Here is a 217,692-nt window from a genome sequence, read left to right as displayed (position 1 = left end):
CCGTATTTGCAAGTTATGGAATGATTAGCGGAGATTTGGAGTCGCAGTCAATTCTTGAAGGAGTTTGGCGGAGAACAAGAGCTTCAGTACCTGGAAGGTCTGCCATCTTCAGTCCACCATCGCTCAGTCCTCGCCCCCCCCACACAAGTGTCGCCGGCCAACTACCACGCTAGAGCCGTGCCGTCTCACCGAGACTGGTCATTCTGTTTTTCGCTGGATCCCTACTTGTTTGACCGATCATACCATCACAGCCCCAAGAAAAGAGAATAGCAATTGAGTAAGGGGACGGTAGCTCCTTTCGTGAACATGATGATGAGATCAACATCAACAGGATTTTATCCTTGTCAAACCCAAGTTGAACTAGCAAATTAACTAGTTATATTGACCGTAGTTACCTGCTCGCAGTTCTGTTTTAGGCGAATTCTCGTTGCCGTTTCAGGAGCAATCGTTAGGATTCGATTGAATGAATTTACTTTCACTGGGAAGGCATCTGATGGATAAAGAATCTTCAACACACGGACTGAAGACTAGCCCCCCCAACCCGGGCCGGGGTTTGTTTTTGGGGCTTTCGCCCTATACTTTGGTGGCTCAAACAAGTTTTCTGTTAGTGAGACTTCCCATTTCTTGGGGTTCCCGGACGAAATTCAATGCTGTTTCCGCCCATTTTTTCTGAACATCCAACTGTGTATTTGGAAATATATTGCCAAGAGCCGTTCACCTCAAGTTTTATGCTTCATGATAGGGAAACCACTCTTAAAAAAGTAGGGAAAAATCCATTCCAATTTTGGGGGATTATAAAGCCAAATCGATATTTCTTCCGGACTTCTCTCAAGCAGGATTAAAGTTGAATAGCCGCAGGGATGTGTTTTGTAAATTCGAAAACCTTTAAACTTTTGACGGAAAATCAAAGTTTACTTTACAGTTACAACCGTCGGACTTTTTTTTACGTGGTTCACGGTTATCGCTGCTTCTCAAAGTAAATCCGTTAACGTAACTTCTGCCGAAGAAAAAGAGAAAAGAATCAGACGGTTTTGAATGCTCTTGCTAGTCATTTCAGGATTATCGCGAGCGACCAGCTCGGGTGATTTTATTTGACCATCCTCGACATTTGGCGTCGGAGTGCCCCCTCTCTTCGTTGCGAATCCTCGTCGGTTTCAAATGGAATGAGCCTGATTCTGATCGATGTTAGTTGCAAGAATGGCGGAGGAGTTCAACAAGGCTGATGTGCAGTCTACCATATCATCAAATTCCAAGGGAAGGTGGAGCTGGCCTTCTGTTTTTCGCTGGATCCCTACTTCGACCGATCATATTATCACAGCTGAGAAACGTCTCCTTTCGTTAGTCAAGTATGATTATCCTTCAAACCCTGGCTTTTAATTTACTTCCGAATCTCTCGATTGTTAAATTCTCGTTTTAGGGTGTTAGGAACGATTGCATCAATTCATTGAATCATCATGGACATCTTCGTGCTACTTTTGTTTTTTTTTTTTTCTTTTTCAAATTTGTTTGCACTTATTTCTAGAAGTTAAATTCAATGGTTTCCACAGAACTCCATATGTTCAAGAACGGGTTAATATAGGATCTGGAGCCACCAGGGTCTAAAGTCAGGTGGTTTCGTTCTTCAAGTGATGAGCCTAGGTTTATCAACACAGTTACGTTTGACGGCAAGGACGATTCTCCTACACTTGTTATGGTTCACGGTTATGCTGCTTCTCAAGGGTTCTTCTTTCGTAACTTTGATGCTCTTGCTAGTCATTTCAGGATTATCGCTATTGACCAGCTTGGGTGAGTTTATTTCTTCCTCGACATTTGTCTTCTTTTTGAATTTTCTGATCCTTATTCTGAATGTTTTGAAAATGCAATACCTTCTGCAGTCTGATTTGCATTCAATGCCCGACTATTGCCTAGGCTGTGGAAATATGTCAATATGGCCTTTTTAATTGCTTATTCCTTCACTTAATTGCTTATTTAATCTCATGGGTATAGAAGTTGCTCAATTCATTGAATCATCAACCTCTTCCATAATTCCTTCTCTCTAAATGCACATAGATGAGATGAAATAGGGAATGCTATAAAAAATAAAAGTGGGTGTACCCAGTGCACTAGACCCTTGCTTCTTTGGGTCTACAGAGTGTCGAAGCATATGCAGCCTTACCCTTGCTTTCAGGAGAGAGTCTATTTCCATATGCAGACTCACTTACTGAGCGTGATCGTATCAGTTTCACTGGGTATGGAAAAGCTTATCCTTGTACTCCATGTTCATACCTCTAAAGTTTTTCAAGTGCAAAACCAGGATCTGGGTTAACCATGGGGTTTCTGAAAAACATTAGCAGGATAAGTACAATATGACTTGTATAGTATCATCAGTGTAGCTGAGGGTAGTCCAATAAATCCATGTTGACTTCCTGACTAAAGAAGGCCTGTTTGTAACTGTTAGTCAGAAGGGTTGTCAGTTTTCTCAAAGACAGGAAATTTGTTGGGGCGGTGCCTGATACCTTTGGGTTCATATCAGATAGTGTGATGGTTTTCTGTCTTCTACACACTCAGCACTTCCCCTGATAAAAAGTTTAATGATTCTTATCCTTAAGGTTCTTGTGTCAGCTGGGATTGTTGATATAGTTAAGTAGAATAATATGGTTCTGATTGCATGATGTCCTATGAAAAAGCATTTTTGGAGGTGACCTTATTAGGTATTTTATTCATTTTTTTTCACCCTTGACTTGTCATAATAGTTGATAGCTCTAAGATGTTATGAACATGAAAAAGAAGTCCTCTAGGCATTGGTTGCCCCCTATGGGACTCTTATTCCTTAAATAGTGTTCTGTGGTGCTTGTAACTGTATTAAAGAAATTTGTATTTATCTTTTCTGAAGTATTTGCTGTGTAGGTGGACCTGCACCTTTGTGGAAATATTTGTTGAGACAATATACTTGATCTTTTTTTCTGAATATACTTTTCCTTGCAGTTGGGGTGGGTCAAGCAGGCCTGACTTTACATGCAAAAGCACTGAAGGTTAGCTATCAAGAACTTATGTTGGGACTATGATGCTGATCTCTTCTTTATATTGTTTATTCTTCCTAAAACTTTGGTCATATGCCTCCTAAAATAACATAATATGACAAATTTGGAAAGCATAAGACACCATCTTTATATTTATTCATTGTTGTTGCTGATTTATGGGTTTGGAGAGCGTGTAACACTATGCTTCTTATCTGAAACAACAATAAGAAGAGATCAATTGATAAACTAACCATGTATGATGTTAGTCATCCCATCTTACTTTCCTCCATCTACATCACTAAAAATAAGAGATACGTACCCCCCTTTTCTTGGGGGGGTGGGGTGGGGTGGGGTGGTGGGGAGACAGAATTAGGGGGTTGAAGTTTGTTGTGCACAAATTTGTATGCCCTTGACTATATGAAATGCTTAGAATTTTTGTTTCTATTCATTCCCTTGACTTGGGCCTTACCTAGTCTACCAAGATCTCATGTTTGGGAGGGTCTGGGGAAGGTCAAATGTACGCAACCTTACCTCTGTTTCTAGAGTGGTTTTTTCCTATACTTGAACTTGTAACTAAGCATCTAACTAATGAGCACTTGGCCAAAACACCAAATCTAAAGAATTCATTAGTCTAATATAATAATAAATTCTAGTTAATCTACACAAAACTGCAAGTCATCAAATTTGACCCTCCTTGTGGGATGGAGGGAGTCTTTTTATGCTGGCATGTACTTTACTTATTTCCTTTCCTTTTGAAAATTAAGAATCGGGTTGTAAATGGATAATCGAAATGCGTGTATGAGTTCACATTTGCATATGTTTAGGGGTATCTAAATCCATCCAATTACTAGTAGGATGTGGATATTGTGATGTACCCCTTTCTGACCTGTTAAATTATCCAACTTAAGTTACTTTGTTGTATTTGTTTTCTTACTTTTATAAATTTTTAACTTAAGATATGTGAATATTTTTCTAGATTTTCTACTTAAATAAATAAAAATGAAAATCAATAATGACGAAATTTAACAAAATAAAAGACTGAAAAGAGTAAAAGAAAATAGAAAAGTTGCTAAGTTTTCTAATTTCAAACCTAACCCTCACAAATTAAATGGTAAAGATGTCAATGGGGTGGTCAAAAACTTGTGTTCAACCTACATTCTTACCTATTTAAAAGAATCCAATAGGATATGATTGAATCTGTCTGAAACCAATAGGAAATTATCTGAATCTGTCCGAAATAATAGGATGCCTATATGGTATTGCTACTATCCGATCCGGATCCTACCTTTTTACACCCCTTATTAAGAATAATTATGTTTTGCATGGTTAATATCTAGTATGGCCTCAAGTAGAGCTGATTGGAAGGCAAGAAGCCATGTAGCTGACCCCATTTATTTGGCAGAAGGCTTGTCATTGTTATATGCTTGCATGGTTAAGTTCTTCCGTGATATCTTTTCTCCCAATCATGTTTTTTCATTTTGTAATCAGAAACAGAGAACTGGTTCATTGATTCCTTGGAGGAATGGCGAAAAGCCAAGAACCTCAGCAATTTTATTTTACTTGGACATTCTTTCGGTGGATATGTTGCAGCAAAGTATGCTCTTAAGGTGAGTTTAAGAGACTTTATTCTACATTTTCTGTAGTTTGAATAGAAAGGAAATAAAATCATGTCTTAAATCTTAGCTTTTATTTTGGTATAGCATCCTGAACACATCCAACATCTAATTTTGGTTGGACCTGCTGGATTTTCATATGAGTCTGATGAAAAATATGAGAGGCTTACTAAATTCAGAACCACTTGGAAAGGAGCTGTTATAAACCATCTTTGGGAGTCCAACTTTACTCCTATGAAGATTGTCAGGTATTTACTTTTTGCACTTTTTAGTTTTGGCATTTCTTGATTCTTAGTCTATCAATGCAAATGGCTGAACTTGTGCGAGTGCGTTGATCATATTCCATTTTCTGAAAATGCTTTTGCATGAATAAACTATTATAGAAGATTTGAGATATCAAATATCCTCCCCCACCAGGCCGATAGTGAGCTTAAAACTTCTACCGTCTTCGACAGTTTTTGGCTTTTCCCCATTCTTATCTGGTTCACAAATGTTTCTCCATTATACATGTCAAGTAATTTTTATGTTAACTCAGTAATTAAAAACAAAATGAGGTTTGATAAGTTTATCATCTGCTCCTTGTCATTTTTTTTACTATATTTTGAATTTCTAAAGAATGAGTGAAAAAAATTTGTGTGGAAAATATTTGGGAGTGAAAAAGCATATATAATCATCAAAAGCTTAAAGTGGGTCTCAAAAATGATCAGTTATTATGGGACACAGAGAGTACATCTATTATAATGGAAAAGTGCACAACTACAACCTTTTGCTAGGGTAATTAATTAGTTGTGAAGACAGTGTCATGAGTCTATGGACAATATTTATGCTGTGTGCTGAATACTAAACAAAACTAATACTACTAATAATATTCAGCATATTGCATGTGAATGTCTTAGCTTTGACTTCTAGCTGACCACAAAGAGGACATGACATCTACCCTAGAACAACCCTAAGAGTCAAGTTGTTGCCAATGTGGTGAATGATTTCAATCTATGTTAACCTTATCTTGAAAAAATGTTTCTCTTTCCATTCCACAAATCTAAGATACTGTGAAAGGAGGTGTGCTTCCAGAGAATATATGCCTTGAGCTTTAAAAGGAGGAGCTTAAAGGTTGCTAAGGTATGAGCCACTTTTGAACAGACAGTGGTCAAATCTAAACACTGGATGCATAAATAATAATTTCTATGAACAAATTCTAGTTTTACTATTGAATTTTTCTTGTGATCTTCCCTTTGGATGTTCAACAATATGAGGAATTATATAGCATAGATGCACTGGTTTTGTTTTTTAATGTCTATGCTCATGCGTTTTGACCCAATGACCTTCACTCTCATTTCAGCCTCCCCCCCCCCTCACACACACACGCACAAATAAAAAAAATGAGAAAAGAAAAAAGAGCCTCTCCTTGAAAATTAAACCATGTTCATCATTCTCCCCAGGTATTTAGACTTCAGTACTTAAGGTGATGCATATTTTAGAACAGAAAGCATCATAATATCCACCACTTTTTACATATCACATTATAATATTTCATTACCCTATTTGCAGAGGTTTAGGCCCTTGGGGTCCAGGCATGGTTCGGAAGTATACAAATAATAGATTTGGTGTACGTTCAATTGGTGAAAAGCTGAACGAAGAAGAGTCCAAATTGCTTACAGGTAATTTATATATATATATATATATATATATATATATATATTTTTTTTTTTTTTTTTTTTTTTTTTTTTGGGGTGGGGTGGGGTTGTGGGGGTTGTTATTTTAATTTGACTGGTTAGTTTACTGACACTCTTGGTACATTGCAAGATTACACATACCATACTCTAGCTGCCAAGCCTAGTGGAGAGTTATGCTTGAAGTACATATTTTCATTTGGAGCATTTGCACGGCTTCCCCTTCTACACAGGTTAGTATAGAGTAATTATCTTACAAAACCAGTAAGATATTATTTTTAAAATTGAAACATTTCATTGCCCCCCCCCCCCCCCCCCCAAAAAAAAAAAAAAAACCAATATTGATAGATAAACAGGTTGAATAAAAACTCTTCTTGGTTTGAGGTGTGCTGATTTTTTTCTTCCAAATGTCCATAGAAACTCCTCTTAGATGTTTAATCCATGTCTAGGATTTAATTCATCACAAAGGATTAGGGTGGACATTTACTCGGAACTGTTGGACCATCTTAGTCCCAGCATGAGTTTTTTTCCCTTTCTAACTTGGTGGCTGAGAGCTTGAGTCGGTCACCCAGAGGAAGATGAGTATAGGAGTGCCAGATGGCTTTAAAGCAAGTGCTGATATTCCAGTTATGTCCCACCACCATTTCATAGAGGATATCATCGTAGCAAGACCCTTGAAAGAAGATTCGGCTCTTCTACATTTTCCTTTTTAGAGCTGTTTTTTATTTGAATATTTAATATAATAAGAGCACCCTATTCAGAAAATATTCACAAATCGGAAGAGTTTTGTGCTGTTATGGAATGTTGAGATTGTTGTATGTTCCTCATACCTGTGGATGCCATACTAAGGGCCAGCTGTAGATGCTCTTTCTTCCAGATGCATGACCAAAGGATCATAGACTTATTTCTACAGTATGGTAGTTTAGCCAAGATCAGGTTAACTCTCCCCCACTTCTTGTATGCCCATGGAGGAGCAGCTTGAGTTTGAGTGCTTCTGATGGGAGTATTTCCAACAATAGTTGACTTGTAATGCCTAAGGTGAATATCTGAAGTTCTTGGTCTTTTTCCTCTCTTTTTTTTTTCCTTCCGGTGGTCACTATAAGTTCCATTTGTGGCAAAGTAGCAAAGGTAAATAAAACCTCCTTAAAATCACGAAGGAGCTTTGCTGCTGCTGGCGTGGAGTGAGATCATGGAAAGGATCTTAAAGGCTCTCTGTGACTGGTTTTTATATCTTTTGGCTTTATAGTGTAGGGAGGACCCTTGTGCATTGTTTCCTGTACATATTCAGTCAGCTGTGACTTACACCAGACCATGGAAATTCTTATGATCATTTGGGCAATGAACTGTTGTGTTGTCAATTACCAGCCTAGGAAATTTATTCTTAATTACCAGAGAGATATTCTAATTAGAAAAGCAGCTTATTGCTATCAGGTTTCAAAGAAACCAGCAAGCCTAGTGGAAATAAGCTATTCCCTTATACGAACTAGAAAGTCCCCTAGGCAGTCACAAAAGGTCCATCAGGAATGTGCCATTTTTTCCCATATCTTTGAAGATTCACTGTCCTTGCTACATTGTTTGTTGTAATCTTTAGCTACTTTTATCATTTTTCATGATGTAATTTTTTAAGTAAATATTTGGGGGTGACTCCAGAGCTTGATGAACACAATCATAACAATTTAGGGTGACGATTACACAACTGTTCTTAAAGGTTGATATTAATAAATTTGTGTTTAGACATGAATATTGTATGAAAAAGGATTCCTCCCCCCCCCCCCCCCCCCTCCAATTTTTTGGTTGAGAGAATATGGAAAATGGATGCTCATTTTGGTCTCTCTCTTGACATCACTTTGTTGCAGTGCATCAGAGTGGAAAGTGCCAACCACTTTCATCTATGGCGTTCAGGACTGGATGAATTTTGAAGGTGCTCAGCAAGCTCGTAAGGATATGAAAGTCCCATGCGAAATCATAAGGGTTCCTGAGGTATCTCTCTGTCTCTCAAAGACACACAAACACACAATAGACACACATGTACATGACCCCACTAATCTTAACTCTGCTCAGTGAGTGCTTACAAAAACATAACTGGCCTATGAATATATGATCAATTTTTCCCCCCCTTTAAAGTTTGGTATGTGACTAATTTGATGCTGGGTGTGGAAGCTGGGCATAAGAGCCCTTTCCAGTATCCTTAACCCTTCTAAAATCATTTCAATCTGACATCATATTCATTATTTGCTGTCTGTTTATGGTGTTAGGGTTAGCCAACCATATGTATAGTTGTCATAGGAGTATGGCAGTTAGGTTGCCTTTCAGACCATGAACAGTCTTGTACTATTTGTTTACCATTCAGCCCTGTTGAACTTCTTTGTGCATGTGCGGTTTGTGTCTGGGGGAGGGCAACCAATTGAATCAAAGGGTCCAGGATATACCTGGGTGGTATTTGATTGAAGTTGAGTCTGCAATTTTGGCACATTGAGGTGCTAAAAATCCATGGGCAGCTTTTCCATCCTTCGGGGACATGGGGTGGTCATTTTGCCTACCTCCATTTTTCCTGGCATAGAGAACGTTTTTAAGGTGTACAAAAGTTTAATTTAAAACTTGGTCATGCAGTGATCCTGACCTAACCAAATGGGTGCTCCATCTACTCCATGGTCTTAGATTGGGGGCCCTCTAGCTAGTGTTTTTGGGTGCATTCATTTTCACTCATGACTGAATTCTCATCTTTGCAGGCTGGTCACTTTGCATTCATAGACAACCCAGAAAGTTTCCATTCGGCTGTGCTTTATGCGTGCCGCAAATTATTTCATTCATCCCCCACAGATTATCAATCCTTGCCTGAAGGCTTAATCTCTGCATGAGTACGCAAGTGTTTGTCACATTATCATTTTTTTTATTTTGTTCACTCTGCCCCTCCTCCTTTAATGCATCAACTTATCATCTTTGTACATTTATGTAATAGTAGCATCTTGTATAGCATTCCCCATAAGTAAGAGGAAGAGTTCAAATCCTTTTGGAATCTGAGCACTCCTCTGAAGATTAGTTGAGATGTACCTAAACTGGTTTAGGCACCTTTAATCCTTTGAAATAAAAAAAAAAAAAGTAGTGTTTAGCATTCCGCATCTACTATTTACTTGATTATTTTCGTAGTTGAAGAAAATATTAAATTCGATGTGATAAATATTGATTTTGTAGTTTGCCAACATTAATCAGAAGTTGATCAGTATCAGTTATGGTATTAAAAGTAGCAAATTTCTACCGGAAAAACGAATAGTAGCAAATCCTGTTTTTACCTTTTACATTTTTAGGTAAGAAATTCAAGAAAATTTAAGAGTTAATACCACTTGTCCCTACAGTTGTCGGTTTGATATGTATCGAATTTTTATGTTAGCGATGAGCATCTCAATGTCCTTTTTGGGTGAAGATAAACATTTCAATGTGTGTCGCATAATCATTGAGTGAGTTGTTTCGTGTTTGAGAATTTTTTTGAAAATTTGTGTTCCACCATCTATTTGACACTTTTATCATGTCAGTTTTATTTTATCCTTATTTCTTACTATTTGTCAACCTGGGCTTCCGTTCGTGGTCCTAGTACATATCAGAATGGTGTATCAGCAACGTAGAAAATGATATGGTATAGGATTGAATCAGGATGGTCTCAGTTAAATTGCTGAGATACGATACCATTTGTTCTTAGATTAGAAAGCCTAAATTATATAAATATTTGAGAAAAAAAAAAATCCTTATAAAATAAAGATAATATATGTTTTTAATATACTAAATATTTCTACAAAAATGCGAAGTTGTCAAGTGTTTTTCCTGAATAGAAACGATAATAATAAGAAAAGAGAGACTCTTTCTTCCCTTTTAGATAACACTTATTTGGATTCGTCACTAACCCCTTTCCCCTTTGGGGCGATGGTTTGTCGTTCCGTCCCTAATGCGGTATCCAAATGAAACGGCGCCTTTACCTTAAGCGACGCATATCTACATCCGTCCCTAATAATGTTTCAGCACAGAAAAGTCCATTTTCCTTTGGCGACGATTATGTGGTGCCGTCCCTATTGCTGAAAACAAACAAGCAATAAGCAACCATGCGGTATCCTTAAGCGATGCATCGTTGTTCCGTCCCTATTGTTGACAACATGCAAACAACCATGCATTGTCCGTAAGCGGCGCATCGTTGTTCCGTCCCTAATGGAGAAAACGAAACAAAATCCAAAAAACCGTAAGTCTGCGTTCCGTCCCTACTGCGGCAACAGAAAATTGAAACTTTTTCATTAGCCGACGCATTACCAATCCCGTCCCTAATGACAGCAACACAATTCTGTCAACCCCTCCTTGAACAACTGTCGCTATTGCAACTTACCAGCACGATCTCGACATGGATTCTAACAAAGGTATGCAGTATGAGTATGGCATCAGTCAGGTGATTTTAAAAAACATATCGTCGTGTAGTGCTCTAACTATTGTATTCTAATGTAATTCAATAAAGAGATATATCATATCGGTTTAATCAAATATGGATATGTTTCGTATGGTATCGTAAAACACTTTAAACTTAGTAACAAACAAAAATTGAAGTTAAGCGTTGCAATAGGGAAACGACGGCCACCAAACCTGGCCGTCCGGAATAGAACTTCATGAAGACGCCATTTTCTTCTCAAGTTGTCATTCTTCTCTTTTTTTTCTTTTATGATAATAAAGCAGAAATTTATAACAAGTCAAACAGTAGTAATACATAGAGCATCAATTACGGCTATAAATTCTACAGATATTTCACCAATCCATGAAGAAGCATTTTCCACCTCTCACACAGGGTACCTATTACCTATCAGCAACGGTGTTTGCTCTTAATCATTTTCTTCGTTTTGCTTAAATCTTCTTCGCCTCAGACAGGTTAGCACAGAAACGAATCCGAACTAGTTAGCCTTACGGATTCTGATGAAGAGAACAACGCTTGCAGACCTTCCACGCAGACAGAAGTTCCAAGCAGCTTTGGTTCAAGAAAGCAAAACCAAAAGAGTAATACTTTTTGAGAGCTACCACACATCGATCATATGCAAGCGAAGGAATTTTACGCAGCATAAAAGCTTCACAGGTAATGCAATAAATTTTATCATGGACCATCCGTGCAGCCACTTGCAAGGATGTCACACTAAAAACACAGAGATCCCTCTAAAATCACAGGAAATATAGAAACTTATACAAATGCAAGGATTTCTGAGAAGCTCCATTTCTAAGTTACTTTTGCAGAGTGTCGCTTCAACATGCAACGTTTTTCAAAAGAAACACACATTCTCGCATGGTCAACTCAATCCACCTTAAATGGATTTAAGACTTCCTCCTCTCTTTATTGCAATAATACCAAAAGCATGCTGCATCTCAGCTGTTATCTTCTCGCCCATAGTCATAAATGATCTCAATCTGCATAATTAAAGATAACTCAAATTGAATCAAACCATTTAACAGGATAACTGAGGAATCACAGCTATTAGTTATATTAAAAACTGAAACTGCAATATGCAGATCAAGTTTGCTTGATTGACATGAACTAGGGGAACATTGCAGGAAACAGATTAGAAACACAAAAAAAACAGACCAAGAATGTCCTCCAACCAGTAATATGCCAATATATTGGATGGACAAAGTCCAAGAATGGCTATTTAAATGAAACAAAAACTGGAAGGAATCAAAGTACAAAGTACTACATCTAATAGCAGTATAGAATTTCTAGCAAAGAAAGTCATCAATGCATTCTGCCAAATCTTGTAAGATGGAAAAGGAACCCTGAAATCAACTAATTACTTGATAAGAACTTCAGACCAGAGGTTTTTTTTAATGGATAGAGTCAGAGCAGACTTTCAGACACATGTTCACTTTTTAATCAACTGTTTGAAATCACTGCAGACAGTATTGAGTATACCATATATATTCAAGAATATACAAGGATTCATCCTTATAAGATGTATACACAGTGGATTTCAAGTCCAAGTAAACTCAAAAAAAATCATTGATCATCGAAATAGTTAAGTGTATGAAATGTACTAACTTACCCCAGCAGGTGGTACTGGATTTCGAGTAAATTTTGAACCACCAGGTGCCCATGGAACTGCACAACAAGAAATTAAGATGGTAAATAACTACCAAACTCCACGGCTACAAGATGTGACAAAGGTGCACAAGCATCACAGTAATAACCATACATAATTTTAGAATCCGACTCCACAAACAGTTAAAACAATGAAGCACATGATAGTTTCACAATCAGTTCCCAGAAGCAAGTAATACAAACTGACCTAAGATGTTCACACAACCATCCTCAAGTAGCTACTTTCATTCTATTCTTTCATCAAAGTATCATTTTTGCCTTGGAGCAATCACCTGATGAAAAAAAGTTTGAATGGTAAAATAGTGAGGCAGTTCCATGTAGTTAAGCAGGAGTAATTAGATTAATTTTCTTCCGGGTTAATTTTTAATGTTGTTCTATCCTTCTATTATATTGAGTCGTTTCCTTTTTGTCCTTTTACTATATTGACTGATAGTCATAGGAGATGGGGTTTGGTTCAGATTTTACTTCATTTATCAAGTTTGGGTAGCTCCGGTAGAATAAGTTTAGTCACAAGTCTTCAAATACCATTTACTTTTCAAAATAATTTTCGAATATATTGAAATTTTAACATACACTTTCTGAGGCACGACATGGCATTATCCTCTTCTTCAATTTAAATCTGATTTGATACCCTTATTGTCTATTTCTTCCTCCCCTTCTCTTCCTGTCGTCTTTTCTTCCTGGTGGTGCCCGATTCTGGCAATATAGCAGATCAACAGCATCTTGCATTTCCTTTTTTCTTACAGTCAGGGTATTGCAACTCTAATAGACACAGCCCATCACTCTGGGTTTCAGATTGAAACTCAAAGGGCACCGAGGTATCTCTCCAAAGCAAATCTGAACCTAGAGCTACCACCCTATCTGATTTCAGATACTTCTGTTAAAATTTTGCAATGCTTGCATTCAAAATGGATATCAGCGGGCAATGCTCAATAAAATTTTCAATTGAATCATTGATCACATTAGAGACATCTCTCATTAGAAGCAAACCTGGCTTTACCATTGGTTAGGGTTCTAGCAAAAGGTAGAAAACTACTACCCATATCTGCAAGTAAGATCATCTTTCTTGGTTATTAAATAAAATCCCCTGACCTCACCCCATTGTTGGGATTTTATTTCAGAAAATCCCTTTATATAGAGAGTTTCCTTTCTCGCTTGTTCCCAATCTGATTTTACTTCAAATTATGGAATCATCTTGTCTTTAATCCTATGGGCTCTTAGTACTGTTTGCATCCTTCAACAGGTCCTACCTTGTCCTAATATATATGGAACTGCCACTAAAAAGGTTTTGGAAACTGAGATCACACCAGTTGGTATCAAAGACAAATTGAACTCAGTGAAGATAATTACCCAGAACAGGGGAGGGATATCTCAACTAACAATTTTACCCAACATGACTGAGGATTAATTGAATTCAGTGAAAATAATTACAGCATCCATGCAACCACAAAGGTTTTAAAAAATGCATCCAGAACAGGGGAGTCGTACTCAACTAAAACTCATCACTATACAAACTGGATAACCAAATATAAAATTAACCTTCTACCCTAAACTTACCAATGTAAGGATCAGGATGCCTCCACTTATTATACCTTGCTCCTGCGTCAGCAATCATTCTATCGATCGTATCAAGATCTTCCTGGAGTTTAAAAACATTGGTAATCTTAAAAATCAGAATTATAGAAACAAAAATAGTCGCAGCCAAAATTTTCCAAAGGCTAGCTGAAGTCTGAAGCCCTTCCCCACCCACCTTCCTCCTAGCTCAGTCATGACCTTTATCATGCCCTGAAATTCCCCACCATGCTTATTACCTGGCCTAAAAGACAAACATACTACTTTGTTGGGGAACACACAAAACCTCATCTGATGAAACTTCAAATTCTGCACTCTCAAAAAAATATACTCAAGAGATATTCTTTATGAATGCAAGTAAAAGAATACAAACAATATAGTTTTAGGAATGTGTGCAAAAGAAAGTAAATTAAGCCATTAAAAGATGTTTCTATAAATGCAAGTGAAAATTTGTGGGCTTTATGGGATGTCTCAAATCAGTTCTGTGTAGAAATTTTCTAGATAACGCACAAGCAGCAACTTGCAAACATCGGATGACAAAGCATCTTCTCATATTGGTTTCCTAGATTCTTAAGATAACCAAAATATCTTCATCATCATCTTTTATGCTTTATTCATCACCTAATATGCTAATTCAACATGGTTGTCCAATGTCTTGCTGTCCCTCTGCAAGTACATGATATCACTGACAGTATATTAGTAGTAGACCTTTCATCCTTTCAAGCTCGACACTTCAAGAGGAAATTAAAAAGATATACTGATTGCTTACTCTCTCAGAACTGTTCCTCTTTCCCATCCACCCACTGGATTCTTGATGTTTCATAATACCTGTAATTTTAAAGAGTGAAAATGTTGTCTATACAGGTGGGTGTAGAGGATATATCTAAACCAGCACCCAAGTAAGTTAAGTGGCAATTTTAAGCAAATGAAATATGAATGCATAGACAGTGGTGCCAACTGGCTACACATAGAACATTTGTACCCTTCCATCTATGTCCTCTGCCCACTAAAATTGCTTGAGGGAAACCTTGAACTTTTAATCACTTTAATTTTACCATAGTAAACTCTAAATTGTTTGAAACTTGACAAGGAATTAGGATACCTTTGGGTGTAACCAAAACTCCAGCCTAATGCCACATGGCACTGGGGTGCTGGTCTAGAGATACCTTCTGCAACTGCTGCTGTAGACAACCTGACCCTAATAAAACATATAAATAGATCAAGAACATGATGTATTTATCCAAACTGATTCGCCCACATAAATTTTCAGAAGCAGGAAATTTTGGTCTAGTTTCATACTATCCAACCTCAAAGTAAAACAGTTGGTGCAGAATTTTACTTCTATTGCAATACAAGAAAGTTGACCAATATCATTGATTGGATCATACAATTTCTGATAATGATAGTTGATCCGAATGATTTATCTTTTAGCCCATGCCACAGATGAAAACAGTCTTACGAATTAGAATTTTATACAAAAGTCCAAGATCATACCCTCATAATAACACGAATACTTTGATAGCAACTTTCACAACTAAAAAATTGAGATGACCAATTATTAAATGTTTTAATTGTAATTGACGAATTTATTCCATTATGAGAGTGAGAATGATGAGACAACCTGCAGAAGACAAAATGTGTTCTACCTCGATGTATATGAAAAAAGTGGGGAGATTCCAAGAATATACTCTACTCAGGTACCCTGACTAAGCTATGGAGATTAAGTGGATCAATTAATCGGTCGGTCGGTCGGTCCATCATTCTGTCACCCACGAGTTAGTCATGATTGTGCTCTAATTAGCCAGCACCGGCGACAACATTACACACTAAAACAACCTAGAGCATACAGGCATGCTGTTGCGAGCAGGAATGGGAATGGAAGCAATGCAGATAGAACGAAATGCACTTAAATAAGAGGGCAGGAATCAACAGAACGAACCACATGTTTGTTGGCCTCAAACTTCTCCCTCAGCTCATCTGCCTGAAATAAGAAAATTCAACATTACAGAAGGTTTTACATTTAAATAGAGAAAAGAAAAATAGAATATGTTCTTAGACTAAATAGAAATGAGTTCTTCCAAGGGAACGAAGAAAAACAATGGCAAAACGAGATTTGACATTCAGATAACCAAATTCAGGTACTGAAATCGGTGGAGGAAGAGGCATGACTAGATGAGCTAGGCCTTAGTGACTCATCTAGTGAATAATGAGAACAATTCCTATCTAGGGCAAAGTGAATCATAAAAATGACGAAATGTATCTATGCTTACATCTTTGTAGAATAAATGGCGATGTACAGCCCAGTTGAGAGTGTCTTTGACGGCTCTTCTGTAAAGGATCCTCACGCGCTCCTTCTGAGCGGCTCTTCTGGCTAGGTATGAAACGCTCATGCCTGCTTCTCTATCACTGTCTCTCCCAAGCTCGCTTGTTCCTATTGAATACCATCAGAGACAAATGTCTTCTAAACTCACCAGTCACCACCAGGATACTTCTTCAGTTTATTTATGAATATCCACAATGTCCAGATCATCCAGAATGTTCCTTCGAAGATCTGGGTTTTCTTCGCCCATTTCCTGTTTGACCCGGCCTGAGATCCGGAATCTAAATCGGCTGCGAAGCCCGATATAGATCCGATTTCAACTGATTTGACGGCCCCTTTTTTGTAATTTTTTAGAAATTTTCAGCACCACTATTAAGTTGGACTTTGCTTGAGTAAATGCGCTGGACTGTCATGTAAAATCATAGCCGTCAGATCAAAATCTCGGTTGAAATTTTAATCTTGACAATAATATTCAATAGTTGAGATCGAATTATCAACTGAAATTTTAGATCTAACAGTCCAACAGTCCGCATGACGATCCTGAACATTACTGAAGCAATTTCGCTAAAATTAATATCACCATTTGAATTATTTAATATATTAATTAAAATTTTCATTAACAAAATAAATTTATATCAGTGACAACCTGTTTGAGAAAATCAAAATTAAGTACTAATATAAATAAGTTAAACTTTTCAGTAATAATCAAAAATACATTTGAACAAAAAATCCTATGATATATATATTTTTTGGGGGGTTAACAAAAATCCTAGGATATTAAAGTATATAATAACAACATGCAGATTCTAATCCACCCCACCTAACCCAATAACTGGAATGCTTGTAGGTTTTGTTTGATATTACAGCACCTGTCAGTCCTACATTGCATGGAGTTTAAGTATATGCCGCAAATAAATACAGATTTTTAAGATCATGGGTGGAAGAGCAAGGCTGTGAATGCATCATTGATGAGCGCATGCCAGATGCATCCCTGGTATGCATAAATAATGCCTTGGAATTTTGACTATATATTGCAATAATAAACCAAATCCATACTCACTGAAAAGATCTGGAGTACAGGTTACTCCGGCTGTAATTAATACCATTAGTTCATCCAAGAAACTGCCACAGCAGCAACTGAAAACACTACTAGTTTACAAACAAATAACATTGCTTACATATGCAAATTTACAAGGCTTTTCCACAATCTTTCTTTTTTTCCTTTCTTTTTTGGGTAAAAGCCTTTTCAACAATCTGATTCCAAAGGTTATGAATCTTTATATTAGCAGGCATCAGTTATCTACATATGGTGTCTATTTGAAAATGACATGCTCTGTTTCCAGCTATATGATCGGTTTGCACGTTCAGGTGCGATGCTGAGGCCAAACATCTCCTTGTTGGCCTGCCTACTTTCTAGCAAGCCGACGAGCTTTGCAACAATTGTGGCACTCTCCATGATAAGGTTCATGTCTTCTGTGTCTGCCCACAGGCGGTTGACCAGCTGAAGCCTTCTTTGTTTTGAGTCCAGCCGAATATTCCACTTCACATAGAGTCTCTCTCTCTCCTTCACTGCAAACCTCTTCTGCATTTGCTTGCAGAGCATTGCTCTCTCGCGACGCAGAGCCTTCATGCTGTTTCCCAGAAAGAGAAATATTAAACTTCACGCAGTAGAACTATAAATTTTTCAGCAGAACTTCAGAAAGGGAGGGGGCAAAAACCTTTCAATACCGACTGATACACCCTCCCCTCCTCCCTCTTCATCAATAAGCCATGAATTGAACTTGGGGTGGCGAAGTGGCGAATTATGTTGTGTGATCATAGTTTCAAAAAGCACCAAAGTAGTGAAGTACATAGTAAGGTTTCAAGTCAAAACCTACTAAAATAAAGAAGAAAAGTTATAGGCGACCTCTCTAAGTAAATCAACCAAATATTTAATCACCAAACAAAAGCTGGTTGAGTTGTTTGACTCGTTAAAGCTGGACCAGACCTGGTTGGAAAATGGGCATGACCCTTACTAGCCTAACCTGGATTCCTAACATAATTTGAACCTGGATAAATGTAGGTTTCACCTCAGGCAAAATCTTACCACCACCTGATTCATACCAACCATACACACTTCCCCACCCCCACACCATGCCTAAAACAAAGGAAAAAAGGGAATAAGAAGAAAGGTGTAGCAAGTTCTGCTCATTTAAGTAGTGTAGTTTCCAACATAAGAACCTTTAGCACGCTCTTCTGCCATAATTTGGAGCATTAAATAAGAAATGTTAAAGAACCAACTTTTGCAACCACTATTGAATGTAAAAGCTCCTGCAAGAAGAACAAGGTGGTACCTTGACACTGGTGTCACTGTAAGACCATCTTCCATGGCATGTCCAGCAAAATGAGAAAATTTGTCCTTGAGGAAGGAAAGCCTTCTGAGCTCTACTTCCATGTAAATGGAGTCTGCTGGATCGCCTTTGAAGAGCAGGAGAAAGTAGGCTCTGTGGACCAATGATACATTGCAAGCATGCCAAAGTTCAATTATCTCTCTCTTCTGCCTCTCAAATTCTAAATGCCAACTTGGAGGTGATTCTGAAGGATCCTGCATTGGGTCTAACCCGACATCCTTTACAGTCTTGGCAGATTCATTAGGCTTTGATTCTGTCACCTAATTAACACAAAGAACCTCAGTCAAATATAAGGCAACTGAGTTAAAATCCTAAAAAAATGATCACTTACCATTGTATTGTGCCAGAAATCTTAACATCCTACCAAACAGGGGCAGAAAATTGTTGTTATTTCTTTTCTTCTTTTTTTTTTTTTTTTTTTTTTGGGGGGGGGGGGGGGGGGGGACACATGGAATGGTAGAGAGAGTGGCTAACGATTGTTGGCAGATCAGAGGTCCCACAATAGCAATAGATGCATTACTGTGCCAGACATCTTGTTATCCCACTAAACTGAGTGTCTGAATATTGTTGTCAGAGAGGGTTTTTTTTCCCTCTTTTTTTAGGTTGGGGTGGAGGACACGTGCAATGGTAGAGAGAAAGGGTGATGATTGTTGGCATATCAGAGGCCCAATCATAGCAAAACACACATTGCTTGCTTTGCATCACTGGGGGAGGGGGGGGTACCTTCATTAGTCAGAGCTTGGAGACCTTCGATATATGTGAACATTCAGTTGTCACTTCCCGTTACTGTCTCAATTACAACTAAGGAAAAGAAAATAGAAACTTCTTCAAACCCACAGCAATGGTCACTTTTAAGGAACTTCTTAAGAGTGTTCTGTTTATTACAATTGGAAGCAAGTATAGGGGGTCTAAAATGCAAGAGCCTCCTGCTCCATGAGGGACATCATGTGCACAACTTTACCCTGACTTCCGAAGAGACGCTGGATGAGCAATCATACAGTTGCACCAAGGCCCGCCTTTTACAATTAGCAATTGCATATTCTTCTCATTAAAATGGTTGAAACACCAACAGGAAAGGCACAATATAACAAGAAAATTTACATAAGCATTACATACCACAAGAGGAAGAAAAATATGGAACACATAAAGAAAGGGAAATAAGAAATTCTCATCCCTCCTCTTAATGTATATGTGTATATCTCTCAGAAGATTGACCATCAGTAACATCGGGATTATTCCAACACTGCCACCAAGACATAGATTTATAGAGCCGCGTCCTTAAGTGCTTCAGTGTCTTGAAAATGACATGTTAATTCTTTATTGTATGCAATATTCAAAATTTCTGTTGAAGGTTGTTTTGTATTATTATTAATCAGGAAATTTTCAGCAACACCCCAAGATATATGGCAAAAAGCACAGATACCTCAGAACTATTCCAAATTGGCAATTGCCCCCCCCCCCCCCCAAATGTTTTTGAAAATTGCACAATAGTTACACTACCCCTTATCCTCTTCTAACTTCATGGTTTTACCTTGGTAAAAAAGAAAAGGGCATTAACTCAAAGTATTCTTCTTCCTCATGCTATCTTCATTCAAAACCGATTTTTATCCTTCAGCAAATGACTATATGCCACCCCTGTTGCATATTGCATACCCTCAAGGGCAAAACCCTCATTAAACCCTCTGGTGCTCAGTGCCACTATCCTCCTCCATCTTGTATCTATCTACTTCATGATTTCTGCAACAAAACTATCACTCCTACCAGAAAATGAGAATCTGTAGGGCTTTCAATTTCCAAATTCTCAAACAGCACAGACTCACGAACCTCAGCGCCACAAATCGAGGTCAGATTTCTGCTCATATTTGTTCAATTCATCACCTAGAAGCTTCATCACGAACCCTAGATCAGCTCTCAATCTTTCCCCAAGACATTGATAAGAACGTCGAAGAATTCATAGAAAAAGCAATCTTAGATTCTGATTGGCATTCAATCAAACGAATCTCTCCAAATCTCAACCCATCTGCAACCTTGTATGCCATTTATAAGCTCCGTGGATCACCTGACACTGTTCTGTTAATTGAGAAGTTAAGTATTGAATTCCTGCATGTCAGATGCCTTTGGCTAGCTGTGGGTACAGTCTCTCTCCTTCCATCACCACAACCCACTTTCCAGATCCTGAAGAGAGCTTTGGATGGGGATATTGTGACAAACAACTAACCAAGAACTTTTCGATGAATCAGTGCTTTTTTCCAAGAGCTTGAGCTTGTCTAGTTCAATTGTTCTGGATTTGCTGATTCAGGCTTGTTGTGGATTGAGGAAACAGGAAAGCACATCGAGCTCTCAAATGCTTCTACTCAATGAAGGATCAGGGCATTCTTCCCAAAATTGAAACTTGTAATGAGTTACTGAGTTTTAATCCTTCGGTGAATCTTTCTTTTTTTCACTGCTGCCGCAGTGCATCTCTTCAGGTCAATAACTGAACCACCACCAGTAAAAGAGAGTAGAAAGTTCGTTTCATGCTAAGAGAAAAGGAGACATTTGCCAATTTTGCATACTTGTGGGGTGTCTCTACTGCTTGACATACATCTTGGGATGTCCCTAAAATTTTCCCTTATTAAACTGATATTTTCAAGAGGACCTGAGGGTATATCCCGCTTTCACCAACAGCTAATTTTCCATCATTATATATTTGACACTTGACAGTGTAAACAACCATATTCACAAGTGAGTGAGAAAAAAAAGTTGGTACTACATATTATACCCATAAAGAATCAGTTCTTGTTCTGCTCCATCAATGCTATAGAAAATTTTGGATGCCACCAATCTATGATCCATAATTGGTACCGCATCCACAGGTCAGCAGGAATGGAAGGAAACCAAAAGATGCAAACTTTTCAGCTGGTGAAGGCTGATCTGGGGGACGGGCTTCTTCTTTTTTTCTTTTTATTTATTTTATTTATTTATTTTTTTTTTTTTTTTTGGGGGGGGGGGAGGCTGTGTGGAGGTGGAGTTTAACAATATAACATATAAAATAGGAAAATTTTCAGAGACACCCCAAGAAATTGGCAAAAAGCACAGATACCCCAAAACTACGCCAAATTGGCAATGACCCCCTAGAATGTATCTTAAATTTGCACAATAGTACAGCCCTTAACCTCTTGTGACTTTATGGTGTTGCCCTTAGTAAAATAGAATCCTAAATTTCATCTTCCTTCTTCCCCTATGAGTTCCTTCAAATACAGCATAATACAATTAAGGGTATATTTATCAATTACTCTTAACCAACTAATGGATTTAATGGAAAAGGGGACAGTTGCCAAATTGGCATAGTTCTAGGGTGTCAATGCTTTTCACCAATTATCTTGAGGTGCCATGAAATTTTCCCTATAAAATAATGCCCTGGGTATCCCAAATAATAAAGAGGAACACTAAACTCAAGCAACAAATATCAATAGGAGAAAGCAGAAAAGGAGTTATTTGCACAAAAAGGAGTTAAAGGCACAAGATTTGAGAAAAAATCACAACTGGAGAACGAAAGAGTGTGCAATACCAAGAAGATCACAAGGAGAATAAGTAAATATTTGTTATAAACAGGTGCTACAAAATGAAAAATAGACCTTACCTGACCATCAAGATGTTGCTTCTCATACTGAAGATTGGCCCTTTCATTCACCCCCATAGCAAATGTATGGACACTGGTAATATCCTCTTCAGCTGAGGTTTTGGCGTTCTGTGCTTTTGGATCAATGATGCGAGCATTCCCTTCAGATGTCTGGAAATCTTTACCTGATGACCTAGCAGGATCATCACCATAATTTAGCGTAGAGGACTTCCAACGGAAAACTTCAGGCCTTCCAGGGAAGTCTCTCTCAAACCTGCTAGGTGGTGTGTTTTCACTGTGGTCCCACTTCTCAGGATAGGAAGTGTCTGAGCTAATCATGAAAGCCGCTCTACAACTTCTGCTCCTTGTTAACTGCAATGATCTAGAGCTAGACATGTAATCTGAAAGCCATGGAGATGGTTCGTCATGGTAGGGATGGCCAAGGCAGTCAACAGTTTTCTGCACATTGTGAAGCTTTTGCTCCAATGCACCGTACATAAAATCATTCTTACGCTTCAATTCTCTATCTGCATTTTCTTGCAATGAGAACAAAAGCTGATCTGTCACATCTCCATTCCCAGTCGCCGTCAAATTTAACATGCCTTCATTTTCTTGAGAAGGCAAAGCTCTTGCTTCTACATTTCTGACCCCGTTAGGCTCCTCCATCTCAATGCACCTAACTTCTTTGCAAATGTCTTCAGAATCTTCAACTGATTCCTCTGCGTTCTCCTCCCAACCCTGATCATGTCGATTAAACATCGGACTGTTGATGGATAGTCCCGGTGACGTACCATCAGATAGATAATGGTCTTCTGGAATTTCAGGCAGCTGTGGGTAATCAAAATTATTCACACTGTTACTGTCAGAATACCAAGACATGTTGGTTCTTGTGACGCCATTGGCATGGTGAGGATCATCCACAACCGAAGATTCTGATACTGATTTTACATCTTCGCATGCATTATTTGCCTGAAATTTAGAATTATCATCAGATGACAACCGAGAAAGGAAAAGCACCAGTTATGTTCTCCTCCTATGTCAGTAAAAGATGAATACCCATATTTTAGAAGCACGATCAACACCAACTCCTTGTATCAAATCCTCAAGGCGCGATTGAGCAAGATCACGCTGCTGAGTAAGCTCTTTTATTTCCTTCTTCATCTACATTAGAAGATAGTCCAGTTATCTCCTAATAAGAAATTATTTGCCAGCTTAATGCTACTTTGGAAGTACATTCTTGTTTAAATGCATGGATTCACTTCAACCATGGTTGAAAAACTTCGCTTGTCAATTTCCAGCATAAACAATTCTAGGTCTCCCTCTGCCCTTTCAAGTCATAAGGATTAAGGATCATTAGCCTAAGAGGTATCCTTATGCTGACTTTATTACACTCTTTTATGCAGTTTGACAAAACCAAATGCAAACAGTCTCAGACCAGACAGTTTCTAGATACAGGATGCAAATAATTGGATTAATGCATATTTCTCAAAAAGAAAAAATTATGTACTAACTAGGGCTATAATCGGTGGAAGTCCTGCATCCACATTGTCCTGTATGGGTTATTGGGTTGTATTAAAAATGGTGCAAAAAGCTTTCACATTTCACATAATGTGGCAGCTCAAGACTCAAACCACCACATCACACTGGTGAACTAAATTTCTTGGAAATTCTGCTCATTCATACAGCACTACCACAACGTACGTAAATGAAGGCTTATTTCAAGTCACAAATTCTCCAACCAGGGTTACAGCAGGCCAACAACACTAGCATGCAATAGGATGTAAAAGGACCAAGCTCATGCAAGTAAGATAACGCATAATATATTAACACAAATTGATTGATAATTAATAATTTAAAGCCAATTTAGAACCTTTGCTATCTGAAGGTCTTTCTCTCGCAATAATGCCTGTGAATCAGGTCTAGCAGAAGCTTGTTCCGGACCTCTCAGTTGAGTCTCCAGTCTTGCCAGTTCTCTCTGCAAATGCTTTACCAATGCTTTGTCAGACATAACTACATTCACTCGTGCATTGGTAGCCACTTGTTTTGCACACATTGCAAATAGGAGAGTATTTCTGGACTGCTCAACATGGCTCTGCGCAGGGCTTATGGTGCAAATGATTGCAGTTCTGGCATTTCCTCCCAAGGAGGGTTGCAGGATGCGTGTTAACTTAGAATCTCTGTAAGGAATATGTACATTTCTTCCATCGCTGCAAGAGTTTGTAATGTTGAAGGAATAAGTAAAAGACTATCCATTTCAACCCCGTTATGAAATCAATTCCAGAAAAAGTTGTCAAGTCTATTATAATAAAGAAGAAAAATAAGAAAAACATATGACCCAAGTTTCTCAAAGAACCTCACAAATAATTAGGTAATCTATCAACAATACGAGTCTCTCTCTCTCTCTATTGTAATAAAATATGGGTGCAGATTCTTCATGATCAAAGTTGCTAAAGGTTGCACATTCTGGACGGTAATGTAATGAAGGTGGACACATTAGATCTGGCAGATTATATACCAGGGGGCTAGTTCTGTCTGCAACCGACAAGTTATCTTTCACAAAGTACCCCCCCCTCCCAAAAAAAAAAAAGGGTGGAAAACCTTAGCAAATATAATGAATCAACTATATCGAACAAACCTAGGTGCAAGATTTTACCAAAATAATGAGACAATCAACTATAATGAACAACCCTAAGCCACAGGATGAAGGCCAAGAGGCAGAGTAAACAAATAGAAAAGCAACAGCGACAAGATTGCCATGCCACATAAAACAAAAGAAGAGTACTAGGTTGTCGTGGTGGTGGTGGTGGTGCCTAGGTGCCTTGTTTGAGTTTCTTGGGTAGAACCCCCCCCCCCCAAACCACTGCCTTCGGCCAGCTGCCTTGACCTCCAAGATGCATGATAAAGAAATAAAGACAAGTAGTCTGGTTTCACAGATTAATGCAGTGTTTATACAGGGATATGTTCCTATATGTGCTTTTAATTAGCTAGAAACCATATCCAAACTGAATCCAATTAATTTGAACATTAACTCAAATACTCTAGTTTCTCTAATAAGTTGACTCTTATCACAATTTAATTGACCCACTAAATGAGATTTCAACATGTTGTTTTTTGGCTTAAACATTAGGATACACTGTCAATGACCCAAAAAAGAAAAAAAAATTAATGTGATCAGTTCCAAGTAGAAATGATGCAGTATCTTAAATGATTCCAAAACTTGGACCCAATTAATTCAGAGCCCAAAGCCTTAGGCTGCTGCCCAGGTCCAGTACAGAAAATGGAGTCTTTTAGCAGGCGACACATTGGGGGATATGTAAATTTTTTTTAATTTTTTTCCCCACTTAAAGTGGAGGTGAAGTAGGTACAAATATTGGCCAACTACAGAGGTCAAATAAGCAACTTGGTTTTGCAATTCATACCCCCCCCCCCAACCCAACTTAAAGTGGAGGTGAAGTAGGTACCAACAGTGGTCAACCATAGGAGTTGAATAGCAACTGGTTCTTTAAAACATTTTCATTATAGGGTCTCTAAGAATGTAAACTAGTTACTCTTAGAAAGAAAGAAGTTCAGAGGACTAGGAAATTGAAATCCTAAAACATACTGTGTATGTATGCCATATCTGCAGTTTTGAATTAATTATATTCTGGATTGGTTAAGGTTTAATATCTGAAAATCAACAACTTCATCTTCTTCTACCATTGCCTCCAACAACATTCATTTCCTCACCCTGTTATGGGGCTTCTTTCTTCATCTTCTCTTCCATCTAATTGTTTTCTACAAGTTTGCTATAGGTGATGCTAATTTAAGTTTCAGTTGGAAAAAAACTAATCCAGCAGCTCAGATTTCTGGATCTCCAAGAGATGCCTTTTTCTGGTGAAATATTTCTACTCGCCTGTTGACTGAAACCCCTAACTCAGCAACTGAGTTTCTGATGTTCTGTTTCTATCAAATTTGGTTCCTAAAGATGTTCCAAGTTTTCCTAAATGATGTTAATATCATACTTGTTCTTATCAACTGAATTACATCATCGTACAATCCACAGAGAAATATATAATTCTGGTTTTACTTGAAAGTTCAACCCCCAAGAAAACTTGATTGAATCTTTGGGCTTTGGACCAGTGGTTTGAGAGATCTTGGAATTTTCCTCGCCCTAATTCTAACTCTGGTTCCTCAATTTTTTCTGTTAGTGTAAAGCATACATCTGGTTGCTCAATCCACTTTCTTATAATCCCTATTAGAAACATTTGCTTAGGCCTACTTCTGCACTATAGAGCTGCTCCATTAACCCTAGATCCTAAGCTAAAGTTGAGGGTCGTTTCAATATGCATTAGAAACTTGCTATTCCAATTCTTAATAAAAATACATTCTTACTAATCAAATTAGCAAATGAAAACTATTGACTAGCTCTGCTTGTTTTTTTCCTAAGGAGTACCAATAGTTTAAAAGGTAAAGAGTATCTCTATAGGTTACAGTCCATTGACCCATTACATTAAGAGAGTTAAGAAGGAAATAATTGTGTTTTTTAGATTTTGCCTCAACTTCACATTTTGACTTGATTTTAGTTCAGACTCACATTAAGCAAAATCCCAAAGAGTATGATAGAATAACCAACGTTTGAACTATTCTGCTACAGATATACGGGTAAAAAGCTAGGCTGGTAGTTGCCTTGAATATGAAGAGAAATGGTAAAGTTACTCAACCTTAGTTTGCGAATTACACTTCCCAGGGTGAGCAAACTGCGATTTATGTGGCAACCTTCTTTTAATCTTGTTCCAGCTGATAATGCCTGAGACGCACGCTCACTTCCAGCCAAATCAACAAAGTTCTGTACAAAAAACACGTCAGGTAAGATTAAAAGGGAAAATATCTTTTGGCTGACCATCAATCCGTTGGAGAAAAATTCATACCACGGTAGCAGAAAGTGTACTTGAATTGTCCTTGCCTAAGAATTCACGAGCAGAACTTTCAATAGTCTAGAGCAATTCATGAGGAGAAAGGGTCAGATCAAAATTCCAGGAAATTCAAACTTCTTTTTTGAGGTAACAGCCATACCAGTCTCAGAATTTGATGAGATCTGGAGCTGGTTTCATTAAGGAAGGTATCTGCGGTCTGTCTATGAGCTGTATGGATAAAAATACCTTAAGTAAATATATGCACCATCCAGCAAGAGCCTACAAAGAAATAAACAACCTTTACCTTCACATGTTGAAAGAAGCTCCTGTAAATGTTTCCAGTCACCTAGGTTTACTTCAGTAAGTTTCTCCACAATAGTCCCCCTCTATTGATTTTAAGTAGACATTAGCATGACTTATAAGCCAATAAGATGAACACAAAAAAAAAAAAAAAAAAGGGGTTACATAAGAACATTCACCTCTGGGTCATCAAGAAGCCTTAGTGGATTGGCATCTGCACTAAGAAGATCTCTTACAGCTTCATTGTAAATTTCCATTGCTGAGAACTTCAAAACAAATGCTCTCTCTTCATGCTGCAAGAAAAGTCAAAACCCACTTCTTGTAGAGGTGTTTGCCTAAGGGGTAAGTAACTGGAAGAGGGAAGGCAGATCAAACTAGAGTTTGGATTACCCTCTTTATATAATCATATATATCAGCCACAGTATATTCTGTAATTCCACCCATGGTGTATGTCTTTCCACTGCTTGTTTGCCCATACGCAAAAATACTAGCTGAAGAAATAATTTGTTGTACACAATGTTTCACTTGTCAGTAGAAATGAGTAAGAAACAGAAAAAAATTACGCAGATATGAAGTCATACTCACAATTAATACCACGGACAACCGAAAGAGCAACCTCCTTGGCTGCTTCTTCATAAACCTGCCTTGTGGAGCATTCACATCGAAATACCCTGTCTATTGTAGAAACAACCCCCTCCCCAAATAAAAAGAGGAGAAAGAAAGATCAGAAGGATGACTGCCACAGGATTTGGAAGGAATCATGAAAGCCATGAAATAATCTGTCTGCAATCTATCATTTTTCTAAGTATCCACAAAACCCAAGATCAAATCTACCACCTTCCTTTTGACTAGACCTATATAGGACAAACATCTTCTGGTTAATTTTGTAAACCAGTCCTACTTCACTGCATCATTTTTCTCAATCATGGATTCATACTACATACTCCAGTGATGTTAACATTCATTGCAAGAATTTATCGGAAAGGATAATGAAAAGATCCATAACAGACTAACATGAAAAGAAACATTCGGAATATTAGAAAAGGGGGAAAATTAAAATCAAGAAGGCATCATCGGGAAACCGGAATCTCCTACGTGTTAGAATTGGTACCATACTACCGTGCAAAATGCTCGAATGACTACAGCCAAAAAACTTCCATAAATGGTTTCAGAATTGAACTGCAGTAAAATTATGATACAGAAGAGTGAAAGGATAAGCATTCATTTACCAAATGTATGGGCAGATTGAAACGTAGATCGCTCGGAAAGGCTGTTTCTGTATATGATGGTGTTCTCATTGATGCATTCCCAATCCGATACATCATTCCTAGCGATCTCCTTCGCGTTAAGAGGCCTCAGCCTCACGGAAACAAAAATCTTCTCCCCCGGGACAACAGTCCCCTGCATTTTCTCCCACCGCGGCAGCACCTCACCAGTAATCGACCCCATATCCGACCCTTTTTGGCTTCCTGAACCACGAGGCAATGAAAGGGAAATCAGAATCACAATTACATATAATGATTGCAGAGGCAAGGAAATGGAGAACACTCACAGCTTCTACGTCGAGACCCAGCGGTGAGAGATGGATTTCGTTTAGTTTACGGTGGTTGAGCTCGCATATAACATCCGACCGAACTTCCTTACTACCTAATCATGAGTCTAGTGCAGCTTAAGACACGATGATTTGCTTATTAGCTAATTATCGGACTAGTGCAGCTGAAGGCATGTTGTCTACTGTCGTTTCTCATGCCCTTCGATAATTAAAATTTTCTAATTCGAAGATTCAGAACAGATAATGCTTTCCAAAATCGCGAACTCTTACACTTGCAGACGAAGTAAAGAAGTTTTTAAAACTCTAATGACTGGTGGCTTTTGTATTTTTCTCAGATGGTCCCGCATTACAGACTGTAACTCTGCCACTTTCCTTATCTGTCTCTCTCTTAACGCCTTCCTCAGCGACTGAAATTTCCAACAATTGCGGGATGGAATGTTCTTAGTCGTTTTCAAGTAGCTCTAGCGACAGCTCAGATCATCGCCAGCTCTTCGTGAAACTCAGTTCGAGCAGAGTTTAGATAGGATTTACAGAAGAAAACAAAAAATTTCCGACGGAGTTCGTCTTTTCAGCCGTTTCACAGTATCCAGTCGAAGGAGATACTACGACCGTAGTCATGATGTTCATCTTTTGGATTTCTACCTGCAAAATCCATAAACAAAATTAACTTTAGTTGTGATTTTTCGGAAGGAAAAAAAAAATGGAATACCTAAATCTCCAGACACTTGTCTGTATCTTGCTGCAGTTAACGTCTATAATTTTATAATCAACAATAACCATTTCACAGAGTTTTTGACAATTTTTTTAACGCCTCCTTCTAAAACAGAATGCATTTACCTATTCCAGCAAATCATCGGCTATCAGATCTCGCAAATTCATTAGCAATTGCCTTCGGAGCCTGATATCTTTACGACGCAATTGTGTCACTGAAATCAGCTTATACCTTCCGATCTGAAAATCTAAATCTGTGTATCAAAAACCTCCAGCTTCTCTGAAAAAATTATTCTGATAAAAAAGTTTCTTAAATCATCAACCAACTCTACGGTTCTAACTCTTGTAACCTCGATCTCGGACCAAAGCATAAAGAGAGTGGGGACCTTCAACCAATAGAAGTGGACCGCCTCGAATGGTAAAAAGATTCAACAAAGAAGAAACTGCAGAAGATGAAGGAAAAAAAAAAAAAAAAAAAAAGTCGACTAAAACAATTAATGTCAAGTGTTAGACCTTCCGCTTTTCTTCGCAAATGAAGATTGAAGATAAAAGCAGGGTGAAGAAGGAAGAGGAAGGAGGTTGCACCAGTAAAACCGTCTCTCTCAAGTCTAAACTCTCAAACGCTCTCTCTCTCTTCTTCTTTTTCCCATTTTTTTTTCCTCTCTCCTTTTTTTTCTCTCTTTTTTCTCTCCTTTTTTTCCCAATTTTTTTTATTAAGCTTCCTTGTAAGGAAATATATTTGGTTCGGCAAATTTCAGGAGCGGTGGGAAACGTTGACTTTATCTCGTTTAGTTTGGTACTTTATGCTCTCCGTTTGACATTTTCTCTCCATGACATGATTGGCTACAAGGAAGAAAAAAATAAAAAATAAAGCGTCATGTTTTTTCCTCAAATTTTTGTACCGAATTTGAAAGTTAGACCTATACCGATATATTTTGAATGGGATTCAAATGATCTATTTGTGGAGATTTGTGGTGAAAATAGAAGACTTGAGGCCAATAGACCCAAATTCGGAGTCCACCACTAATTTAGGTCTGTGGAGGGGTCCGACCCCATGCAATATGGTACTATTAGATCCGATGGATTGACCCCGTTTACTCAATTGGAGTCTATATATGTATCTTATGTTTGTCTACCACATATGATTAAGAGATTTGGAATCTTCGATTAGGGTTTTGAATGAAAATTCTAGTAAAATCATTCTAGTCGATTGATTGTGAGATCTCATTCTGTTTTTCTTCTACATAATGGAAAAATATTCTTCTTCGCCCGCGGATGTAGCATACCATATCACTGTGCAAACCACGTTAAATTTTTACGTGTTTTCTTTTTTATTTCTTTTTCAATTTGTTATTTCATATTTTTGTTATAAAATTAATAGGAAATATTAAATGCCCCAATATTTTATACTCATCTATGTATAATATATGATATGTGATTGTTGTTTTCCAACTATCAACTTTGGATTACTACACAAAACATAAAAAGAAAACCATCAATTTCGGATGAGAATTTATGTATTGCACATAAATACTTGTAGGTTGTATGGAAAATTCACTCCTTAGATTACATTTTGACATGCATATGTTTCCATATACAGTTGGAAGTCCCTTTTTTCTAGTAAGAAACTTATTTATTAAGACGTGAACCTACTAAGTAGATGGATTACATTTTAAACTCTTAATCTTTTTCATGTAATTTGACAAGCCAAAGAGTGGAAAGCGATCATGTGTTTTTATATGTCACGATCAAAGCCCATTCCAAGAAAGAGAGTCAGCAATACCGAAAATGAATACAAATATCAAAGGAGTGTGAAAGATATGAATCTCATTTCACAGCTGTGTATTCACACGTAATTATTTTTTCACATGTAATACAAGAAGAATGAGGGGAGATAAATCACTAATTGAGAAATAATCTCAATCTTCACCAGCTATGAGATTAGCTTCATATATGGTTAAACACTTAGACCTTAATTAATATGTAAAACAATAAAATTAAAATTCATATAACAAAGTGCAAGTAATTGATCTAGGAAGAATACTGAAGGGTTTGTACTAAATATGTTTGGTTTGTACTAAATATGTTTTCATACATACATGAATGCATCTGAAACATTCATACACTGTCCATTAGATGTAGAGTTGAAATCTAATTTTCTTCTGAATAATCTCATAGTGAGTTACCATCACAAGTTGGCTCATTTGGCAATCACTAACACCTCTTTTAAAAAGATCATTAAAATTCCCGATAATGTATGTAAATTGTAATAGCCTTTCATAAATAAAATTTTCCTTTAAGGAAAAAAAAAAACTCACACGAGAGGTCATGAAGATTCACTAGACTTATTGTAAGATTGAAATAAAAATAAAGAGTATTACCTAATTCAGATTGTTCTCAACTGATTAAAGAGACATGAAGTTACAACAACCGGTAGGTGAAGGGATTCCATCATATTATATGGAGAGCCAATTATGACCCTCATATTGTATGGTGTTGATTAGATCTTTTGTTGATAATGAATTTTGGTAAGTCCAAAATATCTTCAATTTTGATTAGGTAAACAAATAATATCCAAAGTTTAAAATTCCAAATTAATGAAATGTACATGTAGGTGAGACCCCTATATTATTTGCATATGCAATGGCACTTGTTATATATATAATGAATATGTTACAACTTATATGTATAAATGTGCTTTTAACATGGTGATGGTAGTCTTTTTAGGGCTCAGGTTTTCATTTTTCCATGCCCTTCTCTCTTCTAAATTTTGAAAAAAAAAATTCTCCCTCAAGATACTAGTTATGATGCTCTTCTCATAACAATCTATCATACATTAGGATTCTTTCTCATCCCCTTAGCGTGTGGGACCAGTCATAATAAAAGTTTGTTGTGATATTAAGACAAAATGCTTATAGTCATCAAAGGTTTGCCTAATATTATATGCTATAGCCACTCATTAGTTATTCTCTTTTGTAACCACATAATCATTAGTTCATGCGCCACATGTTGTTGGAAGATGCCTAATGAAGCATCAGAAATGAGTTACTTAATCCTATATACTTATTCTAATAAAAAAAGAATAACTTTGAATGCTAATTAAATTGAAACGTGAAGGCTTCTTCTTCATCGTCCCTTTTCCTCTTTTTTCGATATGTGTATGTCATTCTTTTGTAAAGACCACGCTAATATTTTGTGTATCATTATAATTTCATCGAAAGTCTTCAAAGAGACGATCAAAATCTTCTTTCAACAAAGAAATAGTAATGACTCAACGGATCATAAATACTCATTTTAGTGTTGATTAATCCAACTCGCATAAACTTCGATAGTTTGGTTTACATAATGATAAATATTGTTAGCAACCATGTTGTGACATTAGATTCTTCCAAAAACCAAATGACTCGGTCTTGTAAAGTTTGATCAAAATGAGAAATTTTATATATTTTTCTAGAGAATAGTTTTTTTCAATATAAATAAACACATATCCGTATAATTTGTATTTTTTTTTTTTTTGGTATAACCGTATAATTTGTATTTACACCATTGAAAAATTGATGGAAGTAAAAGAGCTGATATTTTTTACTTTTCTTAAAATATAGATTTATTATTTTATTCAATTTAATTAGTAACTGAACTGTTTTTGTTAAAAAAAATCATGACTAGCTTGCGTATACAATGAGGCTCAATTTTGGCTTTATTTGGTCATAAAACATGTGGTTTTTCAATCTACAATGATAAACATAAATTTTTTTCAGAAGAAGATTATTTGGTCATCAAATTATATATGTCTATGTATTTTTTTATATATATATATATATATTTTTATTTTTATATATATATATATATTTTTTTATTTTTTTTTATTTTTTTGTGCTTTGCCGGCATTTTATTGTTGATTTCAGATGCTTTAACCTTAAATGGTGTCACAGAGGGAAAGCTCCAAGTCTCCAACTATGGCAAAAACCGTTGGCCCATCATGCCTCACCCGGGTTGTTGCAAAGCGAACCATCACAGTTAAGTTAATCATGAGGAAAGAGGCTGGTGGTGGAGACCACTTGTGGAAAGTGATACGTGTGTCCATTAATTGAGCTTCAATCCTCCTGCAAGCTACAAAAGAGGCCAGTTGTAGGTATTATTGTCAAAGAATGGACATAGGCCAAATTGCCAAACTCGATATTGACCGAGTCTTTCTAGCTAAGTATCAGGTTGAACATTAACAACCATGAAAAATTAAAATAAAATAAGAATAGATTCGTATCAGGGGCGGAACCAAAATTCAATAGTGAGGGAGGGCCAAATAATAAAAGTTCAGATTGAGGAAGCACCAATGCTTTTTTGTCACACATATTGTGTGGCCCATTATAATACCCATTAGGGTCCCACCTATAAATTATTTTATTATATTAAGAAATACGTCTACATATATTTTGTGGGGCCCACATATATTTGACAAAAATAGATAAATTATTAATAATGAGATTTTTTTTCAACAAGATATAAGTAAATTAAAGCATCAGTTAAAAAAAATACACGTGACTTTAACCCTAAAAAATTGCAAACAAAAAAAAATTTAGATAAAAGATGCAATCAGATGGTAGTTAGTTGCCTTACAAATTACAATATAGACATTTTATGTACATATAAAATCAAATAATAAAAATTGCAAAATAAATACAAAAACAAAGAATAAAAAATAAAATAAAGAATAACATAAAAAATAAGTAAAATAGAAAAAATAAATAAATTGAAAAAGAGAAAGAGAACCTAATTCTAATTGTGCAGAAGAATTTTTTCCAAATTTTTCTTAATCCGCATTAATAAAATAAATAAAAAGAAAAAAACCAAAGATAATAAATAAAAAGAAAAGATGAGATATGAAAGAATAAATAGGAATTGAGGAGTTAATTTCCATTATAAATTACATTTTAAATATTTAATAATATATTTTTTTCAAAAATTTTCTTTAACTCATGTTTATAGAAGGAAAATATATAGGAAGAAAAGATGTGAGAGAGAAGAGAGAGGAAAATTAATCGGAATTTAAGAGTTAGTTTCCATTAGAAATGGCATTTTGAATATTTAATAATAATTTTTTTTCAAAAATTTCCCTTAACCCAAGTTTATAGAAGGAGAATAAATAAGAAAAAAAGATGAGAGAGATAAGAGGGGAGAATAAATAGGAATTGAGGAATTTATTTTTTAAATAGGAATGACATTTATACCCATTATTTTACCTTTAAATTTTGTTTTTAAATTTGAGGGCAAAATAGTGATATTTCACATGTGAAAAGAGAAAAAAGCTGAAAAAAATGAAGAAAATTAATATAAAAAATGAAAAAGTTAAGCAAATAAAAAAAAATTAAAAATCCGGGGGCATGGCCCCAGCCCCTTAGTGGGTCCGCCCCTGATTTTTAATGAATATCTTATCGATCAGATAATTTTAAGAGACATATCATCTTTATTGTTCTTTTGGATTTTACAACTCTACCAATATTGCATTGACAATTTGAAGTTAATTTGTTTTCTCATAAAATATTATAATCGATAGATAAAAAATAAGAATGACACGTATGATGTATCTCCTCTTTGTTTTATCTTTAAAATTATTTTTAATATTAGGAACTAAGATCGGTAGAAGAAAAAAATCCAATGTAGTTCTGCTCTGTATTTGTATATGTTTTCCTATTTAGATCCCAATTCTTGGCCTGAAAAGATAACTTTTTTAAGAGTATAATAGATGAGAACTATGACATCTAAGTCGTTGTAGTATAGTGGTAAGTATTCCCGCCTGTCACGCGGGTGACCCGGGTTCGATCCCCGGCAACGGCGCTTGTTTTGCCCTTTTTTCTTATCGCCCTTTCGATTTCATCGTTTGCCAGCACTTGCGCACACTCGCGCGCACCTCCGCGTTTCCCTGATGCAGTTTCACAAGATTGGCGTTGCTCTTTAGAGATTATCATCCATAGCTTACTTTAAATGATTTGTCTTTTTTATGCAATACAGAAAAAGAGAGTGCTTGATTTCTAGAGTTTCTCTTTCAATTTTTGACGTTTTGCCATTCCTGTTTCTGAATCGCAGACGCATCTATTCATGATACTTGGTGAATATAGATATAGTTTCAAAACCTGATATCCGATCTTGTAGTGTTTCAACAAGTAGGAAGCATCAGGGAAGCTTCTCAAGTTTTGGATTTTTGTCCATGGCAGGACAACTAATTCAGTCTCTTTAATTGACAAAATTTGACATTCGTGGACTGAAGTTAACCGATCTAAACAAACATCTCAACAGGTAAGCTCGAGTTGTGTCCTTTATCGCAGGTTAAAATAGAGGGTAGGTGAAAATTTAGGTTTATAAAAAGGGTCAAAGACGGCGAAGGTTTATGATAAGCAGAGAGCAAAAAAAGATTTGGAGTTGCAGAGGAGAAGGATATAGAGTGAGATTTTATAGATGGAAATTGAGGAGATAACCAGCTATTCACCACTGCCCCTCCTTTCATTGAATCATATATCCCTGTTATGCAGATCTGTGCCAACTTCTGCTGCATTTTACGAACAGGTCTTGGGCTTTGTTATCATCAAACGACCTTCGTCTTTCAGTTTTAATGGTGCCTGGTTAGTTCCTAAGTTCAAATTCTGTGTTGTCTATTTGTGGGTCTATCCCCATTCCTCTTTTAAAATTTTCATCCCATCCTTGAATCCTAATTGCTACTCTATGAGAAAGAAGCTAATTACTGTTCTTGTTTCTTGATTTTTATGATTTTGTGAAAGGCTGTTCAATTATGGAGTTGGGATACATTTGCTTGAAAATAATTCAGCTAACGAATATGACATGATGTTTCTCTCTAGACCCATTAATCCTCTGGACAATCACATCTCATTCCAGGTAAGAGCAAATTAACTATTTAGATATGATGAACTAATTAATTTTGTTTGATTTTGAAAATAAGTGATCTTTTACTTACTGTTGTTAAATTCTGCGTGTGAAAAATATTCAATTAGTGCACCGACATTGGCTTGGTTAAGGGTAGTTTGCAAGAGATGGGCATTAAGTACGTGACAGCAGTGGTGAATGAAGGTGGAATAAGGGTGGATCAGGTGTTCTTCCATGACCCAGATGGATATATGATAGAGATCTGCAACTGTGATAAGCTTCCATTGCTTCCACTCTCCTCTCCGTTTCTACCAGAGCTTCCTATATCCTCCTCTTTCAAGGAGACTAAGACGACTACTTGCAAGAAAATGGTGGATGGGTGTGGATTGATGGAGAATGTCATGATGGAGAGCCTGAGCGTTGAGCTAATGAACTTCTCATTTTAAGAACTCTTAATCTTCTATGAAGAAAAACATGTAGATTTAGCTTCGCTAATGTCTGCGTGTAATGTCTTTGAGTTGAAACTTAGATCTCTCTACTCCTTTCCAGAATTAACCCGCGGAAGTCCCATTCATATTTATTTTATTAATATTCAAAAGTGGGACCCACCCCCTTGTATGGAGAAGAAGCACCTAAGGAGCAAATAGTTCTCAAACTCTTTTGATTGGTATATTCCAAGAAGTTTGGATCAGAGGTATCTGCTCTCAAGGTATTTTTTTCATCGCACAATAGGGTGATCTACCTTTTAAGCATTGACAAAATATATTAATGGTGAAATCCTTGAGTAAAATTCATTAAAATTCATTCCCATAATGTAGTGAGGCATGGAGCGCACATACCTCTCCTCTTATTGGAAAGCGATCCAGCCATCCACGCTCCATCCTGGCCTAGATCAGGTTGACATATCTTAAATCTGAGTTCAACTGTTAACTCAACAAGACTTTTTCCAACCAAAACCAAAATTAAGAGAAATTGCTTCAGTGTTGTGCATTAATTGAGTTGCGAATAGTGTGAATGAATTCTTGAATCTCGATCAACCATTTTGATTTTCCTTTCACCTTTTGAACTATACTACTGAAACCTCAAAAATATATATAGAATCTCAATCAACATTTTAAATTTGGACCATTCGAATTGAAAATTAACTCAAAAGTCGGTTATTAGAAACATTTATCTGTATCACCCGAAAAAGGAAGAAAAAAAAGAGACACTATTTATTAGTAATTATTTATCTGTCTCATCCAAAAAAGGAAGAAAAAAAAAGAAGAAGAAAAAAAAACTATTTATCCCAGAAGCAGGTTGAGAATTGAGATATGAAAATTATAGTGGACCCCAAACCTTGGGAACTTGTGGCGGAGGAGCGAGCAGTGACAAAACTTCGTGTTGGTTAGTAATCCCTGATGAGTAGAGAGTACCGCAAGTTCCGTTGTTCTCTTTCAGCTCTCGCTATTAATCTTTTAACTGAAATCAGGAAAAACGTAAAGCACTGTCAGAATGGAAAACCTTCTGCATTCCCTTCTCATTTTTGGTGGTCAAGGTAAGCAGCTAACCACGCCTCTTCCTTTCATCTCTCTCCACTATCCATTAATCCATCTCTTTTTTCTTTCTTTTCGATCACTACCAGAGAACGAATACTTCTTTTAATCCAAAAACACCAGTAACCAACCTTACCAGTAAGTCACCAACCAACAACAACATGTAATCTTCCCTTCCGTTGAATCCGTTCACTCAATCTTGATTGTTGTGTTGGTAATAGTACTTTGTGTTTCTTTAGTCGTTGATTCTGACGATGATGTTGAAGCGAAGAGTGGAGGAATGAGACAGAGAACAAAATTATGCGAACACTTTGCGACGTTTGCGAGGGTGGAGCGGCCATTCTCTTCTGCGCCGCCGACGAGGCTGCTCTTTGCAGCTCTTGTGACCAGAAGGTACACCTACCCTGATGTCTTGCTACTTTCTCTCTCTCTCTCTCTCCTCGCTGCTGCTTCCGGTGTTGCTTGTTTTAAGTTTCAGGTTTTAGGGGCACAAATAGTGTGGGGGTGGTTGGCTTAAGGCTAAGAGAAAACCTGGGGATTTGACTGAAATCGATTATCTCTTTTGGGATGGGATGGGGATTAAGATTGACATATTACTGGGATTTGCTCTCCTAATAATATAATCAAAGTATTGCAACATGCAGGCTTCATTCTGTGATCCAATTACTTGCCAATGTATTGTTTGTAGTTACATTAATCTATTTATGCTCAAACAATTATCAATACATTTTCTCTGTTTTTTTTTTGTCCTCCCCCTTTTCTCTTTCTTCTTCCTGACGTTTCAATTGCACAGTGAAAGAGGTGCATGCCAAAGGCAAATAGATAAATGAATAAAATCAGTAGACCAGAAAAAAATATTTCCTTCCATTTTTGGGTAATGAATAGTCCAGAATATTAAGATGGCATAATTCCTTTACGTTCTGCAATATGTTAGAGTTTGATAAGATGAATATACCTGTAGAGGTAGAAGATATAAAGTACCCGGCTGCATTTCAACAGGTTACTACAATAACAAATGTAAAGAACAAGAACCTATAAAAGTGCAGAAAAGAATGGATGTTACAAGCAGTCTCATGATGCACACAAGGATTTGAAACCTCTTTGTTTGATTACAGAGGAGGAAAAAGGGGGGGGGGGGGAGAAAGAAAAACTCACGATAAATGTATAGTGAAACCCTATTCAAGTAATGTACCGAAAGCCCTAAAAATGAGTAGAGGAAGTGGCTACCATTACAGAAGATGTCATATTGTATTTTTTTACAGCATTTTATGAAATTTTCTAAAACTTTGAATTAGAGTTTGAGCAACTTCCCTTGCTTACTTTGAAGTAAGACTTGGCCATTAAAATATATGTGGGATCCTCTATCACCTGAACAAACCAATGTACTGTGGCAATTTCCACTTCCTCTACTCATTTTAGACGTTTATCACTTCATGTCGAAGGCCTGCTAACATACCTTCGGAACCAGCTCATGCATGCAGAAGTATATAAGACATTATACCCCAACAAGCAAAGAACTCTATTTTCTATTCCGGAAAATTTTTGTACACGTCTGATGATCTGATTTGCAAAAAATGGGTGGTCTTTGGGGTGTTGTGTTAAGTATGTGTATTTATCAGGCACTTGATATGAAAATTAATTTCAGAAAGTAGTTTGTGGGGATCTTGATCTTTTGGGTTAGTGGTGTATTTGAACAGTTACCCATGGTTCCATCCAGATCACTCTGGACTTATTGGCTTTGGAGATTTCATCTGTAGCTTTTGTTTGTCTCATTTCCCTCAAGGTATATACCCTGTTCGGTTGTAGAAGTTCAGTTAATGTGGCTTCATCTCTTCTCTAAGGGAAAAACCCTTGGATTTTATCATGCTTCATCAAGAAAGTCCATGTGTAACCTTTCTGGGTCCTTTATCTATCCATTTTGTGTCTGCCGTGGCTCCTTTGTGCATATTCTACTGTTCCATATATATGCTGATCAACTTTTCTATTTTAATATATTTCTTGTAGGACTTTGCTTCTGGGTTGCAAAAGCTTGATCTTAGGTTGCATTATTTCATAAAATTATTTGACTGCGGTTGGAAAGAAATGATTTGTAGCTTCATTAAAGAATAGTTGGCAATTTTTCTTGAAGATAAATCAAGTAAATTTAGGCTTCCAAATGTTCTTTTTATTTTTGAAATATTACCAATATTGTTGCTGTTTTATAATGAGCAACGTCGTGGATAGATTTTAACATTTCCATCAAGGTTAGAACTGTCGTCATAAGATTATCTTTTGGTATTTATATTTCTTTTTTCAATGGACAGTTCTTGTTTTACAATTTGAACCAGGTCTGAATTTGATCCACTATATTATAGCACTTTGTCTACTTCTTCATTTTATTGGACTATTGGAGTGCAGGTTCACATGTGTAACAAACTTGCTAGTCGACATGTTCGGGTCAAGCTAGCTGATCCTAGTAATGTCCCTCGTTGTGACTTATGTGAAAATGCACCTGGTATGAATTTTTCCTTTTCCTTTATTTATTTATCTTCTTCTTTCTTTTTTCTTTTTTTTTTTTGTGGGGGTGGGGGGGGATGGGGGTGTCTAGTTATTTTATTCTTTTTGTATGCTCACTCACTCTCCCACCCCCACCCCTTCCTTTCTTGTCACTCTCCTGCAAACTGGATGTAGCATTCTTTTACTGTGAGGTAGACGGAAGTTCCCTTTGTCAGCAATGTGATTTGGTTGTACATGTTGGAGGCAAAAGAACCCATGGAAGATATCTTGTCTTGAGACAGAGAGTTGAGGTTTGTGAGTTTACCTTTTACCATGGTTTAGGGCATTGCACTATGTAAAGGCCCTGACAGAATTTTATCTTCAAATTTTCAGTTTCCAGGAGATAAACCTGGCCAATTCGAGGACAAGCCAATGCAACCTATGGATCAGGGGGAGATTGGGAGGGAACAAAACCAGACGCCTAAACTGATCATGACAGAAAACATACAAAATCACATGGTCTCTCCTGTTCCGGTGCTAAATGCTAACATTGACAGCCAAGAGAAGATGATGGATACCAAAATGATTGATCTAAATTCTTGCCCCAATCGGGTACATGAGGAAGATCCTAATAATTCGGTATGAATGTGTTTTGATGTAATTATGATGGAGGATGTCAACAAGTTGAGCTTTTGGCAAGGCTAGAAGCAACCAGGCAAATTTTTCCCCCCAATCATAGGATCATGCTACCAGGGACCTATGATGGGCTTAAAGTTGGTCAGTTTGTTCTACTTGGCACTAGCTCATATCTGATAGTTTGGAAAATGTAGGCCCTTGTATAGACCTATTCAAGTTTGGGTAAGTATTCAGACCGTACTGGATAGATAAGTGAGCCTATTGGAGAGTTGGCTGAAAGGTCTATAGCTCTGCCTGACTCCTTGACTGGCTTAATAGTTTGTCTAATTTAGATCCTCTCTTTTTTTCTGGTTAAAAAAAAAAAAGAACAGAAACAGATTAAACCATTTTGTGTGTGTATATAAATTTAGGGTGCCTGTAGTTTAGTGATATACTGATTATATATATTCAATAAATATTATGCTTTCTTGTAAATATAGGTGCATGGAATCGATGTTCTAGGTGATGGTAATAATGAAGCAAGCATGGTTCCTGTGGGATCTTTCAAGAGAGAGCTTGAAAAGTGATGAAGGTATTTTCTCTACCCTTTTTTCTGATGGAATTTCCTTATTCCTGTGTTTGTACCCATATCTTTGATTACAGATGAACTCTATGAATTTTTAGGGTTTGGAGAACAGAGGTTGCCACAAGTGAAAATTGCTCCGAATTAATTGTTGGAAGGATGGCTTAGCCCATGTTATACAATCCCTGAGGTCTGGGGAAAATGTTAGACATTTTTTTTTGTTGTAATCTTTGGTGTCTTTTGATGTAACATCAGTGACTTTCCATAAAATAGTATGGAGAATGAACTGTATTGTGTTGTTGATCCATGATAATATATGAGGTGCTTATTTGTCTGTACTTGTGTATATATGCTTTTCATTTAACATTCTTGAACTTCCAAGTTACATGGGATACCTTGTGATGTCAAATTAATTGTGGCTTTAACCTAGCACTGAAAGCTGATGGCCCCATCTAGTTTGAAATTAAAGAACTAAACTAGAGGAAGAAGACACACACGTGGGTGAACTACCTATGTGCTTCGTATTATTACCCATGTTGGCCTTCAGCTATGTGTGCCTTCGGCTTTATGCCTGGCCAACTTCAATTGGCAGACAGGGTAGGGAAACGCCCCATCTATAGTTAAAATGGAATCCTGTGAACATGCCCTTTCAACGTGTGCCTGCTTGTTTGTGTGGAAAGAAGAGGTTGGTTACATGTCTATAGAAATGCTTCAATCTTATGTACTTTTGTTGCACATGTATTGCCGCAAACTGACTGATATACATGTCTTCCTGAGAATACTTATTGCTGTGAGAGCTGAGAGATCAGGTTGTCCAGACTACATTGACGACCAAATTGTGAAATGGAGTGGCTTTGAACTGTTCTTGCCTAAGAAGCTGCAATATTTGGGATCATCACTGGCGCAATATATAAAGAGATTCATAGAAGTGCATTCTGAGAGCATCTGCAGGGAGATGGGTCTATTGAAAGAAGCCCTTAAATGTTGAGTCACTAAATAGTGAGATTGGTTCTGAGTAATAATGTGAAAGGAAAATAGGGTGTTACCTGATGGGTCGAAAGATCAACTTCAATTTTTTTTTGCAGTTACATGCCAAATGAGAATCATTCTATTGTATGGATGCTTGATGATGTATGCTTCTGACAAACTAATGCCAATGTAAAACATTTTCTGCTCCACCACGAAAAAGTAGGCAAATCCTACCGGCAACAAGTTTATCATCGCTAAGTAAATTACTGTAGTAAACAAAACAAGAAGTCGCCATGGCTACTACGAGCTTGAATTACACAGTGAGTACAGGACATAAAGCGAGAAAGTGTGTGTGGAGAGAGAGCAGCCTCTTTCATTGGTTTATCGTCTACATCTATAGATAATCAGCCTGAAACAGCTTAGTAGACATAGCCCTTGACAAACATTCCTTTCTTGGACTCCTCAGACTCTCCCTCACCGGTGTATTTGCCGAGCTGAGCAAGAGAGTTGGCCTTGGCCCGGATGAGGAGAACCTCCTGGGCTGCCTTCACATTCTCTGGTCTTCCTCCCCATGTCTTGAGGCAAGTGTTCTGGAGGGCTCTGGCGTACGAGAAAGACACGTGCCATGGGTTAGGAGCTTGGTTCATGGCGTTCAGGTTCAGGGTTGCTTCAACTTCCGATTGCCCACCGGACAAGAACTGCAAATTCACAAGGTATAACTTCATGTTTCAGTAATTGAAGCCTGAATTATTGGGAATATGAAACTAGAAGTGATTAGAGAAGGACTTACCATGATTCCTGGGACAGATGGGGGGATTCTTCGGTGGAGGAGCTTGAGGGTGTAATCCGCGACTTGCTCTGGCGTGGCCTTCTCCTTGCACTCAGCCCCAGGAGTAACCATGCTGGGCTTGAGGAGGATTCCTTCAAACAATGTCCTGTTCTCTGCAAGGTAGAAGAAAACCTCCGCCCAAACTTTCTGGGCGACCTCAAAGGTCCGGTCGATTCCATGTTCACCATCTAGCAGGATCTCTGGTTCCACAATCGGGACCAACCCATTGTCCTGCATCGTCAGTCAACAACACATTTCAGACAATCCTTTCTCAACTTTCAGAGTTACTAAATTAATTCCAAACCGAAGCACACAGACTTGAGCGATGGCAGCATAGCGAGCAAGTCCCCAGGCTGCTTCTTTCACTGCTAGTGCAGACGGACCGTTGGGAATGCTCACCACTGTACGCCTGTCCAGAGAATTGTTTCAGGAACAATCAAATTCCGAGGAGATCCATTCGATGACTTCGTATTCATACTTCAATTCTGTAGTCACAAGCGAACAGAGCTTACCATTTGGCGAAACGAGCTCCCTGTTCGTAGTAGGCAGCAGTGCGAGAGGCAAGACCATCAAGACCTTGACACCATGACTCGTCGTTCGAACCAGCCAAGGGTACGAGACCCTAAATGCATTCTCAGTAGATTAGAATACCCAATTGAGAAATGAAATTGGGTGATTCAATTACATAGGAGTCGATTCCACTTACCTTGTCAACCTTTATACCAGGGACAATGTTCTGCTCAACCAACACATCAACTATCTTCTTGCCATCGACTGTGGACTGGTACAGAGTCTCCTCGAAGAGGATAGCACCAGAGATGTAGTTGCCCAGCCCTGGAGCAGAAACCAGTAGTGTTCTGTAGGCCTGGCGGTTACTCTCTGTGTTCTCTAGCCCAATCGACGCCAATCGCTTCCCACATGTTGCGTTGGATTCGTCCATGGCTAAGATTCCACGCCCTGGAGTCGCAATCGTTTTCTGCACCACACCACAAATCACATCTCAAACAAAGGCACATAGCTCTTCAACTTATTCATTTATCACAACCATCGCACGATATATACACAAGGAGATTCTGTAAATAGAATACACAACAATGGAGACAATTTTCTAAGATGAAATATAAACAATCACATAAGCTGTCATGGTAAGATCACAATGTGATGATAAGAGTGTTGAAGGCATGATACTTACGGCGGTCTTGACAAGCTCGTCTGCGTATGAGCCCGCTCGGATGGTGAGCCCAGATGGGTTAATGGGGTGGCACTGAACCACTGAGGCCGACGGTGTGCGAAGGCTCTGACCCTTCACCCATTCGGATTTGCCCAGCACCGGAGACGACTTGATGATTGATGCAGACGCCATTGTTGAACTCTTCTTTGATGCTTTGGCAGAAACTCACTTCTTTGATCTGCTCTTTATTGTCTTTCTGGGCCTTTCTCGAGTCTCTTCACCTTCACCACCTCCTCCTCCTCTTATCTATGCAAGCCAGAGATGTACCATTTGAGGCTGTTATCTTACCACCAGGCACCAATTACCTCTTGCCACATGGGTTGATTAACCTGCTTGCTTGGCATGCTTTAGGAAGAGCCGAAGAGTGAGAGTGAACTTTGAAGGGCTGGCATGATAAGAAGTGATTGGCATTTCGTGACTGACCCAGAATTCTGAAGAACAAGAAAAAAAAATCCAGTTTTGTTTTTTCTCAACAATTAATCACTGATATTTATAGCTGTAGGAGACTGCCACATCACTCAACACAAAGGCATGGCACTGAAAACGGCCAACGGGCTTATTTTTGAACTGGGAAGAATCAGAAATCAGAACAGCGGGAACCCATTCCAATTTCGATTCCTCAATCAGTCATCAAGGATGATGAGTAGACTGTTGTCTGGATTTACAACTCAAATGAGAATAGAGAGATCAGATATCCTCATCCAACGATCAAGATGATCAAAGGTGCCGAATTAAGTTGTGACTGTCCAAAGAATAGAGCATTAGCATTTAGCATTAATAGAGTCAGGTAAGAATTGAGGAAATTCTACACAAAAGAAAAGGAAAAAAGTTAGCTGCATGGCCGTGAGAATTAGTAAGCTGTATTTTTATGAAAATCTCAACCGTTGAATTCTTTTATTTTTTTTGGGGGGGGGGGGGGGTGGGGGTGGGGTTGTAACTAGTAATGTTTAACTCTATTAATGCTCCCATAAGATTCTCACTCCTTTGCATTTTGTAAAACGAGTTTATCTTTTCCCAGTATTCTTTTTTCCTAAAATATGTTTAAACTTTATTTATCTATGAATTAGGAAAGTCATGAAAGATCAGTATTCCTGTCTTTCACTTTCAAAGAGATCTAGAACAAATAAAAAAAAAGATTGATCAAAGAGATAGAATCAGAGACTAAGAATGATACAATAAAGATGGAGAAATCTTAATATGTGAAGTAAGTGAGGAACAAGATATAGAAGAAGAAGAAAGAATGAAGACAGAGAGACAAAACACTCAAATGAGGAGAAAGAAGAGAGAGTTAAGGGAGAGATTATTTGAGAAATTGTGAGAGAAAATACAAATTTAAACGAAAATAAAGATAGAGCAAATTTCTATGAATTAAGTGAGAGAAAAAAAATTCAATGTTTAAGATTAGATCTAAGAAAATTAATGGGTGAAATTTCAAACGTCCAACTAATCATGGACGTTCAGCTATCACTTTTTCAAAATAAAAAAATATATATAAATTAAGAAATTAAGAAAGACTTTGTTTAACCTTTTTTTTTTTTTTTTACAAAGATATTGAAGTTGAATGGCATCTATTTTGTCTAATTTCTTAAATAAAAAAAAAAAGGTGAAGAGGAGGAAAAAGAAATAATAACACCAGAAGTAAAGTTATGAGTTCTGTGGTTGTAACATGTGGACTATGCCAATGCAAAAGTTAAGAAAAAAAAAACTTCATGTCACAACCAGAGTTCACTGGGCACTCTATGGGCGATAGAAACCTCTATGTCATTGGGCTAGGCTAGTTTCCTTAAAACTCGATCATAATACTTATCTAAACTAGTAAACTTAGTCCAACTCAATTCAACGATCATAAATCATAAATCTATATTCATCTAAGTGTACGAAATAAATAGAATACCTACCAATGGTAGGATAGTCGAGCAATTAACAACCCAACCTCTCATGGAGAGGTCTTGGGTTAACACCCATCCGGCGAGACATATATTAGTAATATCCCCCATAATATCAACTCGCCAACTCAAAAAAAAAATAGAATATCTTTGTAATTTCCAAAGTTTCAAGAATAAATGTGTAATTGCTTGCAACATCAGGTGTAATTTCAACTCAAATTTAATTCGGGGAGAACTTGAGTCCTGTTACACTTCTTTCGCTCCTCTTCACGCTATACTTTCATCGGGGAATGTTGTTTCTATATCATATTTTATAAAGATATGCTCAATAAAATATTAATTTTTTTAACTCAAATGAATTATATTTTGAAAATAATGAATAAATCTTAAATCTTGTGATAGTTTTTTCCGTTTAAATCCATTTAATATTCTCTTATGAATTGCCTAAATTACCTTCAAATCTTTATATATAAATTTAATTAATATTTTTTATCTTTTCAAATAAATTTAGTTTGTCTATCAAAAAATTTTATTTTTATATAATTCGATTCTTAAAAAATAAGTAGCCAATCGTTGAGATTTACAAGCAAATATTAACTGGACTAAAAAAATATCATAAAATGTGAGATTTAATAATTATTTTAAAAAATAAAATCAATTTGAATAACAAAATATTCAAAAAAATTTACTGAATCATTTTTTTTTAAATCTAACCATATTGAAAATTTTCCCTCAAGATTTTTAAGAGAGACTTACCAAAAAAAAACAAAAAAAGAAGACTTTTAAGAGGGATAAAACTCTGACTTCTCATTGATTCTGATTTCTTGGGGAGTCCAAGCAGAACGGGTTTCAATTTAAAGCGGGTGTGGCGGGAGGGAACTGGGGAAACTTCTGCTCGCCTCAATTTTGTTTAAATTAGGGTTTTACAGTTGAAGGTTAACCAACGTAAAGGATTCCTGAATCATTGTTTCCCATTTGAACGCAATTCCTTCCAATCCAATGTTGCGCTCTAATGGTGCTAGACTTGCTTGTTGGTTCGCTCTTAGGTCTGTTGTCTCGAACATAGACGATGATTCTTCAATCATGGTAGGTTGACCTTTCTTTTCTTCGTTTCTTTTCCTTCTTTAATCCTTTTTTATCTCCATTCATTGATTTTTCCAAGTTTTTCCCGCTGGCAGTTAAACAAGTACTCTTTGCGCCAAGGGAACTCTCGGGAATTTGGTTTAGGAATCTGCAATTCGTCTCGATTTTTGGGGAACTCAGAGAATGGTATCTGTTTATAGTTATGTTCGATTGAGTTTAAATGTTCCAAATTGAACTTCGATTTGGTAAATGGAGTCTATTTCAGTGCCTGCAATTGATTGGTTCTGTTGATATCAGGTAATCAAAGAGACGGAGTGTGGTGTGGAGTTTCTCATTACTTGAAGACATTGTTTCATGCGACGAGTACTGAAATTGGTATCTTTGTTTTGTTTATGTTAGATTTGTTTCTTTCATTCTTTTTTTTTTTTCGAAAGAAAAACTAATGGACTCGAAATTAAAGAATTAAAGAATCGGGGGCCGCTGAATGGACACGAAAAAGATGGTATGGAAGAGAATCGCTGGCACTGCCCAATTCCGTTGTAAATGCTTCAGAGAGAGTGACTTCCCTAATTCTAGAGTTTCCTAGTGAGAAGAAGATTTGAGATGAGATCGAAACAAAATCCTCAAACGACTTTATCAAGTTTGATAGAATAAATTTCCACTTCTTCGCAAGAAGATGTGTTTGATTCATCTCTTATGTTTTGAATGTTTATTTTATTTTATCTGTTTACTTGTTAGGGTCAACGAACATTGCTGGTAGGGCCAACAAAGACTATCACGATAAACTTGGAAAAAGCGGGAATGCCGGTGCATCAGAATACTTGAAAGCTTATCTTGAGGTAGGGTCTTCGCTATCCAGTATGAAGTTTAATTGTCTTTTTTTTTTTTCGTGTCAAAGGTCTAATTGTCTTTCTCAACTGTGGTTATTTTGATATTTTATATTTGGGTAAGCGTCAAGTACAGCCCAGAATTGTGCTCAATTTTTTATTTTTCTAGGTCTTAACAGATGAAGAAATGCGTCAACTGGATGACCAGATGTGCAATTCCTAATTTGATATAGAACATTGGTTGGACTTATTTTCTTGAGATTGAAGTAATTAAAGTTATTCTAGTTGGTTATAATGTTGATAAACTATTACAATGGTAGCACAACCCTCCCTCTAGAAACCCTAAATTCCTAAAACCCTTAAACAGCCTAGAATTCCTAAGCCGCAGGTTTCTGCAAACCCTAATCTGACTGCTTTTCACCTATCTTGTTTGGTTTCTTGGCGCTAACCCTGTTGAGGCTACATCACTAGAAACACTGTTAAGATGATTGGTTTTATATGCACATTTAGATGAATTACATCACCGTTTAGTGAGTACTGTGCTGTAAGCGTGAGATTATAAATGATAGTTGGAACTAGGAAGGGCATAGAAGTAAGTATTGATAGTCAGTCAAAACTCATTCAAGACTTGTGACTTTATTAAATATAATACTAGGTGTACTAGAATACAGAAAAAGGATTGCTGAACTGGGGAAATGGAAATAAAAATAAAACTGACTTCTGAAGTTTTCTTTTGGTGATAAAGTAAATTTTGTTGATTAGTCCATTCATGTGTAAAGATTGTTACCCTTTAGATTAGTCACAGAGATGGATCCCTAGATTCCTAAGTTGTGATCGACAAACCGTATGAACCATTCTGACAGGGCATCGTGTAAAATTGGCCTTTCCTGATTTACTCAAATTATCCAAAATAGAAGGTTTTAAGGGGAGAGATCAACTCGATCTGGGTTTATTTGGTCTAGGGAGATCAAGAACCTTTGATCCACAGCACCAGATCTCTTGAACTTGGCAATGGACAAGTTGTGCATGATCTAGCCCACGTTGCTTGCAAACCAGTTCGATCAGCTTCCAAAAATTTGAGAGACCCCAGTTTTAGAAAAACACAATATCGTTTGGAGTCAGAATAATTGGTGGTAGCTAGGTCGAATCATTCTTTTCTATGGTGGGTTTATTTCCACAGTTATATATATAAGGGCATATTAATCACAACCTTTCTTTTGCAATCAGTGTTCGTTCTAGGCGGTACGTTAGTTATTCTCAGGAACATACAGGTAGTTCACGTAATTGGTATAAAGGTCAAGGGAGGGATGAGTAGTTTACTCAAAATAATTCTACAAATGAAAGTTGGGTTTTGGGAGCCTAAATGATTTGGTCTTGCCAAATCAAAAGATAGATTAGATAATCCCAACCGACCTGGTTGAAACTGGCAGTTATGTTAAAGATATAAACTATTCGCTGTGTGTAATCTGATATGAACCATTGTCTTTTGATTATTCTGCATGGTCCAACATTTTGAATCATATTGTCTATTTAATTTTGTCTGCAAAGCAATGTTTACTGTTAAACTCAAAAGTTTAGGCAAGAATGGGACTTTCCCATGATGCAAAGTGATTTTCAGAAGTGCGCATTATGATACTTGTATAATATGATATGAGTAGCTTGGGTTCAATCAGTATTTTCTTCAATTCCCAAAAATATTGGCCCTTCAATGTTTGGTATTTTGAAATATCAATTAATCGGTACTCTTAAATCTTAATGTAGGAGCAACAATTATTTAACTTTCAACATGAGATTGAAAAAATACGGTTTGATATAGAGAAGATCCGCAATGAATGGCAAAATGATACAGAGAAGATGCGCGATGAACGGCGAAAGGATATAGAGAAGCTGCATGGTGAAATGAGGTCTGTTTTGTTGAAACATGTCTGGAAAATGATTTTCACAGTAATGCAGGACTTCTTTTTTTCACTTTTCCGTATCTATTATTCACTTGACATTGTTTTGATTTTCACAAATAATGCAGGGCCGAGCACAAAGCAGCAAACAATGATGTCATAAGCGGTTTAAACAAGGAAGATTTTATTTTTTCCCTCTTCGACAGTGTAATGATTTCTGCTCTCCTTTGTTTGTTTCTTTTTGGCTTTGTGATTTTTTTATTTGTAAAACGAAAACTGGATTGGAAACCTTCAAAATAGTTACATCGTTAGCAAGCTTAGTTGCCCTATTACTGCTCTACTATAGTTGGTACTTGGTAGTTACACTGTCTGCCAGATTGTGAAAGTAGTTATTTCAAATTCTAATGTAAAGATCTTGTCTTGCAATTAAAGGTGATTTTTGAGAAAGAAATTCTAGTATGTCTTTCTATTCTTCCAACAAAATTTCGTGCTGAAAGTTTTTAAAATTCAGCAGCTACTTCAATTGGAAATTGTAGCCCGAGAAACATTCCATACATGATTTATACATGTAGCCCGAGAGAACATTCCATTTGCTTGAACAAAATGTTTTCTTTTTCTGCTCATTCAAACTAAGAATTTACCTTATTCGTGTTTTCCATATCAATTTATGGATAGTACTTTCAATTTTCATATGTCTACAGTTTCAGGGCCTGTTTGATTATATGAAAATATCTAGAAATTTCAAATTTATGGAGTTATAATTCATAAATTTAACTGTTTGGTTAATTGAACATGTGGACGAAATCTGTGGATTCATCTGTAATTTTTGTGAACACAAAAATGTTTATTATTTTTATAGTAGAAATGAAATCTCTGGATTTCACCTCATACCCATAAATCTACAATCCAGGGATTTTCACAACCAAACAGGTATAAATTTCGCATTCATGAATATAGAGATTTGAAATCTCTAGATTCATGTAATCAAACATGCCCTTAAAAAAATTTCCAATATCTAAACCCGAGGAGAAACAAACAAAGAAAAGCTCTCATCTGGAACACAATTGTGTGCGATGATGGACTGACCAATGAAAATGCAAATACCTCAAATTTGATGGAACTTCCCAACTGACAAATAGCTCACATCTATAAATAAGATTGATAGGGTGAGATCTATAAAGGTTTTTGAGCAAAGATTAACGTGGAACATCAATTTTGGTTTAAAATCTTATTTGCAGAAAAATTCATGCATTAAAAAAAGCTTTCTATCAAGCAACCAAATATGATGTAACGTGTTTCACTTCTTCTGAGTGAAAAATAAGTTTCAGCAACTAGTATCTGAATTTTCCTTTCTAGAATTCTTTACGAAACCGTATCATTAGCATTTCCATCAAATTTATCTAAGATCAGAACCATGCTAAAAGCAAAGAGAATGAACAAGAAGAGTGAAAGGGAAAGGATAAGATAAGTTTATGGGGGCATTAAAGCCAAGTGAAACCAATCTTCTTGGTATCTCATGGTTTGTCTCATCGTTCTCAACCTTGAGACCAAAGGTTCAAGGCTTGGTAAAATGGTAATAACAGCAGCCAAGTGAAGAAATGAGATCAAATTTAATGGGAGATCTTATTGGGAAATTTATCTATAGCTGGTTCATTTTTCTCACTTGTGAGAAAAATTGATGAAAAAAAAAGAAGTACAAAAGATACTCATGAATAGAACCTACTACGTCAATTTACGTGATTTGGCTTAGCCTACATCCACGGGATAATGGACTTCTTCACTATAAGAATGGAAACAAGTAACTTGTACAAAGTTTGGATTATAGCCAATGCAACCTGTATCCAAAACTTAATACCATACACCTTCTTTCAACTCACATCCTCAACCTGATGAAGATGAAGAGATTATAACATATTCCACTACTCCAACACTGAAGAGTTCACTTAAAGCTTTGAATACCGTCATTTCTCTACCTATTTCGCACCTGTTGTTGTAAGTGTTTCTCACTTCTTGTGTTGTATGTTACAAGCAAAACACCCCGACCCTATTTATAGATGAGGGAAAAGCGGGTGTGGTTGAGACTCTCCCCTATTTATTGGATGGTGGATGGTTGAGAGTCTCCCACATTCATTGGAGTGATGAGTGGTTGAGAATTAGGAGTTTGAGAGTTTCTTGTATTGCTTAATCCTTTTTTTTTTAATTCACTTTACTTGGCAACTTAAAGGCAAAAAATTGCTGCCAATTGCCCATCCTCCTTAATGAAGAGGACCAACCGATCAAACTACAATGGATGATCATCTTTTCTATGTCTTAAAAAGAAAAAGGTTCATCTGATTGCAAAGGTACAGAAGGAAGTGTTCATGGTTGAAAAGAAACATATTACAGTTAGTAATGATACATTTTGGATGTAATGTAAAATTTAGTAACCCTAGAATCTTGGGGGTTACTTGTGCAGGTATATCTGGAAATTTAGAAACAAGGGATCGAGTGACCCCAAACCCCATTTTGGTTTGTCACTTTTCTTTTGTTCCTAGAGCTATCAATTATGTTGTTGTTGTGCTTTGGCTAAAGAACTTTTGGCCATGTACTGTTTGGTTTTCATAACACCATGAGTTCCCAATCTCCTCAATGAAGATCTGTTTATCCACCAAAAGAAACAAAAAAAAACTCTGAAAGTGTAAGTTAACCTTAGTTTAAAAAAAAAAGACAGTTTTTTTAGTATAACTCACTTAAGTTAGGGCAAGACTCTTGTTGCCTCCCTAAAATGAATTATGTTACATGTGACCTAAAACAATATTAAGTTAGGGCAACATTACATAGTTAAATGTCTCAATTGAGTCTCAAAATGAGATGATCCAAAATATTCTCGTAATATCAATTTACTAAACTACCATTGTATCTCATCCTATACCAAACTGTTAGGTGGGTGATTTATCTTCTTCCTATACCTTGTCGGAAAAAAACCACACCCCCTCCCCTAAAAAATAACTACTGCTATATTGATCCTTGCCGAAAACTATCCAACCGGAAAAAAAGAGAAATACATATATATATTTAACACCAGAGATAATGTCATGGGCTAAGCTAGTTTCTTAAAAACTCCAGCCCAATCTTCATCTCACCTGAACTCAGTCCAACCCAATCCAACTTTATTGATTTGGCTAACGGTTTGATATGGATGAGCTAAGAAAGGAGACAATAAAAATCCGATTGATTGACTCATAAGTGATTTCGAGCTGGAAGTTGATTATACCCTACTAATGACTTCATCAGAAAATGTGATTCATGTGAATCCCTTTCCTTTTCCAGTAGAAACATGAATCCGGCCCTTTTACCAAGAAAGAAAAGAAAAAAAAGAAATGTGAATCCCTTGAGTGACTATTTACAGAGAAAAAGAGCTGTTGAGAACAACTGATTTGTAAAAGCGATTTGGTTTAAGTTAATGTGCACTGAGCTACGAATAATCCAGATTTAAAGTGGTGATCCAGATTTTTTTTTTTTTGAAATTTTAGTGGTGTAGTTCAAAAAGTGGGGGAAAAAATGTAAATCAAAACGGATGGTCATTCTCTATCACCAGAATTCATCCATATCATTTCCAACTCAGTGCCGCACAATTAAAATAAAAATTAGGAGGTAGGGGTGAGGGGTACACCCTGCACGTCTGGTGTCAAGTAAACTGGTTAACCGAGACTTTATAAAAATGTCAATATTTAACCTATTTTGATTTTTTTTTTTTTTTTCAAATTCAATAGATGTCTACATGCTTGCATGACCTTGTATTAGTATTTTATTGATGCAAAAACAGAATCAAAGAAACATAAAATTTACTACGGACTAGTGTTGGGAGCCAATAAAACATGGATGTAATTTATATGTAGAATGGTTTGTGTTACAACATGAGATAGATTTTTTTTTTTTTTTTGGATAATAGGTCTTTGGATAATAGGTCTTTGATAATAGGTCTTTTGGAGAACATAAAAAGGAGTGTTAGTGAGTAATAATCGGCCCCTTTTGGTGAAGAAGTAACCACTATTGTATGTATCGTCCCCACCCCTTAACATAAAGTTGCAAATTCCAATAGAGACCAAACATGAAAGTGAAAGGTAACGGGACCACTGCTAACCAAGCATTGGTTTTTATGACCGGGTGGATTTGCTTCAAGTATGATTGATATATGCTCAGAGAGTTAGAACACCCCAGCCCCATTGTCCCCATTGTTGGACCTGCTATCAAACTCTCACTTGTTGTGGATGTTTTTCTAGGCTTCTAACACAATAGTGACAACCTCATAGGTAGAGACAATAAGTCCAAATAGGATGCACTGTGAGTCTCAGTTTTAATTTTGCTTTTTTTTAATAAATTTTTCTTGTAAACTCTATTATTTTTGTTGTTAAAAAGTGTAAAAAAATAGATTATGATCAATCTCCCAGCCATTCATGGTTACCGGTATGAAGATTACGAAATTAAAATATTAAAGAAAAAAAAATTCTCAAGCATTTGACCTGTGTCTCACGCTTCCAGGTTCAGGTTCAGGTTCCTATCTATTTTTACTTATTATCTACTGCTCTTCCTCATGAGTAGATCCATCTAATTCTGATTTCTCACTTGCAACTAAACCAGACCCCTAAAATCATAAGCCCAACAAACAATAAGCTTATTCAATTCAAAAGAAGAAAAGGTTAAAGCAGCTAGATTCACAGAGTGGAGAATTTGGGTTGTGGCTGTGGAAGAACCCAAATAGAACTCCTACTCTGCTGCTTTTGGGTCCCTTGCACTAGAGAAAGAAATAACAATGTTACCCGGTTTCCTGTGCTTTTGCTTTGGCTAGACCGTTGAGATTTAGGAGCTTGGAGAGCTGAAAGATGGCTACCAGGGGAAGCAGAACTGAGAAAGTGAAGAGAATCTTTCAGCAATTCGACTCGAACAAGGATGGAGGGCTTAACAGGGAAGAAATGGCTGCTCTCGTCGTTGCTGTCAACCCCAGGGTTAAGTTCAGCGATGAGCAGATCAATGCCATTCTCGATGAGGTCTTCCGAACGTACGGTGAGTTCATTAACGCTGAAAAGGGTCTAAGCTTCGAGGGTCTTCTTCGTACCTACGATGATGGGGCCGGAGATGTCGATCGGGACTTTGATGCTCTTGGTCTCGAGCTCAATTCCGACTCTGATAAAGCCATTGACATGGGTTCTGAGGCTTCTTCTTCTTCGATCGCCGACGAGAGGGTAGAGTCTCACAAAAAGCAGTTAACTACTACTTGGGCTGAGTCTCCAAACCATGGAATCGTCTTCGATGATACATGGAAGCTCATTGATGATCTGGAGATTCTGGTGAAGAGGCTCAAATCGAAGCAGGCTAAGGATGGGAAGATAAAGGGGGAAAACATCGATGTCTTCTCCGACGCCGGCTGGTCGACGGAATTGGGACCCTCTTCTGACCTCTTCGAGAAAAAGGTCTTCTGGGACGAGTCAAGTCATGATTACACCGTGTTCTTGAAGGAATTGGGTGTTCTGAGAAGCAGGGCAGATGGTGCGAGATCCAGAGAAGAAGCTTTCGATGGACACAAAGCGATTGGTAGGGTCTTGAACGAGCATCAATTGTATAAGGAAGCTCTGGTGAGTTTCAAGCGAGCTTGTGAGCTTCAACCCACCGATGTCAGGCCGCATTTCAGAGCCGGCAACTGTTTGTACGTTCTGGGCAGACACACAGAAGCCAAAAAGGAGTTCCTTTTGGCTCTTGAGGCTGCTGAGGGTGGTGGAAACCAGTTGTCTAACCTTCTTCCCCAAATTCATGTTAATCTTGGAATCTCCCTTGAGGGCGAAGGTATGGTTTTAGGTGCTTGTGAGCATTACAGAGAAGCTGCAATATTTAGTCCCACCCATTTTAGGGCCTTGAAGCTTCTTGGCAGTGGGCTGCTTGGGGTGGGAGAGTATAGAGCGGCTGAGAAGGCATTAGAAGAGGCTATTTTCTTGAAACCAGACTATGCAGATGCACACTGTGATCTGGGTTCTGCTCTGCATGCCATGGGGGAGGATGAGAGGGCAATTCAGGAGTTTCAGAAAGCTATAGACTTGAAGCCTGGGCATGTTGATGCTTTGTACAATCTGGGTGGGCTTTATATGGATATGGGCAGGTATCAGAGAGCTTCAGAGATGTATACCAGGGTTCTGGCTATCTGGCCAAACCATTGGAAGGCTCAGCTTAACAAGGCTGTGGCTTTGATTGGAGCAAATGAAACTGAAGAAGCCAGGAAAGCACTAAAAGAAGCTTTCAAGATGACAAAGAGAGTTGAATTACATGATGCTATTGTTCATTTGAAGCAGCTGCAGAGGAAGAAGCTCAAGGGTAATGGCAGTGCTGAAGGGGAGGTCTTGTACATTATGGTGGAGCCATCGAAGTTTAAGGTGGTGGGTAGGAAGACCACTTTGAGGCAGGACTTGGTCAGTGCTCTTGAAATCAGGGCTTTCCAGAGGCTCACCAGGTTGAATCGTTGTGATGTTGATCTTCTCAAGAAGGAAATGAATGAATCAGAAGTTCCAGTGTCCTATTCTGTTAATGGTCTTCCTGAAAAATCAATCCGTAAGGCTACCTTGGAGGAAATTCTCCGAAGATTACTTAATTTCTTGAAGCCTGAATCATTCCAAGGAGCTGTCAAAGCTATCAATGAGAGGATCCTTTTTGTATTGGATGGTTCTGGCTCTAGCAGAGTGGATTTAGGCATGTTCTATGCTGTTCTTGCTCCCATCTGTGGTGGCCTTCTTGAAAGGCGCAAGAGGGTTGTCTTTGATGCACTCATGTGGCGACCTGTGAATGAAGGTGGAATCTATATCAGGAAAGCTGATGCAGTTAGGTACATCAAATTGTTGAGAGCTATCTATATTCCTTCTAATGGGGTCAGTGAATTACTGGAACTTCATGGAGAAGCTGATGTTTCACCAGTCTCCTTTTCAGAGTTCCTAGAGATGTTTGATGATCAAGATTGGGGTTTTGGAACAATGTCTACTCTGTTAAAGCTTGAAGCTGGGGACAGAACACGCCACGGTCGCTATTCTTGTTCGCTCTGCGGCTACCCAATTATTGGTTCTCGTTTCAAGGAGATGAAACTGCATTTCAGTTTGTGTAGTCAGTGCTACTGCGAAGGGAAGGTACCTTCAAAGTTCAAGCAGGAAGAGTACATATTCAAGGAGTATAGAACTAAAGGTGAAGCCATGAAAGATAAGTTCAAGTTTTTCAGCTTGAGTTCTAAAAGCTCATCAGAAAACTTAAACTATCCATAACCATTAACGATTGCAAGTTCGTTCAATTTCCCACTAAACTGTTCCCTTGTGTAACAAATGTACTTTGGACGGGGAACCTGGTAGACTTGTGAAATTCTTCTCTTGTACAATGTGTTCTACGCTTTTGTCTTTTTTTTTTGGGGGGGGGGATAAAATTTGTATGGGTGTTTCCTGTTAATATTGGAACTAGTTTCTAATAATATTAGAAGGAATTCAGAAGGGATGTTTTGGGTTGCTTGTTAGGTAAGACAGGCAAATTGAGAACTGGGCTCTTTCAATTCGTGCTTCACTTGAAACTCCCTAATAGAGTTAAAGGGATTATAGACACTGATTGCTAAGATGAATGATAACCCAATTGCTGTAAAACTGAAAGAAGATGAAGTTGTGGAAGTATCTGATGATACTGAATGGAAGAATTTGTGGTTTATCAGTGAGGTAGAGGAAAATAATGGAACAAGGACAACAGAAGGTTTCAAGGCCTTGGTCTTAAAAACTACCAGCTAATTTATATTTGATACCCAGCAGTTAATCATAAACAAATGTCTTCAAAATCTTTATAAACTTGATTCCAAACGTCTAAAATTACCCAAATTCCTTGCCAAATATCTAGTTTCGTACTGGTTTTCCATCAAAATTTTTCTTTCTTTTTCTTTCTTTTTTTTTTTTTTTTCTTTTCAAATTATGAATCCTTTTTGTTATTTTTATTATTTTAAGAAAGAATGGATCTTACTTTGCAACAGGATTTCCAGAAAGTCCATACGTGGAAGTTAGGACAAAGCAATTTGAATCAGCAATAGGAATGGTACCCAAAAAAAAAAAAAAGGGTTTTTTTAGGGTGAATCAGTAACTGTATGTTCATCTGTTTCTCCGCACATTTTTACTGTAGTTTATTTATTTCTTATTCCCTATTTTCACTTCTTGTATTAGAATTGAAATACTCCCATTCAAAAGCGTGGTGCTTAACTGCTTGAGTAGATTTCTCAGGTGATTTGAGCTTGAGACATGTCAAGCTTGTAAATAATTGTTAACAAACATTTTCCTTCGCCATCCACCTAATAAGAACTGGGAAATAACAAAGAATCAGCTCCATTTCTTTCTTTTTTACTTTTTCCTGAAGATTTTGGCTCTTATGAATCAAATCATGTACTCATGACCTGGCTTCTGGTTATGAATGCACTTTATCTAAACTATACTGGTTTAAATTTTGAATGTTACTGAAAAGAAAAATCAACAATAAGAGACTACTTTCCAATATTTAACTTTTCATCATCTTTGACAGCAAAGTAGTTGCATCCACAGCAAGTCACGCAAGATTTATGACCATGTCATTTGCCAGGCGTGAAGGAAGACCAATCCCTTGAACCAAGTATTTCTAGGTTTCAAAAACCAGGAACCAAATCCAGATCAACCGGATGACTGGAAAAGGTAGACTACAAAACCTGTGACTCTTAACTACCTTGACATGGAAAATTAGTTCATACAATGGATGGGCGCATGAGACTGGTGATGCATAACTTTTGTCTGATAATGATGATCATAACCCTAATGAGATATCCTTGTTATCACCTTCTTCACCTTCACCTTACTTCACTAGGTTGCTTGAGGACAGAGAGAAGCGCCAGGATGGAGGTGGTTCAGAGAAGTACAACTTTCAGGTTGATTTACAAGGGAAAGAAGACTATGACATCATCGATCCAGTGCCTACAACACGTCCCAGTGTTCATGCAGCTCCTATTCCTCATGTTTAAGCGTTCACGCTCCATTGTCTTCCAAAAATAAAATCATCCATGCCCCCATTTTTCAACTGGAAAGCTGTTGATGTTAATTTTCTCTTGTTATGCTTTATTCTCTCTAGAAGTTTATAGATTCCAAAGGTTATTGCGTTTGAGTCGTAAATCTTCTTATAGAAAATAGAGGATGACGATAGCACTTTTAACCTTCCCTACCTCCTGCACTTTGTGATGCAAGGGAGGCAGAGGGAGATTTCCTGCATCAAAACTAGTCCATATGATGAACCCATTGTTTTGCTGCCTGTGGGGCTTTGCTTTAATGGAAATGTCATATTCAGGATAACTTTTCAAGGTGTGTGATGGAAGTGTCCAGCAATGCGGTTCCAAATTACGATTCAGTTTTTCCTCTTGACTATGTCACATTGCCCTTGAAAGGATCTGAAACAGTAGTTAGGTTGACAATACAGGATTCTCTCCTAATACTCTTCACATCAAATTTTTTTCTTTTTCTTTTGGGGTATGAACTTCACATCAAAATTAGAAGGCCTATTCTCACCTCTAACGCAGTATATTCCTCCCCTGAAATGACCCATGCTCTCCAAAACAAATTTGAAGCAGTTGGAGCGAAATTCAAGGAAGCTAAATCACATTTATATAATTAATGCCGCCGAAACCCAAGACCTCCCCTAGGGAGGTTGGGTCTTTAACCGCTTTACTAACTCATCATTGACAATAATTCAGAGTTCTTAAAACCTTCATTTTTAAGCAGCTAAATAAGTTTTATATTACTAATTAAGTTCTGTAAAACTAGTCCAAATTAAACCTTACCCACCAATTAAAACATGCTACTACAGAGTTGCACAACCAAACGCTTCCTAAAAGTAACGAAACTGAACCTTTGTTCTCACACACATTACCTCATTGTTGAAAACTATAACCGGTTTGAGTTTAGATTATTTTGTAAATAACTAGGAAATTCAGAATCCAAATCATTGCTCATTTCCAAACAAAATCAATGATCGTTTGGTAACGAAAAGCTGTAGGTCGGTAAGTCATTGATTTGGCAAACAAATTGCACTGTATTGCTTCAGTTCAGACAACTCAGTCTACAAAAGCCTTCCAACACCAACATCATCGGTTCTAATATCTGATGGTATAACAGTATCACATCGTATTCAGAAATTCAGCCAATTCCTCCACAAAAATTTAGTGCCTGTCCTGATCACATCGTCTCACAAAATTTTCTTTTCTGCTTCATTTTGTTTTAGGGGTTGGGGTGTGTTACAAAAACATATGAAGGAAAAGATCCAGTGAACATACGCAGGTAACACAGAACGGGATTTGGGACATTCAAAGCTTCAGATCTCTAGCGGCCCATCAATACAGGAATTTACCTGAAACATCAAAGAAGGGTTTAGTTCATAGTCCAAATGACTAGTCATATGCCTGTATTCAGACATTAATTGTGTAACAAAACACAATGGGAAATAAAAGAACAAGCTCAGATTTACTGAATGGTGCAAATGCCAGGGATAAGTGAAGTCTCTGGGTCAAAACCAACCCCCCCCCCCCCCCAAAAAAAAAAACACACCACCATCACACAAAAAAAGAAAGAAACGTATCCCTACCAAGTGAAGCCATACTACCAAAAAACAACAAGAACAGAAAAATGTAGCCTGCAGGCCCTGCATATTCCACCTGATTCATTCGAAGTTTAGCCAACTGCCAGCAATCAATTTTGGATACAAAAGTCCAAAGTGTAGAATGGAGGCCAACATTCCCAAGGCAGTTTGTTCAATGAATACATCCCAGCTAACCAGCTCCCAAAATGTTCCACAGAACATAGAAAGGACAAACAATATGTTCTATTGGTCCAGCTGAATATGCAGAGGAAATAGACAATGCCTGATATGAGCTAACCAAAATTTTGTGTGCTCCAGAGCAAGAATCAATGCAGGTTTCAAACCAAAATTTATCAAATTACCCTAGGTGGTGAGGGACATAAATTTAAAACTCCTGTTCCCCCTAGGCCCCTACTATTTAAAATCTCTCTGTTATACTTGAGTTGAAAAGGCTTCACCTTCCTGGTTCCAGCTGTAAGCCTAAAGGCATAGATGCCAAAGGAGTGCAAAGCATACTCCCGTAAGAAGAATAAAGGCAAGACAACTGGGACTCACTGACCGTTACTACGTTTCTTCTGGTTCAGTTCATCCTCTCACATTGGGGCTACTTGTTCTAGTTGTTTTTTGCCTATTGTTTTTGAAGTCATTTTGGAGACATAGTGCTTGGCGCATTGATCAAGAGCTTACTTGCTAAATGCTTGGTCAAGGTTTGAAGTCCTAGAACTATAGCTCTGTAACAGGGTAAAGCTGCATAAATTTGACCCTTCCAGACCCTACTAAGTGCAGGGGGCCTTGTGCACTAGATGCAGCATTTCTTAGAAGTCAAATAAATATAGAGCTACGCGACAGCGAAGGGCTCCCTTTTATCTTTTCTTTTCAGTTTCCTAGTGGGATCCCCCCCCTCCCCCCCTTTTATTTTAAAAAACATACATCTTCTTCTTTTTTTTTAAAACAACAATCCCTCCTCCCCACCCCCCCCCCCACCCCCCCCCCCCCCAGGTGTATCTCCCTCCCCCCCCTGGTTCCTCCCCCCCCTTTCCCGGGGCCCCCCCAACTCCTCTCCCCTTTTTTTCCCCCTCCTTTCCCCTTTGGAACCAGTGCCGTTTCCCCCCTTCTTTTTTGGCCTTTTTGGTGCCTCAATTCTCATTGTCTATTATGAGATTTTTTCATTGTTTTAAATGATTTGGCATCTATTATCATTTTGATTTTTATTTAAAATAATAGAAAAATCTCAAAAATCCATAATGAACTAAAAGTCCATTGTAGATTATGGGGACAATTCATTCTCTTCATTTATGCGGTGGCAAACTTGAAATTTTAAAATCAAGATGGGGTTATAACGGTAAAAACGCATTATTATATAAAAGCCCCTCCCAAACCCTCTCAAACCCTAAAGCGGCTCTCACTTCTTCTCAACTCGGTTTAACGAGGCTGCTCGACTCGCTCTCGCAACTCGGCTGCTCAAACTCACTCTCCTTCAGGCTTCTCGCTCCTGCACTCGGCTGCTCCTTGCTCTCCTTCAAGGCTTCTCGTTACTTTTACTTCTCTTTTTCTTCTTAAGGTGTGTGTTCATTTCTTCTCGCATTTGCTTGAGGACCAATAATGATCAGTAGAGATTCCTTTAATGCTATCCATGGCTGACTAACTTAGCTTAAGTTCTTTATCTGCTCAACCAGCTGACCATCTTCCTGAACGATAATTTTGGTAGGCCCCATCGTTATTGACCATCACATGGTTTCGGTGGGATTGTATCCCGCTATGCTAGTTTCTTGTGGGAAATGATAGAGTTGCGAAAGCTTTTTATCTAAATGGGGCCTTGAGTTGGATTGGAAAAGGAAGAGAGTTGGTTAATCTCACCCCGAGAGTGAAACCCTAGCCGTTGGAAATCTCAATCCTTTTTCTCTTTCTATTTCTTGTTTTCTTCTACCCTTTTTTCTTTCCCCAGAGTCCATGCCAGACAATTCTGGGTGGGTCGTCTATCTATTACTTGTTTCAACTTCCAAGATTAGCTAGCTTGCTTGCTGCCTCCCTTGAGCCTGTGAAACATATTTGGCTCTTGGGGATAGTTAAAGCTGTTCCAGATGTGGTAATTCTACTGGGTTTTCTATATTCTTGAATGCTGGAGTGTTTGGAAACGGGTTGAGTCAAGCCACACTTGCCACACTCGGCCACAAGAGCAGCCATGCTGGTTCGGATCAACACCCTCCTTCAATGCTACTCGGGTATCGGTTTGAAATAATGGCCATAACCAAGTTCCTAAACCATAACATCACTCCATGCTTGCCACTCTGTGAACCATCACTGCTTCAGGAGTCTGGTCCCTCTATCTTCATCGGGCTGCTAACAGGCCGTCCCAACTCCGGCGGGCCCGTGGTTGCTCGTGCTGCTGGCCTTCCGTGCTGCTGGACTGGCGGTCGGATTCTCGAGCTGGGACCCAAGGAAGGTCTAGCACTCGTCAACGGTACAGCTGTGGGTTCCGGTTTGGCATCTATGGTCCTTTTCGAAACTAACATCCTAGCCGTCCTTGCGGAAGTGCTGTCAGCCATATTTGCGGAGGTGATGCAAGGAAAACCAGAATTCACAGATTGTTAAACTAATATTTTATTTGATGTATATTTTTGGTAATTAGTTAATTGTTAATATTAAAATTAATAGGATTTTTTTATTTATTAATTTCTAGAAAATTTTCATTTTGACATACCAAACTTATTTTTCATTCCATAATTTATTGTCGACAAATGTCACCAAACCATTTGTCATTCTTGACCAATAATGGATTCTTATACTTATTTCTTTTAAATAGTCATAATAGAAAATGAGAATTGATACCAAAAAGAGCCTTAAACTAGCTGGAAACTCTTTTAAACAGATTGCTGGGGCAGATCATCTTCCTAAGTTTTAGTCCTAGGTGGATGCTCTGCATTTGAGCTCTTTTTACTGAAAACAAGACTTGACATCGTAGAGAATCATCCACCAGATTTATCCCATACCCTGGGCAACTCAAGGAACACCCAAGAGGGTCATTTGATCAGTGTTTGGTGGAATTCGGGCCTATTGATCTGTCACAAGATTTGCTCAAGTTCCTGCTATAAGGGTTGTACAATCTGAACCCACACCCCCCAAAACCCCCCCTCCCCAAACCTTTAATGCGAAGTTGACCTCAAACCGGATAAACCAGCGGGAGAACAATTACAACCAAGATCAATACAACAATGAAGACAAAATTTACTAATTAGAACTTTTTTCTTTTGTTTTCGAATAAGAAAGAAGAACAAAAAAGGATAAGAAGAAGGGGGTAGGGGGATGGGCTATCTCAGCCCTGGGTCACTCACCCACAGCTATCTCAGCTGTTCAACATGGATTCCTCCATAAGCAATGGCAACATGGCCTACAAATTTGAGTTATCTAAAGTCTCCCCTTCTATTGCAATGTGAGGGACTATTTATAGCTTGGCTAAAGCTTTATAATGAATAGAAAATTAGTAGACTGAAAATAGAAACTAACAACCTAGTAACTAGTGATAATAATCTAATGGAAAACAAAAACTAATAGGATTTATGATTCAGCCACATGCATAAATAACTTATATAGACACTATTTAAGGTCCTAAATCTCCCAAGAATAAAATCTTCATGTAATCTGATCTTAGGCCCAACAAAATCCTTCGTGCCCAATATGCCAAATAAAGGGCCATGACACTATTCACGTGAAGAGTGTTTTGGCCTCCCTCTTCATGATTTATCCTATTGTAGCAGTCTAGGTGACTGATCAAAATAGTGGAGCAAGGGGATCTTCTGCTTGGACCAGCTAGCTGGTTTGAGGTGGCCTCCAATGCTAATCTCCAAATTAAACTTTAAAATGATTATAAGATCAAAACAAAGATGTAGACAACCTATAATTTAAGGGAAGAAAAAAAAATTAGAGGCAATTTTCACATCCCAGATAAAAAAAAATGCAGATAAAATTTTTTTATTTTCATATACAAATTATATATTGTAGATTATTTTAAAAGTTATGATATTAAAATCCTAATTTAGAATGCTAAACCAAACAAAACCCCAGGAAAAGAAGGGCACAATTCAGCCATACTTACATAACATGGACAGACGATGCCCCAGAAACAGCAGCAACTCTCTGCGCACGCTGGGCTTCACACTGATAAAGCTCCTTTAGTTCTTTCTTTGCTCTCCGAGCCTCTCGTCGCTCCTCTTTTACTGCAGCCTGGATGTAAAGCAATCACAGTTAAATATTGGTATTAATCAGTGTGAGCACACAAACGAACACACATGAAAGTAAGTACTAACACACAGTGACTCATAGCTAACACCATCATCTTATGAGCCTCATTCCCTACTCTTTAGGCTCTCTGAGGTCTGGCCTAGAGCCAAATCTCCTATCAAATCCTAAAACAATTCCCATTTCTATCCAATTTTATAAGGCTCATCTTCACAATTTAGGTACCATCCTTAACTACACATGCTCCATAATTAAGTAGTCTATTATAACTCATGTAGAAGAGTTGGTGAAATGATTACCAAGACTTAACGATAAGAAAAGTAAATCAACAGTCGATCCTCAGATTCCTCTAATTACAAGACAACAATGTAATAAAATTTCATAATAAAGACAAAGTTCTTGTTGGAGTTTTCCCGACTTCTACAACCATTTGTGGACAACTAAAAAGGTTGTCCCAAGTGTTCAGGTTTATGGAAAAGAAAAAATAATAACACCAAGAAAAAGAGGGATGGATAAGGCAGCACTTGAGAACAGTTGAAATGGAGCTATTACCTTCCTTTCTTTCTTTTCTTCTTTTGACTCCTGGCCATGAGGTTTCCTCTTCGGCAGCTCAGGTTTTATGCTTGGTGCTTTCTTCACCTTCTCCACAACAGCTTTTCTGCTGTGAGGTAAAAATTCAACCGGAAGCCTCTCCTTTCCACGAAGGGAAATAACATGATCGCTGGCAGCAGCTTTAGCGACAGTTTCAGCCAGTTTCTTCTTTCTACCATATGCTGGAGCTTCAATTTTCCCAGGGTGGTTATCAAGATTCGAAAATGTAGAAACAATTGTTTCACAGTCCCAGGCATCTGATTCATCACTACTTTCTTCTAGAATCATCACATCTTCATTATCTTCATTTTCATTGTACATCTCAGCATATTCAGCACACCGACGGATCAAATCAGAAGCAGATTCCATAAGTTCTTTACTGTTTGATCCACCATTTTTGGGCAAATAATCGGCAGGAACTCTGTACTCAACATCCAGATCATCCGTAACATGATCTTTAAGTACATCATTTAGTTTGTCTGCAAGGGATTCACCTTCTGCAGCTATGGAACCATTGTCGCCATCATCACTGTCTGTATCATATTCCTGAAGTGCGAGCTGTAATGCAAACAAAAGGTTGTAAATGATGAAAACATATAAAATGGCAATAGGAGCAAGTGTTTTCTTGACGTATACTTAAGAAAAATAATTACTTGAGAAAAAAGTAAAAAACCTGAAGCCTTAGAAGAAAAGATCTAACATGGGTGAGAAAACAATAAGGCAAACAACCATAGGCAAGGATCATAACAATTGAGCAACACCTTTGGCACTAGGTATATATAACGTCATCTCACGTCATCTACCAGGAGCTCCTTAAATGATCTAAATGTTGTACTTGTTCTCAAACAAGTAGAGATGACAATCATGATAAGGTTAAACTAATGCAATGATTGGGTTTAACACATGAAAATAGGCAGCAAAAAACAACTTCAAGATGACGTTGCACTAGACTGAAAGGGATCAATGGTACATCAATTAACAGGATATTGTATGAATCAGACAATTTGAATGGACCAAAACCTGCTGGGGTCCACTTGAGGGTTAGGGTTGATTGTGAGGGTTAAGTTAACATAGGGCAGGACAGGATATATATTGAACCCAAGCCAAGTTGATATTCTGGAAGTATGGAGGATTCCTCATAGAAAGAGGACTCAAGGGTAAAAGAGTAGTCCTAGCCAGTCAGATGAGTGGATGGGCATAACACTTGGATTGAACCTTTATTCAAGTGGAACAAAATCTCAGCAGGTTTTAACAGTTAAATATGGCTAAAAGGAATTCTGACAAAATACTAGTGTATAAACTTCTACAATATAGTTGCAGGTTTTCAAAGCAATAGCTTGTCAGAACTTAAAACTTGAGTAAAATGGATATGTTGATGTTAGGGTTTTAATGGAATCCTTGAGCAGCTAAGGGGATTGAAGGTGCGGATGATATACGGGGGCTACGGGTTGATTTTGAATGGATTCCAATGATACGTATGGATTATGGGTAGGTTTTATACTTTAATTAAGCTGGGGTTTCCAAAAATGAGAAAAGAAAAAGGGGACGTTAGGGTTTGGGATTAGAGGGTTACAGGAAGAAACTGGACAGCAAGGTCTCTCATATTAGAATTCTTGCAATTGAAATTGAGTGTAAGCAACATGTGTGTGTGTGTGTGCATGTTCTTTACTTAAAGAAGAGAAAGCCTAGAGAACTTCCCCAGCTTCACAGTATAAAGGAATCGGTGCAACCAATTCTGCTAATGAACTTTCACCAATCCCACCACTCTTTGGATATTACTTATTAAACTAGAACTTTCACACAAAAGGCGAAGGCAACAGCAGCTTCTTGCAATAGCAATTTCATTAATAAAATTCCTTTTAAATTATAGACCCTATTATAACCTAATAGAAAGCTCAAAATAGACTCTCATACCGAAAAGGAAAGGCAAACCCATTCCTTAACCTATTAGGTGACCTAAGTTCACTAGGAAACTGAAATATACAGATAAAGTCTCCAGTCATGTGCTGTCACAAACTAACTTGACCCATTAGTTCAAGTGGTCCAATCTTCAAACTTAAAAATTAAACCAAGTCCTAAACATGATGAGAATATACAAATAAACAGTTAAAATTATGTTTCTAACATACACATTTAAAATTATGTTTACATAATCTCCAAAACAAAACTTAAACCAAGTCCTAAACATTCAAGTCAACAAATATTTGATGATTCATGGAAATTATGACTCAGCAAGATGTATACCAAAAAATCATATGCAAGTGGATTCATGATCTCCTTATTATTGGACAACTGGATGCACACTAAACTGTAGGCATGGTTACACATAGACGATAGATACCTACCAACCATTCAAAATTTGCTCAACTTTAAAAGGACAAGACAGGAAACAATTAAAATTGCTTACAAACTTAGCTGAAGACGACAAACTTGTAGATAAATATGCACATGTATATCTGAAAATTGTCAAATCATGACTAAAAAACATTCATGATGCTGAGACCATTTCGCAAAGCAGTTGGCGAGATCATGCTAGCAGTCATCAGGGAAGTTAGTAAAGGTGCAAAGAACAAGACTCTGAAATTAGAATACACCATTGGATAATGGAAGCATGTTCCTGCAACTAAAGCTCGTATAATATGCATCCTGATTGTAATGGAAAATTATTTTATTTGGAACTTCAAACCTCTGGGAAAATATAATAAAGGACCAACAAAAGTTAATAGGTCAAAAAGCTTCTCACCATATCAAATTGTTCATCCAAAAGCCGACGAGCTCTTGGCTGGTCAATTACAGTCTCTGACTCTGCTTCATGGCTTCTGGACATATCATTTCCCAGCAACTGAAATCCCTCTTCTTCAGCATAGCAAACAGCATGCTTGCTGACTTCTTGTTTCGTTACCCTGGACCGCTCAACTGAATTCATATTCTCATCCAGAAAACCTTCCTTTTCTTCAGTAAGGTTTGCACGAACAACAAAATCTTCTTCCAAGTCCTCGACATCTGATCCAAACCGTGACAGATCACCATCATCAAGCAAAGCTGCCACTTCAGGATCAACAGCCTTCTGGATCCTTAAACCCACAGTCTTCGCTGCAGTAGTGTACATGGAGATCTCATTTGCATCACCATTGGGAACTGGAGGAGGTATGCTTACCTTTGAAGCATCATAAGCCTGAGTAACAGAACAACACATAGCCAGAGCTTAAAAAATAATATTAAATCTTTATGTTTAAACATAAAAAGGATACAGTCTTTCATCAGAGTAATGCAATTTTCAACTGACCTTTACATCAAGTGGGAGCTGATCAAGCTTTGCTTTACTGTTATGGTAAAAGGCAGAACCACCTCCAGTGTTCTTAATCTCCCGAAGATGAGTAAGATAGTTATAACCATCGTCTGGCAGTCCAAGCTCCAAAATTTCTTTCCTTACATGTTCTGGTATTGGTACTGCCCCACTTAACAGTGTTTGGTTTTGGCTTTCATGTGTCTCAAACACGTCACTCTCATCGTCATCATCGTAACCATAAGCATCAGCAAATATGGAATTTGGTGGATCATTTGGAACATCATTTTCAAAGGAGCAACCAGGATGAGCAGTCCCTTCAATATCGTGGACATCATCAGATTCAAAGAATCCATTAACCGAGTATGGATTATCATCTACCCTAACGAAAACTCGGTCTCCAGATGGGCCATCACCATTACTGGGATTGGACGAATCTCTCGCAAGTAGATGAAAAGTTGCAGATTTTTTCTTGTCGATGAACTTCTTCTTCCCCATTCTGTCAGGCCAATGCTAGTATTCCAAAGAAAAAACTGGAGAGAAACTCAACCTTTCAAAGCCAAACATTGCTCAGATATCAGAATCAGAAGAAGAAAGAAAAAAACATACATTCAACATTCTCCTAACACAGAGCCCACACATTCAGGTTATTGAACATTTTGACCATTACATTGCGTCTTTTCCACTAAAAATTCATGTCACTGGAATAAAATGGGAAGGTTTTGACCTTATATTTATTATGTCAAATTCAATTGTTAAGAAGAAAACTATGGCAAAATTTCAAGATTGACATAAATCGAAAGAATTATCCAGAAAAAATAAAAATAAAAATGTCCTCAGTTATTAATACCTATTGTAGCTGATGACATTATCAATCAACTAAAAAGTTGGAATACATACTAATGGTGTCAAATATGAAAAACATTGGAATTACTAACATCAAATAGAAGAATATAAATATAACAACACATTAAAATTACATAAGTATACGGAAACTGACAGAGTACTGAGACTAAAACTCCTCCGAATAAGAAAAATCTGAATCCTCCAAACAGAACCCAAAATCACTATAGAATCAGGTTCCCTTCGACGCTCCCGACCAACAACTCCTGACTATGGCTTTCGAACCTAGTAGGGAGCCCCTACTCGAGTAAAGACGGCTCAAGGAGAAGAAGAAGAAGAAGGGACTTACCAAGAAGATATTCCAGGGACTTGTCGGCTACCACTGCAATGAACTACGATTCTGATAAAGAAGATTCGCCGCGGCTATCAACTTGGAACAGAGACGGGAAAGAAAGATGGTAGTGGTCTCAAAGCAATTATATGGAGACTCTCCAGCTTCTCATCTGATATTGCACGAGACGGAATTGATGGCCTAGGTCACCAGAGACGAGGAAGATAAAGGAGAGGAATCGCCTTCACAGGGAGCGCCGCCAGGGTTTGAAGCTTTATTACTAAAAGAAATAAAAAATATTTCCATTGCGTTTTCCAAAATACCCTTAAACATATTTTTTTTTTTTTTTTTTGCCAACCCCGGTTTATAAACCGGTGGTTCGACCTGCGTTGCGAAAAACCAAATTTTATCTATACGTTAGAGAAGTCTCGCCCACATTTAAAAGCTGATCTCCTTGAAGAGTAGTCGAGGTGGGAAAAAAAATCATTAGGGCTGCGTTTGTTTGCAAAGGTGGGGTGGGAAAACTTAGTCTTGGAAAGAAAAAAAAACATGAGGGTCCCACATGTAGTAGTCAAAATTTGAATTCACTTCCAAGTTCCAACAAGATGCAATTGGGAAAAACCAAATTCTATCATTTTAACATTTAAAGGAAAAGTCACGCAATTACACATTTTTCAAGAATCTTCCCTCCTTTTTTCCCAGTCCACGTGGGAAAAAAAATCATTAGCTCTTTATGGTTGTTATCATATTTTTGGAATATGGATTCATCCTATTACAATTTCAGGAATTACTTATACTCATCATTTAAAGCCAAAGTGTCATGTGAAACCAAACAATTTTGTCTAACAGTTCTCATCCAATTTTTTTGCTTTTAGAAGCAAGAAACACCAACAATTGTTTTTCAATGGGTTGTCAAACAGTTCGTAAATTTTTACATACACGAAATAATTGAACCCCCCTAGTGTGTTTCCTTTTAAAACACCTGATTTTGAACTGAAAATATAAAAAATTGATCAGCGGTGAACATTAAATGGGTTTACCATGATAAGGTTCTTATTATTTTATTTTTTTCTTTTTATTTGTGGGTAAACTAAGTATTATCAACATTTTCCATGAACCGTGGACCAGAGAGTAGATACCTAAGCCAACCCTTGTGGACTACATTTGGACCAGGGACGTCCGATCGGTACTTCTCGGCCTAGATACTCCCCATAAAGCCTCTTCATAAGAAGACATAGAGAATAATACGAATAAGGCTTTCTCCCGATCACATGGGCCTTTTGGGGAAGAGGACGAGGGGAAGGCTTTCCACGTAATGGACACTCCAACATTTAATGCATCGAAGATTCTCACTATCCCATTGTGGATAGGAAAGCTTCTAATACACTCAAGATCTTCCTCGAGCCCAGAGCTGATGACTCTATTGTCCCCACATTTGTGAGCCGCGATCACGCCAGCAGTTGAGTAGACTAACACTGACCTCCAATTCATCGACAAGACATTCTGACTGCGGAATTGCCTAGCACCCTGACTTGCCTCCTCACGAAGTCACTTCCATCGTCCACCCTTCATTGGATCGGATATGTATCCAAAGGCCATAGAGTGATAATGAGGAGGGAAGGTATGGACGGATTATATATTCTCCCATCATGCCTAAGAAGGGGCTCTCTTTGGTTCCTTTTTTTTCTTTCTTTCTTTCTTTATTTCTTTCTTTCTTTTGATCTCCGTTTGAAGATAACTTTCTCAAGAGGAGTCTTTGGCTCTCTAATCTATACTGACTTTATCATCGGAGGTGGCTTTCCGTCCTCAGAGGCGGCCCACTCTCACCTTCATTTTGATCGCAGGAACCAGGCCCAAATCCAAGACGAACCAAGGAGTTAAGACAACATTTTTCACAACAACACTAAGAATATTAGAATGAACGTAACTTTCCACCACTCCTACTGGGGGCTAGGACTGATCCATAAAAAACTAACACATGTATGTCATAAGACTCACTACTTCCCTATCCTCTGCATTATTCTCCACTTGCCTGCATTCCTAGCCATGTGTCAAACATGAAGCATTTGTTATCTTTTCTTTTTTTCTTTTTTTTGGGTGGGAGTTCCATTGTTTTGTTGTACATACCGTATGCTTCAGTCTAACTTTTGATTTTGTTGATGCAATGGTCCCAATTTACAGGACCAAGTAAATTACCAAATTGGATTACTAAGTGATTTTTTTTTATTGATTTTGTTGATCAGTGTTGGGTTATCTATTGATTATATTCACAAAGTATATTATGTGCAAATTTATGGCCAGTAAAGTGGATTTACCTATTATCCTTTTTTTCATACTCATTGCAAAGTAATTTCATTCTCTGTCTTCTTGCAAATTATTTTTATTTTTCACTTCTAGAGGAATTCTATGAAGCTAATCCTATAGGCTTGATTTCCTGTGTTAGTGAGTCACATGATTGAAGATCTGATAGGTTTCTAACATTGCATGAGCTTTTCGGAGCAACATATTTTACTAACTAGGCAATTGGTTTCAAACATTATATTTTTTAGGTAGAATTGAAGTTAGTTATTGTTAGTTTATGTGTGGCTCGATTACATTCTTAAGAGTTATGACGTTTAAATATGCAATATTTGTTGGCTGAGCCAATACATTAGGGGTTATTAACATAATTTTGAATGAAAAGTAAGTGAAAGTATGTATAAGAAACGCTACAAAAACCAATATCATGGTCAATGCTCTGTATAACACCAATTATATTGCAAGACAAATGGAATTAACAATTTGAGTGGTGAAAGAAGTCCTCTCTAATTCCTTGAAGGTGTATTTAGTGGACTTGAGCTCTAAGGGTTTGAATGAATGAACTTTTAGTTCACCAAAAAATTACTTAGTGGACTTGGCATATTGGCATTCGTAATACTGAAACCAACAATGTTGATTATAACTTCCACTTGCATTTGAAGTGGCTTGCGCAAAAATGCATAAAACAAAATTTTGATCCATCATAGAAAAAATTTATATTATGAATTTTGAAGGATATCTTTTATATTTTTTAAACAATAATATGATTTAAAATGAATACCAAACATATCAAGAAAATGAAGAGTGTGAAAATTTGAGAATGATAATTGATATAAAAAAGGATTAAAAGGTGAACTCTAAAAGTATGATTATATTTCTCTTAATAACTTAAAACTCTTGCTCATGCAAACTATTAGGCCTTTAAGTCATTAAAAAAATATGTCCAAAACTATCACACTCCATTACGTGCATTCGGCATGCCACTTAAAAAAAAAAAAAAAAAAAAACAAACAAGAAGAAGAAAAAAAATTGTAAATCCAAATTTAATCTTAGATTTGAAAGTCATAGTTTTGAATAAAATTGGCAATCATAATTGAATTTACATGCCATTGGAATATATTTTAGGATCATATTGAGAATCTTAAAGGGTATAAAATATGTTTGAAATTAGAGGAAACACCATCTTTATATTTACATTGGGTTCGACTCTCCCTAATGGTATAGATAATAATCCCTACTAATATTAAAGGAAACAGATCATTTATCCTCAAATGCTTGCGTCCCATGCTCTCATAGACTCACACTGACACACCGTCCATGACATGAATGGTTATCTAAAGTAGGTCCCACTATTTCATGTGAGTGTGAGAGTATAAGAACAGACAAGTTGGCAGTAGAGGATCTGGATTAAGGGTTTTAATTGAGTATTGAAACGGTTTAACCGTATCGAACAGAGCCGTCTAAAACTGCACCGTACCGCTCATTTCAAAGTTCGATACGATATGTATCGAAAATGAATTTATTCCGTACGGTTCCGGTTTCAAGTATTCATACAACAATTAAAACACACTACCTTTATCATGTTCATAATTATCTATTTCAGTTTTTTGTTTAGTCATTCATTTATCTTCTTAGATTTACTTGTTTTGTCTATGTTAGTATCATGTTTTATCGATTGGTTGATCATAATTTCATTAGGATATTAATGAACTAATAACAAAAGTGGCATGTGTACGTTTGTACAAAAATTGTATTACACTAGATACCATATTTAAATTGTTATCCCGCACCGATTAATACCTAAACCGTACTGAACAATTTTTTTGCAAATACTGAAATCATACCATCTAAATTCGGTACGATACGATTTTAATTTTAGGTATTCAAAGTTGTTACCGTACCAAAACATACCGATTGACACCATTACTACAACATAAAGATATCTGGTCCTAGCACCGTATATATGTACATACGTAATACATTCAACATTTAAGCAGAAAAGACGGGATCCGTGTAATACAGAGTTTGACCGTATCGACGGCACCGGGGGTTTACAAAAAAAAGAAAGAAAACGGCACTGGGGTTGGGCGCATTTTTGTTTGTTAAAACGGGCGAGGCCGTCACTCTAATCCCGTCCTGCTTTGGTCGCCAGGTAGGAGAGAGTAGGGCTAAGGAGAGAAAAAACCACCCACTACCGTTCCATTTCGCGCTTCTGAGTAACAAAAATTTAGTCCGGCAACTGAGAATCTAGGGTTATCGTCGGATTCCCGTTTCCTCTTGTAGGTTCGCCATGGAAGAAGAAGAAGATGGTTCGCAGGATGTTTACAAGCCTTCCATGGAAGTTGAGCAGCAGCATTCTGTCGAAGAAAAGTTGGAACAGGATGAACAGGTGGTTGAGGAGCAGCAGCTTCCTGACACTGGACAGCATTCTGAAGCTGTGACCCAGATGGACGATTCGCAATTATTCGGAATTTCTCCGGTTGTTGATGAAGGTGTTGACGACGGTGTTGATGTGGCTGTAGACGAAGACATGGCCGCGACGGAAGTGGAGAATGAAACCGAAGAAGCTGAGGCTCCAGAGGCCAGCAGCAGAGTTAACGGGAGACGTAAGCGAGTTAGGCAATCTAGGGTTCAGACGAAAACCCCTTCCAAGAAGAAAGAGGAAGAAGATGTTTGTTTCATTTGCTTTGATGGTGGAGACCTGGTTCTCTGTGACCGTCGGTAAGTATTTCTCTTTCTTATTTTGGTGGATTCATATTGTTCTTCTTGTTTTTTGTCTCGTCTTTTCTTTTATCCACTGGGTTCTTGCATGCTCGTTACAAAGTTTCTTCTTTTTGGGAATCTCAGGGGCTGCCCTAAGGCGTACCATCCTTCGTGTGTCAATCGGGAGGAGTCATTCTTTCGTTCCAAGGGTCGCTGGAATTGTGGTATGTAGTATATTCTTCCCTTTTAACCATGCATTTCTCTCACTGATAGCGTTATGATTTATTACTTTTTGCTTGTCTGACACCTTCGCTGTCTGGCCTTTGGGTTATTGATGTCTGGGGTTGAAGGTGCTCTCCTTCTTGAATGTGTGTTGGGAAAATATAATTTAGCAGGGTAGGGTGAATTTGGCACACATGAGTGATAACTTTCTGGATATCCTTCCATCAATAGCCGGTATGGTTGTGAATCGTGTGACTGTGATATTTTCGGCGGTTGATTTGTCTGCCCTGATGAAAATTAAAAAGATTGAATCTTAGTAGCTTTTGCAGGCATACTATAGATAAATGAGGTTCTAGACTTCAGTTACTGCCGCACTGTAGTGCTTCTGGTGGCCCAAGCAACATGTTGTTGTCGCCTGGTGTTGTTTTTGTCTATGCTGCAGCTATCCCTCCCCTCCTCCCTCTTGAGTTTGGTGCTGCTAGTCTTTGTTTTCTTCCTTTCCTTCTTGAATCCACCCAACTCATTCCCTTGCCCCCTTCCCCCCAAAAAAAAGAAAAAAGAAAATGAAAGAACAGAAAAGAAAAAAGAAGAAGCTCCCCAGCTGTTGGAGATCTTTCTCTCCCCGTTCAAATTCAATTGATGGAAATGCACTTTATTTAAAGTTCTCAACTTTGTTGACTTTCCTCTATTTCCCCCCCTCTGTTACAAGGTTGGGAGGTGCATACAAGAAGGGAAATTACTGGAGAGGAGAGAATAAGGAGACTAGCTGCAAGGAACTGAGAATTGCCTTTGTTGAGATTGTTTGCAGGCTATTTCAAAGTGGCAAGCTCGTTGAAGGAACTTATATGCTTCATTATGTTTTTATGTATTTGTGTGTAGAGAGAGTGAGTGTGTACTTTTGATCTGCTAGACATGGTTGTGAATCTGAACGCCATTTGAGTAACAATGTAAGTGGATGAAAATTCATAATTATTGTGTATCTTTTGAGGTTGAAGACCAAAACTAATAGGGTTGGTTTCATCTTTAGGCAACTGTTGCCATGGTAGCTAATTTCCTGACACATAATTTATGCTAGAAACATATACTTGCTCGCTATTTTCAAGGTATTGTCAAGAATAGGAATTAAACCTTGGAAAGATTCTAATTTGAGTTTGAGGAATGATATGAGGAAATGCAAGGCAAACTGGCTATTATCCTTAAAATCAATTGGCAAGAAGTCTCCAAAGATCATTGACATTATCTGTTGGATAGCTGTTTTACATATTCGACTGTTAAAGGCATGGGATACTTTGTTGCAAATGCATGTCACATAATACGGAGAGCTGCATTCTTGTGAGCTAGAGAAGTTTTTTCCTTGCATGGAGAGGAGTTGGCAGAGGTGGAGCCCATTAAGTCCACTGAATTGATTAGAATCTGAATTCTGTTACAAATGGTAGTCATTGCAACTTCGAGAATACGGGAATCCCACTATTCTTAATCCTGTTACAATTTTGAGTTTGGACCCTCCACCCATGTGGAGTGGAAAATTTTCAACCCACGTGGTTAGATTCATGACACGTGTTCAATCTAAAAACAAGATCCTCTTTTGAGTGAAGGAGTGAGAAGATTTGGTAAAAAAAATAGAGGATTTTGTTTTCAGATTGAATATGTGTCATAATCTAACCTCGTGGGTTGGAAAATTTCGTCTCCATGTGAGTGGAGAATCCAAACTCTACAATTTTGATGTGATTGTAAAAGCTTGAACTGCCTCCGTGAAGATGTGGGTTTGAGTCTGATGGCAGCCGTTTCATGCATAAAATACTGAAGGTTAGGAGTTAGTAACAACTCTGGTCCGCCATTCCTATTACAGTGCATAAACAGGTCTCTCACTAGGTTATTGTGAAAATTCTCCCTCATCTAGATGCTTTTAATCATTTATCGTCCAAAAATCTCAGTCTATCATTTTATTGTCATGTCAATCCATGATAACCACATTTCTGCTTCAATCACCTTTTATTTTCCCCCTGCCAATGATTTTCTAGGACTAAGCTTTGCTCCTTATGTCTGTTGTATTAAGTTTAACGGGGTAATTCTCAATGATATGACTTCACAAAAACACGAGAGAGGCATCCCAGATCATGATTCCTTGTCGTTTTTTGTGGCACTCTATTTGTTTCATGGGTAATTAAACGAAGGTGAACAACTGATTGATTTTAGGTGTCTGTTTCATTAGTTTTAACTTCATGATTGTGTTTCCTTGTGTTTGTTTTGAAACTGCTGTTCCCACAATCCTTTATAGCTTGGTGGATCCAAAATCTTTTCTCTTCATGCCAGAAAAAGATAAAGTTTCACTCTAGAAGATCTGTCCACGATTCCAGATTGAAATATATCCTAATTTGTTACGTCTACTTAGACTTTGTTGCATGAGATGTACAGTATGGTCTCCTCTGTTTATGCGCAATCAAGTCATCAACAATTAGCAGTTATCAACTTGGGTTTGAATGCTCTAATCCTGTTGTATCTTTTCTGGTCTGGAAGAGTCTGTTGCCTCACATTTTGCTGAGGCTATTTATACAAGTATTACTTGTGTGTGTGTCAATAATTTTAAGCTATGAAAAGCTTCTCAGTCATGACTGCATAGCATGGATGGCATTTTCAGTTCAGCTACTGCTTAGTTTGTTTTCCTTTTTCCCCCCAAATTAGTATTCGATTTTTACTCAAAGAGGTGTCAACTATTGTGCCAACTTCAGGTGTTGAGATTCAAGTGATGCAGGGGTTTGATTTTGTAAGTTCTAAAGACTCAGGAATAATGTTGAATCTAAAAGACAGAATACCTAAATAGTGGATTTGTAGTATTATATTTGTTTTCCTCTATTTCTATTTCTAGTTGAAAGAATCCTGCGGTAGAGCATTTTGTTTACACCAAGCTAAGACAATATGTCGATAACTCTAGTAAACTGAAGTCATCGTTTAATAGCTATTTGGCTTCCTTCTCTACAAACCCATGTTATTCTTTACTTAAAAATTGGGATTTTTTTTCCACAACCTCACTTGAAAAACATAGGTTCTTCCAAGCATTCCACTAAAAACATTTTGCTCTTCTAGGGATATACTCTGACATAGCTTAGTTCACCATTGTTTGGTTCATAAGCCATATACTTTGACATAGCTTCACACTTTTGAGAATCCTTAGGCTTTGCCTTCCCCCTTTGATCAATCCTATTTAGCCATCATATTGATGTCTCTCCTTGTTGAATCCTTTATTGGAATGTTATAGAGGATATTAGCCACCTTTTCTTCTCTTGCATCCTTTCTCGAGCTCTCCGTAATAAAGCTTTGACCGCGGTGTAATATTGGACCTTCTACTTTTGTATGGGTTTGGCATTTACTAAGTGAGACTTTTTTGGGGTAATTCTATTTGTAACCTTGTGGGTAAGGATATGTTCAGGCCTACTATCTCTCATATGTTGATGGAGCGGTTATTGATGGAGCGAAATAACCGAAGATGGACCTTCAAATCTCTGGTTTGTGGAAAGGCAGTTTGTATGTTTTGAATCATAGCCAGATTGTTGCTATAGCACACTTTAGCTGCAACAACTATAAAAGCATAACACTAATGAATTATATTATGAAATTAGCAAAGAGGGTCTTTAAAAATTAAAATCCACTTGAGAAAAGAATCTATTTTTATGGAGAACCAATTTGGTTTTATGCAAGAAAATCCATGATAAAAGCTATTTTAAGACTCATGGACAGATTTAGGGCTTGCAAGAAGGATCTTCGTAGGATCTTTACTGACCCAGGAAAGCTCACGAGGAAGTCCCTAGAGAGTTAATCTAGCAAGTACTAGATAAAAGTAGTGTTTCAACTTTCAAGTGATATGTGGACACAATTCACTAATGTAGGAATTGTGGGGTTTGAGCTAATAATTTCCATATTTAATCAAGGATCAACTTTAAGTCCTTATGTGTTTCTGTTTATTATGGATGATTTAACTAGAGAAATTTAAAATGAACTTCCTTTATGCATGTAGAGTTACAGAGATCAACCTTAGAATCAAAAGACAAGTAAAACCATAGAACTAAGAGGGAGTTTGTGGTGTGGAACTTCACTTGCGCTAGCATGGAGAATGAGTTGATGAAAATTGATGAGAGGGAGAGAGAAGTTATTTTAGGTATCTAGCTTATTATAAAGAGAGGCAGCGATATGGATGATGATGTTTCACATGGAATTAAAATAGGATGAATGAACTGGAGATATATGTTCGCCATTTGGATTGTTCTGTGATCAACTGACTCTTTTAAAACTTGAAGTAATAGTTTACAGGACTCTCAAATGGTTGGCTATGATGTATGACGTGAAATATTGGAGTTAGGAAGCTTCGTTTAGATAAACTCTGTATAGTGGGGATGGATGTAGGAAAAAGCTTGTGAGGATAAGGAAGGAATGATCATATCAAAGCTGATATGGGGGGGGGGTGTGTGGTCTGATTCATGATAAGCTACTGGCCTAAGAGAAAGGCCTTTGAGGTTGCATGACCATGTTCTATAGAGGTCTTTTGATGCTCCACTCCAGTTTGGAGAAGCGGGTTGGTTCAGACTGAAAGAACTGAAGTTGCCAGGGGCATATCTACGGGACCTTTAGAGAAGTGAGGAAAGACATGTGTAGCTTTGGCCTTGAATCAACTATAAGCTTGAATAGAACTGATTGGAGGACAACTGTACTAGGAGCAGGGGATACAATTTAGTCAGGATAAAGCTGAGTTGTTGTTGGATGCTTTATTTTCGTTGCAGTATTATGTTCATGGTTGTGTTTTTGATGGAATTTGTGGGTTTCATATGGTGACTTTGTTTGTCTGGATGTCTTCCTTTAGTATTTTAATTTCTGTGACCATTTAAGTTTCTTTTCCATCCCTCTCTTGGCGACTTACTATGTCTTTGATTCTTCATCTTGAAGATGGTTTTCACCGAATGGCATAAGATTTAATATGTCTCTCTTCCTGTTTGACATTCAATTTCAGGATGGCATATCTGTAGCATCTGTGAGAAGTCTGCTCAATTTATGTGCTATACTTGTACATATTCCTTGTGCAAAGCATGCATTAAAGAGGCTGAGTTCGTGTGTGTTAGAGGAAACAAAGGCTTTTGTGGAACGTGCTTGAGAACAGTAATGCTGATTGAAAAAAGACATGAGCAGGAAAACAAGGAAATGGTATGCTTTCAGAAACTTTTATTATCGTATGGGTAGTTGCATACTCTTCCATCAGGGATGAGACTTTGTAAAGCCTTGTTGGGTTCTTTCATATAATGCAATTCATATAATGCAAATCAATTTGTAAACTTTGTTGATGTAATTTATTTCATGTTCAAATTTCCTTTACTTGGTGCTCTCTTGTTTTAATCAGTGAAGTTTAGATTCCCGGTCTGATGGTTTCCTCCCTCTCCTTTTTCCTCAAATATTGAAAAGTCTCTGTGATTATGGAGTCTGGTTGACATATTTTGCACTTGTTGGGTGGTTGAATTGGTAACTTGGGGCAGTGCATAGTTTGCATAGTTCTCATGGTACTAAGACCAGCCATGGTGGTGACTGGCTGCCTTGATTCTTATAGATAAGATCAACATGTTATGTCCTGGTGCATATTATTCACGTTGTTCTCTAGTTTGTAAAGGTAGAGAGAGGTGCTGGCGGGGTGGGAGTGAAGGTGTTGGGGGTGGGGAACTGGGGATGGGTTGTCTAGAAGTTGGACTTCCGGAAGATATAATGGTTAAAAATTTTGACTTGTGGAGAACCATATCATTCTGGGTTTGGACTCAAGTGGGCATTATTACTTGACAATTGTGGTGTTACAGTGCAATTTGATTACATATTCTTGGTAACTTCCATTATTGGGGAAATTTTAAATTTAATTGTACAAGAACTATCCGGATCTCAAAGTATTTTCATGGGTTGAAACTAAGATCCTTTATGAGATGCAAAATATGATTGTGTTTTAATTAAGATCTTGACCAAATCTGGCATGTAAATGTGTCATATCTTGATTTAGTTGGTTAAGGTCTCAATGGGAATTCAACCTTCTTGGAGCTGCAGGCTCTTGGAATGCTGAAAAATCACTTTGGACAAAGAATTTGCTGCAGGAGATTATCAAACATCCTTGACTGGAATGATGTTTTAAGTTTTAACAGTTTAATACTTCAGTGTTTGTTATATTAGTGAGTGAAGTGATTCAAGTGAGAATTTGACGGTGAGAATGAAAAAGACCATTAATGTACTGATGAGGTTTATATTAGGGTTGCTGAATGTTGCATCTTTTGACTTCTAATGGTTCTAGAAGTTGTTTTACATCAAGTATATGATTTGTTTTGTTTCTATTACTAATTATGCAAAATATAGTGTGTTTTAGACTTTAGTATGTCAGCGTGAGAAATCTATTTCCAGACTCCGAAGTTAAACTTCTATTTGGACTTAGTTTTTACACAGGTTGATAGTGCTGCTGTAATAGGCTTTTCCAAGTTTCAGACCTAAACTAGGTAAAATGCTACTGAAATGGCCAAACGAGTTCCCATTCCCAAGAAAATGCAAACTTGGCAAGATCTTGGTCCAATTTGCGTTTTTGGATTACCGAGTGGCCTCCAAAACCAAGTTTAGATATACGGATTTAGTTGGAAGAAGGGGGGGGGAGGTGATACTTTGTTGGACAGTATACAATTTTTATTTTTAAAACCAAGTTTCATTGCTGGATCCTAGGAAAACAATACCTATCATGTGCTTCGAAGGGAAGACAAGATATTTATCTAAGAAAAAAGTCTTTTCTTTCTTTGTGTTTTTTTTTTTTGGGGGGGGGGGGGGTGGATTTCAGAATGAAGTCTAAGAACTGTAACTCCTGCCTCTGGATGTATGTTGCTGGCTATTGGAATAAGGGTAACAGATCAGGTTTCTAGAGACCTTTAGGCCAAAAGTTATTTACCTTCTCCAAGATTAGGACTCTTCTTTTAACTGATTGCATAGTTGTTTCTAATAAAAGGACATCCTTGAGATGTCCCTCTGGTTGATAGAAGGGAGTGATCAGAAGCTTTAGATTCCTTAAATCAAGTTAACTAATTTTTGATTAGCAAAATGCTATATCTGATTCTGAAACTCCTACTTATATTTATCCTGTAACATAACCCATGTTTGAAAAGATATGCTTGATGCGTTTTTCTAGGGTTAAGGCTGTGTGCATATGATTCTCCCTGGAACCTGCTAAAGTAGGAGCCTTGTGCACTGGATCCTGCCTTTTTATAATCTGCGTTTGGTTCCTTGTCAAACTCTAATTAGCCAAACAGATATTCTTCAAGTGTCCTTCTGCTTGTACATCAGGAGACAAATTTTCTCTGGTTTAGTATTTGAGTTGGGTTACTGAAAGTTGCATTGTTGCACTTTTGCCTTTTCTCGCAGAGTTCTTGTTTACTTGGGTGGTGTGGTCCGCCAGTGGGTGGAATTTAGAAGACTGGTTAATTACTATGATAAGAAATCTATAATAAGTGCACAACTGTAATCTTGTCTGGGGAAAAAAATACATTACGTGGTCCAATTTAGGGATTGGCTTCTTATCCACTCAATTTGGTGCTAGGTGTCCCCTAAATGGCAGGTCAGGTGATTCCAGTACTAAACTTCTGTTGGCATTCTGGCCTTCCTTCTCCTGTCGGGCCCATCTGGGAGAGAATCAAACACATATTGGTTGTGAATATCTGATAGGATGAACTAGCCCCCAGTGAATATCTGTGGCTCAGGACAAAGTAGTTAGAATTAAGCTTGGTCATGATTATCTACCTGATTGTGAGGGATTTGAAGTAAACTGAGAAGGTTAAGCGGATTTTGGAAATTTAATGCAATCTTAAGTGTGAGGATTTTGGTTTTATATCAAAGTACCTAAAGATTGTATTTAGGTGCGAATAGTTTACTGGTTCGTTGCAAAAGTGGTTTTCTACACTTTTTTGTTTTTTTGGTTTGGGGGGCTGCGCCTGGGGGGGGGGCAGTGAAACAGGGGTTAGAAAAATGGCCAGACTTGTATAATGCTTGATTAAACTGACTTTCTGATTATTCCAGGGCAGAAAATAATATTTCAGTAAGGCTAGGGGATAAATAAATTTTTAGATGTCCCTATGGATGAATTCAAGGTTTGGAATCATTTCTCTTTGGTCTGGGTCTCTATCTTGGTTCATGTTAGAGATAATGAGAGATAACAAGAGATAACATGATGTAACATGAAAGGAAAAGTTCCCCTATGGTGGTTTCCTTATTGGTTTGGGTATCTGTTGTTAGTGGTTTCCGTATTTAGTCTTTGGTTATTAGTGTCCTAATCTAAGTGAGTTTCTACTAAGCTTTATGCCTAGTTAGGTAAGAGTTAATAGTTATATTTGAGTTCCCCTTTGTAATTCTATTTTCAGTTTATTATTAATCTGTACTTGCTGGTACGATAGAACATACAGATTCAATCGCCTAGCCCTCTTCTCCAATAATTCTCTCTTCTTCTCCCTCAATCTCTCTTTCTTTTTTTCATTATAGTACTTGTTACAGATCCTTGGGATTGTTTGCATGGTATCAGAGTAGAAGTAACAAGTACTTGTTTCTCCTTGAGATTGCTGTTTTGAGAGTCGTTTAGGTTTCTAGTTTGAAGAATGGAACCCTAGTTCAATGAAGATAAACTATCCATTGAACTAGGGTTCCCATGAAGATTTAATATGAGAAATCTCTTGTTGGTGGTTGATTTGTGAATTTTATTTTTCCCCTAAGCTTCGTTTGGAGTTTTTGCTTCGATTGGATGTTTTGCTTTGCTTGGAGATTCCATCTGAAGTTTTACGAGCTTCCCTTGGGGTTTCTGCTCTGCAGTTGTTATGGTTTCTTGGTTCTTAATTTTTCTTGTTTGTTGATCTTAGTTTTCCTTAGCGATGACTTCTGCAGATGTTGAGTTTCGGTGCTTCATTGGTGGTCTCTCACAGGCGACCAATGATTAGCCCTTGCGTAAGGCTTTTAGTCAATATGACGATGTTACTGAATCAAAGATTATCAGCATTAATGAGATCTAGAGGTATTGGAGTTGTTACTTTCTGTGATGAGTAGTCAATCATGGATGCCATCATTGAAGGGATGAACGGCCAGCAACTCGATGGTGTCTCTTTATGCCACATGAAAGAAAGAAAGAAAGAAAGAAAGAAAGGAAAAAAAAAGAATAAAAGACAAAGTGGAAGAGAAGAGGAAGAAGATGGAAGCTGCAGGTGCAGATCTGGTGCCATCTTTATTTTAGCTTGCTATCGTCTCAGTGGGTTCAATTTTCAAGTTTCAAGAGGGGAGGGTTGTCAAGGCGACGAGGCCAGGCTAGGCGATAGAGGGCAGCAAAAACCAAGGTGACACCAAGCAAGGTGATTAAGCATCACCTAGGCGACACCAAGTTGCCTTGGCCCAAAAAAAGGGCCTAGCTGCCAAGGTGCACCTAGGCAAACATTTTGACAACCATGGTTCAGATTTTGTTTTAGGTTTAGGTTCGGTTCCTGGTTTGTTTTTGATTCTGTTTATTAGGTTTGGATTCAATTCCTTGTTCGCTTTCTAATCCTATTTCTGATTCTGTTCTTGATTCTGGTTTCTGATTCATTTTCCTGATTCCTAGATTTGCCTTATTTTGTGTTGCCATTATTGTTTGGTTCAATTTTTAATTGGGATTGGTTCTCACTTTGTTTCCTTAAATTTAGCCTTATTCTCCTTCCAAGTTTACTCTTTCGCTTTTGTTTGTGTTTCCGTTTGGGAATTTCTCTAATTACATTCATTCCATTCTTGTTTCAGCTTTGTGATATTTATATATTTGCCATTCCTTTAGTTTATTTACCAATGACCCCTTGCAAGTTTTGGTTTATTACAATATTGCCATTCCTTCTTTAAGTTGGGTCCACTTTGTTGATTTTGTAAGCCCATGAGTTGTGAAAAGGGTTTTGAACCCATGATTGAGTTGGGATTGGTGGATTAATTTCAGTATCGCCATTATTTTAATCACATCTATTTGGGATTTTATTTTTTGTTGTACGAGGATGATTGAAGACACTGGGACTTTATTTATAGGATCTTCTGTTATGAAATTTCTAAAGATATTTGTCACTTGAGGTGGTTATTAGTTACTTTTGGTCATGTGTAATGTTACAAGTGAGGTGGAGATTGAAGATGTCGACTGCAAGAAACTCTTTTTGGATTTTAACGGACTCAAGAGTGAGTCTGATTGTTGGGGTTCCCTTCCTTGGGATAGACTTTTGTGTAGTTATTGGAGGTACACCTTTATGGAACTTTTTGTGTAGTAATGACTAATGAGAGTTGCACTTTCATGAGATTTTTTGTGCATGCATTGGAGCTGCAATTTTATGGAGTTTTATGTAGTTGCAATGATGCTACATTTGGTGGAATTTTGTAGCTGTTAAGCTGCTACATTTGATGGACTTCTTTATTGCTGTTGTATGTTGCATTTTGAAACTTTCATTGAAATGGTGTTTGATGTTCTTGTTGGTTGTTGTGAAGACATAAATTTAATCTAGTTGATTGGGGTTCTGATTTGAGCTTCTTGTTATTTGATTGCTACATGGTGCAAGGCTGGTGTTGTATTTTACCTTTATTCTTATTTGTCCAAGCTTGAGGGGGTGTTGACCAAAAAAAAGAAGGAAAAAAGAAAAGAAGCTTGAGGGGGATTGTTGGAGATAATGAGAGATAACATGATGTAACATCATAAGGGTAGTCCCCCTATCGTGGTTTCTTTATTGGTTTGGGTCATTGGTGTCAATGTTTTCCTTATTGGGCTTTTTGCTATTATTGTCCTAATCTAAGTGAGTTTCCTACTAAGCTTTAGGCTTAATGAGGTAAGATTTAAGAGTTATATTTAATGTTTCCTTTTGTAATTCTGTTTTCAGCATGTGCTTGCTGGTAGGTAGAACATACATATTCTCTTGCCCAACTCTATTCTCCAATAATACTCTCTTTCTTCTTTTCTCTACCTAGTATTTGTTATGGATCTTGGGATTGTTGACAGTTCACAGTAGTCTAACTATGATAATGCTATTGCACCATTGCAAGTGCAATTTTTTTATGAAATGCTTGTGTTGCTTCATTATGGTTGATACATGGAGATGGAATTCATATTTTTGGATAGCTTGACCAACACGCAAGTAGTTACTGATATGATATCGGCAGTCTTTCTAGCGTCTGCTTGGGTCTAGTATCATGAAGAGTATTTGGCATATAATTTTGTGGGAATGGAAACCTATAATAATGCAGGAAATGAATGGAAATCGCAGACAACAATTTCAGAGCAAATGATTTATGTAGTTCAGCAAGACTACCTATGTTGCAGTGGGATGACATCTGCTTCACTATCACTGGAGACTTGGGTTACACAGCCACTCATTCTTGCACCTCGCTTTTTTTTGCAGGGAAAGCCATCTCTCAACAATTTTATAGCAAACCATGTAGATTTTAATTAATTAGTCCTTATTAGAGTCAACAAATGTTAATTAATTGTTCTTTTGAAAAAATGGTAGGCTGTGGTTTAGAGTCATTCATGCAAGAGAACTTCTTCATTTTCCTCTTCCTTTTTTTTTTTTTGACGTTTTCTGTTTCAGTATCTAAGTCCTGGAGGACTTTTTAGTCTTTACACAGCTGTACTCAGCCCCTATTTAATACTCAATATGGAAGAAAATGATAGATTAGAATTGAAGTAGAATTATTTGAATTATGACCTGTTAAAGTACAACATGTTTCTTTTCTGGGGGACTCATAATTGTGGGAGTTGGACTCCATTAAAGCTTCAGATCTGGGACTTTTAAGGACTGCTGGATAGGTAGTCACCTATTTTGGCCAAGCAAGCACTCCATAAGGGAGTTCTCAAGAAGGCAACAATCGTAGGTTTGGGACCTATTCTCTCTCTTTTTTAATTTTTTCCCCTTTCTCTTTTTACTTCTATTTTTCGATTTGAAACAAAAATCCATCATTATACCTGCACTTCACTTCACCAAGTCCTGCCCTAATTGAGACACCACTTCCCACCATTAGAATTCATTGATTTTCAACTACTTGTACCTATTGTTTGATTTGAACCTCAGCTTCATCTGAGCCCTAGAAGGCCATTGTCTTAGGCTCTCCTATCTTTTAGGAATCTTGGGTTGAGGTTGAAATTTGAATCATATATATATATATATTTTAAGGCAACCTTGATTGAAATCATTGAATAAGGCTGCAGCTTCAAGGATCTCTAGGGCTAGACTTGAATTCTAGGCTCAAAACTAGGGTTTCACTTAGGGCATATGGGTGGTTGTTTCCCAGTTGTGTTCTAATTCCCTACTTGGGGTTTGGTTTGTTTGACGGGATATAGATGGATAAAGGAAAGGAAGAAGGATATTTAAGACATGAAACGATACCCTACCTATCCCGTGGGAGGTTGATAGATTCATTGATTTGGGGCAGATTTGAAATGGGATGAAAACTTAGGGGAATGGGATAAAACTTGAAAGGAATTCATATTTTGATCCTTAGGGTAATCTTTTCAAATTTCAGTGATTTTGGATGGGTAGTTTGGGCTTTATTTTATAGGGAAAATAGGGTGATAATAACAAGGATGAGTGGATCTGGGGTTTGGTTGGTCTGATGGGGCTGAAATTGGGATGGAAGGTTCCTATGGTTGGGGGGATAAGGTTGCTAAAGTTTGGGACAGATCTAATGGTTAGGTTGGTGTAGATCTAACCTTAAATATCGGGGTGTCCAAAAAAAATGCGAAAATTCTAGAAAATTCAAGAAAATCAAAAAAGCTGTGGGAGGAGAAGGAGATTGATGAAGGCTTCCAATGGTAGCTGGTTGGACCTTGAATGGAGCCGGGATGGACTGAAATATTTCTGTTATTGGTGGTCGAAGGCTGTCTCCTAGAGCCACTGTCATGGATCTCAACTGAACTTTACTTAGAACCTTCCCAGGGTTGGATTCTTCAAGCTTATTGACAGAATCAGAACCTACTACTACTTAAATCCTCAAACTAATTGAATGATTCAATACTAGAAAACAAACACATTGCTTGAATGGGAAGCTTTATTACTCAATAATCAGAACTGTGCCTCCCCATTAATGTATACCCGATTTTAGGATTAAGGTTTCTTGGATTAATTTCCTAAAATTTAGGGTTTGCCTAGGATAATCTTCTTTTGAATCAGCAAATAGTACTATCAATGGGAAACGAATGAGGATTTAGGGAGTGTTCTTGAGAATTATTAATGATAAATGTTAATGTAATCTAAAGCTCTAATGGGTGTAATTGAGCTACCCAAAATCTAAGGGTAAACTTAGTGAGTAATGGGTAGCTGGAATTGGATCTTGGATGGTAACGGAAAGGACTAAGATGTTTGAGGATCTCTAAAGAATTTATGGGAGGGTCCTGGGAAGGGTTAGGGTTTTAACAAAACTATTTGGGAAGTGGTGGGGGTAATCTGGCATTACCTAAAATTAACTGGAAAGGAAAGGGAAGTCTGCGGTTGGGTATGGGAAGGGGTTTTGGATATATCTTTCAGGTGAAACAACTGATGAAGAGAATTTTAGGGTGTTGGGAAAGGATCTTTGGCAGTTCTTTCTTGAATCTTTCTTTACTCTTGTTTCCCCCTCTTGCTGCCGGTCAGAAAAGAGGGAGAGAGGGGAAGGAGGGGTGCCAAAAGGTTTTGGGAGGTGGGGAGTGGCCTAGGTGTCTTGCAGGGAGTAAGGGGGGGGGGTTCTAAGGGGCTGGGAGTTTTTCTTCTTCTTTTCTTTTTTCCTCTTTTTTTGGTGGGAGGCGGGCGGTGGGGTTGGGGGGAGAAGATTAGGGCTGCGATGGAAGGGGTGTGGGGTTTCCTAGGTGCGCAAGAGATTGGGGAGGGTGGGTTGCAATGGGGGCTGGAGGTCGGGGAAGGGGCTGGTGCTTGGCATGCTGCTGTTGAAGGTGGAGGCTGCTGGTTCTTGAAGTTTGAATGCTGCAATTGAAGGCCAGAATATCTAAAATCTGCTGTGGCCCTCTCAAGGCTATGACACTATTTCCCACAAGAGATCTCAATTCTTTATTCAATGCAGATTCTTCACAAAAAAGGATGGCTTCTTTATAGCCTTACAGCAAGAAAGAATCTAACTCTAATTGGGAAACCATATTGGACTCAACTTGGACTTATAAACTAACTCAACTAGGGTTTCCTTCATAAGTTAGTATACCCATTGCAATTAAATAACAACCTCATAAAGTGAAGAGCTCATATTGAAATAGAAGACCTAATTATCTATGAAGAGTCCTACTTAAAGAAAGACTCATTATGACACAATAACTCAACTACTGACTCAAACTAAGACTTCAAGGCATGACTGGACTTTGCAAATTATATCTAAAATTCTGAAATTAAAATCAGCAGCTAATCAGGGCTAAAAAAATGCCGAAAATGCTCCTTTTTAGGTTCGGCCAGCCCTAGGTGCGCCACCTGGGTGGGGTCTTGGGGCCCACAGCAGGGTTTTGGCCAGGGGTGGGCCCTTGTTCACATCTCCCATTGAGTTGAGGGGTTTATTTATCCATGCAAAGGGCTGGGTTCCCTACTTGGACTTGGATTCCCAGCCCAATACTACTAGAACTCAACTACTAGTAGGTCTTATGGTCTGACCTTTACAAGTACTTCCCAAAACTCCTAATTAAACATAAACTTCTAATACAGAAAATTTCATACCAAATATAGCCCTCACATGGACAAAATTTATAATTCTGACCCTGACACAAGTAGACTCAAAGAAAGAAATTGAAACTGGAAAAAAGCAATTAGGCGGCAACCCTAGGTTGCTCCCTTGGCCCTTCACTGGTTCTTGGCCTGGGAGGGCTTGGATACTTACTGCATCACTTTTCCTTTCCATATTAGTCATACCTTTAAAGCCATATTTCAAATTGACCCCCAAACCCCTCCGGAATAAGGTCTACAGTGCTGTTCAAAATTAATCAGATTTAGTTTTATGTTTGGAGGATCCTGATGTATTGCCACCTTGCTTGGAGCTAATCCCCATGAATACTTGAAAAAACCTAGACCAAAACCTGAACCAACACTTACTTATTCTAGATTGTCATTTAGATACTATTAATAAATGAGCAAATATCCACCATTTGAATCCAATAAATATGGTTAAAAGAATCAAATTGTAGAATGGTAAAAGGGCAACAGCCCAGTTCAAGAACAAAAACTAGATTTTAGCGTTAGGTGCAGTAATGTTGTGTTGTTTTTCAAATCTGAAAATTCTATAAATTTTGATGTAATGAGCATTTTTTAAAACCAAAAGAAAGGCAAAATATTCATTTGTTTTTAGGTCTACAATTTTATTTCAGTCTAGGGCGATTTTAAATAGCATCGGTGCTCACAAATTAACTTTCACTTATAGTTACTCCTTCATTATAAATCAGATGGTTTTCTGACAAATCCAAGATTGACTACAACAATAACAACAACCTTTTCCCAGCTAAATGGGTCCGACTACATAGATCGTTGACTTCCAATCCGCTTTGTTTGAGGCCATACTAGATAGAAGGCCTAAGTATGCATATCCTTTCTCACCACTTCTCTTAAAGTTAGCTTAGTTCTGCCTCTAGTTCTTTTAGTTCCTTCAATTTGGAATGAATCGCTTCTTCGTATAGGGCATTTAGAGGCCTTCATTAAATGTGGGTGTGCCACCTCAGTCAACTTTGTCATAGCTTATCATTTATCAGAGCTAACTTCCATACCAGTTCTAATATGATAATTCATTACTTTACCCTTCCTAGTTTTGGCACTCATCCATCTTAGCATCCTCATCTTTTCTACACTTAGTTTATCTATATGATGCTTCTTAACAACCCAACACTCTGTAAATATTTATAGTTGGTTGTACCAATCCTATAGAATATTCTTTTGAGTTTTAAAGGAGTATATTAATCACACAATACCTCATTTCCACCTCTCCACTTCATCCACCTTATTTTAATTCTTTGAGAAACATCTTCCTTTATATGACTTTTCCTATTTATGATTGATCCAAGGTGCCTAAAATAGTCACTTTGTGGGGTCTCCTCAGGACCTCATCAAGTCTCACCACCTTGTCAACTGTCTGTTCATGACCAAAGTTACACACTAGATGTCTTGTCTTTATTTTACTTAGTTTAAAGCTTTTAATTCCAAAATTGATCTAAACCAAGTAACTTGATCTTAAATGTCTTTGGTTAAATCATCCATTGTAAGTGCAAATAAATATGGGCTTAAAGTTGATCCTTGATGTAGCCCCACTGTAATGGAAAATTCACCACCATGCCCCCCAGGGTTCTTGCTCTTGTCACTGAACCATTATACATATCTTTAACTATGTCCATGTATTTACTTGCAACCTTTCTTTTTTCTAGTACTTGCCAAATTAATGCTCTAGGGATTCTATCATATGCTTTTTCTAATTCAATAAAGACCATATGAAGATGTTTCTTACATTCTCTAGTTTCTATACCTTTCCAGAAGTGTACTATTAAGGTAAAGAGCTTTCATTGTAGAGCTTCTCGGCATAAAACAAGATTGGTTCTCTGTAATAGTGGTTCTTTTTGTCTTGAACTTTCAATTATTGTATCCCATAGTTTCATAGTATGACTCATCAATTTTATGCCGCTATAGTTATTACAACTTCAAATATCTCCTTTATTTTTGTAAATTGGGACTTCTATGCTTTTCCTCCATGCATCAAGCATTTTCTTCATGCATAATCTTGTTAAACAACTTGGTCAGCGAAGCTAGCTCATAAGTTCTTAAGCTCTTCTGTACTTCTATTGAGATTTCATCCGAACCTTGTGCTTTGCCTATTTTCATCCTCCAAGGTTTTCTAAATCGGATTAAATCGGTTTTGACTTTAGAATCATGCCATTGTTTTATAACTCAGTTTGCTTCTTTTCTTTGTTGTCTCTTCTATGTGTCTTGCTGGTTATCTGAGACTGATTCATAAGTTTGATGAATGCACCTATGCCGTTCCTGTTAATAACATGGATGCGTGAAACTTTTAGGAGAAATTTTGCTGGCATTTTAACATGTACCCTTATTTATTCAACTATCTATCCTTGGAGCTTGCACTATGAATGAAATGGGCTATTTTTGAGCTTGATTTCTCATTGCTCATGAGCTGAGCTTATTTTGATGAGAGGCTGACAAAACCTGCCTTGTATCAATTACATTTTGCAATTTGCAATGTGCCCAGTTAGAAACCAAGTTGGAGCTGGGTAGAAGTTAACAAAAAAAACCAAGCTGGGTATATTGCTGTTATTCTTACTCGAATCAGGGATATTTACTGAGTGAATAACACTTGCTTTCTGGGAGAATTTCGTTGTTTATTGTTTTATATGTTGATTTTATTCCTCCCTTAAAACATGAATTTACCATCTGGGACATTAAATTTATAAAGTAGTGGCAGAATCTCAAGATTTCTATAAAGCAAGTTGTTGAAGCTTATCCATTCCTTGTTCTTCTGTTTATGCAGGCTCAGGTAGATTTTGATGATAAAAATAGTTGGGAGTATCTCTTTAAGGATTATTATATAGATTTGAAAGAGAAGCTGTCGTTAACTTTTGATGAAGTCACACAAGCTAGAAATCCATGGAAAGGATCTGATTCAGTGGCTCAAAAGCAAGAATCTTCTGATGATGTTTATGATGCTAATGATGATAAAGGTTCTAGTTCAGACAGCTCTACTGGGAACCTTGAAGTATCCAGTTCTAAAAGAAGAAAGGTAAAAAAGCGACCGAAGTCAACCAAGGTTGTCAATTCTTCAAGTGCAGCTGGAAATAGTACTGAAGGAGTGTCTATCCCAGATGGCACTGAGTGGGCTTCTAAGGAGCTCTTGGAATTTGTTGCACACATGAAAAATGGTGATACATCTGTTTTGTCTCAGTTTGATGTTCAGGCTTTATTGCTAGAGTATATTAAGAAAAATAATCTCCGTGATCCTCGTCGGAAAAGCCAAATAATATGTGATTCAAGGTTAGAAAATTTGTTTGGAAAAGCACGCGTAGGGCATTTTGAAATGTTAAAGCTTCTGGAAGTGCATTTTCTTATGAAAGAAGATTCCCACTCAGATTATATTCAAGAGGGTAATGTTGATACTGAGGGGAGTCAGCTGGAAGCTGATGATTCTAATGATGCAGCAATGAAGGCTGGAAAAGATAAGAGACGTAAAACACGAAAAAAGGGGGATGGGAAAGAATCACAGACAAATCTTGATGAATATGCAGCAATTGATGTACACAACATCAACTTGATTTACCTGCGGCGTAACTTAATGGAGGAGCTACTTCAAGATGCTGAAACATTTCATGAGAAGGTTGTTGGCTCATTTGTTAGAATTAGAATTTCTGGCAGCACTCAAAAGCAAGATATGTATAGGCTTGTTCAAGTTATAGGTAAATCTTGTTAATTTCCAGTTCAAGTCCCATCTTTTCATGTGCATTAGGGAAGTAGGTTGTGCATAATTGCAGACCAATAACTGGCTTGAACACAGGTACCAGCAAGACAGATGAACCTTACAAGACTGGCAAAAGGACTACGGATATCATGTTGGAAATATTGAACTTAGACAAGACAGAGAAAATTTCTATTGATATAATTTCCAATCAGGACTTCTCTGAGGTGAATAAGCATAAAACTATATTGTTGTTTCATTCTCCGACTGTTTACAACTAAATTGAGAGACACTTCCGTGGATTTTTATAGTTGTTATTTTGTCTACTTTGTAGACTTCAAATTTCTGATGGCTCTCATTATGTCTTAAATTTGCATATCGTTTCTCTCTATTTACCTTGCTATTGTGAGGGGATCCTTTTTTAATTTCAACTGCTTATTTGTCATGTGGGCAATTTTTTTAAGACCAACTGTATAACAGGTAGGCAGTCCATAATTTTTCAAGTGGTAACATCATTGGTGTTTGTTTGCATCCTAAAAATTGTGTCACATGAGTTCAATTTACGAGAATTATGTTACAGAAATAGTATTACTATATTATCAACAGGAAGTAGTCCTCTAGTATGGCCTCCAATAGAGCTGATTGGAAAGCATAGGTCCATGTAGCCAACACCATTTAGTTGGGAAAAGGCTTGTTGTTGTATCAACAGGAAGTAGTCCGGGTCAACAAAGCAAAAGGCACTACTTGGTAGGGGCCCTCTAAAAACACAACATTCATTTCAAGGAAAAATCAAACTAATCATTTATAGGATTAGCGGATCTTATGTTTCATTAGTGGTTGAGCCAATGATTGAAAGGGACTCTGTTAATGTCACGGGGCGGATGTCAGGTTCCTCTAATGACCTTGTTGCCATGCTTTTACTATCTGATTTATTACCTTGCCTCTTGATTGAGTTGTTTGTTTAAGTGGTTTCCAAGGAATGCATATGTGAGCAGATCTCTTAGAAGAAGAAGAAAGTGTTATCTGTATACCTAGTATTCGATTGGGGAGGATGAGTTCCTTTCTGAGTTGTCTTCCATCCTTTTTTTTTTGTGGGTTGGTGTGTTTCTATGTAATATTTTGTTGAATGTAATTTGATATATTGATTTACTGGCTGAATTAAAGAGACGCAGTGGAAGACATCAGAAACATATGAAGGGAAACTGTTAAGGATTGTAGGAGAATGGTTCTATGACACATTTCTCTCATATAAGTGGGAATACATAATGGTTGTGAAGAAAGGAAACAGAGGAAAAAGGATAATCACACAGAATGGTCCTGTGGTGCATTTCCCTTATACAAGGCAGCTGGCCTAGCTGTCTAGTCTACTTTTTGACCTCACCAACGAGCTTGGCTACTGAATTGGCTCACTTTGGGGCCATGACATGTATTGTTGGATTCACATGCAGGATGCTGCTGCTCCTGCTGTGATCTTCGTTTTGTCAAATATTCAAGTCTTAGCTCTGTTTGTCCCATAATCCTTATTGCCTTTTGTTTGATGTAAATTCTGTGTTTCCAGGATGAATGCAAGCGTTTACGCCAGAGCATAAAATGTGGATTTATTAAACGAATGATGGTGGTAAGGTTATGCATTTAATTTTGCTTTCTTATGCCTACTCAAATATGTATATCTTTATGTGAGTTTAAGAGAAAATTGTGCTTTTTTATAGGGTGAGATTCAGGACAAGGCCATTGCAATCCAAGCTGTGAGAGTTAATGATGTGAGTTTGTTGAGTTTGCTAGCTAATTGTTTTCTTTAGTTGGGATATTTGCATGTCATTCTATATTATTTTCGGAGGAATTTGAGATTGTCACAGCATGTCTAGATCTCCTGTGGCGCATTAACCTTATTGTTTTTATTCTATATGACTTGGATGTTGAAAATTTGAGGTAATATTTATTAATTTGAGGTTCATATACATTAATGTTTTGTAACACCCTTTTGTTCTGATGTAGTGGCTGGAAACTGAGAAATTGCGGCTAAGTCATCTTCGTGATCGGGCCAGTGAGAAGGGGCGAAGAAAAGAATATCCTTTGTGCACTTTTTTTTTTTAAATTTTTTTACAATTTTATTTTGCTTTGTGACATCTAACTTTTGCACTTTTTCCTTTGGTTTTTCCTTTTGGACATGTGGCGTTCTTTTCGAGTGCTTTGTATAAAATGTAAATCCACGAGATGAGAGAGAATGTTCTGGCAAGTCTGATGATGTTCATTGAAGTGCCAAAATACCCCTCAGTTAAATTGGAATAACAATGAAACAAAAAGGAATCCAATTGTCATAACTATGGTGCAACTGAAAATACAGTGCTGTAAGAAAAAAATCAAATTGTATATACTAGTAGACTACTAATACTTGTACTACTATTTGTAATACTAATTGGACAGCATCTCCTTGGATCTTTGCTTGTGGATGTAGGTCTACGGATCTGAATCACTTCTATATAAGGTTGTAAGGGAGTCAAGTATTGAAAATGAATCCTCGAATGGAAATATTAATTTGAGTTTTGAGTATTGCTTAACCTTGTGAGAGCTATTCAGCTTCCCCATCCCCTATGTCGAATTCTCTGATCTTCCCCAACCTGCTTTACTTGATTCCTTGAAGGTGTCCAAGTTTTGATGATTTCTTTGAGATTTGTTATTCAAAATTTAGAATCAAGAATCAAGATTGATTCAAAATGTATATCAAGGCTGCCGATCAGGAGAATCAAATCAACAACGAGTCTTACAGACCCCAACCACTCCTCCCAAGAGTACCTAACTCAAAGATGTGTCTCATATGCCTACATCAGAATGATCCTTCTCCTAAACCTCAAACTCTCAGCTCAATTCACTTAAACCACTCTTGGCATTATTTCAAATCCGGAAACCTTCACAGATCCATCTGACCATCTCAACCCGAATTTCCCAATTATCCTTGAAAACCTTCCTAAGACCCAAATCTTGCATAGCATCAACCAGTCATCCAAACACTGGGATATCTTTATCAATCACCTTCCCCACATTCAATTGACATATCCCCAGCATCAAACTTTTGGTCATACCAACCTGTAACCCTATTTTTTGCTTGAAACCCTAATTTGACCTATCCAAGCTTACCAAATTTTCCTGGATCCTGGATATGACTCCATGATGTAACCGGCGAGGACCCTGCCATTTTTCTCTGCTGTCCTATGGGAAGGCCAAATCTGACCGGGGTATTTTGGTCATTTACCTCCTACTTTGGTGCTCCAGTAGGCTGGTTAGATGCAGAATGCTGTTAAGAGTCTACATCTGCTTTTATTGTCAGATTTTTTTTTTTGGGTTTTGGTCAAGTTATTGAAGAGTCCCAGTCTGGTTATAGGAATCCCAGTTAGAGATGGATCTCCTTAGTTGCACTCATCTTTCTACAAGGAGTCTAGATCTACTTTTTTCTTTGAGCTTGATTCCTTGGTTAGCAAGTTGTGACAGGGCCCTTGTCCCATTAGGAGTCCTAGTTGGGTTCTTACTTTTAACTTGGATTTCTTCTTAAAGTAGGAGGTTTAAGTTTGCAAGTCTCTTTAGTTAGGAGTTCTAAGTGGAATTCCTCTTTTACTTATGTGAGCTAGGTCTTTGTGTGCAAGGAGTTCCACTTCAAATTGAATTCCTTGTCCAGTCCTATTTAAAATTCCTTCAATGTAAGGCTCTATAGATAGAGCCACCCCTTTTGTAATAAATCAGTTTTGAATGAGTAGAGAATTGAATTGAAGGAAAACTTGGATGGAGTCATGGGTTCCTGAGGAAGGAGGCCCATGGCTGTTATTGTTTCTAGTTTTCTGCAATTTTCCTAATTTTCCTTTCGCACTACAAGCCTGCGGCAGCATTTAAGACCTTCTTATTTCAGTGATCATCCACAACCTTTTTTTGATCATTAGAGACCAAGCAATCTCCAATAAATGCATGTTTTTCTTTCAACGATGATTTTTATCCATGTGCTGGGTAAGGAAATTTGTTCCACTACTAGATGCTTGTCTGCCCCTTAAAGAGAGAAAAATGTGAGAGGGTTTGGAGTAGGAAAGCTGGCAGCTTGTCTACTGAAGATGGACATGATGTGTTATATTTATTGATATGATGTTGTAACATTGTGATAAACCCCTAATATCTTGGGCATACAGGCTCAATAATTGGAGGAGAAACACCGGATCATCACCAGCTCTACAGTACACTTAGGAGACAAGTTAGCTAGAGGGACATGTGGCAAGGAAGATCAGGGAGCAACCACACCCTGGAAATATGACAGCAGGACATAAAATGTTGTCCTGCTGGCAAGAAAGGATTGGAGAAGGAATAGCAGTTAGCAATGTTTTGGGTTTTGTAGGGGGAGGGGGAAGAGAATAGGGGTTACGCATAATCCATGGAGTCTGTATTGTGAAGTAGAGGGTCTTGCTAGGGAGAGCTTTGCTCTCAGGTGAGCTGTTAGTCTGTAATTGCTCTTTTCTGTGGTTATGTGTTTGATGTTAATGGAGGTTGCTGTGTACTGCTGTTAGTTCTGTGTTTGTGTTTATTCTGCTGAATATCAATGAAGCAGGATGTGTGCTTATATACCTATACTCTGCTGTTCTGGTTGTTCTAAGCTCTAGTGTTCCAGTGTTCCATTGTTCTTGTTATGAAATGTAAGCTATATGCTGTGAATGTGTGGTGATTGCTGTAGCCAATCTATTGGGATTTTGGGTCTTCACACATTGTCTTAATTGCTCCCAAGTGATATCCGTGTCCTATCAGATTATAGTCCTTGTCTTTCTCTTTTTCAGTTGTATAAGCATTGTATCCTTGAAAATCACATAATATATTTTTTTGTGGCAATCATCTATATTTCATTCCTGCAGTCAGGTTTGGAACCAGAATGAATGCTTTTTAGATACTATGTTAGGTGCAGGCTACTGTGTTTTTATTATGAACTCAAATTAGAAGATAAAGTTAGTCATCCTGTAGAATTTTAAGACTTAGGATCGTAAATTATGTGATGGGATTAAAGGCACAGTCTATATACAATCCAATTCTATACTTGTTAAAAGAAGCCTCTTTTGGTGACAAATCTGCATCTTGTGGGGACAACTTACTCTCTAGTTCTTAAACCCCAACAGATTCCTACTGAAGATGATTACAGACACGAGACAGTTTGCTAGGTCTGCATCACTTATGAATATAAGTTAGAAAATAAATATTAAACCGACCACAAAAAGAGCTGTTGGTCATTTAAATGTAATCATATTTATCTTGTTTAGATAGTCTTAGCTGGTTTAACTGTAGCATATGTTTCCCGTTATTTGTCAGTGAACAACTCTTAGAATGATTTTTGGAGGATCCTTGACCAGCTTTCACGCTTAGGGAATGTGTCGAAAAGCTAGAGCTTCTAAACACGCCAGAGGAGCGCTCCCGTAGGCTACAGGAACTTCCTGAAGTACATGCTGATCCTAACATGGATCCAAGTCATGAATCAGATGATGACGAAGTAGAAACTGATGATAATAGAAGAGGTCACTTTCTTATCATTGTGGTTTGCTGCCATCGTTGTTTCCTTCCAATGCCTTTTATTCCCTTCAAAGTTTCTGATGTTTTATTATTTGTGATTCATGCAGACAATTTTGTGAGATCCAGGGATGCTGGATTTGGTCGGATAGGGAGGGAGCCAATCTCTCCAGGTAAAGGAGGTTCAATTTATAATGATTATTCATGGAGTGGAGGAAGAAAAGATTCTAATTCCAGCAGGGAACCAAGTAAAATTGTTTCTGGAAGAGGCTCCATGGATAGAGATGGTTCTAGCTTGCCAGTTGAGAGAACAACCGAGGCTGCTTGGACCGCTGGTAGAGATGTACATCAGCCAAACACTTTTGAGAAACCTAAAATCCAGGTGGCTTCCACTGGTACAGACACTAGTGCGTGGACTACCCCAACCGCTTCAAGATCTGGTTTGTCATCTGGACTTGCAAAGGAAGGACCATTTTCACCTCCTGTGCAATCATCTACTGTCAATGAGAATGAGAAGATGTGGCACTATGTGGACCCTTCTGGGAAAATCCAAGGACCATTTTCTATGGTTCAACTGCGTAAATGGAGCACTACTGGGTACTTTCCTAATGATATGAGAATATGGAAAACAAATGAGAGGCGAGAAGATTCAATCCTATTGAATGATGCATTGGCTGGAAAGTTTCAGAAGGAGCTGCCACCTTGGGACAACAGCTTTTTACAAACTGAAAAGGCAACTGTTGCATCTGATGGTAGAGAAAATAATTGGGATGGTGGCTGGAGAGGGAACAGAACTTCATCGCAGACAGAAAAGGTTCCAAAACCAAGTTGGAATGATTCAGGCAGCCGTGTTAATGGTAATTCTGAACATGCAAAAAATGATGCTTGGGCCTCTTGGTCACCTGGTTGGACTCAACAAGCAACAGGAGCTGTCAATCCCCAAATACAAGGTGGGAATCCGTCTCGAGGCTGGGACTCTTCAAAGGCAAATAGTGCTTGGTCTGGTCAGCCTCTAGTGCAGAGTCCGCATCCGTCATCCAGAATGCCTTTGCCACAAGCAAGACATGATCAAGGTGCAGGTGGGCGTGGTGCTGGACTGAATCAGGGAACTTGGATTGTAAATAGACCCACCGAGTTTCAGTCTAACAGTGGGTATGTTCAAGAGAAGCAATCTGGTAGTTGGGGTTCTTCAGGTCAGTCATCTCTGGAGAGTAAAAAATCTGAACTAGGAAACACTAATGGCTGGTCTACTCTGTCCTAAATTTGCCATAGAAGTGTTGTCTTCTCACCATGGCATAAGAAATGATTCGTCCCATGCCCCAGTTCCCTCTCCATCTAACTGATGTCTGCAAGTAGCAGATCACTAGATATTGTTGCTTTAGTATGATGAATCATTGTTTCGCAATAACAGTCGGATGTTGCCTGCTTACAAAACCAATCTTACCATCAGGAGGTCAAAAGTACTATTAGGTCCCATTTTTTTCCTTCTGTGTAAAATTTTTCTTTGAAGATTAGAAATTATAACTTGTATAGTTCCATGTCAGAGTATCCAGTAATTTTTTTGGTCGGTCTTGTTAACTATGTTGTAAGTATGTTTGGGATCTATTGAGGTAAATTATCCTGCCGTATGATGGGTTGGAGTCTCTCACTGGTTTTGTCAAAAGTTCATCTTTGATCTTAGAATTCAAATTATAAGTGTTGACCCAAAATTTTTTATTCCAACTCATCTTTTAAAAAACTATTTATTAGTAAATTCTCATGGAATTTGTGTTTGGTTTTAAACAAAATCTTTTAGGGCCTGTTTGGTTAAATGAGTATTGAGATTTCAAATATCTAGAAATTTCAAATCTATGGAGTAATAATTCATAAAATTAACTATTTGCTTAACTGAACATGTAGATGAAATCTGTGGATTCATCTCTAATTTTTGTAAATATAAAAATATTTAGAATTTTTATAGTAGAGATGAAATCTCTGGATTTCATTTTAAACCCATAAATTTACAGATTCACGTTTTTAGTGTGAAAAGATGAATCTTTAGATTTCATGAATCCAGGGATTTTCACAACCAAACATGTATAAATCTCGTATTCATGAATCTAGAGATTTAAAATCTTTGGATTCAAGTAACCAAACAGGCCCTTAACAATTTTAAATTAAAATATAGGCCTTTAGGGTATTTCGGTGACCATGATACCGATTTCGTTTCTATTTATCTGGCTTCTGGTGGTTCTTTTCATCTATGCGTCTGTCTCCCACAAAAAATTTATAGTTGCAGAAGCCACCCCATCTGCATAATTAGGTGCACAAATTTCCTTCTGTAAACCTAAATTGATACCTAGTGATGCTCTGAGCTCAAATTTTTATATCAATGGGGAACAAATTCAGCTCAATTTTTTATATCAATGGAGAACAAAATTCGGGTGTCCCCAGGGGTCCGGTTTAGCTCTCCATGAGGGGAGAGCTATGTTCTCCCCTGGCGGTTCCAAACCACAAAATGGGGGTGGCCCCACCATGGCTAATCCATTTATATAATATAAAATAAAAAAAAAAAAAAAAAGAAAAAGAAGAAAAAGAAAGAAGATAAACGATAAATAAATTGAGAAAGAATATCTAATTGTGGAGTTGATTTTTTTCCAAATTTTCTTAACCCAAGAAAAGAAAGAGAATAAATAAGAAGAAAAGAGGAGAGAGGAGAGAGGAGAGAAGAGAGTACATCAGACCACCGAGTAGTTTCCAGGAGTTCCATTAAAAGATCCTGCAAGCGTGACTACAACTGGTGTGTTGGCAGTTGATTAGTTTATAGTTCTGGTCCATGAGTATATAGCTTTATAGAAAGTTTGAGTACTTGAAATTAGTTGAAACAAACAATTGGGTTGATTCCTCCATCCACTAATAATAGGATTGGAACCCCCACTGTTTTAAATAACAAGTATGATCAATAAAATTGCGCTAGCTTATATATCTAACAGCTACTACCATGGATTCAAAGTGCTCATAAGGACTGGATTCTCCTAGGCTGACTGGGTGGATTCTACTTCTACAGGCCATAACGCGCGAGGATCTCTAATATTGTTTTGTAAAATGATTACACGGTTCAAATTTTCCAGTTAAAAAGATCAACTACCCACCCTAAACTTACTTCCATTGATTAGGTTAAGTTGTCACTAACTACTTTTATCCCACCCTGCAGATGCACTGTTTGCAATTCTTTAACTTGAACCTGCTCTGCTCTGTATCTCCTGAAGCTTAATTTACTTGTCCTCTTTATCAATCTATCTATCCCCATAAACTGATGTAGCCTTCCCCCCCCCCCCCCGTTTGGTGTTGTTTTTTGTGGGGGGGGGGGGTTTTTTAACCCCCCCCCCCCCCCTTTCAACCCATTTTTTTTTTTTTTTTTTTTTTTTCCCATCCCCTTTTTTTTTTTTTCCCTCTCCCCCGGGGGGGGGGGGGGGTTTTTTTTTTTTTTTTTTTTTTTTGGTGTGGGGGGGTTTTTTTTTTTTTGGTGGGGGGCCTTTTTTTTTCTTTTCAGGGGTTCAGAACCGTCCCACCAACAAACCGCCTCTTTTTTTTAAGTTCAATCTAAAGAGGACGGATTGCCCAACCAAGGGTCTTAAACTACTAAATAAACTACTCAAATACTAAAACTTTCCTGTATTTAGCAATCACAAATATATATCTCTTGTTCTCTTGGAATCTTGAATACCCGGGGAAATGCATAAATGTATAACAAATGTTAATTTCTAGTTGGGACATAAGGGTGATGATGCAATTAACTTTTGTTCATGCAGAATCTTTAAATCCTTTCAACAGATCTTTCTTGTAGTAAATTAAGGTGTATATGCAACTCCTAATTAAGTAGTTGAATTTTCACCAACTAATAATCAATGAGCCTAATTTCTTTCTTACATTTTCAACCAGAAACTTTTTTAAATTCCAAGCTACAGGCTCAACTCATGAGCAAGGATGGATACCCAAAAGAGAAGAGGAGCGGGAAAACACTGAATCTCAGACAGACAGACAGGTGCAAATCCCCTAATCCTAATCCTAATGCTGGGGACAAGAAACGCGCTGCTGGGCGTGTTGGCCAAAACAGCAGCAGAAACCTACCTAATAAATTAAGGAATTGTGACGGAATGAATAATACACGGGCCCAGGGAGGGAGGGAATAGGGATAGCCTCCAACCAACAAGGGAGCTGTGGAGAGAGAGGTAACAGAGGTTAGGTTAGCTCTCTTTAATGATTGTAGTTCTCTTGTCTTGTATTAGGGGGAAAATTTTTGATTTCTTGTGAAGAGACGTCACGTCAGCCTGGAAGCAGCAGCGGGACTACAGGAAAGTGTGTCAGAAAATCGAATCGGTGAGTGCCAAATCGGATTAACCTGGCTGGGAAACAGACAAAAATAGTTTGTACCAGGAAATCAAAACGGATTTTGAATTTTTATTTTTAATATTATAATCAAGGCAACCGTCCGATCTTGGCTTGCGCATTAAGGGCGCAGTACCCAAGCAAATCGGTTAGCAGCTTTTAGGGTTCCTCTATAACGTAACCCCTGTTTTCCCGTCTCACTAAGGCTCTCTTCTCGATCTTCAAGGAAATCGCCTGGTTTTCGTTTCAGTTCTTGGCGGAATGACTTATTATTTCACAAGAGTACTCAAAACCTGCTGCATTGAAGAAGAAGGCACTAGTCGTTCGACTTCCCGGACCTGTCTGATCGACCCGCTTGCCCTGGTAATCTCCTCCATATCCTCCTCCTGGGATATTTGAACAAAGGCTGATCTAACCATGTTTTCTTCTTTTCAGTTTAAGAAATTGGACGCTCGGGGACTGCCTCGAGAACAAGCTAAAGAATCCTTGGAAAATGCTGCCGAGTCAGAAATGGAGAAAGTAAGGGTCTCGTGAGCCTTACTTTTTTGGGATGTGGCATATTTGAGTTGAGCTTACGAATCTGTGGTTTCTCTTGGCTTAGGCATTTAGTAGTGAAGGCACTAGGCCCCAGTGAAGTCCCAGTTGAAGTGTGGATCAAGTAGGAGGAGGAACATTTAGTAATCTAGGCATAATTGAGTTGAAGAGGTTAGGAATTGACCTTTGTAGCAGGCAAATGTACTAGGCCTAGATGAAATTCCTATACAAGTGTGTAATTGCAAGCTATATAATTAGATTATGAGCACAATGGAAATGCTGGATGAATGGTGCAGAAACATTGTGGTTCCAATTTACAAAAATAAAGGTAACATTTAGAGCAGCTAGAAAGTTGAGTCAACAATGAGATTATGAGAAATTGAGAGCTATTAAACCCTACCTGAGACAAGAAACTAGTATTATGAAGAACCAATTCAGTTTTAAGCTAGGAAGATCCATGACATTTACTCATGTAGGAGAGTCATGGAAGGGTTTAAATATTGTGAGAAAAAGTCTCCAGAAATGTAGTCAAATCTTATAATACAGTCTATAGAGAGTTAATTTGGAAGTAATCAAGAATAGAAGCTTTTCAAGTAAATATGTTTACATAATTAAATATATGTATTTTGTTCTCGTGATTAGTGGAAGAACTTTGTGTTTTTTAATTATTATTCTTTTAATATTAAGGAATCAAAGATCAGCTTTAACCCTTTATGTGTTTTTGCTTATCATGTATGATTTAACCTGACACATTCAAGTTGATCTGTTTTTAGAAATCAAATTCAGATTTGGGAACTGTAAGAAAAAGAAGAACAGAGGGGCAGAGTGTTGATATGTTAACATGAGATGGAAAGCAACAGAGATGAATGGATGATTCCTTCCCACTTTGGGTTAACTAGAGGTGAGTAGAAGTGAGGTGGAGAGAGTGGAAAAGTGATAAAAAAAGAAGAAGAGATTCTCTGATTCTTTCTCTCTAAGAGTTCTTTTTTTTTTTCTTTTTGGGTTTATCCTTTTCAGCCTCGGTAAGGAAGAGTGAAGAGAAGGTGAAGTTGTGATAGGTTGGATAGAATATCCCCTTTTTCTCGCATTTGGTATGGTTTAACAATATAGAGCATAAAGGAACATACTGTTCAAAGACCTAATTATCAGTTTTTGGAAGTTTAAATATATTATGGAGTAGAAGATCTCCATGTCTGCTAATTTGACCCACAATCTGATCTTCAGAAATCAGAAAAAGTACTAAATGGCAATTGTAGATTGAGAATTTTTCTTTAAACCGTTATTTTCTCATGTTTTGCCATTTTCCCACATTTTGCTAATCTTGTATCTTTAAGGCGTCAAGATCAATGCAATCAGGAAGAACCACATTAACAGGTGTAGAAGTGATTCTTGGGTAGGCTTCTTGGGATCTTGGTTGGATCTTGGGATCTTACCTTTCTTTCTTTTCTACTCTACTACTGTGGCAAGATCCAAATGGGGAAGGGGAGGGGGTGAAAGAGAGAGAAAGAGATGGGGGAGGGATGCTGCTGGGTATGGGGAAGGGTGGGTGGAGTTTCTAGGGTTGCCGCAGGGGTGGGGAGGGTTCTTTGTAGGCTGTGATAGGGTTCGATTAATATTGGGGCCACTTGCATGAGAACAATTCTCTGGTAATTGCTAGTTGGAAGTAGCTAATCAGGGCTTTGGGCTTTTGGCCTGATTTTTGTTTTTCAGGCTTACCTAAGGCAGGACATAAGTTTTTGTATGGTGTTTGGTCAATCCTACCCCAAATAATTGACTTGACCCCATGTTTTGGCCATAGAGAAGCCAGGGTAGGGCCTGGAATCTGGCCTAGTGTCAGCCAAATAAATAGAACTAATGCAATAAAGGTTTCTTATGTACTAGATATGGCATCAGTTAGTTAGTTCTCCACTACATACATCTGTGATGCTGCAACCTGGACAGAATGCTTCTTGTTTTGATTTGCGAAATAACTCATCACACCATGGTGGGAGCATTAATTTACCATATCCCAGTTACTGAAAGTTGTATAAAATGAATTCATTTTCTGATTTTGTCTTCTTTTAGTTGGGTTAGGATACATCGAGTGCATGTATGTTTGTATTTTCACCTTTGTTTTTCGGCCATTAGGCTCAATAAAGTTTTACCCTGCGGCGGCCTGGCCGGGGGGGGGGGAGGTTCTAGTTTCATTATGATAGTTGATATCTTGTGGGTTGGGAGCTATGGTGCGAAAATATCAATGATGATGAATAAGTATATACAAAACTTGATTTTCTTTTGAAGTGAAGCTTTTGGTTCAAGACTGATTGCAATTTGAGAGAGTGTGATTTCCTTGTATGTTGGGTGTTCCAAAACTCAAAAATATTACCTACTTGGAGATCTATTGCTGATGCAATCCTACTCCCTTCAATCCATGCTTGGTTTTCAGTTCACTATTCGAAAGAGTGGGTTCCAGCCTAGTATGGCATACTGCCTTGGTGATTTATCCCACTGATGTCAAAACTTTAATCATATCATTATTATTTATGTAGATAGTGATGCTCCAATATTATTATTTATGTAGGTAGTGATGCTCCAACAGACTAAGTTGGCAATTTTGAAAAGTGAAATGCAAAGTTCCCAGGTATCCACTCCATCTGAATTGTCTTTATATTATTCAGTATGTTTTTCTTTAATCTGTGTTTAAATTAAACACAGGAACAACATGTCTCTTTAACACGACTTGAGACAAAAAAAGTTCAGCGTGATTTTGAAAACATGAGGAGTGATTTGAGGTATGGTTTGATAGTTATTTTCTTTAAAGTGAAATCTCTAGATGACATTCTTTGCTTAACGTATCCATTGTTTGTTTGTTTGTTTGTTTTTTTTTTTTTTTTTTTTTTTTTTTTTTTTCTTCAGGTATGAGCTAGACAAAGTAACCACAAGACAACAGTTAGACTGGAACTTGGAGAAGGGCCACATTAGCGATGAATTGATGCTGCAAAACAAAGAGACAGAAAATCTAGCTAACAAGCTGGATATGGTGAGAGTTATAAATTTATAAGTTTTAGGGTTTAGGGTTTAGGGAGCATTATTAGTAAAAACTTATTTGTTTAAACTTTTATTTGCATGAAGTGGTTGAACTGAAGGTTCTAATTGAGTCAGCGAAATAAGAAATTCTTAAGTACGGCATTGGGGCTCTTGTCTCAAGTGTTGGCATTGTGTTAACTGTGAATTGTCTTTATATTATTCAGTATGTTTTTCTTTAATCTGTGTTTAAATTAAACACAGGAACAACATGTCTCTTTAACACGACTTGAGACAAAAAAAGTTCAGCGTGATTTTGAAAACATGAGGAGTGATTTGAGGTATGGTTTGATAGTTATTTTTTTCTTTAAAGTGAAATCTCTAGATGACATTCTTTGCTGCTTAACGTATCCATTGTTTGTCGGTGTTTGTTGTGACATTTTTTTACGTTCCATTGTTTTTTTTTTTTTTTTCAGGTATGAGCTAGACAAAGTAACCACAAGACAACAGTTAGACTGGAACCTGGAGAAGGGCCACATTAGCGATGAATTGATGCTGCAAAACAAAGAGACAAAAAATCTAGCTAACAAGCTGGATATGGTGAGAGTTATAAATTTATAAGTTTTAGGGTTTAGGGTTTAGGGAGCATTATTAGTAAAAACTTATTTGTTTAAACTTTTATTTGCATGAAGTGGTTGAACTGAAGGTTCTAATTGAGTCAGCGGAATAATAAGAAATTCTAAAGTACGGCATTGGGGCTCTTGTCTCAAGTGTTGGCATTGTGTTAACTGCTCTAAAATTTATGTGGTAGTTTAAACCCTAGTATGTTCATGGTGAATATATCTCTAATTGTAACAGGTTAATCACTGCTGCTTCTTTCTCTATGGGTCTTTTTCTCGCTGTTTCATCTTTCCTTAGTAAAAATCATATCATTGATGAACATAGGTTCTTATCTCTTTTAAGGTAACTTTGCCTAAATCGGATATTGAAGCATGTCTCTCTCAGTTTCTCAGTTGATCAAATAGCATGTCTCTCTCAGTTTCTCAGTTTAGTTTCCGTTAGCTTATTTATTTATTTATTTTGACAGGCTGGTAGCTTTGATCTCATTCTCTTCTTAGTAACTTTAGAACAAAGGATGGTCATTGTCAAGATATTGCATTATGAATGGACAGCAGAAAAATTTATTCAATATTGACTCTGAATCTGTGATAGGTTGAGTACGTATTGGGTCCTGATTATAGGGTGCCCTATATGCTGCGAAGAAATGTTAATTGTAGATTGGACTCTTGAAATCATCTGGTTTACTGCATCAATGTGGTCTAACACTGCAGTTGATGAGAATAATTGACTCAAATAAGGCACTCTGGTCTTGGACTCGTTGGAGTGAAAAAAGAGGAGTTGCCTCACAGAATGAATCAATTAGATTTAACATAACATTATGTCACAGGAACTCTTACAAGTACAAACATAGTGGATGTCAAAGTCAAACAAACATCACGGTCAACCACTAGTTTCTAACATTTTAATTTGGACATTAACGAATATCTGGAGGTTTGTTTCAGCTACAGGCCCTTAGTGATAGATTTAAAAGCTTCCCAGAAAATTCTTATCATTGGCATAGTACTAGAACATAAGTGGAGTGTTGTCCATCCACAAATAATAGTATATATATATATATATGTATGCTTATTCCAAATGTTAGATTTGTCCATTTCTCATGTTGTAGGAATAACAGGGAGAGTTGATACAGGTAAAGGAAACATTTAGGAAACTAAACCATAAAGCAGAACTGCAGTGACTCAGATTTAGAGAACAACAGGGCAGAAATTTAAAAATTGAATAACCAGCAGGCAACCAATGAGGCTGAAAAACTGGTCAAAGTTTGGACTAAATCTAATGTTAATTATCGCAAGGTAGCTTCTTCATTCTACGACACTAGTGATGATTTGATATAACAGCAGCAGCAGCAGCAGCTGCATACTAGCACCACAATATTTCAATTTTGTGGATGGAGAACATGGTACACCTTGCCTAATTAATGTGCCATGCTTGTTACTACTTATTAAGGCAGTTCAGGACACATCCAGTATTATTATTATTTAGTGCAATTGATTAAGGACTTTAGTGCAATTGCAACAATTTAACACTTATCCCACCACAAGTGTTAGTTAATGTCAGTATACATTTATTTTCTCACCCTTGCTACATTTATTAAGGACTTTAGTGCAATTGCAACAATTAGCTGAGTTCTGACTACATTTTTGGAACTCAATTGGTGCAGGATGTTGCTCGTTTTCACAGGTTTGATGCTTGATATCCATTATCCAGTACCGAATATTGATAAAAAGCTGGTCTTGGTCTTGTTTTTTAACTTACAGTTTAAACACCTTTCTCCCTTTAGACCTTCAAAAACGAGCAGTTAGCATATCGTTTTAAACATAAAGTGGGGGTGTTAGTGCTTTAAAGCCTCCATTTTGGAGTGCCAGTGCAATTTGCTTTATAATTTAATATTTATATAAGAGGAATAACTAATGGATAGAAAATCCGAAATCCGTAACCATTTCACTAAGAGTTGCTGGTTATTACCAAGTGAAGAAATCCGGGCGAGTTTTGAAGTAGTAAAAAAAATGTCGGATTGGTGTCTGCGGCCAAGCGGCTAGGCTTTGATGGTTAGGTTAGGTCTCGGTGAAGAAGTATGGGAGTACTGCATCAATGAAGGTCTTGTTAAATTTTAAGGTAGAAATTAAGTAATTTGGAATGAAGTTGCTGCAATTTAAGTTAGGGTTTTGTGCTTTTGAAAATGGAACGATGTAGGAATCTACAGGCAAGGGTTTTCATTGAGTTTTCCTCAGAGTGGGATCGAGGGCAATATAATTTTATTCACGTATGGTGATGGTGCAATAGTGGGATTTGGTCTGGGAAGAATTAGGATATGGGAAATGATCATGTCTAGAGATGGAGGGGAAATTAGGGTTTAGTGGATTAGTGGATTACGAAATACGTGCATGGTTGGGGTTGGAAATTAATGATTTTAACTGATCACTCACTAGAACAACAACTGCAAGCCCTGTGTACCAACTAATTAAATGGCTTAAATTTCACTGTTGTTGAAAAAACAACAGCAAAAGAAATATCAAGTCTTTGTAAAGGATAAGTATTGTAGTGCCTCAATTGTTTGCCGATACAAGGTACCATCCGGTAAAAGTGACCCACTAGTGAGAGTGATAGAAGTAGTTGCCATTGGAGTTGAAACAGGCTTTGCTTGATCCATATCAGTATTTTTTAACAAATCACTAATATATTTTTGTTGAGAGAGATAAAGCCCAGCAGCAGTTTGGTGAGCCTCCAAGCCAAAGAAATAGTGTAAATCTCCCATAAGCTTTATAGCAAAGGCACTTGACAAGGCTTTAATAAGCAACGAAATGGCATCATCATCATTCCCGGTGATTAAAATTAACAATTAGGATCTGAAATTTTCTTTGACGAGTTCTACTAGAACCATATTGTTAGCATTTACATCAAGTTTATCCATGGGGTCATCCTTTGGACCCTAATACGGAGGAGGCTGAGGCAATCCGAAATGCTATCATTCATCCTTATTGCTAGACTCTCATAGTCTCATCACACGTATGTGTAGATCCCGCAGTCCTATTGAATGGCCATATGGGACCATCCTTTTGAGTGTTATGGCCTCAATCAATAGTTCTCTCTCTCTCTCTCTCTCTCTCTCTCTCTCTCTCTCTCTCTCTTAAATTTTGGTATCTCAGTAAAACTACTGATAGTAGATTGATAGATTACTTTGGAAAAACATCATCTAGTGTGCATAGCATAGCTCTTTGCTGTACACAATAATGCACATACATGCCAAATAATTGGCTGAGAAAGCAAAGAAATTCATGATGCGTGATTCCACCACCTTTCATTGTACAACAACCGATGAAGAGTTTTTTTTTTGGTAGAACATCCGATGAAGAGTTTCTCCCTCAAATTATTTGAATTAAGTTTTCTAATCTTTTCGAAGAATTTTGTTACATCATGAAGAAAATTCTTTCCCTTCCGCTCAATTTCCTTTTGCTCTTGAACAAAACTGAAGATTGAAGGGCAAGAGAAGTTGCCCGATACTTGGAATTAAGGTAATGTCTGGATGAAATAAACGGATTGGTTTTGTAATTTCCAAAGTTTAGGGATGGTGTGTAACTATTTGCAACATCAATGTCATATGTGTAATTTTAACTTTAATTTTTTTTTTTGGGGGCCAAATTTAACTTCTTTTTTTACATTTTTTTATTTATGAGTTTCATCCGGGCCAGCTTGCGCGCACCACGATTACATCCTCAAATTAATGCCGCCGAATGGGTGCGAACCCAAGTCTCCCTTGTAATTTTAACTTCAATTTTAATCTTGAGAGAACTCCCTCAATTCATGAATTTTTAACGTCGGACCTTGCTTCAAATTTGCAGTACTGACTTGCTACACATTTTGGACCGTCAGATCAAAATTTCGATATCAATATTTTAGATTGAAACGGCCTTAAATGTCACATGAATGAACAAAATGCATTGACGCCTCAACGAACGAAAAACATTTTCTTCCTTATCACGCATCTTTTCCTCCTCTCCCCGTCGGCGCTCTAGTTTCCGTTCCGTTCGGTTCGGTTCGGTTCGGTTCGTTTCGGTCCGTTATCTTTTGTAAGATTTTATTTGAGAGGTAAAGCCGTATGGGTATGAGATCATTCATTCTCTGCTGATTTCTTGGAGCACAGGCAAGATAATTTTTACTTCTGACAAGTAAAGATAGAAAACCTGATCGGATTTGATACAGTGAAAGAGAGGTTCTCGCCGCCGGAGGACAAGACTTTTAAGTTAGGAAGGGTTTTTCATTTGCCTTGCCTGATTAGATTTGATACAGTTCGCCGTTGGTGCTGCAGTCATTAGGGTGCGATTTAGGGATTCAAATTTGGCTTTGCGAGTTAGGAATGGCTACGTCTGTGGCTTGTAAGCGGGCTATGCTCTTCAATTTCACAAGAGGATTCAAAGCGTTTAGTCGAGGCCCGGTCTGCATTCAAGGCCCTACTTCTTCCTCTTCAAGTTCGCAATTTGACAGATTTTATTCTAGGCAGATGTCGCAGCAGCGTGTTAAATCCGCCTTTCTAGTAGATACGCTTGGGCTGGTAATCAAATCTCTCCTCCAGATCCCCTTGAGATATTTGAACAAAGGGTGATCTTTTGTTGGATCCATTGACACTTGAAAATGGGATTGTAGTTCTATCGTTAGGAATGGTTCCATTGCTCTATGTCATTTGCTTTTTAATTGTTTAAAAATGCTGTCTAAGCATGGTGTCTCGTTTTCAGGTTAGGAGATTGGAAGCACAGGGAGTGCCCACAAAACATGCTGAAGCAATCACAGCTGCCATTATTGAAGTTTTAAATGACAACTTGGAAAATGTCGACCAATCTTTTGTCTCCAAAAGAGAGATGGAGAAAGTAAGGGTTTCATCGTCTGTCTCATGATTTTCTTTCCATTGGATTTTATTTTGCAATCGATATTCATTTTATTCTTCACCATGAATGTAAAGGCATAATATCACATAAAGTCTGACCTCCAATATTATTATTTATGTAGACCGTGATTCTTCAAAATTCAGATTTGTCCCAATTTAAATCCACAGTACAAAATTCCCAGGTATTCACTCCATCTGTTATCATCTCAAATTCTAGAGTTATTTACATGGAATAACTTTCAATTATCTCTGTTTTTCTGCGTTTGAATCGTCTTTTTGTTACTCAGTATGTTTTTCTTTAGCATGCAGTTTATCTATATTGAACGGGTACTGCTATCCCTTTCTTTAATTGACAGTTTGTGTATTCTGTTAATGAAGAAATCTAAACAAACACCCTCATTGGTAGGTCGTAGTTCTCCTTTTCATGTGAGCATATGGCTTATGCAAAATCATTGAACAGAATGCAATGCAATGCATATGTAATATGATCCATGATCAATAGGTCCAATATTGCAAATTGATTGCTAAACATATAATGTCACAATAGAGAATAACCATCTGTTTGATCTGCTAAGTTTTCAGTTTTGTTGTATCTGTGAACAATGCACCATAGTTTTTTTCCCCTTCCTGTGGGTTTGTAAAAAATGCGATCCTACAGTCATTTTACTCTACAAGCCTACTAAAGAGAACTGCTCATCGAGAATGAGTTAGTTTTGTTTAGTTTTGGTTTCCAAACTGCTGTTTGTAAGTCACCTGTTGATATAAAAGGATGATGAACCTTTATTTGAGGATACCAAAGTTTTGCTCTTGATAACAACTCTGTACCACCATGTTAACAGTGAAGTGGCAGTTTTGTCGGTTACATATAGGGAATGGTCAAGGCTTGCAACTTCTCAAATTTTGTCCTAGGTTTGTCCATCCACCTCTCTCATCCAACCTGTCACATTGCAGGAATTTTTGCAATCTGCCTAAGAAAATGCTAGCAAGTCCTATATAATAATGATGGTTTGAGTAGGGAATGGTTTCACACTTCTTGTTAACAAGTTGTCCCTTGCAGGAAATATCTTACTCCTTAACAATTAAATAGTTGAGAAGGGGCTCTGTGCTAGAGGCCTAACCAATTAGCAGTTTTTGCTTTGACTTGGATCAAACATCAAGGTATGGTGCAGATACAGTGTTAGTCCGGCATACCATAAACTTAAGGTTCAAGGGCTGCTTATTTAGATGATAATGAGGAATCTCTTCCATCTGATTATGTCATATGGTTATTGATGGGTAAGGGCACTAAAACCATCTTTCAGAAAGATAAAGCTGGTTAGGGATAGTGAATTTTTTTAGTAGGGCACTAAAAAGCCATCTGTCTAAAAAATAGCACTTGTTAGGGTTTATAAATTTTATTTTTAATGGTTGAGTAAGGGATGAAGACATTTCAAAGTATCACAGTAGCACTAGCATCAATAATTTGTAAATTTGACACTTCTCTAATTTGGGTATCTCATCAACTTAAAAGAGTTTTCCTGATGAAAAAGGATACCAATCATAAACCTAGTTGTGCTGCAAACCGGGAATCCTTATTCAGATATGATTTGGAAACAAATCCCAGTTGTTATAGGATATAAGCAAATCTTATCTCAACTAGGTGAAATAAATTTAAATAAAAATTAATTGGGGAAATGAAAATCAATGCACAAGTTATTATTTTATACAAAATTCAAAATATATGATTGAGGAGAAAAATTAAGTTAGCCAAAAGACTTAAAATAATAGAGAATTATGCAAACTCTCAAACAAGTAAAGTGCAGATCAAAACATGTCATCTACTAGTGAATGGAAGGGTTCTATCAAGGTTCTGGTTACATTAAAGTAAAATAGAATAAAAAGGAAAAAGTCCCAATGCATTTGATTGGAGTACTAACAAGGTTCTATTAGTGGTGATTAATGTCATAAGACTTGAATCTTGATAGACCATTCAGTTCTCTAGAAGGGGATAGTTAATGGAAACAAACAAAGTACAGTTTTTCCCATCAATCTTAGCTATGCAGCCAACTAGGGACAACATGGCGAGTGAGTGTGATGGAGCAGAAGTTTAATATAGAGGCTTGAAGTAATATGGGAAAAAGATAAACTGTTCTGAGCATATCAGAAAAGAAGTTGTGGGTAGGGGAATTTGAGTAGTTAACAGTCCAAGCATGGGAGAGTGATATAAAGAAGTCCTAAATCCTTATTTGTTGATGGTTTGTAATGTAGGACCTAAATAATTGTGGTTTTTTTTGGCTCTCGAAGATGTAACATTTTCCAAACAGTAAAACAAACTGTGGCATGGCTGAGAAACCTTGAAGGCAGGGAGAAATTATGCTTTTTGTTTTGGTCGAAGACAAATTCTGCTTGTCACTGTTATGGATTTGGATTCACAAACTGAAATTTAATTGGTGATTTAACAGGCTCCAAACCCTTTTCTTATCTTACTTTTCTTATTGAGTAACTTGACTTCTGTGGCCTATTGATTTAGGATCTTTTCTAAGAAGTAGCAGATAAAATAGGGTTCAGTTTCTTACTGTTTGATCTCAAAGGACAGCAACAATTAAGCACTTGAAACCTTGCTGTTCAAATCTGGAATTCAAGGACAGAAGCTGTATTGTACTCAAAACACTCAAGGAACCCTGCGGCTAGGTCTGATTAGATTCCAAACTCTTAGTTCTAGGTACAGGTAGGTCTAGGGACTTGGATAGGGTTTTAGGGTTCAGCTAGAAGTTGTATTACACTCAAAACACTCAAGCAATCCCTCGGCTAGGTCTGATTAGGTTCCCAACTCTTAGTTCTAAGTACAGGTAGGTCTAGGGTTGACTTGGATAGGTTTTAGGGTTCAGCTAGGTTAGAAAGAGGTCTGAAATTAAGGGAAAGAATTATTTTTTTGTACAAACTGCACTTGCAGATAATTTTCAAGTAAAATTAGGTCTCCTAATGTGTTTAGGACTCTTTGTTAGCGTTAGGGTTCGGATTGAAGGTAGGGCAAGTGGCGGGGATGCTAGTCCTAAAAGGGTTTATGCTTTGGATTAAGGGCAGAAGATACAGGGTTTCTAATGGAATTAGGTTTTAGGGTTTTAATGAAGAAGATGAAGTTCAGGAAGATTTTGCAACTTCAAGGAGTGGCTGTAGTTGAGTTTCGAAGTAGGAAAAGGGGGAGAAGGGAGGTGTGATTGCTGGATCCTTCTCATGTGACAGTTTTCATTGCCCAATAAGTTTCTTTTCATGTATATTAAAAAAAATTAATAAAAGACAAATGAGAAGGAATGCAAAAATAATGTTATAATAGAAGTTGGTGTTCATGGATTTTCCCCTCCTTTACACAAGTCGAGCCTGGATAATTTCTCTCTACCCCAAAAGGATAGATGAAATGATCCCAACTGATCTGGTTACGAGTGGCAAAATATGTTCAGGATATAACCAGACTCCAATTTGACCTGGAGGTTACAGTTTCCGTTATGGGAACATCCTCTGTGTGAAAAAGGAAAGACGGGGGGGGGGGGGGGGTATGTACATATCTACCCCTCCTTGGAACGAGCTCATCTCATACAATGGGTACACTATATGATCTGTTCTTTTAATGTCGATGTGAGACAGTGTCTACGATTTTTCTTTCTTACAAATTCTATATGTTTCGAAGCATAATGCCTACCTCATTTTGCCTGCAAGAGACCCTCAAACAAATGCTTATTGTCTCTTCTTACATTTGAAGTTGTCAAAGCTTACAAGTTGCCTGGTGCCAATTGCTATCCAATTGTTTTTGTTCAATTCTGGAAAATGATGGTCTTTTATTTTGTTTTATTATTTTATTAATTTTCTGGAGGTTAATCTATATTCAAATGCAGGAAAATCATTTATCTTTATTACAACGCGAGACTGATAAACTCCGAAGTGATATAGACAAGATGCGCAGTGAACTGAAGTCTGTTTTGATAGAACTTTTCTTCAAAGTCAAATCTACATGATAGTGCACATGATCATTCTTTGCTTATACATATCCCTTGTTTTTTGTTCAGGTATGAAATTGATAAGGTGACTGCCGGGCAGCGTTTGGATTTGAATCTTGAAAGAGGGTGAGGAAATTATAAGTTGAAACAATTTTATGTTTTCCTGATGAGATGTGTTCTTCATAAATTTTGTCTTTTATGAGAGTTTGAATATTTACCAACAAAATGCAGGCGTATCCGTGATGAACTGGCCAATCAAAATGCAGAAACCTCAAGTCTAACTAATAAGCTTGATAGGGTGAGATTTGTAGTTTCTGATCATTGAAGATGTATATTTTATATGAATCATTACTTTCATTTCTTTTTAGTTAAAATTATTCTTGTTTAAACTTTTATTCACAGGAAATTCATGCACTACGGGCCCAGCTTGAAGCAGCTAAATATGATGTTATAAAGTACTGCATTGGTACTCTTGTCTCCATTTCCGCTGTTGGGCTTGCTGTTATTCGGATTCTGATGTGAAAGATATTATTTTGCAATTAATTTTGATTCTAGAGAAAGAAATTCTAACGTATTCATCTTTATTTCCAATGAAATTTCATGCTGAAAATTTTTAAAAATTCAGCAGCAACTTCAGTTGAAAATTGTAACCCAAGAGAACATTCCATATATGTATCTGCTCTCTCTCTCTCTCTATATATATATATATATATATATATCCCTTTGGGTAGTTCCGTTTGATTTTACATAAATGTTGCCTTTTCTGTTCCATTCCACCCAGAAGAAGAAAACTTTAAATAGCTACTAAATGTACCTTTATTCATGTTTTCCATATCATTTTATGGATACCAAATATGTAGTTCAAAGAAAGTTTCAAATATCTAAATATGAGGAAAAATCAGACAAAGAAGGCGAAAGGCAAACCAGCTGCACTAGGGAGATGAAACGACCCCAGGAGATCAAGGATAGAGTAAGATGATGGAGAACAAACAGAGTTACAGATGCTGCAATAGAGAACGTTAATTTTGGTTTAAAATCTTATTTGCAGGAAACTCATGCATTAAGGTTTTCTTTCAAACAACAATACAATATATGATGCAACATGTTTCACTTGTTTTGGGTGAAAAAATGCGTATAAAAACTAAGATTTGAAATTTTCTTTGAGGAATTCTTTTATACCATATTATTAGCATTTCCATCAAGTTTATCCAAGACCAAAACAATGTAAAAATGCAAAGGGAATGAATAAGAATGGTGAAGGGAAGGGTTAAGACTAGTTTACGGGAAAGTAATTAGGTTCGTTTTGATAAGTGTTTTAGAGTCCAAGTTAAGTTGTAATGGGACTCTAACAGTCAAGATATTCCAGTATGAGTCAAGAGTATTTTGTTTCGTTCATAGCCCTTCTGTTGTAAGTTATTTTTAGTTTCGGATTAATGAATTGATTGATTGAGGGAATTTCGACCTAGGAAGTCTTTGTGGGTATCCCTTAGGGACCCTGCGGTTGGGTAGAAAGCTTATCTTCTACAATTTGATAATTATCTTCACCTTCTTCATCATTCCAACAACGTACCAGCATCAACAAAGCTTATAGACAGTCGAGCATTAGATTTCAAAGCACTCAAGTAAGTACAGCAGCCTCACCCACCCCTGAAGCCCTCTCCCTTCATTTTCTTCTCCCACGTTTTCAGTCCTAACTCCATTAGGATTCCTTCAATCCCAGCCCCAAAACCACCCACTGAACCCTCATTGTCGTTGCAACTCTGCTTATATCAGCCAATACATTTTGATTTACTTCTAGATAATAACGCAGTGGACTCTAAACCAGAACTTTGTGACCTCTAAATTGACTCTTAAGAAACATGTGTTTGTTTAGTGAGTTCATAGGCTGAACCAAAATCAAAAGTTGGGACTTCAGTTTCAGAGGAGTAAACCAATCTTAAACTTCACAGTTTGGTTAGTAACTTCACAGGGATCTATTGCTTTTTCAAACCTTGTGGACAGATGCTGCTTTCATTCCAGCCACTGGATAGAGAGAACATGATCTAGATTGCTTGAGTGAAAATTCAGATTTTAATTGCATCAAACCAACCATGGTAGGATGTATCTCATAATTGTTCAATGTTGTGCTCGGTTGTGTTAGTTTTTTTTTGGGGAAATTCCATCGGAAGATGCATTTGTTATAATCATGTCGATCAGTTACCTCGATCATTCCGGTGCTTAGAACATGAGATTGTTTCTTATGGGTTACTCAAAATAGGTAATCGAGATAGGTAAGAGCTCAGTACATGAGAACTGTTGGATTATATTCCAATCACCAAACAGGTCGTGTGATTTATAAACAGAGAGATTATCGAAATGGTTGATTCAGACTACATCAGAGATCCCATGCTTGCACTGGGATTTATAAACATATCCTTGTCTTGTTTTCTTTTCAATCAATTTTAGGGTTTAGTTTTTTATTTGAGAACAATTGTGTATATTCTTATGGGGATTTTTATCCGCTCCTGTTCTGACACGCTCCAGTTCCATCCAGTGCACCGTCGGATGATAAACACGTCTCATATTCTAATCCTATGGTTGAATTCTTCCCCTCTAACCATTTCATTTCTCTAACATTTTCTCTCTCCTTTGTATCTCCGTCTTCGGCTCCGGCACCACCGACTCACCACCGCCACTTACTTTGCTGCGCTGATTGAAAATCCAACATTGAAGAATGAAAACAGAGAGCTTGAGAATGATCATCGTGGTCACATGATTAGTGAACGTCTCAAGAGAGAGAGAAAAAGGCTTTGCGTTCCATGCTTCCTCCTCAAACAAAAGTCCTTGATCCATCGCCTCTGTCTCTGTTTGGGATTTCTTGGAGATGTATTTTCTCTAATGGGTTTCTCACTTTTCAGCTCTTACTTTTGCAGAATGATAAGCGCTTACCCTTCAAATGGCAACGATACTTCTGCAGGAGGTCAAGAACGAAACAAAAGATCTGAAAAGGGCGGAACCATGAACTTAAGGAAGGTTAGAATCCGAGTGGAAAATCCTCTTCTGCAATTGATTTCTTTTTTTTTTGTTGGGTAGAATCAGCGATTGATTCTGTGGGGGTGTGCTTAACTTTTGTGTTCGGTTCCTTGAAAATCTTGTTTATAGTTTTTGTCTTTTAACCTAATTTGTTCTTTAGCTTTTTAAGGTTTCTTAAATAGTGAGTGTTAACTTGGTTTTTCTTGCTATTTTCAAGGTTGAGGCATCGGAAATGGAATAAGCACTACAGAGGGCTCTGATGGAGGTTAAAAGAAAGCTCAGAACTGATCATTTCATGGAAGAATAGTATTGTTCTTCGAGATTTATTTTGTTGTAGGTTAAATGATTTGATCTTCATCTTTGGTTTAAATGTGGTCGATGCGGAGCTCGAATAGGGCAGTATCTCTGCAAGAAGGATTAAGAGTCGGAGGCGGTGGTGAATCGATGTTGCCGGAGCCGTAGAGGAAGAGAGGAGGAGAGTAGAGCAGAGAAAAAAGAGAAAATGTTAGAAAAATGAAATGGTTAAGAGTGGAAGAATATCCAGCATAGAATTAGAATATTTCACGTGTTCATCATCCGACGGTGCACTGGATGAAACTGGAGCGTGTCAGGACAGGAGCGGATAAAAATCCATTCTTATGGTATTGTGAACAAAAATTGTTGCTTAAGTTTAAATAAATGTATTTAACTTTTTTCTAAGTTGGATTTATTAAAATAAAAGATGTCCATTTTATGCAGAGGATGTTTTTTCCTGTTCTCAAACACTGACTGTTAAGGTTGATTGCATGATCCTTTTGAATGAGTCCGGATCCTCACCCCGTCGGGAGAGCACAACGACGACTTCCCGACCACAAAAACATGTGGGTCCCACAGGTGAAAATTTTAAATTTTTTTTTTAATTTTTTCCAAAAAGTATTTTTTACCTATGGACCCCACATGTTTGTGTGGTCGAGAAGATGTCGGGGAGCACAGAGGGTGAGGATCCAGACACATTTAAATTTTTACAAGATTAGAGAGGACAAGCTGTTCATCTCATTCGTTAAAGCTGTTCGTTTTCCTATGTTTACTCCTGCGGGTGTCATTTGTAAAATTCTCCATTATTAAAGTTATTTATAAGTTTTTTGGTTTTTTTATCGTGTCTGCTGTGCTACATCAGCATCTAAATTGGTTGTAATACAAATTTGAATTGAAATATTATTTTATCATAGAGTTCTTTGGTCATGAACAGCTTGGAATTATCCCTTTCTTTCGATGACTTACCTTTTCTTTTTGAAAAAACAAGAAATGCACTCAGTAGAAGAAAGAAACAGTGGCACTGTGGCAGGTAATATTTTAGAAAAATACATAATATCGTTTGAATTAAGTTAGAATAATTGGTGGTAGGTCCAAAACTAAGGTTTTATGGAGCTTGAATGATGAATTTGGTCTCCCAGGCCAACCCAAAAGATAGGTCAGCTAATTCCAACAGATCTGGTTGAAACTGGCAGTTAGGTTAAGAATGTAATCCATTTTCTGTGTGTAATCTGATCTGATATATATGAGTCATTGGCTTTTGATTATTCTGCGTGCATGTTAATATTGTCTATTTAATTATGTCTCCAAGAGACATTCAAAGCCATATTTATTGTTAAAATCAGTTTCATGTTTGAAATTGTCAAGTCTAGACAATTATGGGACTTGTTCATACTGATTTTGACGCACTATAAATGATACTTGTATGAATTATGATATGATATGATATGATATCACTTGCTCATACTGCAAAGTGATTTTAAAAAGCATGTGTTATGATACTTGTATGAATTATGATATGATATGATATGAGTAGCTTGAGTGTACTCTTAACGCAGGAGCTTTGTTTGTCTACATTTATACATAAAGCTTGAAGAGATACGGAATGAGCTATAGATATAGAGAAGCTGAGATTGAAGTCCTTATTGCCTACAAGGTTGGTAACAAATGGTCGGTATAATATTTTACTCTTGTTAATTTCTATATCTGAGGATTTTACACAAAGTCAATGTGAAATATATATTATGATATCCTAAGTCCAATTGTGTCTTGTGGAGCAAGTATTTGTATGAAAAAGTCAAACATTGATGCCGGCCAACCAAAATCCAAAGGTGAATTATAGCACTAGGCTAATAGGCTTGAATCAAATCAGCCGGTCTCAATACTTAAGAGACACACTGGTCATACAGTTAACTAGCAGCATATGTTCCTAATTTTAAATGAAATGGTAATCAACACATCCATGTGCCCAGAAAGTTCTGGGTTCGACTTCAGTGTTGCGCATTTAATACAGAGCACTGTGCTGCCAAAGGTCAAGTTTGAAATCTCAGGACTGTTGGTAGTAGGTACTGTGCATTAAATGCATAGCATTCAAATCTGCCTTGCCAACTATCACACACTTCTGGGGTGGAAAAAAAGTATTTTCCAATCACAGCATTTTAAACACAAAATAAAAGATGGGGTATGACAAACAGAGACTGTTAATTTCTTTAGAAGTCTATAGTATTTGACTTGATTTGACACTCACTTAATGTTGCTCCTAACCATAATTGTGCTTTACAAATTTATAATTTTTTTTAATAGGCGTTGATTATAAAGTTTGAACCCTCCTCTATCCGGCCATTAAGATAGAGATATGTGCTTTTATCATATTTCTCCACCACACAATAAGGATGGAGGTTTTATTTCTAAGTATTGACAAAATAAATAAAATGTCAAACCTTTAAAGGCTCTCAGGTGGGCCTTATCTTTATTATTGTGGAAAAATGTGAGAAAAACAAATACCTCTTCTCTAAAGGGGAAGGTGATCCAAACTTGTGATTACAGCTATTGTCAGACCTATTAAGGGAGTTTTGAGATAAAAAGACATAGGGGCTTACCAAAGACATTTAGCTAGAGGATTAAGAGGTAGGGTATGATGTTATATTTGCCATACAATAGATGGAGATCAGAAAAGCAACGGGGAGGGGCCAATGGGTTGGGCCATAGGAGCAAATGAGTGTTAACAACCAAATTCCAAAAGCAAAAGGGTCATTGTCAAATCTATAATTGTCCTAACCAAGCAAACTCACATTTGTTACCTTTCAAACGGAAACGGAAACGAAGCAATACAAGACCAATACGCAATGCCAACATCACAAATCACCACCACCACCACCTCAACCTTCAACACGCCCCCATTCACACACACCACTAGCGCCAAATCACTCACGCTGTCAACCCCACCCACCCACATACACCTTGCGCAGCATATTTGGTCTCCATCCCATTCTATCTCTATCTCTCGTCTTCTGTTACTGAACTTGTTTCACATCTATCTCCTCCTCAATTCTTCTCTAATCTATATGGGACTAGCTGGTTCTCTTACTTTCTCTCTCACTGGCATAAAGCCAAAATATATAAACCAAAAACGGGAACACGAAATAATACCAGTAATACTTGAAAGCAATCTTCCGATTAAATTAAGAAACATACTCTGATCTGATTCACTGGGTAAGGACTAAGGACACACAAACAAGACGTACACTTCACGAAGGCTAATAAAACATACACGTACACAACCTATGTAGATGGTGTTTGGTGAAACAGTATTGATCGATGAGCGATAAAAAAAGAAAAGAAATTAACAAAATCAAGGTTGAGCTAGCTAGCTAATCCATACATGCAATGAGCTAGATTGGGCGAGCTTAAAGAATTTCATTCAAACCTTAATTATGATAAATACGTGAAAAGTAAAAAATTAGAAGAAAAAAAAAAGAGCTAGCCAAAGTACACAGAATCAGGCAAGACTTTGAATTAGAACACAAATCTTACATTTTGAGTTATTCTCGGTTTCTTCACAAAAACCAAACAATAAAAAAAAGGTGAAGACATGGTGGGGAAGGAAAGGAAAAAAACAAAACACGTCTCTGCGATTGGGTTTTGTATGCATATGCATATTTATAAGAATTAACAATAGAATGGATCGACGATCGATGGACTTACAAGGAAGAAGAAGAAGAAGAAGGGTAGAAAGGAATGGCGATGATCCTGCCCTCGTAGTCACACTCTTTTCTTGTCTCCGTGAAATCATCCTATCAAACCCAACATATTTAATTATGGGTGGTGGGTGGCGGTGCTTGTTGTGATGGAGTGAGAGAGAGTGATGGAGAGAGAGAGAGAGAGAGAGAGAGAGAGAGAGAGAGAACGAACCCAAAGTCAGACCAGAGGAAAGCTGAGTCGAGGAGTTGGTACAGCGACGAGTTGAGTCGCCCTCGGAGCGGTGAGTCCGTAAACATCGTTCATGTCGAGCTCACTGGGTTTCATCCCCTCCGGCAATTCCCATTTAAAGCAATGAAGGAGATGACCAACAGCCAATTCCATAGCATACAACCCTAACTGCATACCCGGACACGATCTCCGACCCGACCCGAACGGTACGAATTCGAAGTGGCTCCCTTTAAAGTCGGGCGCTCCATTTTCCAAGAACCGCGAGGGCTTAAACGAATCCGGCTCGACCCAGTGATCTTTGTCTCTCCCAATCGCCCACGCGTTCACGGCCACGCGCGCTCCTTTCGGAATCGCGTATCCTGCAACTTCAGTATCCTCAGCGGTCTCGTGGAGAAGAAGCGGAATCGGTGGGTGCATTCGGAGCGTTTCTTTCATCGCACATCTGAAGTAGTTCAGCTTCTCAAAATCTGCTTCTTGGAGTCTTCTATCCAGACCCACCACTTCCACAATTTCTTGCTCAACCCTTTTCAGCTCTTCCGGCATGTGCATCATCTCCGCCAACGACCACTCAATCGCCGAAGCCACCGTTTCGGTTCCTCCAAACATCACATCCTAATCCATCGAATCGAAGCAAGAGCAAAATTAAGCAAAATTTCGTATTTCATGGAAATGAGAATCCGTAAACCCTAATTAATCTTACCATGATTATGGCTTTGATGTTTTCTTTGGTGAGGGTGATGGAGTCATCCTGTTTGCCATTAATCCTGGCCTCCTCGCTGTAGAAAGCGAGCAGATCGTCGACCATGTCATTTTCTTCGTCGGGATCGATGGATCTGGTGGCGTTCTTCCTTTTCTTCTCGAGATGTTCGTCCATGATCTTGTCGATGAAGACGTCGAGAGCTTTGCGAGCCTTGACGAGTCTCTGTTGGAGACCCTGAGGGTCGACGAAGCCGAGCACGGGGATGAAATCGGCCCAGTTAAACGCGCCAAACAGTTTGGAGAATTCCTGCAAAATGGATACGAACTTCTCTTGACCCACCAAAATATCCGACCCGAAAGCGGCTCGGTAAGTGATGTTCATGGTTAGGTTAAACACGAGCTTGCCGACGTTGATAGGCTCGCCGGCCTTGGACGCGACCGTGCGAACCATGGAATCCACTTCATCGCGAACGGAAGCCCATGACTCGGCTCGTTTGCGACTGAAGAGCTTCATCACACAGATCTTACGCATCTGACGCCAGAAAGGACCGTAGTGTGCGAAAGCCATGTCTGCGCGGTCGTAGGTGAGGTACTTAATGGCGATATTTGCGGGACGATTTGAGAAGATGTTGTCCTGCACCTGAAGGACTTGACGAGCCATTTCTGGGGTGGAAACCACCACCATATGAAGGTAACCCAGTCTCAGATGCATAAGACCACCGAATTCTTTGGCTAGCTTTGCGAGTCCACGATGTGTTAACTGATCAATCATGTTCATGCTTCCCAAGATGGGCAATCCTTTGGGTCCTGGTGGGTATGGGAGTTTCCTCCGTGCTTTCAACAATACACCCAGTAAGAACAGCAACGGCAAAACGAAGAACAACAACATGGGTGTGGGTTGCAGAAGCGCAGAGTAATAATAATCCATGACTGAGTCAGTGAACTACTAGTTCCTCTGATTGCAAATCCCAAATCTCAAATCCCAAATCCCGAAACCCAAAACCCAAATCCTTCCTTCTCTCTTCTCTCTCTTTCTCTCTCTATCTCTTTCCGTCTATTGCAAATCCCGTAAAACGTTGCAGGCTCTTTTTGAGTGTTTACGATAGACAAAGAAGCCTTTTATACACGGTCGTTGTGTTCTTTGACACTGGAGACTCCAACAACGATATTTTTCTATTTTGGGAGATCAAATTACCTTATTATATTAAGGGATATCTTATAGGGGGTTCCAACATTCAACCATCAATGAACAATGGGTGTGTTTCTAATTTCTTTGGTGCTTATGCTCATCACTGAAAATAAAATATATACATACATATCCATCCAATGGTGCTTATTGGTGTAAATCCGAAAATAAGAAAATCCCTTTATGGATTGGTATGTGATTTTATGTGATCATAAAAGGAAATCTATTTAACTACATAGTGGTGCAAACTCCGAGCGTTACTCAATCGGTAACGACCTGTACTTTTTATGAAGAATTCTCAAGTATACGCCCGTTATTTATATATGTAATGGTCGGTACTTTTTATTGTAGAATTCATAGGTCTACACCCGTTATTTATGTATGTAAAAGACTGAAACTTTTTACTGAAAAATTCACCGGTCCACACCCGTTAAATATATATGTAATAATCTCAACCGCTAATGTAAAACTATCAATTTCCCCAAAACAAAACAAAATAAAACAAAACAAAAAACAAAAATTATAATTTTTTTTTGTCTCTCTCTTACCATATTCATTTGGAGTAGGTAGAGACTTCTTACATACATGAATGCTATTACAAAACCCAGAATATGTATGGACCGGTCCCAGCTTGGACAGATTCAATCGCGAAGATAAACTCTAGAAACTGAAATTCAATCTTATTATTTCCTTCTAATTATACGTTTAGAAAAAGAAAGAAAAAAAAATTTATCAATTTCTATAATTCCTTGTGTTAGGTGACCAACCCAACCCATCTCAGCGGTCCAAATGTGAGTCAACACGATTATCATGGTGTGATCATGTAATCCTGACCCTTAAAACAAGGAGTTCGAGTGGATATTAATGGGCCAGCTCTTCACCTACTACGGATTGTTCTAAATAGATTGTTTCTTAATTACCAAAAATATATTTCTTTCCTCGTAAAGGTCATAAGATTCGGACAGGATATTTACAGATATATGTATAAATTATAATTAATCGGGGCAATAAATGCTGAGGGATTTTTAGGTTTTTGGTAGAAAAATAGGAAAATAGAAATGCGATCGCAGGTCGATCCCTTAATTACATCAGATTTGAAATCATAAGCGCGTCTCTGTCGCGGCAGACAGTCTAACCAGTGACGGATCGGCTTACCAATCTATATTTTTAACTCTTACTTAAGCATGCGAGTTAGTTTAAGAAATGGGTGATTAAGATTAATTTTCTTAAATATATTGTTTAATTGCTTAATATAATTGGTGCTCCAGCACGGGTCACCTACGGCTGAGATCGAATCGTGCATGTGTATCACTCGCGTACAGCGTAAGTGTCATGAGTTTAACATGGACTCACCAACCTCACTTCTATTCATACAGCTTTTCTTTTTCTTTTTTATTTTATTTTTTTAAATAGATATTTTTATATATAAAGAATGAGAAATTCCACATGCAACACTTTTTTTTTTATTTTATTTTTTATCTGTGGTTTATCTGGACCAGCTTACACGCATCTCAACTAATCCTCAGGGGAGCTTTATATAATTAATATAACGGGGCTTCACCCCTAGCTCCAAGGGAATTTGAACTCTAACCTCTTATGTGGAAGTGTTGGTCTTTTGCCAACTGAACTTTATTTTTATTTTATTTTTTTGAACAAAATGAGACTTTATATTAATAGAAATAAATAGAATACATACAATAATGCAGGATTATGTTCTAAAGAAACTACGATCCTGCCGCTCTTCTACAACATATTGAGAGAGCTGAGCAGGCAAAGAGAGAGGATCCAACAGAATTTCTTGTTTCGTCGTTGTCAATCTAGCTAAATAATCCACGCATCTATTAGTCTCCCTAACTCTATGCACCAAAATACACTCCTGAAACAAAGATCTCAAGTAAAGAATATCCTCAAGAATGTCTAATATCCCCCAATGTGGGCGATAAGTACCCAATAAAGTCCTAATTGCCACTTGGGAGTCTAAATGCACCAAAACCTTAGTACAACAGTATTGCCGTGCAAATTGCAAGCATCTCAGCATGAAAAACACCCACATTAGCACAGCCACCAGAACAAGCAAAAATAACAACTCCTTTGCAATTTCGAGCCATAACACCATACCCTCCAATATGTCTCGGGTGAGAACCGTCACATTTGATCAGGATCCAACCCCATGGAGATACAAGGAAACATGGTGACCGTTGGATATAAATAAATGAGCAAAACTCAGTTCCATGTTCCACTACTGTTCCAAGCAAGGAACGGGTTCCGATCCATCCCATGTTCATCTCGCAAAAATCGGCAGATTTGCTGCCATTAAAAACTTTATTAAAAAACACTGTAGTTTGAAAGCTGCCTGCAATCTGCAATTTTCGTTTCCACTTTAATATAAAAGCAAAATGTCAATGCATCGGTGCAGTATCGGTAAGGTAAATGTAAAATTTAAAAAGGAGATAGAAGTAACATAAAATATTCTACAAAAAGTACAAAACATAACATCAATCAACCGTCGTGTAAGCAATAAGTAATAATAAATAACATTCAAATCAAAACCCTTTACCTTTTAACTCTCTCTCACGGTCTCCCCTTCGTCCTTCTCCTTCGTCCCTCCGTCTGCCTCTGCTTTTTTTCTCACGCGCTTTCTCTCTCTCTCTCTCCTTTTCTCTTTCTCCTGGTTGCTGCAAGCCTGTGAACATGGTGCGCCTCGGAGCCCCGTCGGCGCGTTGAGTGTTTATCGCCGACAGCGAATCGCGGCGAGATATCGCCAGGAAATCGGCGTATCTTGTCGTCTCGTTTCGCCGCGGTTCGCCGGGCGAATCCCATTCGGCGATAGTTCCATGGTTCCAAGCATCCCGTGTTCTCACAAAATTTTGTGTAAATTGTTTGGTTTTGGAGGGGACCACCATGCTGGTAGCATCCATGAAAGAGAGCACCATGTATCAATCATGTTGTTACACTACTCCATAACCAATTCAAACAAATTATAATGTGTTTAAGAACCACTTATACCATAAGGTAGTAGTTTTTTTTCTCTTTCTTTCTTTCTTAAAACTAAGAGCATTGTATTAGAGGTGAGGATTATTACATATATCATTAAAGAGAGTCATATTTAACTCGACCAACATCTTTTAGTAATATTAATTGGTTATGAATCAGCCAAATATCAACCCATTACACTGGTTTGATTAAAAATGTCTGATTGATAGTTGGTTTTTGTTTAAATCAATAGCCACTTCAGTCAGTACTTGCTTTTCTCTTTGTTTTTTGGCTAATTTAGGTTTGATCAAATATAAGACAATTTTAATATCTTAGTTTTACACTAACCCTAACCCTAACCCTAAAGGCTCCCCAAAGCAATGAAAACGAGAGGAAAGCAAGTGAAAATTAGTGGACCACTATATATATATATTATCCCGAAAAGGGGAAAACCATCAGCTCTTGGACTCTTGCATTTTTAAGTGATGATAAGTACAAATTTTTTCCAAGAACCAATCGGGTCAAACTGAGTGAACCAGTACCAATCGGCATTGGCTGAGCTAGTGGTTGGATCAGGACCAAAGGCAATGCAAAGATAACGAAAAACCAAATCCCCTCTCTCTAAGGATATTGTGAGAAAAGTGCAAATACTCCTACTAATATAGAAAGCACTCTTCCACTAACAAGAAAGGGCGAAATCGAGAGTCTCTCATGAGGTATGAAACATGATACATAAATCCAACGATCAAAGAAGCAAGCCCATCTAATATGACCGGCCATCACCAATTAATAAGTAATATCTATAAATACCCAACACCTACCCAAGCCAAAGGTAATTGAATTCCAAGTTAACTTATTCTAGAGAGTCTCTCAATGTTGCGTGTTACTAGCTTTGATCGTCGAAAGTAGGTGTTACTAGCTTGATCGTCGAAAGTGGCTTTCCTACCATCAAAGTTCAGCCCGGCATTATAATCTTGTCGATCAAAGGCAGAGAAAAAATCCTTTGGCAAGAGGGTATGCAAAATCTCATCCATTACGCATCTCCCTGCGCTACATCAGCCATTTGACACGCGCTATGTTTTTGGTTGGGATACTCGCTATCTTACTCACCAACTTGAAAAATTCTTTTACTTTTATTTTTTTTTTTCTTAAAAAAGTTTGAAAATTGTTAAAGTAATCGATCCGATAAACATGGGCAGACAGGTAAGCCGGGAATAGGACTCATTAACAGAAACTGCAAAGTTCTCAAAATACGTTGCGTGTGTTATCATCATTATGAAGTCATTATTTTCCTGTAAAAACTGATTTTTATATATATGGTAATTATTAATATTAATGAAGGCCAAATTAATATGAAATTTATGAAACGTGACAAGGGATATTTTGATATTTTAATTAGCGTAAAAGGTTAATAGTCATAATATGACGGCTGGGTTAGGTAAGGTTGTCGTATTCTTCAACCCGTCGGAGACCCGGAATCTAATCTAACGAGTTGACTGTGTTATAAACTCGTACTTCACGTGTGGAAGTGGAGCTTGGGTCCCACCAATTTTCCTTTTAAACTAGGGTTAGCTTTCACCATTCAAACAAAGGCTGCAATTTTTAATTTGCACAAGATGCCGCTTTTGTCCATACTTCTTGGAAATGAATGTATCAGATTTGCAAAAATTGGGACCTTGCTTGGGCCCTACGCCATAAATGTGCAGGACCATCAAGCCATGCTCTTTGGGCGGTGAGATCGAAATTTCGGTCGAAATTTTCGATCTCGACCGTCGAAATTCAATGATCGGGATCGAAATCTCAACCAAAATTTCGGCTTGATGATCCTGCGCATTAAATGCGCAAGATACAAGCTTTTTCGTAAAAATTGATTTATTCATAAAGCTTGTCATAGCATTGAGGATTTAACTTCATTGCTGAATGCACAACACTGTGCTGCCGATGCTCGAGATCAAATCTTGACCAAATTTTGATCTTGACTGTCGGCAATACAACTCTAGCATTGAAGGTTATTTTAAGAAGAGCAAAATTTTGTAACTCTGCTATACTCAAAACTTTCACATCTTTTCCTTCTCTATTATTTTTGTAATTCACAAATTACCTTCAATTTTATTAACCTAACTAATTTCTTTATTTCTTTCTTTCGTGTTGAGCCGATTCAGATTAAACTGAATCAAACTTATTACTTGAACCACCAAAATAATCTACTACCCTCTCTTCTTTCTTTTGGTGATTCAAGTGATAAGTTTGAACTAGTTAATATGAACCAATTCAACTCAAAAAAAAAATCATAAGTATCAAGAGTGATAGAAAATTGTTCTTTTAAGAATCATCCATGTAATTGAAGAAATAGAATAAACATAAATGACGAAAAATGGGTTGTGCTATCTCATTCTAAATTGATTCTGAGCTCAGAAATGATGTCTAGGTCAATAGAAAAAGAAAAAAAAATTGAGTTGCACTGTTAAATCAATCAATCTTTTCATAATGTATGAATTAAGGTTGTTGGCGAACTCATCTTCGTGAAATGTAAAGGAGAACCAACATGGCCACCCACGGGAACAACAATCTCTCTAGAAGATTATTTTTCTGATTAAGCATATTTTTCATTTTAAATCCAATCCATACCAACCGATGATAAGATTATGGGTAGGGATAAAAATGAACCCAATTAACAACTTGTATCATTTTTCAATATTTAATTTCAACTAAAGATTTATTTGTTTCTAAAGAAGAAGAAGAAAAACTCAAATAAAGAGAAAATGAGAGATTTATAGAAAAAGTTAAAGCCAAAAAAGTAATTAAAGCTAAGAAAGTTCATGAAAGCCTGTCCTCTGGGATATTGGGTAGATGTACGAGGAATTAATCTCTGTATCAACTCTAAGCCTGAGCTTATCAATTTGATTTTGCTCATGAAAAAAAAATCTTATTAAGATTTATAGGATTTCAATACTCATCTTCTCTATGTAATCAAGCCTTGTTTATGGCTCTTGTTGGTGAGATTCTCTTATTTATAAACATATTTGAATTGACACCGTTTTCCTTCGAGGCAATCTTTGCCTTTTTATTCCAAAATGACAATAGATATACTCAAGATCACACCTTAAGTCATTTCTATTAGTCAATCACAACAATTGGGTCAACCTGGGAAAGAAAGGCCAGGATTACAAGATTTAATTAAGATTTGATTTTGGTAGATGATGTGATTAGAGCTTAATTACTCTAATCTGTGCATGGGCTGTTTGTTGTTGTGTGGTTTTCAGCTTTCCGTCTTTGTGTATTTGATACTCTTAATTTTTGTCTTTTCTTTCTTCTTCAACTCTTCCTTCTAATATAACCTTCAAAAAATGAATTACACTCTTAAGATCATAGTATTAAAATGAAATAAGTGTAAGACCGATGAGCTTATTTTAAGGGAAAATCTTTTTAAACCCAACAACTTGATGCAATTTTTGTATCTAGCACAACCTTCAAAAAATGAATTACACTGATAAGATCATAGTATTAAAATGAAATACTTGTAAGACCAATGACTCTTATTTTAGGGGAAAGTCTCTTCAAACCAACAACTTTGATGCAATTTCTTTGGGTCAAGTGCATTAAAAACTAATTACTTATTTATATAATTTATTTTCATTATTTATGTTTATGAACAAGACTCTTTGTCTTGTATAATTAAACATTACACGTCAGTAAATTTCAACTACGATAGAAAACAAAGGTCATCATACCATATATATACCTGCTAGTTGATTCCAATGTTAATCATTGTATATTATACTATAAGGTCAAGCTCTATTAAGCTGGTATTTATCTTCTTGTATTTATCTTCTTTTTTCTTCTTGTTAACATCATCATAATCTTCTTATTTTTAGTAGGTGTTATTGTTACTTTTTAATGTCTTAGCTTATTAATTAAGTATATTAATAAAACATTTTTTATTAACTTAAGTTGATTCATTAATCTATTGGGAATACACAAACCATTTTCTAGGATTTATTGGATTTTGAAAATCAGGAAAGAAATTTGTTGATGAATGAAATTTAACCAATGTTCATCATGATTACACTAATCATCAGTAACTAAATTTGATTTGACTTAGATTGTTTCTAACCATGTTTGCTTATTTATGAATTAAGTTAAATTAAAATTGAGAACGTAGGTGTTTATTTTTCTTTTTTATGATAGACTAGAATCTAATACAAACAAAGAGGGACATTTACGACAATCACTCATCACATTTGTTAGTCAATAGACATTATTTTGTCCGCTCTTCATGTTGTTATTTATTTATAGATTCTATTGTTATTATTATTATTATTATTATTATTATTGTTATTATTGAGATACTGACTAACGAGACCTCTCAACCTCCCTAAATGAATTGAGATACTTAAAGCCATATAACCGGGATAAATTTGGGGTACATGCATGCATGACATAAATTTTATTTATAAATTGTGAGTATACGTGGATATTAAAAGGTTTTAATGCTATAATGACTATAAGACGTTAACTAATGAATTGTCATTAAGAGTGTATGTTGATGTAAGAGATATTGGTAGAAGAAATAAAATAATAATTAAAATAGGCAGAGTTTGATCAACAATATATATCAAACTAATAATAAATTATTTAGTAGTTAGCAATTTAGATAAGTTTTGTTTGTTTTTTTTTTTTTTCATATAATAAAATGCATTATTTAAAAGTGATCAGAAGGTTACAGTTATGCTAGTTAAAAGGTTCTTTTAGTAGGGGAAAAAAACATTTAAACAAATTTAGGGTTAGAGGGAGAGAGGAAAGAGTGCTCAATCACTGTTGTGCACATTTCTATTGATACTTCTTATATAAGAAATATTAGAATCCATGCTAACATTTTGATAAGCTCCATAAAAATGAAATTATATTTAAATTTCTCATTAGTTGTGGCATGGGAATTTTTTTACACGACCCTTCAAAAAAATTAAAAACCTTATGTTATAACACACAAGACAATGATTAAGTCTGACTATCCTCGTCCAATATTATAGAAACATAAACTGCAAAAATTAATTCAAAAAGAAAATACCTAAGAAAAGTAATCTAAGTGGTAAAAATGATTTTTTTTTATATACAATATATTAGACAAACAATTTTACATATGTTTGTCATAAAATCTAGATGTTTTGACTGATGAAGCATACCATTCATACTTCAATAAATTTATTAAACTCACAAAATGATTTCAGCAGTCATCAATTTGATAATGATATTGCATAAGGGTGAAGATCTTTCGTTAATGAAAGATTAATACTTTTGAGTTGATTTTCTCTCTTTCCATGGTGAGGTTTCAAGTTTTTTTTGGTAGAAGATTCGTTTATTGATGAGGATCAACCAAGGCCACAAAGAAAAGATGCAGAAAGTTCCAAGTTGCACTCAGTCATATTAATATTAATTGCAAAGCTGTCCATTTTAGAAAAGAACAATCTAGATTTTTAAAGTTTTGGCTAGAATTCTATGAACATGCACAGACATTAGACTTTTGTATTGATCATGTTGTGTTGGGATAAATGGAGCATGACAATTGATAGACACTTGAGAATCGCTCTTAGCCTCTCTTCTTCAAGTTTTCACACGTTGGATTTCTTCATTTCTTGCAAAGTTAACACCAGGTCCTCGTCACTTTCTCAGCTGAGAGTCTTGAAAATTGACTATCACGTACAGATGTAGAACCCAACCAAAACTTATTAAATAGAGTTGAAAAAATCAACTGATTGATTACTCTTTTCGATGCAATAATGTTAGATTGGTCCAAACGTTGTCATGTATATATGTTGGTCAAGGAGAAGAAAATTCATGCATCATCACCTCAGACTTCTACCAACAAGAGATCCAGACTACATGAAATGCACAGATGAGTTAGCTTGAAGAAGAAATTTTTCAATCCAGAAGCTAACTCGTTTTTCCGTTTCAACCTTTCCCACTATATATAATGGAACCCTAGTTTTTTCTTAATTTCAAGTTTGAAATTTAAGAGTACGTATCAGTCTTAATGTCAAGTTTTGTCTTTAATTAATTGAAGGTGGTTGGTTCTGTCATGAAGAGATCACCTTTTCTTGGTTTTGAGCTTTTCCGTTGATTCATCATTGGTTCCCGCCACTGATTTTTGGAGATATATATAATGAATGATTCAAACTTATTTATATATACAGATATAGATTAATTAGTCTTGACGGATAAACCAAGGCAGCTAACTTTCAAACATTCACTTTTATTCCTCATTTGTAGGCGCTACTAACCAAGGAGTCGGGATCAACTCTCCCGACGGGGAGCACAGAGTGCTCCCAGACAACTTTCCAACCACAAAAGCCAGTGGGTCCCACTGGTGAAAAAACATATTTTGAAAAAAGAAAAAAAAAATCTTATTTTTTCACCTATAGGACCCACAGATTTTTGTGGTTGGTAAGCCATCTCTGTGCTCCCCCACTGGGGAGATGATCCTGGTCCGTAACGAAGCTATAGCCTCTCCTAGGCTGATTGATTGTTGGATGGATAATATACAAATAAGAAGATGACAAGTTTATCAGGTCCATTTTTGACAAAGAAATCGACCATTTATTTTCCTTTGGATGAAAGACATCTATCTACCAATCTCATTCAAAAGTTGAAATTAAATTAAAATAATAAAAAATTATCTTCTAAACCTTACCTCAACCTTTGGATGTGACTGATGGACAAGTATCTTTCATTTAGAAGGAAATGGACCTGATAAAATCCGATAACAACCATCAATGAGTTAGCAATCACTTCTTTTGCCATTGATATTTACTTGCTTTACGTAATGGTAAAATCTCACCAGGCTTGGTGCTTTAGGACCTCATCTAGGTAGAACTGTGAAGTTACCAAGAAGCATAGGACCATGTGGAGCTCAACCTAGATGACATGGTGAGATGCTCAGCCCTCAACCCCATGATATGTTTAACTGCTCACCTATTTGGACAGGGCACGACACTGTTGTCTTTGTGACATCCCTAAAAAGGGAAGGCTTTAAATCCAACGATCACTATGAGATCTACAAAAGAACGGACATCCAATGGCTCACACCAAACAAGTTTGCGTATACAAAACTATCAGTCGCTGCTACTCAATAGGTATGGACAACTCTACTATTCTATTCACTTACGCAAGTTGAGAGCTTTAAATTTTTTAGCTAGTATTCGACTGACTTGATTGTCGGAGACGAGCTAATCTCCGGACCTACAAATCTGCACTCACATGCTCGTATGCGTACGTAGGTGAACATAAAATGAGGGGTCGTGCTCGCATTAAATGCGCAGCACGGTGAAGAGCACGGTGAGATACTCAGCCGTCAACCCCATGATATGTTTATTTGGCCAGGGCAGGACACTGTTGTCTTTGTGACATCCCTAAAAAGGGAAGGCTTTAAATCCAACAATCACTATGAGATCTACAAAAGAACGGACATCCAATGGCTCACACCAAACAAGTTTGTGTATACAAAACTATCAGTCGCTGCTACTCAATAGGTATGGACAACTCTACTATTCTATTCACTCACACAAGTTGAGAGCTTTAAATTTTTTAGCTGTATTCGACTGACTTGATTGTCGGAGACGATCTAATCTCCCCGGACCTACAAATCTGCACTCACATGCTTGTATGCGTACGTAGGTGAACATAAAATGAGAGGATGGACAACCAGTTTTGGACGCAGCATTAATGCCTAACTGCAGCTGGTCGTACATCAAAATGAAAATAGGTGTAAGTCCCACTAGCTGTGAATTTTATTATTGACAAAATAATATTGGTCAAGTCCACATCAAACGTTCCAGCTGATTTTGATTAAGTTGATAAATTTGGTTTTGTCTTCTATTTTGGACAGCGATTAGTGATGAGATGAGTGAATGGTATTTACTCCCAACACCCAACAAGCAGCTCATCAATGGCCAGCAGCGACCCACTGGCCCCAGCAGCCTGGCCATATATATTCATGACATAAAGCCATTAGCATTCCAACCAATAGGTCTTCTCTAGCTTTCATTTCAAACTCTACAAATTTCAACCAAAAGGTGGTGGCTTGGTCTCTTAGCTTTGCTGCTTAGAACAATACCAAGTTGGTAATAGGTTATTCATTCCATCACCATCTTAAATTTGGAAGTAAGACACTTGTCATGATTTTCATATGCTATATCAACTTCCTCAACCGACAATTAACTGACTCATACTCATGTTTCATCTCATAGTACTACTTAGCATAATGATCTCAAAACTATACTCGGTGGTGGTGAGAGTTCCAGAAAATCCCTTTTTTCCCCCACTTAATTACTTACTTAGTTCATCATTTCGTCAATCTGACCTCACCTTTTAGATTTCCTTTCAAGATTTTTCAGATCCTCAATCACTAATTTTCTATATCTTCTCTCTGGAGACTCTTAACCTGCAATTATTTTTAAAACCTTTTTAATTTGGTTATTGGTTTTGGTTGACTAGATCTCTGATAATATCTCAGTTACGTTGGAAAAGATATACAAGTTGGAGTATGATATAGACTTTGTGGGTGTTCCCAATAATACCATGAGATCGAGCTAGCTGTGGGTGTGGTGGGAATGGAGATGGACCAGCCACTCAGTTTCAAAGATTTTGAAAAACCTAAACAAACAACAAGGATTTTCTATTCTTATCTTCTCATCCCTTATCTTCAAGCACTAACTTTATATATATAGCCCAAACTGTTTCTTGAAGCCATTTCCCATACATACATGATATGCATCTCTGACAAGAGACCAGTAGGAAAAGAAGAATGAAAAGAAGTGCAGTTTTGCATGGGTTGGTGGATCTGGGTCGCTTACTGTATCCATGACATCATGTTTTGAAACCAATTAAATAGATTCAAGATCACCTAACCTCCCAAGGCTATAACACAACTTGCTACAAATTGGGGAGAGAATATATAGGATATGTTTGCTTGCTTCATTGGTCTTGCTTCCTCTCACTTTCAATTAGTCTTTTCTTCTTGTTTGCTTGCTTCGATGATCTATCTTTCATCGCTTCTTTCTCGTTCTATCTCTCATTTGTTTTCTATGTAGAACTTATTTGCTCATCTTATCTACCATCTCTACAAATTGTGTGACATGGACTAATTTACAAAAAGACTCAAATTTAAAATCTCACGAATAAGCTTTGTCCCAAGCTACTTGACATTTGTTAGAACGTCTTATTTGTAAGATTAATAAAGAATCAATCTTAAGATAATGATGTCATGGGTTAGCCGACCTTAATCAGATTCACGTACACCTATAACATAAGATCTTCATTGGCAACTAGCAATGGTTTGTTGAATATTCTAATGCAATCCTTATTTAATTGAAATTATGATTAGGACTCCTCAAATGAACAACGACTTTGCACTTGCATCCTATATAATATATCCTATCATGCATGGGCACAGCCATGCATGCAGATTCTTCGAGTTCCATATTTTTTTTATATAAATTACAAGGCAGCAAGATCTTTTTCCAGGGATATCGGAAATTGGAGAGAAATACACAAAATTTTATACAATTCCACTACCATTCTATCTCAATAAATATCAATATTGTTTTTTTTTTTAGAAAAAAATAATATATTAGTTAAAATAGTTATGTGAATTACACCTATGCTCACTACTAACAATAGTATTACTGCTAATACTGCTTATGCAGCCCATAATGCTAACTTAGTCCAGTTGGAAAGAAGTGTTGGGGATTTAAACATACAAAAAGTTGCTTCATGATAGTTTGTCAAAATGCTAATCAAGATAGTTGTGAGATGCATCGGCCAGTCTTGTTGACACGGTTTAGGTAGCAAGTTAAAGACCATTTCCAAGTTGCACCAGATTTCGTATGGTCTCATACCCATAGCTGATGTTATAGACATGCCCTCTTGAATTGCCCCTAACAATGCCTTCATGCTGTCGTTGCCTTCAATTTTTCTTGTAGTCAGATGGTAGATGCTTCCATTTTCTACAATCCCCAGACACCATTCAGTTTTGTTCAATAGTTTGTTAGATACCCCTGCACATAACAAAGTGGGTAAGTGTATATTTTTTATATGAGCCCTAGATTCATGTTCAAGTATTGGGCATGGCATAAGCAAAATCTCAGGTTGAAGATCCTGTCATGCATCAACGGGGTTAGAATGCCACAAGTTACTATTATTTATCCATCTTTCAACACTTGTTAGAATGTTATAGGGGTTGGGTTTTTGTTTTTTAAAAATAACCTTATTTCTCTCTTTCTAAATAAAATAACATTGTATTATAAAATTCTGGAAGAACCACTGTTTCATTCTTTTGTTAGTAGACTAAGTTAAACCATAAATTCTCAAATAACCCCTCAAAAAGTTATGAAATTGCTTTTGTCTTGCACATTTAATGCGTACGAGTTAGGACAATCTTGCCATCAAAGTCTGAGTGACATTGTATATCTTGTTTTAAAGCAAAAAATGAAATTAACAAAAGCAAGATCCTTGTTGGGAGCCCAGCTCAGCCCACAGTAATGTTTGTGGGCCACCACCGGAAGAAATTGTCTGGAAGAGTAAATTAGAACCTGAACAATTGGAGGAGATTGAGGTCATTTCACGCAGCGAACAGTTAAAGAATGAGAAATCGTTTCTCTTGTGTTAGATCGAACTGGCCGGGGCCGGCCAGGGTTGTTGGATCAGATTTGGTTGTGTTAGAATTTGAAGTGGCCATGGGCCTTAATATGTCTATATACTTGGGCGTATGTGGCCGGGCCGGGCCCTTGCTTGAGGTCCTCGTCTTGGACTAATGGGCTAATGGTTATGAATTGAGTGACAATGAATAGGCCCAGCGGCCCATGTACAATTTGTCACAATCTCTCTCTGCTCTCGGTTCTGGATTGGATTTATATAGGAAGGAAGAGCGAGGCGAGCATTGAAGTGTGGGGGGGGCCGGAATACTGGACATCCCACATGCACGATGGTGGGAGCTATAAAGAGTTAGCTGCAAGCCTGCAACTACGTACGTAGTACTGTGTTTTCTTTCCTTGAAAGCAACAGAAAACAAAATCGAATTAACCACAGTACTGTGTTAGTGACCACTGACCACCACAACTAGCCAAGGGAAGAAAGGAAGGATTCACTAGACAGTACTGTGCATGCTTTGCCATTTGCATTTATCCCTACAAGAAGTAAAAACCAAACAAACCTTTTTACTTCTTCTATCTCTCTTATTATTATTTTTGCTGCGAAAAGAGAAAGGATAATGATTCAAGAAAGTACATAAATCATAACCCACCTGGAACTGGAAGTGCGTCACAAGCCATCCTATTCCTCCAATCCTCTCTCGAGATTGCCTGACGATCGAAGGGATTGTTTATTAATTTGTTTAGGTTGACAAGCTCTGGATATATATATAGTGGGGCAGGCTGCAGGCCAAGTTTAGTTGGCTAAACGCAAATTGTTAATTCAATCCGGCCAAGGTTTATATACTATATAAAGAGAGTGTCTGTGTGGCTTGTCTCACTCATCCAAGGCTCTCGAAACATAGCTAGAGCTGGAGCTGGAGATGGAGAGTATGAGAAATAAGGGGTTGGTTCTCTTCCTCCTCCTGCTCTTCCTGTATCTTTCCATAGTGAGATCAGCTACATGTCACAGTGAAGAGCTCAATGGTCATCACAAAGGCAGCAACGATAATGTATCCATTCCTCAGCCGCAAAATGGAACCACAACCATACTCATCCTCCCTCCTGCCATCCACAATATTACTGTTGCAACTATCAACCCAACAACTAACACTTCCACTTCATCACTATCTAATGATAGTGCCATCAATTCTCAAAGTAATACCAAAAGAGGTGGCCGCAGTGGTGGTGGTGGGGGTGGTGGGGGTAGAGGAGGAGGAGGAGGAGGAGGTAGGGGTGGAGGTGGAGGTGGAGGTGGAGGATTTGGATGGGGATGGGGTTATGGTGGTGTCGGAGGAGGAGGAGGAGGAGGAGGTGGAGTTGGTTGGGGTTGGGGAGGTGGTCGTGGTAGTGGTAGTGGTGGTGGCGGTGGTGGTGGCGGTGGAAGTGGAGGAGGAGCAGGATGGAGGGGTTGGGTATGTGGAGGACAGAGACACTCAAATCAGCGGAAGAGGGAGGGAGAAGGGGATAAGTACAACCATTACAAGATAGGAGAGTACGCAGAGTGCATGGGGGGAGGAAGATGCAAGGGCATGAAACTGGAGTGCCCTCTTCACTGTGGTGGGCCTTGCTTCTACGATTGCCACCACATCTGCCGAGCCCACTGCCGCCGTCGCCATCCAGATACCCTCACTAAACATTCAACCCAACCCTGAAAGCTAGCTGATCAAATATTATTCTATTTCAATGTAACAACGCATGCATCTTAAATTATTTACTGCTATGAATACTGTATGTGGCACGAGTCATATGGGTCATCATCCTTTTTTTTTTGGTCAAGGGTCATCATCATTTTAGGCTAGCTTGGTGTGCTTTGCTCTGTCATTCGTCAACTTGTAACTTGGCTGTGCTTTGGTTGTTGTCTTCACTTGCCAAGGGTAACAGTGATGAAAGAATTTTCATTTTCATTTTCATTTTCATTTTCATGGCCAAATGTACGATTTTGACTTGCTTGTTACTTTGTCAGAAGCGTCTCGTGTACGTACTTGATAATTGAATAGGTAGCAGTAGCAAAATCCAAGAGATACAATAGCCCACGATGTCTCACTAAGTGGGTTTGTTCAAATAGGCTGAACCCAAGCAAAATCCAAGACACAGATGGCAAAAACTAGAAACTTTACAGTACAGTTTGAGGAAGCAAGAGCCAGCTTACCTCATCACGGGAACCATAGCATACATCACTAAGAGTGTGTAGAACAGTAGAAGTACATCATAAGAGAAATGAGAAAGAACAAAGAAGTTTTAGAGAGAGATGTTGGAGTAGCAATCAAATCTTACCAATTCACGAGGAATTATATTGAAAACCTTCGAAGCACTGGAGCCAAGAGTAATCAAGGCGCTCAGAGAATCACTGGTTTTTTTCTGTATTAGGTCATTAGTTTTTTATCCCAATGATAAATCTAGTGAGTTAGAATGATTGTAGTGGCTAGAACAACAACTGAATCAAAGCGTTGTGTTCTTGAATTTTCCCCCATGAAACAGATAGTAGGGAGAGCTGATGAGCTTGAGAGGAGTGATGTGAAATCCTCCAATGGAGAGTGACAAATGATCTTTGTAATCAATGACTGATGATTTCAACATCGACGCTGTGTTGCTCATATCGAGAGTCTAGATCCTCTCTCTTGACGAGTAGAAGTCTATATTTCCCTCACACTTATCCACTTTATTAGAAAATGATCCACCTCTTAAATCAGACAACAGAAATCAAAGGTAGGCCTCTCAGTGCCTGTCGCTGGCTGGATTTTTTCGAATTTTTGAAATTTAATGAATTTAGCCGATGACCATCCAACGCCAGGCACCACATGCTGTGTTCCACCACATCAACGACATTAACCTATCAAAATGTTAGAAGAACACAGATCTCTATCGTCCCCACCATACCAAATACACACACATAGAAGAGGCCAACTATTTGATCCAAAAAGAAGTGGTGGGGTTGTAATAAAAATCATAAATCACTCTGCAGTTTCATAGGAATTTCACTGTTGATCAGAGGAGATTCACGACAAGAAGGTGGTGCTAGTAAGAAAAAGGTCAAACACATATAAGCCCAAACGCAACGTAAAAAGAAGATCGAACAGCTCTATCAATAAGATAATAAGTAAAGAATATCGAAATTAATCGATAAAAGGTGAAAAGCAAGTAATAAAGCACGTGATGCAACGTGGGGTGTTCATGGATAAAGTCCTTGTCAAAATCAGTCAATCATGGTAGGCGTAAGCTGTAACTTGTAAGACCAGTTTTAATTGGACTAGAATTTATATCCAGGCCCACTTTAGTCTGGGCTTTATGAAGTCAGATTCACAAGTGGGCTTTTCAGACTTCTTCAAAGCCCAGGCCCATGATAAGTGGATCTTTGTTCTTCTGAACAGACTTTTCAGTTAGTCCTTTCAGTTAGCAATTATGAGCTGAGCTAGGAATTTTGGTTTGTTACAAAAACCGACCCGAACAAACTTTTTATCAAACCGGTAAAATCTCAATGCAAGGTTATCATCTCATGTGTGTTGTGTCTTCTTGAATTGTAACATCAAGTGGTGGTGGTGGTGGTGGCTAATGGGTATACAACAAGAACCCACCAACAAATGGCCCAAAAGTGAAAAGAAAGGAAGCGTAATGTAAGGCAACAACAAAGACAAACAGGGCAACGATAATGGCTGTTCATTTGTTGAAAGGGACAAAATAATCCTTGAGAAATAATTAAAGTCTCATGGAACCAGCTAGACACCTATTAATACCTGACCCACTAATAACACATTTTAACCTACCATCTAACTACTACTTAATTCATCTAATCACTACAACTATTCTTCTTTTCACCAAACAGAGTTAGGCTTTTACCAGAATATATAGAAAGATAGGAGGATTACACTTGTGAGTTTCCACATCAGTGTTGTACTTGTATCGATCTTGACCATTACCTGATTACCCACACAAATTAGGTAAATTTGTCAAGTTTTAACTCTCAATTTGACTTATCGTTTACCATTTACCTAGGTATGGTAATTTTCAATATTGTGTATGTGTTAGAATTTGCAAAAAAAAATTAAATTAAATTGGTTAAAAAACAGTTATTCAATCCTAGAGATGATGATGGAATAGTCTTCACTAACAAGTGTTGGTCTTACCTTCGAACAACTCTATTATGGTAAGAGAGTCAAATGGAAGAAGTGAAGACGAGGGAAGCCTTGAGTTAGGATTTTCTTCCTTTATGGGTAGAAATTTGTACTCCCTTTATGTTTTTCTATCATGCATTAAGAGAAGAATCTACCTCTGAATTTTGGCCAAAAAAATCAAAGGTAAATAGGTCCCTCGATGTATAAGAGAATTGTAAAAGAAATAGATCTCTACCCATTAGAATAGATGACCTGAACTCGAAAGCGTCACCCATTATCATACTCGACAATTCACTTATATGATACGCTATCTGAAACTCTTTTGAAATTACAAAAGTAACCCCCCGGGCGATAGGTCCTTCGATGCAGAAGAGAAGTGTGACAGAAGCAAATCTCTACTCATTAGAATAGAGTATCGGAACTCAGAAGCATCACCCACTATCATACTCTACAATTCACTTATATGATTCGCCATGTCATCTATCTTTTTCATGTGTCCAAAAGAAAACCCTAGTGAAATTACAAAAGTAACAAGTTATCGAGGAAATAATCAATACAATAAAACATGAAAAAGAAATGGTGAAAAAGAAAAAAGAGAAGAAAAGCTCACTACCCATTTACCTAAAAAGAAATCTATTTGAAGCTACAAAAAAACAACTATTAAAATCATTTAATTTACCATTTAATCTACTTTAATCTAATCTAATCTAATGTCTTACCCACCTTTGCCCAACAAGGAAAAGTCTCACCCACCCACTACTTTCAAATTTACATTCGAACCGTACCCTACTAGGAACGGTTCGACCGGGATCATAGATTTTTTTTTTCTTTTCCACGTACGCTGTAGTAGAAATTCTCCGACCTATCACCAGCTTTGAACTGCCGGAACCCAAGAAGAAATCTCAATACCGGTGAAGCCAGACTCCTTCTTCCGCCGCATCTCTAAAACTTTCCGGTGGCTATTAGAATGAATATCGCCGGAAAAAGTTGGACTACATGCTGGACGATACTCCGGCAACAGCCGACCAGATTTGTAGCGAACCCCACAAGCGTTGCAAAGTGTTTTGGCTCCCAAAGGACCTGCTCTCCACTGAGGTGTCTTCTGTACATGGCAATGGCTGCATCTCCTTGGCGCTTGTGGTTGTTGTTGTTGTTGTTGTTGTTGTTCTGCTGGCGATTTCCACTGGCTTCACCCACCAATTTCCTCTTTTCTTTCTTGGGTTTCTTCACCGCCGGCTTCTCAAGGTAGTAAAGCATGTCCATGTTGTGGCCTTTTTCCGGCAAGGTAAGGAGTGACATGGGAGAGGAATATGATGAAGTCGTTGTCGTCGATGAAGTAGACGACGAAGAATACGTGGAAGACGACTCGGTAAACGAAAGAGACCCAATTGACCATGTTCTTGTTCTGCCTCCTGTTCTGGGACGCTTGCTCCTGGCCTTACAAGGTACCGGCGTCGGAAAACAGAAACTGGGTTGTTTCACGGAAGCCCTCTCTGTTCCCTGCTCAGTCAGGTTCTGGTTTCCGTTCTGGTTTTCCTCTTTGGGGGTTGAGGTAGATGGATAGGGTACTGATGAGAACTCCAAGAAAGAATCTTCCACGAAGTGCGATAACCATTCCAGGTCTGCTAAATCGTCCGCCTGAACGGCAAAAAACGAAAAAAATCATATTATAAGAATCTGAAAGAGACAAGCTTTCTGTTTCTCTCTGGGTTTTTCTCTATGGTTACATACCGGAACGCTGAGTTCAGGAACGGAAAAGATAGCTGAGTTCGAGTTTGAGTTTTCGTGGAGGGGTTGTTCTGCTGGGAAAGAAACAGAGGAGCAGGGCTTGTCCCCTTCTTCTTCTTCTTCTTCTTCTTCTTCTTCTTCTTCTTTGCAAAGACGCTCTTCGACATCGTCGTTAGGGAACTCGAGGAATTCATCAACAAACAAATCGTCGGCTGAGACAACCGTCGAGGGTCCATTTGCAACCCACGAGTACTCATGAATTGCTTGCTGGGAAGATTTCATGAAGGCCACCTCTGTGGAACTGCCTTTCAATGCTTTTGCTTCTATGCAATCCATTTCTGCTTTGGCCTATGGTTAAAAATTCCAGACCAAATTGTAGTTGTGAGAATATTCCCTAGGAAAGAAGAGAAAAAGAAAAAACTTAATTTTTTTTCATGGCTAGTGTCGTTCAGAAATATTACCTGAACCTGAGACGATGAGGGACAGCAGCAGGGGCAAGGAGGAGGCAGAGGACAGGAGGAAGCAGTTACAGAAACAGAGGAAGAGAAAGAGTGGAGGGTAGAGGAAAAAGTGGTTGAAGAAAGGTTGAAAGGGCAGCAAAGGGGTAGAGTTTGGTAGAGCATTGATTGAGGGTTGAAAGGGTCTTTGGAAGAAACAAGTGTCCTCCCTCCGATTCAGCTCTATCTTTGCTTTAGTTTTAACAATAATTTACTCAACTTTTCTTCCTCTCTCTCTCTCTCTCTCTCCTCTCTTAGCTTCCTATTCTCTCTCTTCACCCTTCATATAGATAATGAAAGAAAGATTCAAAGCTTTAAAATGCTGGGAAGAAAGAAAGTCATGTAACGGTAATCTAGTCCTGTCTGGGTCTTGACATGTCCATTTCCCTTTGGACCCCTTCAGCCCTTCTAGTAATCTAGAAAAATAAAAAGTTTTAAATAATTTATGAGGTAGTGATAGTGAATTTGAACTTTTGAATGAAGGAAACTTAAGGAGTATCTACAAAGAAGAAATCGTCTTTGCGTAGATAAGTTAATTTACTGGTGAAAGGCAGGCGGCGCGTCAGCCACAGCAATCTCTGGGTCGCACTCACCGGGTAGAACTCAGATTTTGAATTCCCATCCCACCAAAGCTGAAAATTGAAAATTGAAAACTGGGATTTTTCCCAGAAGCAACCTCTCACCTTTCTTTGGTTTCTGGTTTTTAGCTCTTTTCAGTTTTGTCACCTTCTATTACTCATTCTGTCTCTGCTTTCTTTTTATCTTCTTTTTGGCTTTTCGAATCAATTAATTCACAAGAGAGAAAAGTTAAAGTTTCACAACGCCTCCCTTTCCGCCACAGGTGCAATGGCTGTTAATGTTGAATTTCCTTCTGGGTTTTGGAAATTGAGAAGAACAACGAAAAAGGAAAAAAAAAAAAAAAACGACTGGGTCGCAATTCATAACTCACCGCATTGATCGCCGTTCTTTTGGGTTTATTCCTAATCTCCAAAAAAAAATCTGTTTTCTTTACTTTCCCATTTTCAATTCCAATTTCGTTTTTTTTCCTCCAATCATGCCTAAATTTCTCAAGCAGGTAACACTCAATCTTTTGCCCTCTTTTTGAATTTGTGTCCAAATGAAAATTGAATAGGAACCCAGATGTACGATTTCCAGAATTCTCTCTTACAAAACGACACTGGTATTTATAAATGTATACACAACTAAGTCTCTTATCTGCATTTTCCTTTGCAAGGATGTATAGAAAAGCAAAGGCGTTAAGAAAAAGGATCTTCTATGTCAATTCAAAACTTAAACAAACCCATGTAACCTATCATGTTTCATTCCACGTCATTAGTTTTCCCGTAAAAGGAAGAATTTCATCCTCAGTTCAGTCCCCACTGGACCAGATGTGGACCATGGAGTTCCAGCACTGGATACTCGACACTGGACACGCTTACTTCCAAAACAAGTGAACCCATTAGTCTCCTAGTCCCAACTGGTATGATTTCTACGTTTCTTATCACATGTGCTCTCTTTCTTGTGAGTTCAGATAGAGTCGGCATCTTCTCCACCCAATCGGTCTTTACGCCCATACACCTACACTCACATGAATATGAGACTCATACTCACAAAATTAGTTCATGTCAATCAAGTTATATGGGTCTCATACTCACGTGAATGTAATCATATAAGTTTATAGGTAGGCTAAGTGAAGAGCATCCAAACTTTTATTTTGTATCAATCTAGCTTCTCCTCTCCCATCCCCTCTGGGGAAGATGTTGTTCACTAAAATTTCATACACTCTAAAAGGGGCTTACTGGGTTTGTATAAGATTCACTAAAATTTCATCTCTAAAACTTAGACTTAAATCCCACATTAGGAGAACAATATTTAGTTCCCAATGAGGAGGAGGCCCTCTTTCTCTAAAAAAAAATCTCATACTCATTTATACCTCAACATAAGTTGTCTAGGTGTCTTTACAACTAACACAAAAATCAAGATGTAACCAAGAAAGCTTGTCCTTTTGTTCATCCCATTAAAACATGCCAGGTAGAGAAGTGAAGGCGAAGTGATATTTTTTTTTACACAGTAGATCTGAAAGCCTCCTCTCTAGTGGTTCAGGTGGACCACTCCCCGCTCCTTGGACCGTTTTATGCACATCTCTAAGTGGCCAAACGGATACATTATTAAAGCAAGAACCGAAAGTGATTGAGAGATTTTGATTCTGATTTTGAAAAAATGGACAACATAATAGGCTGAAACTGAATGCGTGTTCACAACCCCCCATTGACATTCTTCTCAAATGATTTCGAAACTCCAAACGTCTTGTAGCGTCTCACTTGTTTTGACATGGCAGGTGTGGGGCATTATACAGTTTCTATGGGGCAGCAGAGCTGTTAATCACTTGGGCTTTGTGCCTTCTTCTTTTCTTCGCTTTGTGCTCTTCTTTTGAATTTTAGTGATTGAAGCTTCAAAATTCTAATCCCAGAAAAGAGAGGGAGGGGAAAGCCTTTTCCGTGTAACACTCAACATAAATCTTTATTTAACTAAAAAGTCAACATTTGATAACAAATTTTACTAAAATAGTAATCACTTAAGGGGATGGGATTGTCACGCTGTCAATGTAATTTATATTTTTTAAGCTCAATAAGAGCATGGATTTAATCGACAGTAACATCAATAGAATTGATTATTATCCAAATGGATTGCATTGATACCATGAAAGGTATGGTCAGTTGACAATAACCAATACATTTTTTTAAAGAAGTCACAGATTCAACTCTTCTTGATAGTATATAATTATATATAATAGTCCCAGGTGGGACTAGGGAAAAATCGTTAGTACATATTAAAGGGTGGTATGGGGATTGGGGAGGTTAAATATAACAAATATTGGATTTTATGTTCCAAAGAAGAAAAAATAATTAAATAAATAAACCTGCCATCAGTTGAAAGAACATACTTGGGCAACTTTTGTTTAATGTCAAAGAATACATTATAATTTGTGTAATCTTATAATCAGATGTCTCACACATTTACCCAGTTTCCAAAATCCATAGTGTTAGATGGGCTGGCCAGGGGATGAGATCAGCCCAGACAGGTTTCAAAGGAAATGCATAAGAGTACAGTATTATGAGTATGAATCATCTACCCATACATGTATGCTACACTACCACGATTAAGTGATGACATATGGCTGTAGCTTTTCTTCATAAATACTCTTCATGCTTCATATGTTCAGCATACATGTACAAGTAGGTGATCCAGGTTCCAGCACTTTAGGTACTAAAACATCCCCCATTAAGAATCAAGAAGATGTTCATGTATCTGCATAGAAACCCTCAATAACAGGCCGAACAATCAATGGTATCCTTACTACATGAACACCATCTTCCCATGAAAGACTCCCAAATGTGTATGTACCTTGAACTTCTAGCATGGAATGGAGAGTCACCTTGAACTTCAGCTTGTTTACTGAAGAATTGAAGGACAGAGTCGCTGGCTCGACTACCACAATTATGCCTGAAGGAGCTTCAACCCGAGCAGTGTAGTTGGACACCACAGGACCCACATTGGTAACTGTTCTCCACACAGTCAAGCTCTTCTTTAGCTCTGGAATGGAGATGGATGGAAGATTGAGGTCTGCCTGAGACCATGATGTTCCATGGTCACAAACTGTCTGGTTCCCTGTCATTAAACTCACAGCAGAGTCATTGTAGCCCATTGAACAAAGGAAATACGTGTGGTCTAAGATTTCCATATCGAAAATAAGACCCGGATCGGCAGCTTTGTTAGGAATGACATTGCCGCCTCCAAAATCAAATGGATCAGCTTGCTTGTGTGGAACTCCCTCAGCCACTGCACTCTGACCACCATATTCATCCTTCACAGAGGCTGGCAAAATGAAGAGAGGGGAAAGTGAGAACAGAAGAGAATTGACAAACCCATGTAAAACACATCTTTTAACTGAAATGGATAACTAATCCATTTTACCTGTTGTGACCAATGCAGATTTTATTGCCGCAGGGCTCCAGTCAGGATGTATAGACTTGAGAAGTGCTGCAATACCAGAAATATGAGGACAAGACATGGAGGTTCCAGAGTCAATCTTGAAGTCTAGTGGTAGTTGTTTTAGACCAACATGAGGCACCAAAGAGGAAGCAGGGGACCAGGAAGCTAAGATATTTACCCCAGGAGCAGCAATATCAGGCTGCAAACAAAGTGAAATAGGCATAAATGACATGATAACAAAGAAAAGATAATTCTGAACAGGTAAAAGGAAGAAAACCTTCAACACTGAGGCAGAAAGCGAACTAGGTCCTCGGGATGAGAAGAATGCCACCTCTGGGGAAGTTTGTTTCCCTATAGTTGTTCTTGTAAAGCTGAATCTGACTACTGGATTTCTGTGATAGAGAAATGTCAATAAGACTAATAACACCTTACTCTCCTACAGCAAGAACTTATGCACGCTGGTTGTTGTAAAAATTGGCACTGCAAAAGGTGATTTCTTGAAAGCACAGCTGCAAGCGACACAGTCAGTTTGGCTGTCTAAAATTTCTTAATAAAATGAAAATTTTGCAAAGACAACAATATAGGATAACAAGTCCACGGTGAAAGGTTTTTGGGGGAAGGTTGAAGAACCATTGGGATACAATATGTAGAATTGCAGAGTGAGCAAAGTGAAATAGACAAAGAACAGAACCAAACACAACCTATTAGGAATTACCTAGTGGTTGTCATGTACAGCAGCACAGATGTTCCTACAGTTATGTCCACTTGAACACATGGGATTCTGTAGGAAGGAGCAATATCCTTTGTTGGAAACCGAGCAAAGATGAGTCCGACACCCTTAGCTCTCAATATGGTTGTTAAAGCAATAGATGGGGACCTCTGTAGCCAAGTTTGGAAACACAGAACCACCTTTCCTCTTGCTAAAGTGGCATTCAGAGAGTCTATATCACAGCTCCTGGAAAAATGAAAACAACAAAAATTAAATGAGAATTTATAGAAAATAAAAAGTATGATAAAGGACCTTATTAGCTATAGCATAATGCAGGAGTCAGACTAACAGCATAAGCACATGCAAACATTTCCTAATCTACCTTGCTTCATCTTCATATGAATCAGTGGAAGCAATATCCTCTCCATAAACAATTGGGTAGAACTTTTTCACATGATTCCCCCTATACAAAGCTTGACCCTACATAAAGTTGTGTAAAGTTGAATAACTAACTTAAGGTGAAAATAAAGATAGCATATAATAACAAGTTTGGAAATAGTATTAATAAACTTAAAACTAAGTGGATAACCATAAATACAAGAACACACATTGACATTTGTGCTATTTAAGAGCTGTTCAATATCTTTAGGTAAGGAGAATTATATGCACACAGTAATCGGCATTTGTACAAGCTCAATTATAAATGCATACAACACACCTACCATCTTTAAAATTAAAATGAGAAAGTACCACAAAAGTTAAGTTATTCCCCAGAGTAAAAGCAGTAGGGAAAGCTCTATCAACTGTGCTGGCGGCAACTGTTATAATCCAGGGAGCCGTATTTGCAACTGTCTGTGGGAAAGGACCAGAATTTCCAGCTGAGCAGACTACAGTTATCCCATTAGCCACAGCATGAAATGAACCAATGGCCAAAACATCCTCAACATAAGAAGAAAGCGGTGTCGTTGAGCCGAGAGAGACAGAAAGCACATCCACTCCATCAGCAATGGCGTCATCAAAAGCTGCAAGAAGGTCAGCTGAGCTACAGCCACCAGTTGACCAACAGACTTTGTACATGGCTAACCTAGAAGCTGGAGCACCGCCTCTTGCAAGTCCCTGAGCAAGTCCCATGAAGCTTGCATTTTCTACCAAAGCACCAGCTGCAATAGACGAAGTGTGAGTGCCATGGCCTGCCGCATCCCGAGGAGATAAGAACTCAACCCTGTCACTTATATTCAGCCTTCCAAATTCAGCTTCGTACCCTTTAAAGTACCAACGTGCTCCAATAATTTTCCTGCACAAAGAAACCTGATATCTGACGATTAAAACTCCTAACACCAGTTTGGTACTACTGGCCTAAATTTCTTCAACTTCAAATAAGCATAGTGAAATCTAAGCAAAAATTGGGGAGCAAAGAACCCAGTTACTCCTTGTATCCTACTTTTTTTATTTGGGAACAAAAAGAAAGCATTTTTAAAATGCCATCAGCTGTTAATTTCTCAAGTTGGAGAACAAATTAACAACTGCTGCAAAAATCTGACAATTACACTCTTAGTAACAGCTACTCCTATTCCTACAACATGAGGAATGGACATATAAGCATGAAATCATCTAACATTTGGAATAAGCATACATATATACTGTTATTTGTGCATGGACAACACTCATTAGAATCTCCACTTATGTTCAACTATGCCAATGATAAGAATTTTCTGGGAAGCTTTTAAATCTATCAGTAAGGGCCTGTAACAGAAACCAACCTCCAGATATTCGTTAATGTCTAACTAAAATGTTAGAAACTAGTGATAAACAAAGTTGACCGTGATGTTTGTTTGACTTTGACATCCACTATGTTTGTCCTTGTAAGAGTTCCTGTGACATAATGTTAAATCTAATTGATTCATTCTGTGAGGCAATTCCTCTTTTTTCACTCCAATGAGTCCAAGAAGAGAGTGCCTTATTTTAGTCAATTATTCTCATGAAGTGCAGTGTTAGACCATATTGATACAGTAAACCAGCTGATTTCAAGAGTCCAATCTGTAATTAACATTTCCTTGCAGCATATGGGCACCCTATAATCAGGACCCAATACATACTCAACCTATCACAGATTCAGAGTCAATATTGAATAATTTTTTCCGCTGTCTATTCATACCGCAATATCTTGACAATGACCATCCTTTGTTCTAAAGTTACTAAGAAGGGAATGAGATCAAAACTACCAGCCAGTCAAAATAAATAAATAAGCTAACAAAAACTAAACTGAGAAACTAAGAGAGACGTGCTATTTGATAAACTTAAACCTCTAAGAATATGGACTTCAATATCCAATTTAGGCAAAGTTACCTTAAAAGAGACAAGAACGTATGTAACATAGCTCAGTTGGGTCAAGTTGAACTGAAATGTACTCAACCTATCACAGATTCAGCGTCAATGTTGAATAAAATTTTTCTGCTGTCCATTCATACTGTAATATCTTGACAATTACCATCCTTTGTTCTAAAGTTACTAAGAAGAGAATGAGATCAAAGCTACCAGCCTGTCAAAATAAATAAATAAGCTAACGGAAACTAAACTGAGAAACTGAGAGAGACAAGCTATTTGATCAACTTAACCTCTAAGAATATGGTCTTTAATATCCAATTTAGGCAAGGTTACCTTAAAAGAGATAAGAACCTATGTTCATCAATGACATGATTTTTACTAAGGAAAGATGAAACAGTGAGAAAAAGACCCATAGAGAAAGAAACAGTGATTAACCTGTTACAATTAGAGATATTGAACTCCTCTCCTTCTTGGCACACCCCATTCCATCTGCATGGAACCTCTCCGATGTCATTGTCCCTGAAGCTTGGAGACTCGGGCCATATTCCTACACAAAATACATGAATAGAGAAAAGAAAAATACAAAATACAAAAGCACATATGACGTGTGCACTGTGCACACACCAGTATCCATGATGCCAATAATCGACCCATCACCCGACTGACTCTTTGAAAGAATTCCATCCACAGCACTAGGTGTCACTTGCAGGAAATCCCAACTTCTCGTCGTATGTAGACTTAAAATTCGATTCGGGATGACAGAAACAACTCCAGGGAAATCTGATGGATTGCACAGAAAAATATAATTCATTTGCAAATGTGTCTTGGTGTGCTAGGAAAACAGAAGAGTTGGGTTCATAGACAGACTTGCAATACGCTTAGCTTGGGACTTGGTCAGCACCGCAGCGAAACCGGAAAACCCTTGATTGTAGCTGTACAGAATCGGCGATGTTGCAGCATCTTCACTGGAACAGAGGACCATAGTTTAACAATCAATATCAAACGCTATAATTTATGTTTCTGTTTCTTTATCGAGGAAGAATTGTAATACATAATCATATGGGAAAGTGACTATAAATTCCACTTCAAAAGAATAATTACAGAGGCCTATCAGACTAATATTCTGAATTGGAAATGAATATCAATGAAAGATGGAACCTTCCGAGTAGAGTTGAAAGAATCCCATCGTACGAATCCTGAGTGAATTGAGGTTTATCAGGTTGTTTGACTCCCATATAAACAATGTGAACCTATACAAAAAGTAGAAACATGTGGTAAGTTCATTAAAAAAAAAAAAACTGAACAGGGAGGAACAACAACACTACGAGTATATAACATAAGCAATATGGGAAGAAGGAAGAGGAGAAGTCGCCTCACGTTGCTCGCAGTTGCAAAAAATAGAGTAACAGAGGTAGTCAGTTGAAGAGCAAACACAAAAGTCCATGATAGACAAGCCATTGAATGAATAAAGAAGACCTAATGAGAACTTTTGGTGAATCAATTTGCTATTTGTAGTCGCAGACAGCAATAATAACACTCGAATTGAGAACCTGAATGAAAGAAATTTAACGAAAAGAATGACGGACCCACCACTCACCTGCAACAGAAAAGAGATAATGAAAAAGAGCAAACACTGCTACTAGTGGCATTGGTGCGTCTATGCTCTGATCCCTGAAATCCAGATTCGTTGAAACGCGCAGGAAGAGATAGAGAGAGGGACAATTGTAATACATTATCGCCAAAACCAGTCGACTTGAATCCAACCCACTAACGTTTTGCTTTTGCAAATTGTAAATTCTTCGATTGTGGTTGGGAAATTTTTCTCCTCCGGATGTGCCTGTGCAAGTACTTCGTCAGTTAGGTCGGTATCCAGTGGAGACAAAAATTTCAAGAATTCGCGCTTGTCGTCATTGTAAGATTTGGAGTAGTGGAAGATCGATACTCGAATCACCAGATTCCCGGTACACACGTATGCAAGCCCTAGCTTTTGGCACCATGTTGGATCGAAATTGATCGAAAATGGATCAGGAACGTGGTTTCTAAAATCGGAATCAACAGCATTCGATTCACCGATTCTTGTTGATTGTGCATCGCTTTTAGCCAACCGGCACTACCCCATTCCTGTTGGGTTTTTTCGGCCAAAGGTGGACGCTATTGACGAGCGGAGAAGTCCACTGCCCGTCTCATCAAAAGCAAATACATGGAAGACCATTGACTTCCATAATTGGAGGAGTTAGTGATTCCTGCTTGAAAGTGACATCACAAACTATTAACTTAATAGGAAATTGCTTGGATACTCGGCATCTGCAACCAACGGTCGAGGTCAAGATCTCAAACGAGATTGCAATTCAATCGTCCATTTCCTAAAAGTATGTTTTTACACTTTTAAGAAGCGGACGATTGAGATCTCGATCTTGTTGATTGTTCGCAACAATGAAGTCAAGCTCCCTGCCAATGGAAGGATAGTGCAGTGGTTGAGAACTCACCTCTCAGTGGAGAGATTGTGGGTTCAATCCTTACCGGCATATGTAATTATCCCAACCCCAATTTCCCTATATATAAAAAGCGCCTTTGTTACAAAAAAAAAAAAAGAAGCCAAGCTCCCTTTTAATATGGGGTTTTTTTATCATATATTTATGAATGATACTTTACCTCAATTTGTGTTCATAACTAGAGGTTTTTTTTTTTTACAAAGGCGCTTTTTATATATGGGGATAGGGATATTACATATGCCGCCGGTAGGAGTTGAACCCATGACCTCTACACTGAGAAGCAGGTTCCTAACCATCCTACTACTCTTCCATTGGCAAGTTCATAACTAGAGTTTTCCCTAAATGAGTTGTGAAATGATCATGGTTCGAAGGATTGGCGATATATCGCCATATCGGATTGGAGCAACACGACACCCCCCCTCCGACATGAGTCAACGATATATCACCAATATGTAACCAAATATCGCAAATGTCGCTTCTCTCTTGTTTTTTGCATTTTAACCTTATTTTTCTAAGATTTTCGACGTTTATGAGTACCATTTTGTTTCATTATAGTTGACTATTACATTGTTTGTGTTAATCAAACGGAATTTCATACAAATCCACGAGTTTTCCAAACTTTTAGTTTCGCCCGCATACAGTCAGGCATGTGTCGATTATAACATTAGTTAATGTGATGTTATAAGTCAATAATGCTCCTAGTGTGTTTATTGGCCTCAAGTTAAACTATACAATAAAACTCGGACTAAAAAATCCCAAATACCCTTCGAAACTATTGGTCAGTATTCATCAACACCCCTTTCAATGTCACCAGACATATAACAATACGATGACACAAAGCAATTTTTCAAACCTTGAAAAATATGTGAAAAGAACATAGGCCTTTGCTCTACCTGAATGTATAAAATCAAAAGTCTATTATTACATCCTATGCTACTAAAGGGGGGGGGGGATTTGCTGGATAAGACACTTTAATGAAATGCTACCCTTTAACCGTATATTTGGGGTAATTTATACATCTTATATATAATGGATAATTACTGTTGCCCCCTTGTACTCTGATTTTATTACTACTTTATCCCCTCTACTTTTTAAAATTGCTAATCCAACCTTTAACTTTGTCTAAAATTACTAATGCCCTCTTCCGTTAAGCTTAGTTAGTTTACTGATGATGCGGCATCTATATATTTTTTCAAAAACCTAAAAATCACCCTACAATTATCTCTTTACTTATTTATCCATAATTAACTATGGAGAAAAATTAACTTTAAATTAAATTTTCTTTTCTAAAAAGAAACTACCGAATAAAGAAATACTTGATTTTTCTTCTCTAAAAAGAATTCGTCGAATAAAGGAAATATGTGATTAAATAAAACTTAAAGTATAAACTAAAATATTAAGAAATATCAAATGTAATTCAAAGTTGAAAATTAAAAATCTCCTAATATATGCTAACCATTGTACAAAGTGTGTGGTCCCACCAAAGCCAAAATTTATTGTAAAATATAAGATTTTAAGGATATAATTTACATTCAATATAGTTTCTAAAAATGAAGGTAATGTCATATTTTTTAACTTATTAATTTTAATGAATGGCAAAATAGACATTACATATGTGATGTTAACAACCACTTAACACCGTTAGAAGTGAGGGGGGCAACAGTAATTTCATAAAGAAAGATGTTTGATTAGTAATAAAACCAAAGTACAAGGGGGCAATAGTAATTATCCCTATATATAACTATCGATATTTGTTTCCTTTTTTATAAATAATAAATAATAGAAAGCCCATTGTAATTATTGTTGTGCACTACACAGTGTGGCATCACGAGTAGGGTATTCATTTGTTAAACTTAGCATTGAAGAAAAGGATAAAAAATTATTAATATCTTTATACACCCTCTCCCACCCACTTATTTTCATCATTTTGGTGAACAAGCTTGACAATGAACTACTTATTTCACAGATAATTCTATATGATCAACATGACTACTTGTGAGATAATTACACGTATAGTGCGTCTCATTGTACTTATATAGATTTTTGAAAATTAACATAATCATCACTGTAAATGATTATTTTATTTTAATTTCCCATCATTTTCCTTAATTTGTTTATGTGTAAAATTTGTTGAATTTTTTTTTAAACTTTATGTATATTAATTTTCATTTAAATACGTATTTTAATTATATGTTTTATCTTATGATTTATATGATGAAAACTTTAATCTCACAGCAAACAGAAATGAACTGATTATTTTGTTTATATATAATAAAGATTTATAAAATATACATTTGGGGTTAAAGATTGAACCCATGTGCGATGCGAACTAAGCTTGAACCCTAGTGTGAGCCAACCATAGTTATATTCCATATATTAATTAATATTAATATTAATATTAATAATTATAATTTTATATTTGTCCGAATTTTGTCATGGCCCGAAAAGTCCACCGTTGGGTGGAAATATGGAGATGTCATTAAAAATACATTTTCCCTTAGGGACAGTTGAATAAATACCTTCGTATATAGAATTGAGCTAAATAAGTCTCATCATAAAATGAGGTGACCTTACTCTTTCACCCACAGTCTCTATGGCCTATATAAATATATTTTTTAGTTCATTTTTTACGATGAATTTCTCTATTTCTCTTTACCTGTTGTAATTCAGGTAGCAATGAAAACAACTTAATTACACTTCAAGTAGTCTTTTTGGGGTGCAATATAAAATGTTTGAGCTAATTGATATTGGAGATGAAGACACATTTAGTATCCGTATTACACAAATCGGAGTGCTTCAATAACTTAAAGAAAATACATTTGATATGTTTCAACTCTGAAGTTTTGTATAGATTATCCCCCCCCCGGGGGGGGGGGGGGGGGGGGGGGGGGGGGGGGGGGGGGGGGGGCCCCCGCCCCCCCCCGGGGCGGGGGGGGGGGGGGGCCCGCGGGGGGGGCGGGGCGGGGGGCGGGGGAGAGGGGGGTTTTTAATAAATTAGAGGTTTTTTTAAAAAAAAGGGGGGGGGGGGGTGTTTTGGGCCCCTTTGGGGGGCTTTTTTTTTTTAATATTTTAAAAATTTAAAATACAAAGTATTTTAGTTTGTTTATTTTTCATAATAAAAATAGAATAGATAATGGAGAATGAATTATTAGAAAACCTTATGGGTAACACATAAGAATGCAGCGAAGATGCTCTTCACCCAATCTACCTCAAAGACCATTATTTAATATTCATATGAGTGTGAATCCTACAATATCTTATTTGCCATGGATAGACCCGTAAGTATAAGACCTCACTACCTCATGCGCTACCCAACAGCTTTGGGTGGGGGGAGAGAGAGGATATTGGCTCCATAAAAATGTGTGGTATTACGAGTGTCATTGAGCACATAATATCAAAAGGTCCATGAACGTATCCAGGATTCTTTACCCAAAAAAAAAAAACGTATCCAGGATTTTTGAATTTGGATCTTTCAGTACGATCTAAGCCGTCCAATGGGAATTCGCACGTGTGATAAGCTATTTAGTCACAAAAGGAACCCAATACTAATGCACATATACTATTGATCGAAAACCGTTATTTTGGAATCCTTTCGATGCCGTCAAATCAGGATATCGTCACATGCCCACTAACTACCGTCGATCGTGGTTATTCTATATCGTCTTTGACTCTTTGCTCGTCTTAAACTAAACTAAACAAGAAAATTTTAAAACAAAGAAAAGAAAAGAAAAAAAAAAAAAAAAAAAAAGGAAAAAGAAAGAAAAAAGGGAAAATCCTACTCTGTCTTTCAATTTCTGAAAGTAGGAGTAAACTATTTTTGAAGAACACTTCAAAGTTCTAATCGTCGTCGCCAAGAAAATTTCCTTCGTTGTGAAGTTTTATGCTAGTATTCTGTTGTTTCGTACATGGAAATTTAACATTGGACCGTGTTTCTGACAACATAAAAGACCGAAACATTCGCTTATTTTGAAAATCTCCTTCACCTTCACTCGTTTCTCTCTCTAGATCTCTTCTCTCTGCCGTATTCGTGGTTCGCTTCTGATATCGATACAGAAGAAACTCGAGGCATTCACAGTACTTCGTGGATGGATGCCATCAGAAAACAAGCCACGAAGATCAGGGAACAGGTCGCAAAGCAACAACAGGTTCTGAACCCTAATGTTGTCTATTATTTGATTCAGTGTTTCCGTAATCACTTCAAGAGATCTCTATATACACGTCGATTCATTTTTCATCTTTTGGAATTTTTATTAGTTTAAATATAAGACGGCCGTTGCGGTCAGTTGTACGTGTATGATCAGGTTTCTGCAGCTCGTTCTTTTATTTTTTTTGTGTTGGGGGGGGGGGGGTTTGTGTTAGTGAATGCAGCTCACACATATTTATTGTTTTTGTTTCGATAGGCTTAGCTGGCATTGCCATATTTAGGGTTAGGGATTACTACATTGGCAGTTGTGTGTTGGTATTTTAGCATATTGGCGTTGATCGTGTAATGGGGCAATTATTTTTCCTTTGGCTTTGAAATGGATTGAAAAAGAGTGACTTTAGCCTTTTCTGTGTTCCATTAGGTCCCTTTTTAGGTAAACTAGTGAATGTTGGATCCCTGTGGGGACTTCCAAATGATTTGATGAAGTGCACTAGGGGAAAATGTAAGAAAATTTCCCATTATATTTGACCTTGAAGTGTACAAACTGAATGAAACACAACACAGCTGTGACAAGTGAAGTGTGTGATCATTTACCCGGATTAGCCCTTTAGTTAGTGTAAAAATAATGCAAGACGTAGGAAGTAGGATACAAATTTGAATTCTCCATGCAAAACAGAGCAATTCGTGGTTGGGGCATGTTGGTGATGCGGAAAAACAGCCTTGGACAGATTCAAACCCAACGGGGTTTCAGACAGTCTAGTTCCAGTCATAGGTACAGTAGGATTCAAGGAAATATATTTTTTGGGTAAATAGTACCTTGGTATATTTTAGAAGTTAGATTCATATGCTGTGTGGTTTCTAATTCTATTGAGTTTCCTTATTTGAATTTGTATCTTATTCAGAGAGTTAGTCTTTATTTTGAACTTGTGTCCTAGTTAGAGAGTCAGTCTTAATTTAGGATTGCTTTAATTTCCAATATCTATGATGCAACATGATTTGATTTTATGTTTGTGAGAGCTTGTGTGGCTGGTGTGTGCATTGGCAGCCTTCTCCCTTCCCCACCCAGAAAAAAGAGAAAAGAAAGATATTGTGCGATTCCCCCTTCTCCTTCCTTCCCATTCTTCTTGTGCTCCTTCTATGAAAGCCAACCATAGCGAGCCATTTTCAATCTGCATTAATTTTTTTTGGTGAAGTATTTAAGAGGCAGGGGAAGTTGCGGATGGGGTTGTATGATGAAGACGAGGGCCTGGGCGAGTTGCAGATAAACTAAGAAGGGTGAAGTGTTGGGTGGGGTTGCAGGAGGAGAGTGATTGGGACATCAGTTTATAATTAAATGAGTTACATTTGTACTCCTCAAGTTTGGGTTTATGAGTACATGTTCATTAAAGTCCCACATTGACCAAGAACCTCTTTTCATAATAGTGTCATGTTGTTATTGCGTGTGTGTGTGATTCTTTTTTCTTCTTCTATGATTTTGATAAATAGTAAGTAGAAATAGTATCCATTAATAACATTAAACACTTACAAAACCGTTCATGTGCCCAAAAACAAAATGGGCCTTAATTTAAAAAAATAAGAAAGTCTTCGAATCTTTTAGAAAGTATAAACAAACTCCTTTTTTAATTAAGACTCAAAAACACCATACTAGGGTTTCTAGAATTGGACCTTACAACAGAAAATGCAAATTTTTAGCGCCATGACCGTCAACCAAAAGAAAAAGGACCCATATAACCCATTGGGAACCTAATTTGACTCTTAACTTGAATCAATCTTGAAGTGTAGGGGTTGGGTTGAATGAGATGACGCAAATCACACTGCTGGAAAAATATTTTCGTCCACTTTCCTCTGGAATTCTACATCGGGATCATAGTGAATAATTTCTTTTCTCCCTTTTGATTAGTTTCCACAAGGAGCAGGGTCCTTTCCAGCCAAGAAGACACTATTGTACTTGCAGGGTAGTTTGCCACCATTTTTCCTCATATTAAAAACCAAGCACAATTTTTTTCCCCCATCTGCTTTGGCAGAGTATCTATTCATCCTCTTCCTTAGGGAAACATAATATTCTTCATGTCTAAATCTCCAAGATGCGATTGAAATTTATATATTTGACTAATTCATGGATAACGTGTTAATTATCTGTGTGACTATGTCCAATTTCTGTGTAGTAATCTTACATGATCTTTTTCACCCATTTGCTTCAGATCTTTTCTATCTTTGAACAGATATTTTTGTATGGTAAAAATTTGAAACATATTATTTTCGTGCCCCCTTACAATTTATTTCAGGCCGTCTTCAAGCAATTTGGAGGTGGAGGATATGGAGGGTCAGATAATCTAGTAACAGATGAGGCAGAATTACACCAGCATCAGAAACTTGAGAAGCTTTATGCTTCAACACGTGCAGCGAAGGTTGACCACCATTTTGTATTGAAGTTGAAATTTTTTCTGTATTATTCTTGGTCAGCCCATAAATGTCTTTCCTGTTTACCAGCATTTCCAAAGGGATATTGTTCGTGGTGTTGAAGGTTATATTATTACTGGGTCCAAACAAGTTGAGATAGGTGAGGATGAAGCTTTCACATCCATTGGTAAATCTATATCTTTTTTTCTTCCTGTCATTGTTATCACGTTACATTCATCAAATCACTACTCTCAATTAGGTACAAAACTGTCAGAAGATAGCAGGAAATATGGTGCTGAAAATACATGTACTGGTGGTAATACTCTATCAAAAGCTGCACTGAGTTTTGCACGAGCTCGTAATCAAATTGAAAAGGAACGTGGAAGTCTACTTAAGGCCCTTGGTACACAGGTTTGCTAAATCTTTTGCTCTCAATACTTCCTACTTTGAGATTTAGGACAGAAAGTTGCAACATATTTTTGGGTAATTTTATCCATTGACCTCTGGTAATGACACATTAACACTCAATAATCTAGTGCTTCATCTTCGTTTGAAAACGTTAGGTGGTGGTAGAATCTAGATTGCTGATTATTTCATGCATTCTTAATTTATTTATATTCTTGTGTCCATGCTTGAAAAGTGCATGCTAAAATATAGTTATAGGGGCAATTTATTGGTAGAAGCAGAGGAAAGATAATGAAACCTAAGGCTGTGAATGGGTAGGGTAGGGTAGGGTTAGGTTAGGTAATGGCCCAGATCCTCAAAGAGGGGAGAGATCTTTGACATTCCCTGATGGTAATGAGTAAGGTTGGTAAACTTTTAATATTTTGTGCTGATATTTTTGTTTTGTATTTTGGATGGCCTATGGACCTATGGTTATGAGATCTGGTGTTTGGCCTATGGGCAGAAGATTATGAGTATGTGAGCAGATTTGATTGGATTGCTTATGGGACACAGGGGCTTGGCCTTGAGTTAGCATGTTTGTACAGAAGTAACAACAACAGCTAGAGCCTTATCCCTACTAACTGAGGTCAGGAACATGGATCCCGTCATGAAATGATGAAATGAGAAACAGAAATTGGGAACTGTAAATATATGTATAAATGTCTGTGTTAAATTAGCTCACTGCTCCACATCTAGTCTAGATAATTAAATGGGCTTCGAGCCATATTCCCTGACTGTATTCTAGGATTACCTTACTGGCATTACCTATTGACCAAGCTATATTCCCTAATTTTGTTCTACATGGCTAGTATTACCTTACCGGCTGTACCTGTTGACAACCTCAGTGAAAATATAATTTGTCAACTGGGGTTTGGAATCAGAAATTGAGAATGATGTGACACGCTTAATGGCTGTTTCTTTTTATATATAGTCAGATTACATCCCTAAAAGGGTAAAAAGGGGAAAATTAGTAAAACCTGAAGAATAAGGTGTTAATGATCCATGAAGAAGCACTGCAATAACTTAATCAGACACATATATCCTCTAGACTTTGAATGGAGATGCATTGGTTGCTTGAACACATCTATTGATTGTTTCAGGGATCTCTTTTAATAATCTGAAAGTATGTGGATGAATAACATTGTTAAATAATTTATCTTTGAATTAACAGTAAGTCGTAATAGTTTGATGGAGAAAACTGGAGCAACATTTTATATGCTGACAGTCTTATCACGTTTCCTGATGTCCATGGATGTCGGTGACAATGGCTCTTCCAAATGTAGATAATCTGCTTTTCTGGTTTTAAATTGCCGAAAATATGCCCCCCACAAAGCCCCACACCATCCCAAGCATCCCACTCCCTCCACTGCCCTGCTCCTCCCACCCCCCCTCCCCAAACCCAAAAAATAAAAATAAAAATAAAAAAGAGAAGAAAAGGAAAGGGGAAAAGACCTGCCCTGTGCAGCTATGTAGTACAATTGATGGAATTTTAGTCTGCTTTAATTAGCAAAGTTCCTCCTAGATTTTACCATCATTCAAAAGTAAGCTAAGTTTCTGGTTACAAATCATCTTTTAGTGTGTGTATCTCTGCTTAGATTTTGCATAGCTAATTGGCATCTCAATGCGTTGAATCTCCAGGTTGCAGAGCCATTAAGAGCAATGGTTGTGGGAGCACCACTGGAGGATGCTCGGCATCTTGCTCAGCGATATGATAGAATGCGACAGGAAGCTGAGGCTCAGGTTACCTGAGATGTGTTACTTTTACTTTATTCTGTAGAAGTTATAATTCAAACGTATTTTGACTGGTTTGATGGTGATCCCTTTACTTTGAACTTGTGCCATGAGCACACGAGTTCAGCTGGCTCAGCCTTTCTGTCTCCCCTTCCCCCCCCCCCTCCTTTCTCTTTCTTATTTACTTCCTCTCTCTCTCTTTTAATTATCTGAAGGGTTGTGGAATGTTTCTGACTTTTAGTTGAATATCACAATTAAACTTAGTGCTCATAAAAGCTTGTTTAATTTTTCGTCCTGATCCATTCAGGCTATTGAAGTCTCTAAACGCCAAATAAAAGTAAGGGAATCTGTAGGCAGTGTTGATAATGCTGCAAAGCTTGAAGCTGCTGAAACCAAGCTGCTAGAACTCAAGTCAAACATGGCCACATTAGGGAAAGAAGCAGCTGCCGCAATGGCTGCTGTGGAAGCCCAGCAACAAAGGTTAACACTCCAGCGACTTATTACCTTGGTAATCTTGTTTGCCTTTCATGCCTGATGAAGTTCTTCAGAGTTCAAATCTGCATGCCAGATGTTTTAGGACATCAAACTTTACCTCCACTTTTCCCTTTTTTGTTGAAGGTTGAATCAGAGCGTGCTTATCATCGGCGAATTTTACAAATACTTGATCAAGTTGAAGGAGAGGTATGGAAGTGCATCATGAAGTTGAATGAAATCCCCTAATTATTTGCAGCTAGCCTTATGTGTTAAAAGTTGCTAATGTTTATGTTGCAAGTGGCAGATGTTATCAGAGCGCCAAAGAATTGAAGCTCCTCCTAACACTGCTGTGGACAATATTATGCCACCGCCACCCTCATATGAAGAAGTTAATGGTGTTTTTGCGGCTCAAACATATGATGGGTCAACGGACAGCATGGGATACTTTTTAGGAGAGGTCACAGGCCTTTTCCCTGTACACAAGTTTTAATAATGAAGAACCACAGTTTTTTAATGGCTCTTTGATGTCCTTCTAGTTCTGAAATTGTTTTCTTTTCAACTTGCTGTAGGTTGTGCATTCATATCAAGCTGAGTCTGATGTGGAGCTGAATTTGTCAGTGGGTGACTATGTTGTTGTCCGTAAGGTTTGTGAATCCTCCTTTTTGTCTGGGTACTTTTTGAGATGTTAATGATGCTTTCATTTGATATTGTATTTGTGCTGCTTTGGCCTCCTCTTGACTTAAAACAAAGAAAATTGCAGCACTGAGTTTAGTGCAGTTCTGACAAAATGAACCAGCGGAAATTAAGGTGTGGGTGAGGAAACAGTAAAACTCCTCCAGGTTCGCTATGACAACAAACTCAGCCTCACCCAACTTAATACAGTACATGGATCCAAAGAAAACAGTGTATGGAAAACTGTGGTATAAAGAGAAGGGTGGAAATTAACCTGCTGGGGTGAGGAATCTGCATTACCAAAATTGCTGGCCAGCTCTACTCTCTAAGCAAATGGCTTCACTCAGCTTCTAGTCCTTTGAGGGAGAATTAGGGCCTGTATTAACCAAAAACAAAAAGTTCGCTCAGCACTGGGCCATGCACCAGTTGATCTGTTCTTGCATTTATTAGGGTTACCCTTCCAGAATCAGGTTCAAATTTGATCAACGGTGCTGCTTGCTTAACTGCTAGATTAAACTGAGCCAGGAACTATTTTTCGTGACATGTAGTGCGCTTGCACATGTTGACCACGGAACTGCTCCAGCTTTTAATGGGATCTTTGGACCAGCTATTGATACCGTTCTCTATTTTTCAGTTTTCCAGTTCGTCCCTTGAAGTAGCAGCATGGAAAGGAAGAAAGAAAGGAACACTCTTATGTTTGGCATTTTGCTTTTTTTTGTTTGGTTTTATATATTAAATATAGGGAGAGATAGCATCTTCTCAGTTCTCAGTGAACTAACTGCATATACTTGTTACAAGGTTAGGCACATGAGGGCATGAAGTACATTCTGAAAGAGGAGGAGAGATTGACACATATGGGACATTGGAGAGTTTGCCTACCTTTCCCCAATGAATAGCAGTAGATTCTATATTTAGAGCTTCCATGAGAAATGATCTTTGCCCCCCCCCCCCTTCCCTTTTTGAAGAACAACCCATCAATTAGTTTGTCTGAGTATTGACCAGTTTTCTTTGTTTGTATTTTTGTCTCATCTTTATTGTGTGAAATGGGTTGTGAATGGGGCTGGTTCTATTGTGGCTATTGCCTTCATCTTTTGACGATCACTCACGTTTCCGGTCTTGTTCAACTTACATAGAGTTCAGAATAATGTTGACAGTGTTATGCAAGGTCCAATTGTGCAACTTCCTCTCTGCTATCAATTTGTTTCCTCCCTGTTTAAGGCTTCTATGTTTGTATTGGTTCTGCAAGATATATTTGTCGTCTTTCCTCTTATTTCAATCATGTGTCTTACCATCGGTTTGTGCTTTTGGCAGGTATCAAACAATGGCTGGGCAGAAGGTGAGTGCAAGGGGAAAGCAGGTTGGTTTCCATTTGGGTTCATTGAAAGACGGGATAGAGTTCTTGCAAGCAAGGTAGCTGAAGTGTTTTAGAATCGCGATTTGGAAAGATGCCCAGCTATTTTGGGTGCTTATTTATTCATCTTTGGCATACTCAACTCAGGCAGAGCATGTGGATATTCCTGCACAGAGGGAAGAATTCTTATTTTTGATGTGTGATATAACTTTCATTTCCTGTTTATTTGTATGGACTTCTTTGCATGCATCCTTTTTGCTCAGTATGTAAGTTGTCTCCTTACATTTCTTTTTTCAATCGATTATGCCTGGAGGAATTTTTTTTCTTTCTATTTGGCTTTTTCATTCATCACGTGTGCATAATTTTGTTATAAGCGTGCGTGTGGAAGATGTTCAATTCCTTCTATGGCATTCTCTCTTTCCTGACCTTGTTGCATACTTCAGCTACAAATCCTTGTATGAAATATTGGGCAGTCTTTTAATGAGATTCATCTGTATAGGGTAGTATCTTAAATTTGCCATTTAATTGATTCAATAATTTTAATTCTGCTCCCTTTTGGATTTGATTTCAAATTGACATCCTTAGGATCGGTATCGTCTGATACGGAATAAAGATTCTATTTTTTTCCCACCTGAAATCGAAATCATATCACTCACAATTTTTTCCCACTTAAATCCAGTTCAGAATTAACCAAAACCGATCATATAATTTGCTCTTAGAAAAAACCTTGGATTGGCCACTCCATAACATTAAGAGTTATCCGTTATATGATTCGGATTTTTTGAAACCCGGTTTCTTATTCGTTGTGTATCTCTGTTTCGGTTCCTAAAACACAGGTTTTGTACGTTTCCTGTTTCTCGAGCCTTTAGGGTTGCTCAAATCTCCAAAATAATGTTGATCTATCAAACAATTAACATCTTTTTATGATTGTATTTTTCTTTTAATCTGAAGAGTTTATATATAGGGTGGGGGGAATATTATTAATATAAGTGTTGCCGGATGGGTGCGAACCCAGGACCTCTCCGACGGACTATATTAGCTCGTGGTGCTAGATTGTTTAGCAAAGATCAGATGGCATGTTCAATCACAAAAATTTGCATCTAAACTTAGCCTGTTGATATACTCTAATGAATAGAAATAGCGAAATTGCTTGGGTCATCACATTAAATGAGCATAATTGTCAAGTCGAGATTTTGGACCGTCGAAATTGAATCTTATTTTGATCCAACGGTCCATAGTGTGTTGCTTGATGGTCCTGCATATTTAATACGTAGGACCCAAGCAAAACCATAGAAATTGCTTTAAAAAAACAAAAAGAGAAAAAAAAGAGTGAAATGCGTAAGACCAAGCAAAACCCTAGAAATAGCTTAAAAAAAGAAAAAGAAAAAAGAATTCACTCTTTTAAATCGACCGTTGAGTCCTTTTCGCCCGTTGTTGTTCTGTACATATTTCGAATTTTGGAACCATTGAACGGTTCACACGACAATAACAAAAGAAAAAAATTTGTGTATGAGACAGAGGGTATACAAATCAAATGAAACCTTCAAATCTTTCCTGATCAGTATATGGTCTCGCTTTTCACGATCTCGTTCACATTGCGACGGCCTCGCTTTGTTCTTCATTTCTTCCTCGCAAGCCAACTGTACTAACTGACGAAATTGTCTTTTGTCTCCATTGTGGCTGCCGTGTGCTCGCAACACTGTGTTCCCCACTTCCCCTTGGTATTCCGAGCTTTGAACACCACCAAACCCATAAGCTGATTGAGCTCTTCGCAAGCAAGTCTCTTAATCATCTTTCGAGAATGGACTTCAAAACCCTAGCTCTCCCCCGCCATTTACCGCCTGTGCGAATTCATCACGAAAGACGATTATTTTCGTCTCCTTCAATTTTACTCAATCAGTTTGCCTCTCCATTTGCTCCTTCCCTTGTCAACGTTGGCTTGAGAAGGAGTTCTTTTACGTCTATTGGCCTTCCGTATCAAGCTATGGAGAAGAAGCCTGCTTGCGCGAGTAGCAACGATGGAATCGTTGTTTCGGACGATAATCAATCTGTAGCGGCAAAGAATTTTGCTGCAGACAAGAGCATTTGGACACAGATAAAGGAGATAGCCATTTTTGCAGGACCTGCAACTGGGCTCTGGATATGTGGGCCCCTGATGAGTCTCATTGATACTGCAGTTATCGGTCAAGGCAGCTCTGTGGAACTTGCTGCTTTAGGTACATGAATGACTGTACAAGTGTAGTGTCTCCTTCTTTTGTTCACAATCCCTCCACCCCCGTTTCACTTCAATTAGTAAATCTTTCTGCTGCTCACATATTGTCTCTTATGGATGGGCAGGACCAGGCACTGTCATTTGTGATTATCTGGGTTACTCGTTCATGTTCCTCTCAATAGCTACTTCCAACATGGTCGCCACTTCTCTCGCTAAAGAGGTTAGTTTAACTCTGTCGGAAATTCTTTTTATTTTTTTCTTATTCTCAATAGTTGTCAGCTTAATTCTGTTTGTGGGAGAGTTATTTTATCTTTGTTGTTCTCAATACCTGCTCGGTCATCCAATTAACTCTTGTTAAACAAAAATTTTCAAATAATAATTATGTGAGTTAAACGGTAGATTAGAAATGTTTCCTAACGGATGTCAAATGGAGCAGAAAAGTTATGGGCTGAACTAAGTGATCAAAATTGAGTCTTGTGTTCTTGACTATTTAAAGGTTGGAAGTTCTTGATGATTCATGAAGGCCAGAATACCAGGCATCAGAAAATACTCAGGAATAGATGACAAAGTTTAGCGTTATAAGCAGAATAGATTATACGATTAATTTGACCTAACGCACCAAGAAATTTGGCTCCTGGATTTATTGTCCACTCAAATAATTCTCCTGATCTTTCGATGTAAAGTCCATTAACAAAAATGTTTTGCATCTGGCAAAACACTCTCTGCTTGCATGCTTGTGGGTGTATATCATGAAGCACAACGCGTAATACATTGTTTTGAAACTTTTATCTCGGAATCAAACACAGTGGTGGAAGGTATCATGAATTATTGAACAATGTGATTGTTATATTTTCTTTTAGTCATGTAATTTTGGCGCCTAATTAGGCTGTGTACCTTGATCTTCTTTTTCCTTTATTCTTGCCCTCAGTTTATTGCATAATTTTCTCAAATTGAAAAAAGATAAGGGAACTGAACTTTCATAATGTGCTGTAGTGAACTTCTATTTTCATTGCATGTGTGATTCTGTTTCTTTACTCTGGATAAATGATCTGTACAGGACAAAAATGAAGTGCAACATCAAATATCCATCTTGCTCTTTGTTGGTTTAGCTTGTGGCGTGGGAATGCTTTTTTTCACAAAATTTCTAGGCACAAGGATGCTAACTTGTAAGTTTTTTATGAATCCTTCATGATGTTTTTTATTTTGAACTCTGGAATGCCAATTATGTAACAGTTTTGCTTGTCTCATGCATATTAGGAGGATGTTATAAAAGGTTGCCTATCCTTGAAATTATATTTTTCTGTCCCTTTCCAGCTTTCACCGGCCAGGAGAATATGCATATAGTACCTGCTGCAAACACATATGTTCAGGTATGCTGACCATCAAATCAACAATTGTGTTTTTCTACATTCTGTTCAAGCATGCTTAAGATTTTTTTTTTTTTTTTTTTTTTACTTTGTTAGGTTAATAGTTTCAATTTTGTGAGGTTCAATTACTCCTCTGATTCTATAAATTTAGAAGATTTCATGGCTTCAAAGAAACCCATGTATGGTACTGGGTACACTTAATTTATTACAATAGAAGGGAATGCTGTATTGTCTATTCATTTCTGAGTTATGATCCAACCTTTGATTTAGGTTATATGTATTTTGATTTGTTTGGTTTTAAGTTCAATTGCAACACTATTGGCCTTTGATGAGGTATATCATACCATCAGTTTGTGCTTCTCTCTCTGTCTTAGATAAAATTATATTTCTGTTGAGATATAGTTATGGTTGATCTTTACCAACAAAGATCTGATGAATGGTTGATGATAATTACAAATTGCATGAGTCACTGTTGTGTAGAAGACTAGAAGTCCCTCTCTTGCTGTTTATTATAATTTTGATGATTAGCTTTCATCTCTCTTTCCCTGTAGATCCCATGAATTCAGTTTGTATTATTATTAAGAGTCATAAACCCCCCCCCCCCCCCCCCAAAAAAAAAAAACCCACCCACCCAAAAAGGAATCTCCTGCAAGAGAGCCATTTTCCTCACCCTAAAACATATATTTTTTTATTGAATGACATGTGTGTGTGTGTACTCCATTTGAACAATCATTTCCTAATTACTGGGATTCTTACTTGGTTGGTAGATTCGAGGTTTAGCTTGGCCGGCACTCCTTGTTGGATGGGTTGCTCAAAGTGCCAGGTATGCTTGTGTAAATTTGTATTGTTCAATAATTTTACCAATATTTAGATTTTCATTCTCTAGTTATTGTTTCTTTTATCTTTTTAGGTAATGATTATTTTTATTTCTGCCATATGAATTTGTTTTAGATCCAGCCATTATTTATAACGTCTTTTTCGTTGAACATGTGAAGGTTGTTTGTTGTATTGTCTTCATAGTACATTAGTTTTGTGCAGGGTTTCAAGTTTTGGTTTTGAGCCTTGTATCAGCCATCTCAAAAACCAATGACTGAAACTAAAATTTTGGTCATAACTTTTGCAATATTTTTATACATCAATTGTTCGTTTCAAGGGGTAAATGGCTGAATTAGGTCTTGAAACTCTTAAAAGCATCCTATTTTAGGCTCTCTAAACACAATGAAGACCTTCAATTTTTAAAATCAAATCCAAAATGGTACTTTCCATTATCTAATATGGCACATTCTACACAAAGTTGTGTACTTCAAATCTTCTTCTTCTTCTTCTTCTCTTTCTTTTTTTTTTTTTTTTTTTTTTTTTTTTTGGGGGGGGGGGGGGGGGGAGTACTTGAAGTCTCAAATGCATATAATTCATTTAAAACAACTTTTTACCCAAAAAACTAAAACTACTTAAAATATGTATCAGGAATGAATAGACTTTTTGGTTTGAAGTCAGTTTGAATGCAAATGACAATTGATGGATGGATCTAATGAACATAAAGCCAAGAAATTTACAAGATTGCTTCAGCCTTAAGGTCAGACCTCCTAAAAGATTGCTTCAGCATCCTCCTATGGTTCAGTGTTCTGAAATTGGAGGATGGTGTAGCTTGAGAAACTGTTTATGCTCTATAGTTTACTAGTGATTTTCCTTGCTGGCTATTCTATCTACTGTCTGTCTGGGTTCTTTTCCTTTGTAATTCTTTGGATATTAACTTTGTCTCAAAGCAATAATTATGCTGCAGTTGCAGCCTTCATCATTTCTATTATAGTTTTCAATCTGCACTCACTTCTTTCATCTCGTATGATGCTAATTTTGTTTCCGACATTTATGTGCTGGTGTAATGGGTAGTTCTTTAGCAAGAGTCTGTTGTTTTCACTGTTACTCAAATGGCGGACCCTTGGTGCAACAACAAAGGTTGTTACATTCGAGTCTAGAAACAGCCTCTCCACAAGAGCAGGGTTAAAGCTGCATTCATTATGATCCCCTGCATCCACTGGGTACACCCTTTTTAACATCATGGGAGAAAAGTAATTTGGTCTTGGCAGTCTGGTTATATTTATATTGCATGCCATCATCCCTATTATTTTGATCCTCCAATGATTTTAAGGAACATATTCTTGCCAGTGAGTCCCATTCTTGAATGTCTAATGAGAAATTCAAACTCCACTTCATATACTTGTTGATTAATGTTGTCATTTGTCTCTCACAATGCCCAGTCTAGGAATGAAAGATTCTTGGGGACCTTTGAAGGCTTTGGTAGTTGCTAGTGCTGTAAATGGCGTTGGTGATGTTGTCTTATGCTCTTTCTTAGGATATGGTATTGCAGGTGCAGCTTGGGCCACAATGGTTTCACAAGTATGCTAATTTTGGTTCCAATTTACTGTTTTGTATGTGTTTGTAAGTCTGCTAATTCCTTTGTTTAGTTCTTGACTTAAAAGTATACTTTCCAGGTCATTGCAGCTTTTATGATGATTGACAATCTGAACCAGAAGGGCTTTAATGCTTTCTCCTTATCTATTCCATCACCCAAGGAACTGGTGCAAATACTAGAGCTTGCTGCTCCAGTGTTCATAACAATGACATCGAAGGTGTGCTTTAGACTTGATTAACTATTTTCCCTCACTGTTAATTAACTTAAGTAAAGTTGACGCATTAATGCATTTTTTGAATGTTCAGGTGGCCTTCTATTCACTTCTGACATATTTTGCTACTTCTATGGGCACAATCACTATTGCAGCCCATCAGGTTAGCCTCCACCACCAAAAATAAAATGGTGGGCACTGTTTTCTGCATATTGTTTTGATACTTCTTCTGATACATGAGGAACCGTTGAGGCATTAACTTTGTTCTTGATGAATTTACTATGTCACCGTAGGTTATGATTCAGGTTTTCTGCATGTGTACTGTATGGGGGGAGCCTCTTTCTCAAACTGCACAAACATTTATGCCTGAGTTGATATATGGAGTTAACCAAAGTTTGGAAAAGGTTTGGGATCATATAATTCTTGGTTTTTTTCTTTTCTTTTTGTAACCTTAGAGTTTTTGATAATTATCTACATGCTTTGCATGTGTCTGTATGCATAGTTATAGCTCCATTTCAAGTGGTATCGACAATTACAATGACAATTACATTTCTAGTTATATTTGTAGTGAAAGTGGGCGTTATAGTATAAGTATAAGAACGGCAGTGATTTCAATATAAATATAAGAGAAGGATCTGATGATATCGATATAAATAAAAAATACAGGCATTTGTGGGTTCAATGTGAAAGTTGTTATGGATTAAATTATAAGAATTTTTTTAAGGCAAAAATGAATATTTGTGAACGATGTGGATATCATTTGAAAATGAGTAGTTCAGATAGAATCGAACTTTCAATTGACCCGGGTACTTGGGATCCTATGGATGAAGACATGATCTCTATGGACCCCATTGAATTTCATTAAGAGGAGGAACCTTATAGAGAGCGTATCGATTCTTATCAACGAAAGACAGGGTTAACTGAGGCTGTTCAAACAAGCATAGGTCAACTAAATGGTATTCCCGTAGCAATTGGGGTTATGGATTTTCAGTTCATGGGGGGGTAGGATCCGTAGTAGGCAAGAAAATCACCCGTTTGATCGAGTATGCTACTAATAGATCTTTACCTCTTATTATAGTGTGTGCTTCCGGAGGAGCACGCATGCAAGAAGGGAGTTTGAGCTTGATGCAAATGGCTAAAATATCTTCTGCTTTATATAATTATCAATCAAATAAAAAATTATTTTATGTATCAATCCTTACATCTCCCACAACCGGTGGGGTGACAACAAGTTTTGGTATGTTAGGAGATATTATTATTGCCGAACCAAATGCCTACATTGCATTTGCGGGTAAAAGAGTAATTGAACAAACATTGAATAAGACAGTAGCAAATCTGATTCAAATCCAATATAGCACCTATGGATACATAAGAAATGTATCGAATCGATTCTTTTTAATGAATAGATCCGATCGCAACTTCGAATATGGAATTCAAAGGGATCAAATAGGAACTGATACTTGAATCATAGAACTATAATGAAATATACGATCAACCAACATTTTTCTAATTTGAAAAAGAGTCAGAAGAAATGGTTTGATCCTCTTATTTCTGGAACCGAGAGATCCATGAATCGGGATCCTGATGGGGTAGAATATATTCTGAGAATATATTCTAAGAATATACATATGTATATAATATGTATATATATGGTGTTATCTGCATGCTTTGCATGTGTCTGTATGTATGCATGTTCTATTTGCACATTGTGTATGGTATTTCCTTTTGTTATCAAAGTTACCTATGCTTCAAAAGGAGAAATATAGAGTTTACACAGTTGACTCAGTGCAATATAGTTATTTTACTAAATAGTCTTAGTTTTCCAAACGGATAATGATTTTATTGTGGTCCTTTTGAAGAAAAGTTGGTTCTATCACATGATTTATTTTGTAAGTTTCTCTTGAAGTTACTGAATGAATAGTACATCTTGCAGGCAAGGATGCTACTGAAATCACTTGTGATCATTGGAGCCTGCACTGGACTTATGTTAGGAACTATTGGGACATCTGTCCCTTGGTTGTTCCCTTACCTTTTCACAACTGATCATTTCATCATTGGGGAGGTTAGTTTGTTTCCAACATTCAAGGTTTTATAGTCTTGAATATTAAAATGGAACCATTTCAGTTCCTTGGTTATTTTGGTATTTAGATCTCATTAATTAGGAAGGGACAATATCTGTCAGGTTCCCGCCTCTGGCTTGCTCTTATTGGAATTTGTGAGAAGTTTTGAGCAATTCAAAATTTTACGTGATGCACCTTGCTTTTTCAAGTACCTTCCTGAAAAATGATATCTACTTACCGTATTTGTTGTAACCCATTTTGGTAATCATGCTATCCAATAAGCATGGTGGTCTTTCTGAAAGATGTGGATTATTATGAACCTTTCAGCTGCAGTTTTGTCTTTAGCTACTGTCAGGTGCACTAGATGTCAACTCCTCTAGCATGTGTAGGTTGGAGGAGTTGCCATTAGTAAATTTCCTTCATATATTAGTATTAAACTGGAGTTGTCATATACTGGGTTACAAAAGAAATATAGGTTTAAGGTTTCCTACATGGCCTTCTTAGGAAGCTTTACTCTAGGAATCAGCTGTGTGGCAGATCAGATCAATCCCAAATTCTTTGCACAGGGAGATCCATGTCAAATTTCAGCCTCAAGAGGTTGTCACTTCGCAAAATAGAGCTTTAAGAAACCAAGAATTGGTCAGAGCATTATTGGCACAGAACACACATACTTGGGGATGAATGCCAATGCATGGTAATTTTGTATTTACATGTGATTAATCGTGCCATTCCGATAGTCCAAGATTCCAAAAGTGCTGCATCAGCTGTCCAACAACAACAGCAACAATTTAGCCCAACCGGATAAGGTTGGCTACATGGATCTTTTCAAACCAAGTAGGGAAAACTGATGATCTATATAAAGGAGAATGGAAGTAGGAATAGCATAAAAAGGATAATTGAGAAATGGAAAATGAAAATGGTAACTGAAAGCTAAAGAAGAAAGAGGATACCCCAAGAAATTAGGAAATTTGCTGCTACATGGTGTCAACATCATGGATTCATGCCTCCAAAAGACTATGAAAGGTCGTACTTGGAACAAAACCCAGGCTATGCACCTCATTGTTCACCACCTATGGTCATTGTAGGCCTACTCCTAGCAGTTTAGCTCCTTTAATAGGAATTAGTTCAGCTTTACTTGGGCTTCCCTAGGACTCCATTGCACATTGTCCAACCACCGCAGGTGATACTCTTGGAGCTTGTCACTGCTCAGGCCAACTCCCGCATCAGCTGTAATCCGTTTTCCTCACTTTATCGTTCCTAGTTTTATCGCACATCCATCTTAACATCCCCATCTCTACAATACATAGCTTCGCTATATTTTTCTTAATTGTTCAACATTCTGCCCCATACATCATATCAGGTCAAGCAATAGTCTTGTAGAACTTGTCCTTTAAGCTTTAAAGTAATGTGATGGTCACATAGAACTCTGGTTGCACCTCTTCTTTTCATCCAACCCATTTTAATTCTTTGTGAAACATCATATCTATGTCACCTACTCTATGTATAATAAACCCAACATATAAAATATTCACGTTGAGGTTGCTCTCCCGCAAATTTCACCTTGTCATCATTGATCATAGCGTCACTATAGTTGCACATCATATACCTCTACCTTTAATAGACAACCTTAAAGCCTTGGGTTTCTAAGGTCAATCCCCACAATTCTAACATAGAGTTCACCTCTGCTTTTGTCTCATCCACTAGAAAAATATTGTCACCAAAGAGCATACACCATGGTAACTCACTTGGGTGTTCTTGGTTAACTCATCCATGATAAGTGCAAAGAAATAAGGGCTTAGGACTGATCCTTGATGTAACCCAACTGTAATTGGTAATTCCTTGCCCCTGGCCTCTGCTAGATCTCACACTGGTCACAACACCCTCATACATACCTTTAATACCTCTATATAATCATTTGACACTCCTATCTTTCTATGAACATGTTGGGTTAAATCTCTAGGGACTAAATCATTGGCTTTCGATGTGCCAATAAAGACCATATGAACATCCTTTTTGCTAGGTTGACAAATTACCGTGGGCATCCTCAGAAATAGCTTTTGTCAGTGGTCTACTTGTCCTTGTCATATTACTAAATGGATTCTTCAACATATAAGTCTCTCTACTTAGCTGGATTTCAATGACCTTCCCCCGATGTTTCATAGTATGACTCCTTTGTTTTATGATTTTATACTTACTGCAGCTCTGCACATCGCCTTATTTTTGTAAAGCGAGCTAGCATACTTCTGCTTCAATCATCTGGCATTTTCTCTTGTTAAAAAAACTTCATCAACTAATCTGTTCCACAAAATTGGAGGAGGCTCATGTGTTAGGCTCCACCATCTTATCTTAGGGTACCTAAGTACCTTGCTATGCATTTTTGCATTGAGGACATATTCGGGATTACCAGACTTTGTTGGGCGATTAGACTGCCCAGGAATATTCTTACTTTCATGCAGTATTTTGTCAGCCCTTCTAGTTTGGAAGAAATTTATTTGACTAGTTTGAATCCCACTTTTGTAGATAGTTAGGTGTTCCTTTCTTTTTCAAAGAAAATTTTCACAATGGATAAGACCATAAGCTACCCCAGAGTCTAGGATTAATAACCCTTCATTCATCTTCCCAACCTTGAAGTCCTTGTTGACAACTTCATAGCCTCTACAGTTGTTCCCAACATGATCTTCAGGGGTCAAAGGGTGAGTGAACGATGTGGATCATTAAGCAGTAGGGAGTGTTATGGATTTTTGCTAGTGATTAGAGGTTTTGGCAAGAAAAACTAGGAGGATGAATCTAGGTTTTGGAAGCTGACATAAAATGGTTTTAGAGAGAGATTATCTGGTATAGGGATCTCTGTGTGGGAAGAGGAGAAAGTCCACATTATGTAGTATCAGGAATAGGGATATCTGTGGGTAAGATCTTGGGTTCAGAGAGAGAGAAAGTTGGGAATGGGATTCCTATGGTGAAGGGAAAATAATCCAGGGTTTTAGAACTGGGCAGAGAGTTATTTACCTGGTCTTGGGAATACTTTCACTGATTTGCACCAAAAGCCAGGCTTCTTTCCTTGGAGAATAGCCAGCAGATGGACTGACGAAGTAAGCAAGGAGCTCACTGGTACTCCAGGTATTGCTTGAGGTTTATGTCCAAGCAAATAGACAGTTTAGCAAGGGAGCACAGAATAGTATTCCCACCAGTTGAAGAACAGAGAATTAGTTTCTTTCTGAGCAACTATTACCAAATCACCTGTCCATGTGACTCAAAATGCTGCAGAGTTTAGGAAATCCTTGTAAACTGGGTTGTGTAAAGGAAATATTCTGGTAATGGAATAGGAAGGAACTTGTTATTGAGATTGTTATAATTTGAACCATTTTTGTGGTTATATTTTAATTCTTCTTTTCATTCCTTTGCTAGATGCACAAAGTGTTGGTTCCATACTTCATTGCATTAATGGTGACACCTGCTACTCATAGCCTTGAAGGAACATTGTTGGTATGTGTGTGCACCCTATACCTTATATCCCCACCAATAATTGCAAATGATAAATTCACGTTGAATTGGGAAATATATAGGTACTCGATTATCAATTATGTGTGTTTTTTGTTGTGCAGGCTGGCAGGGATCTTAGGTTTCTAAGTTTATCAATGAGTGGGTGTTTTTCTTTGGGTGGCCTTCTGTTAGTGGTATGTGACTTATATTTGCCCCTCCCTTGTACTTGAACTTATTTTTGCCCCTCCTTTGTACTTGAAAAGTGTGTTTTCATGATTTAAGCACCATTGTCTATGTCCCCTTTAGTATGAAATGATAATCATCATAGTTGTCAAGGGCCATGTGGGCATTGAGGCACCTTCTGTCACCTGGGTGGGCACCTTGGTTGCTTTGTTGGTTTTGCCTGACTTCCAAGACCCCAGAACGCCTTGGGTCGCCTAAACAGCGTGACAATTATGGTAGTAACCATGTACATACTTTGAGGTTACCAGAAATGAATTTCTGGATGTTCAATACTAAACCATTTCCATTATTTCAAATGAGGATGGTTATCTGCACTATACTTATTTTAGACAGTATCTCTTTCCCAGTCTGTCCCTCAGTAGTTCGAATTGAACTCTTTTACCTTCCTGTAGCTGGCACAGATAGGGTTGCAAATGGTAGGAGAACATATTCGTTCTTGAACCATTAAAATAAATTATGTGTAGGGTCAAAAGAAAACAAGAGGGAGAAAAGACGAGCATGTTCAAATGTAGACCAGAATAAATGACGAGAGTGTAAATATAGAGGGATCAGTTAAGGGTAATGGGTCCTTTCTAAGTATAGTGCCATCAGGTATAGGGATTTATCTCATAAGAGAGGACAAACTTTTTATCAAAGGAATAAGTAGATTCGAAAGTAACACCAAGGAACAGATACAAAGTGTGAGGATTGAACAATAAAATGACCGGATGTGATAAGCAAGGTTGGAAAAGAAGAGTGTAAATTGACAATTTGGAGTAAGAGGAAATATGATGAGTATCAGCTTCAACATGCTGGAAGTAAGAAAATGGGATGGAAATTTTTATTTTGTATAACAGCATTCTGCACAAAATGGCTATTAGCTTTAATTTTTCTCCTTCTGTTCATGGAACACTGGATTAGTAGCAACATAAATTACAGCCTGATTGTAACAATGCATCTCCACGGGGTTGACCAAAACCACATCAGCTACTCTGTTTTATCAATAGGGGGAAGGTGTGGGGAAAGGTTATGCAATGTTTTACTGGTTCATATTTGATTCGCGGGTCCCTATCATAAGTTAATTGATAAAATGATAGTTTTTGTTGAATGTCTTGTATTGATCTTTAGCAACTTTTTCCTCTTGTCAGCTTGTGAGCAGTAGAGGGTGTGGTCTGCCAGGCTGCTGGTGGGGCCTTGCAGGATTTCAATGGGTAATACTCTCATCCTAGACTTCCTAGTTCATTAAAAGCATGGATGTGTTCTGTTTCTATTCACTAATTAAGTAAATTTCCTTCTTTAGGCTCGATTCTGCCTTGCTTTGCGACGACTGACTCTACCCAGTGGCATGCTATACTCAGAAGAATTCAACCAACAGAAGCTGCAAAAGTTGAAAGCTGCATAGGGATCCCATTCTATCCATTTGAAGATTGGTGATCTTATGAATGTTTACAACTATGCTGACGACAGTGACATCCTTGCTTTTGGATCAATGACCGACATAACCAGAGCACGTCAAACCATTGTTCAAGCTGCAAAAAGGTCTGGAGTGGTCATTAATAATGGCATTGTCATCCCTGGAAGCCAAAGTAGCACAAATGTGTAAATCGTGTTATGCTTTCCGATTTGAGAAATTCATGTTCCATTGTTTTATTATTTACTGGCCCCATCCATGTAACGAGAACAATATTCTTTCCTCGCTGGTATCGAGTGTTGTATCAACTTCTGTTATAAATGAAATGGGTAAAATTCTTATCCCACCAATGATTAAACAATATTTAATCGCTGGTTCACTTTCACATTATGTTGGGATGATTTGTTTTCTTGTTGTAATAAGAGTGTAGCCGATCTTGCATCAAAATCCTACTGTAGAAGCACTGGAATACCACAAAATGTTACCAGACGATTGAGGGCGCTTCTTGCCCTGTATTTTGAAGTAATCAGAGAGTGAAGCAGGTGCCCAAAATTCACTTTAGTTTCAATGGCCCCGGTTGAAATATTAACGACACTGGGAAGCTGAATCATGCCGGCACATCCGGATTCTCTGACCTCTTTTAAGGGGCCTGAGAGTTGAAGGTTTATCCTGGAAGTGGTTCGTGTTTACCAAAACAGAAACTAGGGTTCATGACCATGCATCTCGGATGAACAGTGGCCTATAAAGGCGCCATGAAATTTGATTTCTCAGGCTCAGCTGCCGCAAGACAGAAATAGCAGTCGTGTGAAACATGTTAGTTAAAAGATTTCACTCAGCGGTACGAGTGAACACGCTTGAAGGCCAACGGGGGTGTGCTTCTTTTGTTTGCTCCGTGCCCCTCCTTTCGTTTTTTTTTTTCCCCCCGGGGGTGGGTTCGACGTGGGGCCTGTCCTGTGAGCAACAACACAAACACTGCTTGTCTACTGTCTGTCTACCAAGCAACAACCTCCCTCCCCCCACAAAGCTTGTATTGGCTTCATTACTGAACTCTTCTGAAAAGTCAATTGTTGGCTTTGTTCATAAATAAGCTAGCTTAACCAATGGGGGTGATTTATCTTTTACTAACACAGGTATTTTGAAAGGCAGCATTCTCTCTTCCCCAGAAAACCTGCCTTGGACATGTATACAACAGATCTAAGTCAAACCCGGCTGCTTCCACGACGACCATGGTTGGATAGTCTCCGAAGTCTGCTCTGCTGCTGCAATTTCATAGTCAAAGTAATTGGTTATTAGCATAGGGCATAGAACTTTCTACAATGAGAAGAATGCAATATATGTGTTAAACATGCAAGAGTATGCTTCATCAGCCTTACAGACTCCTGAGGTTTCAGTGTTGTTCTTTTTCTCATGAAGATCTTCTGCCCCTGTTTCTTCTTCTCCTCTGCTTTCAACTTGGAGAGGCTGGGTCTGTAAAGAATAACAGTCCTACCAATCTGCCCCACAGTCACCGACCCAGTTGCTTCCTCTAATTGCTTCACCACATCAGCAAGCTCCCCTGGACAGTTACTATGCACTTTAAGCTGTTCATGCAATTACAAGATTGTATCAGCTCAGTGTGATGATGTGCATGATGAGCTTTCACAGACTTCTGATGCAACAAGAGTACAGGGTATCAGGTGCAGAGCATGAACAGAAAATCTAAGTAGATAGTGGTGCAAGTTGAAACATAGTGTCATCCATGAATAACCAGAATGTGACAGTTTCATGAGACACCCTCGTACTTGATGCACATGTATTATACGGCCAAACATGCATTTGGAGTGATGGTAAAGCTTGATCCACCAAAACAAAATGAATAAGTTCACCAACTCACCAAGATCTTGGTCCAAAACTGCTTTTCGGACTACCAAGTTGACCTCCAAAACCATGGTTCGATCCTAATCCTGACACCAGCCCAAAGGAGAGGGAACCACTGGTAGTGGCTTTTGTGAAGGTTACTACTTTTCTGGTCTCATCAAGCATGCTGGGTCAATGAAATTTAAGGCCTAGAGCATGCAGTTGCATTATGTAGCGTGTTAATAACTTAATAGAAGACACAAGTATGCTGGGTAAAATAAATTTAAGGTCTGTGATGCAGTTGCACTATTTAACCTGTTAATCATAGAAGATACAGTAAGACTATAGGAAGTGCTAATATGCATGAAGAATCATCCAAGCTGGATCCAGTCATGAATGCATTCCAACTCTTTACAGAGTGGTCATACAGTGCAGCTTTCACTGTGCAGTGTAAACCCCATGCAACTGATATTAGCAGTTTTGTCCCTTTAAACAATGTTTAACTTAGAGAAACATGTCAAAACAAATGCTAGAAAATGGAACCAGCTCTATGGTGTCTTCATGCCAAATCAAAGCAACTGAACCTGTAAAGCATGTCAAAAATAGGTTAAAACTAACAGTCCGCTTCCACAATAATTTTCCACTCCAAACATCAAAACAGATCAAAATAAAAATAATGCTGCTACAGAAACTAATCCTACTGAATCCTAATAGGCCCATTCACTGAACAAATCATTACTGAATAAGTAATAAACAAGCTACTGATAAGAAATATTACATATGTCGTATTTACAGATATAGACGTCTCTCAAAGACTCATTTGTGTAGTAACATGAATGCCTCCTATATCACGGTCAAACCTGAGGAAGTGACGACAGCACTTGCTAAAGTTCTTACTGAATCACTTTCCTTGGAGTATTTGTATTTTGACAATCAAGGTGCATACATCTAATCTTAAAACTTTGGCCCTTGTTCACTGGAGAGAACTCCACACTTTTTTGTGAGGGGTTCTACTTGCTTCTACACTAAAGTTCAGGCCTTACTAGAAGGACTTTCCATCGTTACCAAGTGTTCACGAGTTTAAGTTTGGAAACAGCCTCTTTGGTTAGTAGGGATACGGCTAAACAATTATGAACCTCAACAGGCCTCGCAGTGGTGGGAGCCGTATCCACTATGTATGGCTTTTTTTCCATTCTGCTAGCTCCTCAGTTGTGAGCTAAACCAGAGAGAAGGGATGAGACCCATGAGGGTCAAGAGACGTCATTTATACTTGGGGCCTTATTATATAGAATAGCCTTGTTGAAGGTGTCATGCCTTCACCACTTATTCTTTTGTTTTACTTTATCTTTGTAACATGCATTATTGTGTTCCTCATAGGAGAATAAAGTTTCTTGGTGATCTGTTATGAAAATTCAACTATTCGAGGAATATGCATCACGTCTTGTGGCAATACCAGCATAAGTTTCAAAGCAACAACCAGAAATCACATTTATTTGTCCCCCACCTCCACCCAAAAATAAATAAAAACATCTAGATCCCCCATCAGTTTTCATATCAAGAGTAAAATTAGTATGCCTTAACTCCTATAACCCCATTATCAAGATTAGAACTGTAGCAAACAAAGATAAGTCTAATAGCCTCTCTTATATATTGTCCTGAGTTTTACATTAATCTCAAGAATTTTGTGGGTTGGTATTGAGATTAGATGGCCAAACCTTCACAAAAGGAATTAGTGAACAGTGGGCTACACAACCCCACTCACTGCGAGGCAACGAGTCCCTTAAAGTAAAGCCCCCAAACATCCACAAGGCAGGATAGTTAACCTCAATGTTTGAAGTAACAAAACCTTTTTTCATTCACCTTTTTCCTGATTCTCATTATGATTTCCTTCCGTGAAAATCACTGATCTCTCAATCTATCAGAATAAATGCTATGGAAAAGAGGAATCAAAACGCATGATTTGACCAACAATTCCCACCAGAAAAATCATTGGACAACGGTAATACAATGGAATAACATGATTGAAGTTACCACAGACAGGAGAAATTCCTAGTGCCAGTGTATTACTGGGCAGCAATGTCAAAAAAAACAACGAACAATTGAAAACCTTGAAATTTAGGTGTACAGGGGGAAACGTGAATTTTTTTGGGTGAAAATTGAGAAATGAGGAAGTGGTGGTAATAGAATACCTTGAGGAGCTCATTGGCCTCGAGGGTTTCAAGAAATGAAGCGGCAAGGGAAGAAGTGACGCCGGACTTGCCAATTTGTTGGGATTTGAGCTTCTTTCCGAGGCTATGAGCGTAAGATGCAAGCTCTTTCTTTTCCTTGATAGTCAGGATTGGTGGTTTTCCAGCATTAGCAAGAAGTATGATCCTTTCGGTTTGGCTAACAGAAGCCGCCTCTTCCGCCTCAGCAGGTACACCTTTTGGGTCATCTCCAGGTTGCATTTCAGAAGAAGAAGGGGAAATTTTCGAAGACTCCTCATCGGGAACGAAATTAGAAGAAGGGTTTCCAACTCCACGGTAAGCTACAGCAGCAGAGGACGAAGAGCAGCTGCAGAATAAACGATGACGTGGAAGGGAAACAGGAGGAAGAGAGGTGACGAAGCTCTGGACTGTGATGGATTTGTGGAGACGAAAAGAAGCAACGGCAGCGACACAAAAGGGTTTAACCATTAACAGAGAAAAGGAAGGTTGCAGGAGGAGGTGAAGCGGTTGTAGAGAAGACACAAACATCTCTAAGGATTGCAAGATTGCCAGCAATGATCTGTTTCGGTCATGAATGTTTATAAACGTATCGGGTCTGTACGGAATTGTCTCTTTCGAACCGTTCCTAACTGGCCACCGAAAAACAAAACATTCAAAACACTGCACCAGCCGGGAATCGAACCCGGGTCTGTACCGTGGCAGGGTACTATTCTACCACTAGACCACTGGTGCTTGATGAAACTAAGCGTGCGCCAAAATTTTAAAGATCTAAATAAACCTGCCAGATTTTTTTTTCAAGAAACTTATAGCTTTGTATTAATTGGTGAGAAGTGAAGACTACTACATATGCCCGAGGAAGCATCGAATCCATGACTTCTTCATTAAGATGTACCAATTATTACCTATTGAGCAAATACCCTACTTTATCGTTGTTTTTTCAAAAGTTTAGTTCTTCCACTAGATTTACGAAATTGAGCTTACATAACCAAGTACACTTTCCTCCGCCGCATATGAGATGTGACCACATTTAATGGTTCCTTTGATTACATATATATTATATATCACTAATAGAAAAACCATTTTGAACCAAACACTGAAAAACCAACTCTAATAAGGCATACAAGAGCTGCATTACTTACAAGTTAAATGAATTATTATAACACAATTTACAAGTATGTCCCCATGGGATGATTATGCGATGGTTTGTAACTTCTATTCAAGTCAATCAGAGTCATTAGGACATTTGTTGGGTACCCTTCATTGCAAGTAGAGCAGCTCCATATGCAGCCTCTGTTTGAATGGCCTTGCTTACTGGCAAACCAAGCACCCTCTCCCTTATCTTCGTCCATTTCTCATTTCTTGAACCCCCTCCAGCAGTGAAAACCTCCTTCACTTGATTTGCACCTAGGTCCTTCAGTAATCCATAGGCCTGTGCCTGTATCACATGTAAATTGGGGGTTCCATTTATCATGAGGCACACCTTACAATTTTGTATGTTTTAATTTCCATATTGAATTCGTATTTGCATAGTAATCATAACAGATAAATGGAGTCACCATACCTCGATTCGTGCAATGGATTCTAGAATTCCATGCAAGTACTCCAAGTCACTTTCTGGACGTGGATCTAACCTGAAAAAACGATTGGCAAAGCATCAATCAACTTCTGTTTAAATACAAACGTCAGTGCCTTTACCCGAACTGTGAACAGTGTTTTATGCCATAAACTCCTAACTTGCCAAAAGAAGTATTGTGCCAGTGGATCAAAAACAATCATAGAAGATCCAATGCTTTACCTTCCTAAGCCTGTCATCAACAGAGAGGAAATTATATTTTTGTTTTGGTTTTTCCTTGGGTTCTAGTACAGAGACCGCATCAAGGAAAAGAGATTGAAATATATTCATTGCTTCATAAAATCCATACTCAACAGCATCACACCCACCAGTCAGACAACACTACCAGGTATACACTTGAGGACAACATCAAGGGGGGGTGACCTATATTATTTTAACCTACTTGTATTCAACCCAAATAAAGCAGCATGGAAACATTCCTCAAAATCCAGCTGATGCATGGCCCATCCTCTGGTGTTGGCAACAGAAAAGGAATACTTCCTAACAGCATTATCTTCGCCACCGGAAAGCGTCTTGTGTAAACAAAGCATGAAAGCACCCTAATTTCTATGACTAAGTCCATTTGCAATGTTCCAAGTGTATGTTATTCTATGAGGAAACCCCAGTGTATTCTTCAGCCTAGACATCACTTTTGTTGTGAGCTTTAGTTGCTTTTGCCATAGTTGTAATGCATCATTCATCTCCACAAACCAGAGGTTGCAGGTTATTGGTCATCTTCCAAAACTCAAAGAATAGGAGAGCATGATGCTTCTAAAAGAGTTTCACAGTATATTGTCATAACACACTTCATAACTTGATTCACATACTCTTTGAGGAAATGTTTCAGCATGTTGACAAGATGTTCCATGACAAAGCTAGATAAGATTAAAATATATCTGGGGTCTTTCAGCTTTCAAAATTTGCAAATTTGATATACCTTGGTACCATTATTGGGTCTGCTACAGGGAACCTTTCACCAACACCTGGCAGCGGGTAGTAATCCAGTGGAGAGGGTTCTGAGGGATCAATTTGTTTACTTAATTCGTCCAGCTGCTCGTCTGAGAAAATCTGCTTAAGAACAGCTCCTCCAGTGTTGGAGGCACCACCAACAAGCCACTTATCATCAAGGCGATGACTATATACCCCAAACCGAGCATCCTCAATCCGACTGCTGCTGAGAAGCTTTATAGCAAGTGTTGAACCCAAAGATGTGACCTAATCACAACCACTATAAAACCAATTAAAGAAAGTAAGGGGGTGGTAATAAGCTCAACTACATTGCACAAAAAGGAATCTAAAACACAAAACGGTAATGAAAATGCATCCATCCCAGGGAGGATAAGATACATTTGACAAATGGGGCTCCATCCAGCATCTCCCAAGCCAAAGCTGGTTGAATACCAAATCATGTAATATTCTATAGCTGCCACTTCCCTTGTTCCCTTTTTAAGATAACAAAAAATTAGATGGTTAGTGGAATCCATCCAAGTGAATGGGATCCTCCATCGCTGAATAGAAGCCCCCTTTGGATGCATGTATGCACGTGTATATCTATCCAATTTAACAGTCCTTTCCGTACTTTTCTATGGTAGATATGAAAAGATAAAAAAAGAAGACAAAACTCAGCAGATACTCACAGCTTGCCCTGGTTGTCCAGCATTAGCTGCAAGAAAAGCAGCTATACTATCAGTCGTTCCTGTGCAGATGGCACAATATTTTGGTAATCCTGCGAAAATTGTGAATTTTGGATTTCAGTAAAGTAAAAAAGAATGGATGAAAATATCATCAATTTCAATATTCAGATCTTTGGATCATTAACTCTATTAATACTCAAGACTCCTCAAATGATACAATTTTTGTCCCCCCACCCCCCATAAAAACAATTTTAGGTTTAAAGATAGTATGAGTAACTCAGTTTGTTCCTTGTTGCCAGTATAAAGTTAATATATTAAGCAGTCTTGGAGCCACATCAATCATATTCATAAAATGAACCATCTTTATACAACAAGAAATATGTGCACCCTTCACATTTGCAGAAATAAGAGAGAACCCATCATTAAATGTTTTTTCTTCTCAAACTATCCATGACAACTTTCAACTAGAAGATGATCCACAGTGACAGAAAAAATTTCACATCAATAACCTTTTTGTCACAGGATCCATCACATTCCAATATTGTATTACTAGTCAATGCTAGTTATTCTTGATACTTCCCAGAGAAAAACCTTTAGACAATTAAATTAAAGGACCTCATGTGGTGGAAATTTGCATTTCCCAGTAATAAATTACAACAACACGATTGAACTGATAATTTAGATATCTTAGGAAATATGCTAATAGTAGTAGATATGATATTCTTGTACAATCTAAATGCTTTCTTATTCGGTTTTTGAATGAAAATCTGACATACCAAATTTTTCTCTAACATCTTGTTTTACATAACCAATTAAAGTCCCTGGCCCCTGGACAGCAGGAAGAACTTGTGAATATGGCTGAGAAAGCAGCCATGATGGATAGGACTCAAGCTCTGGATCATATCCAACCTGCGATAAGTTCAGAAAATTTAGCAGCCCTCCCACGTACAGAGACTCAAAAGTGCAAAGTGGATTGTGAGAATCAGCACAAAGCAATAATACCTTTAGAGCATTGTTGTAATCAGTCACACCAAGTTTTCCATGGAGATGCCACAGCAGCCAATCCGCTTGATGCAACAACAGTGCAGATTTTTTATTTAAATTATAAGAATTCCACCATGAAACAAGCTTGCAGAGGGTTGAGGAACCAGAACAAACTGTATGGTTTGCAGGGGCAACAGACTTGACTACTGGTAAAGCATCAGGACAGGCCTCATTATAGAGAAAGGGTCTGCATAAGGGCTCTCCTGTGGTACTGCACTCATGAATTTGACAGCTTAAGTTCAGTAACTTTCAAACAAAGTGATCATGTTAAGGTGGAACAGAAAGGACAAGGACTCTGCAAAGGATCTACCTGTCGACAATGATGGTTGTCGCAGACGTTCCATCAAGAGAAATTGAAGCAATATACGGACGCAGGCTAGCAGGGACATCTCCAAGTAGCAAGAACAGTGTCATTTTCCAGGACCTAGCCCAATCTACTGTATTTCCACTCTGTCTAGACAAAAAAAAAATGAAATCGTAAGTTAGTTTAGCAATCATGGGATGAAAATAACATTATGGGGGCAACTTAAATTAGAAAATACATGCATTTTGATTATAAAATGTCAGTGCTTTCTTTTGCTAACCAAATTTTACATTAAATAATCGGATCAAGATGTATGACTGCCAATAGAGTACGTAGCATGCCACAGACTCAATATGAATGCAATGGCATTGAAAATCATGACTCAATATGAATGCAATGGCATTGAAAGGAACCTGTTGATTTCTCAACCTATTTGTAACTTTGTTGTATTTTGTTTGTTAAATTAAGAGTGTTCAGTTTCAAAACACTTTCCCTTCTTTTTTTGTTATTTGCAATTGAGAGTGTAAGCTGAAGCAACAAGAACGTTTAATTTTTGGAAGTAAAGTAGCTGAATCAATTCAGTTCAGTAACTTCGGTTCAGGTTGGTCTGGGTTGGGTTTAAAATACTATTCTTTGGTGATTAGCTTCAAAAGACACATCCATATGCAAAGGTGTATGTTCGTGTCACTTATATTGAAATCTCTCAATCTATATTGTTTGGAATCAAAAGATACCTACACCATGGGGTTCACGTACTCTACAATCCTGCAATTCCCTACAATTAGTCATTAGGATTGTAACACGTGGCAATAAATTATCCAACGATAACAATTAAAACTCATATTAGGGAAAAACTGATCTTCTCCTACAATTCCTCATCCATCCAAATAAATGGGCATACCCGTTGAATTGGGTGCCTTGAATGGATGCTGGGAAGTTGAAACCCTTTGGATCTAACAAAATCTAAAATCAGTTTGAAATTTCTTGGACTCAAAACTAAACAAAAATTTATTTGGATTGGCAGCCATTTACCAGATGCTAATGATGATGGTTAGCACTCGCAGAGTTTCCTATTGACAAAGAAAAGCAGAGGAAACTCAAAATGGCCATGTTTTATGTAAGAAATCCGACAAACATCTCAAAGAGACGGGGTTGGAGAGAAGAATATGGAACGTTACCAGATACTGTGGATATTCCCTTTTGCCTTGGGCATGGATCGTGCCTAGGTCGTCAATTAAGGCAAATCTAGCTCCAGACGTGCCGAAATCAATACCAAGGTAGAGGTGTGGACTACTTTCAACTGGACGGCGAACGTCTGCATCTTCTTTAATGCTGTTCAGGACCACCATTCTTCTGATCCTCGTGTTTAGAAGGTTACAATTCTCTGCTCTTAGAAATATTCTTCCGAGACAAAGGCGCCCTGGTTAGTACCAAATCAAATATGTTAAAAAAATAACTTGTAAATCAAATCAACTGAGCTGGTGGAAGATAGAAAGAAAATAAGAAAAGAGTGATTACCTTGTATCTGAACCGACTGCCGGGAAGAGACAAAGGGAGAAGATGGAGGAGAGTATGAAACTAAGGTAAGCATCTCACTAAGCTCAGCTGTGCTTCGGCGACCAGTGGCTGAGTGAACGTAACGTAATACGAGAACTCGGAAGACAAATACAGATACCAGTGGATGACGGAATTCTATCCTGTCCTCTAGTTTCAACCACACGATCCGCAGCCGTTACACTCGTGGATCTATTTTAAGTTTTTAACGGTCAAATATGAGACATCAACAATTTTATTTCCTCGAGACTGGTGCCTTAATCTACAATCTTATTTCCCATGCATGGTGGTCCATATAGAGTTTGTATCTTCCACTGGCATGAAAAGGAAAAATTATAAACCACATGGTTAGATGCTTGAAATATTTTCGATTCATACATGAAATATATATATATATATATCCAAATATTCTCTCTTATTTTTGTTGTTAAAAAGAAAAAATTGTATTTGAATCAAATAAATGTCAAGAATCTAACTGTGTGAATTTTATTTGTTCTTTCTTCTTCCCTTACCCTACCCCACCTTATGGACAAGTGTGTTGATTATGTATGGAAACCGTTTAACTGTGACGAACCATGCAGTCTAAAACATTCAAAATTCAGTACGATACGAAACTTTATCGAATTGATATCGTATCAAATTAGAAAATATAAATGTAATATTACAATTAAAAAACTTTACTTTTACCCTATCCTTAATTATCTATTTCAGTTTTTCATTTCATCTTTCACTCATCCTTTTAGATTGAATTGCTTTGTCTTTGTTAATATTAAATTCTATCGATTTTTATCGCAATTTATTAAGATCGTAATGAACTAATAATAAAAGTGGCATGGATTTGTTTCTATTAAAATTGTATCATACTTAGATATCGTATTTAAACCGTTTTTTCGCATCAATTTAATACATAAAATGAACCGATTTGCTTTTGCAAATAACGAAATGGTATTGTACGTGTAAGTATGTACAGTACAATTATGATTTTCGATATTCAAAATTTGTACCATACCAAAACTGTATCAAACTACCGAAATCGTACCGATTATACCCTTACGGGGTTATGGTGAATTTGTTGTCCACACCCTAGTATAGGTTGTGGTTTTTTTCAATGTCCACGGTGACTCGGTTATTCCCGCTCATTTAATAGTTTAATTTTTTCAAAGCGTTGGCTTACAGCGCGGGGAATTTCCGTTTTCACATTACACCCAATGACCCAACTTCAATTTTAAACTTTAAAGTCGATTCAGATATTCAGACAAACCTTCATCCACGTCATCACAACTCACACGTTACCGCTAAAAACCCGTCACAAGTAATCACCAATTAATAGAAGTCCTTTATACGACTTTTATGTTTTTTCCTTTTTTTTTCTCTCTTTCTTTTCCTCTTCCTTTCTTTCAGGGTTTCAAATTTAAACTTGTAAATTGTAACTTACAAGTCTGTCGCTGTTTCTATTTTCTCGGGGATTGCTCTGCAACTCTTATTTTCTTGAAAAATGGAGAAATATAAGAATCTCTCACTCTACTATGTGCTTCGCTCCCACTAGCCGATCTCTTTGAAGTTTAAAGTTCAAAGTGTCTGGCGATTTTTTTTCTTCAAATTTTTTTTTTCGAGGAATCGAAGGAAAAGAAAAGTCGATACTCAGCTCTTCACTTTGTGTTCTGGAGCATGTGAAGACTGACAAACAGGTTCTCGTTATTCGTCTTCTTCGACTTACTGTTTCTATCATGCTCTTCCCTTAATCTCTTTGAAGAAGGAATCCCAATCGCCATCAGTCCTGGGTGGTTTGGGGAATGGCAGCTTCGTCGTCGAGGGGACGGAGTAATTCACCTTTTAGTCACCGGAAAACGTCGACTTCTTACTCCTCTTCATCGTCATCGTCCTCGCTTCTCAACGGCAGATTCATTCCTCGTTCTAGCTCTCCATCAACTTCTTCATTGTATGGTTCTGGTGGTGGATTCACAACTCGATCTATGACGCCCACTCGTGGCTGCAGTGACTCAGTGTACCATGGCTCCAGAGGCTATGCCGGCGGTACACCGGTTGGTTATTCTTCCGCGGACGAGGTTATTGCAGATCCAGTTGACTCGTCGAGATCGGGAGATAGCATTTCAGTCACGGTTCGATTTAGGCCGATGAGGTGTGTTTAGATCTAGAACGACACTGGTAGATCCGTTCGGTAATTTCATTGGAGGAATTGCAGTTTGGTGTTTTAGGGTTGTGGTTAGTCAATGCAACTGAAAGATTTTGACTTGGGATTTCTGGTTGTAGCGAACGGGAATTTCAGAGAGGAGATGAAATCTCATGGTATGCTGATGGAGACAAAATCGTGCGCAGCGAGTTCAATCCTGCTACGGCGTATGCATTTGGTACTAGCACCTGAATTCTAGATTTTAATTGGAACATACTTGACTGTCACTAAGGAATTTTTCCAAAACAGCACAGTTTCAGTTCGTGCATTTTCGATTACATTAAATCCTTCTCCTCTAGTTTGATGAGTGCAAACCTTCTTTTGTTATTTTAACTTCTTGTTCTTGTCTTGGTATTACTTAATGCTTTCTCTGGAGGCCATGATAGCGTTGTTTTAATTAAGATCATAGTTGTGTAAATGGCCTCAATTTGGAAACAATCAGTTTCCTCACAGAATTGACCAATTGGATTAAACCCTTCGTTCTTGCTTACAGAACTGGAAGCTGAAGTGTTATCCATAGTGTTTTTGTGGGTGCACGCCTGTTTAATGTTTTTAGTATGATAATTTGATATACTTGCTATTTCTGTCTGGTTGGTATATAATATGCTCTGTTGGTTTTACAGATAGAGTTTTTGGGCCATCCACAACTTCTCAACAAGTCTATGAGGTAGCTGCTCGACCTGTAGTCAAGGCTGCTATGGAAGGTGTCAATGGTACTGTCTCTTATTCTGAGAATCTATTATTTGCATTGTTAGAATTGATCCTAGCTGCCCTGGAATGGGAACTCTATTATAAAGAATTGAATGCCTTCATCCTCCACCTGGGTAGAATGCTGCAATTAATGAAGTTGACTTTATTTCATCTAAAAGATCCTTAACTAAAGCAATACATACTCACAATGCAGGGACTGTTTTTGCATATGGTGTTACTAGCAGTGGAAAAACGCACACTATGCATGTAAGTCCCTTGTTTACTAAAGATTAAGAAGTTGCTCCCCTGGTGCCTCCATTTCTGTGGTTTTTGTCTTTAGAAATGTTGAATGTGGAGTTGTGGATGAAGGAAGTGATTTGAGTTCCGACCAAATGTTAAGCTGTTTTTAAATTCTCTTGGGATGAGATTATTGGAGTTTGTTGTGCCGTAGTGGTTGGGCTTATCTCTAGGTTATAAAGATCTATTATTTGGATTAGTCAGAGAAACAGGGAGTAGTTGAACATAGTATCAGATTTTGGGTCACAAAAGGACTCAGATGAGTTTGCTGGCTTCAGTTGTATGCATGCTGTTGTGCTTTCACATGCATTTATGGTTGTGTTTCTCTTTCACTTTCAATTCTGTTCTGATGATCCAGGAGTGTTTTCATTTTATATTAATTATTATGTTGTTTTTCGGTGTATGTTTTCCAGTTGAACTTTATTGTCCTTTTGTTGCAATTGACGTCTGTCAATTATATAAGTGCATGTTTTATTTTTGGAACGTGTTCATTAGGAACCGAAACATTGTGCGATTAGTTGGATGCTTTTAACTTACTTTTTCTTACCCTGATCTTGTAACTGTTTTCCATAATTCAGGGAGACCAGATTTCTCCGGGTGTTATTCCTTTGGCCATCAAGGACGTGTTCAGCATTATCCAAGATGTAAGCTTATTCACACTGCTCACTATGCTGATGTTGGGAAGTGGTTATTGGTAACCTTTTTATTTAACCAAGATATCGTGTTGTTGTTGTTGTTGCTTTAATTCCATTGAAGTATACAGTAAGTGCTTTTTTAAATTCCCAACACCTTAGTTTAGCTCAAGCCTGTCTTCTTAAGTTATTTGAAAAAAATTTAGTGGATCATTATGACAGCTGAAATATTCTACCAGTGATTTCTATTATCTACTGGCGTTATGGTGTCTGTTTGATGCTACCCTGAAGGTTATACACTAATTGCAGGACTGAATTCCATAACTTTGTCAATGTTTAAATTGTTTTCTCAGTACCCTCCTGTACTCTATTTGTCGAGTATTGTCTGGCTTAATTGTATTGGTTTCCTCGCAGACCCCTGGAAGAGAGTTCTTACTTCGTGTGTCATATCTTGAAATTTATAACGAGGTGAGTGGTACAAACCATTTTTCACATCAAGATAACTGCTACAGATAATCATTGTGAATCAAACCATAAAGATTATCTTGGTTTCCTTTGGCTGACCTGGATGTTACATCAGAATGTTAATTCCGATATATCAACTTAGCAATTCTATATTTTTTGGATTTGCACTTTTAATCTCTACATATGTTACTTAAATATGAGTATTCGCTTTTACCATCTTTAGCTTTATTACTCTTCTAGTATTGACTTTTACCATTTTTCTTATGATTATAGGTGATAAATGACTTGCTTGATCCAACGGGACAAAATTTACGTGTCAGGGAAGATGTTCAGGTTCAAAAGTTAATTTTTTTCAAGATATGTGAATCATAAAATTTGCCTCTCTTGCAATTGTTGAGGGTTTTGTAGCCATAGCCTTTATTTTAAGTTTACTCGGTAGTCATATTATCAATATGAAACTTCCAGTTATCGTTATTCGGTTTTCTTATGTACTGGAATCAATCTATTGGATGAAAGAATCATTTGGTGGAGGAAGAATTTCATATTTGTACAGATGAACCTTTTCTTCCTTTTAGACGGATGGCTCCTTGGGTACATTTGATTTTACCTGGGTTACTAAGTATGTGACAAAAATTTCTGCAGGGAACCTATGTTGAGGGTATAAAGGAGGAGGTTGTTTTATCCCCTGGGCATGCTCTTTCTTTTATTGCTTCTGGAGAAGGTATTTAATTAGTGTTATGGTATTATCTATCTGTATAAGTTCTCCTTTTTGGATGACATTTTATTATACGTCAAAGTTTCTAACTGTGGTCTCTAATTTGATTATTCATAATGACAGAGCATCGTCACGTTGGTTCAAATAATTTCAACTTGTTCAGTAGCCGAAGTCACACCATATTTACACTGGTATTTCATTTTTTGCTAGAGTAACTTTCCTGTTGTTATCTTTCTCGAGTACCAACTTGATAATTGATAAATGCTAAATTAATTACTTTTTCCATTTCCTTTTACTACAATCCAAAATCCCACCTCCATAAGAACATATACACGCAAAAAAACACAGATGGTTGTTTTAGTTGCATTATTTCCTTCTCTTCCCTCTTACCTGTGTGGGTGCAGGGAAGGTTAATAGGAACTTTTAAGTGTGTGACGGAATGGTGTTAACATGAATAGCAATAAATTTTTCATTTTAACTGAAATATGAATGATTTGTGATTAACATTATATGTAGAGTTCAGATCAGTCAAATTGATTATTCCAGTACAGAGACCTGAGAATAGCAAGTTTTGCGTCTGCAGATTATAAGCGTTATGCAAACTTCATGAAATAATTTCATCGAAAATGTTGAATGCAACAACCATGATCACTCTTTGGAATCTATTATCTCAATGTTATTTTACAGACAAATTCTTGGAACTGATAACAAAGAATGCAGGAACAGTAAGAAGTGGGTCTTTTAGGTAGTACATCGTATGCTAGCCCATCGAGCTTTTTTTTTCTTGGTAATATATTTCTATTTTATTTTCAAAAGGGAAAATCAGAATAAAAAATTGTCAGTCAATGGTTACTTGAATTTTGAGCTTTTGGGTGATGGGGGAGTTTTTCTAGGATGGAACAATGCATCTGGTGTTTCTAGGACATATTACTATATGCATGACGTAACCAGCCCCCAAAGAGCCCAAAAGAAGTCCAAGTCCATCTGGAAGAAGGCCCAAACTAGGGGGGGACCCAAATCTGACCAAGGGGCTAAATTGTCATTTTCCACCCCTTGGTTCGAGTCATCATTAGTAGGATCAAGTTCAGGTTAATTTATAAAGTTTAAATTTAATTTTTTTTCCTGTTTTAGAGTCCTAGTTGTAGGGTCTTGCTTATTTAATTATGAGACTCATGGGGTATTTCTTGTTTAGGTGGTCTTCATTTTCATCAATATGGTTATGCATTTATCACTTTATTTTCTATTGTACTTGACGTGGATGAACTGTTAATCAAGGTCAATTAAAGGTGAAGGCACCCTCTGAAAACAACAAAGTACTACCATGGTTTCACTTAGAACTATTTGATGCAGTAACAATAGACTTGTTCAATTGGTTTTGGTCCAACCCCAAAAAGAACAGGTCCAATGAGGTTTGTTCCTACAAGAGTTGAACTTAATTAAATAAATTATTTCAGTTTTAATTTTAGCCTTTTAATTGTTTTAGCTTTCCTATGTTGGAATGAATTAGATTTTGGTTCTAACTTTGTATTTGAGTCTTGTATTTCAACTGGGATTTGGCGTTTTATTTCCTTTAAAGAGCTTGTGTTAGGAAAAGATGATTATATTGGCTCGAAATTTCTAGAAAATCTTAATTAAGTGTCTCTAAAGATGTTGGAACCTTTAGATTGTAAAAGAAATAAATCCAAAATGGTAGTCTGGTTTTGAAGTTTGGATACTAGGTCACTATTGTATGTCATACTTCAATGTTTGCTTTCTCTAATATAGCTTATTCCACAAATAAGATAATATTTAAACACACAAAGTAATTAAAACAACTACAGTAAACATTGTGGATGAAGAAAAATCATCTTGTAGTATGACAAGATCAGAACTTAATACAAGGAACTGCAAGAAGTGGAGAGAATACATAGAAGAAAAAGATCTCCAAGTATTAATTTTATGAGCACTGTCAAAATGCTTAATCTTATTCAGGATTCTGCATACCTTGTGAGTTGCCTTGCATTATGTTCTGATTCCACTTGAAACCTATATACTTCGCCAGATTTAGCCATTTCAACCAAAGTTTTGAACCATGATTACTGGTTAAGATCAAATGAAGGTGGATCTTTTGCTTTTTAAAATTGTTAAATTTGGACAATTTTCTGCAGGAAGATCAATGTGTGAATTCTTACTTCTTTTGCAACCATAAGGAAATAGCAGAGAAAGCATATGTTGGCACTCAGAGATATGTCGTCTAGTTGATTTTGTTTTACTCATAATCCTTTGTATTTATTATGATGATATTTAATCTGCATTATTTTTTCTATTTACTTCCTTTTACTTGGTTCTTCTTTTTATTTTTTATTTTTTTATAGTATATATATGTTAGTCTTCTTGCCTAGTACTATCTGTTGCCCGTTCGTGATAATAAACTTATAATCACATTTGTTTATAATTTTTCGAATTTCTTGCAGATGATTGAAAGTAGTGCTCATGGTGACGAATATGATGGAGTGATATTCTCTCAACTAGTATGCTGATTGTTTACTGTTGTGTCTAGGGTTGTTGCTCTTCACAGATGGCCATCTTACTTTCTGGTGTTTCTTCGTAGAATTTGATTGATTTAGCTGGATCAGAGAGTTCAAAGACGGAAACAACTGGACTGAGGAGAAAGGAAGGATCTTACATAAATAAAAGCCTTCTTACTCTTGGAACTGTAGGTGCTAATGCTTAAGCACTAATCAAGGCTGATTTTTTTTTGGGTGGGGGGTTGATAACCTATGCCATGGACTTATCTATGGTTTAACATGTGAGATGCGACAATTTTATCCATTGATTTAAAAATAGTTTACCTAGTGTTAGGATTTTTTTTCCTTGGCCATGTTCAACTTTCCTTGTGGATTTAGTATTCTATAATTATATAAAACTTGGTCACTGATTGCATTGAAACTTTAAGGTAATTGGAAAATTGAGCGAGGGGAAAGCGTCTCATGTCCCATATCGTGATTCCAAGCTTACTCGTCTTCTGCAATCGTCATTGAGTGGACATGGGCATGTTTCAGTGAGTATCATGCAGTGAACAATCCTTTGTTATTGAGCAATCGTTTCAAGCTGCATTTTTGTTTTTCTACCCTTTTCTTATTTACAGCTACAGTTCTTTCCTGTGTCAAATTTGTTTGCTCTTTCTCTCTCCCTCTTGATCTTTGAAGTAGTGATTTAATTAAGCTAACTACATATTGCTCATCTTTTCCCTCAGTCTTTGTTTGTTTAATTAGCTCGTGCATCTTCTGCAGCTCATATGCACAGTTACTCCGGCATCAAGCAGCATGGAGGAGACTCATAATACATTGAAGTTTGCAAGCAGGGCGAAGAGAGTGGAAATCTATGCTTCACGCAATAGGGTAAACAATTAATTTATTTTGTGCCATAGGGTATGTTTAGAATAGAGTAAGATGAGAACCCTAAAACCACACTGTAATTGAATTTTTTTTTCTTCTTTCTAGATCATTGATGAGAAGTCACTGATTAAGAAGTACCAGAGAGAAATTTCAAGCCTCAAACAAGAACTTGATCAGCTAAAGAAGGGGATGCTAATTGGTGTTAGTCATGAGGAGATTATGAGCTTGAGGCAACAGGTTTCTTTTCATACTAATATGTTCAGAACTGATCCTTATACATATTAGTTGGCTACAGCTGACAAATGTGTAATTCTGTTACTTTTTTAGATCAGAGTCATTTTTGTAAGTTTTAGCTTTTCTGACTAGTGTCATTTTGTCACCTGTTCATTCTTTGAACAGCTGGAATTGGGCCAAGTGAAAATGCAGTCAAGATTGGAAGAAGAAGAGGAAGCAAAGGCAGCACTAATGAGTAGAATCCAGAGATTAACCAAGTTAATCCTTGTTTCTACAAAGAATGCCATTCCTGGGTATTTGGGTGATGTTCCTAACCATCAACGACACCATTCTGTTGAAGATGATGTAAGCTCCCATCTCTTTACTGATTTTCCCTCATATAGAAAATCACATTGACAGGCATGAACTGATGCAGTTGGTAAGGAATGAGAAGGTCAAAATCTTTACTTCCGCTCACAAACTTTTAGATTGCTACGTGAGTTCCCTTTGCTACTCGCACAAGAAAGCTTAGTTGATTATTTAGCTGCTAAGACAACTAGGCTTCCCCCGAAGTATGCACACCTTCCTTTGTCCAGCATAGGAAGATGGAGTTGTTCCTGCAGTTATCTTTCCAGTATGGTAGATTTTTTTGGCATTTAGTTTTTTTTTTAATTTTATACATTTGGATAGTGTGGCACTGTATGCTACAAAGAAATTTTGAAACATTAAATTTGCTTCCCGAGGTTATATTTATAGTGGGTTTACCTCTTTCTTAAGGCATTATGCAGAATATAGTGGTTTAAAGAATTATCAATTATGCATGTCAAGGCATCTCACCTAGGCCCTTATTGGTGTCAAGTTGACTTCACTAGTGTCAACTTGGTCCTTAAAGCTGGCACCTTGGTTGCCACGAATATGTGCCCCTGACTACGCCTTTGGCCACTTAGATGTCATGACAACTATGATATTAATATTGCTAAGCAGCTAATGATGTAGTATGTGTGTGCATGTGCACTTGTGCATTTTGGCAGGCTAATTCTGCATCCCTGAACTGCTCATTGCCTCTCTTTTGGCTTAAAAATATACTTTGTTACCTCTTTTTGTTCCTTCAATTTTTTGTTATAATCTAGTGGCCACGATGACCTGCCATCGCTTCAGTCCTTTATAATTTGATGGCCTATAATTTTTCATGGATTGGATTAATTAGATTCTGTTTGCGAGTATACATCTGGTTTTTGGGAGCTCCCCATTCTGAAGTTGGATATGTTTGTGGTTGACTAATTATTTACTTTATGTAGAAATGTCTCAATCCAGATCTTTTTATTTATTTATTTTTTTAATTTTATTTTATTTTATAAACTAAAAATTCTGATCAGTTGTATCATTTAATGCCAGAAATTGGACCTTCTGCGTGAGGGGTCTCCATTGCTTGTTGAGGGCGAAAATCCAAGAGATTCTCCATCTTCCATTGTTTCAGGTCCATCAGACACATCCAATGATCTTAGACACAAAAGGTCGTCTAGCAAATGGAATGAAGACTTGTCACCAATCAGCAGTTCAATCACAGAATCAACTCAGGCTGGTGAACTTTTCAGTGGGACAGCCAGCAGTTCAAGAATGCAATCAGTATGCATTTTCTGTCCTCTGTACATGCATTTTTACTACTTCTAGAATCCATGGTGATCAGAATGTCGTTTTAATTTTATATTAACATTGGAATGATTATCATGAAAATTGTCAGGTTGCTTCAGTGTCCATGTTATGATGGTTGTAGGTTACAGTGAAAGCAACTATAAAGAACACCTCCAAACTTAGGGGGTTAGGTTTTCTTCCGCCTGTACTGAATAAAAAATCCAAGTTCGCATATATGAGAGAGCAGGGGATGTATGATAAAAACAAACTTTCCGCTTTTGACATACCATGATTCTGCTAGTTTAGGTGCTAAGAAGGACAAGGGTTGGTTGGTGAGAAAAACAATAACTAGAAATGCTCTCCAAGTATATTTGAATGTATGACTAGTCAGTAAAGAGCCTGCTGTTCTACCACTTCATCTAATGTGGAACAACTCCTTAAGGGACACCAATTCTCGTTCTTTGGGGTTACCTGTAACTGAGCAATCAACTGAACTCAAATCATATTCATTTTCTAACATGGCTGGAAATGTTTCTTCCAAACTGCCACTAGAGATGGTATTCTTACTATAGATCATCCAACTGTCTAAAGGTACTACCTGTTCTGCTTAATGGCAGCTGAGTCAGTATGGAACCTGATTCACTGTTTCTCTAAACAAGGGTTCAGCTGACCTGTATCAAGCAATTGGAATGATGGGTGATGGAAATATCTTTTACCTCAATTGTTTTCACTAGTGTCATCATATTCCTTTATTCATAATCCAACAGATTACATAGGTTCTAGATTTTTAACGCTAGAGATATTTCTCCCACAGAGAAGGAAGGCAGCACAGCCAAGCTCACAATCGGCAATTCAATAATCAAATTCGTGTTCAATGATAGGTCCTGCTAGAACCTTATATAAATAGGCTTAAAATTAGACTCCTATTTAAAAAGGAAAGGTCTGACTCAATCCTTAAACTTATTAGGTTAACTCAATTGGCTAGGAAACTAAAATAGAATCATTGTACTACTAATTGGTAATGTGCTAGTCACATGCTAACTTAAATTAGATCACATAGACTGGTTCAATTAATTTAAACCCTGACAACTTAAAATAAACTAAGTAAATGAGTAGTTTTCATGCTCAACTTAATTACTAATATGACCTATTACAAATTTAACCCATGGAAATTAAGACCCATTACATATAACCCAACCCTGGGGCAATTCTTAAGAGAAGATGCCATTTGGGTTATGAAGTTGCATAAAAAATGTGCTTGAGAAGAGACCCTATTAAATCAATAAAACCACCCTGGAAGAGGGACCCTAAGGCCCATAAAAGTATAAAACCCATCCATGGAGTCTTTTTTGTCCTAATTGAACAATCTTTATTGCATATTAACATTTATAGTGCACTTATCTAAAAAGAGGGTCCTGTTATGGCTTGTACTAGCAAAGATTTTACCATTTTGTCAATAGCTAACATTAGCTGCTGTTTTTTGGGTGCCTGGAAGTGTTCCATACTGAAACATGGGTCTTTTTTTCCCCATAGATATTCCTCTCTCCCCAAAAGGAAGCTTTTTTACCCAAAAAAATTGACTTGCCACAGAAAAAAACAATTGTATATGGGATCTTCTATCCCATATTCCTGTATTGATTGCAATTGGAAACTTGTATGATGAGTCAAATGACAAGTTTCAAAACTAGCTGGTGGTTAGTAATGGAGCTACTTCTGGAATATTGGGATTACACGATGTCAGCAGTTCTCTTTCCTCCTTTTTCCCCCTGTTTCCTTTCTTCTGACTATTTATGTCTTTCAATTCTCTTGTTGGATGCAGACTGGGATGACAATGGCAGATCAGATGGATCTCTTTGTTGAACAGGTTAAGATGCTTGCTGGAGAAATTGCATTCAGCACCAGTACACTTAAGCGTTTAGTGGAGCAGTCTGTGAATGATCCCACTGCCTCAAAAACTCAGGTATATTTTCTTCAATCTGCGTCTTATTTTTCCTGCCAAAGCTATTTAATCTGATCATCTGTAGAAGGTGAAAGTCCAGAACAAATCACACGGTCCTAGATGCTGTGGTGTGAATTCAGAGTCTCAAAACCCATGTTTTGACTTGGGCAGGAACCATACAAACTCAGATTATTTTAGAAAAAAAGTTGAGTTGCTTGTTCTGGGTAAGTTGGAGTCTGCATTATATTGCTAACATGGCATAACCAGTGCATTAGGCTTTTACCAGTGCAGCCTTACCTCTTGCCTGTTTCCATGATTTGAACTCATGACCACTCACAATGGAACAACGTTTTCCGTTGTATTGCTAACTTTGCTAGTCAATAAAAGCTTTTATAATGAAACTTCTTATTCCTTCATTACAGGGTGCTCTTTTTCATTTCATAAACACTAAGAGACAGTGAGTTGTGAACTGTCTACTTCTGTTTAAGAGACTGCCATGTTCAAGTTTGCTCAAGTTCCATATTCTAAATGTAGATAGATAGGTCTTGTACAGAAGTGCATTAAAAAGGGGCCTACTTTAAATGCTTATTTTCCTCCTTTCAGATCCTCCCAAATAATTTGGTCAATTATTTATGAAGGAATAGCCATGCTTTGCCTCTCTTCATATATCATTATGATGAATTCCCGCAGGTGTAATATCATATGCGATTGTGTCAATGTGTGGCACGCTTTTGGATTCTTCTGTTCTTCTATAACTGCAAAATAGCTTAGAGTTAAATGGAGAACAGAACTGTCAGTGTCATTTTTGTAGTAGCTTGGATACCTTCTTGTTAAATGCTGATTAGATTGGTCGTTCGCTGTATCTTCCATATTTACTTGTTGGTAGGCTGGCTGGACAGCTTTCATAAGACAATACACTTGAAAAGCTACCTCTTTTATAGAATTTATGTACATGCTACCAGAAAGCTTGAACGCATTCACATCTGTGCTTCTTTTAGTAAAGGTTGTTTCATGTCCTGATATACAGTTTGGTGTGTTCTACAAAAAACATGTGCAGATTGAAAAATTGGAACGTGAAATCCAAGAGAAAAAGATGCAAATGAGGGTCTTAGAGCAGCGGATTACTGAGAGTGGTGAGGCTTCCATGTCTAATGCATCATCGGTTGATATGCAGCAGGTACGATGTTGTCTGTATTGTCATTACCCTTCTTGTCTTTATCCAGCTTTGAGATTTACTATCTCATATCATTCTTTCCAACTATATTGTGTTTTCTCCCATGAAACAGACCGTGATGAAATTGATGGCTCAATGCAATGAGAAAAGCTTTGAGCTAGAGGTGGGTAAACATATTGGTATAGTTATTGAACTTTTTGGCTTTACAGAGATGGGTTTCAGAATATATTATTTATGTTACACTTCATCTTTCAAATCTGGAAGTACCTTCATTGCTACTTGCTAGAACAGTTATTTATTTATATTGTTGGGGGGCAGCTAGAACTGCCTTGATTATTAGTCTTTTAAGTCTGGTGTTGCTGTGTGGGAGCAACTTTCGCTAGTGGTATTGTTCAGATTAGTAATTCAGTTGGAATCTGGATACAGATAAAGTCAGCAGACAATCGTGTCCTTCAGGAACAGCTACAGGATAAGGTAATACCTACATTCCTCCATCCCCTAAAAAAAGAATAAAAAAGTGGCAAAATACACACACAAGCACAATCTTTTTTCTCTTTTTAGCTCAGAGAGATACAGCTGAACTATACGGCATTATTAATGGGTTGGGTCATCTCTCCAATTCTTGTCCTTTGTCATGGATATTAATTGATTTTTTTGAGTAGTGTTCAGAGAACAAGGAATTGCAAGAAAAGGTGCAACTCCTGCAGCAGCAATTGGCCTCTGTCATGGGTGATAAACCGTCACTATCCTCTGAGCAATGCATCTCTGAAGACTACATTAGTGAGTTGAAAAGGAAGATACAGTCTCAGGTGATTATTGGGATTTGCTGATGTTCTGAAATTTGGCTACTAGTGTAATCTGATGTTTTAATTCACAATAGTAATCTTATCATAGTAATTTCCCTTTATTGTCTGTATGTATTACTTGTGGAGCTAGAACATGATTGTTGGCTTTTCCCAATGAGCTTCTGCCATAAATCTTGGAAGTCAGAACCAATCGAATATTTTGAAGTTGAAAGAGTACAATGTGTGTAAAGTTGGAAAGTGTTTGCTCAATCAATTTAAAGACCACCAGATGCTCCTGGCCTTCCCCCACCTTTTTGCTTCTTGGACTCGTGAAAATTGCAAAATCCATACTGTTAAGTTCCTGGATTCCTTAACCCTATTTACTGCAGTTTAGAACTATAAGTGCTTTTGTTGATTATGTTGGAGCATTTTTTCTTACAGTTAGATTAACACTGTTGAGCATCGATATGATGCTCAGCCATGTGATATACTTCTAACCTCATCAGTCTCGCATTACCTCAACTATGTTACATTGAAGGGCTTACTATCTGGACATTGATTGTTTATCAGGTGTTGGTGTTGGTTTTAGGAATTTCCAATAAACGTGTCTTGCCTATTTTTTCTTCTCTGTCAACCCAATTTTAATTGGTAGTTATTCACTATATTGACATTCTCATGCTTTCTGTCTACTTCATCTACTTGTGCAACCTTGTTAGTAGAAAAGCTATATTCATTTGATGTTCCTCAACAACAGAAAGTGGAAGTTGTTTTCTTTTAATACATAATAGACTTCTTTTTGCCACCAAAAAAAAATCATTATATTTTAACTTTTAACACATTTTTCAGTAAATAGGGGATAACTGAGAATATGGCATGGCTATTCACATCTTGGTGTATCAGTCTTTGTTTCTCTTATGTTTTGCATAATCTCGCTTGCCTCCTGCCAAATATAAAGAAATAAATTAACTGTCAATCAGTTTTGTTGCTGAGTTAGCTTTATTAATTCTTCTAAGCAGGAGATTGTGAATGAAAAACTGAGACTAGAACATGTTCAACTTATGGGGGAGAACAGTGGATTGCATGTACAGAACCAAAAACTGGCAGAGGAAGCCTGTTATGCAAAAGAATTGGCATCCGCTGCTGCTGTTGAACTAAAAAACCTGGCTGGTGAAGTCACCAAGCTCTCCTTGCAGAATGCAAGACAAGCAAAAGAGATTCAGGCTGCTCAAGAAATGGCTTATTCCAGAGGTGCTGGGGTTTCGAGTGGTAATGGTGCTAGTCGCAAGTATTCTGATGGCAAGAATGAAGTCAGTAGGTCTGGGAGAAAGGGATATTTCTCTGGCAGGTGTAATGAAGCTTCGGGAACGGTATATGATGATGTGGAGTTTTGGAATCTTGATCCGGATGATATAAAGATGGAGTTACTGGCAAGAAAACAAAGAGAGGCTGCTCTTGAGGCTGCTTTATCAGAAAAGGAATTAGCAGAAGAAGAATATATGAAGAAGGCTGAGGAGGCAAAGAAGAGGGAGGCTGCCCTGGAAAATGACTTAGCAAACATGTGGGTTCTTGTCGCAAAGTTAAAGAAAGATGGGGCAGCTGTCACAGAGCAAAATATTTGTGAGAGATCTAATGATGGGACCAATATTGCTAGTGATCCAAAAATAAATGGCAATGATAGCGAAGAAATCTCCGTGAAAGATATCCAATCTTCAGATGATCTGAAAAATGTTCATGATGGTCCTGAGCTAGAACCTTTGGTTGTTCGCCTTAAGGTAAGCAATAATATTGTTCAGCTTGCTGTTACTTGCATGCGATTGGTTTTTTGGATCTAAATTCTTCCTGATTGGAATTGGGTGTTAATTATAAAGATTGCTTTTTTCTATTCACTTTGTGGGGTTTACATGATTCTGGTTCCAGTTTTTATGAATTAGTAGTGCTTTGCGTATCATTATGATCTCTTATTCAAGATCACATGTGAATAGGATAATGCAGCATGTTAGTCATATTTCTGCCAGCTATATATACCTTTGTAAGTTTAGATGATTTCTCTTTGAATAACCCAGATATATTGGGCATGTCCACTTTGACCAGCTATTTTGCATATTTTGGCATGCAGCCAATAATTTGGCCAGGTACACAATATATTGGATTGGTCAATGGCCTAAGATCTTAGAGGAATGGTTTGGTGATGTCAAAAATGTATGCCAGAACAGTTGACAATACCTCGTCTTTATAGCTCCCTAGGAATTCTTGAGACTGGATGGTATTACAACTAAACATGTTGGAGTAAACTAGGATGCATTTAACAAGTACGCAATCATGATTCCCTTTATGTATTTTACAAACAATCAGCTCATGATGATCAACATTCAAGTAATATATGGCAGCCAGCTGTGGGAGTTGTGAACAAGTCAAGAAAGACAAAAATCTGAATGAACATCAAAATAATTTTACTGAAACTCAATCGTGAGTGGATTCCAATTGCTTAAAGGGCCACACTGTGTACATTTCACATTTTAGACTTAGAGAATCAATGGTCATGCAAAGAATGAATGCTGAAATTTTTTTTAGGACTAGCAGATGACTGAAGTAAAAGATGTATTCCCAACAATCCTTAATCTCAGTGGCTTGAAGCTGTATTAATTAGAGTTCCTGCTTTGTATCTCAATGTTCTCAGGCCCGGATGCAAGAGATGAAGGACAAGGAGCTCGAGATCCTGGGGGATGGGGATGCAAACTCTCACATGTGTAAAGTATGCTTTGAAGAACCCACTGCAGCAATACTTCTTCCCTGCCGGCACTTCTGCTGTATGTAACCTTGACTTTCTAGTACCATTTGTGCTTTCTGCCTAGATTTGGAAATAATTTCAATCAAAAACTCTCTGGTGTGACAGTATGCAAGCCTTGTTCACTTGCTTGCTCTGAGTGTCCAATTTGTCGCACAAAGATAGCTGATAGGATGATTGCGTTCACTTCATGACAATTCAAAATATGTTCCAAGGTACTGAACTGTCGTTTGCCTCATGCCAAAAGTATGATTATTTCCCGAAGTATCTTTTCTAACCCTGGCTGGTTTTCTTTCAGAGGACATTCCACTCAACTACTCTTCATGTTTGTGCAAATATTTAGTGCAATTCTTTCATTAGTTGGTTGGCCTGTATGTAAATTGTTAAATGGTGTAGAATTATATTCTTGTCTGTCTTTCTCCTGTAAACAAGGGAAAAAAAAAAAAGAGGGAGGGAGGTAAGGGGATCATGTATTGAGAAATTGTATCCTCTGCAGACTGTTGGCAGCATTGGGTCTCTTGCATCTTTCCTTTTACGTATGAGATGGAAGCTTAAATAAGAAGAAAGCTTCTGTCCATTCATTTTTCTCTCTATGAGCAAATAACTCTTTTGTCAGATGTTCAGGTTTTTTATTTTTTATTTCATTTTTTGCCTTAAATTTGTGAAGTCGGTTTGAAATGTAGGTTAGAAGTGGTTTTTGGAGAATGTTTCTTCATGAAGTGGAATAGTGAATGTGAGTCTGAAACGGCTCTTCACTATATTTTTTTGTCAGCATGTGGGCGGAAAGTCTGGCTCCATTTTCCACCCTTAGATGAACCTGTTACATCTGACCGTGCCCTTTTTATTCTATTCGCAGGTTCCAGGGCTGTAAGTTATTATTTACAGGTATGAAACTCTTGTATATCCTCCAGTAAGACTCTAAGAGTGAGGAACCCCACCTTTAATCACATTAGTAGGTTTTGAAATGTCGATCTTGAGTCATTATTATAATCTTAACACATAGCTCTCCTTTAATCCGAGAATCGTTTTTAAGCAACGAGTCATTTTAACAAATATAATGAACAGAACATGGAAGAATTGCGAGAAGTGGTGGCAGAATTCGCATTATTTTTGCACATCACGAGGAAACAGAAGGGCATCTTAGTAAGTTTGAACTAGGGGCAGAGAGGGAGAAATCACCATCTTTGTTTCTCTTGGTAACCTTATACTTCTATTCTTACCCAAAAAATAAGAGATTGTTGATTTATTTTATTAAATTTTTTATTATTTAAAGCTTCACGGCTGTGAGATAAGAATGGGATATACATAAACCACCAAATTTTCTATTATTAAATTTGAAAGCTGAGAAGCTTGAAACCACCATTCCTTGCTTCGAAGTGTACTAAGGATTGGTCTCAAATCCAACTACAACCAAGAAGCTTATTTATACCTCTGTCTCTCATGGAATCCCGAACTCTAGCAGCTTTATCCCATTGCTCCTTTGAAGCATATATGTTAGCAAGAAGCATATAATTGCCAGTGTTATGTGGCTCCAACTCGAACAGCTGCTTAGCAACATTCTCTGCAATCTCTACATTGCCGTATTCCCTACAAGCCCCGAGAAGAGCACCCAGAGCTCCTGGGTGCGGCCCCATTGGCATGCTCTTGACTAACCGATAGGCTTCTTCAAGTTGCCCAGCACGTCCAAGCATATCAACAATGCAAGCATAGTGATCTGCACCAGGCTTGATCTGGTAAACTTTATCCATGCTCTCCCAGAATTTCAAGCCTTCTTCAACGAGACCCGTGTGGCTACAAGCTGACAACACCCCAACAAATGTGATATCGTCTGGTTCGATGTCTGCAGCTTGCATTTTACGAAAAATCTCAAGGGCTTTGAGTCCGTGTCCGTGAGAAGCAAGCCCCGTGATGAGTGCGCTGTAGGAGAAAACATCGGGTTTGGGAATTTCTTCAAACAGGCGACATGCTTCCTCCATGTTACCACACTTCGCGTGCATATCCATTAGCGCAGTGAGAACTCGTTCGTTTCGTTCGATACTTTGTCGATCCACGTAAGAAGTAACCCAATGAACTAGCTCAGTTCCTCCCAACTGTGCACAAGCAGAGATAACCCCAGTCATTGTGGCAGCATCAGGTTTCACCTTGGCTTCCTCCATTCTATGGAATAATGCTAGAGCCTCGTCAGGCTGTCCATTCTGAGCATACCCAGTGATCATCGCTGTCCAAGAAATCAAATTTCTCTGCGGCATTGCATCAAAAAGAGCTCTGGCTGACCCAACAAGCCCATGTTTGGTGTATCCCACAAGCATCGTCGTCCAAGAAACGACATTTCTTTCCGGCATCCTGTCAAAAACTTCTCTTGCTGAATCTAGATCTCTACTATTTACATAGCCAACAATCATAGCATTCCAAGATATCACATTACTCACCGGCATATGATCAAACAAGTTTTGTGCACGGTGCATATCTTCTCCCAGCCTCGCATGCGCTCCTAAAAGAGCGTTAAAGGAAACGACATCCTTCTCAGTCATTTCATCGAATACGTCGTATGCTGAATCCAAGGCGTTACATTTCCCGTACATGTCAATCAACGCATTACAAACTGGCATGAACGACCCAAATCCTGTCCTGGCAATGCGTCCATGGATCTCCGTTCCGTAATGGAGAGAGGACAGCGCTGCACAGGAGTTGAGGAGGAAGGGGTAGGTGAAATTATCGGGCCTGATTCCACCACGAATCATTTGAAGGTATAGATGGATGGATTGAATGCAGAGTGGTGGTATCTTGGAGAAAGCCCTGATGCTTTGGTTGAAAAGGGAGAGGGTTGGCTGCGGAACAGAAGAAAAAACGAGGTGGGTGTAGCGTGGAAAGGAGAAGAAAGCATAGAGAGAGACGAGGGTGGAAGCCAGAGAATTGTTCTGGTGGAGATTGGATCGGAAAATATACGCATGGATCTGTTTGAGGCGGGGAAGCGAGACGCAGGATTTAAGAAGAGTTGCAGCTCTGTCCACTTTGTTGTTTTCGTGGTGCCTGCAGGTTCTGGTCTGCATCTGAGACTCTTGATCTCAAGCTCAGATTCGAAGCACGAAACAGCATACACGTAAAACGTCGGCTTCTTTCCCGCCAAAATTAGTGATGAACGATCCAAATATCCAACATAAATTTTTAATTTATACGTATGATCAGATTTGTATATGAATTTTCTTCTGGAAAACAAATCGAGTTTCAAATGAACTTGTTTATGCAAAAATTTGTCTGGAATATCTCGAGGTAATTTTTATATATTTAAATATAAGGTAGGGTTTGTAGCTTAATTCTTAAATTCAAAATCTTGAATTCATATTATGAGGTGTTTGATACTTAAAAGAGCATTTTAGGATCTAAATTTTAAATTTTTTTTTTTGAAATTGAGATTCATCTTGAACAAGTTTACATATGTCTTGGTTACATTGGGGAGCACTCAACCGTATGAGAACTTGGCATTTGCCAACTAAATCAAATTGAGAATATCCATATTAAAATTTTGTGAGATTGTGAATCCTAAGATCTAGTGGTATAACTCTGATTTGTTTCGTCTTATGGTCTTGCTCAACACCACTGTTCAACTTGACCGTGTGGAAAGGGAAAAAGACGATACTGATCCAGTGACCTTGATAGGGAACAACTAGTGCTTTTCCAGGAAACAACAGGTTAGGGTTGCTCTTCTTTTCCTTCTCAAGTTTCTCACTCAGTGCTACTACTTATTTGATCTTATTTCCCCTATTCTAAGTAAGATTTAACAAGATTAGATTTTTTTCTGTGCCTATTTATCACATGCATTGCATTTTATTTTTGAATTCTGTGAGTCTTCAAGACCAATGAAAATAGAAGCACGACGGTAAGATTCGACACCCATGAAACGCGACCATGAGGTGTTTGAGGAAATTCTCCACTGAATATCTATTTATGTGAACGTTCGAAAGTTTTCTACTGGAATTGTTCAAATAATATTGTTAAGTTTACATTGATCTCAGTTTAGACTTACAGAGGCATCACTGATGTTGAACTCCAACGTTCATGAGCAATGCGAAATTGTAGGTGAGATGTTTGTAATGTTCAAGTTAGCATAGCTATTATTTGAATACCATTTCTCTTGTGAATTGTTATTTCGTGCTTGAGAGGGAGCCTGATATCAATCTTCACCCTGCAACGCAAGATTTCCCTTGCTATTACCATAGATTTATTGGGTATGCCCAATCTTGTTGCCAACTGCATTCTACATTCAGAGTTTCCACATGGATGTTGTGGAATTGAGCTCAAATTTCAATGAAATAAGAAGCTATAGCTCCAATTTCAAGAAAACGTCATCAGAAGAGAGATGAACAATTGCTTACTCACACTGCCTACAATGGACACCACTACACGCTACTTACAGTGGAGGAAACCCAAGGGATAGTTGATAACCTTTTTACTTTTTTTAACTTAACTTTCAAGTTTCATTTATAGGTTCCTTTTTCCTTGGGTAGATGTGCAATTCATTTTGATGAGACAGATATATGGTCTTAGATTCCCAATTAATCATGTAATAGCATAGTATGGGGGGGGGGGGGGGGGGGGGGGGGGGGGGGGGGGGGGGGGGGGGGGGGGGGGGGGGGGGGGGGGGGGGGGGGGGGGGGGGGGGGGGGGGGGGGGGGGGGGGGGGGGGGGGGGGGGGGGGGGGGGGGGGGGGGGGGGGGGGGGGGGGGAGGAGAAAAAAAAAAAAAAAAGAAAGGGGGGGGGGGGGGGGGGGGGGGGGGGGGGGGGGGGGGGGGGGGGGGGGGGGGGGGGGGGGGGGGGGGGGGGGGGGGGGGGGGGGGGGGGGGGGGCCCCCCCCCCCCCCCGCGGGGGGGGGGGGGGGGGGGGGGGGGGGGGGGGGGGGGGGGGGGGGGGGGGGGGGGGTTTTTTTAAAGCATAGACAGCTATAGAAGAAAGGAAAAGAAAAAAAATCATATCAAACATCACTAAAGTTGATTAGCTAGCTAATTTTAAGTAAATCTTTGACTTAAACATACAATTTATATGATTGTTCACGTGAAACATATAGTTTTCCGTATGTTTGATATGATTTTTTTCCAAGATCTTAAAAAAAGAAAAAAAGAAAGAGGAAATTTCTTTTTGTTGGGTTTCTAAATGCATCTCCACTATTTGAATAGTGACCCTCGGATGGAAAAAAAAAGAATAATAATCAAATAAAATTTAACATGTCAGAGACCCTTCTGGGAGGCTAAATCATTTTGCTCTTTAAAGATACATTAAGGGAGATTTTTTTTTATTCACTAGTGGATGATGTAATCACTGATTTTCCTTTTAAGATCTAATAATAAGAGGAGTTTATCAGATTTTTGCTCGATCGATATTCAAATTCTTTGATCTTTGGCATCGGAAAATCTGTAAAAATGATTTCAGAATGACCAAGAGCAAGTGCACATTTACAATTTAGTGTAAAGCCAGAGAATCCGAACAAAGATTCCATAATTTCCATTCTTGAGCTCAGAAATCAGAAAACTCTGGTTCTAAGTCCACAGACCAACTCTCTGAAATTCTAACCATGATACATCATACATTCCATTCTGGAGTAGATTTGCTATAAAAACTGAAGACATCTGGAATTGATTCTTTTATCACTAAGTGACTTGGATTTCTTCATGGATTCCTGGCCAATAGGTCATTAACGGAATCGTGTGATTTGCCTTCCCAGTTCCACACTCTTGATTTTCTTTTCATCCTAACAAGTAAAAATCCTGCAACTACTGGGATCTCTATTTGGGTGAACAAAACAAGAACTGTTAAACCAAACAGATGGGATAGGATAGGAACACACAAGAGCGTTTTAGTCGGATTTGACTATTAACAAAAGGGATGGTAAGACCTCAACCTCTTGGAGGACGGAGGGCTGATTTGAGGAACTGTTAAACCATCATCATTCAGTCTCTTGTTAGGTTTGACACTGAGACTGTTGGGCTGATTCGACGTCTTGTTGTTATAAGCGTTCTGCACAGCGAAGTTGTTGTAGTTTAGAGCAGGTGGGGCTTGAGGAACTTGAGGTACCCAGATCCCAAAATCATCAGAAGGGAAACTCAGGTTGCTTTTTAGATCGGCTTCCAGAAATGGCGGTGTGAAATCAATCTGCCATGATTCCCCACTGTTACAAAAATGAAAGGGGAACAAAACCCAGAAAGGAAAAGTTAAAAAGAAAAAGGCTGGAAATACAAACCTTGCTAGTGAACCCAAAAGGAGCAGATGAGTCGAGAAAATCGTCCACCTGCCAGCCTGGGAGCATCTCAATCAGATACTCTGATATGCTGCTAGTGGAACCCCCTACGTTTGGAGGAACAACGCTGTCAACGATTTTGGATGTGTTAGTGATGGTACTAGTGGCAGTAGTACCGTGGACCACCATTGATGGTGGGGGATCAGAAACAGAGTTGGGTTTCTTCTTCAGGGGCAACTGGCTATTAGAGCTGACTTCAGTAGGAGTTGGCGTTTCGCAGTCCAAGACGGAAGTGTTGGTGGGGAGAGGAGAGGAAGAAAGCTTAACGCCGGTGAGGAGGAATCTGTGGTGCTTGGTGGTGTGTTCATTGGCTGTGTGGATCGAAAGATCACAGTCTCTACAGAGAATCGCTCTGTCCTCTCTGCAGAAGAGAAAGGCACGCCTTTCCTACAATTTTGCAACAACCCAAATCAATAAACAGAGTTAATGATCAGTTTGAAACGTAAAATTGGTATAAAAAGTGCAGAAGAGAAGGGGAGAGAATTAAAACCTGGCAGATGTCGCAACAAGGGGCTTCTTTGGTGGAAGGATGGAGAAGAGCGAAGCGATGGTGTTTGCTAGCGAGCTTGTTGGCATGGTGGACGCGGTGGTCACAAGAAGAGCAAAGTGCAGCTTCGTCGGCGGAGCAGAAGACGGAAGCATCTTCTTTGTTGCAAAAGTCGCACTGGATCTTCATATCTGAACCTTCCCTCTCTAAAACATCATCAGAAGAAGGAAGACATGAATAAGATTGGTCTTCTGATCATACCAAACTGGTTAATGGGCTGTTGCTGCAACTGGGAGAGAAGGAATGAATGAGATTGGGAATTGGGAAATGTTGAAGTTGGAGGCTCAGAGCTGTAGATGTAAGCGTGGGATGGTTTTAATTAATGCAGGTGAAATAATAAAATATAGGAAGGAAGAGAGAGATTGGAGAGACTGAAAACTGAGTGGGTTTACTAAATTGGAGCAATAGCTCCTTATTTAGATGGTGGTCCTCTCTTTCTCTTTCTCTCCTGCTAGGATCTCAGACTGAAATGGGAAATGAGAAATAGGAAATAAGGAGGAAAGGAGAAAAGATAACCTAAACAAGAGAGAGAGAGAGAGAGAGAGAGAGAGAGGGAGGAGTATATTTATAATATTTTAGTGTGGCATGTAAGCCAGACTGGCTTCATAGGAATCAACCATGGAATGCACATGCAAAAGGTTCTGATGGTGGTCCATCTCTTGTTGAATGACTCGGCAAACTTAGGAGACTTCTAAATTTTTTATGATAATCGTACAAATTTGTTGCTCTAATCCCAATCATGCACAGTGTAACCTTTTTCTTTGTTTGTTACTTTTAATTAATGAAGTGATTCAACATAATTGTGTGGTACCACAGAGATTACCCAATAAAAAATGAGGTGATACCTACCGCAACAGTGTTATTTTTTTGGGACAGCTGAGACATTTATGGCTTTTTGTACAGTAAATATATTGAATTGAAAACAGAGTAATCTTTCACCAAATGCCCACCTCTGTAAGCAATCTATTATAATGTGGTGAAATGCTAGACAATCTTGTACAAGTTTACTCTAACAGAAAAATTGTGGTTGAAGCAAAAACTAAAATGACAGGATTTGAATCATACCATTAAGTCATTTTCTTTTAAGTCTATGAAAACCTTGAATCATACCATCAGTCATTTTCTGTAAGACTATGAAAACCCTTATGGCCGACTATGGTTCATAACTATGTAGTGAGAAGGGGTTTATTACCATAAAGAAGAAAAAATTAGAGACAACTAATGACATGTTGCCTTTTGGAACAGAGCCATTCTGTTCAAATCTGATATTGAAAGATACTCTGAACCTTCAAAACTGGGAAGGATATGGAGTCCTGTGGTTATTACTAGAGGACAAAAAACACCTTTTTAGCCGTAAAATTTCTTTTTAAAATCAATGTCTAGAGCTTGGGTAATGTTGAATTAAGCAGGTGTGAAACTGATGCAAGGAGAGAAGCCCTTCGTCTGGTCAACTTGCCCAATTTTGAAACACAGATTGGGACAGTGTGGGGTTTGGCCACATCGTTCCATCAAGAGTCACTAGTCAATTACCCTTTTCTGAGAAAGTGACTGAATGATTTCTACAAAAGTTTCATCTATTAAAATAATACTCAAGAACATAAATTGCATCTTATTGCAACTTGCAAGAATTAGCCAGTTAAAAACTATCATTTCAAAAGTTTTGGGAACATATATTTTCAGAGAACCAGTACCCATAATTAACGATTCTATACAGATAAACTTAATTAGTCTGGATCTTATCTTGATGTCATGGAATTAAATCAAAACCATTAAAAGAACAAACCAATAACTCAAAAGTTGGACCCATCAACACCCCACCTTCCAAGCAGCCCAGGAGAGACATATCATGAAATGTATAACTTGGGTTATGAGCCAAAGGCTTTGAAAGTGTTGAAAGAGAGTTTTAGGGGAGGAAATTCCGGAAATGGAATGGTGGGGGGACTGGGAGTATTTATTTAATTGAAGACTAACAATGGACGACAAGAACAACTTTTTCGATGGGCTCTCTCTCTCTCTATTAATTTAATTCAAACTATAAATGAAATGGGTGGGATTATTAGAAAAACCCAGAAAGTACAACTATAGTTTTCGAATTATTTAGAAGATATCAAAGTGGGAGATCTTGATTAAATGATTCTTCGAGTTTTATAATCTCCATTACCATCTCCTATACAGCTATAGCTTATGTCAACAGTTTGGATTCAAAGAGAGACCCTCCACCTATCTCATCAGCTACAGAGCTTATGTCAACAGATTTTGGATTCAAGTGTGAGAGACCCATATAATATTTCTGTAGTTAGAAAGCATAGGAAACATAACCCATTATCTTTTTTTGGGTGAAAAACGAAAACCCATTATGCAATGCCTAAGAATAGCTTCATCCACCATTAAAAAAACAGAGATTTGGATGGAACAATTGATGTTCTTCCGACATCCAGGTTTTACAGGAAAAAGTATGACTCTTTACTTTGGCTTTCCAAATTCCCAAATTTCATTTTCCTTTACGTCCAACATGATAGAAGAGGCAATTAGCAGATGAAGACATTTAGTTTCATTCACTTTGGTTTGGAGATATGGGTTCTATTCTGTATTGCCTGAAACTATAAAAGTCGAGTTCAGGTTTGGATGGGACTGTGACCTAACACGTTTTTGGGGTTGGGACAAGAGGAACCTTTTTACCATCAAGTGCTTACTGGTAGATACCTTGACACCCACCACCTATTTGATCTTTTGACGCAAAGAGTCCTTTTGCAGCACCACCTGGCACCAATTCAACACAAGCAATAATATTTCAGACACTGCGTTTTAGTTATACATCTGACCTTGAAAGATACTCCGGGCCTGCGTATCTGAAAAGAATTTGATTTGGTGGTGATGGAAGCTAACGCTAGAGGACGAAAAACACCTTTTCAGTCGTCAAATTGTATTTGAAAGCTTAAGCATTACAAAAAGATTCGTGGACTTTTTCCTTATTTCTTATATGTAAATGTATTGATTCCCTAAAATAAATAAGAAGAAGAAATTATAATTCAACAAAAGTGCGAAACACGTTACCGTGGATGAACGTTTTGTCAATGGTTTGCATTGGATTGATAAAATTTGACCTTCTTTTAAGGTCGGTGTACACGCTGTTGTCATGTTCAAAGTTGATGATCTACTTAATTTTGGTCAAATATTTTGGAATCTGATGTTTCATTCTCATCTTCCCTCCTTGTGCATAAATTTAAAATTTTCCTTCATATTCTTTAAGGTTCTTTTTATTTTTTTTGAGAAAAAAACTGGTGTTTATCTTTCTCCACTTTTTTAGAAGAAAATCACTCCTAATTCAATCATTTCTAGTGAAATACATAATGGATTTCCTTCTGTTGATTCTTTTTACACTTACAATAAAGATGGAATACTCTTTGAATGGCCATTAGTATGTTAAATTGACAAGGAATGTGTAAGTTTAATCTTATAACATAGATGGTACTAGCTAGTAAAAAAAATCAATACAAGAGTCCAGTTAGATAGTAAGGAACTCTCTACGAAAAGAATTTTTTCTAGTTTTAATAGAGAGATTGG

General features: G+C 37.7%; 21 protein-coding genes, 1 long non-coding RNA gene, 2 other non-coding genes and 2 pseudogenes across 37 annotated transcripts; 14 read left to right on the top strand and 12 right to left on the bottom strand.

Annotated features, from left to right (window-relative positions):
- The first annotated feature begins 1,161 nt into the window (after positions 1–1,161).
- LOC149017011 (putative 1-acylglycerol-3-phosphate O-acyltransferase) lies at positions 1,162–10,024 on the top strand. Its single transcript, XM_089151315.1, is given in 10 exon segments — positions 1,162–1,346; positions 1,548–1,587; positions 1,589–1,785; positions 2,965–3,011; positions 4,488–4,606; positions 4,700–4,860; positions 6,161–6,270; positions 6,416–6,515; positions 8,139–8,262; positions 9,012–10,024. Coding segments are annotated over 10 exon segments (1,191 nt in total). The 5' UTR covers positions 1,162–1,182; the 3' UTR covers positions 9,141–10,024.
- A 786-nt stretch (positions 10,025–10,810) lies between these two features.
- On the bottom strand, positions 10,811–16,530 carry LOC149017010 (NADH dehydrogenase [ubiquinone] 1 beta subcomplex subunit 9-like). 6 transcript variants are annotated; one of them, XR_016172749.1, is made up of 9 exons: positions 16,234–16,279; positions 15,903–15,944; positions 15,066–15,161; positions 14,733–14,791; positions 14,142–14,629; positions 13,949–14,030; positions 12,579–12,663; positions 12,336–12,391; positions 11,674–11,706 (listed from the first exon to the last, which is right to left on the bottom strand). XR_016172749.1 is itself a non-coding variant. In XM_089151306.1 (5 exons), exons 1-5 carry the CDS (start codon positions 16,351–16,353, stop codon positions 11,665–11,667), a joined length of 342 nt encoding a protein of 113 aa, XP_089007432.1. In that variant the 5' UTR covers positions 16,354–16,530; the 3' UTR covers positions 10,811–11,664. The 6 variants fall into 6 exon arrangements, 1 of the variants encoding a protein (XP_089007432.1); XR_016172747.1 differs by having other exon boundaries at positions 14,142–14,791; XR_016172748.1 differs by lacking the exon at positions 14,142–14,629.
- A 681-nt stretch (positions 16,531–17,211) lies between these two features.
- LOC149017009 (kinesin-like protein KIN-7E) lies at positions 17,212–30,391 on the bottom strand. The gene is made up of 15 exons (XM_089151314.1): positions 29,856–30,391; positions 29,019–29,660; positions 28,696–28,935; positions 28,052–28,141; positions 27,857–27,957; positions 27,646–27,759; positions 27,471–27,552; positions 27,327–27,394; positions 27,182–27,247; positions 26,975–27,099; positions 24,145–24,481; positions 23,331–23,435; positions 22,296–23,243; positions 18,617–18,933; positions 17,212–17,914 (listed from the first exon to the last, which is right to left on the bottom strand). The coding sequence occupies exons 3-15, from the start codon at positions 28,913–28,915 to the stop codon at positions 17,584–17,586; spliced, it is 2,904 nt and encodes a 967-aa protein (XP_089007440.1). The 5' UTR covers positions 28,916–28,935; positions 29,019–29,660; positions 29,856–30,391; the 3' UTR covers positions 17,212–17,583.
- Positions 30,392–35,489: 5,098 nt separating this feature from the next.
- TRNAD-GUC (transfer RNA aspartic acid (anticodon GUC)) lies at positions 35,490–35,561 on the top strand. The gene has a single exon. It is a non-coding gene; the product is annotated as a tRNA-Asp (tRNA).
- Positions 35,562–35,961: 400 nt separating this feature from the next.
- LOC149017007 (glyoxylase I 4-like) lies at positions 35,962–37,067 on the top strand. The gene is made up of 3 exons (XM_089151313.1): positions 35,962–36,343; positions 36,500–36,614; positions 36,731–37,067. Exons 1-3 carry the CDS (start codon positions 36,180–36,182, stop codon positions 37,046–37,048), a joined length of 597 nt encoding a protein of 198 aa, XP_089007439.1. The 5' UTR covers positions 35,962–36,179; the 3' UTR covers positions 37,049–37,067.
- Positions 37,068–38,036: 969 nt separating this feature from the next.
- On the top strand, positions 38,037–42,872 carry LOC149017006 (B-box zinc finger protein 19-like). Of its 5 annotated transcripts, XM_089151309.1 has the most exons (8): positions 38,037–38,139; positions 38,227–38,275; positions 38,377–38,530; positions 40,535–40,631; positions 40,808–40,923; positions 41,006–41,251; positions 41,728–41,819; positions 41,912–42,872. In XM_089151309.1, exons 3-7 carry the CDS (start codon positions 38,438–38,440, stop codon positions 41,812–41,814), a joined length of 639 nt encoding a protein of 212 aa, XP_089007435.1. In that variant the 5' UTR covers positions 38,037–38,139; positions 38,227–38,275; positions 38,377–38,437; the 3' UTR covers positions 41,815–41,819; positions 41,912–42,872. The 5 variants fall into 5 exon arrangements, 4 of the variants coding, with proteins under 4 accessions (XP_089007435.1, XP_089007437.1, XP_089007434.1 ...); XM_089151311.1 differs by lacking the exon at positions 38,227–38,275; XM_089151308.1 differs by having other exon boundaries at positions 38,037–38,275.
- Positions 42,873–43,134: 262 nt separating this feature from the next.
- LOC149017005 (fructose-bisphosphate aldolase 1, chloroplastic-like) lies at positions 43,135–45,123 on the bottom strand. The gene is made up of 6 exons (XM_089151307.1): positions 44,801–45,123; positions 44,315–44,584; positions 44,121–44,230; positions 43,927–44,017; positions 43,570–43,839; positions 43,135–43,477 (listed from the first exon to the last, which is right to left on the bottom strand). The coding sequence occupies exons 1-6, from the start codon at positions 44,969–44,971 to the stop codon at positions 43,199–43,201; spliced, it is 1,191 nt and encodes a 396-aa protein (XP_089007433.1). The 5' UTR covers positions 44,972–45,123; the 3' UTR covers positions 43,135–43,198.
- Positions 45,124–47,639: 2,516 nt separating this feature from the next.
- LOC149017004 (uncharacterized) lies at positions 47,640–50,936 on the top strand. Its single transcript, XM_089151017.1, has 6 exons — positions 47,640–47,811; positions 47,904–47,994; positions 48,106–48,183; positions 48,547–48,647; positions 50,397–50,539; positions 50,659–50,936. The coding sequence occupies exons 1-6, from the start codon at positions 47,725–47,727 to the stop codon at positions 50,828–50,830; spliced, it is 672 nt and encodes a 223-aa protein (XP_089007143.1). The 5' UTR covers positions 47,640–47,724; the 3' UTR covers positions 50,831–50,936.
- A 4,038-nt stretch (positions 50,937–54,974) lies between these two features.
- LOC149017003 (putative TPR repeat-containing protein At1g05150 pseudogene) lies at positions 54,975–58,320 on the top strand (annotated as a pseudogene).
- Positions 58,321–60,357: 2,037 nt separating this feature from the next.
- LOC149017002 (Low temperature viability protein) lies at positions 60,358–70,714 on the bottom strand. Of its 2 annotated transcripts, XM_089151304.1 has the most exons (6): positions 70,462–70,714; positions 69,270–69,819; positions 68,727–69,158; positions 65,945–66,541; positions 65,250–65,377; positions 60,358–60,928 (listed from the first exon to the last, which is right to left on the bottom strand). In XM_089151304.1, exons 2-6 carry the CDS (start codon positions 69,765–69,767, stop codon positions 60,925–60,927), a joined length of 1,659 nt encoding a protein of 552 aa, XP_089007430.1. In that variant the 5' UTR covers positions 69,768–69,819; positions 70,462–70,714; the 3' UTR covers positions 60,358–60,924. The 2 variants fall into 2 exon arrangements, with proteins under 2 accessions (XP_089007430.1, XP_089007431.1); XM_089151305.1 differs by lacking the exon at positions 60,358–60,928 and having other exon boundaries at positions 65,246–65,377.
- Positions 70,715–74,843: 4,129 nt separating this feature from the next.
- LOC149017001 (zinc finger CCCH domain-containing protein 19-like) lies at positions 74,844–101,418 on the top strand. Its single transcript, XM_089151303.1, is given in 11 exon segments — positions 74,844–75,462; positions 75,589–75,668; positions 80,666–80,856; positions 93,172–94,090; positions 94,189–94,316; positions 95,648–95,707; positions 95,799–95,849; positions 96,085–96,155; positions 99,466–99,620; positions 99,723–100,863; positions 100,865–101,418. Coding segments are annotated over 11 exon segments (3,318 nt in total). The 5' UTR covers positions 74,844–75,031; the 3' UTR covers positions 100,956–101,418.
- Positions 101,419–104,096: 2,678 nt separating this feature from the next.
- On the top strand, positions 104,097–110,370 carry LOC149017000 (uncharacterized). The gene is made up of 8 exons (XM_089151302.1): positions 104,097–104,343; positions 104,416–104,499; positions 107,075–107,134; positions 107,209–107,285; positions 107,410–107,533; positions 107,782–107,858; positions 107,994–108,117; positions 109,799–110,370. The coding sequence occupies exons 1-8, from the start codon at positions 104,242–104,244 to the stop codon at positions 109,829–109,831; spliced, it is 681 nt and encodes a 226-aa protein (XP_089007428.1). The 5' UTR covers positions 104,097–104,241; the 3' UTR covers positions 109,832–110,370.
- A 1,718-nt stretch (positions 110,371–112,088) lies between these two features.
- Positions 112,089–118,340, top strand: LOC149016999 (protein FMP32, mitochondrial-like). Its single transcript, XM_089151300.1, has 7 exons — positions 112,089–112,687; positions 112,869–113,000; positions 113,140–113,199; positions 116,887–116,963; positions 117,058–117,114; positions 117,220–117,286; positions 117,391–118,340. Exons 1-7 carry the CDS (start codon positions 112,493–112,495, stop codon positions 117,508–117,510), a joined length of 708 nt encoding a protein of 235 aa, XP_089007426.1. The 5' UTR covers positions 112,089–112,492; the 3' UTR covers positions 117,511–118,340.
- A 1,309-nt stretch (positions 118,341–119,649) lies between these two features.
- LOC149016998 (uncharacterized) lies at positions 119,650–120,573 on the top strand. Its single transcript, XR_016173203.1, has 3 exons — positions 119,650–119,807; positions 119,901–120,000; positions 120,218–120,573. It is a non-coding gene; the product is annotated as an uncharacterized LOC149016998 (long non-coding RNA).
- Positions 120,574–123,357: 2,784 nt separating this feature from the next.
- On the bottom strand, positions 123,358–126,092 carry LOC149016997 (cytochrome P450 84A1-like). Its single transcript, XM_089151299.1, has 2 exons — positions 124,922–126,092; positions 123,358–124,833 (listed from the first exon to the last, which is right to left on the bottom strand). Exons 1-2 carry the CDS (start codon positions 125,846–125,848, stop codon positions 124,210–124,212), a joined length of 1,551 nt encoding a protein of 516 aa, XP_089007425.1. The 5' UTR covers positions 125,849–126,092; the 3' UTR covers positions 123,358–124,209.
- A 14,553-nt stretch (positions 126,093–140,645) lies between these two features.
- Positions 140,646–141,694, top strand: LOC149016996 (uncharacterized). The gene is made up of 2 exons (XM_089152861.1): positions 140,646–141,117; positions 141,226–141,694. The coding sequence occupies exons 1-2, from the start codon at positions 140,646–140,648 to the stop codon at positions 141,414–141,416; spliced, it is 663 nt and encodes a 220-aa protein (XP_089008987.1). The 3' UTR covers positions 141,417–141,694.
- A 2,424-nt stretch (positions 141,695–144,118) lies between these two features.
- LOC149016995 (GATA transcription factor 6-like) lies at positions 144,119–146,433 on the bottom strand. Its single transcript, XM_089151298.1, is given in 4 exon segments — positions 144,119–145,047; positions 145,050–145,511; positions 145,605–145,949; positions 146,063–146,433. Coding segments are annotated over 4 exon segments (1,278 nt in total). The 5' UTR covers positions 146,225–146,433; the 3' UTR covers positions 144,119–144,738.
- Positions 146,434–148,944: 2,511 nt separating this feature from the next.
- Positions 148,945–155,300, bottom strand: LOC149016994 (subtilisin-like protease SBT3.4). 2 transcript variants are annotated; one of them, XM_089151297.1, is made up of 11 exons: positions 154,723–155,300; positions 154,284–154,375; positions 153,993–154,090; positions 153,750–153,905; positions 153,561–153,672; positions 151,551–152,094; positions 151,183–151,280; positions 150,807–151,046; positions 150,369–150,483; positions 150,074–150,290; positions 148,945–149,974 (listed from the first exon to the last, which is right to left on the bottom strand). In XM_089151297.1, exons 2-11 carry the CDS (start codon positions 154,358–154,360, stop codon positions 149,400–149,402), a joined length of 2,232 nt encoding a protein of 743 aa, XP_089007423.1. In that variant the 5' UTR covers positions 154,361–154,375; positions 154,723–155,300; the 3' UTR covers positions 148,945–149,399. The 2 variants fall into 2 exon arrangements, with proteins under 2 accessions (XP_089007423.1, XP_089007422.1); XM_089151296.1 differs by lacking the exon at positions 154,723–155,300 and adding an exon at positions 154,503–154,715.
- Positions 155,301–159,345: 4,045 nt separating this feature from the next.
- LOC149016993 (SH3 domain-containing protein 2-like) lies at positions 159,346–167,619 on the top strand. The gene is made up of 10 exons (XM_089151295.1): positions 159,346–159,762; positions 162,047–162,169; positions 162,252–162,321; positions 162,421–162,572; positions 164,244–164,345; positions 164,644–164,844; positions 164,955–165,017; positions 165,115–165,267; positions 165,380–165,454; positions 166,794–167,619. The coding sequence occupies exons 1-10, from the start codon at positions 159,703–159,705 to the stop codon at positions 166,908–166,910; spliced, it is 1,116 nt and encodes a 371-aa protein (XP_089007421.1). The 5' UTR covers positions 159,346–159,702; the 3' UTR covers positions 166,911–167,619.
- Positions 167,620–168,251: 632 nt separating this feature from the next.
- On the top strand, positions 168,252–180,376 carry LOC149016992 (MATE efflux family protein). The gene is made up of 14 exons (XM_089151294.1): positions 168,252–169,049; positions 169,171–169,265; positions 170,103–170,211; positions 170,360–170,415; positions 171,180–171,235; positions 172,668–172,806; positions 172,902–173,039; positions 173,128–173,196; positions 173,327–173,437; positions 174,967–175,095; positions 178,499–178,576; positions 178,696–178,767; positions 179,944–180,006; positions 180,096–180,376. The coding sequence occupies exons 1-14, from the start codon at positions 168,635–168,637 to the stop codon at positions 180,195–180,197; spliced, it is 1,632 nt and encodes a 543-aa protein (XP_089007420.1). The 5' UTR covers positions 168,252–168,634; the 3' UTR covers positions 180,198–180,376.
- A 798-nt stretch (positions 180,377–181,174) lies between these two features.
- On the bottom strand, positions 181,175–184,791 carry LOC149016991 (RNA-binding CRS1 / YhbY (CRM) domain protein). The gene is made up of 3 exons (XM_089151293.1): positions 184,232–184,791; positions 181,580–181,786; positions 181,175–181,465 (listed from the first exon to the last, which is right to left on the bottom strand). Exons 1-3 carry the CDS (start codon positions 184,775–184,777, stop codon positions 181,406–181,408), a joined length of 813 nt encoding a protein of 270 aa, XP_089007419.1. The 5' UTR covers positions 184,778–184,791; the 3' UTR covers positions 181,175–181,405.
- A 119-nt stretch (positions 184,792–184,910) lies between these two features.
- On the bottom strand, positions 184,911–184,981 carry TRNAG-GCC (transfer RNA glycine (anticodon GCC)). The gene has a single exon. It is a non-coding gene; the product is annotated as a tRNA-Gly (tRNA).
- A 399-nt stretch (positions 184,982–185,380) lies between these two features.
- On the bottom strand, positions 185,381–190,536 carry XK-1 (xylulose kinase-1). Of its 2 annotated transcripts, none has more exons than XM_089151291.1 (9): positions 190,362–190,536; positions 190,022–190,263; positions 188,850–188,989; positions 188,498–188,750; positions 188,272–188,404; positions 187,499–187,587; positions 186,799–187,076; positions 185,811–185,880; positions 185,381–185,684 (listed from the first exon to the last, which is right to left on the bottom strand). In XM_089151291.1, the coding sequence occupies exons 1-9, from the start codon at positions 190,432–190,434 to the stop codon at positions 185,484–185,486; spliced, it is 1,479 nt and encodes a 492-aa protein (XP_089007417.1). In that variant the 5' UTR covers positions 190,435–190,536; the 3' UTR covers positions 185,381–185,483. The 2 variants fall into 2 exon arrangements, with proteins under 2 accessions (XP_089007417.1, XP_089007418.1); XM_089151292.1 differs by having other exon boundaries at positions 190,022–190,244; positions 190,362–190,451.
- Positions 190,537–191,754: 1,218 nt separating this feature from the next.
- Positions 191,755–208,667, top strand: LOC149016988 (kinesin-like protein KIN-7D, mitochondrial). Of its 2 annotated transcripts, XR_016172745.1 has the most exons (26): positions 191,755–192,537; positions 192,669–192,766; positions 193,212–193,301; positions 193,493–193,545; positions 194,154–194,219; positions 194,622–194,675; positions 194,946–195,005; positions 195,315–195,393; positions 195,511–195,578; positions 197,841–197,897; positions 197,978–198,082; positions 198,323–198,427; positions 198,660–198,767; positions 198,870–199,001; positions 199,164–199,343; positions 200,373–200,603; positions 202,429–202,569; positions 203,606–203,725; positions 203,835–203,885; positions 204,149–204,196; positions 204,385–204,531; positions 205,524–206,279; positions 207,185–207,314; positions 207,401–207,507; positions 208,149–208,177; positions 208,358–208,667. XR_016172745.1 is itself a non-coding variant. In XM_089151290.1 (25 exons), exons 1-24 carry the CDS (start codon positions 192,191–192,193, stop codon positions 207,484–207,486), a joined length of 3,312 nt encoding a protein of 1,103 aa, XP_089007416.1. In that variant the 5' UTR covers positions 191,755–192,190; the 3' UTR covers positions 207,487–207,507; positions 207,591–208,137. The 2 variants fall into 2 exon arrangements, 1 of the variants encoding a protein (XP_089007416.1); XM_089151290.1 differs by lacking the exons at positions 208,149–208,177; positions 208,358–208,667 and adding an exon at positions 207,591–208,137.
- LOC149016987 (pentatricopeptide repeat-containing protein At2g29760, chloroplastic pseudogene) lies at positions 208,577–210,421 on the bottom strand (annotated as a pseudogene).
- A 1,993-nt stretch (positions 210,422–212,414) lies between these two features.
- On the bottom strand, positions 212,415–214,644 carry BBX21 (salt tolerance homolog2). Its single transcript, XM_089153799.1, has 3 exons — positions 214,072–214,644; positions 213,525–213,968; positions 212,415–213,436 (listed from the first exon to the last, which is right to left on the bottom strand). Exons 1-3 carry the CDS (start codon positions 214,255–214,257, stop codon positions 213,158–213,160), a joined length of 909 nt encoding a protein of 302 aa, XP_089009925.1. The 5' UTR covers positions 214,258–214,644; the 3' UTR covers positions 212,415–213,157.
- Positions 214,645–217,692: the final 3,048 nt, after the last annotated feature.

The sequence above is a fragment of the Hakea prostrata genome, chromosome 4, assembly GCF_041222555.1.
Source record: "Hakea prostrata isolate BN-2017 chromosome 4, UWA_Hpros_2, whole genome shotgun sequence".
In the NCBI taxonomy this organism is placed as follows: Eukaryota; Viridiplantae; Streptophyta; class Magnoliopsida; order Proteales; family Proteaceae; genus Hakea; species Hakea prostrata.
This window is presented reverse-complemented; position numbering and strand designations above follow the sequence as displayed.

Coding starts and splice junctions, on each gene's coding strand:
- LOC149017010 (XM_089151306.1), bottom strand. CDS start 16,353: ATGAGCGTTTCATACCTAGCCAGAAGAGCCGCTCAGAAGGAGCGCGTG. Junction 15,945..16,233: donor GCCATTTATTCTACAAAGAT/GTAAGCATAGAT, acceptor TTCTTATTTCAG/GCAGATGAGCTGAGGGAGAA. Junction 12,392..13,948: donor GCATCCTGATCCTTACATTG/GTAAGTTTAGGG, acceptor CTTGTTGTGCAG/TTCCATGGGCACCTGGTGGT.
- LOC149017009 (XM_089151314.1), bottom strand. CDS start 28,915: ATGGGGTCGATTACTGGTGAGGTGCTGCCGCGGTGGGAGAAAATGCAG. Junction 27,760..27,856: donor TATATGATTATATAAAGAGG/GTAATCCAAACT, acceptor CTTTTCTTGCAG/CATGAAGAGAGAGCATTTGT. Junction 27,553..27,645: donor GGCTTCTTGATGACCCAGAG/GTGAATGTTCTT, acceptor TAAAATCAATAG/AGGGGGACTATTGTGGAGAA.
- LOC149017007 (XM_089151313.1), top strand. CDS start 36,180: ATGGAAATTGAGGAGATAACCAGCTATTCACCACTGCCCCTCCTTTCA. Junction 36,344..36,499: donor TTCAGTTTTAATGGTGCCTG/GTTAGTTCCTAA, acceptor ATTTTGTGAAAG/GCTGTTCAATTATGGAGTTG. Junction 36,615..36,730: donor ACAATCACATCTCATTCCAG/GTAAGAGCAAAT, acceptor ATATTCAATTAG/TGCACCGACATTGGCTTGGT.
- LOC149017006 (XM_089151311.1), top strand. CDS start 38,438: ATGCGAACACTTTGCGACGTTTGCGAGGGTGGAGCGGCCATTCTCTTC. Junction 40,632..40,807: donor CTTATGTGAAAATGCACCTG/GTATGAATTTTT, acceptor AACTGGATGTAG/CATTCTTTTACTGTGAGGTA. Junction 40,924..41,005: donor TCTTGAGACAGAGAGTTGAG/GTTTGTGAGTTT, acceptor TCAAATTTTCAG/TTTCCAGGAGATAAACCTGG.
- LOC149017005 (XM_089151307.1), bottom strand. CDS start 44,971: ATGGCGTCTGCATCAATCATCAAGTCGTCTCCGGTGCTGGGCAAATCC. Junction 43,840..43,926: donor GCTATGCTGCCATCGCTCAA/GTCTGTGTGCTT, acceptor CTGACGATGCAG/GACAATGGGTTGGTCCCGAT. Junction 43,478..43,569: donor CATCTGTCCCAGGAATCATG/GTAAGTCCTTCT, acceptor GTGAATTTGCAG/TTCTTGTCCGGTGGGCAATC.
- LOC149017004 (XM_089151017.1), top strand. CDS start 47,725: ATGTTGCGCTCTAATGGTGCTAGACTTGCTTGTTGGTTCGCTCTTAGG. Junction 47,995..48,105: donor TTTGGGGAACTCAGAGAATG/GTATCTGTTTAT, acceptor TGTTGATATCAG/GTAATCAAAGAGACGGAGTG. Junction 48,648..50,396: donor ACTTGAAAGCTTATCTTGAG/GTAGGGTCTTCG, acceptor ATCTTAATGTAG/GAGCAACAATTATTTAACTT.
- LOC149017002 (XM_089151304.1), bottom strand. CDS start 69,767: ATGGGGAAGAAGAAGTTCATCGACAAGAAAAAATCTGCAACTTTTCAT. Junction 69,159..69,269: donor AGCTCCCACTTGATGTAAAG/GTCAGTTGAAAA, acceptor TCTGTTACTCAG/GCTTATGATGCTTCAAAGGT. Junction 66,542..68,726: donor TGGATGAACAATTTGATATG/GTGAGAAGCTTT, acceptor TTTGCATTACAG/CTCGCACTTCAGGAATATGA.
- LOC149017000 (XM_089151302.1), top strand. CDS start 104,242: ATGACTTATTATTTCACAAGAGTACTCAAAACCTGCTGCATTGAAGAA. Junction 107,135..107,208: donor GTGAAATGCAAAGTTCCCAG/GTATCCACTCCA, acceptor AATTAAACACAG/GAACAACATGTCTCTTTAAC. Junction 108,118..109,798: donor TAGCTAACAAGCTGGATATG/GTGAGAGTTATA, acceptor CAATTGGTGCAG/GATGTTGCTCGTTTTCACAG.
- LOC149016999 (XM_089151300.1), top strand. CDS start 112,493: ATGGCTACGTCTGTGGCTTGTAAGCGGGCTATGCTCTTCAATTTCACA. Junction 117,115..117,219: donor GATTTGAATCTTGAAAGAGG/GTGAGGAAATTA, acceptor AACAAAATGCAG/GCGTATCCGTGATGAACTGG. Junction 117,287..117,390: donor TAACTAATAAGCTTGATAGG/GTGAGATTTGTA, acceptor TTTTATTCACAG/GAAATTCATGCACTACGGGC.
- LOC149016997 (XM_089151299.1), bottom strand. CDS start 125,848: ATGGATTATTATTACTCTGCGCTTCTGCAACCCACACCCATGTTGTTG. Junction 124,834..124,921: donor ACATCAAAGCCATAATCATG/GTAAGATTAATT, acceptor TCGATGGATTAG/GATGTGATGTTTGGAGGAAC.
- LOC149016996 (XM_089152861.1), top strand. CDS start 140,646: ATGGAGAGTATGAGAAATAAGGGGTTGGTTCTCTTCCTCCTCCTGCTC. Junction 141,118..141,225: donor AGGTGGTCGTGGTAGTGGTA/GTGGTGGTGGCG, acceptor GGGAGGGAGAAG/GGGATAAGTACAACCATTAC.
- LOC149016994 (XM_089151296.1), bottom strand. CDS start 154,583: ATGGCTTGTCTATCATGGACTTTTGTGTTTGCTCTTCAACTGACTACC. Junction 151,281..151,550: donor GGAATAACTTAACTTTTGTG/GTACTTTCTCAT, acceptor AACTTTATGTAG/GGTCAAGCTTTGTATAGGGG. Junction 150,484..150,806: donor CTGTACATGACAACCACTAG/GTAATTCCTAAT, acceptor TCTCTATCACAG/AAATCCAGTAGTCAGATTCA.
- LOC149016993 (XM_089151295.1), top strand. CDS start 159,703: ATGGATGCCATCAGAAAACAAGCCACGAAGATCAGGGAACAGGTCGCA. Junction 162,573..164,243: donor TTAAGGCCCTTGGTACACAG/GTTTGCTAAATC, acceptor TTGAATCTCCAG/GTTGCAGAGCCATTAAGAGC. Junction 165,455..166,793: donor ACTATGTTGTTGTCCGTAAG/GTTTGTGAATCC, acceptor TGCTTTTGGCAG/GTATCAAACAATGGCTGGGC.
- LOC149016992 (XM_089151294.1), top strand. CDS start 168,635: ATGGACTTCAAAACCCTAGCTCTCCCCCGCCATTTACCGCCTGTGCGA. Junction 178,577..178,695: donor GCCTTGAAGGAACATTGTTG/GTATGTGTGTGC, acceptor TTTGTTGTGCAG/GCTGGCAGGGATCTTAGGTT. Junction 180,007..180,095: donor GCCTTGCAGGATTTCAATGG/GTAATACTCTCA, acceptor TTCCTTCTTTAG/GCTCGATTCTGCCTTGCTTT.
- LOC149016991 (XM_089151293.1), bottom strand. CDS start 184,777: ATGTTTGTGTCTTCTCTACAACCGCTTCACCTCCTCCTGCAACCTTCC. Junction 181,787..184,231: donor AGGCCAATGAGCTCCTCAAG/GTATTCTATTAC, acceptor TTGCATGAACAG/CTTAAAGTGCATAGTAACTG. Junction 181,466..181,579: donor CACTGAAACCTCAGGAGTCT/GTAAGGCTGATG, acceptor ATGAAATTGCAG/CAGCAGAGCAGACTTCGGAG.
- XK-1 (XM_089151291.1), bottom strand. CDS start 190,434: ATGCTTACCTTAGTTTCATACTCTCCTCCATCTTCTCCCTTTGTCTCT. Junction 187,588..188,271: donor AGATGTTAGAGAAAAATTTG/GTATGTCAGATT, acceptor CAATTTTCGCAG/GATTACCAAAATATTGTGCC. Junction 187,077..187,498: donor CTGGACAACCAGGGCAAGCT/GTGAGTATCTGC, acceptor GGTTGTGATTAG/GTCACATCTTTGGGTTCAAC.
- LOC149016988 (XM_089151290.1), top strand. CDS start 192,191: ATGGCAGCTTCGTCGTCGAGGGGACGGAGTAATTCACCTTTTAGTCAC. Junction 202,570..203,605: donor CCACTGCCTCAAAAACTCAG/GTATATTTTCTT, acceptor AAACATGTGCAG/ATTGAAAAATTGGAACGTGA. Junction 206,280..207,184: donor CTTTGGTTGTTCGCCTTAAG/GTAAGCAATAAT, acceptor CAATGTTCTCAG/GCCCGGATGCAAGAGATGAA.
- BBX21 (XM_089153799.1), bottom strand. CDS start 214,257: ATGAAGATCCAGTGCGACTTTTGCAACAAAGAAGATGCTTCCGTCTTC. Junction 213,969..214,071: donor CTTGTTGCGACATCTGCCAG/GTTTTAATTCTC, acceptor GCAAAATTGTAG/GAAAGGCGTGCCTTTCTCTT. Junction 213,437..213,524: donor CTTTTGGGTTCACTAGCAAG/GTTTGTATTTCC, acceptor GAATCATGGCAG/ATTGATTTCACACCGCCATT.